The 288,358-nt window shown below is 41.1% G+C and overlaps 3 protein-coding genes and 1 pseudogene across 3 annotated transcripts; 2 read left to right on the forward strand and 2 right to left on the reverse strand.

Moving 5' to 3' along the window:
* Positions 1-3,398: 3,398 nt before the first annotated feature.
* Cenpj (centromere protein J) lies at positions 3,399-46,106 on the forward strand. Its single transcript, XM_041634217.1, has 17 exons — positions 3,399-3,606; positions 10,481-10,963; positions 11,450-11,573; positions 17,928-18,203; positions 20,848-20,959; positions 22,654-22,756; positions 22,871-24,473; positions 27,198-27,330; positions 29,630-29,795; positions 33,710-33,949; positions 37,105-37,189; positions 40,412-40,476; positions 40,697-40,810; positions 42,395-42,535; positions 42,610-42,694; positions 42,775-42,895; positions 45,755-46,106. The coding sequence occupies exons 2-17, from the start codon at positions 10,526-10,528 to the stop codon at positions 45,945-45,947; spliced, it is 3,999 nt and encodes a 1,332-aa protein (XP_041490151.1). The 5' UTR covers positions 3,399-3,606; positions 10,481-10,525; the 3' UTR covers positions 45,948-46,106.
* Positions 46,107-48,324: 2,218 nt separating this feature from the next.
* Rnf17 (ring finger protein 17) lies at positions 48,325-169,608 on the reverse strand. Its single transcript, XM_041634216.1, has 35 exons — positions 169,482-169,608; positions 166,667-166,761; positions 157,106-157,185; positions 154,416-154,527; positions 153,022-153,093; positions 146,942-147,042; positions 141,498-141,669; positions 137,596-137,672; positions 137,292-137,366; positions 131,487-131,791; positions 111,965-112,123; positions 110,093-110,282; positions 108,929-109,097; positions 107,039-107,229; positions 105,089-105,230; positions 100,807-100,960; positions 96,837-96,952; positions 94,619-94,736; positions 92,861-92,978; positions 88,232-88,459; positions 86,797-86,947; positions 85,187-85,305; positions 83,366-83,456; positions 79,798-79,913; positions 76,481-76,767; positions 68,329-68,492; positions 65,095-65,214; positions 63,320-63,400; positions 59,714-59,839; positions 57,583-57,639; positions 56,088-56,204; positions 54,178-54,340; positions 52,659-52,794; positions 50,325-50,514; positions 48,325-48,423 (listed from the first exon to the last, which is right to left on the reverse strand). Exons 1-35 carry the CDS (start codon positions 169,606-169,608, stop codon positions 48,325-48,327), a joined length of 4,818 nt encoding a protein of 1,605 aa, XP_041490150.1.
* Positions 169,609-174,734: 5,126 nt separating this feature from the next.
* LOC121435117 lies at positions 174,735-175,194 on the forward strand (annotated as a pseudogene).
* An 11,009-nt stretch (positions 175,195-186,203) lies between these two features.
* Atp12a (ATPase H+/K+ transporting non-gastric alpha2 subunit) lies at positions 186,204-210,703 on the reverse strand. The gene is made up of 23 exons (XM_041634010.1): positions 210,265-210,703; positions 209,427-209,582; positions 207,469-207,528; positions 205,728-205,928; positions 204,805-204,918; positions 203,772-203,906; positions 203,531-203,648; positions 203,023-203,291; positions 201,832-202,030; positions 201,582-201,691; positions 199,855-199,989; positions 196,928-197,120; positions 194,772-194,947; positions 193,926-194,062; positions 191,078-191,228; positions 189,881-190,049; positions 189,639-189,793; positions 188,068-188,191; positions 187,742-187,887; positions 187,209-187,342; positions 187,009-187,110; positions 186,491-186,582; positions 186,204-186,315 (listed from the first exon to the last, which is right to left on the reverse strand). The coding sequence occupies exons 1-23, from the start codon at positions 210,523-210,525 to the stop codon at positions 186,287-186,289; spliced, it is 3,366 nt and encodes a 1,121-aa protein (XP_041489944.1). The 5' UTR covers positions 210,526-210,703; the 3' UTR covers positions 186,204-186,286.
* Positions 210,704-288,358: the final 77,655 nt, after the last annotated feature.

Below are 288,358 nucleotides of genomic sequence, written 5' to 3' on the forward strand. Positions count from 1 at the left end.
CTTCCACTGTGAATCCCGCAGGTTGAACTCAAGCCATCAGTCATGGGGAACAAGTGCTTTTACCTTGAGCTGAGCCACTTCACAGGCCTGAATGCTTACATTTAAACAAGAAAAGGCCAAACCGACAACCTGACTCTACACTCAAGGAACCAGGAAAAAAGGAAAATGAAACAAAACAAACAATAGGAAAAAACAAAACAAACAAAACAAAAAGCCGCCTGGTATCAAGGCCCTCACCTGTAGTCTCAGAGTCTGGAAATGCTGAGGGAGGACTGCTGTATTGCTATAAACGTGGGGCTATGGTGGACTACGTAGTAAGTTCTAGGCCAGTCTGGGTTACAAGGTAAGACCCTGCCTCAAGAAATATATATAATCAGAACGTATAAAATGGTTTATCTAATTACTGTATAATGTAAAGCATCACAGATGTGTAATAGAACATTATATAAGGGTCTAGAGGCATGTGATGGCAATTTTACTGTTACCTTGGCACTCAAGAAGTCAAGGCTGGATGATTATAAGTTTGAGGCCAGCCTGGGCTAGCCTCAAATTTATTTAAAAATAAAATAAAAAAATACAAAGCCAGGTGGTGGTGGCACATGGCTTTAACCTTAGCACTTGGGAGGCAGAGACAGGCGGATCTCTGTGAGTTCGAGGCCAGCCTGGTCTATAAGACAGGCTCCAAAGCTACATACACAGAAAAACACAGAGAAACCCTGTCTCGAAAAACAAAAAACAACAAAATTTATTTGGCTTACTGATAGAGCCCTATTTAGTTTGTAAAAAGTCCTGGAATGGATCTCTAGCACTAAAATTGAATGAAAAAAAAAAAAAAGGAGGGAAGATAGCTCAGGTTAGCACGGTCAGTAAAGTGCTTAAGACACCAGCAGATCAGCAGAAGACCTGCATTCGATTCCCAGCATTCAGAAAATAAAATAAAACATGTCTGTGCACAGTAGTACATGCTGGTAGCCTCCGTGCAGGGCAGCCAGAGAAAGACAGGAGGATCTTGCTGGTCAACCACTTCAGCAAAACTGGCGAGTTCCATGGTGGAGGTGAGGGGAAACCTTGCCTCAGAAATAAAGTTAAAAAGTGGGAAGCAATTGAGGACGCCCAAGCTAACACTGACCCTCTGACTTGGCCTCCACAGGCAAATCCATGTACACAGATGTACAAACCCTCCCACTTGTATGCTTACATGTTCTAGCAAACACACACACACACACACACACACACACGCTCTCTAAACACAAAATTGTTCTTGAACTGTTCTTTGGTATCCCTCCCCGGTGTGTTAAGTAGGAATGGGTTTACGGCAGATTATCTTTCTGCTTAGACAATGTCCTGACCTGAGGTCATCCTTGTGATCGAGCAGCCTAACTCATGTGAACACGCCCTCACGACTGTATATAGCCTAATTCCTGTGAACTTTGCTCACGTGACCTTGCTTAACCCTCAGAGCATAAATCGTCTGAGGCCCCAAATAAAGTCGGTTACTTCCTGAGACTCTGGTGTGCCTCATTTTCAGGCTCCACTCTCCCAGGTTCATACTGCCAATCAGAGTGGAAACAAGGCTCTTCCTTGTAAGGTGCATTCCTGTAACCCCAGCACTCGGGAATCATGGGGACTGGAGGATCAGGCGTTCAAGGCTAGCGTTGCTAAAATGATGTGTTCAAAGCTATTCTGGACTACACAAGATCTTGTCTTTCAAAAGAAAAGCAAATTAAAAATAAAAATGTTATGGGGGCAGGCTTGATCTCCAGCACCAAGTAAACCAAGCAAGGTAAGGTAGGCCAGTGGTCTCAGCACATGGAATGTGAGAATGAGAAATTCATGCTCACCTTCAGCTATGCAGCAAGTTCAAGGTGAGGCTGGCTGCACGAAACCCTGTATCCCAAAAAGAAGTTATTGAAGGAGGAGGAGAGGATGGAGAGAGTTTGGTGAGCCACCAGGGGCATAAGTTAGGAAGAATAACTTTATTGTGTGTGTGTGTTTGCTCATGTGTTCATGAGGTTGTAAGCTACAGGTTGTTATTAGGCATCTACCTCCATCATTGTCCACGTTATTAAATCAAATCCCTTATGTGTGTACATGCATGTACCATGACACATTAGTGAAGATCAAAGGACAACCTTCCTGAGTCAGTTCTCTCTTCCACCATATGGGTTCCAGGGACTGAACTCACACAGCTGAGGCTTAGAGGCACCTTTACCTGCTGAGCCATCTCCCTGGCCCTCTAGCCTTTTTATCTAGCTTACTTATTTTTATGTATATGAGTTTTATGTATATGAGTGTTTCACTACTTGTATGTCTGTGTATTACATACATTCCTGGTACCCTTGCAGGCCAGAGGAGGGGATTGGATTCCCTGGAAATGGATTTATGGATGGTTGTGAGCTGCCATGTAGAAGCAAGGAATTGATCCTGGTCTTCTGTAAGAGCAACAAATGCTCTTAACTGCTAAGCCATCTTTCGAGCCCCCTTCTATCTTACTTGTTTGCGACAGGTTCACTCACTGAACCCTGGTAGCCCACAAATATCTGTAACTCCAGTTCCATGAGATCCGATGTCCCCTTCTGACCTCCGCAGGCACCAGACACACACGTTGGGGCTTATTCAGGCAAAACATGCATGTACATGAAGTAAAAATAACTTAAAAATAATAACAAAATCCTAAAAAAAGTGCTATTTTGTCTACAAGGTTGTTCAAACCAGAACTGTACACTGTGGTAATATGAAGTACTGTGGCTTTTAGATTAAAGGGTCAGATTTGTATTCTGGAAGACCTCTGGTGGCAATACAAATAGTGAAATCTGCGTTCAGCATTCCACATATTTGAATATGTGCACTTTCAGGATTCTATATAAAATTTAAATACCGAACAAACACACTTTATCAAGCCACCTATTACCCACAAAATAGATGATTATTTCCGGAGTGAATTTATCCGTAGTTATCGTCACTTAATCAGCCTACCAAACAATGTCACTGCTTTTTTTTTTTTCAATAGGTCTTTATTAAGACTAATTCATCTACAGAGAAAAGCGAAGGCAACAAAACTCTTCAAAACCTGTCATCTTCAGGTTAAGTTTGGGTTTCCATATTCCCGGCACCTGTGACCAAGCCTTCTGCTACTGCAGGTGTCACGACTACCTTAGTTTACTCCCTGGAACAACGCAGCTGTTGACCAGTGCCCGCCGCAAAAGAGCGCGCAAAGCGCATCCCCTAGCAACGTTTGTGGCGGTGTTGTTGGGAGTTGTAGTTTGCGTGTGCACGCGATGCCTGCGCGCAAGCTCACAGGGGCGGTAGGAACTATACTTCCCAAGAGTCATCGGAGCAGGGCTGGGCGGGGCCTGTCCAGGAGGCAGGGCTCTGGCCGCCGCGGTGGTTGTGGCGGCTCATTCGTAAATGCCGCGGCTACTCGATGGTGACTGTGTCACTGGTTGGAGTGGTCTGAACGGCTGGGTCTTCGTGGAACGGTAACTGGTGGGCAAGAGGAGCGAAAGAACCCTTCCGTCGCCCGGGTCCTGAGAGGCCAGCTCGGGCTTCGGGCTGGCGAGGCGCGGAGGGCTGGGCGCCTGGCGGGCGGCGGTGGTTCCGGGGCTTGTAAGTCCGCTTTGTTCCTTCGAGGACCCTGGAGGTCGCCACTCAAGGGAGGGTGGTGGGGGTTTCTGTCTCGGGTGAGGTGGACGAGAAGCTCGGTGACGCGCGCCGGGGACGCTGTCTCGCCGAGCCGGGTGCAGTGGCGCCGCTTGCTGTAGTCCATCAGGCCTTCTCCAAAAGCTTTGTTGCTTTCAAGGAGTTAGTAGTGTGTCAGGGGAGGCGGACCTGTCAGCCAAAAGTTTTCAGGGTCTGAATTGTCCCCTCGTATCTTCCTCCGCCTCCTGTTTGGATATTTTATGTTTTGTCCCGATCTAACTTTAAAGATGTCAAAACTTTAGATTTTTTTTTAAAAAAAAGATTTTTAAAGACAGCTTTATCAGTGTGTAGTTAATTTACGGTAATGTCTACAGCGTCATGAGCAGATGCCATTGTACTTCAGATTTTAATGTCTGAGTCTACATAATATACTGTTCTAGACATTCTATTATTTGTGGTTTACCAAGGCCTTCGATTTAGTCATAAGAAGCAGATTTAGGGGGAGAAGGGTGGGAGGAGGGGGAGGGAAATGGGAGGCTGGGAGGAGGTGGAAACTTGTTTTTTTTTTTTTTTCTCCTTTTCTCAATAAAAAAATGGAAAAAAAAAAGAAGCAGATTTAGGGGGAACATTTTTGGCGTTCTTGAGACAAGGGCTTGCTATGTAGTCCAAGCCGGCCTCCAGCTCGAACGCTGCATTCAGGTGTGCACACGTCACCAATGCCCGACTGCAGATCAGTATTTCTATACTTCAAAATGGCAGTATGTGCATTTTTAGGATCATAATAATGGAATTGTTGCAAAGGTACAAAGTTATCGGGCTTAACAAAAGGTGTGTGTGTGTGCGCGCACGTGTAAAGACAGTGTTAAGATGCTGTCTTAAACCAACATTACACTTTTGTAGTCTAGTAGGGAAGTGGTGGTTTTCACATTAGAGTGACTGCAGTTTGTTTACTTTATAAATTTAGACTTTTCTTATTCATTTAAAGATTACTATTTTAAAATATTATTACCGTGTTTAGGATTTGTGTTGGTTTCATGCATGTTGGAGGTGAGGGTACATTTTCATGGAGTTGGCATCTTCCTTCACCTGGGGTTCCAGCACCAGGTCAGTGCCGTAAGCACTTTTCCCACTTTGAGCCCTCTCCCCACTTCTGGCTTTTTTTTCTAAGACAGTTCCTTACATTAACTCACACTGTCTTCTGGACCTTGCCATGTAGCCATACTGCCTTCACACTGATTACCAGCTTCCTGCTTCTGTGCTGGGATCCCATGTGTGAGCCCCCAAGTCTGGATTTAAAAAAAATTCTTACTAAGGATGTTGAAATTTTACCAAGGTTGACTGAAAAATCCCCACCGTACCTTTTTAGGTAGTTTCCTAACGTAAGGAAAATTAGGATTAGTGTTCTTACAATAGATTTACAAGAAATTACCATTCTATATACTGGTTACAGACAGCCAGTTAATGTATGCTACTCCTTTTTTTAAATTGATTTTATTGAACTCTACATTTTTCTCTGCTCCCCTCCCTGCTACTCTCTCCCATAGTCCCCATGCTCCCAATTTACTCAGAACATCTTGTCTTTTTCTACTTCTCATGTAGATTAGATCCCTGTATGTCTCTCTTAGGGTCCTCATTGTTGTCTAGGTTCTCTGGGGTTGTGATTTGTAGGCTGGTTTTCTTTCCTTTATGTTTAAAAAGCACGTATGAGTGAGTACATGTGATAGTTGTCTTTCTGGGTCTGGGTTACCACTCAATATGATGTTTCCTAGCTCCATCCATTTTCCTCCAAAATTCAAGATGTCGTCAGTCATTTTTTTCTGCTGTGTAGTACTCCATCGTGTAAATGTACCACATTTCCTTACCCATTAAGTGTGTCACATAGTGGCTGTACTCCCTGAAGGCAGAAGCCCTTTCCCAAGAAGAACCAATCCCTGTCTTTCTCGGTGTTCTAGTTTGGTTCCCTATGCTGTGACAAAACACTGACCAACTTGGGGACGAAAGACCTTATTTCAGCTTACAAGTTACGCCTATCATTCGGAGAAGCAGGGAAGGGGCTCAATCGAGGTAGGAACTGAAACAGAGACCATGGAAGAGTATTGCTTACTGGCTCGTGGCATAGCTTGCTTTCTTACATCACCCAGAATCACCTGCTCAGGAGTGTCATTACCCACAGTGACTGGGCCCTCCCACATCAGTTCCTAATCGAGACAGTGCCCCCAAGGACTTGCCTAGAGGCCAGTTCCTCAGGTGAGGTTCCTTTTCCCAAGTGACTCTAGTTGTGTTGAGTTGACAAACACTAACCAGCACCCTGGGTAACCACCGTTCTGATTTTTATAACTCGATTGTTTTCCCCTCACAGGTGAATTTCATGTATGTGCTCCACTGTGTGTGTAGTGCCCTCACAGGTCAGAGGAGGGTGTGAAATTCCCTGGAACTGGAGTTTTGGATGGCCTTGAGTGACCAGATAGGTTCTGGAACTTGAACATCCTCTATAAGAGCAGTAAGTGCTCTTAACCATTGAGCCACCTCTTCAGCCTCGTCTATATTTCTTTTCTTTTTTTTTTTAATATTTATTTATTTATTATGTATACAATATTCTGTCTGCATGTATGCCTGCAGGCCAGAAGAGGGCACCAGATCTCATTACAGATGGTTGTGGGCCACCATGTGGTTGCCGGGAATTGAACTCAGGACCCCTGGAAGAGCAGGCAGTGCTCTTAACCACAGAGCCATTTCTCCAGCCCATCGTCTATATTTCTTTCTGTTTTTTTTTCCCCTGTCTATATTTCTTATAATACACATTGCTCTGACTATTATGATTAACAGTATATCTTGGCTAGTTTTTAGAGGTTTTTGTTTTTATTTATGTGTGTGTGTGCCCTATGAATTCAAGTGCTGGCAGGTCAGAAATGGGCATCAGATTCCTTGCAGCTGGAGCTACAGGTGGAGCTCCCATGTGGCTGCAAGGAACTGAACTTGGGTTTTATGGGAGAGCAGGAAGAACTCTTACCCACTGAGCCCTCTTTGCAACCCCTTGTGTGGTTTTTTGAGACAGGGTCTTACTCTGTGTGGCAGCCAGCCTGGAATTCATGATGTAAGCTAGTTTGCTCTGGAACTCATGGTAATCTACTTGCCTCAGCTTCCTAAGTGCTGGAGTTATAGATGTGGGCTACTACACTTGGCTTGTTTATTTTAGTGTGGAATACTGAATCCAGGTCTCACATGGTAAACAAACATCACAAAGCTACATCTTGAGGCAGGGTCTCATCTGTATACCAGGTTGGCCTGGACTCCCTCTGCCGTAGTCTCTTCAGTGCTGGCATAACAGGTGTGGGTTACAATACCTGGCTTACTTTCAGTTTATTGCAAATGTGATCTTGTGCCAATATAACAGTGGTACATAATGTCTAGAGGCAATATTGCTAGGTCATGGCTTTTGTGCATTTTATACCTTGGATAGAAAACTGCTTTACTTTCAAAATATGTTATATATCAAAGGAATATTTACTGAAAAAATTATGTTTTGTCATATTGAATATTAGCAGTCTTTAGTCTTTTCCAACCCAGTGCTTGGGGGCAAAAAAAGGTATATTGTAGCACGAATTCTAATTGTTCTTAATAATAAAAACCTGTAGTCAGCTATCAGGGATGAAAGCTGAAGGATCAGAGAGGCAGAGCAGCCAGCTCACTAGAGTTCTTACCTCTACCAATGCTCAGACCTGTCCTCAGACTGAGTGTAATGAGCTTCTGTCTCCTCCCATTTCATCACCACCTGGCTTCCTTTCTCTTTTAGATTGGAACATTCCCCTGTAACCCAGGGTGGCCTTGAACTAACAGAGATCTGTCTGCCTCAGTCTCCCTAGTTCTGCGATTAAAGGTGTGTACCGCCACTGCCTGGCCTCTATGGCTGACTAGTAACTTACCTCTGCACGCTTTATTTGTTATAGCATAAACAATTTATCACCATATTTGTGTGTGTATATGTATGTGTGAGTGCTTAAACCTATGCCCAAGGGGCCCTAGGCTCCCAGGCCACCCTTCCCTCTTTCACTCTACCTTCTTACTCTCTCATCTGCCTAGGCTGTAATACCCAACTCTCTCCCCTCCCTAAGCATCTGCGGGTGGGGATGGGATCAGGCTGGGGAATGGAGGGGGAGAGTACTAAAAGAGATGACTGGAAAAGGGGGCATTTCAGCATAAGATAGAAACCTAGTGCAAGGGAAACTCCCAGGATACAAGGATGACCCTAGCTAAGACCCTAGTAGTAGGGATATGTAGCCTGAACTGGCCTTCTCCTGTGGCCAGGCAAGACTTCCAGTGGAGGGACTGGGACACCAACCCAGACACATAGTGCACTGGGGTAAAAGTGACTCAGAGATTGTGGGAATGGCCAACCAAGGACTGGTCCAACCTGAGAGTCATGCCACAAGCGTGAACCAACCTCTGACACTGCCTGAATCACTAGGACCCAGAGGTCTAGGATAGAACCAAACATGACTCGGGAAAATAAACAAAATCAATGTAATGATGCCTATGACATTCTGCTATACTCTACACACTCTGCTATACTCTGCTATAGATGGGTGCATAGCCTAATCTTAATTGTTATCAGAGAGGCTTCATCCAGCAACTGGTAGAAACAGATGCAGAGACCTACAGCCAAACATGTGGAGCTCAGAGAATCCTATGAAAGAGGTGGAGGGCCGGGCGGTGGTGGCGCACGCCTTTAATCCCAGCACTCGGGAGGCAGAGGCAGGCGGATCTCTGTGAGTTCGAGGCCAGCCTGGTCTACAAGAGCTAGTTCCAGGACAGGAACCAAAAGCTACGGAGAAACCCTGTCTCGAAAAATCCAAAAAAAAAAAAAAAGAAAGAGGTGGAGGAAGGATTGTAGGAACCAGAGGGGACAAAGACACCACAAGAAGACCCACAGAATCAACTCACCTGGGCACATAGGGGCTCAAAGAGATTGAACCAACAACCAGAGAACCTGCATGGGACAGATCTAGGCCTTAGGCCCTCTGCATATATGAGACAGTTGTATAGCTTAGTCTTTTTGTGGGACTCCTAACAATGGGAGCAGGGGCCGTCTTTTGACTCTTTGCTAGCTTTTGGCACCCTATTCTCCATAGTGGGTTGCCTTGTCCAGCCTTAATATGAGGGCAGGTGCTCAGTCTTACTGCAACTTGATATGCCATGTTTTGTTGATATCAATGGGAAGCCCGTTGTTTTCTGAATAGAAACGGAGGAGTGAGGGGAGGGCAAAAGAATGTGTGGGGGTGAGGACTAGGAGGAGAGAAGGGAGGGGAACTGTGGTCAGGATGTAAAATAAATAAAATAATTAAGAAAAAAAAAGGTAACCTGAGCACGTCAGTAAGCAGCACTCCATAGCTTCTGTATCAGCTCCTGTCTTCAGGCTCCTGCCCTGTCTTCTCTAAGTGATGGATTTACAAGCTGTAAGGTGAAATAGACCCTTTTCTCCTTCAAGACATGGCGTTATTTTGTTTTTGTTTTTTTTTTAAATTTATTTATTATGAATACAGTGTTTCTGTGTGCATTCATGCCTGCACACCAGAAGATGGCATCATATCTCATTACAGATGGTTGTAAAGCACCATGTAGTTGCTGGGAATTAAACTCAGGACCTCTGGAAGAAGAGCCACTGCTCTTAACCTTTGAGCCATTTCTCTAGCCCTGGTCATGGTGCTTATCAGAGCAATAGAAACCTTAAGACCTTGTTAACAGCTGTATGTACCCAGAGCCTAACATAGAACATGAAATTAGAAAATGGTAATGGAGGAAAATCAGACATTAAAGGAAGGAGTCTATTTTCTCCGTGTAGCATAGTTCCTCATCAAGTCTGATGATTCACACAGGAAATTCCTATGACTCGAGCCAATGTAATCTTTATTGTATTGAATGAGTACAAATAATACTTTGTTGTACTGAATTTATTTTAAATGGAAAGTTCTGATTTATTTTTAACAATTTTAGCAAACAGATTTACCAAGTTCCTTCTATTTGCATGGAGCTAGGCAGTGGAGGGTATAGGCTCTTCAGGATCTCCAGTTTGGTAGAGTATGAACGAACATGCTAACAAAATGCCATTAATACCGAGATCCGTGCTAAATCTCGAGGCTAGGGTCATCTGGAATACAGACAGGACTCCAGTGGCTGAGGAGCTGTGCACATGGGGATGGGGTACCAAAGCAGGCCTGTGGAGCTGTGGGTGGTGCTTGTGTGATGTCTTTTGTTTAGTTCCCCAACTGGGCAAAGAAACAAGTATATACTACCTGACATTGGCTGTGCCTTCTTGATTTTATTTATTTATTTATTTATTTATTTATTTATAGTAACTGAACAACTTAAAAGTGTCTAAGGTCCTATAGTTTTAAGTCAAGTGATCTAGCATGTGTGTATCTTAGTAATTAAATGGCTAGAAGTGTCCTGAAGTTTCTGATCTACTCAAATTAGATTTCTGAAGGCAAAATCATCCAGTTTATTACTTAGTTGCTTTTTCATTAAAGTCTTTTTATTTTATGCTTATTTATATAGTGTGTGTGTTTGCATGTGTTTGTGCATGTTCGTGCATGTGTTGTGCGAGAATGCTGAGCTCAGAGGACACCTTGTAGGAGTTCTTCTCTTCTACCACGTAGGACCTGGGGATTGAACTCATGCCATCAGGCTTGGTGGCAAGTGTCTTTACTACTAAGCCAACTTGTCACTCCCCATTAAAGTCGTCTGCGTATCTAATGTTTGATTTTGAGCTGGGTTGAGGATGTGCTACTTTGGGCGGAGGATTTGTGACAGTTTATTGAACACTTGTTGGCTTTCCTTCTTACAGGTGTTCTGGATTTCCCAGTGTTTTTAAAAGGGTTATTAGACGGAAATGTTCCTGATGCCAACCTCTTCAGAATTAAACAGTGGACAGGACTTCCTAACCCAGTGGATGACCAGTCCTTCTCGGGCCGGGGTCATATTAAATCGAGGATTTCCTGTTTTGGAAGCAGACGAAAAACAAGCAATTACAAATGTCTCTACCAGCTTCCCTGTTAAAGCGACCCGTTTCTCAAACAGCTTCAGCTTTAGTAGTGAAGAGGATTCATTTCATGAAGAACAGAAGTTGGAGGCTGGAGGACCTTACAAACTACACTCAGAAAGCTCCGAAGCCTGTGCAGTTTTTCCTTTAGTTAAAAAGGAACCAATAGTGTCATGTCAGGATGCTCCTGGATACCAGGAAGATAACAAAAATGACTTTATGTCTGATCTTTCAAGTGAGCTCAAAGAAGTGACTAATAAAAACCCGCTTTTTAAAAAACTGGAACAGGTAGGGTTTGGCCTGAGATCTCCTTTGTGTTGTTATAGGCATTGCATTATCGTTATCTTGTTTTCCCTTTACTCTGAATCCTCAAATTCCAGATTTTTGTTTTCTGTCTGATGTGTTTGATACACATATACAAAATGTAGCTGTTAAGACAAATTCCTGTTTTTAAATTGCCACTTTGTTTGGTAAGCATGAAGTTGGAAATGATTGATTAAATATTAAAAAATAGTTAATGTCCTGGTGTACCCATCCACTTCTAAGACTCGAAGGAGTTGTTTTCCCCATTCGTTATTTGAGATACTGATATGGTTTCCTTTAGGAAAAAGATTAGATTTTAGTGTTGTTATGGCAGATTTATTTATTTGGGGGGGGGGTCTATCTTTGAATTTATATATCAGGGACGATCTGGGAAGGGAGAATGAAGGAATTAACATAAATGGTAAGGGGTGTCATGAAGTATAATGCTACTTTGATTTTACATTTAAAAAGCTGAAAGAAATACAGCAAAAGAAGCAGGAACAACTGAAGAGGCAGCAGTTGGAGCAACTGCAGAGGCTCATGGATGAACAAGAGAAGCTGCTCATCATGGTATCTGGGCAGCACATGCTTCCAGGTATGTTTTACTTATCCGTGGCCATCAGTTGATACAATGAGACAAAGTTACACATGCTTCTTACCTTTTATAATTGCTTGGCAGATTATCTCTACATTGCCTGTCAGAGGTTGGGAACTCCGACTTCTTCAGGGTCAGGTAGATAAATGTGAAATGACGGTGTAATAATACTGGGATCAGAGAGGTGTTCTAGCATCCGGGGTATATGTGCCATGCTTGAGGGCATTCTCATGTATACATGGTGCTGGGGGCCGAACCCAGGGCCTCTCACATGCTCACTGAGCTACATCCCCAGCTAGACAGTGGTTTTGGGGGGGGGGTTGCGGGGACCTAGGAGAAGAAAAGCTAAGTTATATGTAGAGTTACTGGTGTCCAGCTCCTGACTGGTGCATGGAAACTCTTCAGGGCTACAATGGTAAAACTGTAGAGCCCATTCTTCCTGATTGAAGAGCTGTGTGTTTCCTGGGGTAGTAGATGGCAGTGGTTTCTCGTGTGCTGAGTCTGTTAACAGGAAGCATCAGGCACTTACCAGAGAAAACAGCACTGGAATTTGACCTGGAGCAGTAACAAAAACATTCCTCAGTCATGACTGAGGACAAGCAAATTCCATATCATCAGTGCTTATTAGTGTGCCTGGTGCAAGTAGCAGGGATAGTTTTCATTTTGTCTGTGCCTCCAAAATGCCGAGATGACAGGTCTGTACTACCAAGCTCAGTTATTCAGTGTTGGAGACTGAACCCAGGACTTTGTGCTTGCTAGGCAGGTACTCTACCAATTAGGCTATATCCCCAGTATTTATGTAAGTTTTTTAAAAATAATTTAATATTTTTATTTTATGTGCATTGGTGGTTTTCTTGAATGCATGTCTATGTAAGGGTGTTGAATTTCAACTATCTAGAGTTACAGATCGTTGTTAGCTGCTGTGTGGGTCCTGGGGATTGAACTGGGGTCCTCTTGAAGAGCAGTTAGTGCTCTTAACTGCTGAGCCATTTCTCTAGTCCCAGTACTTGTATAAATTTTTATCAGAGGTGGTGGTTTGAATAGGTATGGCCCCCATAGACTCATATGTTTGAATGTTTGGTCCATAGGGAATGACACTATTAAAAGGTGTGGCCTTGTTGGAGGAAGTGTGTCACTGTTGGGATAGGCTTTGAGGTCTCATATGTTCAAACTCCGCCCGGTGTGGCATATAGTCTTCTGCTGCCTGCGGATCAAGATGTAGAACTCTCAGCTCCTTCTCCAGCACCATGTCTGTCTGCTCTGCATGCTGCCATGCTTCTCTCCATGACAGTAATGAACTAAACCTCTGAAACTATAAGCCAGCCCCAAGTAAATGTTTTTCTTTATATGAGTTGATGTGGTCAGAGCAATAGAAACTATAAGACGGATAATAACTTGTCTCACAAATTAAAAGAAGTGATTTGGAGCAGTATGTTTGCTTCTTGGCACTACCCTATAAGAGACATATTTTAGAGGTCCAGGAAGTGCCTGTTTTGTTCAGATACAGTACTGGACACTGAGAATACGGAGAAAGAGACATTGGCAATGAGTGTGCCAAATAAGTATGCCAAGTGAGAGTGGTTAAGAGGGCTGCGGTGGGGGGGGGGGTAAGAAATGTGGATCGATCTATCTATCTATCTATCTATCTATCTATCTATCTATCTATCTGTCATCATCTACCTACCTACCTACCTACCTACCTATCAATAGATAAAGAGACAGGGACAGGGATGGGGTTTTACTATGTAACCCTGGCTGGCCTGAAACTCCATGTAGACCAGGTTGTCTTCAAACTTGCAGAACTCCCAAGTGTACCACCACACTTAGCTTATCTTAAAATAATTGAATAGTTTATAATTGCTTTGTAGAATCCATAAACAATAAAGGTACATGCCTTTAATCCCAGTAGTTGGAGGCAGAGACAGGTAGATCTCTGTGAGTTCAAGGTCAGCCTGGTCTACAAAGTGAATTTCAGACCATGCTCCAAAGCTACAGAGAAAACCTGTTTTGAACCCCTTCCCCTCCCCCCACAAAAGATGATTCAAATAACAGGCTATGACACATTTTACTGTAAAGTACGGATGATTGAGTGACAGGAGCAGATTGCAGTTACTCATGTGAGATCCAGCCCTATACAGTTTGGAACACTTAGCTTTGACACAATGGGATTCTGAATTTCTTAATTTAATTTTCAATTTTTAAAAATTTTTATTTTGGTACTGGAGGTTAGACCTAGAGCCATGTACCTGCAAAGCACACACTCTACTATTGAGCAACATAGGGATTTGTTTTCAGACTTTGAGGTCTCAAGACCCAAAATCTATCTCCCTCCCTCCCTGTCTTTTTTGTGGCAAGGTCTACTTTGCTTTCTTGTCGATTTTTCATTAAAGAGTTTCATTATGGCATTTCATACACGTATATTCATTGTAGTGTGGTCATAGTGTCACTCCCACACTTTTTTTACAATAAATTTTTTATGATTTATTTAACTTTATTTTTATGTGCATTGGTGTGAAGGTGTCAGATCCCCTTGTAAAACTTTAAGACAATTCTGAAGCCATTTCTGACAATTCTGAACCCTCTCAGCCTCCATGCCATAGTGCTTACCCTCCTCCCCTGGGAACCAAGGACCTAACAGAAATTGGGGCAAGATAACCTTTAAGATGTGGACTCAGTTCCTGAGCAATTAACCATATACATATGTTTTGATTTAGTCCCTTGGGAAACGGGGTCAAAATGACCTCTTCCCTCATCTGATCTGGCCACAGCTCTCCAGCCAATTACTGGTAATAGCCCTTTCGAGTAAGCCAATCGTAATAGTCAAAGAACAACCTCCCTTGCTTCTGTGGCCTTCTCCTTTAAAAGTAGCCTGTATCAGCTATTCGAGGTCTCTCGGCTTCCCAAATACTGAGGGACCCTGTCGTGACAGTATTAATAAAATCCTCATGCTTTTGCATCAGCTATGGTGTGAGAGGTGGTCTCTGGGGGCGACTCCTCCTCGGTGTTTGGACTCTAGGGTCCAGCATCCTGGAACTGGATTTGCAGACAGTTGTGAGCTGCCATGTAGGTGCTGGGATGGTTTTCTTTGCTTTATGTTTAATAACCACTTATGAGTGAGTACATGTGATAATTGTCTTTCTGGGTTTGGGTTACCTCACTCAAAATAATGTTTTCTAGCTCCATCCATTTTCCTACAAAATTCAAGATGTCATTTTTTTTTTCTGCTGTGTAGTACTCCATTGTGTAAATGTACATTTTCCTTATCCATTCTGTGGTCGGGGGCATTTAGGTTGTTTCCAGGTTCTGCTATGACAAAGGATGCTGCTATGAACAGAGTTGAGCACATGTCCTTGTGGTACTCTACATCTTTTTTAAATGAAAAGAAGTCAGCTGATTCTCATCTACTTCTCCAACGAGTCTCTCGAATGATACTGTTTTAGTAAAGTATTTGAAAAAAAAGTCCGCCTTTTATGTGGCTAGGTTATTAGGGGAAAAGGGTACTTTAATGTCTTTTTCAGATAATTATGAAGGAAATGTTTTTTTCTTAGTAGTTGTTTCCTGCATGTAATTTAAAACCATATCAATGAACTTTCTTCATTTTAAATAAATTGACTATCTAGACATTTTGAATAGATTGTTTTTAATATATGATTTAAAGTGTTGCTTATCCAGAAAATAGTGATTTATTGAATTACATAGGTCTTCAGAATATTGACAGATAGCACAGTACAAAAAGTGCCTGTAGCCAGGCAGTGGTGGCTCACACCTTTAATTCCAGCCTTTGGGAGGCAGAGGCAGGTGGATCTCTGTGAGTTCAAGGCCAGTCTGGTCTACAAAGTGAGTTCTAGGATAGTGAGATACTATCTCAAAACAACAACAGCAACAAAGATTACATGTGTTAATATGACCACATACTCAATCTTAAAAGTCTTGAAGTACTGTAAAGCTTCCAGTTTCACCGTGAAAAGAAAAAAAAAACAAAAACAAACCAGATTCACTATGGCAGCCATTTTCCAGAATTACAAGTTTTACTTGAAAGGCTAAATTATGTCTTTAGCAACAAATACCGTGAGCTGCTTTCTTTGAAGTCACAGCCTTCTTTTTAGAGAAAATGTCTGCCAAAAAAATTCAAGTTTGAATAATCGTGGTTTGTCTGCCATTCATTCTTGTAAATCAGAATGATGTTCTCTGAGTAAGGCGGGTCTGCATTCAGTTGCACAGCCCCATTTTGCTTTGCAGTAGTATGACTTATGAATTTGTTCAAACCTTTGTTCAAGGTTTGAAATTTAATACAATTAACTTTTTATATTATTTGAGGATATTCCTTTATTTACTTATCTATTTTTGAGACAGGCTGTCATTCTATAACCCCAGCTGGCCTGGAACTTATGATGACCAGGCTGGCCTTAAATTTATTATTATTTGAGAATTTTATGCTCACACACACACACACACACACAGACACAATGTATTTTGACATCTACTCTCACACTCCACCTAACTGTACCTGACACACCCTTCATGGCTCAATTAGTATTTCTTATATATGCAAGAGTATGGGGCCAGCTAGGGGCCACAAGCCTGGAGAAAACCCATTCTCCTGTGTGGTGGCCCATGTCTTTTAATCCTAGCACTCAGCAGGCAGAGGCAGGCAGTTTTCTGAGTTCAAGGCCAGCCTGGTCTACTACAAAGTGAGTTCCTGGACAGCTAAGGCTTTTAAACAGAGAAAAACTGTTTCTAAAAAAAAAAAAAAAAAGAAAGAAAAGAAAATTGACTGATCTTTTTCCAGTAGCCGTTTAGCAAAACAACAGTAGTAGGATTATTTCCTGGGGCCTATAACCTCCCAGCCATGATCTTTTGACCAGGTTACAGTATTATTAGAGTCAGTTCCCTGCTGGGGAGCAGGCTGGAAATGCATTAAGAAACAGCTAGTCCCTCACAGTCATTCTCCTATGGCAGCAGCGGTCACATTTTGCCTGGCAGTTCAGTATTTAGCATGGGGACCCAGCACTGGGTAGGGCAAGTGCTGACTTTGCTCCCTCAGCATCCTGCGTAGCATCTTTGGGCACCAAGGAGCTTGGCTGCAGCATTTCTGGGTAAAATGTTTCTTGTAAACTGTGATGCCCAGAGGTAGTAAACACTGTGCTAACACAACACTGCTGTCCTTCTTTGAACTAAGAGTTCGACAGTTTTCTAGTTTGCCATTGCTTTACCGATAGATAATTTATGAAAATAGTTTTCACTTGGTAGTTTCCTCAGAGGGTCTTGAAGATTTTTTGGGATATATAGATCATACTTTGAAAATGGCTACCTGGGATATTTTTATCAAAGAACTTTTTAGATTCAGACATTTAGATGTCTGCCACTCAAAAATATTTAGCTGCTGGGGTGTGTGGGGGGAGGGATAACGAGAAGCTGAAGCTGACATTCTATGGGGTACTGACTTTCTCATTTTAGATGTGGGCTGGGGATGAAGTGGATGCATAATAGGCAGCAATGATTACTTTGTTTTTTGAGACAGGGATATATTCCTGGATGACCTTAAACTCCATATATAGCTGAGGATGACTTTGAATTTCTGATCCTTCTGTCTCATCTTGTGTGCTGGGTTATAGGAATGCACCAACATGTCTGGTTTTATGCAGTCCTGGGATCAAACACAGACTCAATTCATGTTAGGCAAGCACTCTGCCAACTGAACTGCATCCCAGCAGCAGTGACTTTTATTAAACCCTTCTCCATGCGTCTTTATCCCAGGTTTAGGTGAACAGGGCAAGCAACAGGCTTTCAGGGGCTGGTAGAGCAGAGAGAGCATGTGGTATGCCTTCCATCTTCTGAGAAGTGATGTCTAGAGGCATATGTCTGGCTGAGACTTAAACAAAATCGACAAAAGTAACATACATTTAGAAACTAAAAAGTAGGTTAATAATTTCTTTACCCAACAATACCAAAATTTTAGGGTTGATTTGAAGGAGGTGATTAGTCACCTCATAGCAACTGATGGAGCCCCGATCGTTTGTACCACTGCACTGTTTTGCTCCTGTGCCTGCCTGTTCCTGGACAGAGTTGACAGCTGCCATGGTGTTTTCACAGATGGCATGGGGTAGTGCCTTCCGAGTCAGGAGTACTGCAGCTGTGCCATCTTCACTCTGTAGAAAATCTAGTAAAAATATCCTCTAACCTTCAAGTATGTTTACCTTGAGTAGAAATTTGGTAGTTTTGTTAAACAATGTACTAATGAGGAGAAAATACTTTCATTATTTTGGGAAACTATTTTGTGGGTTGAGGGATCACTCCTGTGTAAAAGTCAAAGTCTTGTAGGATGTCTCAGCTGTCATTGTTTCCATCTGTAAGGTACGCTGCTGCCTGATGACCAGAGCCAGACACACAGAACTCCAGGAAGTTTAGCCACTCCCCTTCTGCCATCAGAAAGCTACAGAAATCCAGCTCAAGAAAACCCGCATGCTTCCAACATTTTATCCGATGAACAAAGCAATTTCTGTAGAACTACTCATCAAGATTCTGTTTTAACTTTAAAAAATGCTTCTGATTTGTTTTATGAATCACAATTTCCAGAAACACATGTGAAAAGAAAGGATTTAAAGGAAGAAAACCATAACCATCCTTCAGGTGAGTCAGATAACTGTTATCAAGTTGTCCTATGACAAAGGGTCATCCATTCTGTATCTTTCTTCCATCCTCTGTCACTTTAATTGTAAGGTCCCACTTTTTAATTGTAATGGCCAGTGACCCTGAGCTGGGCCAGACTTTGACATTTTAAGTCAGCTGTGATATCCATGCCTGCTCCATACATCACAGGTAGCATGGGGTCTTCAAAGAGGGAGGCAGCGAGTTCTGCATGGATTATATTTTGGAGAGCTTAGAGAGAGTTTGGGGTTGATTAAAAACTCCTTGTGAAAGCTTTGGTAGGTGAGAACTGATGACCTGCAGGTCAGCTGTGACATGTGAGAAGCAGGTTTGTGATGGGCACTGCTCCTCACAATACTTAGGTTGTCTCGCTGTACTTCTGTGTTCCCAGCAGCGAGACCCATTCCTGCCAGAGAACTGGACTTACTCTTCGATGGTAACAAAGTCCTGGAGCTCATTTGGCTTTTCTGATGAATTTTCCCTACCTTCTGTCTTCTGTGTGTGTATGTGTGTATGTGAGAGGCAGACAGATAGAGAGACAGAGACGGGGGAGGAGGCAGGCAGGCTGAGAATAGCTTTACGCATCCTAGGTAAGTACATTATACTATACTCCTCTAGCTAATCTCTTTTTTCTTTTTCCATTTTACTCTATATGCATGTATGTATGCATGCATGTATGTGTGTGCATTTGCATACAGAGGCCCAAGGGTGATTTTGGGAATCATTGTCAATCACTCTTCCATCTTAATCATGATGGCAGAGTCTCAGTCAAACTCAGATTCTCCAGTATGGCCAGTCCTGCTCTGGGGAACACCTGTCTTTGCCTTTGGAGGCTGGAATTATTAGGCATGTCACTATGCCCACGCAGCACGTAGGGGGGGCTCTGGAGAGCCAGACTTCAGTCCTCATGCTAGCATGGCCAGAGGGTTTTTTTTTGTTTTGTTTTGTTTTGATTTTGGGGACAGTATTTCTCTATGTAGCCCTGGCTGTCCTGGAATTTGCTTTGTTAGACCAGGCTGGCCTCAGACACAGAGAGATCCACTTGCCTCTGCCTCCTGAGTGCTGGGATTAAAGGTGTGTGCCACACCCATTTCCTCAGTCAAGCAATAAAAAAAAGTAACAACCATGCTTCTTGTCCCATTGGAGTAGGAGGGCCTTCTGTATTTGTGTTGCTTTCATTGGTTGAATAAAGAAACTGCCTTGGCCTTTTGATAGGGCAGGAACTTAGATAGGCAGGGACGACAGAACAGAATTCTGGGAGGAAGAAAGCAGAGACAGGCAGATGCCATGGTTTTCCTGCCCAAGACGGATGCTGGTTAGACTCATGCCTGTAAGCCACAGTCAAGTGACGATACACATTAATGGAGATGGGTTAAACTAATATGTGAGAGTTAGCCAATAAGAGGCTAGAGATAATGGGCCAGGCAGTGTTTTATTTTGGGGGTTTAGCTAGCCGGGTGGCAGGACACAGCCCGCTTCTCCTTACAGTATCCCGTTTTCTTTTTTTCTTTTTTTTTTTTTTTTTTTGGATTTTCGAGACAGGGTTTCTCTGTAGCTTTTTGGTGCCTGTCCTGGAACTAGCTCTTCTAGCTCAGGCTGGCCTCGAACTCACAGAGATCCACCTGCCTCTGCCTCCCGAGTGCTGGGATTAAAGGCGTGCACCACCACCGCCTGGCTTTTTCTTTTCTTTTTACTTTTTTGCAATTATGAATATTATATAATACTTTTTTTTTCTATTCGCCATGGAAAAATTTGGTATGTTCTATAATCATCATTATTAGAATAACTATCAGATAATATATCTATTTAATACATTTTGTGGAGATAAAGTTATTTTCAACATTTCAAAAATTTAATGTGTTTTTATGATTTTTTTGGTAATTTATGTTACAAAAAGAACACAGCATAATAAGAAGTGTCTCTATGTAGCATTTAGAATTAATTCTCTTTATGCCTAATACTTTCTTTCCTAACCTAGAGTTACTTATTGATATGGAAAATTACATGCCCTTTCCTTCTGTTTTTTTGTTTTGTTTTGTTTTGTTTTTTGTTTTTTTGAGACAGGATTTTTCTGTAGCCTGGGCTGTCTTAGAACTCACTCTGTAAGCCAGGCTGGCCTTGGACTCAGAGATCTTCCTGCCTCTGTCTCCCAAGTGCTGGATTTAAAGGTGTGTGCCACTACTACCCAGTAAACATCCCTACTTTTTAAAACACAACTTCTTGAAGAATGTTAGGTATCTTAATTGTTTTATATTTTTTCTTTATCTAATTTTTAAAAAAAACCCTTGAATTTTCTAAAATTTTTGGAATACATTTTTTTCTTTTGTTTTTTGAGATAGGGTCTTGCTATATAACCTGGCTGACCTGAGTTTATGGCAGTCCTCCTGTCTCTGCCTCCCAGGTGCTGGGATTACAGGTGTGTGTCAACCCACTTGGCTGTATTTTTCTTTTATATGTGCTGTCTTTTGTTTTTGTGCTGCTGGGGATCAACCTTAGGTATACAGGCAAGTGTTCTACACTGAGCTAAATCCAAGGCCCTAGTATTATGTAGTACCTTGTGATTGTCTGATGTCTAAAACTTTATTCTGCATTTTTTGAACTAAATTGTTCCTAATTTTTATTCTAGGAGAAGGTGTTTTGCCATGCTGGGAAAAGAGGATGGGGAAGAGTGAGGAAGGAAAGAATGTGAACTTAGGAAAAAATGGAGATTCCTCAGAAGTGGTTAATGTTGAAGAAAGGTATGACTCATATTCAAAGTAATAAGAAATGAAGCCATTTGGTATTTTTTCATTATTGAGTACTATGTTCAAAAGATCTATGCTTTTCTTATTTTCACTTGGATATGCTTCCATGAACAAAGTTGATGACATAAGCTGTTGCATCTGTCAATCAAGAGACCCTGGTTGGGAAATAGGACAGTTCAAGTCGCCATGTACTGGACGAACTTAAAAACAAACAAAACAAACCCTTCTGCTGGGCATTATGGCTCAAAGCCTATAATCTTAGGCACTGAAGCTACACAGCAAAATCTGAAGACAGCTAGGAATATACAGTATGACCTTGACCGCCCCCTCTCATTAAAAAAAATATATCTTAAATGCAGTTGTGGAGAAAAGGAAAACCAGATGTTGAAATTTCACATTTGGTGTAGTTATAAATTAAAATTGTATAATTAGTTTAAGTTAGAGAACAAAAACATTATTTCAAATAAAAGTATCTTTTAAATAGGCCCTTTGAAAAATACCTTTAAATTTCTTATATATATTATAGAGCAAATAACTTTTGATTATGGCACTACTTAAAATATTAAGGACCTTCCTTAATTTAAAAGTATATACCTAATATATCAGGTATTTTATATTGTATATATAAAATGTTTAAGGTTAAATAGTGAATATGCTACTTTATACAGCGAATGTTTGTGGTCAGTGGATGGAGTTCAGAGGGGTTCTTTAGTCCCCCAAGTCCTGTTCAAAGTTACTCATTTCTGTAATTTGGGGTTTAGAGAAGGTTGTAGATTTCATTAGATTTTCAAAGGACAAGGTAAATAGAAGTCTTTTGTGTATTTTGCTTAAATTTTATTTTCTTCTTTATACTCTGTGTGTGTGTGTGCGCGCACATGCTTACGAGCACATAGGAAGCACATGTCTGCCACAGTACATGTGTGGAGGATAAGGTTTGGGATTCAGTTTTCTACTTCCACTGTAGATTCTGGGGATCGAACTCGGGTCATAGGGCTTGCTCAGCAGGCACTTCTACCTGTTGCCATCTTGCCAACCCTGTGTTGTTTGGGACAGAGTTTCACTGTGCAGCTCTGACTGGCCCTACATTTGCTGAGATGACAGGTGTGTACCACTGTGTACATCTTTTTTTTTTTTTAAATATTTATTTATTATGTACACAGTGTTCAGCCTCCATGCCTGCAGGCCAGAAGAGGGCACCAGATCTCATTACAGATGGTTGTGAGCCACCATGTGGTTGCTGGGAATTGAACTCAGGACCTCTGGTAGAGCAGTCAGTGCTCTTAACCTCTGAGCCATCTCTCCAGCCCCACTGTGTACATCTTAAAGGAAGTCCTTGATGTGCTTAAAAAGCTGGTCTTACAGACCAGACAGTGGTGACACACACCTTTAATCCCAGTAGCTGCACCAGTTTGCCATAGAAACCAGGCGGTGGTGGTACACACCTTTAATCCCAGTCCTAGAGAGGAATATAAAACGGGAGGAGACAGCTCTCACACACACAGCCTCATTCTGAGATTCCTGGAGGCAGGATCACCATTTCAGACAAAGGTAGAGGTAAGAAGTGGCTGCTGTTTTGCTTTTCTGACCTTCAGGTTGCACCGATATCTGTCTCTGTGTTTGTATCGTGCTACAGAGTATAAACTGCTCCCATTGTAAGCTGAGTGCCATGCCATTTGTCTCATGACCAGGCCCATCAAAGCTGCCCTTAGAGAACAGAGACAGACGTTCGAGGACTACTTAGAAGAGCAGATTCGACTGGAGGAGCAAGAACTGAAACGGAAGCGGCTGCAGGTGAGTAGTGCTGTTTCCATGAAGTGGTGGTGGTTCTCCAGTGGCGACTGGCTCTGGGAATGACTGAGATCACTCGTGTACGCACATTCACTGGATTTTGTCTTTTTACTTTAGGAAGCGGAAGGACCATTGCTAACGAAAACAAAACCCAAGCAACCATTTTTAAAACGAGGCGAAGGTTTAGCCAGGTTTACTAATGCTAAATCTAAGTTTCAAAAAGGAAAAGAGAGTAAACCAGTGAATAACCAGAGCCCACCGGAGGACCAGTCAGTATGTAAAGTAGATAGACAACACTTGTCGAGGAAAACTGCTCTTATAAATAAAGACCTGTGTGCAGAGACTCCCACTGTTAAAAAGGACAGTAAAGCCAGAACCAAGGCTGGTTCTGCCCCACTCAGTCAGAAATCCAAAGTGACCAAGATCAACATGAGGGAAAGTCTCTCTCCACCAGGACCGAAAGTACAGATGGGGAAGAAATGTGATGGACAACTTAGACACCAGATCAAATTAGAAAGAAATGTACAAGCTAATAATAAGGAAAATGTACCTGCATGTATAAAGTCCTGTGATGCTGGCTGCAAGACACAGGGGAGAGAGAGACTTCCTCTTTCCACAGGGCTAGTTGACGGTGTGACTTCTAAGAGCCTGAGAAATGAGACAGGGAAAGACACAGAATCGTCCCTCGACATTTCTCTTCAGAAAAAGTTAGAGAATTGGGAACGAGAAAAAGAAAAGGAAAACCTAGAATTAGATGAATTTTTATTTTTGGAACGGGCTGCTGATGAAATATCATTTTCTAGTAATTCCTCATTTGTATTGAAAATCTTAGAACGGGATCAACAGCTCTACAGAGGTCACAGGATGTCTTCTACTCCTGTCAAAGCTGTGCGGCAGGAGAACGCGCATCAGATGGATCCCAGTGGGCAGAGGAGCAACAGTGATAATGTTGCCTGTGAGAGGAAGAGTGAGGCCATACTCCTGCCACTGGAGCCAGGGTCCTCAGCTGATGGCTCGAGGGAACTGTCCTGGGAAGTTAGTAAGAAAGCCTTCCAAACCAGCCCTTGTGGAAGTCAGCGTTGCTGGGGTGCAAGTGACGACGATGCTGCCAACAGTGAGAGCAACACCGACTCTGAGGAGCAGCCTGATGTTACCATAAAACCGTCCCCCGAGGCTGGGGACAGGGTCTTCAGCAACAAAGAGGACAGCCCACAAGTCTGCAGTGCTAAAGGACCTTTTAGGGACACTGGGACTCAAGAAGATAAATGGAGAGATGCTGATCTGGACCTGTCTGAGAAAGAGTATAGCAGTGACGAGTCCGTCATAGTCGAAAGCTTGAAAAATAAAGTATCTGAGCCATCAAGATTCCCCTCATCTCAAGATGTGAGTAAAATTGACTTTGATGATGAAAGATCTTGGACAGACCTTGAGGAGAACTCATGTAAACATAATGTTATTCTCAGAGATGAAGCCATATATGATACACCCCAGACACAGTATCCCAGTAAGAGTGAAGTATGTGTTCTGGACAAAACAATCAAAAGGAAGGTTGCGCCAGTCAAGAAGGGAGAGGACTTCAGCAAGTCCGACAGGAGCAGAAGCCCCCCTCCTCCATCTGACTTGATGGTGAAATTCTTCCCTTCTCTGAAACCAAAGCCCAAAATAGATTCACACTTGGAAAATGAACCCAAGTTAAACATGAGTCAAGACCAACCACCAGGTAAGTCAAGGCATGAGAAAATGTTACAGGCACGGGCCGTTGCACTGTAGTTTGTCTTTTTATGTCCATATCATTTTCATGCAGCTTATCTTTGGCACAGTCAAGTTGCCAGTACCACTACCCTTGTCCTTTGGGGCCATAAAGGGTTATTTAAATGTAGACATTACAATTCCGCAACAGTGGATTTGATACCCTAATCTTGGTACTAAGTGACTTTGTGAGTTGCATGGATGTACACTGAACAGAAGGGTGATGTTTCAGTGTGACATTGTACAGCTACTCAGAATGGAGTATAGCTTAAAAATAATTTCAGAAGTTGTCCATCAAATATTTGTGGCTTGTAGTTGGCTGCTAGGAACTGAAACTGAGAAATTCTAAATTGTTGATAAGGTGCAGTGTGCCTGTGTATGTATGAGAGTGTGCTATAAATTTACAGTTTTTCCCTTCCTTATACTTGGCCTTACCCCCTTTCATGGTGGCACAAACATTACCATGCATCCCATTTATGCATTCTGAAACAATCTACACATAGAGAAGTGTATATATGAGTATGTATGTATTAGAATATTATTTCTACAGAAATGAAAACATGCTTGTTAGAGAAAAAAAGAATTGTGTGTGTGTGTGTTGTAAGAAGGGGGCCGCTTGTTGGTTCCCAGCTGCTCAGCCCTGAAATAATCTCACAGAAGCTGTATCAATTAAATTAATACTTGGCTCATTAACTCTAGCTAATGGCTAACTCTTACATATTAATTTAACCTATTTCTATCAATCTGTGTTCCCCCCCCGTGGCTGTGGCTTACCGGCTTCTCTCTGGCTCTTCCCTTTCTTCCCCAGCATTCAGTTTAGTTTTCCTTGCCTAACTCAGTTTTGCCCTGCTATATGTCCAAAGCAGTTTCTTTATTTATTAATGGTAATCACAGCATACAGAGGGAAATCCCACATTATGTGTATTCCATATTTATGTGGGTGCCCGAGAAGGCCTGAAGACGGCATTCAGTCCCCTAAGCTGATACTATAGGTGGTTGTGAATGGGTGCTAGGAACCAAGTTTAGATCCTCTGGAAGAGTCGCAAGTACTCCTAACAGCTGAGTCATCTTTTCTTACCCTTTGTTTAAGGTAAAAATTTAAGATTATTCTAACATACACATAAACTCTAAATATCTAGCTAAAAGTATTGGATGGTTTAAACAGAAATTATAATTTAACCAATTTGAAATAAAAATAATACTTTTGTAGGAAATTTGAATGCTTAAAAATGTAACAAAGCAAAACATTTATAACTAAAATTTCCAAAGGTAAATTCCATGCTGTTTGGGGGGTTTTCCTTGTAGATGCTTTTCCTATGTGCTTTTCTTATGAGTGGGGACATATTTTGTGGATGTATCTTTCAGGGGTATAGAACTAAGTGATGAACTGATTGCTGAAGCTGAAGGGTAAAAGCATTCACTGGAGAGAGATGGCTCAGTTAAGAGCACAGTTGTTCTTACAGAGGCCCAAAGGACGTTTCCAGCACCCACATGAGGTGGCTCACAACTGTTTGTAACTCTAGCTCTGGGGGCTGGACGGGGGGTCTGATGCCTCTGGCCTCAGTGGGCACCACACTCACATGTATATATCTACATATAGACATACATACCTACATATAACTTAAAATAATAAAAATACTTTAAAAATTTAGCTATTTACTTTTAAAATAGCAAACTAGATTGTAGGAGCTCGCTCCCACAAAGTCAGCTAGGGTTCCTGGATTGGGGGGACATTAAGGCTAAGGAAATGTCAGATAAAAGAAACTGGGACAGAAAACACAGGATAAAATCTTGAGGTCTGTTCCGTCATGCTGAAACAGCCAAGCAGTCCAGAGCTTATTTCAGAATTTGCTTATATGCAAAGACAGAACAAAGCATAGCGTGGTCAGTCTGTCTAACCACAAGACCATTCCTGTCCCTGGGTGAGGGGAAGCAGCTTTACTTTCTGTCTTGACATTCCTGTGGTTTGGTGTCAGCTCTACTAGATAGAGTCCCTTTCTCATGGCCAAAATACTCTTTCCCATGGGCTAAATCAGAAGTCTCTCACAGCCCTCAAGGTTATTGGAAAACGTCCAGCTTGAACTCAAATGACTTATAAGTCAAGATTGACTCCAGATGGAAACTGAGTCTTAAGGGGTGAAGGAAAAATCTGAATTTGTCCTCCCTCCCCCTGTTCCCGTGTGTGTCTGAGACAGGATGGTGACCAGTTGACCTGGACTAGCTATGTACCTCAAGCGGCCTTTAAACTTGCAATCCTGTTCTCTCCATTTCCAGAGTGCCAGGAGTACAGGTGTACACCCATGCTCAGCTGTGTTTCTTTGGTATAATAATAAAGCTTACATTTTGGTTTGGGTATTGATTATCCCTTAAGATCTCATGTTAGTTTCTTTTTACCTGTAATAACAGTCCTTTGTTGATCTGGAATTCACTATGTAGAACAAGCTGGCTTTGAACTTACAGTACCTCCTGCCTCTGCTTCCCGAGTGCCAGGACTGCAGGTATGCAGCAGTCCACCTTGGTTCTTTTAGAAAGCTAGGTCTCCTTTGTTCCCTCCTTCTCTGCTGTCTGAAGTTTTGTTTCCTCTGCAATATGATGACAGGTTCAATGATAAACCTTCTTGGCTCTAGTGTTCACAGATAGCCAGTGTTTGTTGTAAGGCTCCTGTAAAGTTCAGAGTTTATCGTCTCTTTTATAGGTGACAGTGTTCGATCTCAGGTTTTGAGAGAGAAAGTTATTGAATTGGAATCAGAAATAGAAAAATTTAAAGCTGAGAATACATCTTTAGCTAAACTTCGAATTGAACGAGAAAGTGCCTTGGAAAAACTGAGGTAAGTTTGTATCTGTGAGAAGAGAAAATACAATGATTTGTTTCTTTAAGACTGTGTTAGAAGTTTTTTTTTTTTTTTTTTTTTTTGGTTTTTTTCGAGACAGGGTTTCTCTGTGGTTTTGGAGCCTGTCCTGGAACTAGCTCTTGTAGACCAGGCTGGTCTCGAACTCACGGAGATCCGCCTGCCTCTGCCTCCCAAGTGCTGTGTTAGAAGTTTTGATCACTTTAAATAACAAGTATAAATGAAAAAAGGACAACTTTCTGTTCTATCAATATATTTTTAATTAAGGGTATATCCCCTCTGTGTAAACAGCAGTCTCCTGTGTTATGGGGCACTCTGGGCTTGAGTCAGCCACTATTCCTGCCAGCTTTGTTTCCTGAGGCAGCTACTGCTGTGTCAGTGTAGTACAATGTCTGTGGGTTTCCGAGATGGGAACAGACAGGAATCTCTGGCTCCCTGGGAGATATGATGTCCTTTTCCAAAGCAGTACTGCTGTGAAGATTTCAGGTTATGTATCTAGTGGATAATAAGCCTGTGGAAACTGAAACTTACCAGCAGGTAGTACTGGGAACATCTGTATGCTTGAGTTTGCTGAGCCTCTCTCACCCACCCGGTGCAGAGCAGAGTCCTTGTCTGTGAAACTGGGGTAGTCATAGTAATAGCAGAGTATTTTGTTTTTGTTACACCATTGTTCTAGATGTCTACATCTTACAAGGTTTCCTTTTCTAAATGAATTTTTAAATTTATATTCATTGCTGGCTGTGGTGGCACACACCTTTAATCCCAGCACTCGGGAGGCAGTGGCAGGAGGATCTCTGAATTTGAGGCCAGCCTGGTCTACAGACTGAGTTACAGGATAGCCAGGGCTACACAGAGAAATCTTGTCTCAAAAACCAAACCAAACAATTTTTTTTTCGAGTTAGGGTTCTCTATAGCTTTGGAGCCTTTACTGGAACTAGCTCTTGTCTCTACTGTGTGGGTCTTGAGGATCAGCCTCAGGTTGTCAGACTTAGTAGCAAGCGCCCTCCCCTCTGAGCAGTCTCACCTGCCTGGTCCAGGTGACCATTTTTCTCCTGCTGATTTCCAGTGTTCTGTGATTGCTCACTCAGTGAGCAATATACCCGTTGCTTTAGTTCTTCTTTGTGGAGAAGCAGGTGAGTGCTGGGTGCTTCTAGTTAGCCATCTTGACCCCCATGAGCTGCTTTGTCTCTACAGTCCTTCAACAAGCCTCCCTGGGAAGGATGCTGAAACATGGGTCTGGCTCTGCCTGCCCCTCAGTGAGTTGTGGGACAGATCAAAGCACATGGCGTCTAGTTTTCTCAGCCTGGCACCAGTAGGGTGCCTCCGGATGGATGACAGTTCCTAGAACTGTCTGCCAGAGGCCTGGGATAAAAGGGGTTACTAGTAGATCCTAGGGAATGCTGCAACTGATTTCCAGCCCTGGCTTTCTTCACCTGTGTATACCTGATGCACCTTTAGTAGACCGCAGAGTTCTGAGGTTGCTGCCTCCTCTTGGCTTGGTTTAGGTTGGAAGGACAGTTTCGCCAGTTCCCTGCTCCACCAGCTTTTCCTCATAGCATTTCTGTGTACATGTGGTACTTCTTGGCTCTCTCCTTACTGCTTCTAATGTTTCAAACATTTATTTTCCTTTTTATTACTTGTGTGTATCATGTATGTGTTGTGTGTGTGAGACTGCAAGGTTTAGGCACGCCATGGGGCCAGTGTAGTAGAGGACAGTTCTCAGGAGTCTGTTCTCTCTGTCCACCATGGGATCTGATTCAAGTCGTCAGATTTGTGCAGCAAGCACTTTCAGCTGATGAGCCATCTTGCTGGCGCTATTACTGTTTGTTTTTTCCATTGCATGTAAGAGGCTGTGGTGTCTCATTTTGTAGATTCACAGTAGGTACCTAGTAGATGCTTGCTGAATGAATGTTAGGGAAAGCATACTGGCTAATCTTTGAGGCCAGTGCATTGTAGGTGGATTCACTTGGATCAGTAACTTTCAGGCTGGCTCTGGGTTCCATTTTGATGGTGTTTATTTTTATTTATTTATTTATTTTTTATTTTTAGCATTGGTGATTAGGGCCTTAGGATTTAGCATCAGGGCCTTCTTTAGTTTTGAGACAGAGATCTGTCTCACTGTGTTGCTCAGGCTAGTATTGAGTTCTTGGTACTCAAAGGATCCTGTATCTACTCTGTGCCACCCAGTGCTAGAAAGAAAGGTGTATATTATCACACTTGGGTACACACGGATCATTATACTGAGACTATCCCGTGACATCGTGGCTTGTTGTTGTAGGAAAGAAATTGCTGACTTTGAGCAACAAAAGGCAAGAGAACTGGCTCGAATAGAAGAGTATAAAAAGGAGGAGACAAGGAAACTACAAAAGGAACGCAAAGTCTTTGAAAAGTACACAGCAGCTGCAAGGACATTTCCAGATAAGAAGGAGCGTGAAGAAATACAGGTATCTGGTTCTACAGCACAGTCAAGGGCTAACAAAGATGGCAATCTTGTAAGAGACCCATTAGAGCTATTTGATGTCTCAGAAAGAAAGTGTGAACTGGCTATCATGTGTGTTACTAATTTTAGCCCTTAGAAGGTCAAGGTAGAAAAGGGTACAGGGTGAAACCCCACCTCAAGAAGGGGGTGTGGGGAGAAAACTGGGTGTCTACAACACTGCATCCGAACATCTCGGTCCGACTCTGAGAGATACAGTCACCAGTCCTTTAGACTAGCAGAATTCCCGCAAAGATCCTGTGCAACCCAGAAGCCAGAACTCGAATGTGCCCCAGTTCCATGTTGTGCCCTCATTTTGACCTGTCACACAGTGACCGCTGCTAGTTCTTTTCTTTTTTTTTTTTTTTTTCTTTTTTGGTTTTTTCGAGACAGGGTTTCTCTGTGGTTTTGGAGCCTGTCCTGGAACTTGCTCTTGTAGACCAGGCTGGTCTCGAACTCACAGAGATCCGCCTGTCTCTGCCTCCCGAGTGCTGGGATTACAGGCGTGCGCCACCACCACCCGGCTAGTTCTTTTCATTCATAGTCATTTATGCCCACATACTAACTAGGGGTTTAGTTCCAAAACTTACAGAATGACAGGGCAAATAATGGTTCTTTGCATCGCAGAGGTGGACATGGGCATGATCAGAGGAAAGGAGCAGTTAAAAAGAATAAATCCATTTCTTTTATTACTATATATTTTTATGTGTATGAGTGTTTTGCCTACATGAATGTATGTGTGTTACATATGTGCAGACCCTGAAGATCAGAAAAGGGTGTCAGAACCCCTGGGACTAGAGTTAGAGATGGTTGTGAACCACCATGTGAGTTCTGGTAATCTAACCCTGGTCCTTTGGAAGAGCAGCCAGTGACCTTAACTACTGAGCCATCTCTCCAACTCCATGAATGCCTTTTTTCCCCCTTAGGGTTTCTCTGTAGCTTTGGAGCCTGTCCTGGAACTCACTTGGTAGACCAGGCTGGCCTTGAACTCAGAGACCCACCTCTTTCTGCCTCCCAAGTGCTGGGATTAAAGGTGTGCATCACTACCGCCTGGCATGAATTTTTATTAGAACTATAAACCTTGGAAAACCAGATGATATGCTATACATTGACACATGCAAAGCTTTCTAAGGAGAAAACTCATTTAACTAAGTATAAAAACCTAGTAAATATATTACACTTTAACAGCCTCAGCTTCTCAACACCACAGTTTCACATGGCTGTCCGCTATTTCCTGCATAAAATGTGAGCTCACCTGCTTTCCATACTTTTCATATTAGTGCTGTGGGTTCCAGCCTATGCTTTCTTTTTTCTCCATGTTGCATGGCACCTAGGGGCAATGCCATCATTCATCTGACAAATGTCATCCCATGTGCACACCTGAAGCATTAGTTACTTAGGATTTTATTTTATTATATATTTGCTTTTAAGACAGGATTTCACTGCACAGTCCACACTGGCTTTGAGATCCTACTGTCTCGGCTTCCTGTGTAGCAACCTGGTTAGATATCTGTGACTCTGACCCTGTGCATAGCTGCAAAGTTCCAAACTTACGATCCATTTACAGAAAGACTTTAGTCTAGTTTTGAATTTGTTTTGAGGTGAAAGTGAGCTAACTTAGTCTGAGCAAAGGAACAAGGCAGGCTTTTAAGTGTCTACAATCCTTGTGGGACAAATAGATTTAGTTATGAAGCATGTCCCAGTAAAATATTCAAGTATATAATATAAATAGTAAATACATCAAAACTATATAGTTAAATGAGAAGTCGTCTTCCTGATCACCCACAGATGTATGTGCCCATAAGACTGAGATGCAATCGTGAGATTACACATACACATCACATGAGAGTACACACTACAATGCAGGTATTGGGGAGACACCAAGCTGCCTTAGCAAAGGTGAGCAAGTTTCCAGAGTCAGTGGTCCTGCAGACCTTCCTGGACAGGATTAACTTTCATCAGTCATTCAAATATACAGCCATTGCTGCATATTTCCACAGCCTCTGACATACATACAGACATACACTATTTTACCAGATTGTTTTCCTGATTTCTGCTAAGTTCCCAAGTGAATGAGATTAATGTATTAGTGAATTAGTTATATTTTGTATATTGACTATATATCCTGTAACTCTGCTGAATGTGTCATATCTGAAAGTTTTCTAGTAGAGGCTTTAGGGTTTTAGATAGGTTCATGTTTTCTTCACAGAGAGACAACCTGAATTTCTTCCTTATTTGTATCAACTTTTATTTTTCCTGTCTTATTGCTCTAGGATTCTGTTCCTAGTTTCTTCAGGGATTTTATTATGAAGGATATTGAATATTGTCTAAGACTTTCTGTATTCATTGAGGCGAACATTGGATTTCTGTTCCTGAATCTATTTATGTGTTGTATTGCATTTATGAATTTATATATTTAACCACCCCTGGACCCCTGGAATGAAATCAGCTTGATCATATTGTATAGCCTTAAAGTATTATTTAATTTGGTCGGTATATACTTTTACTGAGAATTTTCAAGCTTGAGGATCTAACTCCGCACTTGCCTGGCATTCTTAAACCCCAGGGCTCAATCAGTCCTCAGCACTGAGGATCCTGAAACCCAAGATGGGGCCTGAAACTACACAAATGTGAATTTTTGCTGTGTGCTTGTATGGGTTTTGGTATCAGAGTAATACTGGTTTCACAGAATGAATGAACCTTACAGTGTTCCTTCCCTTTCAATTTTATGAAGTAGAGGTACTAACACTAACCAGGCAGGCACTGAAAGCCACGTCTCAGCCCTGTGAGGCGAGCCTGCTTCACTAGTCTCCAGGGTACAAGAGGAGCACTTTCCCTTCTGCTGGGAAATGTTGGGGCTCTCTCCACTGCCGACCCCAATAATCCTAGTTCAACTCTCAGTCACTCTGTGCTCAATGAAATGGCCTGCCAATAGTATTGGTAGACTGTTGTGTGCTGTTCTCCGAGCTTGCTGTAGTTTCCAAACCACTGATGACATTCTGTCCTGACTCTAGTCGTGATTTCCTTGCGTACCCCTGCAGTTTCTTCACTTACTTCACTTAATCCATCTAGAAGAGCTCATGTCTTCCTCTTTTTACTGTTTGGGATTGAACCTAGGCTCTCATACATACGCCATTGTTCTGCTTCTAAGTATATTCCCAGCGCTCCCCACTCCTGTCCCTCCCTTCCCTACTTCCTTCTCACTGTGCCGCTGGGGTTCGAACCCAGCATCTTGTACTTGCCTGGCAAGCACTTCACTGTTGAGTCACATTCCGCCATCATTTTCTTAATTTTCATTATTTTTTTTTCCAGTTTTTCGAGATGGAGTTTCTTTGTGTAACAGCTCTGGCTGTCCTGGAACTCATTCTGTAGCCCAGGCAGGCCTTGAACTCACAGAGATCTGCCTGCCTCTGCCCTCCTAGTGCTGAAATTGAAGGCATGCACCATCGCCTGGCTGACAGTATTTTTAAAAGACTAGTCAAGTGCATAGTGCGAGGGGATTGGGCGTTGAACAAGGGATGTAATTTGGAACTGACCGAGCAGTGAGAAGTCACTCTTCACCTTTGGACGGGTTCACTCATGGATCCCCCAGTCTTCTGTGCAGGAGTTCCCGTCATTTTTCTCTGCTGCTGCTTTAGTAGTGGTTAGGTTATGCTGCGCTCCCTCACACCACACTCAGTGCTGCTCTGCTTTCTCCTGGCTTTTCACTCATTGTTGACAGTGTCAGGTGAGCACTGACCTGACTTCCACATCCCAGCTCCTGAAAACCCCAGTGTCATTTACTGTCTAGGCCTCTTCTCCTGCAGAGGTGGGCTGACACTTTGTTTTATTGATGTATCTCTTTCCCCATTGCATTAATTCTAATAACTTTTCTTTTGAGAGGCTCTGAAACAGCAAATAACAGATTTACAGGAAGATCTGAAAAGGAAGGAGACAAAATGGTCAAGTGCACATGGTCGCCTTAGAAGCCAGATAGAAATGCTAGTCAAAGAGAATACAGACCTCCGAGAAGAGATAAAGGTAATGGAAAGATTCCGACTGGAGGCCTGGAAGAGAGCAGAGGCTATTGAGAGCAGCCCCAAGGCCCAGTACGTGACAGCCACAAAAAAGGATGACGCCACGGTAGGTTTGGGGGAGCTGGTTTTGCCAAATCAGAGTGATGGTAAATGTGTGTTCATTTAAACTCATAAAGCCAGGAAATGGAGTGGTGGATCCAAAGGGTGAGAAGTTAGTGTTTAACAGATCCAGGAGGACTCTCTCAAGACTCAAAAGTCAGGAAATGTTCAGGGGTGATAACTGCACAAGTCAAAAGCACTGTAGTTACACATGTCAACTTGAATTTGTTCAGGAAGGGAATTCTGGATGATGTGTAGTTAGTTTATCACTTGTCTTAATCACTTTGCTATTGCTATGACAAAACTTCGTGACCAAGGAAACTTATAAAAGAAGCATTTAATTTGAGGCTCATAGTTGCAAATATCATGGTGGTGAGCATGGCAACAGGCAGGCATGGTGCTTGAGGAGTAGCTAAGATTTTATATCCTGATCCTCAAGCAAGAGACAGAAAGAGGTCATTGGGAATGGGGTGGACTTTGAAACCTCAAAGCCCATCCGCAGTGACACACCTCCTCCAACAGGGCCACACCTCCTAATCCTTCCCAAACAGTTCCACCATCTGGGAACCAAGTGTTCACATATATATGACCCAATGGGGGCCATTCTTATTCAGACTACCATGGTGCCCAGGAATGATGAGGTAAACCTGGCAGGCCTCCTAGCTATCATGTAGAGTGCTGCCCTGGATGCTGTTAGAGAAAGTGCAGGTTGGGGACGACACTTGATACATTTAGAATTTGTGCTTCATGAGGTACTTGTGGAAAAGAGCTGGCTTAGTGATAAAGCAGTGGTAAAGTCACGAGGATGACCGGCCAGAGAGTGGGGAGGGAGAAGGCCGTCATGGTATCCTGAGTCAAGGGACAGTACCTTGAGATTCAGAGTGGCCTGCTGTGCCTGTTGAGGACTAAATTGGCCAGGTTATTTTCTAAGCCCAGAAAGATGTGCACATTAAGACTCTAACCCTGGAGTGCTGACTGTGGAAAGAGGGAAGACGTGGTAGAGCTTAAGATTCCTGTAGAGCCGTTGATCGTGGGTGAAGGGATTGAGGTAGTGGCTGGGGGGAGGATTTTGTTACTGTAGAAGGAACAGGTTAGTCTCACTCAGGGAAGACGGCACTGCTTAGGCATAGTCTGTGGCAAGCCCAGACCAGGCTGATGCATAGTGGCAGCTGGTGGGAAATCCCCAAAAGCTCTTTCTCAGGAAAACAGGAGCATGCTCACCTGATCTAAAAGGAAGAGGAGGCAGAAGGTAGATGTGGGGAAGTTGTTTGAGTGGAAACCAAAGGTCTTATGGCGGTATACTGGCCAAACTATAGTCACCTGGAACAAGTGAACCTTAGTTAAGAAGATGCTTCCATTACATTGGCCTGTAGGTTAGTTGGTGTGGGCATTTACTTGATTAATGAGGGAGGGCCCAGCCTACTGTAGGCCTGGCTACTGCTGGGCAGGTGGTCCTGACTAGTATAAGCAAGCCAACTACATGAAGTAAGCGGTGTTGCTCTGTGATCTAGCTCTGCCTCATTTCCTACTTTGAGTTCCTTCCGTAGCTTTTCTTAGTGGTGGACTGTAATTAGGACACCCTCACTCCCTTCCCCCAGCGTTTGGCCACAGTCTTTATCACAACCATAGAAAGCAAACTAGGATAGCAGGAAGGCTGGTTTGTGGCTGCAGTGGGGGCACATGAGTGGAAGACCATGGATCCAAATGATAACTGCTGTTGTTGTTGAACTCTTTTGGTGTAGAGCTGGATTGTGGCAAAGGTGAATGCTACTCACAGGGGAGGAGGATGCAGGTTTGCAATGGGCAAGAGTAACTGTCATGAACCATGAATGAAGCTGTAGCTGAAGGCTACAGGTGGAGGATGTACCAAACATGTATGGATCAAGAGACTGTTAGGCCTTTGTGTGTTCTAGGCTGTGAACATTGACTGGAAGAGAGTTTAGAGGAATGATCTGCAAAGACAGGATACAGTACTATAGTATTAATAAAATCCCAGGGACAGATATTGGAGATTCAACCTGAAGGTCAGAAAAGCAAAACAGCCAGCCATGGGCTCTTACCTCTACTTCAGTCCGAAATGGCGATCCTGTCTCTAGGAATCTCTGAATGAGACTGACAGAGAGTTGTCTCCTCCCAATTTATATTCCTCTCTAGGCCTGGAATTAAAGGTGTGCACCACCACTGCCTGGTTCCTATGGCAAACTAGTGTAGCTACTGGAATTAAAGGTGTTGCATCACCACCGCCTGGTTTGTAAGGCTGATCAGTGCAGCTGTTTTACTCTGATCTTTCAGGCAAACTTTTATTAAAACACAAATGAGCTGGGTGGTGGTGGCACACACCTTTAATCCCAGCACTCGGGAGGCAGAGGCAGGTGTGGATCTCTGTGAGTTAGAGACCAGCATGGTCTACAAGAGCTAGTTCCAGGACAGGCTCCAAAGCTACAGAGAAACCCTGTCTTGAAAAATAATACAAAGGAAATATCACTATCACCACACAGTACTCTGGAAGAGGCATTTGCTTGTCCTCCTCTGTACTTCATCATGGAAGCTTCCTAGTGAAGAGATGAAAGGGGTGTGATGAAGCCCCAAACTGCCATTGCTCTGAACACCTCACCATGCTTTGTGTGTGGCCAAAGCAGTGGAAAAGAGCTGTAGAAATCATGGCCTCCTGGCCTTTAAATACTTTACCATTTTATGAAGCAACCCTGACTCTTTAGAAGAATACCTGGTGAACTGTTTGGTGGGCCACCCCACAGTCTAAATCTTTGTGATTTGTGCACCTGTTTATTGGCGGTATTGTTAGAATTGATGGTGGCAACTTCTGGGATTGTCCTAGCTAAGGCCAGACAGAGCACAGATTGGTGGTGGGGAGAACCTGACAGTGCTGGTAATGGGGACAAATTTGGGAATGGGGGAAGTATCAAGCAACCTCATGAACCAGTGGGGACAAGAGGTCAGCTTATGGAAGAGGCTGATATGAAGGTCTGCTGTGTGTCTTGAGTTGGGGGAGAGTGTGTGGTTCATTCCTAGATAGCCACCAATTATTCATCTGGCCTGCTGTGTTAAGTGGGAGTGCAGATGAACAGCTCTTAAATGAGTTAATTTTACTCAGTGACATGAAATGTAGACTAATAATTATATTAAAATTGTCTCATATTATAGAATTCATCTATTCAATTTCAAAAGAGCCATGTTTCTTCAAGAGCCCAGGTAGAAAAATGTAAGAAAAAGTATTTGCCAGCACAAGGTAAGAGGCTGCATGGCCCTTTTATATTTCAGAACTTATAGAGAATCTGAGCTGAGTGTGGTGACCACACCTGTTGCTCCACCGGCAGGAGGATCACTACAAGTTCAGGCCAATCTGGGCCGCCAAGTGAGACTGGTTTAGAGCGAGGTGGATGGGAGCAGCAGCATGAGAGAAGACTGTAGTCTAGGAATTAAATGAATGATCTTGAGCCTCTGCATCACCAGCATGTAAGATGCTGCCTTAGTTCCCGTTTCAAAAGGAGTTAGGGAACAGACTTGTAAAGGAAAGTGGATTCATTTATAGCTTGTGCAAACTGTAATGGTTAAATTAGACTATACACAAAGGCCAGGAAATATGCATGTATTCAGTTGTGAGATAAGCTGTCAGAACTGAGTGCTCTTCTGAGGCCCATTCCTCCGCTGGAGCCTGTACTGTATGTAGCCTTTCCCTACCTCATCATAAATTTCCTGGAGAAACTTGAACCGTGTGTGCCTGTGTGTCTGTATGCGTAGGGGGTGTATCTCTTTAGGGGGGGGTCTCTCTATTGGTCCTACTCCTCAGATAATTCCTAATAGCATTCCATGTAATCTTTTAAACTATATGTGCTCAGGGTTGGAGAAATGGCTCAAAGGTTAAGAGCACTGACTGCTCTTCCAGAGGTCCTGAGTTCATTTCCCAGCAACTACTTGGTGGCTCACAACCATCTGTAATAGGCTCTGATACCCTCTTCCTGCATGTTGGTATACTGCAAAGCTTTCATACATAAAAAATTCAAATAAAATTAGAAAAAGAAACAAACATTAAAAATAACAAAACAAAAACCTTCATGGGCCCATACAATTGATAAATTGTTTCACATTGTTTCTTTCTGTAATTGTTATGAGTTTGCCAGGTGCATGCTGAGAACTGAACCCAGGTCCTTTGCAAAATCAGCCAGTGCTCTTAAATGTTGGGTTGTCTCTCCAGCGTCAACAAATTCACTTGTATTAATCAGTGTGCGCTGCATCAATATCATGGACATTCTTGTCTGTAACTGGAATACACGTTTTTTCTAGGACATAGCAAGTGCTGGCCTAACTGGGCAACTGGTAGAGTATCTTTAATGCCACTAGATTGTACCAAAATATTCCCAAAACATACGAGTACACTCTTACAGTTTATCACATTTATTGTGTTGCTTGTGAGCTGCACATGTGGACTGAGAAGACAACTTGTAGGAGTCAGTGTTGTCCTTCCACGTGGTCCTCTAGATTGGCAGTTGTGTTTCTTTACTGAACCTCACTAGCCCTGGCTTTGTACTCTCAATAGCTAGGAAAGTACCTGGTTCCACTCTTGCCCAATATTCAACTCTGTCAGATTTTAGTTTTTAATAGCTAGGTAAATGTATAACTCTTGTTATCATTGCTTTAATTTGCATTTTTCTTATTAATTACATTGAACACCACTGCCTTTGCTGGTTAGCTATATGAATTTCCCCCCAGTTACAGGGAATTGAAACCCAGGGCTTCATGTATTCAAGACAGGTGCTTTACAACTCAACTCAGCCATGGATTTCTTTTGAAAATAACTTATTTAGGACTTTAACCATTCTGATCTACCTTTATCACAAATATCTTTTCTTAGTCTATTACTTGTCAAACCCTTAAAAAAAATGGGGTCTCACAGAGTTTAGGTTACCCTTGAACTTGCTATGAAGCTAAGGCTGGCCTGTGTCTGCTCATTATCTCTTTTATCAAAATTATTAATGTTGCAGGGCCTCTTTTTTTCCTTGCATGGTGGCGTTTGTTTTGTTAAAAGTATGTGTATGGATGTTTTGCCTGCATGTAGGCATGTGCATCACATGCCTGCCTGGTGCCTGCAGAGGCCAGAAGAGGATACTGGATCCCCTGGAACTAGAGTTACAGAATGTTGGTAGCTGCTCTGTGGATGTTGGGAACTGAGTCAGGGTCTTAACTGCTGAGCCATCTCTCTAGCCTCCTGTGTTTTAAGTTTTCCCTTATCAGGTTATGAGCCACAGCACCTGTGAAATCTGTTCAAGACCACTTGTTATCTAGTTTTTCTCCCTCTGTCACGCCTGTCTGTACAGTACTGCAGACGAGCCTGCACCTAGAAATCTCTGCGTGCTCCTGTCCCTGGTCCAGCTGTAGATAGTTTGAGGGTTCAGTTTCATATTAGATTATAACAGAGAATTCGGTGTGTAATCAGCTGGCAGGGCACTAATTCTGGTTCTGCCTTAGAGATACAGTAATTTATCCTCTCTGCCTTGGTCTCATTTCCTCATCTATAAAAAGGGAGAAGTAGCTCATCTCTGATGGAGTTAAAGGGTAGAAACAATGTGGCAGTTATGGTTGTATAATGTAATTTGCACACTTGCCCTGTGAGTTAAAGAATGCCATTCTTGGGTCCTGTGCAAACAGAGGACACATCCTGCTGGCACCAGACCCCTGGCTCCCATGTGCCCTCTGGTGGACTTACAGCCAGCCTCTGCACTCTTCTATCGTCCATAAACTAACCTTTCAGATGTTGGTGTTTTCTAAATCCATTATTGTATGGAACTGCTGATGCTGGCGGTTTGGGACCTTTTAAGGCAGGGCTAGAGGGATGGCTCAGTGATGGAGCTCTCAGGACTCAAGTTCTGTTCCCAGCACTCACACTGGATAGCTCACCACTGCCTGTAACTCCAGCTCTGGGAGATCCGATGCCCTCTTCCTGCTTCCTTTGGTACCCGAATGCCTGAGTACATTGTATATTGGCAGACAGACTCACACATACACACAAATAAATAAATAAACAAGAAGGTAGGGTTAGATAAAACAGCACTGATAAAGGAAATGCTCTGTGTCTGGTGTGGGTATGTGGAAGCTGGTTCTCTCCTCCCACTGGGTCCCGAGGATGACTGTTTCAAGGCTGGTGGTTCTCTCCTCCCACTGGGTCCCGAGGATGACTGTTTCAAGGCTGGTGGTTCTCTCCTCCGACTGGGTCCCGAGGATGACTGTTTCAAGGCTGGTGGTTCTCTCCTCCCACTGGGTCCCGAGGATGACTGTTTCAAGGCTGGTGGTTCTCTCCTCCCACTGGGTCCCGAGGATGACTGTTTCAAGGCTGTGGCAAGTGCTTTACCTGCTGAGCTATCTCACTGCCCCCAAAGGAAATATTTTACCAGACCAAAAAATTAAATATTTTCATTACGTATTAAAACTAACTCTAATAATTACATTCTAACAGGGAATCTATCTCAAAGAGCCAAGTCTGTGCCTCCTCGTGATTTGGGCATCTCGGATAAAGGACAAGTAAATTTTTTTATATTGTTAAATATGTGAACATACTTTATTCAGAATTGAAATGGATTTGCTGAGTTTCTAAACCAGGAATAAAGAAGGGTTTTTATTTAACATTGTAAATGTTGTTTTATATAACAACAAACACTGGACACAGTATCACATAATTTTAGAATATGGCTTTTATTTAGTAGGTACAGGTTGTAACTGCTTAATATATCTTGTCTTCTAGGCTGCCTTGCCCAAAGAGCCTCGTGAACCAGTGAACTTCCCAGATCTTGAATATAAAAACAAAGAGGAAAAAGAGGAAGAAGTCCAGGGAGAAATCAGTCATCCTGATGGAAAGGTAAATGAATTTAAAGTAATGAATATGGGACTGGAGAGATGGCTCAGTGGTTAAGAACACTGGCTGCTTTTCCAGAGAACCCAGGCTCAATCCCCAACACCCACATGGCAGCTTACAATTGTCTATAACTACAGTTTTAGGGGATATGATACCCTCACACAGACACACATGCAGGCAAAACACCAATTCTCATAAAAACAAGTCATTTAAAAAACAGTGAATGTGGTATAGTACAAATAACCATGCATAAAATAGGGGTCTGTTCTCTGAGAAGAGTGTCGCTTGACAGCAGGGACTGTTCTGAGAACTGCATTCTTACAGGTTATGTTATCACAGGAACATCTTAGAATGAGCTTACACAGACCTAAATGAGATCATCTACCTCAGGCCAGGGGCATGCCATGTCCGTGTATGAGCGTATGCGTGTGTGAGCACAGGTATGTATATGGTAGAGCTATTGTCCTGAGGGCCTAGTTGAACAAAGTGATACAAGATGAGCGTAAGTACAGGAGACAGTGATGATATAAACACACAGTATGGAGTTCATGTAAACCCTTTTATATAGGAGTATGCGCTGAGAACATAGCACAGAAAGCACATAAACCAGCACATAGCTGTTTTATGTTATCAAGTATTATGTACTTTATTTGGTAACTCAGCATAGGCTTACACTGTCACCACAAACATGTCATGTGATGCTGCACTGCACTAGCAGGGGCGAACATTATGCATGCAGCCCATCAGTGACTCTCCTGGTGTGTGACTAGAGTCTTGAAGGCTATGGAGCTGCTTAGCTTCAGGACTGTGGGGCTTGAACATTTCATAATATCACCCTTTATCTTCATTCTTAAATCACATACAAGTAGAAGGTCTCCTAGATTTTCTCTTCTCTGGTCTTTGAAATACTCTTCTGTAGCCAGGTCTATTACCAGCCTGCACAAGTTTGTTCTTGGCCTTACAGTTATTTGTGTGGGCACGTGTGTGCCACAGAACAAATGAGGGAGTCAGAGTACAACTTCCAGGAGTTGGTATTCTCTTTCCAACATCTGGGTTCTGAGGATTGAACTCAGTTTTTCAGGCTTGACAGCAAGTACCTTTACCCTGTAAGCCACCTCTCTGGTCTCTGTCTTGGCCTTACAAACTTTTCTAAGTGGAAAAAGGGGGTGTGCTGATCAAAACGAGTGAAAAGCACATCAATGATATTTGCTTGGAGGAGGTGACTAAGGGATAGATCTGTTTCCTATACCCCAATCCTCATCATTAATTGAAAGGATATGGCCAAAGTTTAGGCTAGCCTTGAGGACTGAGGAGGATAAATGTTTCCTGAGTCTCCTGTAGGGTGCCATGATGATGAGGAGAGATTTTGTTTTAGGTGAGTTCTGTTAGTATAAATGAAATATGAACAGAACAACTAACTCAGAGCAGCATGACCCTGATGAAGTACCCAGAAGGTGTTCTCTACTTCTGATTTTAGGAAGTGTTTCACTTTTTATTGTAAGAATATGGACATGGGTAAACAGGCGGGGATTCCTCGTATCTCTGTTGCATGGTCTGAGGAGGAAATCTTACCTTGTGTCTTTTTAGGTAGAAAAGGTTTATAAAAATGGGTGCCGGGTTATACTGTTTCCCAATGGAACTCGGAAAGAAGTGAGTGCAGATGGGAAGAGCATCACTGTTACGTTTTTTAATGGTGATGTGAAGCAGGTCATGCCTGATGAGAGAGTGGTACGTATGCTCAGGGCGCTGCTTCTAGGGGCATCATCTCAGGAGCAGGGGCGACTGACCAAATGTCTTTGCAGGTCTACTACTATGCTGCTGCCCAGACCACTCACACCACATACCCGGAAGGCCTTCAAGTCTTACATTTCTCAAGTGGACAAATAGGTACAAACTCACTTTGTCTACTTTGTTAAATTCTAACCTTTCTTAAAAACATATATTGATAACAACCATTTTTAAAACAGAAAAACATTTCCCAGATGGAAGGAAAGAAATCACATTCCCTGACCAAACTATTAAGAATTTATTTGCTGATGGTCAAGAAGAGAGCATCTTTCCAGACGGCACAATTGTCCGAGTGCAACGGTATGCCGCCTCTTAAATCTGTTTCTCCATTTTCCAAATTTTCAAGGTTCAACTTTTTTTTTTTTTTTTTTTTAAATCTAAAACATTTGGGGTTGGGATCTGGCTCAGCAGAGAAGAACACTTGCTGTGTAGTCATGAAGATTTGAGTGGGACTTACCACCCTGTACACGACGTGGATGCATGTTCCCGGAACCTCAGCATTGGAGATGGGGCAGGGGAAAGATAGGTGGGTTCTGGAAGCTCATTAGTAAGCAAGCCTGGCTCAAATGGCAAGCTTCCAGTTTAGTGAGAGACCTTGTTTTAAGGGAATAAAGTAGAGAATTCCTTTGGCTCTGCACCCTCCCAAATACAAAATGAAATACACTAGTGACTAGAAGTCTCAGTGAGCTGAATGAGAATTGAATGCAGAGTCTGACAAAAGCATGCTTGCACTGTCAAGTGTAGAAACAATGTGAGCTGGGCTGGAGAGATGGCTCAGCGGTTAAGAGCACTGACTGCTCTTCCAAAGGTCCTGAGTTCAATTCCCAGCAACCACATGGTGGCTCACAACCATCTGCAATGACACCTGGTGCCCTCTTCTGGCCTGCAGGCATATACACAGACAGAATATTGTATACATAATAAATAAATAAATGTTTAAAAAAAAAAAAAAAAAAAAAAAAAAAAAAAAAAAGAAACAATGTGAGCTAACGGGGTTTACAGAGTCTGCCCAGTACTCAGGAGAGGAAGGGAGAGGTAGGGATTTGTTCAGAAGTTTCGTGAACCCTGAAAGCAGAATGAGGCACAGGAAGCAGGCTGCCCTCTGTGCAGCTGACACAGCCACTGAACCTGTCCTCTCTTGCTTGTATTTTTAAATTCTCAACCTCTCTGCCCAATCTGTTACAGTTTACTCTCTTGACATATATGATCCAAACCTTTCAAAACCAACAAACTCTTTTATTTGTCCTTCTGAATATTTTATTTCTGTAAGTTAGCTTTATGTGGTCCCTGGCTGCGAGGGACTTTTCATTTTCTTTCTTTCTTTCTTTCTTTCTTTCTCTCTCTCTCTCTCTCTCTCTCTCATCTATCTATCTAATCTCTCTCTCTCTCTCTCTCTCTCTCTCTCTATCTCTCTCTCTATCTCTATCTATCTATCTATCTATCTGGATTTTCAAGACAGGGTTTCTCTGTAGTTTTTGGTGCCTGTCCTGGAACTAGCTCTTGTAGACCAGGCTGGGATCAGTCTGCCTCTGCCTCCTTAGTGCTGGGATTAAAGGTGTGTGCCACCACTGCCTGGCTAGGGACTTTTTAAAAGCAGAGTCTCTTGTAGCTTAGGCTGGCCTCGAACTCCTGACCTTCTTGTCTTTGCCTACCCCATGCTGAGATTATAGGTGTGCACTGTAATCAACCTAATGATATAGAGTTCATTTTAATCACAGCCCTGGTGAAGCTCTGCTACATCCAATTCTTGAGTTTTCCCCTCTTTACCTTAGGATGTGACCACTAAGTATCCCATCTTTGGAAACAACACACTAACCAACATGAAGCCTATGGTACAAATTGCCAAGAAAGCTTAAAACTGATTCAAGTGATACACCGACTTGGTCAATGCAGTGTTTCCCCCTTAGTGTAGAAATCTGATACACATGCAAATAAACAGTAGTTGAAAAAATTAGAAAGCTACTATACATTGAGTAACATCAGAAAAAACTTAAAATGTTTTTACTCTTATATTTGAAATTTTGTTTAGTAAGCAGAGAAATAAAAAGTATGTACCTATGCATTTAGCTTCAACATAGATTAATTCAGAGCCAGTCTTGTTTCCAAATTAGTTCAGAGCAGTGGCTCCCAAGATGTAGTGTGCCACTGAACCACCTGGATGTTGATATGCAGCTGTGCTGGGCAGGGATCCCCAGGAGAGCACCAACTCTTGGAATGGATTTGGGTCTTAATGTGTGTATGTGGCACAGGACGTTCTGCTAGTAACACCTGCCCATCTGTGTTACAAATTGCTGATTTCCAGGCTTCTGTTGGTCATGGCACTTTGAACCTAAGCCTGGAAATTTATTGTGAATGTCCCACAGACATGCCCAACATGTCTTTGTGTTATATTTTCATATTCTGACTATTTGTTTTGTTGTTCAAAGTACTTAGGTGGTCTTCAATTTAGTGGGGGAAAAAAAGGAGCCATCCCAGCCTCCCCCCAAGGAACCTGAACAGCTAAACTTTAACACAATGAATGACCCCCTTTAAGTTGGGCATAGTGACATGCACAAGCCTTTACTCCCAGCACTAAGGAGGCAGGTGGATTGATGGATGTTTGAGGACAGCGCACTCTGCATAGTGAGCTGCAGGTAGGTAGGGCTACACAAAGAAACTGTCCAAAAAAAAAAAAAAAGAGTTTTAAAATGAAAAAAACGAAGAAAAATGCTGAACACTTCTCATAGTAAAAATACAAATAAATCCATTAAAAGAAACTTTGATGGTCACATGTAAAGGCTAACTTGGTAGCTAGAATGAAATATTACAGTTGGGAAGAGGACCAAGGAGTGTGTTTAGGGGAAGAAATAATCGCCAGAATCAAAAGGCTTTTAGCTAGATTTCCTTTTGTGTGTTTCTTTTCTTTCTATTCTTATATACTATTGAGGAATGAACCAAGGTCTCATGCCCACCAGGCAAGTATTTTTCCACTGAGCTACCTCCAGCTCTGTTTTAAATTTTAGGGGCCCTGTTTTGCACCTGTAGCTCAGGCTGGTCTTGAACTCTGTCCTCCTATCCTCGACTCCCGAGGGCTGGTATTACAGTCATGTGCCTGCCACTATGCGTAGGTTCTACTGATATAGTTTTTAAAGAAATTATATTCTGGTTTAAATTTTACAGTGATGGCAACAAAATCATAGAGTTTAATAATGGCCAAAGAGAGCTCCATACTGCCCAGTTCAAGAGACGAGAATATCCAGATGGGACTGTTAAAACTGTCTATGCAAATGGCCACCAAGAGACAAAGTACACATCTGGTCGAGTCAGAGTAAAGGACAAAGATGGTAACGTTCTTATGGACACGGAACTGTAAAGATCTTCATGGGATTAATCATGAACTAACACTAAATAGCTTTTCTGTTCAGAGTATGTACATTTCTTGTGTGTTCAGTTGTTTAATTTATAGTGTGTGTGTGTGTGCATATGTGTATGTCTAAATGTAAAGATTATTTGATTTTTAAAATTAAAGTTTTATCACAGTTTCTTCCTGTTTTACATTCTTTGAAACACAGAAGCAGCTAGCTCCCCTAGTGTGTCTTTCTACAATTAGGAAGAGAAAGCATTACTACTTTGTTGTAGACTATGTACAGTTTTTCTTATTGTTTTTAACATCTGTGCTTTTTTGTTCTTGTTTTTTTTTTTTTTGAGACTGGGCCCCACTGTGTAGCCATGACTAGCCTGGAACTTACTCTGTAGGTCAGCATAAAGTTGAATTCACAGAGATCCACCGGCCTCTGTGTCCCCAGTGTGCAGGCTTTTAAAATAAGAAGTAGAAGAGGTGTCTCAAATACTTGCTCCCCAGGCTGTGGCTTCCCAGAAAGTGAGCATCAAAACATTATGCAGCCAATAATAAAATGAAAACTGTCATTTACTGCTACAAAGACTCATGAACACAAATAGGCCAAACCATATTACAAGTAGTAAATAGTCTTAGGAGAACGCAGTTACAACCTGGGTGCTGTATAACTTGTCAAAAACAGAAGCAGTGAACTGGAGAGATGATGGCTCAGTGGTTAAGAGCCCTAACTGCTCTTCCAGAGGTCCTGAGTTCAATTCCCAGCAACGACATGGTGGCTCACAACCATCTATAACGAGATCTGATGCCCTCTTCTGGCCTGCAGGCATATGTGCAGTACAGAATACTGTGTACAAAAATCTTAAAACAAAACAGAAGTAGCAGGCATGAACAAATTACAGCCTTCATGTTGTTACCAGAGACAAGAAAGGGCAAGTTGCTCACTGTAAGTTAACAATAACTAGGACAATAGGTATTGACAATTACTCATTAAAAAATATCAGTTCCAGTTGATTTAAGAACTGAATGGCCAGGAGGTGGTGGCGCACACCTTTAATCCCAGCACTTAGGAGGCAGAGGCAGGCGGATCTCTGTGAATTTGAGGCCAGCCTGGGTCCTCAGAGTAAGTTCCAGGACAGCCAGGGCTATTACACAGAGAAACCCCGTCTCGAAAATCCAGAAACAACAACAACAGTAACAACAAAGCCCCCCAAAACAAAACAAAATCCTAAATGTGAAAAACAACAAAACACAAAACTGTTACCAGTCTAATGTGGAAGAATTTTTAAGTAGGGCATAAACTTTAAAAGAAAAGGTGCCAACTGCCATCTTCAGCAATGTCTAACTTTTCAAAAGTAACTACTCCTTGACCTAGCAAATTCCACTACTACGCACATAGAGGAAGAACCTCTCACATGTATAAGGCCTATAGAAGAATGCAACTGAAAAACAACAGCAAAGCCCAGTAGCCAGCTCAACAGCCAACAGTAAGGTCATGTACTCAGATGGACAGGGAGCTTAGTGCAGTAGAGCTGCCATCAACACAGCAAAGCCAACAGTGGAAATGCTACCTTAGGCTTAATGGTGCTCAGTCTTACAGATTCATATGCAGCTACAATACAAAGACTTAAGTAGCTATACACATCAAACTCAATCATACCTCTGTAAGGGAGTGGGGGATGGGGTGAGACACTGCAGGACCATCAACAGTTTTGATATTTCTTAAGCAAAGTGTTAATTAATAACATGAACTAAAATTTCTATGTGCCTAAATTTTATTTTGAAATTACAGTAAAAACAAAAGTTTCAAAGAAAACATTAACTTTTCCCCACACCATTCTTTAACGATATAACAAATATGACTGAAGGAGGAAAAATGATACCACTGCAGAACAAGTTAAAAGTCAAACCTGAAATGGTATAAATCTAACAAAAAGCTTTCTGGGCAGCTACAGGTGCTCTTGTACACCTGAAAAAACAAACAAAAAAATGTTAGTGTAAGACTTGCCTTTAATGCTTTATTTTAGCTAAACCACTTGTTAGCTGGCTGGGTCCCCCAGTGCTTCTGTATGCCTGCTATTTGGTAATAAGCACAAGTTACTTGTGGTGCCTACTGTCCTGTCTGGTTTGCCCCATACCCATCAGACTAGGGCAGCCATGACAGTCATTCCTGATCATATTTACAAATACAAGGGGTCACTGATAATGGTGTTCCAGGGGCAGAAAGGCCTAAGGTGACAAAATCTGGAGGAGAGTTCTTATGGAACTTCATCTTTTGAGAAATTAGAATATCTGAGGTGCTTTCATAGGCAATTTAGCATTAATCTCTGCCATAGCAGTCATGTGTAGACACACATCTGCTAACTAAATATTTGACCAAGAATGTACACTTACATCATTCATCTTTATCTGCAAGCCCCAATTCTACCAAGGACATATGAACTGGGTATTGTTCATCTTCATATAATGTCACTATTTGTTCTGGTGCCTGAGCCTAAAATTGAAAGATACAGTTATCAGCTGGGCAATGGTGGCACACACTTTTAATCCCAGCACTCAGGATGCAGAGGCTGGCAGATCTCTGAGTTTGAGGCCAGCCTGGTCTACAGAGAGTTCCAGGATAGTCAAGGCTACACAGAGAAACCCTGTCTCAAAAAACCAAACCAAAACAAAAAGATAGTTATCAAGAAAATAATAATGTAGCTGGGTGTACACCTGTAATCCTAACAGTCAGGAGGCAGAATCAGGAAGATCAAAAACCAACACCAGCAAATAAAACACAGTATTGTCTTGGGTGTCCTTTCCCTCCTCCATGCCTTCTTTGACTGGGAGGAAGGCTCCTAAGACTAATTAATACTCTACCTTCAGAGGACATCTTTGATGGTTTCCTGCTAAATCCTATTCCTTCCATTCTCCCCCATTAAAGTACCTTTACATTCTATACACCACACATTATATCCGCTATGCATAAACTCAAATTTGGCGGCTGTTCATAGAGATGAAGATATTTATATTTGCAATAAGTACTTGGCCAGTCTGTACTTTCACTGACTTCTTGAGAAACATCTTGTATAAACTATGTACAGCATGCATGATACAAAATAGGAGTATTCCAAAAGTATTTTCTAGTAATAGCCTTGTTTCACCATGAGCCTTATGGAAGGCAGTGTGCACAATTCTTTGTTCTAGGATCTGGCAGAGAATATGAAGGAGGGAAGCAGGAGGGCCTGAATACCAGTCGTAAGGACCAACGGCAACCCAGAAGGTACCTTCTATGTCACCAGCTCAGGGCTGTGTCAAGGAGGTCTGGGAGTCCTGAGGTTTATAATGTTAAACCAGAAGCCAGATTTTGTGTGTGTTTGTGTGTGTGTGTGTGTAAACTTTCCAGTTCTAGGATACTATGCAAAACAAGGTTCCTGGTTGCCTGTGGGATATACTAATGTGATATGTTAAGCTTAAAAAGATTTAGATACTATCTAGAGTATTTTTTTTTAATCTTTTAAACTAATCTGTCTTTGTGTATGAATGCTTTGCCTTCATGATCTAAGTTCACAGTGTATATACAGTTCCAGCAAGCTCAGAAGAGGGCAAATTATAGGAACAGGGGTAGACAGTTGTGAGCCACTGGGAACCAAACCTGGGTCCCTCTGCAAGAGCAGCAAGTGCTTGCTCCTCACTGGAGCTACCTCTCCAGCCCCCTGACCTGTAGTTCTGATATAGGTCTGGCCACCTTACAGTTCCAGTCTCTCTGACCATAGTGCTCCTCAGTTTTCAGGATGCAGCTTGGGTGTCATTTTCTAGGCCTACTTTCCTAGTGAGTTACTTGAGTGCCTACTAAGAGGTTTCTTAAGTACCTTTCCAGGTCTCTTCAGATGAAATAATCATTTCTTACATTTCTCCCGAGCCTACAAAATTACCTATACTCCTACTATACTTTGTTTGATCTTACCTCTAATTAATGCTATGCATGCTTGTTTTTCATTAACTTGTAGGTTCTTTGATTATAGGATATGCATCTTTATATTTTATATTACTCATTATATGTATCACTTTAGGATAATAAAGTTTGTTAAAGCTCATTTTTTTCTTTAGTGGGTGTGACAGGGCCCAGGGTGCTGACCACCTGCTTGCATATCCTGAATGGGGATCACAGGTGTACCTCACCACACTTGGTTCACCAGGGTTTTGTGCATGTGAGGCAAGTGCTCTACTGAGTTCCATCCCAAGCCCCCCCCATAGGAAGAGTTAGCTAGCCTTAAGACTGAACTTCTATAGTCTATGCAGCTTTCTGTGCTTTAACTATTGTTCTTAAGCAGAAGCAAAACACTTTGCAAAGTTAGTAGGGTTTATGTAAACAGCTTTAAGATAATTTGGCTAATTAAAATAGATAATTACCACAGAGGAAGCGTAAAGTTGTTTTCCTTGGAGACAGTCTATCATAGTCCACAATGCTTCCATGCTCCACTTGGGACAGTATGGTATTCTTGCCTTTCCCGAGTCACTTAAGGGAGGTTTAAATCCTGCTAAGAGAACTTTTATGGCCTGGGCTGGATATTGCATAAGCTGAACAGGAATCTGACGGAGTCTGTTAGAAAGAGATTGATAAAATGATCACAATGTCACAATCCAAATTCTCATATTTAAAACTCTATCACTCAAGCCGGGCAGTGGTGGCGCACGCCTTTAATCCCAGCACTCGGGAGGCAGAGGCAGGCGGATCTCTTCGAGTTCGAGGCCAGCCTGGTCTACAAGAGCTAGTTCCAGGACAAGAACCAAAAGCTACGGAGAAACCCTGTCTTGAAAAAATCCAAAAACAAAACAAAACAAAACAAAACCTCTATCACTCAGTAGAAAACAAAAGTTTCATGACACTGGAATTTGCGAAGATGACACTAGGAGCACAGTGAAGGAAAGTCAGAAAAACCAAAGCCCTCGGGCACTGTTACGGATGTAAAATGGTACTGTTGCTATGGAGAATCATATATGAAAGTTCCTTACATAGTAAAACAGAGTATGTGGCCCAGCAATTCCATTTCTGGTATACATTTCAAATTTAACAAGGTATCTATATACTCATATTCATTACAGCCTTGTTCACAATAGGAAGAAGCAGAGCAGTGCCAATGCCAATTCATGAAGGGGGTCTGAAGTTGAGACAGACACATGCAGCAGCCTTAGGAAGCAAACTGGCATATGTCACATGGATGAATCTTGAAGACTAGATAAAGAACAGAAGGGACAGAAAGTAGCTTACTGGGCTGAGGGTGAAATGGAGCATGGTTATTTAATGGGCCGAATTTCTGTGTAGATTGATTTAAAATGTTTTGGAAATATAAAGTATAAAGTTGAACAATATTGTGAATGTACTTAGGAGCCCATTAATTGTACACCTAAAATACTAAGATGATAAACTTTATATATATCCTATCAAAATAAAAATCTATATTCAAAATTCCCAATTTGGGGCTAAAGCAATGACTCAGTGGTCAAGAGCATATATTCCTCTTGCAGAGGACCTAATCTGGAGTCCCGGTACCTATATCTGGTGGCTTACAACTACTAGTAAATTCAGTTCCAAGAGGATCTGATACCTATGATCTTGTTTGATACCTGTGCTAATCTGCATTAAACCCATATACATACACATAAGTAAAAAATAATAAAATGGATATATTTTTAAAATTATCAGTCCAGTCTGATGGTATATATGTGTATATATATACACCTGTAAAGTAACTGTAAAACTAATGAAATGTATCAGTTTTAATGCGTTAGTGCAAAGCCTAGTTACAAATAAAATTAAAATAAAATAAAAAATAAATAAAATTAAGCAAAAGAAAAGCGCTTCTCCTTGGAGTAATTTAACCAAGAATGAGCCCAGATCTGAGTCTTCTACTTCATGCTCTCCATGTCTCTGCCCCTGCCTGTCTGTCATGAGTCTAAATATGTGCTTTCCAGCTTGCCTGAATGCTGCCTTAGGACTCCATCTGTCCCTGTGTCTGTGTGTCCCTAATAAAGGGCTTTGCTCCCTCTTTTACTGAACAGCAGAGCATGGGAATGAAATGAGAGACACTTTAGAGAAATGTTTAACAGAATTTTGAGTGATGAAACTTTACTAACTTCAACCCATCCCCACTGACACAGATTAACAAATACTTTATTATAAAGCAATGTCTGTATGTTGCTTTCAACATATATGACATTCATTTTTATAGGTTGCTTTTCAACCTATTTGTTGCTTTTAACAAATGATTTTTCATAGCACTCATACACTGTTTTCTGAGTCAGAGGTATGGAAGACTACAAAATTTAAGATTAAAGCTATGCATTAGTTTAGGTTGTAAAAGTTGATTACATGGGAAACCCAAAGCAAGTAAGGTTGGATTTTATCTTTCTCTGTTTTCAAGACAGGGTTTCTCTGTGTAGCCCTGGCTGTCCTGGGACTCACGCTGTAGATCAGGCTGGCCTTGAACAGAGATCTGCCTGCCTCTACTGAGATCAAACGTTATGTGCCACCACTTTCTGGCTATTTTGTTCCCTTAAAGGCAGGTTAAATAAGCAGTTTGGGTGAACAGTCTCAAGTCTTAAATGACCTCACAGCGTGGTCTCATAATTCTGACTGTGAGGTCCAGCAAAAGTTTCAGTCTCTTAGAATGCAACAGATATTTCATAATAATGTGTTGCCAGAATGAAGAAAAGCCTCTTATTCAACTTTTTCTTCTCCTTTACCTGTTTACTGTCAGCTTCTCTGTGGACCCATAATCAACAAATAGTACCAGGACAGATAAAGGATTGAATTCTTTAATGGAAATGATCTTTGCTCTGTACCACAAGCCGTCAGCATATTCTGCAAGGCAAGGCATTTCTGGAAAAGCAGAAAGAGGGAACAAATCATAAACTTAAAAAAGTACAAAGAAATAAATATGTAATCATGTGGTCACTACACAGAACTGAAGACTGTCTGGCCTTGTGGTGGCTTCCCCTTTTCTGCCTACATTTATCAACTTTTCTCATTAATATCTGAGGATTATGTTTTGAAGAAAGACACCTGCCCATCCTCAGATTTCCTAGTTCCACTTTCACACAGGTAAGGTCACACTGGCAAAAAATGGGGATGTAGCTCACTGGTAGAGTAGAATACTTGCTCCACATGGGCAAAGTACTGATTAGATCCTCAGCATTGGAAAAAGAAAAGCAACCGTGGAGGCATAAAGTAGCTGTGAAATAAACAGACCATGTGTGTTTAGATCCAGAAATTGCATTATGTCCCATCTAGGACTTTCCTGGAGGTATGTATGAATGAGGAAGGATTTTCCTTCTGGACTGGAAAGTCTGTGTACACAAAACCCACCCGATGAGTTTCCTCTTACACTCATTTGGTAACTGTGAGGCCTAAGTGCACAGCGCCCTTGCAATCACTGCAGATGCAGCCGAGTGGTACCTGCTCACTGTGCTTCTGTAATGGGCCTGGGAGGGGGGAAGGGGTGATGCTGCTTCATGCTGGGAGAGGTAAGAGACGACAAGACCTCCAAAATGGGGAGAGCTGAGCAAGAGACTTTTACTGTGATAGACAGTCTGAGGGAAGGACAATCCAAGCAAAAGCAGTTATCAGCCAAAATAAGTTATAGTCTACCAGAAGATTATCAAGTTAAATCAGGTAAGAAGTTAGGCTGGTATGTTTTACCCTTCGCTTAAACATACAGTTACATTCAACAGACCATGAATAAATACAGCTCTATGCCCCATTCAGGAAAATGTGAAGATACTCCTGGTATTCAGGGACTGTCAATGGCAAGTGGGTAAATTTTCCTCAGAAGAGAATCATGGATATTTAATAAAGATGTGAACAACAGACTGAAAAGGAGAACGTAAGAATTTTAACTTATCCTGACAAACCATTACAGCCTCAGAACTGTCGTCCAGGTTATTGTAGTCAGTCATTACCACTGCAGTCTGAAAGTCAGCTTTCACAAGTTGAGCTAGGGGGAAAGTCTCAAACTTAAAAACAAGCATCCGTAGACCCTTAGTTTTCCAGCTCACCTGACTCTTGCAGAGTGAAACTGTCCCCACAAGAGAGACATGTTAGTTCATGCACTTGGGTCACTTCCTAATTTAGGAAATGGGTGCCTTTAGGATCTAGAAAGCCTACATGTGAAGTTGAGGAGAGGAGATGCCACTTAAATTATAAATAACCCTCGGTTGGATACAGGGCAATCTTACCAAGAACCCGGGCACAGCATGAGCATACCTGAGCTAAAGTCTGTCAGGGGAGGGAAGCTCTCCACATCCCTGTTGTATCTCTGCAGTGCTTCTTCCAGGTTCTCTGACTCAGATTCCCAACTGATTCCACTGTCATCTGTGTCACCAGGATGGTGAGAACAGCTTTCTGCAGAATCAAGGCAAATATACACCTACAAGGGAGTGGCAGGGAGAGAAGGAACAGCCTTGCAAATTCTGTAATTTCTTGAATTCACCTACGTGTGGCATCCAGTCAGGGCCCAGTGACCACTGCCTCCTGTTCGGTGGCTCTGTGGGTGCCCTCTGTGTCTTGCCACACTGATCTTGAAGCCAAGAGACTTAACTGAAGAAGAGTGTGGTTGTGAAGACTGCTTGTAGAAATGTGTGCTCCAGGAAGTACTAAGCTATGCTTGGAACAGTCCCTTGAAAGGGCCCCAAGCCAGCAGTGAGCCTTCTAGACATATCAAGTGAATATTTACTTGTTCTGAGACAGGAGTGTCATGTAGCTAATACTGGCCTCAAACCACTACTCATCTGCTTCTACCTCCCGAGTTTGAATCCCAGGCGTGTATCACCATACCTGGCAATGACTCTTCAGAAGTAGATTCTATAGTCCCCATCAGTATCTTGACTGCAACATAACGAAGTATTGAGCTAGACTTAATTAAGAAACTATTTGGGTTTTGACCATCATGTACATTTTTAATTAAAGTTATTTGACATGTATTTATATTGTGGGGGAGGCACATGGGTACCAGAGCACCTGTGTGGAAGTCAGAGGACGGCTTAAATGACCTCACAGTGTGTATAATAATTCTGGCTGTGAGGGCCAGCAAAAGTTCAAGTCTCTTAGAATGCAAGAGATATTTCATAGTAATGTATTGCCAGAATGAAGAAATTCCTAATTTATAAACAACTTTAAAATAACATTTCTTTTAAAAATGAGGTAAAATTTTCCCAAGAAATAGCTCTAATTACACTTTCATCCCAGGTAAAACAAAGAATTCTTATTTAGTTAGGCCTGGAGAGACAGCTCAGTAAATAAAACACTTGCCATGTAGGCATAAGGACCTTTGACCTCGGCACAGGCACACACGCCTCCACACATGGACTTATCATCTAGAGACAAAGACGGTCAAATACCATGAATAGACAGTGTGGGAAATGTCTTTAGTAGTTCAGAAAAACCAGAGCAAGGATAAGAACATAAGTTCAGTGCAGGGAGAGATATAAGGGTGAGATGTTCAATATTTCACAGAAGGGAAAGGTCCACCTTAAAAACATAAGTAATCAGGCAAGTAGGATATGCTTACTTGGGCTACACATTTGGGGCTGAAGAGAAGGCTCACTGGTTAAGAGCACAGAGAACTGTTCTTCAGAGGACCTGGGTTTGTACCTCAGCACCCAGGTGTTGACTCATAACCATCTGTAACTCCATTTAGAGATTCTGCACAACGTCTTCGGGCCTCTGACATACAACACCCGTAGGTATAAAATAAGTTAAAAATGAATATGCTTTAAGAATAACCTGGGGTTGGAGTTGGAGAGAATGCTTCGTAGTTTAGAGCAGTTGTTGCTTTTGTAGAGGACCTGGGTTCAGCTCCCAGCACCCACAATACAATGACTGGAAACCATTTAATTTCAATTCCAGGAGACCTGATAAAATCTTCTGATTTCCATGGGCACCAGGAATGTATGTGGTGCACATACATACGTATAGGCAAAAACCATAACATTAAATAAATCTAAATTTAAAAAATTTAAACAATCCATATAAGCATATGAGTAAATAAAAGAAGACGGCCCTGGGAAATGGGTAGATGGCTAAGAAACACCAGTGTCCGAGTACCAACAAATATCCGACAACCCGACAGGATGGCTCCGTCGTTTGCAGCTAGGAAGATGGAGACTGATACGTACTTCGTTAGGTGAGACGATGTGCTTTACTTGCACAGCATACCGCTCCTCTGGTGGAGGGAGAAGTGAAGACAGATACGGTGGTAAAATGGGAGCCTCCATTTCAGGCAAAAGCAATTCCTAAAACCACACAACAAATTAAATTTCAGAATGGTAATCATGAAAATTAACATAAAACTTCATTATGGGGCCAACTTATTTCAGTTACCAGAAACCAAGTCCTCCTAAGTCCTGAACATCACAAAAAGCAGGTAACTCATCGTTCTTTGACTCCTCACTTCTAAAGAAGGGTTAAACAAAGGCATGCAGGTCCACTGATGTATATCCACATGGAGACAGAATACAGTTGACAGTTTCAACAATGACTACCTCTAAGGAGTGGAAGGTACAGAGTGGGTGACATTTCCCACATACACCTTTTCTGAGACAGGTCCACAAGCTGGCCTGGAATTCCCAGAGATCAGACTGCCTTACCTCCCAAGTGTGGGATTAAAGGCTTGTGCGTCCACACTGGGCTGCCTTATTCTATAACATTCGTTTACTTTTGTAAGTAGTTTTTAAGGAAACTAAAATAACACACAAATGCTCACAGGAGGTAAGTTAAAGTCACTAAGAAGGTAAAACATTAAGTTCTATAAAGTACAGGGGAAAGCAAACACACGATTCTCAAGAGGATCGTGGGAGCCAAGCGTTAAGGAATACACACATGGTATAGGTAAAGGATAAAGGGCCATGTATTGTTTGACTTCATTTAATAGGAAGATCCATAGAGACAAGATTGAGTGGTAACCAGAAGCTGAGAAAGGAAAGGATAGAAGACGACTGTAGTTGTTTCTTTTTGGAATGTTCTTGTTTTAGTAGTGCAAGCTGCACAACTCAGAAAGTATTAAAATCCAATAAGTTACGTATTTGAAGAAAGTACATTTATAGCATATAAACAGAAGCTCAATAAAATGGTTATATTTTGAATTTTTTTCTTCATTTATTTTTTTTTCCAAGACAGGGTATCTGTGTGTAGCTCTGGCTATCCTGAAACTCCCTCTGTAGACCAGGCTGGCCTCAAATTCAGAGATCCATTTAACTCTGAGTGATGGGATCAAAAGCATGGCTCTTCTTTTAATTTTAAAGTAATTTTTGTGGCTGGGCATGGTAGCACACACCTTTAATACCAACACAGTTGGAAGACAGAGATAGGTGGAGCTTAGTGAGTTTGAGGCCAGCTTGGTCTACAGTTTCATAGTGAGACCCTGTTTCAAAATTTTTTTCTTAATTTATTTTTGTGTGTGGTAAGAGCCAGAGGGCATGTGTGGTGGTCAGAGGACAGCTGTGTGAGTCAGGTCTCTTCTCCCATCGCCTGGGTTCTGGGGATCAAACTCTCGTGTCAGCCTTGGCAGCAACTGTTCTTGTTAACTGCCCTTTCAGATAAGCCAGCTTGCTGGCTATGTATCAGATCCTTTCTATTGCTGAAAGTTTCCAAAATATCTGGGTTGTAACTTACCTCAAATCTTATTTTCCAGTGTTCATCTTCATATTTTTTATCCTGACCTCTTGGTTTCTGAAATAATAGTGTATTATTTATCAGTTAAAAACTACTTTTATCTTCTAACAAAATACTTCTTTTAAAAAATTTTTTTATACTTTGCAAAAACTAGATGCATAAGTCATGTTGGCATTCACTCTGCAGACCAGGCTGGACTTGAAGTCACAGAGATCCACCTGCCTCTGCCTCCCTAATGCTGAGAAATGGCTCAGCATTTTGTTCTTGAAAAAGACCTGGGTTCAATTCCTAGCACCCATATAGCACCTCACTGTTTGGGGCACAAAGGTCCTTGTACTCACAGAGAGGCACTAAGAGAATCAGGAATGTTAATCATACAGGGGTGTCTTTCTTCAATGGAGAAGATAAAAATCAAACACCTGCATTCCATCCAGAAAGCTGGGAGTGGATTTGTTAATGAACTGATGGCCTTTTGCTCTCTGTGGAGGCAGACCTCATCCACTCTTTATCACAGAGGCAGACCTCATCCACTCTATCACAGAGGCAGACCTCATCCACTCTTTATCATAAGGCAGACCTCACATCCACTCTTTATCACAGAGGCAGACCTCATCCACTCTTTATCACAGAGGCAGACCTCATCCACTCTTTATCACAGAGGCAGACCTCATCTACTCTTTATCATAAGGCAGACCTCATCCAAATTCCCTAGAATGATTATCCCAGATTCTTCCCTCTCTAGTCCCTAGACTGTTGTCACATGCCTGATGGCCTCTATGGCATCTGTCAGAGCCACACTAGACTCTAGGTCTTTTAGCTATAGAACCTACCTTTATGGTCATATGTACTTTGTAAAGAAGTTTCTATGTAGTCACTTTTTTTTTTTAAGATTCATTTATTTTGTTTACAGTGTTCTGTCTGCATGCATGCCTGCAAGCCAGAAGAGGGCACCAGACCTCATTACAGGTGGTTGTGAGCCACCATGTGGTCACTGGGAATTGAACTCAGGACCTCCGGAAGAACAATCAGTGCTCCCAACCTGAGCCATCTCTCCAGCTCCCGATGTAGTCACTCCTAAGCTTCATTGTGCACCTGGAATTGGACTGATTAGACTGATTGTTGCCTGGAAACTTTTTCCCAAATTTTACTGTGTTTTAAATATGCCGACAATGAACCACTTGGCATTAGACTCCCCCAAGTCTCTGATCCAGGCTGATGAAGTCCATCTGCACCAGGTTTTCATTCTTATCTCTTTGTGCAGTTTGCTTCCCTGTATAATGCCTACAGGGACCCCCTCAGCTCACAACCATCTTTAACTCTAGTCTCAGGGATCTAGCATCCTCTTTCTGACATAAGTGGGGTACTAGGCATGCATGTGGTCCACATACACATAAAACAAAATTTAAACAATTAAATTTTAAAAATCAAGATAAAAATCCTATTATATTTTCAAAGTCAGGGACTCATGTAGCCCAGGTGGACCTCCAACTCATTATGTAGTTTAAAGATGACTTTGATTTTCTGATAGCATTCCTGTTTCTGTTTGCAAATGCTGGCCTGCTCCAACATGCCCAGCTAAAATTTGAATGCTCAATATCTGTTGGTACCCAAAACATTTTCAATTTCAGATCATCGTATTTTGGATTTTTAGATTAGCGACACTCACCTTGTAATATAAGGCTTCTAGTTCAAGTTAAATGACACATTTTATGTGGAGACAGAGCCCTGTATTGGCATGAAACTCTATATACAGATTTTATACAGTACATCTCATGTTCAAACTCAAACATTGATTAACATAAAGAAGCCTTACTAGTGCAGAAGATACAGAAACATTAGTAGACTTTTAATGTAAATAAAATGTTTTTCATAATATATAAAGCATGTTACTCTTTTTAAAAGAGAATTGGCAACTTCTCATTTTACACTCTGTGGTATACGCAGAATGTGGCAGCACCTGCCTGTAATCCTAGCAGGTGGAGGAATTTTAAAGAGGAACAAGCATTAGGATTTTTAAGGCCAACCCGAGCTACAGGAGACACAGCAAAAGACTTGAGGTGTAAACAGATTGTGACATTATAATCAGAATCAACTAAAATGTATATTATTTATAGGAAAACAGTTCACTTACTTCTTTAAATATCTCCTCAGAATGTTCAAAAATACAATATTTATGATGAGCCATAAAATGAGAAAGTGATATCCCATCAAAATAGAGATGAACAGACAACTTTCCCCATGGATTTTCAGGCAATTCCTATTAATTTTGATAAGGAAGACTGTTACTATAAAAACTCAGTGCCTAAACTTTTACAGTTAGCAAATATGACATGGGTTTCCAACAATAACAGCATCACCAAACAGTCTGACGCACAGCAAGAATTTTTTTCCTGATATTTTGGCAGATGATGAAGCAGTAATTCTACTCTTAGACTTATATAAAATATACTTGCATATCTATACCACACAGATTTCCTAGTTATTAGATACTACAGATGGATCATCTTTAGTTGATACTAATTTATACTAAGAACAGGTTAAGAGGCAAAGAAATGAATTTTAACTAAAAATCTCCAAATATCAAGAATAAGAAGAAATCAACATTCTCAAGTAAGATATCATAACGATAATGGCTTTAGCACTGACAAAGTCCACTCATAATTACCAACAATTGGTAGGTCCACAGCTAGTTAAGCTATTTCTTTTTTATTGATATTTATTGAGCTCTACATTTTTCTCTGCTCCCCTCACTGCCTCTCCCCCCAACTTGAATCCTCCCCCAAAGTTCCCATGCTCCCAATTTACTCAGGAGCTCTTGTCTTTTTCTACTTTCTACTTCCCATGTAGATCAGATTTATGTATGTCTCTTTTAGTGTCCGCATTGTTGTCTAAGGTCTCTGGGATTGTGGTTTGTAAACTGGCTTTCTGTGCTTTAGGTTTAAAAACCACCTATGAGTGAGTACATGCGATAATTGTCTTTCTGGGTTTGGGTTACCTCACTCAAAATAATGTTTTCTAGCTCCATCCATTTTCCTGCAAAATTCAAGCTGTCATTATTTTTTTCTGCTGTGTAGTACTCCATTGTATAAATGTACCACATTTTCCTTATCCATTCTTCAGTCGAGGGACATTTAGGTTGTTTCCAGGTTCTGGCTATGACAAACAAAGCTGCTATGAACATAGTTGAGCACATATCCTTGTGGCACAATTGAGTATCCTTTGGATATATACCCAAAAGTGGTATTACTGGGTCTTGAGGAAGGTTGTTTCTTAATTGTCTGAGAAATCACCACACTGACATCCAAAGGGGTTGTACCAGCTTGCATTCTCACCAGCAATGCAGAAGTGTTCCCTTTTCCCCACAACCTCTCCAGCATAAGTTGTCATCAGTGTTATTGATCTTGGCCATTCTTACAGGTGTAAGATGGAATCTCAGAGTTGTTTTGATTTGCATTTCTCTGATGACTAAGGATGTTGAACATTTCCTTAAGTGTCTTTCAGCCATTTTAGATTCCTCTGTTGAGAGTTCTTTGTTTACGTCTGTACTCCATTTTTTTTATTGGCTATTTGTTCTTTTGGTGTCCAATTTCTTGAGTTATTTGTATATTTTGGAGATCAGACCTCTGTCTGATGTGGGGTTAGTGAAGATCTTTTCCCATTCTGTAGGCTGTCGTTTTGTCATGTTGACTGTGTCCTTTGCTTTACAGAAGCTTTTCAGTTTCAAGAGGTCCCATTTATTAATTGTTTCTCTCGGTGTCTGTGCTGCTGGGATTCTATTTAGGAAGTGGTTCCCTGTGCCAATGCGTTCAGGTGTACTTCCCACTTTCTCTTCTATAAGGTTCAGTGTGGCTGGCTTTATGTTGAGGTCTTTGATTCATTTGGACTTAAGTTTTGTGTATGGGTCTATTTTCATTCTTCTATATGTTGATATCCAGTTATGTATCAGGTATTTGAAGATGTGTGGATTGATATCCGGGTCTTCTATTCGGTTCCATTGGTCCTCCTGTCTGTTCTTATGCCAACACCAAGCTGTTTTCAGTACTGTAGCTTTGTAGTAGAGTTTGAAGTCAGGGATTGTGATGCCTCCAGAAGTTCTTTTATTTGTACAGGATTGTTTTGGCTATCCTGGGCTTTTCGCTTTTCCATATGAAGTTGAGTACCATTCTTTCAGGGTCTTTGAAGAATTTTGCTGGGATTTTGATGGGTATTGTGTTGAATCTGTAGTTAAGCTATTTTTTTTTTCTTTTTGGTAATTTCTTTCCCATTTCCACTAGTCCCACTATTCTTCAAATTAACATCCTCATAGAGGAAGGGAAATGCCTTTGAATGATTTATCTACTTCTGTTTCCTACTAACCAACTATATTAAGTAGCCAGTAGGAAATAACTAGAACACACAGTGTGTCTGACCTTGCGTGCCTGTGTGGCAGGGTAGGCCAGCCCTCACAATCACCACATCTCTGCCATCCTTCCAAACATGGCTGCTTCTATGTGGGTCCATAGCACCTTCTCCCAGCAACTGCATGCCTGTCCTGCCACACCTTACAGTCTTGACTTAAATGTCACCTGACATTCATGTTAACATGGAGCCTCTTTCCCAGCTGCATCTTTTAATACCAGAGTCTGTCAAACCACCATCTGCCTGCTATACTACATAGGTCAGTGAGGTCACTGTACTTCCATCTGCTGTCTGTTTCCACCATGAACAGCTCCACGGACATGGCCCTGGGCTGCTTTGTTCAAGCCTCAGAAGCATTTCTCAGCATATCTAATGCTGGAGGATCATGTCTAGGCAAGACATGGAGCTAAGTGAGCTAAGGAACACTGAACATTCAGGCTGCAAAACCAAAGGTGCTTTTTCTGAAAGCTAAGCTGTAAATAAAATTACCTTGACTAAGTAAAAAAAAATTAATTTCTACCTTTTATTAGGTGACTTGACAAGGATTCTTGGAGTAGCTGGGCAGGAACCTTTAGCAATAACCTACCAGCTTTCTTATTTAGGTGGCGCCTGTGGTTCCTGAATGAAGAAGTATTTTCCTAACCATTTTCTTCTCTCCCAATGCCAGGCCTCAAATGGCTGTGGATTAATCTTACTACTTTAGTGCTCAGCATCCTTCACAGGCCACTCTTGCATCCTACTCCCCATTTCTCCCCTTCCTAGAAACCTCTACCCTTCTACCAGACTATTCCCTACGCTGTCCCAGTATGTCTTTGTGAGTTCTGGGTCCCTGTCAGGACTGTCACCTTTAATCCCCTCCTCTGTAAATCCTGCTTTGCTTGCCTCTCCACTGTCTCTGGCTTATCTTGTTCTGCAGAACGGATGTCTTGCTTCACTAACTAGGGGAGGCCTTTGAGGACAGAGATTATGACAGACTCTGCTAGGACCATCTGCACCTTACACAGTGCTGTATGGCAGCAGACTCTGCACACTGTGGTGTCTACTGATGCATATCAACAATGGCATATTGCCCTGTATCTGTGTAAAGAAACTATTAGTAACAGATCTTCCAGTCATCCAATTTAATGCTTAAGAAACTTCTCAGGAACTTGTTCAAAATTAGGCTTATTTAAAATAAGCATAGCAACCAAAGTAATAACTTATAACCTTGACAAATAATCTATATTTTCATATGAACACATATAAAATGGCTTGTCATCAAAAATATTCACCAAATTATATTGATTATAATACTTCATGACAAACAGTTTCAACTGACTATACTTTAAAGACAACTTACCATAATGTGAATGTCCACCTCTCTCTTTGGAAGCAGCTCCTGAAGCAGCTCTATGGCATCTGGCTGCCACACATTTCCAACCTGTGTAGAATGAACACACTTATACTTCATAACATGACACCAAGCAAGAATAAATTAACACACAAAGAAACAGCCATAAGCAGGGAGTGTCTGGTGGTAGAACCAAATTCACATGAGTATCATGGGCAGCCAACAAGAATCATCTCGAAAATTTCCTATCCAGGGGCTGGAGATGGCCCAGCAGCGACAAGGTCTTCCCCCTCATGCAGAGGACTAGAATTTGGTTCCCAGCACCCATGTTGGACAGCTCACAATTACTTTTAACTTCAGTTCCAGGACAACTGACTCCCCTTTCTGGACCCTGTAGCACCCACACTTATGTATATACCCACATAAGGACACATATGTATTAGAAAAATAGAAGATAACTATTAAGACATTCATATTTATCTGAGCTTCTCCCTACTGTATTCAACATTTTATGCTTTCAAAGCATAAACTAGGGCAGGGGATGCAGTTTAGTTGGTAGAGAGTTTGCCTAGCATGTAAGAAAACCTGGGTTTGATCATCAGCGTCATATTAACTAGACATGGTGGTACACACTTATGACCCAACCACCTGGAAGTGGAAGCAGGAAGATCAGAATTCAAGGTCATCCTCTGGTACAGAGGGAGTTAGAGACCAGCCAGGACTATAAACCATCCCTTCTCAAAAATTATAAGGCTACAAAAAGAACCCTCCTTAAAAAAACCCTAAATTTATATTAAAGACAACATGTCATATTTAAAACTCTAAAACCAGTTCAATCTGCCCATGCAGTGCCTATACAGGCCAACAGTATATATTCACCAAGGGACATACTTCTTAACATGTCGGAGCCTCTAGGCAAGACAACAGCCATTTGATGAGCCCTTTGCAAATAGCTCCTGGATCTCCAGGAATTCTCTGAATGGATATACTTCAGTGACGTTTTCAATCACTATCACAAAGGACTCAATTCCAAACCACCCAGCCAAGCCATCTCTGACCCTGGAGCCCCAGAAACTGCAACAGGAAAGGAATTTACTGTTTGAGCTTTGTTATTGCTAAAACTGAAGAAATAATTGCTTAAGACTGTCTCAGCAGAGTGTGACCATTTACTCAGAGGTTTTATATACTGCAGTAAATTGTGTAGTCTTTCTCATTAAAGGTCTTTAAGTTGTCTTTTACTTGTAGATATTTTTAATTTTATATTGCTGGATGGGGTCTGGAAAAAGAACTCAGTGGTTATGAGCACTTACTGTTCTTTCAAAGGACTTGGGTTGGTTCCCAGCACCTACATGCTGGCTAACCAGCATCTTTAAGTCCAGTTCCTTGGATCCTACTCCCTCTTCTGGCCTCCATGAGCACTGCATGCATATGGTGCACTTACATACACGCAGGCAAAACTCTCAGACACATTAAAAACAAACAAACAAACCCTTTGTCAGGTATGGTGGTGCATGCCTTTAATTCCAGCACTTGAGAGGCAAAGGCAGGCAGATTTCTATGTGTTTGAGGTCAGCTGGTCTACTTAGTGAGTTCTAGAACAGCCAAGGCTATATAGTGAGACCCTGTTAAAACAAACAAAACCAAACCAACAACAACAAAACAAAATTTAAAAAGAAAAAATTTGTATTACAATCGAAAGGGTCTTAGTTATATACTCCAATTTCTAAACTATTAATTATATAAGACAAATTTAAAAGTGACTGCCCACACACTACTCTGCTCACCGGTAAGGTCTGATAGAGCTGACAGGGAATACAAAACTGGGGTGTGTCAGGATACAGCAAAATAGGATAAAGATGGCACTGTGGAATCTTCTCAGTGAACCCATGATCTAAATATTGCACCTGAAACAGACCAAGTTTTGATTAAAATGTATCTAAATGCTGGATGACAAAGGAGATTTCCTAGTTTTAAGAAGTTGGGGGTGGAGTATTACAGTGAAGAGCACTGGCTGCTCTTTCAGAGGACCCCGGGGTCAGTCAGTCCCTAGCAACACATGAAAGCTTACAACTAACTGTAATTCCAGTTCCAGGGGATCTGACAATGTCTTCTGGCTCCTGGGGGCATTGTACGCACATGGTACACAGACATACATGGAGACAACCCCCCCCCCACCGATTAAAGACCTGAGTTTGATTCCTGGAACACATATAAAGGTGAAAGGAAAGAAATGACTCATAAAACTGTCCTCTGACCTCCACAAGTTAGGACAGGAAGCATCCTTCCTAACACATCCCTGACAATGACAAAATTTTAAAGTTTAAAAAGCAACAAAACCTCTGGGTCTTCTGGTGCAGATCTAACTCTGGTAGTTGGGAGAGAGGCAGAAGGACTGCCACAAATTCAAGAACAGTATGCACTCACAGTGTGTTTCATGCCAGACATGGCTAAAAAGCAAGAGCCTGTCTCAAACAACAAATGTGAACAAAGGAACAGACAGGCATGGGCACATGTCTGTAATCTCAGTTTCAGAATGGTCGAGGCAGGAGGATTTGGACTTCGAAGCCTGCTTAAGCTACACAATCTCCAAAGGAAAAACAAGCTAAAAGCTTGCTTTCAATAGCAGGACATCCCAGCACACACAGACAGAGGCAGGTGGATCTCTGAGTTAGAGGCCAGCATGGTCTACACATCGAGTTCCAGACCAGCCAGACCTATATACATACTGAGACATATATAAAAAGAACATCTATATTACCTCATTCCATAGAGAATGAAACTTAATTGTTAAAAGAGGTAGTCAGTCATACAGGTAGCCTTTAAATCAAATTTATCATTATTATTTTTAAAACTTGAGTATTAAAGGGCTGGTAAGATGACTCAGCAGACAAAGTACTTGCTGAGTAAGCCTGACAGTCTGAGTTAAATCCCTGAAACTCACGGAAAGGTGGAAGGAGAGAGCAGACTCCATAGTTTCCCTCTGACTTCTACAAGTATGCAGTGGTGCACATGCAACCCACACCTATGCACAAATAATGCACTGCAACAGGGCTGAAGAGACGGCTCAGCAGTTAAGAGCATGCGCAGCCCTCCAGAAGTCCATGGTTAAGATTCCCAGCAACCACATCAAGTAGCTCACAGCACCTGTAGTCCCAGCTCCTGGGGATCTGGCCTCCGAGGGCACCTCCACTCACTTGCATGTATCACAAACATGTGCATAATTTGAAATAAAAATAAAACTTTAAAAACAAAAAAATGAAACCCTTGGGCATTAAATACCTCAGTTAGTTTTGGAAATGCCTTTCTTTTGATCATTCAATTGTTAAACTGTCATAAAATAAGGAGTACTAAAATAAGGTTTTTTGTTTGCTTGCTTTTGAGACAAGATTTTCAATGTAGCCCACAAAAAAAAAATCTCTCTCCAAATGTTGTTCAGTGTGGTGATGTGTTCATGATGCAGAAGAAACCTGAAGTAGTGAAACTGATGATATAAAGTAAACAGTGTAGAAAACATTAAGTTACACAAAGTTGAATTTAGCTAAAGGACAGCTGCCTCCAATAGAGCTGTAAGGTAAGTTGTGTACTAGCCAGGCCTGATGGAAGTACCAGGAGAGAGCGCCCTGCAACACAACTGGAGTTTGGGCTGGTTGCTGCTAAGGCTTATGCGCTAAGATCACCTCCAAATAGGCTCCATTCCCACAACACAAAGAGACAACCCTAACTTCCAACTGGCCATTAGGCCCATTCCCATATCAAAGAACATGCTTCTTCAGGAAAGCTCAAGGGGGCAGCACAGGGTCACAACAACAAGTCCTAGCCTGCCATTAAGTCCCCGTGCTCTCTATCAGGAGAAGCATGATCCTGCCAGGTGGGCAAGGTGACTGTGGATAACAACGGCTGGGAAAGAACAACACTGGTGTATGACTTAAGAAATAATTCTGACAATATCCTTGCTGTGTAAATCTCCCATCTGCCAAGTGGCCAGGCTTGCAGTCTGCTGCCTCTGTTTAAACTGCTCCAAGTGGGCCCTGGAGCAGGGATCTGGATGAAAGGTAAGGATAACAGCACAGGCAGAATGAGTGAGCCTAAGGTGTATATGATGAGCTGGTTAGACTTTCTGTTCAGGGCAGGCTCCCTGCATTACTCAGACTCAGATGTGCCTTATTAACGAGTTCTTTTCTTGTTAATCTCTAAGTGCGTAGAGTGATTTTTCAGTAGGTAGGCATGTTAATTCTACAAATGTGGAAGAAGCTGAAATTTGAACTATGTAATTATTAGGTACCATCATCAAACAGGTAAATTTCTGTCTAAGTAAAAATGCAAAATATTTTTCTTTAATATTTTACCCCACCCCAATTAATAGTTAAATTTCTAGTATTATATAGATAAAATATCTGATCAATTTCATTACTTTACTTGGTAAATGGCGGTATTTATACCATATTTTACATTTTCATTTTTCAATGCATGAAGCAATTTTTAAAGATTCTAGAGAAATATAAGAGCTACCTCACTGTTGTGAAAGGTAAACTAACCCATAACTTAGTAAGACTAGCTGGGCCTTAAACAAATCTGCCAAGAAGCTATGCCAAGCAAACTTGCCAAGAATAAGTTATTTTACTTAATAATATGTGTGCGATTACATAGGGCTACCAGTTACAGCTAGGGGTATGTCCATTAGGTACTAGCAGTCACATCACACCTGCAGTGATTTCTTCATTATTCAGGTTCTAGTACATCTGGAAACAGAGGCTGGGTGTAGTGGTGCAGGTCTGTAATACTGGCACTTGGGAGGCTGAGGTGGGAGCATCCCAAATTGCATGTATAGCCTACATAGAGAGATTGTGTTTCAAAACCAAACCCAAACAGAACAAAAATACCAAGAACAACAAAAAGGAAATAAAAAAGAAAATCCTGTTACAAATAACAGTATAATATAGTGTGTTTGATCTTCCTAAATTCACCGAAAGGTGTTTTCATCTAGTCTGGCCATGTACTCCTCTAATGTTTAGACTCACCCGGATGGTGCCTCCCACAACCTCCATGACTTTGCCACGATACCACAAAGTATCAGATCCTCTCACTGCACAAGGTTCTCCCTTTTTCCAGAAATATGGCTCCAAAAGACCAAGGCACTTTAAATTACTTTGAATTTCATCCATCATTTTGATGAGTTCAAACTCTGAAGAATTTATTGAAAATATAATACATTTAGGAGAAAATGTGTTATTACTTTTCACCAACAACCTATTAACTTCCTAACTTAGGTAATACAAAGAATTAAGATCAGGTTTCCAATAAAATTTTTATAAACATTTAATTCAGCCAGCACTTAATACATTGTTTTTTAAAAGTTTTACTAACAGCCGGGCGGTGGTGGCACACGCCTTTAATCCCAGCACTCGGGAGGCAGAGGCAGGCGGATCTCTGTGAGTTCGAGACCAGCCTGGTCTACAGAGCTAGTTCCAGGACAGGCTCCAAAGCCACAGAGAAACCCTGTCTCGAAAAACCAAAAAAAAAAAAAAGTTTTACTAACAGCACATAAATACTTCACTCTTCTGAAAATACAAATATCAAAGTACTCTTTTCCATTAACAGCTACCAGACAACCTAACATGAAAGAACTGAGTTTAAGGTGTCAGTTTGAGGGCACAGCTAAGTACAACACAAGCCATGTATTCGTCTATGTTTAGGCAGAGAGAATACTGAAGACAGAAGCTAAAATTCTAACTTTCATTTGTGTATGCACGTGTGAAGGTGTCCAGAAGGCAACCGCAAATGTCGTTCTGTCTTACTGAGGCAGGGTCTCACACTAGTGAGCAACTAGCTATAAAGATTGGGCTGGGCCGGGCGGTGGTGGCGCACGCCTTTAATCCCAGCACTTGGAGGCAGAGGCAGGCGGATCTCTGTGAGTTCGAGACCAGCCTGGTCTACAAGAGCTAGTTCCAGGACAGGCTCCAAAACTACAGAGAAACCCTGTCTCGAAAAACCAAAAAAAAAAAAAAAAAAAAAAAAGATTGGGCTGGCTAACACCAGTGAACACCAAAGATCCACTTGTCACTGTCTCCTCAGTGCCACCATGCTCAGCTTTATTTTCTAACAGTGTGTGTGTAATGTGTGCATGCACATCTGAGTACTCATGAAGCCTGACGTTGATTGCCAGATTCCTTCCTTAATTGTTTCTCACTTTCAGAGATGGGGTTTCTTACTGAACAAGGAATGCACTATTTCAGCCAGCTAGACTGGGCTGGCTAGTAAATCCCCAGAATCTGCCTATGACTGAACTATCTCCTCAGCCCAGCCCTAATTTTTCTTTTCACTACAAACTGTCTCATATTTCCACAGTATCGATATGCTCTCCTATGACTACTTCCATTGAAGGGAAGCTCTGGAGTCAGTGATCACCCCAGTCTTGCTTCTTTAGTTCTGCTCTCTTAGGTAGGTGTATAAGCCTCGGTTTGTTCTCTGTAAATTGGGTATGACCGCATCTACCCACATTATCGGTACCAAAAGGACTAGATGGGATACCAATTTATGACAGTCGAACAGTTTTAGTGATTAGACATCTCAAATTAAGCTAGATTAGCTGTTGTTATTCTATGTCTCAAGTATTTACAAGGCTTACTCTTTCAGGTGCTCAGCAACTAAGAGGAAAATGTCAGTATATTCATAGTTATCAAACCCTTGTCATCAGGTGTCCCCCTAATGAGGCTCCTGAGTCTAAGTCAGTGCGAGCTAGTTACCTGAGTTAGGGATCATTTCAGAAAGCAAACATTGCATTTGCACTCGAACCCCAGGCAGCCTTAAGAACTTGCAGATATTTGCAGTGATTTCTTATTTTAACAAATTCAAACTTTTATTTTCTATTTTCATTGAGAGCATCCAGATGCATCGGTTTATGATCCTTTTTTTTTTTTTTGTTAAGTGACTATAAGGAAATAATGCAACCATTTGTACACTGGAACATGTCATTCAGGGAAACTTGAATCCATGTTCCTGAGCCATGGTCACTTACATATTGCTCAGAATAAATGATATTTTTTTCATTCCAATTGGAGAAAGAGCTTTGTTTTGCACTGACTACGGGACATAGATCAAGTAACTATGTGACATGACATAATATATACTGAAGAGGAAAAGGACTATATTATGACTAAGGGTAATACTCTGGTAAAGGTGCCAACACAGAATAAATGAAAATTGTTTAGAAAAATCAATATATGTACAGAATATTTTAATTTGAGAATTTCATACTTTTATGCTCTATTTGCATCCTTTTCACCTCCCTCTCCTTGATCCGACTCTTCCCACCTCCCCTCCCCCGAATCATGAGCATTTTATACATTTTACAAGCTTGCATATGGCTATTCATGTTGGGGTGGGGCCTGGTGGAAATTTCCTCCATCCATGTCTATGTGTCAATTGGTGTGATCTTTGTGGATCTTGGGCAGGTAAGCATACTACTGAGGGTGGAGCCTTGATCTGTGGTAAAGGCAGCACTACCTAGCAGCAAGGAAAGTAAGCCATACTAAGTAAATGGGCTAGGTCAAAATTATTAAAGCTTTACAAAATGAAGTCGAATATCTTCTTTACAGCTCTCTAAACAAACAAACAAACAAAAACAATTCTAGAATACTTTAAAAACTAAAGTGAAAAACAAATTTATAAAGGCCAGGTCCAGTAGTCCATTTCTGTAATCCCACCACTTAGGAAGCACTACCAAGAGACACAAATCAAAGGTCACCCTGGGCCACACAGTGAAGTGCTATCTTAAACATTCAAAAGAAAAAAGAAGAAGCTCCTGCTCACTCAATGACATATAACAAGCAAAAATAAAGAAAACCGAACATAGAAAGCAGAATTGTAGATGTCTTCTATAAAAATGATATAGTAGAACATGTTTCTGATCTCAGAACAAAGAAGGATTTTTCATGGTGCCAATGATCCAAACCCAGGGCTTTAAGCAAGTTAAACAAACACTCTAACAGCAAGCTAAATCTCCAGTCCTACCTTGATGGGTGCATAGCAGAAATATGCACCCATCCCCACCCATAAGAATTTACACTCTGGAAAAGAAGGATCTATTGTACACATGGCTCTGGCTAATGCCCAAAGGGAAGCCGGCCACAGATAGATGTTATTAATTTTTGTACACTTTGGGCTTATCGTTCCACATGTGGTGTTATCCTTCAAATTCTTTCAGGTCTGGGTCCTAGGTTACATTTTGATAATTTAAACAGAAACAGGAGATTTCAAGTCTGGCCATTTAGGCTGATGGGAGATTTACACTACAAAGAAATTATTGCCAAAATTATTTTTAAATACACTGTGTTGTCATATTTCAAACAGTTGTTACCTAGGATCATCTTACTCAGCTGGAAAATTATGCTTTTCTTAAGAAGTTAACTGGTGAGATGGGTAGTGATGGTACACACCTTGAATCCCAGCACTCAGGAGGCAGAGACAGGTGGATCTCTGTGAGTTCAAGGCCAGCCTGGTCTAGAGTGAGTTCAAGGACAGGCTTCAAAGCTAGAGAGGAAACCCTGTCTCAAACAACCAAAAAACCAAACCAACCAACCAACCAAACAAACAAACAAAAACTCCAAATAAACAAACAAAAGGTAACTGGGACTTTATAGCCTTTATGGCAGGCCAGGACTTAAAAGATAGTTGTCACCCTGTGCTGCCCCTTGGTCTGTTGAGAGACATCTCTGATAGAGAAATGGGCCTAGCAGCAGGCTGTATGTCTCCTTAGTTACAGAGTGGAGACTAATGGCTGGGCAATTTTGGTAAATAAGTATTACATTCTAGCATCCTGAATTTTGCCTATCTCTAACAGTTCTGGTCAGCACACTAACTTAAGTTTGGGGTATTTTGGAGGCAGTCTCCCTTAGCAAACCTTACTTTGTGTGACTTAATGTCTCCTATGCAAATTCATTAGTGAATTCTTTGTAACACCAACTCTATTATCCAAGTCCCCTCTACTTCAGTATCTGAGCTTGGCCTACTTGCTTCTGCTCTAAAGCTCCAGCTACAACAGTGAAATCCTGAGCACTCCTAGCCGCTGAACTCTTCTCTGCCTTTAAGCTTAAGCCCCTATGGTCAGGACCTTGGTTTGTTTTGTGCTCTTGGTGCCAATTACTAAGGAAGGGATGTTTGAAATGCCTGTCAATTTGAGGACTACACTGAATGCTGAAGGGCTGGCTATGTAAATAGCAAGGCTCAGATTCAGTTTGGTAGAACACCCACCTTCGCTTTCCAGTGTAGCCTGATTTGGCATGCACCTTTAGACTTTGGCTTAGTTTTTATCTCCAAGTGGGAACCATTTGGCTCTTTCTTGGTCAGTGTACAAACTGATGGGAGATAAAGTATCTACACTGTCAGAGGCTTGAACAGTCATTGGTATAGCCTTGCTGTGCTGTGGAACCAAGACTCTTGAGAAACTTGTCTTCCTTATATTTGAATTTGAATTAAAAATCTGAAGTCGGGTGGTGGTGGTGCTCGCTCGCCTTGCCTTTAATTCCCCGGCTCAAGACAAGTGGATCTCTGTGAGTTCAAGGCCAGATTAGTCCAGGCAGTGTTTCAGGACAACCAGGGGTTCACAGAGAAACAAACAAACAAAAAACCAAACCAAAACAAACGAAAAAAAAGTGAGAGATCTCCATTGTAATTTGTCTGAACATGGGGAATATTAAGCCTATGATATTTTGGTGGCTCTAAGGGAAAATTTTAGCTGACTAATCTGAGTTTGCTAGAAGACACATGCCTTTGATTCAGCACTTGGGACGTGGAAAATGGTAGAGCTCTATGAATTCGGGGCACCACTGGCTACAGCAGCAAGTTCCAGAGCAGCAAGGTTACATAGTAAGACCCTGTCTCAAACAAAACACACACACACACACACACACACACACACACACACACACACACACAGAGTTTAAGAGCACTTCTGACTTAATATGTGTTATTTGTGTTTAATGTGGATCTCTGATAGTTATCCTAACGAAGGCTGAAAATTCAATGGTTGTAGCATTAGAGATTTATCTACATTGGGGACCCCTTGAACTCTATAGAGAAAAATGCTCCCTCTGGCTCTCTGGGTACCTCAAGGCAACATGGGTCTTAACTGAAGTCTTGAGGTATCTGGCCACAGTACAACAATCTCACAGGAAATACATGTCAAAAAAGAATGGGATTAGAAACTTAATCTGCCTCTAAGATTCCTAAAAGTAACTACTTAATGTATGTTTAGCTTTTCTCTTTTTTTTATTTTTTAAAAATAAAGAATCACTGCATACTAAAATTATTCGTGGTATGCCTAATTTAAAATGTGCGAACATTTTAAAGATAACTTTTGGACTTAGAGGAACTGTTGCCTACATTTCCTTTTTCCTTCTTAAACAAAAATGGCAATTCAAAGTTTTTATTCAGTCATGCGTAAATAAAATGTAGATATTCAAATGTTAACTATGGGATCCAATTTTTTGAAATGTTAATATTGGAACCTAAGATTGAGGGGAAAAGCACACAAAACAAAACCTCTTGGTTTACAAAAGACCTAGCAAAACTGATTTATAGAAAAAGTTTTCAAAAAATGGCTTAGTGTTTAAGAGTGCTTACCACCCTTCCAAAGGTCTAGAGCCCAGATTAAAACCTACTTATGTCAGCTCCAAAGGACCTGACTCATCCTCTGGCCTTCCCAGGCCCCACCCCTCAAATATGCAGCCACTTCACCCCTACTTACCTACAAACAAACAAACAAACAAACAAACAAGGTCTATGGGTCTGGGGAAATGGTTTAGTGATTAAAATCACGTAGTGCTCTTGTCTGTAGGACCTGAGCTTGGCTGGGTGGCTGGCAAACACCAGCAGCTCCAGAGACCTAATGCCCTCTGGACTCCATGGCCATCTAAGACACATGCACACCTCCCCCAACATATACATACAACTAAAAATAACTGAGTAAGAGATTTAGAATAAAATCAGGTGATCTTAATTTCTTTTATTCTGACATATATTTTACATTTAATAACTTGTTCAAAGACCTGACTAATATTTACTGCCTTACAATAAACATTAAATTATGTATGTATGTATATATATATATGTTATGCATGTATGTTATGTAAGTATTTTATTATGTATCCCGTGTTCTACCTGCATGTATGCCTGTATGCCAGAAGAGGGCACCAGATCTCATTATAGATGGTTGTGAGCCACCATGTGGTTGTAGGGAATTGAACTCTCTGGAAGAACAGCCAGTGCTCTTAACCACTGCACCATCTCTCTAGTCCCACATTTAGGTATTCTTATTTCTTAAAAACCTATTAAAATGGGGGCTGGAGAGTTGGTTTGTTGATGAAGAGTGCTTGCTGCTCTTTCAAAGGACTCAGTACACACACTTGTGACTCACACCTGCTGGTAACTCCAATTCCAGGGGTCCAAGATTCTCTTTCTTCCTCTGGTACCAGCACACATATAACAGATACATACACATAAATGAAAATAAGATAATCTTTAAAAAGAAAAAAAAACAAAGTAAAATTTTTTCTTAAAATGGAGACTTTAAAGAAAGATGGCTTAGTGGGTAAAGGTACTTGCTATGCAAACCTGACAATCTGAGTTCGATTCCCAGATTCAACAGTAGAAAAAGAGAACCCACCTACAAAAACTGTCCTCTGACCTTCATACACGCCCTCACCCAGACTTGAATCTTTTTAAAACTATTATAAAGTATTATATTTGAATCTATTAAGTAAGTTTCATAAAACATTAAAATGCTTTGACTATAACACTTTCTGATCTTCAAACAAAAACGTTGGAGAATAAACATTTAAAACTGTATAGTTTATTGAAAGTATAGTTTTTTTCTTAATACAAGACAACATTCATTAAATTTTATGAAAGAAGTTTTGTTAGGTTACAAAATTTTGTATTGGCTACACAGATTTTGATAAGGATGTTCTTCTAAGAAAGATTCTAAAAAGCAAATTTAAGTGGCTGGAGAGATAGCTCAAGAGTACTTGCTGAGCAATCATGAGGGTCAGAGTTCAAATCCTAGCACTCCTATAACAGGCCAAAAGGTCTCGCAAACATCTGTAACTTTAGCTTCAGGGGACCTGATACATGCCTGTATGTTCAAGCAGACACACACACACACACACACACACACACACACACACACACACTTTAACAGGCTGTAGTGTAGGAAGGAAGCTTTCCCTCAATATTCTCTTTGAAGGTCATTTTTAAGTTCAGCTTCCTGTGGTACCTGCTGTTAGGTCACAAAGAGGTCCCAGAATGGCAGTGCTGCTGACAATGTCCTAAGATGAGAGCCTGGTCCCAATCCAGGCAGATTCTGACCCGGTAAACAGAGAGGATTCTTATCAGGTAAACAGAAACAAACTCAGCATTCCACAGAAACCTTGTAATGCTGGTTTCTCTGCCCTGATGGTCAACTGATGGGGGAGGGAAAGGTGCATCTAGTTCTGGAGCAGCCTGCCTCAGCAAAAGACCTCCACCCGCCTGTCAATCATAGAAACTCCTAATGCCCTTAACTACTGAGCCACTTCTCTAGCTTGTTCTCTTGTTCTTTTTTTAGATTTATTTTTAATTATATGCACACAAGCATGTCTATGTGGATATCTAGGAAGGTCATCAGACAGTGTTGGATACTCTAGAGCTGGAGTAACAGGCAATTTTGAAACACCTAACTTGGGTGATGGGGTCTGAACTTGGGGCTTCTGCAAGAGCAGTATGTATGCATCTTAACAACTGAGCCATCATGTACTTCTCCAACTATGGAGAAATTACATTAGTAGACAAGCACTGGGACACAGAGAGTCCTCTGGCTGGAGAGAACTGGGAAATATGTTGAAATAATTTATTATTTAAAGTAATTTAAGCAAAAAAAAAAAAACCCCTCCAATAGCTTAGCTAGGATTTTTTTTTTTTTTTTTTTTTTTTTTTTTTTGGTTTTTCGAGACAGGGTTTTTAGCTAGGAATTTTTAAAAGAACTCTGCATACACTGGATGAAATAACCTAATTCTCCTCATAAGCCCTTAAAAATAAAGTTCAGAGAGGGTAAATATTCCCAAAGACTTTCAGTTTTTTTCTATCCTGCTAGGTACAGAGTTACTGAAGAAACCTTTATAACATAAAAGACCTTACCTGATAATTTAGGCACTACAAATATAGTTCCATCATTACCAATGCAGCTCACTACTGCCTCAAATGCATTTGTGTTAGGAATAGCTGGTGGTTTATAGCATCCGGTGGTTCTGGTTTCTGATTTTTTCTCCTTTGAATCAGGTACTTTGTGTTCATTGATTTTATCAGCATTTTTCTTGTTAGTATCAAAGTTAGTTTTAAAGCACTTAGTAACTATTGACTCTCCTTGTTCCGGAGGGATTTCCAAAGATGTCTCAGATGAATGGCTCTTATTTGATTTACTAGTTCTGTAACATCAAACAACAACAACAACAACAAAAACACATCTAAATTGAAGCAAAGATAAAATTCTAAAGAAAAAATGAAAACAAATCATTCAAATTATGTGTTAACATTTAACTAAAACCTTTCCTCTAGTCCAGGATGAACTAGTCTTTCATGAGGTGGACTAGATAGTCACAGGAGGAAAAGAAAAGAGGAAAGCGGCATGGGAACTGTAGATGGCATCATACACCTAGTAGATCACTCTCCGCCAGCTCTGCTATCTACTTCTCTACAAGAAACTGGAAACTATAAGCAATCTGCTTCTTTGACACTGTGCTGGATAGCTTTATGTCAACTTGACATAAGTTAAAGTCATCTGAGAGGAAGGAACCTCAACTAAGAAAGTGCCTCCCATAAGAGAGGGCTGTAAGCAAGCCTGTAGGGCATTTTCTTAATTAGTGATTGATGGGGGAGGGTCTAGCCCATTGTGGATGGTGCTATCCCCGAGCAGGAGGTCTTGGATTTTATAAAAAAGGCTGAGTAAGCCATGGAGAGCAGGCCAGAAAGTAGTACTCCTCCGTGGCCTCTGCATCAGGATCCCGCCCTGTTTGAGTTCCTGTCCTTACTTCCTTTAATGATGAACTGAGATATGGCATTGTCAGCTGAACAAACCCTTTCCTCCCAATTTGCTTTTTGGTCATGATGTTTCATCTGTTCATCACAGCAATAGAAACCCTAAGACAGACACCCATTCTGGGTAAGTTTTGAAAGTAAGAAGTGCTCTGGAAAGCTCTGTATGTGCTAGTGTTTATGTCTTCTCTCCCCCCCTCATGCCATCCAGGGATGCTTATCTCTTCTTCCCTTTTATCCAGAGCTAAACTTTAATGTAAAGCTCTATCTTTCAGGCTATCTGCACCCTCAATCACCACTTTGGTGAACGTCACCCTGTCTTACGACTGCTGAGCTCTCCTTAAACCCCTAACACTGGGCTAAGATTCTCTTGTCCAACCTACTTGAACCTCTCTGTTCATCTTTTGGTCTCCTCCCTGCCACCCTGATAGATAAACAGGCAATTTTAAAACTAAAAAAGTTTAAGTTCTCAAAAAAAAATCTATGTCTGTATGTATCTATATCTATATCCATTTGTATCTATGTGTACCTCTATCTCTACCTACCTGTTCCTGTATCTATTTTATTTGCATCTATTTATCTGCTGGTATCTACTTTGCAGGTAAAATCCAAGCTGTGAACTGAATATTCAGGGCCTCAGCTGGCTTTTTAAAAACCCACTGCTGCCGCTCAAGAGGATATGACTTCTATATTTTCTCTAGCCTATCAAGTTGCCTCCAGTCATACCTTTTCCTTCCTCTCCAGAAGCTACACAAAGCTCCAACCCCGTCCTCTTCTCTCACCCCTGCCTGTATTGCAGCTCAGTCAAGCAACAGGCACAACTCCTAGATTCCTCTCAGAAAAACCCCCTAGACACTTCTTTAATCCTTTATAAGAAAGGGTTCCTTCAGTTGTCATGTGCTGGCCAGCTGACATGTTTTCCCAAGGGTTTTACATAATTCACTTTATGTAATTTGTGTCCTATTATTTTATGTTGAAAAAAGTGATTAATTCAGATAATAAGGCCTGTAAGTTACTTATCAACTCATCTGATTTTAAGATATGTAAATCTATACAGATAAAAATGCATAGTATATATACATATATGCAGGTTTCACACTAAATTAAACATCCCTTTCTTACAAATGTACTTGAAATATTTCTTTTTGTAAAATATATTTTTTTGGTGCCAAAAGTCAACTCACGAGTTTTCATTTAATTATGATTTTATTCACAAAAGTTGTTTTGAAAATTCAAAAAATAAGGAACACCAAGATTAACATATAAAATGCTTCTGCCTTTTTTGGTAACTACATAATTTATTGTTCAAAGTTGTTCAAAAACTTCCATCCAGCTCCTGCTACAAATGCAATTTGTAAATAACTCTTTTTTAGCAGGTTAGTAAATTAATTTGTTAATGTTACTATGATTTACGATATTGTTTTAAAAACACTGATTTTTGTGTATGGGTCTTTTGACTACATGTATGTCTGTGCCTTCAGAGACCAGAAGAGGGCTTCTGATCTTTTAGAATTGGAGTTATAGATGGTTGTGAGTCACCGTGTGGGTGCTGGGAAATGAACCCAGGTCATTTTCAAGAGCAGCCTGTACTCTTAACTACTAAACCATCACTCCAGCCCAAGGAGGCCTCCATGCTCTCACTCTCTCTGTTCCTTCTCTCTTCCTCCCCTCTTCAAGTCCTCCTGCCATGCTGTTCGTGATAGCTTTCAGCCTAACCAAAGCTGGAACCTGTATGGCTGTTGGAGAAAATGGATACTCTCTGCTCCAAACCATTCGCTTCCAAAATTGTGGGTTTCCACCATCATGGATCAGATGCCATGGCACATGTAGAAAACCATGCATAAGGACAAAAAGGGGAATATGCGGGCTAGAGAGATGGCTCAGTGGTTAAGAACACTGGTTGTTCTTCCAGAGGTCCTGAGTTCAATTCCCAGCAACCACGTGATAGCTCACAATCATTCATAATGAGATTTGGTGTTGTCTTCTGGCCTGCAGGCATGCATGCAGACAGAACACTGTATATATAATAAATAAATCTTTAAAAAAAAGGGGGGGGAATATGTCCTGTTCTGGGGGTCTCCTCTTATTCAGATTCTCTGTCTTTCCCCAGCTTATCATACAAGTAATCCTCCCTGTGTTAACATGCTCATAAAACTAGTTCCCCAACACCCCAGTGACAAAGCTCTCTCTTGAGAAGCCCACATGTATCTTTGAAAGTCAGTACATAATAAGGTGGATTTTGGTATGCACGAGTTTTACTCATGGGAATAAAGAAATAAGCAATTTATTTCTGGGATAGCTCATTAGGAATTAGATTATAAATCATCTTTAAGAGCAAGGGTTTGAAAATACCCACAGATTACATAGGCAGTTATGAAGCATCATCAGAAATTGACGTCAAAAAATCATTCAAAAGTCTGTACCTTCTTTCTTTCAAAGCCAAACCTTTTTTAATCAAATATTTAGAAACATCAACACGTTCTCCTTTTTCATCTCGGCAGAAAATTTTCACAGGTAATGGCCATGTTGTGCTGTTTTCCTGAAAAGATTTTCAGACAAAAAGTGAAATCTCACAGGCAGTATTTTTCAAAAGAATTTCTCCTACATTTTCTATGAAAGAATCAATCCCAGCTAACATTATTTTGACATCTAAATATATTAGGGAAACAGCATGGAAGAGAGTCAGTACTGATAGAAACATTTTAATTTTTATATTGTATCTCTTTTCAGGTATGTGTTTTGGGAATGAATTAGGAAGACCTCACTACTATGGTCAAAACAAACAAACAAACCTCTCACCACCAAAAATCCCAATCAAGTGAACTGGAAAAAAATTTCACCCTCCCTAATTGAGGTGAGAGGCAGTATCACCAGCTAGCATGCTTCTCTATTCCCTTCAGTTCTGGAAAATATCCAATGTGTGCTTCACTTTCCTACAAAACACAAAGGAAGATACTACAAAACATGCTCAACTTCATATGGAAAGATATAAAAGTAGCTGGGTGGTGGTAGCACACACCTTTAATCCTGCCTCCTTTGGGAGGCAGAGGCAGGCAGATCTCTGTGAGTTCCAGGCCAGCCTGGTCTACAAGAGCTAGTTCCAGGACAGGCTCCAAAGCTACAGAGAAACCCAGCCTTGAAAAACAAAAACACAAACAAAAAAACCAAAAAGGTATAAAAGTGAAGAAAGTATACATAAAAAAGGTAACATGGAAAATGAGTTACATAAGAAAATTCAATGAAGTAGAACAGAACAGAGGAAAATAGAACCCTTTCTTATAAAGCCATGCTTCCCAAAGCCACACCCACAAATATGCACATTGTATCAGTTCTTTTTGACTTGTGAGCTTAATTTTCTTAAAAATACAGCTTTTTAATTTTATTTCATACGCATGGGAGTTTTGTCTGTGTGAGAGTAGATCCCCTGGAACTACAGTTACAAACAGTTGTTAGCTATCATGAGAGTAGATCCCCTGGAACTACAGTTACAAACAGTTGTTAGCTATCATGAGGGTGCTGGGGATTGAACCCCGGTCAAACTCTGAAAGACTAGCCTTAACCACTGAGCCATCTCTCCAGTCTAAGCCTGAGCTTAACTGTCTAAAGACTTTAAAAAGATGTTTTATTTTATTTAAAGATTAGCTAGTTTGTTTATTCACTTATTTGTTTGTTTGTTTGTTTGGTTTTTCAAGACAGGGTGTTACCCGCCTCTGCCCTCCAAGTGCTGGAATGAAAGGCCTGGCAAGGTTTATGATTAGTGTTCTGCCTGCGGCCAGAAGAGGGCAGCAGATCTCATTATAGATGGTTGTGAGCCACCCTGTGGTTACTGGGAATTGAACTCAAGATCTCTAGAAAAGAAGCCAGACTTCTGGATCCAGGGGTAGGTTGATCCCGAATTTCCTGAGTCAACTATGTTCATGGCAGCATTGTTTGTAATAGCCAGAACCTGGAAACAACCTAGATGCCCTTCAATGGAAGAATGGATGAAGAAAGTATGGAATATATACATATTAGAGTATTACTCAGCAGTAAAAAACAAGGACTTCTTGAATTTTGCATACAAATTGATGGAAATAGAAAACACTATCCTGAGTGAGGTAAGCCAGACCCAAAAAGAGGAACATGGGATGTACTCACTCATATTTGGTTTCTAGCCATAAATAAAGGACATTGAGCTTATAATTCATGTTCCTAGAGAAGCTAAATAAGGTGAATCCAAAGACAAACACATAGGCATCCTCAGGAATATTAACCTTCATCAGGCGATGAAAGGAGACAGAGACAGAGACCCACACGGGAGCACTGGACAGCAATCTCAAGGTCCAAATCAGGAGCAGAAGGAGACGGAGCACGAGCAAGGAACTCAGGGCCACGAGGGGTGCACCCACACACTAAGACAATGGGGATGTTCTATTGGGATCTCACCAAGGCCAGCTGGCCTAGGTCTGAAAAAAGCATGGGATAAATCCGGACTAGCTGAACATAGCGGACAATGAGGAATACTGAGAATTCAAGAACAATTGCAGTGGGTTTTTGATCCTACTGCACGTACTGGCTTTGTGGGAGCCTAGGCAGTTTGAATGCTCACCTTACGAGACCTGGATAGAGGTGGGCAGTCCTTGGGCTTCCCACAGGTCAGGGAACCCTGATTGCTCTTCGAGCAGATGAGGGAGGGGGACTTGATCGGGGGAGGGGGAGGGAAATGGGAAGCGGTTGTGGGGACGAGGCAGAAATCCTTAATAAATAAATAAATTTAATAAAAAAAAAAGAAGCCAGACTTCTGAGTCATCTAGTCCAATAGTTACTTTATATGCTATTTTCTAACATACACAATTTCAACTCAAGCACATGACTTTAGAAATACTTCGATTCAGTCACATGAACACTTGTGGGACTATCTATTTAACTTGTTTACTTATTGTAGCTTTTCTGCTGGACAAGCTGGCAGAGCAGGTAAAGCTGCTTACTGATAAATCTAATGACCTAAGTTCAATATCCCAGGACCCACAAGGTAAAAGGTGAACCAACTACTATAAATTGTACTCTGACCTCTACATAGGAGCCATGGCTTGTGTTCTGATATGCCTGTATATACCTTTTTGGGTTTTGTTTTGTTTTGTTTTTTCAAGACAGAGTTTCTCTGTGTAACAGCCCTAGTTGTCCTGGAACTAAGCTCTGTAGACCAGGCTGGCCTCGAACTCACAGAGATCTGCCTGCCTTTGCCTCCAGAGTGCTGTGATTAAATGTGTGCACCACCACTGCCCACAGTGTGTGTGTATCTTAATAAATAAATAAACAAACACACACACCTATATAATTAATTCATTAATTAATTTCTAAAACAGAGTCTTACTATGTAGCACCTGGCTGGCCTAGAACTTGCTGTAGAGACCAGGCTGTCCTCCAGCTCACAGAGATTTCTCTGCCTCCAGAGTGCTGGAATTAGTAGTACATTAACGTGCCCTGCTAGGGATTTAACTTTTGATACTCCTCCTATCTCCTGAGTTCTGGGATTAAATTATTATATGCCACCATACCACAAAGTTATTATGCACAAGTATACTACTTTAACATAAGATCAACATAGTTTGGAAAAACCTTCCAAATATTTTGCTGTTATTTTCTCAACAAGAAAATAAACTTAGAATAGATGACAACTTCAATGAAATAAAAGCAAATATCTGTTATAATTGTTTATCTTGTGTCAAGGAAGTCAGGACAAGAAATAAAACTGGGAAGGAACCCAGAGGCAGGAGCTGATGCAGAGGCTGTGGAAGAGCACTGTTTACTGTCTTGCTTCTCAAGGCTTGCTCAGCCTGCTTTCTTATAGAACCCAGGACCACCAGCCCAGGGGAGGAACCACCTACTAGGGTTGGGCCATCCCCAGCAATCACTAATTAAGAGAATGCTCCTTTCCATTGAAGTTCCTTCCTTTCAGATTACTCTAGCTTGGTCAAGTTGACATAAAACTAGCCAGGACATTGTACCTACCTGCAAGATTATGGTTGCTATAGCTCCAGTAAGGTACAGTGAGAGACAGTCACAGGCTGTTGCTGTCCACCTGTCACTTCCACCAGTTGGTCTGAAGCAAAAGGAATAACTATCTGTATTACAGTGCGTATCACAGAGTACTGATATACTTACAAATAATATAAAAACGTGCATGGTTTGAACCCTCATATGGTGAGAAACAAATGTGAACATGAATTTATGCTATTTACATCATTTTCTTTCCCACTTTCATTGCCTTTATCCTGTTTCTATGTGAGCTAACGAATATATTATTTCTGTATTATATATATTATACATTGTGTGTGTATGTGTGTCTGTTCTACAGCTACACTGAAGTTTGTCTGGATAGAAAACCTATACCTTCCCTCTTCTTTAAGTATTTAAATATGTTACTTAATTATTTTTATTATAAAGCACTAGTGATGACATTAGGCTTTTCTTTCTTTTGTAAACCAACTATCTCTGAGAGTTCACTATTCTGAATTGATTTTCTTTGATAAGCCATGTACTTTCTCAATATATAGTTCTGAAGTCTTTTATAAATTAATGTTTTTTTCTTGTACTGTTACCAGCTTTTTTCCTTGAGATGTTTATAAAACTTATGCTGACTCTTCTTGGGTGATAAGAGATCTTTATTCTTTTGAACTCTGTGGATTTTTTTCAAAATTAAAATTATTTTTATTTCTTTTTAAAGTTTTCCTCTCTATATGTGTATGCACAATCACAAATGCCCTAATACAAATGTGGAGATCAGAGGACAACTTGGGGCTTTGGTTCTCCTCTGCATGTGGGTCCTGGAGACTGACCTCATTTGGCATAGTGGCCAAGTGCCTCCACCCACCGAGCCATCTCCACAGTCAGAGGTGCTTTTGTACTTTTCCTAGTTTAGCCCCACTTTTCTGCTATTTACTTCTAATTTTTCTTGGGTTGTGAATTGCCATCTCTTTTCAAACTGCTTTTTTTTGTCAGTCATAAAGTTCTGAACTAACTCTGCCTTCTCTCCTCCTTTTTTTCAACACAGGTCTCACTATGTGGCTTGGGCTGGTTTTTGAACTTATGATTCTCTTGCGTCAGTCTCCTGAATGCTAGACTTGCAGGTAAGGACATCACATTTAGTTGATTTTTCAGTTTTCTAATTCTATTTTCTGTTGGTCTTTCATACCACCTACTACTGTTACTAATTTACACTTCTGTCTTCCTGTATAATTGGAAGCTTATGAAGCATATTATATTTCCATCCGCCTTTAGTTTTCCTCAAAGCTTTTTTATTCTCAACAGTTTAAATTCTATTTAGCTTCCTTCTATTTCTTTAGTGTTATTCCATTTATAGGCCCAAACATGTATTATTCCCTATTCCTAGAACCCTTAATGAATCTGGGCATGGTGGTGCACACCTTTAATTCTAGTACTCAGGAGGCAGAGGCAGTGAATCTCTGGTCTACAGAGCAAGTTCCAGGGCTACACAGAGCAGTGGTTCTCAACCTTCCTAATGCTGTGACCCTTTAATACAGTTCTTTCCTCATGTTGTTTTCATAACTGTAACTTTGCTACTGTTATGAATCATACTATAAATATCTGATATACAGGATATCTAATATGTGACACCTGTGAGGGGTCACAACCCACAGGTTAAGAACCACTGACACAGAAGAAACTTACCTCAACATCCCTCTCAAAACACCCTTAATGAGATTGATGAAAGTTTCAGAATGTATTAATTAAAACTGACAAACCATGCTAAAATATTTAAAATGATAATATATAATAACGAGAAACTTAATTTACTTAATTAAAAACTACCTTATATCAACAAGTGAGCATTCTAGAGACAATCTTCCCATGGTCTTTAGACTGTCTTGAAGTTCTCTTAGACAGTGAATACTCACTACTAGTTCAACACCCACATCATACAGCAAGACCTGTGAGAACAGTAAGCTTACATTTAGGGAAAGGCAACATTTTTTTTTTCTTTTTTTTTTTTATTGAGAAAAAAAAATTTCCACCTCCTCCCAGCCTCCCACTCCTCCCCCCCCTCCACTCCTCTCCCCATCCCCCCACTCCTCTCCCCCTTCCCCCACTCCTCTTCAAGTCTGAAGAGCAGTCAGGGTTCCCTGCCCTGTGGAAAGTCCAAAGTCCTCCCCCCTCCGTCCTGGTCTAGGAAGGTGAACATCCATACTGGCTAGGCTCCCACAAAGCCAGAACATGTAGTAGGATCAAAACCCAGTGCCATTGTCCTTGGCTTCTCAGCAGCCCTCATTGTCCGCCATATTCAGAGAGTCCGGTTTTATCCCCTGCTTTTTCAACCACTTTGGAAAGCAGTGTTTCGGTTTCTCAGGAAATTCGGGATCAACCTACCCCTGGACCCAGCAATACCACTCTTGGGAATATACCCAAGTGATGCCCGATCATATGACAAGGGCATTTGTTCAACTATGTTCATAGCAGCATTATTTGTAATAGCCAGAACCTGGAAACAACCTAGATGTCCTTCAATGGAAGAATGGATGAAGAAAGTGTGGAATATATACACATTAGAGTACTACTCAGCGGTAAAAAACAATGACTTTTCAAATTTTGCATGCAAATGGATGGAAATAGAAAATACTATCTTGAGTGAGGTAACCCAGACCCAAAAAGATGAACATGGGATGTACTCACTCATAATTGGTTTCTATCCATAAATAAAGGTCAGTGAGTCTATAATTTGATATCCTAAAGAAGCTAAATAAGAAGGTGAACCCAAAGAAAAACATATAGCTATCCTCCTGGGTAGGGGAAGTAGACAAGATTGCCAGGCAAAAAATCGGGATCTTAAGGGTGGGTGGGAGGGGGGTAAGGGGAGATGGGGAGAGAAAAGTGAGAAGGGTAGGATGGGGAGAACTTGGGGCAACAGGATGATTGGGATAAAGGAAGGTTGGATAGGGGAGCAGGGAAGCACGTATCTTAATTAAGGGAGCCATCTTAGGGTTGGCAAGAGACTTGGACCTAGAGGGGCTTCCAGGTGCCCAAGGCGAGGTCCCCAGTTAGTTCCTGGGGCAGCTGAAGATAGGGAACCTGAAATGATCCTATCCTATAGCCATACTGATGAATATTTTGCATATCACCATAGAACCTTCATCTGGCGATGGATGGAGATAGAGACAGAGACCCACACTGGAGCACTGGACTGAGCTCCCAAAGTCCCAATGAGGAACAGAAGGAGGGAGAAGATGAGCAAGGAAGTCATGACCAAGAGGGGTGCACCCACCGACGGAGACAGTGGAGCTGATCTATTGGGAGCTCACCAAGGCCAGCTGGACTGTGACTAAAAGGCAACATTTTAAGAATTTTTTTCGAGTTGTAAAGCATAAAAGGAACTGAAGTAAGTAATCACTGAACAAGTGAAAATGCATTTTCACGATGACACTTACCTCCACCAATGTGTCCGTGACCATTCTGATAATCTGGCCTCTTCTCCACTGACTTTTAGGTGGGACCTTAACAGCACAGTGCATGTCACGTTCCCACCTAACAGGTTTCCATTCTGAGTTCTCATAGGCGGCTGTCATCTTCTCTTCCAAACTGTAGGATACAAAATGTTTTAATTTCAAATAATCTCTTATCGGTCTGTCTGACAAGATATTTTCTTCTAAAACCCTTTAGTCACTCCCCTCTGGTCAATCTGGATACAACTTTGACTGTATAAAGCATCTCTGCCTTTGAACTCGTTCTTCGCTCTGCTTGAGATTAAGGTTCCTCATATACAACCCTGGGCTGCTCTCCAGTCTCTCTATAGACACACTGACAGCAGTTTAGAATGTGAGCTCCCCACAGGTATACATCATTTTGTACAGAGAGAGGGTCACACTATGTAGCTTTGGTTGACCTGGAACTCACTGTGTTTTCCAGGCTGACCTTGAACTCACAGAGGCCTGCCTGCCTCTGCTTCCTTAGTGCTTAGCTTAGGACACATTTGAAAAGACCCTCAAACATCTTAAAACCATTCTCCTTCTCAAAGATCTTACTTCTGTTTATTACTCTTTTATCATCCATACACAAAGTTTTATTTGTTCATCATCTCTCTTGACTATAGTTTAAGCCCTATGCCAACAAAGAATCCTCAACAGCAACACAGGCTGTCATGGAGTAAGGTACTTAGTAAGTACTGATGGCATAAATTCTAGTATGACAATAGCCAAAAATGAGATGTTATGATTTTTTTTTTGATTTTTCGAGACAGGGTTTCTCCGTAGCTTTTGGTTCCTGTCCTGGAACTAGCTCTTGTAGACCAGGCTGGCCTCGAACTCACAGAGATCCACCTGCCTCTGCCTCCCGAGTGCTGGGATTAAAGGCGTGCGCCACCACAGCCCGGCATGTTATGATTTTTTTAAAAAAAGAATTTAGAGGGGGCTGGAGAGATGGCTCAGTGGTTAAGAGCATTGCCTGCTCTTCCAAAGGTCCTGAGTTCAATTCCCAGCAACCACATGGTGGCTCACAACCATCTGTAAAGAGGTCTGGCGCCCTCTTCTGGCCTTCAGGCATACAGACAGAATATTGTATACATAATAAGTAAATAAATAAATATTTAAAAAAAAAAAAAAAAAAAAAAAAAGAATTTAGAGTCAATTTAGTTGAAATTATTTCATGACTTTCAAAAATTAAACACTATAGCATCTAGATATTTGAAGCAAAGTATAAGAAGAATGAAACCACAGGCACTCACTTTCATTGTCTATTATACCTATTAACATTATACCTATTCTATTCTATTATAGAATTGTCTATATACCTATTAATATTATACCTATTCTATGTAATACCTATTAATAATTGTATGTTATACCTATTAATAATTGTCTGTTATACCTATTAAGTGAGTTTTCTGTTAATAACCACTGAACATAAATCTTCTCAGGAGATATTACATTACATATATTCACAGGCAGCTCCTTGTTATATAAGGCCTGGAAATTCTCATTAGGTAGAGATTTTACAGACAGAGGACTTAAGCTGTTTATTTCACTTGAAATGATTTCTTCAGGAGAAGGATCCCATACTTCAAGATGCTTTTTAGAATTATCTTTGATGGTATATCTAAAAAATAACAGAAGTTGGCAAAAAGAATAGTCAGTAAGATATTAATATTTGCTTGTTTTAAGAGAAGAACATGTTTTATCTATAATTTTGTTTCCAAACTTTGGTATCAATAGCAATTACTAAAGTTAATTTTTCTTTAAAAAGAGTGCTTCACCAACACCAAAGCAAAGCAGGCACACACAAACACAATCTAAACCCAAATTGGTGTTTTTTTTTTTTTTTTTTTTTAGTTTTTTCATGACAGGGTTTTCTCTGTAGCTTTGGAGCCTGTCCTGGAACTAGCTCTTGTAGAGCAGGCTAGCCTCGAACTCAGAGATCTACCTGCCTCTGCCTCCTGAATGCTGGAATTAAAGGTGTGCACCACCACAGCCCAGCTCTAAACCCAAACTTTTTTTTAATTTATTTATTTATTAAGGATTTCTGCCTCCTCCCTGCCACCGCCTCCCATTTCTCTCCCCCTCCCCCGATCAAGTCCCCCTCCCTCATCTGCTCCAAGAGCAATCAGGGTTCCCTGACCTGTGGGAAGCCCAAGGACCGCCCACCTCTATCCAGGTCTCCTAAGGTGAGCATCCAAACTGCCTAGGCTCCCCCAAAGCCAGTATGTCAATAGATTAATTTACCAACCTTACTCACAACCTCAAATCACAAAGAAAACAACTCTGAGTCTCACAACCTTTGGCTAGAGAGTATCGGTCAGTAAAAAGTATCAGTTTGAAAACAGAAGTGTAATTACCATTAGAATGCATTCAGTGAAACAACTCAAGTATTTTACATTTAACTGAATATATTTTGCCTTTAATCTCAGCATTTGGGGGGCAGATCTCTGTGACTTCAAGGCCAACCTGGTCTACAGAGTGAATTCCAGGACAGTCAGGGATATTATACTGAGAAACCCTGTCTTGGAAAAACAAACAACATCAATAAAACCCCCATAGATATTTTAACCACAGACAACTAGATGAAGAAAAAAAAACTTCTTTCCCATTAAGCTGAGGTCTGGTTCAAAGATTACTAACAGGTTTTTTCTTGTTGCCGTGCTCTTCTTTTGTTTTGTTCTTGCCTAATGGATAGTTTTCAGTTCCCACCTGAATTTAATACAGCTACTCTTTCAAGTATTATCTACTTCTAGTTTACCTGCCTCAGGCTCACATTCTTGTCCCTTTCCTAAACATGGTTTAGAGACAGGGTTTCTTTTTCTTTCTTTTTTCTTTTTTTGTTTTCTTTTTTTTTTGTTTTTTTTTTTTTTTTTTTTTTTTTTGAGACAGGGTTTCTCTGTGGCTTTGGAGCCTGTCCTGGAACTAGCTCTGTAGACCAGGCTGGTCTCGAACTCACAGAGCTCCGCCTGTCTCTGCCTCCCGAGTGCTGGGATTAAAGGCGTGCGCCACCATCGCCTGGCCCCTTTCCTAAACATGGTAACCCGCAGGGTTTCATCTTTACTGAGGGAGTAATGAGATAACTTCAGTTTCCTTGTTTATCATTTATATGTTGCTGACATTTAAATCACCCACCACATCTCTTCTGAGTACCAGATTTATGAATTTATTTCCTTCATGTACTTGCTGATACCATACTGTTTTGGTTATTTTCGCTTTGTAGTAAGATTTAAAATTAGGATGTACATGTCCTTTAGGTTCTTCAGGAATGCCCTGGCTACTTATTATTTTGAATTTCCATATGAATTTTAGCATGGATTTTCCTATTTCTGCAAAAACTGTTGTTAGAATTTGGATAGAGATCATTACTCTCTTGCTCATTTAGGGTGGTATTGATGGCATCAAATGCTCTAATCCATAAACATGGGATAAATTTCCACTTACATTTTCTTTAATATCTTTCAGAAAACTTCTGATTTCTCTGTATATGTTTTCCACCCACTTTGGTTATTTTATGCCTTGGATGTTTTGTCTGCCAGTATATCTGTGCACCATGTGAATGCAGTGCCTACAGAAGTCAAAAAAGGGTGATGGATCTTTTGGAACTGGAGTTACAGATGATTGTGAACACCATGTGGGTGTTGAGAATTTAGCCTGGGACCTCTGGAAGAGGTGCTAGTGTTCTTAGTTGCTAAGCCATCTTTCCAGCCCCATGCTGGTTAATTCTTTTATTTTTCTGTTTTCTCCCTCTCCCTCTTTCTCTCTCTCTTTTGTGTTTTGAAACAGGTTTTCTCTGTGTAGCCTTGGCTGCCTCCTTGGAACTCACTGTAGACCAGGATGGCCTCAAACTCAGAGATCTGCTTGTCTCTGCTTCCCAAGAGCTGGTATTTAAAGGCATGTACCACCACTGACCAGCATATTGGTTAATTCTTAAAACATGTTTTTCTTGATACTACTGTAACAAAATTGCACTCTTTATTTCTTTGTAAAATTTCCATTATCATGTAAAATGAACTGATTTTGTTGATAGGTTTTCTGTCACATGGTAGACAGCCAGTAGAAACTAACAAGGAAGAAAGATTTGTTTCTAGAGGTTTTGATCAAAGGTTGGTGGGACCCACTGTGTGGGCCTGAGATGAGACAGAATACCATGGATGAGGGAATGTGTGGCAGAGGCTGCTTACCTCAAGGTAGCTAGGAAAGAGTGGGACAGGAAACCCTGGGCCAAGATACGCCTTCATAGCTACATCCTCAGTGACTTCATCCTTCAGCTAGTCCCAACCTCCCAAAGTTTACATCGTTTCCCAATAACAACATTAAATTATGAGTCCATCACTGGATTAAGACATTGCTTGTGCTAAAGCACTCGTCTCAATTTCTGCATCCATGGTTGAGAATCATGCCCTCTGAAAACATAACATGTTGATTTTGTATCCTGCTGATTTTGTTAAATTTATTAATTGTAAGTTTGCAGTCTTTTAAAATGTTTTTTTTTACATGTTAGATCAAATTATCTATGAACAAGAACTATTTTAAAATTGCTTCTCTAAGATGGAATTCGTGTTTAAGTGGTCTGCTATGAGTCCAGTACTCTGCTGAATAGAAAGGCTGAAATTGCCTTAGTTTTTATTTCTGATCTTAAGGGAAAGGGTTTTTGTCACAGTGTATAGTAATTTCCTTTTATGCCTAGACTTTTTTTTTTAATCTATAGTCACTATAGTTATTGTAATTTTATGTTTTACATTTGTGTGTATGTGGTATATGTGTGTAGGCATGCACATGCCATAGTACACGCATGGAGGTCAGGGCAGAACTTGATGGATATATAACTATTTGTTAAAATTCACTTAGCTATCTACTGTATCTTAAAGAAACCCTGGCTTTGGGGGCTGAAGATATAGCTCAGTTGGTAAAATGTTTGCCATATAAGCTTGAGGACCTCAGTTTGATTCCCAGCACCCATAATAATAATAATAATAATAATAATAATAATAATAATAATAATAATAATAAAAAACAGGCATGGTGGTACATGCTTGTAATCCTAGTACTGAGGAAACAAAGACAAGAGGATCTCCACGTCTCACTGGCCAGCCAGCCTGCCTACCATAATATATGTGCCCCAGGTAGCACTGAAAAATAGTGTCCCATAAAAAATTTGCTTGGCTCCAGAGGAATGACACCTGTGTTTTATCTCTGGCCTCCATGTGTGTACACCATACATATACACAAGTGCATGCATGCATATTCCACAAATATGGACAGCCTCCCCCCAAACCCTAGCATTTAAAAGAAAAATTTCAAAATAGTTTTAAATGTTTACTTTCTTTTCTTTGTATTCCACATGAGACTTAACAGTGAAAGGGGGAACATAATAGGTCATTCTTGTTAGTAGGAGTCACTGCAGGCCTTGGTTGGAAGTTACTGTCTCTCTGGCTGATACTAATAGGCGTTCAAATGTTGGCTTTCTTGAAGGTTACATATAGGTGGTTCTGAAAAGACCCTGTAGGACTGCCCTCTTTGCATGCCTCCTTTGTGGAAGAATTCTTTCAGTTGACCTTTAAACTACCCACCACCACTCTGCCCTTGTGAGATAACCTGAAATCACCTCAACCACTGGCTGCTTCTTGCTTTGGACAATAAAGTTTAGGCCTGACTAACGTAATCCTTCAAACCCAGGTAAATAAAAATTTCTTAAATTGGGAATGCAGACTCTCTCACTGTCCTTAGTGCTGCTTCTCATTCTGATTTTTTTAAATAGGACAAAGATGCTGCTTAAGCAGATTTCACCTGGAAATAATATGTTAGCATCTTTATCTTAGAAGCAGTCTTTATCTCAAGAAGCCCTTCTCTTGATTTTCATTCCAGCTAGAAGTGAAAAGAAGGCTGCTTTATTCCTCCTCAGACTAATGACTCCAACCATCTCCCCTACCATCTCTTCTCTCATGCAGGAACAGGAAATTCCTTTTCTTCTGGTGATTAAAGCATTACCTATGAACTAAGGTGATACTGTACCAACACTTACCCTGCTTCATAAGTCGCTAGGCCTTCTTTGACAAGCTGGTCATTAATACTAACAGCAGTTGCTCCAGGAACCCGAGAATCAAAAAGCTCAACCAAGAGCACATTATTTTCCAGAATCTCTGTAAAATCATTAAAACTAGTTTGGGAAAGAAAGACATGTGCTAAAAAGTGCACTAAATTAGTAAACTTGTCTTCTAAAAATTAGAAGCAATTTCTGGCTTTTGAATATATGAGATTTCTGGCTGAATACTGTTAGTTTTCCTAGGAGGTAGAGCAGTATTCTGAAGCCACAGTGATCTACCTAGTGCACAGCATGTAGAGAGTACTACAAATTTTACAGTAGGCTATCATGTGCTATTTGTTCTCTAATGAACCAAAAGCAATTTAAGGATTTATAAAAATTAATATATATTCAAAGGTTTTATATCCAAATGTTAAGCAGCAGCTATCCAAGTTAAAGTTGTTCCAAACTCAGAAGAATTTGCTCAAGGACTAGGAGAACTTTGTTGTTCATCTCAGAGAAGCCAGATGTAAAAATTCTATATACCAAGGTTGCAATTTCTATAATCATATTTCTCTTCAACTGAACATTTCTTCTAAATAGACACTGCATCACTGAAGCTATTAATCCTTCAGAAGTTAATACTCCTATTAATCCTTCAGAAATTAATCCTCTTATGGGAGTTGGATTCATTCATGACTGTGACAGAGCTGAAAAGCCACTACAGATCTTCTTTAAATAAACACGGCCTATGTATTTCATATACTAGGGCTCACCAAACCCAACACTGTTAGATTTTGTTATTTGGAAAAGATAAAAATTGCATACAAACATATGTATGTATATGCATGTGTGTGTATTTTTTATCTAAGATTCACATCTTCTTATTGACAATCTTTAGGACTAGACAGATATGTTTGGAGATTCAGAATTCTTCAATCTAAAGAATGCACACACACTATCTACAATGAATACTCAAAATGGAGTGTGGGGCAAGCAGACCACACCCATTTCTGTTTTGAAGCAGAATGTGTATTTACTGAAAAAGAGACAAAGGCTCTCCAATTCAGATAAAAGCACACACATCATAACAACTCAGACTCAGCCATCCAACTTTTGATTTTCAGAACTTTTGTTAGAAAACTGGGCTAGTGGTCATCTAGGGGTGTAGACCTGAAAATATGTAAAACTGGAATAACTTTTTTCAAAATATGGAGAGAACCTACAACTGAATGGGACAAATTAAAGGGAAAAAAAAATCCCAAGTAACCAAGGAAACAAACAAAAGCTATTTACTCACCAAGTTCTGCCTCCCTTCACTTGCATAAGATTAAACCTTAGACCCAGTAAATGCAGATAAATAAGCTAATTTTTGGCTTTATGCTTGCAAAAGGCCACAGTAAAGGTGGATTGATGATTTCATTGTTTTAAAAGGGAACTGGTTATGTTGCTGACACTGGCCTCAAGTCTCTGGCCCCAGTGATTCAAGTAGCAGAGACTATAAGGTGCAAACCATTATCTATCATAAGGATGACTTTAGTTTTCAAAGGTATGAATTTTTTCCCCTGATGTGCTTTGACTACTAGGCTTAACAAAGATATGAATTCCCCAGTTCTAATTCTAAATGAATGTTATTTCTCATTATTACTAGTATCTAGGCACACTGAATTTATTCTAAGATATGAACATTATTATATAATGTTAATCTTATTTAAATAGTAATAATAATAATAATAGACAAAGATAGAAATAGCTTACTAATAACAGAACATGTCACAAATTTGTCTTGAGTCTTTTCTTCAAATTTTTCTTTAGCCTTTTTGGACCACTGTGTTCTTTTACTTGGTTCAATATATGCCAGCTTACATTTAATTGCCTGTATCAAATGAAATTCCACTATTAGGAATATGAACTTATATTTTTGGTAGTGAGCCTAGCCTTCAACAGCTGAACCATCTCACGACAGGCAGATCTCTGCCAGTTTGAGGACAGCCTGGTCTACAGAGTGAGTTCCAGGACAGGCTCCAAAAGCCTGTCTTCAGGGAAAAAAATATATATACATAGAAGCATATATATATATATATATATATATATCTTAATTCCTAGTTATTTCAAAGTTTTACATAAAGATAGAAAACTAATATTTCCATAGCTTGGTTGGCACAACACTAGAAAAGCATGCTTGAGGTCCTAGAATCTAACTGCAGAACTCCAAATAGATACATAAATAAATAAATCAATCCCTAAACCAAATCAAACCCTAAAAAACCCCCTCTAATTTAAACTATTTAAAATTCATGGAATATGTTTAGTACCCATAACTTTATAAATTAAAATAATTGGAATTAACTATTTGGTTGAATGAAATTATTACAATTCATATATATATAAGAATGATAAGCATTCATTTAAAAGTAAGACATTTATGATATATTGTAAAGAGAAATGCACACATAGAGGACAATTTATATTCATTCTAGAACTGATAAAAATGTGAAAGGTGGATGGACATGGTAGCTCACACCTTTAATTCCGAAACCTGGGAGGCAGAGGCAGGTGAATCACTTGTGGTGAGGCCAGCCTGGTCTACACGGCTAGTGACAGGTCAGCCAGAGCTCTACAGTAAGACAGTAAAACTGTCTCAAAAAAAAAAAAAACCATTGTGAAAGATGTATCCCGCAAGAACATATATTAAAAACACTAAATATTTTTGGTTTGCTTTTTTGATACAGGGTCCTACCATGTAACTCTGGCTCATACAGAACTTGGTATATAGAGCAGGCTGGTCTTGAATTCACAGAGATCTGTCTACCTCTTCTTGGATGCTGAGATTATAGGTATGTGTCACTATGCCTGGTTAAAAAGTTGAATATGTTGTAAAATATTTATTTATGCAATGTATGCATTTTTCCTGCATGTTTGTGCATCACATGCATTCCTCGTGCCCACAGAGACCATACGGGGAATCAGAAGCCCTGAGACTGGAGTTACAGATGACTGTGAGCTGCCATGTGGATGCTAGGAATCAAACCAGCGTTCTTGGAAGAGCAGCCAGTGCTTTAAACAACTGAGCCATCTCCCCAGCCTCACTGAATATTCTTGAGTGATTCACTTCTTTTTGCTCATCTGTATTTTCTAGATTCTTTTTACGATACTTCCTATCAAAAAACAAAGACAGCCTGTGTTGGTGAGATGGCGCTACAGTTAAGGGTATATGTTCCCAAGTCAGAAAACCTGAGTCCCATCCCTGAAGCCAAGATAATGGAAACAGAGAACCAATTTCCACAAGTTGTCCTTCTAACTACATGAATGCTATGGCCTATCTGTGTATGTGCACATACACACAAAAGAAAAATAAAATAATACATTTTAAAAGTGAATAGAGTGACATAAATCTTTTTTTAAAGACATCTTAAAAAATTCAATAACAAGAGAATATAAATTAGAAGTAAGCTTCTTTCTTATCCTACTCCTCAGAGATTATGGTTAAGTATTTTATATATTTGCCCACATTTCTTTCTATTGTAGATCTTTGACTACTAATACAGTAATTAAACAACAGCAAAAGTATTTCTGAAATTAACTTTATCACTCAATGTGTCAAGAAACTGAAACTCTTAGCACATTACATGATAGCTCATGAGGCTAAATGAATAGCTCCACACCAGTAGGTGCTTATGACTGAAATATATTAAATGTTTATATTTATTCAGCAACATATATCTATTATTATTACTGCAGAGTTTGGGACTGAACCCAGGGCCTTGTACACGCTAGGCAAGTATTCTACCTTCTAGCTCCATAAAGTGTTTCTTAAAGAGTATTTTATCTATAAGGCAGCACTTAATCTATAGTTCTTATATCAGAAACTGTTTATAGGTAAAAACAGACATTAACATGGCATTTCTATGTACAAAAACCTTCTATTTCATATAGATTAATATTCTAGCTGCAGTGTTTGAAACAGGTGAATTACCTTCTCTGGGGGGTCCAGAAACTCATCCTTTATTTTTCGCATATCTTTAAGTGTTATTTTTGCAGTATTACCAAAGTCCACATATTTGACTTCTACTTCCCGATGTCCAGGCAATCCTTTAAAAGTTATGAAATTAGAAATCACAAACATACAGGATCTCTCTGTTGGTCTGGTCTGTACTATAAAGAAAACTTTGGGAAGCTCGACTATGCAGAAACTTGAATAAGGATAAACTGACTCATATGAAATAATCCAAGTGGATGGCCAAAGCTTTAGATTTCCTGAGCATACATACATGGCTATGAAACTTGTTGCTATCATTTTTAAGCAGAAAGATGAATGCAGCAACATTATCACTACAACAGAGGAAGGAATCCAGTATTACTGACTGACTGGAAGATGTGGAGAGGTGGCACAGCACAGAACTCAAAATGACATTTGTAGAAGTTAGTCGATGATAGCAAACATCCAGAATGGCTGAGGTGGTGGAGAAATCTCCCAGGCTCCTACATGCACCCCTAGGTTAGAAGTCTCAATTCTTCCAGCATCATGATTTTTTTACTCTTCAAGACTCTGACTGAGATGTAGTTTTAAATTGTATAAGACTATGGCATGAAATTTAACCAACAGTGTTTTTTCTTTATCCAAATTATCAATCACATATGAGAACAGAGCCAGTAGGCAGGGAAATCCCATATTTATTTATTTATTCTTTCATTTTTTCTGAGTAAAGCAATGGAGGATGGCAGCACCAAAACAGGAGTAGCTTAAAGTGATAACATAGGAAACAGGGGCTCTCATACAGAGGAACAATGAAGTGTATTGTCAGGTGACGTGAAGTCTCAGAACAACAAATGTGTAGCAATCTGAGAGACTAAGCACTATCAGTGAGGGAAAACAATGGAAGAATGCTTCCATGGTTTAAAGATACAACAAAACTAAGATTATTCTAAAGGCTTAATCATACAAAAAATTTTGAGGTATTAGGAAAATATATAAATTAAAATAATGTAAGTGAAAATCTGTCATAATGATCAACTTAGAATTAGAGTTTATTTTACAGATTAGCAATGAAAGTATCTATATATAGGAACTTTAAAATAGTGATACAAGCATGGGGGGAAGTGAGGACAAAAGAGCTATACAGCGATCTAAAATATCTTACACAGTAACAAATAAGTAGATAGAATCTGTAACTGAAGCCTTGAGAGAAGCGTTAAAGATTTTAGGAAGAAATGACAGATAAAACAAAACCACTTCCCACCCAATTGAAAGAATCACAAACAACTGTATTTGAGGAGGATATGAAACTGCAAATGAAACAGACACTAGGAAATCAAAGCAAACCAAACAAACCTGTTACCATGTACAGCCTTCAGTGTGTCATCCAGTAAAGCTGGAAGATGCAGGAAGGCAAAACCACTGAGTCATATATAGATACTCATTCTACCTTTGAAGTTGCCATGAAGACTGAACCTGTCTCTAACATCACTACTTAAAAGAGTCCACTGTAGCCGGGCGGTGGTGGCGCACGCCTTTAATCCCAGCACTTGGGAGGCAGAGGCAGGCGGATCTCTGTGAGTTCGAGACCAGCCTGGTCTACAAGAGCTAGTTTCAGGACAGGCTCCAAAACCACAGAGAAACCCTGTCTCGAAAAACCAAAAAAAAAAAAAAAAAAAAAAAAAAAAAAGAGTCCACTGTTCAACAAATAAATGATTTGAAGCTAGTAATTCTAATTTTAAAAGTAGTTGCCAAGACTTTAAAAATTTCTTTTAATTCACATGTATTCCACATATATTTGTTAAAAAAAAGTTGCACTGGTATCTTTATTCATATGGTTTAAATAGTTTTGTTTCCTCTGAAATTCATGTTGAAGCTTAATTCCCAATGTAACAAAAGAAATGACTGAGTCATAAGGTCTGTGCTCTAGAGTAAGGGATTAGGGGCCCTTGTAAAATGGCTAAAAGAAGAAAACACGCACTCATTTTCATCCTTCTGCCATTTATGGAAATGGCACTTGTGCTGCCTGAAAGATGCAGCAAGGCTAACTCTTAGAAGCAGACTTAGACTTCTCAGACTCCAGAAGTGTGACCAGTGTTTCTACTGTTTATAAGCAACCCAGACTGTGCTATTTGGTTATAGCAACACAAAGACATTTAAAAGAACTGTATATGAAAATATTTTAGTTGCTTTAAGATAGTAACCACAGACTGAATTAAAATCAATGATAACTGAGGATAAAAAACTTAATTTGGAAGATTAAATGATTTTCATATAAGATTTAAAAGTTTCTGTTTTAGTAGTAGCTAGTTAGGTTCTTAGGTTAATAGGGGAAACATTTTGAACAGTACAAAAGTAAACTCAATCCTTTAAATAAAAAGAAACATGATTACAAACAAACAGGACCTATTCCCTTTTCTCTTGCTATCAGAGTATCTGACAGTGTGACCTATAAATAAAAACTGGTTTATAGCACATGTGTGGCTCACTGTTTTAGAGAATCCAGCCCCCAAATGTTGGAATTAATGGCTATGTAGACTTGAGGAGAATGTAGAAAATGTACAGAGAGATGGTGAAAAAGTTAAACACCATAGTACATGGCTACAGTCTGCTTGGTTTTTGGTTCAACTCATGGTGGAAAGTGGAAGGGCAAGTGGGTGCATGTGACAGAGGGAGTAAGAGGCAGCCTTGCTTGAAATCACCCACTCTCTTGGAAATTAATCCAGAGCAAGAGTTCACTCTTCCAAGAAAAGTTCTGCTCTCATGACCCAAAAAATTTCCCGCTAGGTTCTACCTTCCAATACTGTTGCACTGAGGACCAGGTCTTGACATGTATTTTATTGAAGTGAAGTAAAACCAAACCAAACCAAACCAAACCAAACCAAACCAAACCAAACAAAAACCAGCACATAGTGTCCTGGACTGAAACTGCCCATGGTCTATCTAACTTCTGAAACCCACAGCTTTATACATAATTGTTCTTTCATAGCCATAGGTAGGGAGTAACAAACATACTTGTTCGCTATTTCTTGCTAGTACCTTCATTTTCAGAAATCTTTAATATCCAATCCTTGTTTTTTATATTTAATGTATTTTTTGCTATTGGAAATTGAAGCAAAGGCATGACACATGCTAGGCCAATGCTCTATTGTTTAGCTATGTCCACAGATCATTTTATTATTTCATCCTGAGTTATGATTTTAGATAAATCACTTAGACCATGGACTTTCAGTCCTTCTACCCCAGCTTCCACAGCAGCTAAGATTACAGACAGGACCATAACACCTGGCTTTACTTTTAACTTTTTTTTTGTTTTTTTTTTTTTACTTTTAACTTTTTATCATTTCATTTTGTAATGTTCTTGCTGTTGTTTCTGAGACATGAGATAAAGTCATATAGTTCAGGTTAGCATTGAACTTGCTATGTAGCTGAGGATGACTTTGAAGTGATTCTCCTCTTTATGCTTTCTTAGTGCTGGAATTAGAAGTGTGAGCTATCATGCTGGGTTCTAATTCTATTATTTGTGAACTAGATTCAATTACTTAAGGAGAATGTAAAAAATGTACAGAAAGAAAGGGACAATTAAATAATAAAACAATTTCCCTAGGAAAATTAAGTAATAAAACAATTCAGAAAGAAGTTAAGAGATTTGTACCTTAACAAATAAGCAAACAAAAAAGCAAGAAACAGAGAGAAAGGGACAGCCAACTTTCAAGAATGTTTTTTTGCTGCTCTGTGTCACCTACTGGTTTTCTACCCAGATTCCTGATGATTAATTCCTAATCAAGCAAATAAAATTCTAGTAGCCAGAGACTCACCTCTTAATATCACCACTGCCTTCTAAAGACATATGACAGAGTACAGGGCAGGAGAAGGTAACACCACCTCCATGGTTTACTTTCTAATAGCTCAGAAGATGCTAGCCCTTACACACGACATTTCCCTGTGGAAACAACATGCACTTTCCTACCGATGACTTTTGCACGATACCAAATTCCATCTTCAAATTTTGCTACACATGCTTGATCTTGAACAGGACAAAGGATTTCTAGATTTTCTCCATCTTCTCCTTTATAGAATTCCTCAATTGTCTTTAAAAGAGATAAAAAGTCCAGATTCTCCATCTGAGAAAGAAAGGGATATGGCACTGTAGCTTCATAGAAAATAGAAACTCAAATGTTGAATTTATTATAGGCACTCCTCAGAAACTCATAAACCTTAAACCCGACATTCAATATAGATCTATCAATCAGGTAGGCATTGTGTAATTTATTTTTGAGACTTTCAGAATCAGTATAAAATTATTATGTGGAGACGTAACAAAACTAGAATTCTATTCAATAAGGTAACTTCTTCCTGCATGTTTATCAAGACATGTCTGTATATATACACTTTTGTTTTTAGTAGAACTAAGTCATACTGTACATAAAATTTGAAGATTTTTATATTATGTGTATGGGTGTTGCGCCTGCATGAATGTCTGTGCACCACATGCATACATGATACCCATGGGAAGCAGGAGAGGGCATTAGAATCTCCTGGAATTGGCATTACAGATGTTTGTGAGCCGCCATATGGGTACTGGAAACTGAATCTTGGCCTTCTAAAAAAACAGCCAGTGCTCTTAACCACTGCAACTCTCTCCAGCTCACTGCATGCACAGTTTAGTGAGCAGCATTTTCACCAGTTCTCAGTTTACTTCAGTAAACGTTCCTTTCCTACTCATGTTTCTAGGTCATATTTAGTTTTCTCTAAATGACCGGAATGGTTACGTATTAAGATTACATAATGTTTCTGGCAGTTATCTCAGGAATTCATAAACTAACTCTAGAGGCTAACACAGCCCTCTTTTAAGAATAACTTTTCCAGGGTGGGGGCTGGAGAGATGGCTCAGTGGTTAAGAGTACATGCTGCTCTTGTAGAGGCCCCAAGTTCTGTTCTGTCAGGGGGCCTCCAAATTCAGGAGAATTCATAGCTTCTGGCTTCTCCCACCACTTGCACTTATAAGCACACCCCACATACATAAAATTAAAATAATGAAAATACATTTTGAAAAACTAACCTCTTATGGGCCAGTGAGATGAATCAGCAGGCAAAAGTATATACTGCCAAGTCTGCCAATCTATTTTTTTGTGATCCATATGGTGGGAGGAGAGAACCAATTCTGGCAAGTTGTCCTTTGATCTCCACATTTACACCATTAAAAAAAAATCAAAGCAGGAAGAGGGGAGGGAGTGGGAACTAGGATTGGTATGTAAAATGAGAAACTATTGTTTTTAAAAAAATATATATATATAAATCAGGGCCTCCTTTTCTGTAGAGTTTTCCACCTTCTGGGTTTATACGTGTTAGTTAGCGTTTACTATTGCTGTGAAGAGATTCTATGACCATGGCAACTCTTAGAAAACATTTAATTGGGGTGGCTCTGAGGTTTAGTCCATTATTATCGTGGCGGAGAGCATGATGTCCGTGCAGGCTGCTGTGGTGTGGAAACAGCTGAGAGTCCTACACCTTGCAGGCAACAGGAAGCTGACTGACTCACTGGGTCATATTCTTTTTTTTTGTTTCAAAATATACTTTTTATTTTTAATTGGTACATAATAGTTGTACACATTTATGGGATAGACTATGGCATTTCAATATCATATATTTAATGTATTATCAACAGTTTAGAGCAATTGGCATAGCTATTACCTCAGATATTTATTATTTTATGCTGGGACCATCCAGAATAATCTTGTATACTACTGGGTCATATTCTGAGCATAGGAAACCTTAAAGTCCACCCCACAGTGACACAGTTCCTCTAACAAGCCATACCCACTCCTACAAAGCTACACCTCCTAATAGTCACTCCCTATGAGATTATGGGGACAATATTACATTCAAAGACCATAATGTGGTTACATCCTTATACTACTAAAAATCTTTAAAATCACATTTATGTATGTGTGGGTACAGGTATTACACCATTCCTGTGGAGGCTGAACAACCTGAAGAAATCAGTTCTCTCCTACCATATGGTTGTCCAGACCTATCTCAGGTTGGTAGGCTCGGCAGCAAGTTTTTACTGTTGTTATTTTTGTTTGTGTTTTACTCGATGACCCATCTTGCCAGCATTTTTCTTGGGCTACCGAGTACAGTGTATAGCCACTGTATTCTCCCCAAAGTGACCATTATATCCAAAGGTTTGACAGATTTCAGCCAAATCTTTTTGCTTAACTTTTACTGGTGATTTTGTACATTCATGCTACAACACATGGGAAGATATAATACTTACAACTCACTATTAGTATGCTAAAATTCATGTGTAACTGTGACCATGAGTCTGACTTCTCTTATCAGACAGTAATATTGTTTTTCTTGTGCTTACTAAATTAGTCTGATAGCTCTGATGCCACAAATATCCATTTCGTATAAGTTATCTAACAGTTTTAAAATAAATTGGAAATTCTCTCTTAAATCAAAATGCAATAGGTAAGTAACCCCAGCACTCGTGAAGCAGAGGCAGGCAGATCTCTATGAGTTTGAGGTGAGCCTGGTCTGTATACTGAGTTCCAGGCTAAGGACAAATAGCAAGATTTTGTCTTAAAAAAACAAACAAATTTTCTTAACATTAATAACTGGCATTTGGAGAACTAATAAAATACCCTTGATTAGGGAAGAGAGAAATACAGAACTTTAGAAACAATACCTTCATGCCATACAAAATATCCTTGTTTAATAAAAGAAACCTATTTTATTCAAGAATGCAGTAAAATCACAAACCCTATTACTTTTTTTTTTTTTGCCTAGCATAGGAGTTTTTGTTAAGATAATTTATGGCTCTTAGGGTAGTATTTTCACCCCAAATGGTATAACTTCATTCACAAGCATGTGTGTATGTGTGTGCATGCATGCATGCTGGTGTGTGTGTGTGTGTGTGTAAAATAATAAAGTAATATATTTTCCTATGGTTTTCTTAAACATCTTTTCAACTGTAATATACCTACAACACATTCCTGATACTTAAGGCTCAGGACTATTGTAGAGTGGGTAGAGGGAAGAGTAGAAATTATGTAAATACGGTACTCAATTATGAAGTTCTCAAAATATTTTAATTAAGAATGTTAAATTATTATGCATATTTACCCAGATAAAAAGACACTGGAAGAAAAAACTGCCCGTCCTAACATATTACAAGGTTAGAAACTTCTGCTAATCATCCAGGCAACCTGCAAGTGTGGTGCTACATTGGAGATCACAGGCTCTGAAGCAACATGGCCTAGTTCAAGCCTGGCTGTCCCCTTTCAGAGCTGTGTGGCCATCAACAAGATGCTTTATTCCTGTGGTCAGACTCCACACCAAATAGAACAGTAACATCTTTATCAAGGTATTTATTTATATGTGTATTAAGTGTTTTGCCTGGGTGCATGCTTGTGCTCCACTTGCATGTTTAAAATCATTAAAGGCCAGAATTACTGACAGTTGTGAGCCAACATGTGGGTCCCTGGAACAACAACCAGTGCTCTTAAATGCTAAGGCAGTCTTCAGGCCCCATCTTAGTATTTTGATTGACTCAAAGAAAAAAGGTGTTTTCTGTTTGTTTGTTTTTTGAGACAAAGTTTCTCTGTGTAGCTTTGGCGCCTGTCCAGGCACTAGTTCTGTAGACCAGGCTGGCCTTGAACTCACAGATATCCGCCTGGCTCTGCCTCCCAAATGCTGGGATTAAAGGTGTGCACCACCACCGCCCAGCAACGTAAGGTTTTTATATGAGGTAACTCATGTAAAGCAATGAGAGGTCAATGATGAGCCTGGTATTTTATCTGATGTCTAAACTAATTGATCAATCACACATCCCAAACTTAATCTGAAGTCTTTAATCTACTATGAAGTTGGTAGATATTTGGGGTTGGAAGCAGTTTTTCTCGTCTCTTGAGTCTACAAAGTAGCAAAATCATTCACAGGTAAGTACAGTTCCTGTCCTTGCCTACCACTGACTAACTTGTAGGAGAGAGAGAGATTTTGAATTTGCCAAAAATCCTGTAAACTTCCTGTTCAAAGTGCAGCTCCGAAGAAATTTAAATGTACTCAAGAATTGTTTGGCTAATTTTTATTCACTCCTGTTAAACATGTCTACTTAAAAATCTAAGAGTTGGGGATTTAGTTCAGTGGTAGAGCACTTGCCTAGCAAGTGCAAGGCCTTGGGTTTGGTCCTCAGCTCTGGAAAAAAAAACAAACAAAACAAAACTCTTAAAAGAACATATACTTACCAACTGAAGGTAAAAATCAGTAGGGCTATTTATATGGCAAACCATGACTGAAACTTCTGTCGTCTCTTCGGGCAAAATGGGGGGATGGTAGCATAAAGTTGTATTTTTTTCACTGTGACTTCTTGGTGACTGTGACCTAAACCTAATTAAAAGCATAAGCAAAGCCGTTCTTATATAAAGGTTCTGGCCTGTACAAACACTGACTTATTCACCATTTTCAGTGTCCTCTTCTAACTTAAATATCTTGGCATGGTTTCCACTTACTCAGCCTGGATGAACAGGAGTTCAATAATAAAGCCTCGGATTTATGCATTTTGGGGCTGGAACTGGTCAAAAGCATTTCATGATTGCTGTGGACTGTGGTGCCCAGGCGAGATCAGTGAAATCTCTGTGGCCTTTCCTAGTCTCAATGCTCCTTTATTTTTCTAAAGGAAACATATGTGGGTCATTTCTGGACTTATCTAGTTATACATGGCAGAGAGTTAGAACCTTTTGCTGTCTCCATAGTTACTTACATCAACTTAATTTTGGTTTGTGTGGAACAAACAAAAAGGGAAATGCTAAGTATCTATGTTAGATTCAGACATTAATTAGATTAGTGATCATGAACCCAACCTTTGTTAAATAATTTAAGGCAGGAACAGCTAAATTACAATTTTTGGAACTCTTAATAGATTCTTATAAAGTTAACAAAACTCAAAATACATTTAATATCTATACACATTTTCTATTTTTATTTACCGTGTGTGTGTGTATGTGTGTGTGTGTAAGGTATGTGTAAAATGAGGGTGTTCATGGCATACATGTGGAGGTCAGAGAACAACCTCAGGTATAGGTCTTAGTTTTCCACCGTATTTGACACAAGATCTCCATCCTCTTGCTGTGTAGGTCAGGCTAGCTGGTCCTTGAGCTCCCAGGGCTTCTCCTGCCTCTGTCTCCCTCCCATCTCCATAGGATTACTGAGATTGGATGCTTGTGCTGTGTGTCCAGAGGTGCTTTTATGTGGGTCTGGAGATTAGAACTCAGTCCCTGAAGTTTGTGTGGCAAGCACTTTTACATAACCACTGAACCATTTTCTCAGCTTTGCCTTAATTTCTTAAACTATACTAAAGGCAATTTTCACAGGTAACTATACTTAGAAAACATGATAGCAATGTTTTGAAACCACTAAAGTTCAGTTTAAAGGCCACAATAAAATTTTTGAGATTTATTTTATGTGTATGAATCTGTAAGCATGTATGTACACCACATGCATGCCTGGTTCCCTCAGAGACCAGAAGAAAGAACTAGATCCCCTGCAACTGGAGTAACAGATGGTTGTGAGTAACCATGTGGGTGCCGGAACCACGGTCCTCTGTAAAAACAGCACATAGTCTTAAACACTGAGCCATCTCGCCAGCATGAGCCCATGATTTTTTTTTCTTTTTTTTAATCATCATCACTATTTGAGTTAGGGGCTCATGTAGTCAATCCTGGATTTGATTTGGCTATGTAGCTAAGGATGACCCTGTATTTCTGATCTTCCTACCTTTACATCCTAGGTAAAGTACTAGGGTTATCAGAATGGCCACTGTGACTAGTTCATACAGTACTAGGGATTGAATCCAGGGCTTTTGCATGCTAGGCAGACACTCTAACAAGTGAGTTATATGCCTAGGCCAGATTTCTTTATTCTTAAAACCTTTCTTTTCCTATTTATAGCTATAATCTACTTTTATGTTTCTGTGTATTCTGCCTGCAGGTATGTGTATGTACCACATGTGTGTCTGTTGTCTAAGGAGAGTAGAAGGAGGCACGGGAGTTACAGATAACTCTGAGCTGCCTTGTGGGTGCTGGGAACCAAACTGTACGTGTTCTATAAGAGCAGCTTAGGCTTTTAACTGCTGAGCCATCTCTCAAGTTCATATCACTTCAATATTGAAGAATATTTAAGTTTAACAAGTTACTTACCTTGCTAGTTCCATAAAAACCAATGCATCTCTGAGTGACACAGGCATATCGCTGCTGATTTTATTTGTTGGTGGTTTCTGCAGATCTACAATAAGCACATCATTTTCCTCTCCAAAAATTCTCATTAAAACAGCCTTGTTATTTACCATTTTCAAAAATTCTACTTTTGCTTCCTTTTCCCAGCCTTCACTCTATGGGAAAGAAATATAAAATTCCAAAGTAGTTAGTAATTACAGTTAGGTCTAATGTTACAGTGTTGGATGAAGTTTTACACCAGCACACCTGCAACTTTAAGTAAAGACACTGAACCAATCATGCATTTAGGAAAGAGCTGAGACCATAAACTAAGAGCAGTCTATATATGCACAATACTGATATACTAATAATAATCTACAGATACAACCTTAAGATAGCTGTAAGTTTGTAAGTCCCTTTAGAATAGTAAATGATAACTGGGGGCTGAAGAAAGGCTCAATGGTTTGGAGTACTTGCTGCTCTTGCAACTGGGGTTCGATTCCCAGTCCCTACATGGTGGGTCATAACCATCTGTAACTCTAGTTCCAGGGGAATCTGTTACATACATACAGGGGAACACTTACATACATGGAGGCCAAATGTTCATAAACATAATATAAAATACTTCTACAAAAATATTAATGAAAATTATAATGACTTAAAAATACAGTATGTTGAATATGAATTTTCCACTTAAATTACAAAACTTCAAAAGTTAATTCTGAATTCTGAGTTTAAGACCACAGTACTGTAATAGTATAAGAGACTAAATAAGGGACACTAAATATTGGCAGCATAGCACAAAGATCCTTGTGCCCACAGATCTCCAGAGAAACCAGGAATGTTAAGCACATAGGATTGTCTTTCCAATGGGGGAGATAATAAACCTCTTTTTTAGCATTGTTTGTCATAGCCAGAACCTGGAAACAACCTAAATTCCCCTCTACCATAGAATGGATAAGGATAATGTGGTACATTTACACAATGGAGTACTACACAGCAGAAAAAATTGACAGCTTGAGTTTTGCAGGAAAATGGATGGAGCCAGAAAACATTATTTTGAGTGAGGTAACCCAGACACAGAAGAAAATTATCACATGTACTCACTCATAGGTGGTTTTTAAACATAAAGCAAAGAAATCCAGCCTACAAACCACAATCCCAGAGAACCTAGACAACAATGAGGACACTAAGAGAGACTTACATAGATCTAATCTACATGGGAAGTAGAAAGTAGAAAAATACAAGATCTCCTGAATAAATTAAGAGCATGGGGACCTTGGGGAGGGTTGAAGGGGAAGGAGAGAGACAGAGAGGGGAGCAAAGAAAAATGTAGAGCTTAATAAATATCAATAAAAAAATGAGCCGGGCGATGGTGGCACACGCCTTTAATCCCAGCACTCGGGAGGCAGAGGCAGGTGGATCTCTGTGAGTTCGAGACCAGCCTGGTCTACAGAGCTAGTTCCAGGACAGGCTCCAAAAGCCACAGAGAAACCCTGTCTCGAAAAACCAAAAAAAAAAAGTATAATAAAATTTAAAATAGAATGCTACACAAGCCCTGAATAAAAATATGGAGAAAGGGGGAAATGTCTAGAAATATACAACATCCCATTTCCTGATTCATTTTGACAAAATTGATCCTAAAATGTAGTGTTTTACTTGGATATTTCATTACATTCATATGAACTTTCTTGAACTCAAATTCTCATTAAAATATGTCAGCTATGAAAGCTGGAGGCTTATAGCACTAACAGTTCATAAGCAGAATGTGTCAAGACATAACTCATTCTTTCAGACTAGCTCAGCAATTTCACTGGCAACACAACTAAAACTCCAACAGCCTTTGAGGGAAGACGCACTTTCCACTCCACTTACAGAATTGTATGGCACGATGTCCTTCAAGGAGCACAGGTGTGCTAAAGGGAGGATGTCTTTCAACAGCTCTTCGCTATATGGTTCAGACTTCCTCAGAAGCAGACAGAATTCACGTAGTGTAATACGTTGTTCACCAACATGCTCTGGTCGTATGTGTGTGTCACCAACTCTGGGAAGAAGTAATATGGAGAGTAAGATTTCACTAGGCATGGTCATGCATGCCTTTAATCTCAATACACAGGAGGTAGAAGCAGAGGCAGATAATTCTTGCTGGTTTGAAGCCAACCTGGGCTGTTATAGTGAGCACCAGGCCAGTCAGTGCTACACAGTTAAGACCTTGTCTCAAGAAAAATAAAAAAAAAATAATGTTTCAATCTTTGAATGTCTTTTCTCCTTTACAAGGTATGCACTTCTATGAATTAACCTGAAGTTAAATCTTGCTGAAATGTATATTCTAAAGTAATACTTTTTATTAATTATTTTATTATTAATTATTATAAACAAAAATTATTTTACTATATAGAATTAAATATTGACTACCTTTATTTGAATTTATTCAACTTAAAGAGAATGACCCACTGTCTCAGATGAACACATTTATATATATATATGTATATATATATTCATATTTATGAAACTGTGAGCATTAAATAAAGTAACTATGCTACAGGCAATAGTGGTTCTCACTACAAAATCATTTCAATTTTTTTCCCTAAGACCCAGGCAAAGAGTTTTTAAAACCTATAGTGAGTTAGACAGCATGACTCAAACATCCTTTAATGAATTTATAGCAGTAAGATTAAAAATTTAGCCAACCACTAGTAGCTAACTATTAATACTTTATTTAGAACCATCTGTACATTATCCCCTGCTCTGAGACACATAAGATACACTTCTAGAGTACAGTAAAAGCTCTTTCTCAAGTTCATCTTCTAATAATACTGATAAAGGACAGTATTTAACTTACTTTGTAAGACAAATATACAGCAAAACAATAAAACTTGTTGCTTTGTTGTTTTGGAAATGAATGATAGCTCTTTAACTGTTACTGACTTTCCTCCCTCCTCCCTCCCCTCCTCATTCCTCCCTTCCTTCCTTCAATCCTCTTTCCCACAAATGTTTCTAAGCAGGCCAAGAACATAAAATAATCACAAAGATTCATACCCTGTGATGATCAGGACTTCAGAATTTCCAAAATCTACCATGAATATCTGTATTACTGAAATTTCACAGACTGAGAATTTGGTTGGACTACATGGTTTTCTAATATTTTTAGTTTTTGTTGGAATTATTTCAGTGATAATTCCTCGACACCACATTCTATTCTCAATACTGTTGACAAATATTCTTGCGCCTAATAGGAGAGACAAATCGTTAGTGTTTATTTAAAAAGACATCGAGTAAAGCTCTAACTTACAAATATGTATCTTAGTTTCCAACTAAGAAATCTTAATTCATTGATTTATTAAATTATACAGTACTGCCAAGTGCTCTAAGAATAAAAGGTAACACACTGTGGCAGTTTCTTTACTAAAAAAACTCATAAGCTAATTGAGGGGCTAAAAACACATAAAGTACAAGTTGTTACTCAATGAGGATCTTGTTTCACAAACTATATTAGCATAGTCACATGAGATTGTCTTGCCATCCGAAAGCTAAAGGAATGCCTTTCAGAAATCACTAGCTGCTCACTATTCTCTCTCTCTCTCACACACACACACACACACACGAATATATTAACTAACATGATATACTTATTTTCTCTTGGTAAAAGCAAGTTAGAATTAAGATACAATGAATGGTAGTATCTGAAATTCCAAAATTAATTAATACTCATTAACAGTGTGATTCAGAAGGGGAGGATAAACTAGGGACTTAGTTCAAATTACTATCCATGAAAAAAAGATTAAGAGGCCTGAAAATGAATGTATCCTATGAGCTGTCAATGTTCTCATCCTTTTGTGTTTGAATCCTCTTGAACTGTATAATAATCATATGGAGTTGTTTTTTTCTTTTTTGAAGAAAGGGTCTTACTATACAGCTCTGGCTATCCTGAAACTCACTATGTAGACCAGGCTAGCCTTGAACTCTTACAGAAATCTGTCTGCTTCTGCCTCCCCAGTACTGGGCTTGAATACATTCACCACTATACCCAACATGGAGTAGGAGATAAAGGTGTGAGGCTCAGAAAATGTCAAATGTGTCGTTTTAACATAGTAAGCAAAACAAATTGCCAGGACCAAGGCCTCTCTAATCTAACCTTTTTTTGGGGGGGGGGTTCCCTCAACAAATATAAGGTTTGCCTCCCCACAGTTTCTTTATCTAAGAGAACTTCCACAATATCAGGATTTTCTTAAACTCCCTAATAATGTTCAGAAATACAGAAAAGATTAAACATCAGAAAAAAGAAGACAGTAAAAAGTTATCAAATAGCAGAGATAGGCTTTTTGTCTATTCTGAGGTCAGTTCTCAGAATTGCCTGAAGGGCTTTATTTGCATAAGACACCTTGTATTTGCCATAATTAACTACTGGCTCTGGTTTCCTTCTCTTCCACCTTGGTTCTCCTCTAAATAGTTAAGCTTCAACCTCCCATGTACATTAATATATTTCTTCTTCTCTCTTGTTAACCTGTCTCATTACAGAACATTGACTATAGTCTGGATGGTAGGCAGGAAAGGGTTAACTTAACTTCTTGTCTATCCCAACAAAAGGAGAGAGGCTGCAAGTAGAGCTCTAGTCATAGTGAGGTAGGAGAAACAGGTAAGCTGGAACCCATTCTCTTAACAGCCTTCATTCTCAAGAGGCCTAGAGAAACTGTCATGGGCTCATTAATGTAAAAAGCAACTCACATAATGGAGCTGTTATACTCTATGTGTTAAGATTTCATTTTAATATTTAGCAAATTTACATAAATAATTTCAAAGCATTTATGTGAACATTAAAAAAGAAAAAAATCTTTTAGCAAATCTATGTAGGCTAGCCAAAAATTACATTATTTAAACAAACTTGATTGGATAATCTGGAGGAATCTTTACCTAGCTCCAAAATGTCTGAAGGATCTAGGTGCAAGCTCTTATTGCAAACCTGCTTCATCTTCTTCTCCAACACCATAGCATCTTTAATTTGTGAATATTTCCTCACATAGAAGTGGCAAGGATGTATTATATGGCTTACAAAAACAAGCTCTGGACCACCTGGGCAAGAATCCATATTTAAAGCATATTATTAAAACATGACCTAGGAAAGAACCATAAAAGGTGAGCATCTGTAATTTCCTAAAAGCAAACAACCCCAATCAAATAAACAACAAAAAATAGAAAGAAAAAACAAACCTGTCTTGTAGCGACGCATTTCTAAAATAATGAGGCCTCAGCAAAGAGTCTAAACCCCAAGTCCCCAAGTGTGTGAGTGTGAGTGTGTGTGTGTGTGTGAGTGGTCAGGAACAGAACCCTGGCTGTCATGCACATTAGGCAAATGCTCTACCACTGAACTACAAGTGCCTCTACTATCAACTCTCTAGTAACAAGAGCTGCAAACATTTTGTCTGACTGACAAACATTTTCTTTTTTTTTTAATTTATTTATTAAAGATTTCTGTCTCTTCCCAGCCACCGCCTCCCATTTCCCTCCCCCTCCCCTAATTAAGTCCCCCCCCCCTCAGCCCGAAAAGCAATCAGGGTTCCCTGTCCTGTGGGAAGTCCAAGGAACCCCCCACCTCCATCCAGGTCTAGTAAGTTGAGCATCCAAACTGCCTAGGCTCCCACAAAGCCAGTACGTGCAGTAGGATCAGAAACCCAGTGCCATTGTTCTTGAGTTCTCAGTAGTCCTCATTGTCCGTTATGTTCAGAGAGTCCGGTTTTATCCCAGGCTTTTCCAGACCCAGGCCAGCTGGTCTTGGTGAGTTCCCAGTAGAACATCCCCATTGTCTCAGTGTGTGGGTGCACCCCTCATGGTCCTGAGTTCCTTGCTCGTGCTCTCTCTCCTTCTGCTCCTGATTTGGACCTTGAGAATTCAGTCCTGTGCTCCAATGTGGGTCTCTGTCTCTGTCTCCTTTCATCGCTTGCTGAAGGTTAATATTCAGGAGGATGCCTATATGTTTTTCTTTGGGTTCTCCTTATTTAGCTTCTCTAGGATCACTAATTATAGGCTCAATGTCCTTGGTTTATGGCTAGAAACCAAATATGAGTGAGTACATCCCATGTTCCTCTTTTTGTGTCTGGCTTACCTCACTCAGGATAGTGTTTTCTATTTCCATCCATTTGTATGCAAAATTCAAGAAGTCCTTGTTTCTTACTGCTGAATAATACTCTAATATGTATATATTCCATACTTTCTTCATCCATTCTTCCATTGAAGGGCATCTAGGTTGTTTCCAGGTTCTGGCTATGGCAAACAATGCTGCTATGAACATAGTAGAGCATATACTTTTGTTGTATGATAAGGCCTCTCTTGGGTATATTCCCAAGAGTGGTATTGTGGGGTCCAGGGGTAAGTTGATCCCAAATTTCCTGAGAAACCGCCACACTGCTTTCCAAAGTGGTTGCACAAGTTTGCATTCCCACCAGCAATGGATGAGTGTACCCCTTTCTCCACAACCTCTCCAACAAAGGCTATCATTGGTGTTTTTGATTTTCGCCATTCTGACAGGTGTAAGATGGTATCTTAAAGTTGTCTTGATTTGCATTTCCCTGATCGCTAAGGAAGTTGAGCATGACCTTAAGTGTCTTTTGGCCATTTGAAGTTCTTCTGTTGAGAATTCTCTGTTCAGCTCAGTGCCCCATTTTATAATTGGGTTGGTTAGCCTTTTACAGTCTAGTTTCTTGAGTTCTTTATATATTTTGGAGATCAGACCTTTGTCAGTTGCGGGGTTGGTGAAGATCTTCTCCCAGTTAGTGGGTTGCCTTTGTGTCTTAGCGACAGTGTCCTTTGCTTTACAGAAGCTTCTCAGTCTCAGGAGGTCCCATTTATTCAATGAGGTCCTTAATGTCTGTGCTGCTGGGGTTTTATGTAAGAAGTGGTCTCCTGTGCCCATGTGTTGTAGAGTACTTCCCACTTTCTCTTCTATCAGGTTTAGTGGGTTCAGACTGATATATGAGGTCTTTAATCCATTTGGACTTGAGTTTTGTGCATGGTGATAGATATGGATCTATTTTCATTCTTCTACAGGTTGACATCCAGTTTTGCCAGCACAATTTGTTGAAGATGCTCTCTTTTTTCCATTGTATACTTTTAGCTCCTTTATCAAAAATCAGGTGTTCATAGGTTTGTGGGTTAATGTCAGGGTCTTCTATTCGATTCCATTGGTCGACTTCTCTGTTTTTATGCCAATACCAAGCTGTTTTCAATACTGTAGCTCTGTAGTAGAGTTTGAAGTCAGGGATGGTAATGCCTCCAGACGCTCCTTTGTTGTATAAGATTGTTTTGGCTATCCTGGGTTTTTTGTTTTTCCATATAAAGTTGATTATTGTCTTCTCCAGATCTGTGAAGAATTTTGATGGGATCTTGATGGGGATTGCATTGAATCTATAGATTGCTTTTGGTAGAATTGCCATTTTTACTATGTTGATCCTCCCAATCCAGGAGCAAGGAAGATCTTTCCATTTTCTGGTGTCCTCTTCAATTTCTTTCTTCAAAGACTTAAAGTTCTTGTCAAATAGATCTTTCACATCCTTGGTCAGAGTTACCCCAAGATATTTTATGCTATTTGTGGCTATCGTGAAAGGTGATGCTTCTCTAATTTCCCTCTCTGTTTCCTTATCCTTAGTGTATAGGAAGGCCACTGATTTTTTGGAGTTGATCTTGTATCCTGCCACATTACTAAAGGTGTTTATCAGCTGTAGGAGTTCTTTGGTAGAGTTTTTGGGGTCGCTTATGTATACTATCATATCATCTGCAAATAACGAGAGCTTAACTTCTTCTTTTCCGATACGAATCCCCTTGATCCCTTTATGTTGTCTTATTGCTATTGCTAGAACTTCAAGCACTATATTGAAGAGGTATGGAGAGAGTGGACATCCTTGTTGTGTTCCTGATTTTAGTGGGATGGCTTTGAGTTTTTCTCCATTTAATTTAATGTTAGCTGACGGCTTGCTGTAAATAGCTTTTATTATATTTAGGTATGACCCTTGTATCCCTAATCTCTCCAAGACTTTTATCATAAAGGGGTGTTGAATTTTGTCAAATGCTTTTTCAGCATCTAATGAAATGATCATATGGTTTTTTTCTTTCAGTTGATTTATATGCTGGATTACATTGATAGATTTGCGTATGTTGAACCAGCCCTGCATCTCTGGGATGAAGCCTACTTGATCATAATGGATAATTTTTCTAATGTGTTCTTGGATTCGGTTTGCCAGTATTTTATTGAGAATTTTTGAGTCGATATTCATGAGTGAGATAGGCCTGTAATTTTCTTTCTTGGTTGGGTCTTTGTGTGGTTTTGGTATCAGGGTAACTGTAGCTTCATAAAAGGAATTCGGCAATGACTCTTCTGTTTCTATATTGTGAAATACATTAAGGAGTATAGGTATTAGCTCTTCTTGGAAGTTCTGGTAGAATTCTGCATTGAAACCATCTGGTCCTGGGCTTTTTTTGGAAGGTAGATTTTTGATAACGGTTTCTAGTTCTTCGCGACTAACAGGTCTATTTAGATCGTTCACCTGGTTTTGGTTTAGCTTTGGTATGTGGCACTTATCTAAAAACATGTCCATTTCTTTTGCATTTTCTAGTTTTGCGGCATACAGGCTTTTGTAGTAAGATCTAATGAGTCTCTGAATTTCCTCTGTGTCTGTGGTTATGTTCCCCTTTTCATTTCTGATCTTATTTATTTGCGTGTTCTCTCTCTGTCGTTTAATTAGTTTGGATAGGGGTTTGTCGATCTTGTTGATTTTCTCCAAGAACCAACTTTTTGTTTCATTGATTCTTTGGACTGTTTTCTGCATTTCTATTTTGTTGATTTCCGCCCTCAGTTTGATTATTTCCAGTCTTCTGCTCCTCCTGGGCGTGTCTGCTTCTTTTTTTTCTAAAGCTTTCAGGTGTGCTGTTAAGTCTCCGATGTAAGCTTTCTCTGTTTTCTTTAAGTGGGCACTTAGTGCTATGAACTTTCCTCTTAGCACTGCTTTCATAGTGTCCCATAGGTTTGAGTATGTTGTTTCTCTATTTTCATTGAATTCCAGGAAGACTTTAATTTCCTTCTTGATTTCTTCCTTAACCCAGGTGTGGTTCAGTAGTTGACTGTTCAGTTTCCATGAGTTTGTCGGCTTTCTGGAGGTAGGATTGTTGTTGAATTCTAACTTTAATCCGTGGTGATCTGATAAGACGCAGGTGGACACTGATATTTTTTTGTATCTGTGGAGGTTTCCTTTGTTTCCGAGTATCTGGTCAATTTTCGAGAAGGTTCCATGGGCTGCAGAGAAGAAGGTATATTCTTTCCTATTTGGGTGGAATGTTCTATAGATGTCTGTTAAGTCCATTTGCTTCATTACCTCCAGTAGTTCTCTTACTTCTCTATTAGGTTTCTGTCTGATTGACCTGTCCATTGCTGAGAGAGGTGTATTGAAGTCTCCTACTACTAGTGTGTGTGGTTTGATATCTGCCTTGAGTTTTAGTAATATTTCTTTTACATACATGGGTGCTTTTATATTAGGGGCATAAATATTCTGGATTGAGACATCATCCTGACAAGTTGTTCCTGTTATGAGTATAAAGTGTCCATCTCGATCTCTTCTGATTGATTTTAGTTTGAAGTCAGTTTTGTTAGAAATTAATATGGCCATTTGCTTGAAAGACCTTTTCCCAACCCTTTACTCTGAGTAGATGCCTGTCTTTGTGGTTGAGATGCTGACAAACATTTTCTATAGGTGGAACAAGTTCATGTAAGGTTATAAAGTCACACTATGTGCTGTAACTCTACCATAAACCTTCAGTGTTTTTTCTGAACCTGGACCTTAGAATACCATGGAATCCACCAAAACCAGGTCAATGCATATAAATACTTACAAAAGCAATATAGCTTATGGCTACTCTGCATCCAGGTCTTACAAATTAAGTTAAAAGGCAAAATGCCTACGCAAAGTCAACAAAGTACATAACAATAGTTAGAGAAGTGTGCACTTTGGTGTACATGGAACAGAGAAATTTAATGACAGTGAAATTTGTTATTTATATAGGAATAATTAGTCCAATTGTTTCTACTTCTATAAAAAGAGATCCAAATTATGCTAAGGGGAAATGCCATAAACAGTGTATATGGTATAATGCATTCTGTATTAAAAAAGATAATATATGTGTATTTATTTGCATATACATTAATAAATTATACAGAGAGAGAGAGAACAGAATAAGCACCGGTGGCAAGACAACTGAGAATGTTTCAATATAAATTTAAGAATATTTTCATATATATTTAGCATTTTTGACTACTTAATATATACTTATTTACTGAACAAAGGCTATAAGCTCTAGAACTGACAAGTATAGCTATATGGCAGAAACTGAGCAACAGACCATTTGAACTACCTAATATAAACTACACAGACTATCTTTAATAATACTAAGAATTGGGTAAAAGAAATCTGAGGTCTTGGTAAGGAAGCTGGCCTACCTCCACATAGAAGTGGTAGTCTGTGGTCTTAGGCTTGTGTAACCATCTAAAGTAATTCCACAAATGGGTAACAAATAGAATTAACAACATAATTGAAAGTAATAACCATTGAAAATTTTAAAATAGAATCAATTAAAAGAATAGTGATCAGAAAGGGATGGAGAGATGGCTCAGATAACTGGATACTCTTCCAGAAGACCAGGATTCAAATCTCAGCACCTACATGGCAACTCACAACTGCAAGGATTATATACATTAGTGACTAACTCTGAGTACCAGTAATGCATCGGTGTCACATTGAAGAAAGAAATAAAAGCACTTCTCCTTGGATCCATTAACAAAGAGCAAGTCCAGATTTGAATTCCCTACTTCATGCCCCCATGTCTTCTGTTGCATAAATGTGAATATATGCCTACATCTGTATCTGTGTCTGTCCCTCACAAAGGGTTCACTCTGTATGTACTGAACAGCACAGAAAGCATCACATGGGGAAGGAAAGGGATTCTTTTTTTTTTTCTTTTTTTGAGACAGGGTTTCTCTGTGGCTTTGGAGCCTGTCCTGGAACTAGCTCTGTAGACCAGGCTGGTCTCGAACTCACAGAGATCCGCCTGCCTCTGCCTCCCAAGTGCTGGGATTAAAGGCGTGCGCCACCACCGCCCGGCTAGGAAAGGGATTCTTTACAGAAATCTCTAGTAGTCTTACAAGGCTTAAGTCATGGTTTCTTACTAATCTAACTGTCCCAAATAACAAACATCATTATTTATCAACCAATATCCATAAATGTTGTTTTCAAGACAGGGTTTCTCTGTGTAATTCCCAAAGATTTCTTGTCTCTGCCTCCCCAGTACTGACATTAAAGGCATAAGCCAGCATTGCCTAGCTATTTTCAACTTTTATGGTAGGTTTTAGAAGGTTGCTTCAACTTCTGTATTTTCTGCTTTCAGCAAATACTCATGCATTATTTGGTTGGGGGGCATGGAAGAGAACATAATTTAAGATTATAGCTATATATTAGCTTAGATCCTAAAAGTTGATTACACGGAAAAATCTGAGGCAAGTAAAGGTTGATTGTTCTCTTAAAGACAGGTTAAGCAAACAGTCTGAGTACACAGTAGGCTAGCAGTCTTAAGTCTTAAATGATCCCAAGGTATATTACTAACTTTGACTATGAGATCCAGCAAAGATTACATCTCTTGTCAGAGATAACTTTCATAGTACTGCACTGTCACATATAACCATCTGTAACTCCAGTCCTAGTGCCTCCATGGGTACCAGGCACACAAGTGATACACAAACATACATGCCGGTAGAATACTCACACACATAACATTTTTTTCTTAGGAAAAAAGTGATCAGAGTTCAAAGTGGCCACGAAATGACACTAGGTCTGATGTCAGTAACAGTTGCCAGGGAGGTGTTTTCTCTTTCTGGATGCAGGTGCTGTGGGAACAAGGAGGTTCCAAATATGCTAAGTGGGTTAGGAAGACATGATCAGGAGGGTACACTGTGGGAGGAGAGGGGTGAAAGCAGGGGTAGTACTGGCCACACGTATAGGCAGGAACCTGAAACTTAAGGTTCTCCATGAGCAATCATTCTGGATTGATTAGCATGAAGAATATTTGGAAGTTATCACACCTATCATGGCACTGGCAAGAACAGACAACACAGGAGAATGGACATGAACATTTCTTAGGCAAAAACTGTAGAGCACTGGCAGAAACAACCTGACAGGACTGAGTACCCAGGGGCAAAGCATCCAACCACTACCGTCTCGCTGAACCTTATCAATGCTATTAAGTGAAATATACAAGTGTCTTTTGTTGCTGTCTACTAATATTTCTGTTATTTCAGTTGGCTTCACCCATGCATAATAGTAGGTAAAATAAACATGAGCAAAGACAACACCCAAGAGATTCATACAAAACAGAGCAACAGTAGGAAAAAGGGAAACCAGACGACATATTCATCCTAATAGATACATAAATATAACAAGAAACACGAAAACTGTAGGAAACCACCATGACAGCTTCATAATCTTACAACTCAACATTGTAAACTCAAGATAATAAAGCAGATGAAATGCCAGAAAATGATTTCAGTGTCCCATTTTTAAAAAAGAATCAATAACCACGCAAATGACTCAGGAATAAAGCAAGAAAATCAATTCAAGATCTAGTTAATTTAGAAAAGTAGATTGATACAGCAGCAATAGAGAAGAGGGAAAAGAAAATACAGAGAAAAATATTCGCAAAGATATTTAGATTCTTACAGAGAACCAGAGAGTAAAGAAAAAAAAATCAATCAAACAGTTTGGGCTGTATAGATGTCCAAGTGGTTAAGGGAACTTGCTGCTCCCAGCACCAATATAAGGTGTGGTTCACAACCACCTGTAACTCTACTTCCAGGAGATCTGATGCCTTATTCTGGCCTCTGAGGGGATACACACATGAGTGCATATACATAGATATATTCACACACACACACACACAGAAAAAATAAATCTTTAAAAAATACATGGTAAAGCCGGGCGGTGGTAACACACACCTTTAATCCCAGCACTTGGGAGGCAGAGGCAGGCGGATCTCTGTGAGTTCGAGACCAGCCTGGTCTACAAGAGCTAGTTCCAGGACAGGCTCCAAAACCACTGAGAAACCCTGTCTCGAAAAACCAAAAACAAACAAATAAGCAAACAAACAAAACAAAAAAAATGGTAAAAAGCACATCAATAGATACGACTAAATAAAAGTAAAAATAAATAAAAATTTAAAAATAAAATAAAAAAGTGAAAATAAAAGTAAAAATATTAAGGTTGAAGGACAAAGTTCAGGCAATAATACATTCATACATATATGAAGAAACAAAGAACAAATGAGCATAACTAAAGCTTTTAAGAACTGTGGACTATGTCCAAGAGAATCAAACATAAAGATCCACAGAACAGAAGGAGGGGCTGAGAAGTATTGAGGGCAAAGGCAAATTATCCAATAAAAGTATAGCATAAAAAAAAACTCTGCATGACATTTCACAGTCAAGATAGTCAAAATAAAAAGCAAAAATCAAATATTAAAATTTGTAAGGACAAAAGCACAAACTCCCCAACTAAGGCAAACACAGAATAACATCAGATCTTTATCAATAACCCTAAAATCCAGGACAGCATGAAATGGCATGCCAAAATCTGAAAGCAAACAACTGTCAATCAAAATGCGTATATCCAGCAAACCTTCTACTAAAATCTGTGGGAACATATAAAGACATTAAAAAAAAAAAAGCCCAAACTAAGGCATCAAGCTAGAACTGCAGAAGGTACTTAGCAGAAATACTATACTGAATATAAAAGAAGAATAAGGAAGAGACTTTATCTCAATAAGGAAAGAGAGATAAACATAGGATATATAGGAAGGGTCCATTATGTCCAACACAATAACGCAGCAGGCCCTAGATACTACTAAGAGAAAGGAAAAGAATAAACAGTAACTCAACCAACAATAAAAACAACCCTAACCATGAATAACAGCACAACCCCTCTCAAAAATGACATTAAATGCAAATAGACTTGTGGTGGTTTGAATGAGAATGGCCCCCATAGGCTCATATATTTGAATACTCAGTCCCCATTTGGTAGAACTGTTTGGGAAGGATTAGGAGGTGTGGCCCTGTTGAAAGAGGTGCATCACTGGGAGTGGGATTTGAGATTTCAAAAGCCCATGTCATTCCCATTGTGCCCTCACTTCCTCATGGTCATGTCTCAAGATGAGAAATACTAGCTACTGCTCCAATGTCATGCCTGCCTGTTGCCATGCTTTCTGCCATGGTGGTCATGAGCTCTAACCCTCTGAAACTATAAGTCCCAAATAAACTAATCTATAAGTTGTATTGGCTATGGTGTCTTATCACAGCAACAAAATACTAATCAAGACAGGTCTCAAGTCACCATTTAAAAGACAAATTAGCTGTCTGGATTACAAAGCATATGGCTGTTCTGTTATCGTCAAAGAAAAGCATCTTATTGACAAAGATATCCATAGACTAGGAGTCAAAGGAGTAAAAATTAAATTGGTATATCTATTATATCTGGTAGACTTCAAAACAAAATTACCTAAAAGATAAAGGTCACTACATAGCAACAAAAGGAACAATTCATAAAGAAATATGACAATTATAAATATATGTATACTAAGTATTGGTGCTTCTACTTTCATAAAACAAACATTAAAAGGCATAGAAAATCAGGCATGCACTGATATAATAATAGTAGACAACTTCAATACCCTTTCATTTAAATTAAAAATCAACAAAGAAACAAGAGTTAAATTATCTCATGCAACAGTTAGACCTATCATTATCTACAGAATATTCTATTTAACGAATATAGAATATACATTCTTCTCAGTAGTCCATGGAACCTTCCATACAATAGATAGCATTTTAGAATACAAAGTAACATATATAATATACATGAGAATTAAGAAATTCTTTGTATTTATCAGAACAGTAGACTAAAGCTAGAAAACAAAAAGAGACATAGATGAAACTATACAAATACCTGGAATATGAACTCTAGATAAACTGGTTTTACCTCAAGAAATGTGGGAGTAAATTTTAGAAATGAGGGAATGAATTAAAAATTTCCTAGAATAAAAGCTGAGTGTGGTGATACATTCCTTTAGTGCCAGTACTCAGGAGGCTATCTCTGTGAGCTTCAGGACAACCTGGCCTACATAGCGAGTTCCAAGTCAGTCAGAGATACATAGTGAAAGTCAGTCTCAAAATATAACAAAATTTTTAGAATCAAGTGAAAACAGTTTTACAAATTATTAGGCAGTTTTAAGAGCAAGTTTATAGTTACTGAGTATTCATTCACACTAAAAATAATGAGTGACCATACATGGTGATACACACTTGTAATCCCAGAAGTGGGGAGATGGAGACAAGAGGATTAGGAGATCAAGATTATCTTCACTTATAGTGAGTTTGAGGCTACTCTGGACTATATAAGACCCTGTATCAACTCCCCTACAACCCAAAATTAGACTAAGTTCAAGTAAATAACTTAATGATGTACTTCAAGGTTTCAGAATAACAAAAGCAAGCTAAATTCTTCAGGCAGAAGAAATAATAAATGATCATCTTAGAATGAAGACTAAATAATACAATCAAAGAATTGGTTCTCTATGAAGATAAATAAAATTGACAAATCCTGACCAATCTAACCAAAAAAGAGGATTGCAAACTAATAAAATTAGAAATAAAAAAGAGGGATGTTGTGGTGGTTTAAATGAAAATGGCCCCCATAGGCCTATAGGGAGTGGCACTATTAGGAGGTGTGGCCTTACTGGAGTGAGTATGGGCTTTGTTGGAGGAAGTATCACTGGGGGTGGGCTTTGATGTCTCAGATGCTCAAACCAGGTCCAGTGTCTCATTCTTTTCCTGCTGTCCACCAATCCAAATGTAGAACTCTCAGCTACCTCTCCAGTACCATGTCTGCTTGTAAGCCACCATGCTTCCTGCCATAATGACAATGGACTAAAAAATTTCTGAACTATAAGCAAGGCCCCAACTAAATGCTTTCCTTTATAAGAGTTGCTGTGCTCATGGTATCTCTTCATAGAAAGAAAAACCCTAAGACAGATTCCAGTGAAATCCAGAGGATTACTATAAAATACCTTGAAACATATATTATAAAAAACTGGAAAACCTAGAAGAAAGGGATAAATTACTAGACATATACTAGACATACAGGAACTAGCAAAACTAAATCAAGAAGATATAAACAAGCAGATCAATAAGAAGCATTTAGACTGGGGGCTGGAGAGATGGCTCAGATGTGAAAAGCACTGATTGCACTTCCAGAGGACCTGAGTTCAATTCTCAGCAACCACACGGTAGCTCACAAACATCTATGATGAGATCTGGTGCGGTGCCCTCTTCTGGCCTGCAGGCATACATGCAGGTAGAACACTGGATACATAATAATTAAATAAAATCTTAATTAAAAGAAGCATTTAGACTGAAGCAGTAATAAGCAGTATCCTTAGAAAAGTTGAGAATCTGATGTATTTACTGCTAGATTCTATCACTGCTATGGGAAAATGGTCAGTACCTTGTCAATTGTATTTTAATAAAATTCTGATTGGCCAGTAGCCAGGCAGGAAGGAGAGGCGGGGCAACAAGAATTCTGGAAAGAGAAAAGTTTCAGTCTATAGTTGTCACCCAGACACAGAGGAAGTCAGCCACAGAGCAAACAAGATGTGACTATTTTGCCGAAAAAGGTACCAAGCCATGTGGCTAATACAGACAAGAATTATGGGCTAATATAAGCTATAAGAGTCAATAAGAAGCCTGAGCTAATAGGCCAATCAGTTTATAATTAATGTAGACCTCTCTGTGTTTATTTGGGACTAAACAGCTGTGTGGGATTGGGCGGGACAAAAACTTCAGACAACATACCACACCTTCAGAAAGACCTCATGTAAATGGAGGCTGTAATTTAGTTTCCTGTTTGTGCAGACCTAAATAATCACACAGAAACTATATTAACTACAATACTGCTTGGCTAATGGTTTAGGCATATTCCTAGCTAGTTTATAACATCTTAAACTAACCCATTTCTATTAATCTGTGTATCACCATGAGGCTGTGGCCTACTGGTAAGGTTCTGGTATCTTTCTCCTTCAGCAGCTACATGGCATCTCCCTGACTCTGCCTTCTTTCTCCCTACTTTCAGTTTAGTATTCTGCTCTGACATAGGCCAAAGCAGCTTCTTTATTAACCAATGTTAATAAAGCATATTCATAGCATACAGACAGGATTCCCACATCATCTCTCCCTTTTTCTGTCTAAATAAAGAGGAAAAATTTTACTTTAACATAGTAAAATTACATATAACAATTATCAAGCAAGAATTAGTTACAATAGTCTATTTATATAAGGCAAAAATTAAGGAAAATATTCTATCATCTATCTTGTCTTTGTGAGTCTAAAGTTTCATATCTAATTTATCTTTATTATAGCTAACTGTCTTCAAAGACCCCAGAAGGTTGTAATATTACTAAAGTAAACAGGAAGTGCATTGTAAGCAACTTCCAAAGTTCTAGAAATGACAGAGACATCTCGCTGCTTGGACAGTCACCCGAAGTTCTTTTGTAACATTGGGGCATCCATAGCCTACAGGTCAATAGTATCTGGAAAACTTCAGTGAAGCAGGAAATTGGAAGATCTGTTCTGCTTTCTAATGGCAAAGTCTGTCAGTCACTTTCTTCTGTGTCCTGTAGAATGTCTAGCAGTTTCTTCTGTGGAACAGAACCCTGAAGGACTGTCTCACCTTCTTTTGACAAGTTCAGCAATCATTTTTCTGTGGGTCCTGAATGTCCAGTTTATATAGCATACTGTCAAGCAGTCCAGGTAAGAGTAGTTTCTTGCCCAAATGGCTAGCAAACTCCATAAGGAACCTCTCTGAAGCCCATCATCCTCTTGAAGTAGATTGGTGCTGCCAGAAGCAGACATGTCTCACTGTCGAGAAAAGTCTAAGTTCTTAAAACATTTTAAATGCCATATTCCGTAGGTTTTTGAAGTGTTGAAGATTATCTAACTGAAATATATCTCTGCATATCTAGAAAACTTAACTGACATGACTACAAGTTTGACTATTATAAATGACTATTAATCTGTAATTTTTAATCATACATTACATTTTTAAGATACTGTATACAGTATCTTAAACAAGAGCAGAAATACATATACACAGTGTAACAAAATCGACCTTAAATCTGTATCAATAGACTAAGATCCATACCAATGCAAAATATTCATCTCTATAGCATATCCTCCTTATTTCCATTAAACATTTATAACCAACCCTTTTTTTAAAAATATTTATTTATTTATTATGTATACAATATTCTTTCTACATGTATGCCTGCAGGCCAAAAGAGGGCACCAGACCTCATTACAGATGGTTGTGAGCCACCATGTGGTTGCCGGGAATTGAACTCAGGACCTTTGGAAGTTGGAAGAGCAGGCAATGCTCTCAACCGCTGAGCCATCTCTCCAGCCCCCATAACCAAACCCTTTTTAAAATGAAAACAAACATTTATAAAAAATCATTTTGGGAATTTGGGCATTGTTTTCTCCAAACTGCTTTCTGCTGTTTGTTGGGCAAAATATTTTTAGGGTTCACAGAGACCTTTTTGGGGTCTTGTTCCATTAAACCACATTAGCCTGGAAGGAATCCATAGGTTCTCACCTTCTGTGGAAACAAAAGTAAAACCTCTTTTCCAAAGCAACATATCCTTAGACTCAAAATTTGAAGCCAAGATAGCTTTAAAATTTATGTTAGTTTAGTTTGGCAGCCTCCAGAATCAAATGCTTCTCTGCAGCCAGAAAATCCAAACTCTCTGTGTACATTCCATCTTTACGGGGCTTAGTTTCTTTTACCTCTAATATTTTATTATCTTTACTCCTTTAATCTATGACTTTCTGTCTTCTTTTCTCTTGCTCATAAGCCCTGTACATTTATCTAGTACCGTGACCCATTCAGTTCTTTTTTTTTTGTTTGTTTGAATCTGTCTTATTGCGTATCTGTAATCATTTTCTGACCAAGAGTGCTTATTTTTCTTTTTTTATGCATACAGCAGCAACAAAACTATACACCAACCTCTCCTGATAAACACAAAAGTAAAATTTATCAATAAAATTCTTGCAAAGTGAATTCAACAGCACATTACAAAGATCATATACTAGAGGGAAAGAGAAAATACTAGGAGAAATGACTGGAATTGGGGGCATATCAGGGGCAAGGTGAAAACATAATGCAATGGAGATTCCATGGAATCTAAAAGAGTAACGATAGCAAAGACTCCCAGTAATAGAGGACACAAAGCCTGAACCAATCATCTTCTATAACCAGGCAAAGTCATGAGTGGAGGGACTGGGACACCAATCCAGCTACAAAACCTTTGACCTGCAGTTTGCCCTTCCTGCAGCGTGTTCTGGGACTGGAGCCTAGCAGTACTGTCCTCAGAGAGACTGCATCCAGCAACTGATGGGAGCACATGCAGAATCCTGTGGAGGATGGGAGGAACCAGAGGAGTCAGAGACACTATAAGAACAAAGGCCAGGGGCTGGAGAGATGGCTCAGCGGTTAAGAGCACTGCCTGCTCTTTCAAAGGTCCTGAGTTCAATTCTCAGCAACCACATGGTGGCTCACAACCATCTGTAATGAGGTCTGGTGCCCTCTTCTGGCCTGCAGGCATACACACAGACAGAATATTGTATAAATAAATACATAAATATTTTTTTTTAAAAAAGAACAAAGTCCATAGAATCAACTGACTGGGACTCATGGGGGCTCACAGAAAACAGGAAGCCTGTATGGGTATAACCTAGATACTCTACATATATGAGTTATGACTGAATAGCTTAAGTGGTTTTGTGGCTCTCCTAACAGTGGGTAGGGGGCTGTCTCTGACTCTTTCGCCTGTTTGTGGAACCACTTTCTTCCTACTGGGTCACCTCATCCAGCCTTGATATGATGATATGTGCCTGGTAGTATTGTACATATTATTCCATGTCTGTTGATGTTCCTGGGAGGCCTGCTCTTTTCTAAGGGGAGACAGAGAAGGGGAATAGGCTGGGGGGAGGGGAGAGAGGAGAAACTGTGGTTGGGATATAATATATATGAAAATAAATAGTGATAATAATAATAAAGATCATATACCATATGCAAGTTGGCTTCAAGGTTGGATCAACATAGATATCTTGGTAAATTTAATACAACACACATAAATGGACTTAAGGGTAGAAATCACACGATCATCTCAATAAAGAAAAGGCATTTGAGAAAGTTCAATATCACAATAAACGACCTGAAAAGGCTAGAAATAGGAACATATGTCAACATAATAAAGGTCATCTATAGCCAACATTACAGATTGTTTACATTTTGAGGTCATTGTCCTCATTAGTTGCACATTTGTTTACAGATTATTTAATTTTCTGACATGAAGTTTTAATCTTTAATTTATACAGATATAAAATATTATAGATCAATAGTTATTCATGTTTGTTGTACAGTCAGATCAATTAGGTTCTTTAGATACATAGAGATTGTATTCTGTCTAGATAGGTAATCTTCAACCACTTCAAGGATCTGTAGAACATGGCATTTAAATAACTTAGGGTTCTGTTGACATGAAACATGATTGCTCCTGACAGCATCAATCTATTCCCAAGAGAATGTTGAGCACCAAAGACACTCCACTTGGAGTTTGTTTTCTTCTTGGCATCATTGGCCTTTGGGCAAGGAACTGCCCATACCTCAACCACTGACAAAGTACATGGTTTCCAGAAATGGATAAGCAGAACAAAAAAGAAAAAGACTGTCAAATTTTGCCAAGACAGGGTAAGACAGTTATGAAAATTTTTCTGCCTCTGAAAATGGTCTGTCAGTTACACTAGGCCTTAGCCAAAGTTGGTTGCTTCAACATTGCAAAATGAGATTTTGGGTGATTGCTCAGGTAGCTAATTGTCTCCATCATATATTGCTCACTTTGGAAGCTGCTTGATTGCGCTTCCTGCCTGCTCAAGCAATATTATCTCCCTTTCTCAGGCCTTCGATGGGGTTAAAGATTAGATAGTCATAGTTACTGTACTCTTATAATCTAGCCATTTCCAATACAAGACTTAAGATTCCTTAGGATAGGATGTTTATTAAAACATTTAGCATACGTTCCTTGCTTAATATTATTTTTGCTCCTTGTAATTCTAATTATACTTGATATCTGTTCCTAGTGTATATAGTTTTATATTGGGTTTGGAACTCTCTCATTTAAACAAAAGGGGAAGTGCTGTGGGAGCACATTCTGCCCCTTCAGCCAACAGCCTTTAAGATACCAGCCCACGTGTGTATGTGTGTGTGTGTGTGTGTGTGTGTGTGCGCGCGCGCGCTCTCTGATACTGTAAAAAGCAGCTGTAAAGCATGCGCCCACTCTCTTGCTTCCGGCTGCTGCTTCTGGCTGCTAGACTCTGTTCCTGTTTGTGCAGAGGACTGTTATCTAGGACAGTAATCTATAAGTTTTTCCCTTAAATAAATAACCATTTTATTATTCATAATTCTGAGCTGGTGTGGGATTATTTTGTGACTTCCATCTTCATGACATGAAAGCAGAAGAAGAACAGCTGAGAAGAGGAAGGAGCCAAGCAAGAGGCAGGAGGGAAAAATGAGAACAAAGTTTAGAGACACATATGTATGAGAATGTCATGAGAAAACCTATTACTGTACTTCATAAATTTAAAAACTGACATAAAAATTTGAAGAACCAAAGTAACTATGTAACTAGAAGTTATAGCTGTGAGAAACATTATCAATTTTAAATTAATTTTTCAGATAGTAAAAACATTTAACATGAAAAGGAAAATAGATTTAGGTAGTAAAATGCTTTTGTGTACCCTACATATTAGGAAAGAGTTGCCATACAGCAAGCAAATGCCACTCCATCAAGTGTGGACAGTTTTTTGCATACCTGTTTTTGGTCCAACAGGAGCAGATGGCTCTTTCGGAGCAGGCATTTTTTGGTATCCAGGACTCTCCATAGGATCATCTTTGAAGCATGCTTTATCAAAATAAAAAAGACAACTTTAGGAGTTTTGTTAATGTTGATAGTGATCAGACACTAGTCTCTAAAAAGCTGTGAATAAATTGGTAAAATACTGGAATGGGCAAGATTTCTTTTTCTTTTTTCTTTTTGGAGACAGGGTTTCTCTGTGTAGCCTTGGCTGTCCTGGAATTCACTCTGTAGACCAGGTTGGACTCAAACTCATTCCTGTCTCTGCCTTCTGAGTGCTGGGATTAAAGGCATGTGTTACCACTGCCTGGTTGGCAAGATTTCTTATAAGTCATGATAGGCAATCACAGTAATTCAAACATCAATGATAATAATTTAGAGGAAGATATGTTCTTTTTTTTGTATTTAAAATTTCATTCTGGGTCTCTATTGAGAAGCCTACACTTTGAGTGGGCACTACTGTTTCCTTTAAAAATGTCTCTTTTACTCTCTATCTCTGTTTCTCTTCTCTCTGTTTTTAAAATTCTATTAAAATATTTCAAATAAATTTCAACTAAAAAACTTCTGCAAAGTCAACCAATAAAACAGGCAATGATATTAAAAATTGTCAAAAGAAGATGGTTAATGCAAGATCACATATTGTAGCATTCCACTACTATAAAAATGGACAGAATACTATCAAACAATTTTTATTTAATATAAAAATATTTTTATATTTAATTAATATTTAGTTGTTATAAAATGATATTCAGAACAGTTTAGCTCCAAACAGACTGAATTTCAGAACAAATATTTAAAAGGTGTTTTTTTTTTTTTTTGAGACAAGGTTTCTCTGTAGCTTTGGTGCTTGTCCCAGAGCCACCTCTTGTAGACCAGGCTGGCCTTGAACTCACAGAGATCCACTTGCCTCTGCCTCCCGAGTGCTGGGATTAAAGGCATGCACCACCACTGCCCAGCAAGGTGTTCTTAGTTTAAGAACAGGATAATATAACTGCATCCACAAATTTCATGTTCCATTTATTTGCATTATATGTATCAGGCTTAAATATATAACATAAAAATGTCAAATACCCTAAGTAAATCAAATATTAAAGTTGCACCTCAGAAGTTTTCTTTTTTTCTCAGATTTAAAAATTTTGCTTTATGTGTGTTGATATTTTGCCTGCAGGTATTTATGTGCAGTACATGATAGGTGCTGGATCCTCTGGAACTGGAGTTACAAATGTTTGTAAGCCACAAGTGTGCTAGGAACCAAATCCAGGTCTTCTTGTCCTCTGCAAGAGTAATAAGGTTTTAATTGTTAAGCCAACTCTCCAGGCCCAATTCTGTTTGTCTGTTTTTGCTTTGTTTGAGACAGCATCTCACGGTGCAGCTCTGCCTGGCCTGGGCTTACTATGTATACCAAGATAGCCTAAAATTTACAGAGATCTGACTACTTCTGCTTTCTGATTACTGGAATTAAAGGATTTTGCCAACAGAGGCCTTTAAAAAACAAACCAGGCATGGTGGCTCATGTCAGTAATCCCAGCACTCAAGTCACTGAGGTGGGAGGACTGCTTACTGATAACTATCTTGAATATCACCATAGAACCTTCTTCCGGTGACAGATGGAGATAGAAACAGAGACCCACAGCGGAGCACTGGACTGAGCTCCCAAGATCCAGTTGAAGAGCAGAAGGAGGGAGAATATGAGTAAGTAAGTCAGGACCGGGAGGAGGTTGGTCCATCCACTGAGACAGCGTACCTGAGCTAATGGGAGCTCACCAAATCCAGCTGGACTGGGACTGAATGAATGAGCATGGGATCAAACTGGACCCTCTGAATGTGGCTGACAGTTGGGGCAGACTGAGAAGCCAATGATAAGGCACTGGGATTTGTCTCTACTGCATGTACTGGCTTTTGGGGATCCTATTCTATTTGGATGCATACCTTCCTAAGCCTGGATGGAGGAGGGAGGGCCTTGGACTTCCCACAGGGCAGGGTACCTTGCCCTCTCTCAGGACTGGAGGGGTAAGAGGGAAGGGTGTGGGGGGGGGTGGGAGGGAAGTGAGAGGAGGGGAGGAAGTGGAAATTTTGATTGGTATTATTTATAAAGTAATAAAAAATAAAAAGAAGGCTAGCCTGGGCTATCTAGTGAATTTTAAGCCAGACTGCATTACAATGTGAGACCTCTCCAGCAGCCCCAAACCCAATATAAATAAATAAAAGGCTAAAAAACAAAATTTTCCAGCTTTGGAATATGCGAAGGAAGGAGTATGGGATCAATAGATACGAACTCATGATGAGGATATGAGATACACAGAGCAGTATGCTTCCATCGATCACATGAACAAAAGACAGCAATTCTTTTTAACTACAGATAACAGATCCTCCCATTTCTGTTTTTACTCACATTCTATGTTTTCCTCAATAATTTCTTCAATTATCACATCAGGACTAGATCCCAGTTGAGGCAGCACAGCAATAGTCTTGGGAGACATCACTACAGCCACCTCTTTCTGTGGCTGCTTGCTTTTTCCTTCTAGCTGCTTGTCAGGGGTCTCTGCTTGCAAAGGAGGTACAGGTGCTTCACCAGCCAGGACAGCTGCGCCTGCCCTTTCCTTTTCTAGTGATGAGAATGCAGCACAACCAAGTTCCTCTTTATTATTAGACTGCTTTGGAACGTTCTGTCCAACTTCATTTTCTTGCGGGTAACATCTGTTTAAAAATACACAGCAGGACTACTTTAATTTTGACCTTTAAGTTATTTCTTTCCCAAACCAGAAATCAGTGTGTAAACATCTTCACTGATGCAGAAATACACTAAACAATTCAAGGTAACCTTAAAGAGCTGCATAACCTTTCCACAATCTAATTTTAGAACATGGTCATTACCCCTAAAGAAACCCTCTTACCCATTTCAAACTCCCAAAGAAACAGCCTAATCAAAGCCGCAAGCCACCTTTGGGACTGGCTGTTCTGTTTTATTGTTTTGTTTGAGGCAGGGTCTAAGTGGTACATGTTGGCTTGGGATTTGCCTGGTCTCTAACTCACATCCTTCTGCCTCAGACTAGTAAACTCTGTGTGCCAGCACACTTGGCTTGCTTTAGGGTTTTAAAAAGTCAAGAAAACGAATGTATGATCAATAAAAAATTGAGGAAAACTTGAGATATATCATAATAATCTGATCCTAAAATATTATAGGTTTCCCAAATAAGTCATTTTGACTTGGCTTAAGGGTTTCATTTAAATTATATTAAGATTATTTCTTAATTTGTCATCTTAAAATAGGTATAGAAAAGAATGTTGAGTATAAATCTTTTTCTTTTTTTTAATTGATTTTATTGAGCTTTACATTTTTTTCTGCTCCCTTCCCTGCCTCCCCCCTTCCCCCTTCACCCCTCCTACAAGGTTCGCAAGCTCCCAATTTACTCAGGAGATCTTGCCTTTTTCTACTTCCCATGTAAGTCTCTCTTAGTGTCTTCATTGTTGTCTAAGTTCTCTGGGATTGTAGTGTGAGTATAAATCTTAAGAATCTTCCACCAGGCTCATAGTTATATTTCCTGAATCCTCTGGGTATGGCATGTTTATTTAGTCTCTCTTTCTGTGTGTGTGTGTGTGTGTGTGTGTGTGTGTGTGTGTGTGTGCTGACTCGTGTGAATGCATGCATGTTTGTACCACAGATACGTGTGAAAGCTAGAGATTTATGTCTGGTATCTTCCTCAGTCTCTCTCCATCTTACTTATTTGCTGAGACAAGATTTTTCACAGAACCTGGATTCAGCAGTGCCCAGCTTTGTACATGGGTGTGGAGATCTGAACTCAGGTTTTGCATGGTAAGCTACACAGCAGCACTTCACTGACTAAGTTATCTTCTCAGCCCTACTTCCTATTTTTCTGCCTTCTCTTCATATCCATACAATTTCAGGCTACCAAATTATAATTAGAAATTTTAAAATGCAAGAGAATGAGTCCATAAAAGTTACATTTTAGTTAGCTCATAATGGATTTTATTTCTTCACAAAATATTAGTGTGCCAACTTACGAATTAAAGAAAGGCAACCGAATTAATAACACATTTACCTGTCCCTTCCAACAGAAGGTATGCATTTGATACTAGGGAGAATCAATCTAAGTTGTACAAAGGGCTCTTCTGAAAGGGCTCTGTGTGTAAACAACCTTGTATTATAAAGACCTTTCCATAGTAATTCTCATCAGACCGTACTCAACTTTTAAGTTAACTAGCTCTAGTCTCACTAACCTTTCATTTTACAACACCACATTTTTCTTTTTTTAAGATTTATTTTCTGTGCATTGGTGTTTTGACGGTATCTGTGTGAAGGTGTCAGATCCCTTAGAAGTAGAGTAACAGACAGTTGTGAGCTGCCATGTGGGTGCTGGGAATTGAACCTGAGTCCTCTGGAAGAACAGCAAGTGTTCTTACCTGCTGAACCATCTCTCCAGGCTCCACATTCTTCTGTCTGCCTCATCCCCTCTCTCTCTATGCACCATCTAAGTCTTACTTATTTATTTTTCAGGTCACTTTTCCACTGCTTTAGATTTAAATATTTTCCAGAGCACTACCCTTGACCTTTTCTGTACCTGCGTCATCAGGCTAAGCTGTCATTTAATAAATACGACATACAACGTATAGAATTTGCTTTCAGAAAAAAAAGTTTTTTTGTTTTTGTTTTTGTTTTTTTTTGGTTTTTTTTCAAGACAGGGTTTCTCTGTGGTTTTGGAGCCTGTCCTGGAACTAGCTCTGTAGACCAGGCTGGTCTCGAACTCACAGAGATCCGCCTGCCTCTGCCTCCCGAGTGCTGGGATTAAAGGCGTGCGCCACCACCGCCCGGCTAGAAAAAAGTTTTAAATTTAACTCAGAGTATTCATTTAAAATCAACACAAGATTAGCAAAGACTTTTATAAAGAGGCAGAATGGTTTTAACCTTAGAAATATGATAGTAACTATATTCAAGTTCTAAAATTATCTAGAAGAACACACTGCCTGAAAAGGTTGCTACGACTATCCATGGAAGCCCTCAAAGCTAATCCAGGGCACTGCCTGTGGGAAGACTGGTACCCAGCGTGCCCTTGTTCCTCTAGCAAGGCCTTTCTATGACAAAGAGGATAATAGGCTATCTCAGTCTGGTGCCATCTGTGCTAGTTTCCTTTCTTCGTGTTGTGATAAAACACTCTGACCAAAAGCAACTTGAGGAGAAAAGAATTTGTTTGGCCTTTACTTCCAGGTCATAGTCTGTTACTGAGGGATGTCAGGGCAACCCAAGCAGAGCTTGAAGCAAAAACCTGCTTGCTGTCCTGCTTATAGACTCATTCTTAACTGTATTTTTCATACAAAAGGACACTGAACTAGAAATGGTGAAACCTATTGGGCTGGGCCCTTCTACATCCATTAGTAATCAAAGCAATTTCTTATAGACATGCTCTCAAACCAGCCTGATGTAGGTAACTGTAGAGTCTCCTATCAGATGATTGCCACAACCTCACAATTAAGACTACCCAGGACACTGATTATTATTCCAAACAAAGTTACAAACAAACAAACTCCTGATAATTTGGTTCCTCACTGATATGGGATTCCCCTCTGTATGCGTGAATACCATTGGTTAATAAAGAAACTGTCTTAGGCCTGTGGTAGGGTAGAGCAGAGCTAGATGGGAAAAACTAAGCTGAATGCTGGAATTAAGGAGGTGGAGTCAAGAAGAAGCCATGGAGCTGCCGCTGGAGACTGATACTCTGGAACCTTGCTGGTAGGCCACGAGTCTCATGGTAAAATATAAAATAATGGAAATGGGTTAAATTAAGATGTAAAAGCTAGCCAATAAGAAGTTAGAGCTAATAAGCCAAACAGTGATTTAATTAATACAGTTTCTGTGTGGCTATTTCGGGAGTCTGGGCAGCCGGGAAACGAACAAGCGCCCTCCTACTCTGGGTATTTGAATAAATAACATAAATAACCTAAACCTGGGATCAAGTCCTAGATCTTGCCTTAAACTTTACCACATTTACTCAAGTGTCCCCTCCACCTTTCTCCTCAAATGGCCAGTAGACAGGGAACATATGCCTATCCCCCTTTTCAATTTATTTTTATTCTTATATTCCTAAGTGTGTGTGTGTGTGTGTGTGTGTGTGTGTGTGTGTGTGTGTAAAACAGCTTTTCTTTATTTCCTTCTTTTGAGACAGATTATAGCACTATGTAGCTCTGCCTGGCCTGGAACTTGCTAGGTAGATCAAGCTGACCTTAGACTCAAAAGTTTTGCTTGCCTCTGTGATTAAAGGTGTCCACACCTAGCCAGAGTTAACATGTAAAAATGTAATCTCTAGAGGGGCTGGAGAGGTGGTTCTGCAGTTAAGAGCACCTGCTACTCTTCCAAAGGATCTGAGTTCAGCTCCCAGCACCCACATCAGATAGCTCACGGTCATCTGCACTCCAGTTCCAGAAGATCAGATGCCCTCTTCTGGCCTCTACAGGTACCTGCACTCATATGCACACACAAAGAAGCACATATAAAAGAAAATCATAAGAAAATAAAAAAAGCAATCTAACTATTGTTTTCAAGTTTAAAAATCTTCTAAGTGGTTATCACCCAACAGAACTGCTAGTGATAGTAATGTGATGAACTAACAAGGCTTTAACACTCATGTTAAAACAGTCTTCATGCTGGTGGTACTGAGATGCTGCTCAAAACAATTTCATGCTGGTAATACCAAGACCCCACTCCCTTGAATGGCATTGTATGTTAGAATATTTTTCACATTTGCTTATTTATTAAGTATATATTTGTGCATGCACCATGGCATGTGTACATGTGTGTGTAGGTGTGTATGTGCCATAGTATGTGTGGAGGTTAGAGAAAACCTGTGGGAACCAGTTATCTCCTACCGTGTACATTCTGGGGAACTGAACTCAAGTCATCAAAGACTTGGTGGAAGCACCTTTACCTGTTAAGTCATCTTGCTAGACTGTGAGTTGTGCCTTTTAAAATGGATGGAGACACCAGTGTAGAGACAGATAGTGAGGAAAGCTGAGGCAGAGGGATCACTGCAAGCTCAAAGCCAGCCTGGCCTACACAACAAGTTCAAGGTCAGTTTAAGATACATACAGAAATCTGTCTTTAAAAAAACAACAACAACAAAATAATGAAATGAAAAGAACTGTCCTGAACCCCTGGTTGTTCTGTCAAATGATGCTACATTTGTTTCTCCTCTGTGCACTCCATTTTTTCCATCCTGTGAGGTCAACAATACTGAAGGTGTCAACTCTATCCACCCATCCTTGGACTAAGGTTTGAATATAGGGCCTTATGCATGCTAGTAAGTTGCCATCTCGGAAGCAGAGACCAGAATTCTCACCAGACAGTGAACTTGTCAGTGCCCTGACTGAATTTTCCAGTCTCTAGACTGAGGAAACAAATTTCTATTTGGGCATTTCATTACAACAGCAAGATTATACTAAGACATGTGACAACTAAGCATTTGTGATCTGGCTTATAAAACCAAAGAAATTAATCTGTCATTTTATTTAGTCTCAATTAACTTGTGCTTAATTTAAGCAACACCTAGTTGGTAGCTATCCTACTGAACAGTGAATAAATAGAAAATAAACTTTAAATGCTGTCAGACAGCAGCACAGTCTTTAGGTTTAGCTTCTATATGCACACAGGGATATACAGAATGGAACTGCAGCAGGCTTTCTAGTGTGGCATGCTAGTTTACTGCCGATATGCTGCTCAGACACCTGCCTTCCACTTGTTCTTTTCTACTTGACACTCATTTTTCACAGTTAAGTGAAAATAAAATCCCTTTCCAAATTCTCGATTGTCCCAAGAAGAAATGATCCTTCCATTTTCTGCAACAGCTCTATTTACATCTACTATCACATCTATAATGCATTTTATTTGTTTTTCATTTCTATTTTATGCATTGTAATTTCTCTGTTTATCTCACTACCTTCTAGAACGTTGGGGTCTAGCACAAAAAAGCAGTGTTCATGCTTGTTAACAGAATGAATTCAAAGAGCTCCAGTGTGTAAACCACTAATAATAATCTCTTCCAGGTTTTTTAAAAAGCACTACAAACATAACTATAGAAATGCAGCTTTTTAGATAAATTTTAGTTTCTGAATTAAATTAACCATTCATTTGTCTCTTGGTCTTAGGCACTATCAGATACGAACATTTTGTATTCTTAAAAACACTTACTCTGTTGAGTCCTCAAATTCAATCTTTCCCATACTGTTGAACATACAGATAATCTCGCTGCAATTTATATTCAACCTAAAAAATGTAGTATATAAATTAATGTTCTTAGAAATTTACTACTCCTCTACACAACAGTAGCCAACATTAGCTAACTTAAAAGAAAGCATTTAAGTAATTTTTCACAAATTACAATTATTTTAATTTGGTTTTACTTTAAGAAAGATGCATGATCCAAAACTTCAAATTATAATCACTTGCTATTTAATAACTCTTGGTATGGGCTCCTAAATCAAGACTTACTCACCTCGGGGGATTCCTTGGAATTATAGAATTAACTTGTGACAATTCACTTTCAAATGTTAACTTCAAGGTCCGGATAATCTGGAATCAAGAGAGATGTATACTTCATGTGTAAATTTTCTTTTATTAAAATATTGCTAAAAGAGGATTTTAGAGGGAAAAGGCCTTTTAGGTATTCAATTGATAAATTCAAGGCTATTTTTTGAGCTCTCAAAGTAAAGGGTAGAAATCAATCTTTACAACAGTCTCTAATGGAGTTGAAAGTTGTTTAGAGACCTACATTAACAGACACCCCAACAAGTAATTAGAACCATACAGACACAGAAAGCTCCAGTCAGATTCATTAAGCACCAGTGGTATTGTCAAATGCTTCCTCCTCCTCCTCCTCCTCCTCCTCCTCCTCCTCCTCCTCCTCTTCTTCTTTTTAAGATTTTATTTATTTATTTTATGTATACGAGTGCTCTATCTAAATGTATGCCTTTATTCCAGAAGAGGGCACCAGATCTCATTATAGATGGCTGTGAGCCACCATGTGGTTTCTGGGAATCGAACTCAGGACCTCAGGACCTCTGGAAGAGCAGCCAGGGCTCTTAACCACTGAGCCATCTCTCCAGCCCCTAAATGCTTCCTCTTCTTGCCTCATCTTCCTAACTAAATTTGCCAGAGTAAAGACCATGTTTTATTATCGTTTTTCCCCAAAATCTTGCATGTAAACATACTGCTTTTAGAATTACATTAGGGGAGAATCAGTAACAAGATACTGGCAAATTCTCCACTGTTCATTTGAAGTTAGAGATTATGGAGACAATAAATCAATAGATTCCAATTCTGTACTTTAGTATATCATTTGCATCTGGTTGTTTATGGGAAATAAGACTCTGAGGACACAAAGATTACTAGAGAAGATTCCCTCCCTTAGAAAGTGAAGTCGAGTTAGCAAAGAGGATATTGTTAATCTTGTCCTGTCAATTTGTGCTATAAGAAAGACATTTCTATTTTGCACAACTTTTCTCTCTATGCACAAGATTATAAGACAAGAGATGAATGAAGTAACTGTTTCCTGATTTGTACATTCTGAAGGTATAAGAAGACAAGAAGAATGGGATCTTGAGTTAGAAGTGGCCCTGCTCCTTGCTGCAGGCTGCATAGCTTGAGCTAGCCAAGGCAGTGTTGGAGAGCTCACCCAGGGAAGTGATGATGAGGAAAAGCTAGTAGGCTGACAAACCCTGATACCACCCAGGCCCAGAACCAGGGCTATGAGTTGGCCCACCCCAACATCCACCTCATCTGTGAACTCTTGGCACATGTTAAGGGGTAGAACCTACACATCCAAAACAGCAAGATCTCCATGACACAGGACAACAGGATGCCCAAGAGTAGCCCCAATGAGAACCTACTATTGATAGTATCAGAAGTCAGATACCTTGAACCTGATCAATGACTCACAGCAATAAATACAAGTTAAGATGAATGAACCAAAGAGTAAACTGTATGACTCAATCAATGGGCCACACTACAGCTTCCATGATGTGATTTTTCTTTTTTTCTTTTTGGTCTATTTGATTTGTTTGGTCTTTTTATTTTTCTTTTAAAAATTGTTCTGTTTTGAAGGGGAGGTTACAAGGGCAGAGGATAGATATGAGGGAATAGGAAGATAAGTGGAATAGGGATGCATGATGTGAAATCCACAAAGAATCAGTAAATGTTAAAAGAATAAAAAAATGCTATGTGGATGCTGGTGGGACTGTAAGCTATGGACCTTTATAGGACAGAAAGAAGCTTAGAGGACTTGTGGAGGGGCAACAAAAAACATGAGCCATGGAAGCGAGAAGGAGGTTGCTAGAAAGAGAGGGTCAAAAAAGGTCAGTGGAATGGGGGGGGGACAAGACTCAATGAAAACAAATGTTTGAAAATACTGTATTCAAACCTGATGTTTTGTATGCTACTTAAAGCTAACTGATGCATATCACCATAGAACCTTCATCTGGCGATGGATGGAGATAGGGACAGAGACCCACACTGGAGCATCAGACTGAGCTCCCAAGGTCCCAATGAGGAGCCGAAGGAGGGAGAACATGAGCAAGGAAGTCAGGACCACGAGGGGTGCACCCACCCACGGAGACAGTGGGGCTGATCTATTGGGAGCTCACCAAGGCCAGCTAGACTGTGACTGAAAAAGCATGGGATAAAACTGGACTCTTTGAACATGGCGGACAATGAGGGCTGATGAGAAGCCAAAGACAATGGCACTGGGTTTTGATCCTACTTCATGTTCTGGCTTTGTGGGAGCCTAGCCAGTATGGATGTTCACCTTCCTAGACCTGGATGGAGGGGGGAAGACCTTGGACTTTCCACAGGGCAGGGAACCCTGACTGCTCTTCGGACTGGAGAGGGAGGGGGAGTGGGAGGAGGAGGGGGAGGGAAATGGGAGGCTGGGAGGAGGCGGGAATTTTTTTTTTCTTTCAATAAAAAGAAAGTAAAAAGAAAAAAAGCTAACTGATGGATAAATTAATATAAGTCTTGTGCACACAGTATTGATAGAAAGTAAATACTTTCAAGAATTAAAGATCATTGTAATGAAAGCAAGCATTTAAGCCCTCCTTGTCTGAAGGGTGGACCTGAGCTCGATCACATAGCCTATCCTTGGATCTAATCATAGAAGCTATAATGCCCATTAGTGTGATCAAATCAGTTATCAAGGAGTTACTACATCTATCCTTATAGGGATTAATAAATAATTTAAATAGATATTAAAAAAATTAAGCCATAAGTTCAACTATAAATTCATGAGAACAGTTTCATTTTGCTTATTGCTCTTATTTGTACTCACCTTTAATTAAAGTGTCTTAGAAAGTGTCTTGTATAGCCTGCATCCTAAGTGTCCTCTACAGAACCCTAGAGTGGTGCTACCAAAAGTGTGAGGACCTTTAAGAGATAAGGACTAATATGAGGTTTTAGGTCACTGAAAAGGGACAGCTGTATCTCAACCTCTGCTCTCTTTTCCTTCCTGGCCAGAGAAATACGGTTTTGTTTTGCTATATTCTCCTACATGATGTGCACTAGAGACATAAAACAAAGGAGTCAATCAATCATGGGTGATAATTCTCAAACCGCGAGCAAAAACAAACCTTTCCTTTTACAAGCTGATTATCTCAGATATTTATCATAGTGGTGAAAAATCTAAGTAACACAAACATCAGTTTTTACCTCACTGACATACTATCAGATTATGTGTTTTAGACATTAAAAATAATAAAAGGTTAAATGAATGGAATAGTGTATATCTTAGAATTCTAATGCTGCCAGGTGTGATGGTGTTTGCCTTTAATTCCAGCACTAAGGTGGCAGAGAGATCCCTCTGAGTTTGAGGACACTCTGGTTTATACAGCAAGTTCCAGGATTACATAGGAGAGCATGAGTCAAACAGAACAAAAAAGAAGAAAGAACTCAAACACCTAAGAAGCATCAATTACCAAAAAAGACAGTCCTTAGTTTGAAATATATGTATATATGTATTACAACATTCCAAAAGCAGCATGCACTAAGTTGAAAGCATAATCTGATTTTTGATCTTTTGCCTCTGTAGTCTGATCCTTTCTTAAATGCTGAACAGTGTCAGAGAGAGAATCACAGGGTCCAAAGAGTAGGCAATGGACCTTCTACAGTACACTGCTGCTAAGTCATGTTGCCTGGTAGGTTATCTGTATTAAAAACATTTTTGGTTTACAATATTTTCAACTTGTAATAAGTTTATCAAACTGTAATCCCATCACAAGTCAAGGAGTACCTGTGGAGTTTAGTGTAATTAAAAAAAAAACTCTTCTTGAGTTGATATACCAAGTCTATGTTCTAAAGTACATAAAGTCAGCCACGACAAAACTAATTTACACTGAACATTAAAATTACCTGAGTCAGGTCACAGTAGGTCCTCAGTGAAGGTGCTGATTTGAGTTCTTTTGCTATCTTCATAGCTGCATCCAAATCATTTTTTTTCTCTTCAATGTAGCTTTTAACTGTTGCTAATTTTGATAAATAATCATCTGTACGCCTTTCAAGTTCTTGACACAAGCTCTTTTTCCTTCATTTAAAAGAAAGTTATTTTGTGATAATTTACTAACATTTATGTAAATGTAAATTTATGACTGAGTAGTAGCTCTAATTTTACCAAGTGATAAATTTAACTAAAATAACAGAATGATTTCACTGATGATGAATTTAAATAATATGGGTAAAAGAAGCATGTTCTAACCAAATAGCACCTGAAAAGATAATTTTATGAGTTGATAAACTTGACATACAATGTGGCTAAATAAGTCATTCAACTAAATTGAAATAAATTACAATTGAAATTCATGTGTAAATAAAGAACAAAGGGGCTGAAGAGATGGTTCAGCAGTTAAGGGAACCTACTGCTCTTCTTACAGGGGACCTGTGTTTCGTTCCTGGTACCCAAGTCAGGCAGTTCACAACCACCTATCACTCCAGCTCCAGGGAATGTGATGCCCCATTCTAGCCTCTGCGATCACCATCATTCACATGCACATGTCCCCACACAGTAAAAAAATTAATTAAAATATAAAATTAAAAAATAAAATAATTGAGGCTGGAGTGATGAGTTAATGGTTTAGATAATTAGTGCTACTCTTATGAAGACCTGGGTTCAGTTCCCAACACCTACATGGTGGCTTAAAACTGACTCTTAACTCCAGTACCAAGGAATCTGATGCCCTCTCCTCACCTCCCATGGGGCACTAGGTACACACGTGGTACACATACATACATGCAGGCAAGACACTCATACTTAACAATAAATAAACAGGTATAAAGAAATTGAAAATAAAAAATTAATCTTAAAAAGAAAAAATATTTTAAAAGACAGTTATGTCATAGACATGAAGACTTTAGAGCATTCTGCCTAACCAGGAGAAATTCTGCCTGTATCTATCCTGTAGTCTTTTGTGCCCTTACAAAGACATATGTACTCACTTTTTGAAAGGTTTATTGCATATTTAAGTATTACCATAGGTACACAGTCCATGTCACAATAAGACTTATAAACAGTACCAAACCAGATGTTAGATACCAATACACAAATCTTTTTCTCTTCTCTAGAAATTGCTTTATTATAGCAACTTAAAAGGTTTGAACTGAAAAAGTCAAGTATTTTTGTCATTAAACAAAACAATCTCTCATTATTTCTTGCAAATCAAATCTAGCCTCTAGCAAAGGAAGTTTGCTAATACTACAGAAAATGGGCTAGGTTTCAAAAGTAAACAGATATCTCCAAACCATTTGGTAACATATAATTTTTGAAAGTGGTTTCTTTAAAGGAAACATGTTTATTTTGTTAAATTATAGTAAGTTCCTAAAAGCTTACATACACAGAATGACATTCAAAAGGAGTAAGAAAGCCTCATTCCACCATGGGACATAGGAAAAAAAAAAAAACCAAACTGGCTACTATCATTTCATGAGAACTTTGGAAAATAGCATTTTTTAAAAAAGACATTTTATGGCTTTTTCTGGAAGCAGGAACACAGTTCCCAATTCTTCAACTCCAACCAGAAGGAGAACAACAGAACTGATTGATGACATTAGCTAAATTTGTTTTGTGCTGTCTGAAGGACTGATCTCTTGTCTTAGATCTAAGGCAGTGGAAAAGCATGGGAGATGCTCAGGGGCACTGCAGCAAGACACATATACAGGGGTAAGAGATTATAGGCAGATATACAATTGATAACTTGAGACCTAGGAGAAGCTGAGATTCTTTTAAAAATTAAGATATAAGAGTAGTTGTGTACACTGAGGAACTGCCAAAGTCACACTTGGGCCACTCAAGAGTAGATCTAAAACCTTTATCTTACACTGATCCTAAAGTTTAGAATGTTCCAGCTATATAATCAAGCTATAAAGACTGAAAAAAGTTGTTAGTTTTCACGCCCAAGTTTAAACACAAACACTACAAGGAATATGGATGTATAACAACTACAACATAATATGGCTCACTCAAAGGAAGAGAACAGAAAGGTAGACTTTCTGAAGAAGCATAGGCAAATGGACTTTGTAGACTGATTTGAAATAACTGTCTTAAATATGTTCAAAGAAACAAAGGAAAACCCCAAAAAGAAGTAGAAGAAGTTAGAAGAGTGGCCTAAGAATAATAATTATCATATCAAGACAAAAAGAACATGAAAAGGAATCAAGGCTGCAGGTGCAGCTCACTGATAGCATGACTGCACAGCATTAGACCCTGGGCTGGAGATCTGGGCATGGTGGAACACACCTGTAATCTCAGCATCTGAAGGCTGAGGCAAGAAAATTCTGAGTTTGAGGTCAGCATAGGCTACATGGTGGGTTTGAGGCCAGTTTGGATTATACAATAAGGCCTTGTTAAACAAACAACAACAATAAAAGTAGAAGGCAATGGTGGAAGCAGAATCAAGAAAAAGCAAGGTTAGAAGAAAGGACAATTAAAATTGTTTCCAGAAACAATAACAACAACAGCAAAAAGAACGAAAAAATTAAAAAAAAGAGCCTTCAGAACCTGTTAAATATCAACAGGCAACAAACAGGAGAAGGAGAAAGATAGAAGGAAATAGTAAACCCAGAAAACAAAACAAAAAGAAAACAAAAAACAAAACAAGAAAAAACAACTTCCAAAATTTAATGGGACAAAGATCTATGAACCAACTCCACGTAAAATAAACACACACAGTCAAACTTTTGAAAAGCAGAGAAACAATCATGAGACCAGGAAGAAAAATGTAACCTGTCATACACAACAGATTCCTCTAAGATAACTGGTCAAACTCTCAGGAGAAACTGTCAAAGCCAGAGGCAATGAAGGAATATACATAAAGTGTGGAAAGGAAAAAAAAATCTGTGAACAGAATTTCATATTTAGCAAAGCTGTCTTAGAAAAGAGGCAGAGAAGAACTGGAGAGGGATGGCTCAGAGGTTAAGAGCATTGGCTGTTCTTCCAGGAGAACCAGATTTGTTTTGATTCCCAGCACTCACATCGAAGTTCACAACCATCTAGAACTCCAGTGCCAGGGAATATGATGCCCTCTTCTGGCCTCTATGGGCATTGCAGATACACAGTGCCCAGACATACTTGCAGTCTAAACATCCAGACACATAAAAAATAAAATAAAGAAAAAAAATCAGTTAAAAAAAGGGGGAAAGAAATGAGAGACAAACAGGAGAGGAGAAAGACAGAAGGAAATAGGAAAACCACAAAACAAAAACACAAGAAAAAAACATGGTTATCAATAAGAAAACAACAAACACTGTTCAGGATGTAGAGGGAACATGAACTTTTGCACACTGCTGATGAGAGTGTAATGAGTCCAGCCTATTACAGAAATGAGTTTGGAAGTTTCTCAGCAAAACAAAAATAAAACCACTGTACAATCCAGATACAACAGTCTTGGGTATTTGTTTGTGGTAGTTTGAATGAGAATGATCCCCACAGGCTAATATATTTGAATATTTGGTTCCCAACTGGTGGGTTGTTGGAAAAATTTAGGCATGACCTTGCTGGAGAAGGTGTGTCACTGGGGACCGGCTTTGAGATTTCAAAAGCCCAGGTTAGATCCTGGCTCTCTGTCTACAAATCAAAGAAAGAGTTCTCAGCTATTTCTCTAGCACCATGTCTGTCTGCCTGCCTGCTGCCAAGCTTCACACCATAATAATGGACTCACCCTCTGAAACTGTAAGCAAGTGCCCAACTAAATGCTCTCTCTTAGAAGTTGCTTTGGGCATGGTATCTCTTCACAGCAATAGAAAAGTGACTAAGACAAGACCTAAAGTAACTTAAGTGTGCTTGCTAGTTTTTTTTTCTTTTGTTTTTGTAAATTTGACACAAACTAGAGTCACGAGGAAAGAGGGAATCTCAGATGAAGAACTGCCTTGACTGGCTTGTGGCCACATCTATGAGAGATTATCTTGACTAATGATTGATGTAGAAGGACCTAACTGACTGTGAGCACCATCATCCCTGGGCAGGTGGGCCTGGGCTGTATAAGAAAGCTAGCTGAGCATGATCCAGAGAACAAGCCAGTGTAGAAAGCAAAGTAGGGCAAAATCAAAGTCAGAGGTCTAAGAATGACAACCACAAAAGAAAGCACAGGGAGAGAAAACCAAAAGCATAAACTGTAACAAAAGAAATAACAAATCAGTCGACTTCATAAAAATATTTGCATCTAGGTACATTCTTCAATGGCAGAACACTTGCCTAGCACGCACAAAGCCTTGGTCTAATCTCTAGCACCAAAGGGGATAAAACAACCATTTTATGCGCTGGGCATAAAATGCCATAAAAATTTAAGGAGATTAAGGGCTGGTGTAGAGACAAATGGACAAATAGCATTACTAAGCACACTGCTTTAGTCCTATCAAAAATTTTATGAGCATTTCTTGAAATGTATGTGATTAAACATAACATGTCAAATAGCTTTGAAAAAAGTAATATTAAATTGCTTTTTAGTAATTGCCTATCAGAAAGCCTTCTTTTCTGATGCAAATAATGAGAAATTGACATGACATGAGAAAATGACATGGTCATGTAGAAGAAAAGTTGTTTGTAGCTCCCCGAATATGTGAATTCTGTAATATGAGTTAGAAAATATTTTTCTTTGTTAATTGCTTTAAGAAAGAAATGTGGTAGCTCAGACCTGTAATAGTACTTGGGAGACTGGGGGAAGAGAATCATGTACTTGAGCTCAGCCTAAGCTACAGAGCGGTACCCTAGCTTTAAACACACATGCACACACACATATGTGTGCAAATGAGGGGTACAGAGGCATAATGAAAGAAGCTTGTTAACTCTAAAGTTAGCTTTAGAATTACAAAACAGACAGAATTTTGGAAGTATAGAAAAATTTTCACTTGAACTTCTGAAAGTCAGTCTTTTTGTTTCTTTGAGGCAGAATCTCACACTGTTGCCCAGCCTGTTTTCAAATGCACAGAAACCTACCTCCCTCAGCCTCCTGAATGAATGCTGTGATGAGAGGCACGAGTCACCACCCCCAGCTAGAAATCAGCCTTTAAGACTCACCTACTGCTGGGCAGTGGTGGCTCACACCTTTAATCCCAGTACTTGGGAGGCTGAGGCAGGCAAATCTCTTGGTGAGTTCGAGGTCAGCCTGGTTTACAGACCAAGTTCCAGGTCAGGCTCCAAAGCTACACAGAGAAATACTGTCAAAGAAAAAAAAAAGGCTCACATACGACCTTCTAAGCTTATTTTAAAGTTACATGTTACTGCTTCCATCTATCTGAACAAATGAGCAGAATGACAAGTTAATATTAAGAACACTGGTTTCATCAAGTTTATATTTTTAAGTTATTACCTAGAGTTAAGAGAAGCAAGAAGTTTATCAAATTCTTTCTCCACAACCTCTGTTAGACTGTGTGTTTCCTCTCTTGTTTGATTTTGTGTGCCATCAAGCATCTGAAAAAAATAATTCAATAAACTCACCTGGTATTTTTACTTTGGAGTAGTTGTATCATCAATATATTGCTGAATGTAAAAGATACTTTTCAGACTTTTCAAAAATAGCCATGGAGGTGATAAGATAATAAACAGAGCAAACCATTAAATTCAACTTTATCTTCTGGTGCTTGTCAGCAAGATCACAACTTCTAAGCATTTTTGTACCAATAATTTGATAAAACAAAGAAAAAACTAAAAATACCTAAAAATCTGCTGATAGATTTTATAAAACCTTTTTCTTATTCCTTTTTGTCATTACAGAACAAAAGTCATTTTGGACAACAGAATTTCTCTACAGCAGTATTTCTTAAATTACTGAAACACACAAACAAACAAAAACAAAAATCCCTAAACCAAAGTTAGAAAACACACTTCAGCTCTTGGTGCAGACCTAGGGTCCCCCAGTTCTTTCACTCCTATCTCCAAACTTAAGTCTTATTGCAGGCAGAAGGTCCTCCTTCCACCCCACCTTCATTCCCCAGGGATTCTGCTTCTTGGTGTGGAACCAGGTTTCCCTAGTTTTTCCTGTTGCCTCTTCTCAGCCTTTCTTCCTACTGCAGCTCTATTCCTTTGACCAACTCTTTACCAGGGACCTCACAGCTACCACACTGGCCTGGGATTCAGAATGGGCAACAGCAACCAAAGAATGAATATGTATCCTGCAAAGACAATTGCTGATATTGACATGAAGAAACACCTCAAACTGCAGAGTCCTAGATACCAGCACAAAAACACAATCATGAACAGTCAAGAGAATACGCCTCCTTCAGATACCATTAACCCATTGTACTAGGCCCTGAGAAATGCAATTTAAACATAAAACAAAGACTTCAAAACAGCAATTATAAATATGCTCAAGAACCTTAAAGAGGATAGAAATAAATGCTTTAATGAAAACATAGACAATTAGCTGGGTGGTGGTGGCACATGCCTTTAATCCTAGCCCTTGGGAGGCAAAGGCAGGTGGATCTCTATGAGTTTGAAGCCAACCTGGTCTACAACAGCTAGTTCCAGGGCATGCACCAAAGCTACACAGAAAAACCCTGTCTCAAAAAACAAAGTAAGTAAATAAAGTAAAAGAAAATAGACAATTGAATGAAAGAATAAAACAATTTCAGCACAACTCTTAAATAAATTTAACTTCATATGAAAACACATACACACAAAAACTGGATAGCTAAAACAATTCTGAAGAATTGTTGGAGGTATCACCACCCTTGATTTCAAGTTGTATTACAGAGCTACTGAAATGAAAATACATGGTATTGGCAAAACAAACAAAACCAGACATACACATTGATTAATGGAACTGAAGAACCAGATACAAATCCACACATATATGAACACACCATTTTTGACAAAGTCAAAAATACACACAGGAGAAAAGACAGCAACAATTGTTGCTGGTCAAACTAGATGACTTCATGTATTAGAATGAAAATAGATTCCTGTTCTATTACTTTGCACAAAACTTAACTAAAGACTTTGTACTGGCTGGTCAGCTTGACAGCTGAAAAGGTGTACGGCAAATAACACATCATTTAGGCAAAGGGCAGCCTACAGAATGGGAAAAGATCTTTAACAATTACACATAATTAGTTTCTAAATATGTAAAGATCTAAAATATAACATCAAGAAAGCAACCCAATTAAAAACGGGGTACAAGACTAAACAGAGTCCTCAAAAGATGAAACACAAATTACCAAGAAACAAAGAGATGTTCAACATCAGGTCATCAGGGAAATGTAAATAAAAACTACTTTTAGATTTCATTTTACTCTAGTCACAATGGCCAAGATCAATAAAACAAATGACAGCTCAATCTAGCAAGAGCACTTCATTCTGGTGGGAATGCAAACCAGTACAGTCACTATGGAAATCAGTGTTTCCTCAAGAAGCTGGGAATGAATCTGCCTCAAGACTGAACTCTACTGTTCTTGGGCACACACCCAAAGGACTCTGCATTCTATTACAGAGATAATTACTTACCATTTTCACTGCTACTCTATTCACAACAGCCAGAAATTGGAAATAGCTTACAGGTCTCTCAGTGGATAAATGGATAATGCAATGGTGGCATATTTACACAATAGATTATTCAGCTATTAAGCAAAAAATTAAATTATGAAATTTGTAGGTAAATGGATGGAAATAGAAGAAAAAAACATCCTTAGTGAGGTAACTCAGACCCCAAAAGAAATATTTTAATGTTTTCTCTTATATGTGAATGCTTTAGCTTTTAAGTTTTTCAAAATGTATGCCAATTCAAGTAGCAACAGATGTTAGGTACCTGTAAGGTATTAGTGGGAAAGAGAGCATCTCACAAGGAAAGGGAAATAGGACAGAGTTATGGAAAGAAAATGGGAAAACTAGAATAGGAGGACTAAAAAGGGATTGGGATGGAAGAGAAGGGTAAAGGAGGGAATATGGGGAAGGACAACTAACAAGAAAGGCTATTTGTAAAACTATATGGAAGCCTACTACTGCAGAAGCTTCTTAAAAATATGTATATGAGCCGGGCGGTGGTGGCGCACGCCTTTAATCCCAGCACTCGGGAGGCAGAGGCAGGCGGATCTCTGTGAGTTCGAGACCAGCCTGGTCTACAAGAGCTAGTTCCAGGATAGGCTCCAAAACCACAGAGAAACCCTGTCTCGAAAAACAAAACAAAAAAAAACAAAAACAAAAAAAAATATGTATATGTATTAAAGAAATATAGAGTCATCAAAGAGGGAGAGACTAGACATCTTATGTCATCAACTAAAACCTCTATTGCCAGAAATGGGTTATAGTTTGTCATCACAGGGTAATACCAAGGGTATTATTCACTCTCTACAACCTGACAGTATAGCCTTATTTGTTGAAGACAATGCTTACTTAACGTCATCAAACAATGAGAAGTTGAGCTGGTGCCTAACTAGAAACTTCACCCCAACTGACTAGCATTCATGTACTGGAAGGTACTCTGTATGCTACTAGAGGAGAAAGGCAATCATCAGTATCACCAAGCTACAACTCCTTCAACCTACAACAATGACCTACCTGCAAGGCATACTGGTTTTTTAGTAGCATGGGATGTTACTTACAGGAGTAGCAATTGCTTTTGATTATATTTAAGACCCAATCCATGAAATGGAACCCATAGCCGTCACTGTTTCAGTGACCGAGAACCTTAGACTAAATAGGTCATGGGCCCTAGAGGAAAATCTACTATTCTTCTTCTGCTAAAGCAGTGGTTCTCAACCTGTGAGTCATTCAGATATTCTGCATATCAGATATTTAAATTACAATTCATAACAGTAGCAATATTAGTTAAGAAGTAGCAACAAAATAATTTATGGGTCCTCATGACACAGGACTTATTAAAGGGTCGCAGCATTAGGAAGATTGAGAACCACTGTGCTAAAGGACCATAGTAATAAAATAACTAGAAATGGTATACTGATATACTCATAGATCAGTGCTTTACTCAGCCCTCATCAGAAAAGCTGAGGAGATGGGAACTAATATAGAGACCCACAATTGGACAGTATGCGGAGAGTGAGACACTTTGGAGCAGTCAGTCCTAAATGAAATGTCTTCAACCCCCTACTTCCATCCCCCACACACTCAGGTATATGTGGAAGAGGAGACAGAAAGATTCTAACAGCCAGAGGTAATGGATGACTATAACGATGACGCCAAGGAAACAAGATCTAGATGCAACAAAAACTGATGCAAATATGAACTCTGACATTGTGGCAGCATATACAAGACCCACACAGGATCAAGACAAACGCCCCACACTAACAAGAGGAAGTGGACAATAAGCTATCTGCAATTGATATTCAGAAACAAAGAGAAGATCCGTTTTCTCCAGTGGAATCTCACTGGGTATATCAACTACACTTCAGGGCAGGCCCCATGCCCAGGAGTAATTGGCCAACACAAAATAAACTCCATGGTAGATTTGTGAATTTGTTGTTTCATTTTGTTTTGGCTTTTTTTTTTTTTTGTCTTATTGGTCTTTGTTTTTTGTGTTTGTGTTTTTGTGGGTTACTTTGGTGCTGCTTCTTCTTTTCTTTTTGAAAGAAAGAGTGAAAAGTTGGGTGGGTAGAGAGGAGAATCTGGGAAGAATTGTGGGAAGGAAAATATCTGATCAAAATATATGAAAAAAATTTCAGTAAAAATGTATTTAGTAAAACACACTACATGTTACATTCTATTAAAAAAAACAAAAAACTTGAGTAAAAATGTTGGCTATTTTATGTTTATTTTTAAAACATTAAAATTTTTTGCTTGAGATCCATGGCCTCTATCCTGCTGTATTTTTTCTTTTGGTGTGGTCACGCCTACCTTACCAGTCTCAGGAAAGCACTGTGAAGCAGACCACTACTTTGCATTTTTTACAGGACCCCTGCTGGAAAGGAATTCAGGATGAAAGTCTCACCTACATCTGATGGCACAGGGTTGATACTGGAACTATGAGGTTTGGGGATGACAGGTTGGGGTAGATATACTACATATTATAAAAAAAAAAAAAGGAATTGGATTTGGAGTAGAAGATGGATGGCTTGGGGCTGAACTGTGCCCATTCAAATTCAGATATTATGTCAACATAGGGGAGCTTGCAAGCACAAGCTTGTCATCACAGGTTACATTCTTTGCCCCTGCCTTTTCTCGAGGTCTGTCTTTCTCATAACTCTCATGCCATTACTATTATTGTATTTCTAATTCATTTTGAGGAAGCTGACTTTTTAAACATGAAGTATTTAACTATATTTCTACTTAGCAGTAACAGTTTGAAAATGAAATTAAGGAAGCAGTACCTTTTACAATAGCAACAAGCAGAATAAAATACACAGCATAAATTTAAACAAGAAAGTTCAATATGTGCTCACTGAAAACCAAAAAAAATATTGTTTAAAGATTTAACAAATGAAGGAATAGTCATTGAAAACTTTTTTTTTAATAGTGAAATTTAATCAATCTACAATGTCTCCCTCTCTTATGTAAAAAGTGGTAACAACATAACCAGCTAAAACCACTGAAATCCTTAATTCTAAAACTTTTGGTAATGGGTGCTTAAGGGGCTAGTTTCTTGTTAGGCAGAGCAAGCAGCTCTGTTGGAGAACACAGCCAAACAAGGGGCAAATTCTGCAAAGATGAAAAAATCCAGTTTACAGAAAGGACATATCCTGATTCCTCATAATCTCTGATTTTATTCCTTCTTAGAGTAACAATGTTACAAACCCAATCCTGGCAGGACAGGGTAGTTTTCAATTTTTCTGCATGTTTCTCTATTATTATATTATTGCTTTTAAAAACTGAGTATAAAACCTAACCTCAGTGATACACATACAAGTGTGCACTTTTACAGAGGTCATTTGGCTGGGGCTGTAGCTCAGGGGCAAAGTGCTTGCTTCACATGCATTACAATCTAGCTTCATCCTCGGCACTGCCACACCCTCATCCCTAAAAAGAGGAAACAAGTGGACTTATTAAGTGAAGGCACACAATCTCAGGAAGGAAAAAAAACACGCACATGCTCTCACTTATATGCAGAACATAGTCAGTAATATATGTGTATACTCATGTGTAAGTGTGTACAGAATAACATGTAGAAAGAGAACAAGAAATGGTAAATATTAAGAGATGAAAAAGGATATAAGCTTTGGAAGAAGTTATGAAGCTAATGGTTATTTTAGTTCTAAACACGTCGTGGATTTCTGGTATATATTCAATAGTGAAGTATAAAATCTCACATGAGGTGTGGCAGCTTAACAGTTTCTGTACTAACCATGTAGAAGTTCAGGGAGATGTACAGACTTTAGATGTGGTGAATTTTGGTGTATGATGTTTTTTATTTACAAACTTATTATAATAAAGTTTATTAAAAGTGTGGTTTTTTCATAAAGAGGCCATGCTTTACTTCCTGGTAGAATTATTCAAAATGCTTACTTTGACAGCATTACTTAATTGTTCAAAATTATAGCCTGCTATCTTCAGTGCCTCATCGATCTCTTCTGTCTCCTGAGAGAAAGAACAATATACAAATATAAAACACAAAAATAGATGTTTAGCTAATTTATAATTGTAAAAATTTGAGCTGTAATTTTGGTTACAAATGCAACAAAGATCTACCAAAGGAGGATAAAAGCACGCAACAATAATAAAAATACAATCCCGCTTATCTAAAATTTGAAAAAAATAACAATTTTATTTCCACACTATGAATAGAAACTCAGGACCTCAGGTATGCTAGACACCATTCTACCACTGAGCTATATCCTCAGTCAGTAGAGGAACTCAAATATGTAGACCAGACTGTCATCAAACCTGCAGTAATCCTCCTGCTCCTGTCTTTATAGTGTTGAGGTTACAGTAATAGACCACCACACCTAGTGACCCGCGAGTCATCTGCCTCAGCGTCCCAAGCGCTGCTGGTACAAACATGTGCCGCAGGCCACCATAAAGATACTGCTAACAGTAAAACTGCAGCATGAATCCAGTCTCCAACTTAAAATTATCTCAGAAAATGTATCATGAAAAATAAATACAAACAGTTTTTAAGAAAAGATGATTATAAATATGGCTCTGTTAAGAGTTTAACTTGATAATCAGATTTGTAACACACATTTGTAATCAGAGCAGTGGGAGGTACAGGCAGGAGGATCAAATCATCTTGAACTATGTAGTAAGTAAGTTCAAGTCCAGTTTGGACAACATGAGGTTCTGTTTTTTGTTTTTAAATTAGAGTTAAAACAAAAGAGAATGAATATAATTTAGACTTCACTCCCCTTTTCAAGACCAGTAATGATTTTTACAAAAAGTCTCTACTTCATTTAGCTTCATTTTAGAGTTTGTTCTATTTCTAAGCTCAATTTCAGCAAATGTTCATCATTAACATTATTCAGAATCGTAAAGTAAAATTCAATCTTCAACAACAAACATCATTATCAATAACAAATGCAACTAGGCCTCTTAGCTGTCATTAAAATAATTGGAAAACTATATTCAGAATTTAGAAAATTTTAACTGTACTTGTTTCAGGGCATTTGGATTAAGTAACTAAGTTAACGGGAAAAAAACTATAGTCATGTAAATATCAAGAATTTCAAAATCAAGGCAGTCAAAGCATGTCTTAGGAAAAGGACTTACAAACAGGTTTGTTATAAACACAGGCTAAAACTGTTCAAGCAGAAAGCAAAGCAAAAAATTCAAGTGAGGAGAGTGGATTTGTTACTTTTAGTCTTCTAAAAGAATCAATAATTGTAGGAACCCTGAGAGGAAATGTTCAGCTACTCAGCATAAAGTTTGGTTTCACAATGCTTCATGACCAATGTTTTTCATACCGACATTACAGCTGACAGGCTTGAAACAGTCCTGTTTATGGAGGATGAATGTTCCAAATCAACAATTAGCTGGTCCATCGTCTTTTTAAGGTCTGAAGAACAGTTCTTTACCCTGAAAGCGTCAAGCATGTTATTTGAAATACAAGCATGAATATAATCTCCATTGCATTCTCATTTTTATTCTCTATTAAAAATAATCCAGATGATAACTTAAGAATATGTTCTCAATTATCAATAAGGAAAATCCATGAATAAAATTACTTTCACATAATTTAATTTTAATATAAATTTAACTTAAGCAAATTCCTAAAATACCATGTTTTAATTTCTTAAGCACCTTATTTACTTGGTATTTGGGGGAAGAAATATTAATAATGACTGAAATGTTTTAAGCTCCTCAATTAAAGTAATGCATGCATACAAATAAGTACTTATATGCAGAAATGTCAGCTATTAAAAGTGCACTGATAAACATGGGTAACAAGAGACCTTATTTCAGAAAACTTGAAACTCCACATAACACAATCCATAAATAAAACTGTCTAAACCAAATTTCATTTAAGAATGAAGAGCTATTAATATAAATTTATGTAGAGCGTTTAATTTAAAAACTCGTCATTTAGAACAAAGTTAGAACTTTTACTGGACATTACACATATATAGACAAGAGTACAATTTGATTAGCTTATATGAGATTTCAAGTCAGAAATTTCCAAAGTAAGTAAAGGTCTTTGAAGTAAAGCAAAAAAAGCTAAAGCACTCAACACAGCAATGACTGGCTAGCATGGAGGAGGAACTGCCTCCTTTGGTGGGAGTGAGCCATCATCATCTACCACAATCTCTATTCTTTGTTTAAACTCAGTCAACACTGTTCAATAAATTATCTGTTTTATTTTTGCAGATGTCCAAATTGGCAACCCCAAATTTGATAAAAATGGCCACTCTATGGAGAAAGGATCTACGATCACTTAATCACATGATTCCTGAAGTTGTGTTCTCATCATCTGCAGACCTCATGAAGAAAGTGACTGATGATTATGTTTGTAGGTGAGAGAAGTACTGTGACTGTCAACACCTAGATGTCAAACTTCCGGTGAGAGTTTTCCACCCAAAGACACAACTTAGCTTCTCCCTAACTCATTAAAACATGAAAAGAAAAACTACGGTGGTATTGTGAAAATCCAGTAATTCAAGTTCAAAGAATTTGAGATTTTAACTGGATAGACCAGGAAGAACTAGAGAGCAAGGAAAAGTATGGAAGTGAAATGAGATAGAGAAAAGAAAACAAGAGAATTAATAGGGTAGTAGCGATGGAAGACTGGATAGACATAGAACAAACTGTCAAAGCAAGAATATGTAGGAGGTAAATGAAAAACAATATGATAAATCTGGATAATTTCCTTGGTATTTATAAAATTAGTTCCAAATGAGATAGTTCCTTGAAAACTGCTATATTTTTAAGTCTAGACTGACTATTAAATATTATTTTAAAAGTTAAAATCTAGCTGAGCAGTGGGGACATATGCCTTTAATCCTAGCACTCGGGAGGCAGAGGCAGGCAGATCTCTGTGAGTTCAAGGCTAGCCTGATTTACAGAGTAAGTTCTAGGACAGCCAAGGATACACAGAAAAACCCCGTCTCGAAGAAACCAAAAAGAAAAAGTTAAAATCTATGTAAATATGAGCAACTATGTAAATAAGGTCCTAGAAAGCTGGTGTACTGGCTAGTTTCATGCCAACTGACATAGCTAGAGTCATCAGAGAGGAGGGAGCCTCAACTGAGAAAAATGTGTACATAAAATTGGTCTGTAGGGCAAATCTGTTGGGAATTAGTGATTGATGTAGAAAGACCCAGCTCAGGAGTGGCCCTATCCACAATGGGTCTAACATATGAGTTCAGAAAAACTACAGAAAATATAAAAATACACTTTTTACCTAACAAACATTACATGTTTTCTCTGTGTATTGCTCTAGGGGTATGGAGAGAAATAAGATGGGTCTGTGCTCTTAAATAGGGTTATAGACTAGCAGGGGATTTTGAAAAAGATAAATAATTAAGAATAATTAAGGCCATAAAATAACAACATAGTGGTTGTATAATTACGCTTAAAAATCTCTATCAAGGATAAAGGGGTGAGTATGATAAAAATATATGCATGTATGAAAATATAATAAACTTCACATAATATATGGAACTAAAATATCTAATTCAAAGACAGTATACACACACACACACACACACACACACACACAGCCTATGTTCTTCCATTCTTTTATGTGGCTAAATCACAAAGAAGAATGGAAAAATAAGGAAACTCAAAAGTTGCTATTTTTCTTTTTATAATCACCTCTCAACCACATTTTATCATCATACTGTATTTCTACCATTCTTAAGATCAACAGAAAAGTATTTTTTTCTTTATAACTTACTATCTATCAGCTGCAATAACTGGAACTCAGCCTCCTATTTGAAGGCTTTCTTCATTCTTATATTTTAAATAAGGACAAACTAATGCTGCTTCTTTTGGAGCTGGACCCTACATTCCACTAACAGGACAAACTAATGAACTTAAATAGCATTCTATAAACAACAGGCTAGAAACACATTTAACAATAACATTTTAACAATAATTTTAAAATTGTTTAGAAATACACCGAGTGTTAAATGCTAAAGTGTCCACATGAACATACATTTTAGGTTGCAATGCTTCCAGAGAAGAATCTTCTTTAATAAATCCATGACCTTGATTCATACTGACAGCTGTATGAACCTTAGGACAAAATGAGATTAAAGAAATTCACTTTATTCAATAAATTCTGCTAATACAAAACCCAAACTATTTTTTGTGTGCTATTCATAAATAAAACTGATAACTATAAAGATTCTGAAATTCTCTGTAAGTCAAGGGAAAATTGTACTTTTGGTTTTACATTAATTAATATGGGTAAAAATTAGCACCCTAATGATTAAACAGAACATTAAATTTACCAAAATAACTTTTAGTTACAATTCTAAAGGAAATTATTGCAATAACACTGTAAAATTTGCTATTAAACTATACAAAGAATGATATCTTTACTGTATTCAAAAGTGCAAAATACTATCTAGTATAAACTCTAAAAACATTGGCTATAAAACAAATATTGAATAAATGAAGAATTATGCCCATTTTCTGAAGATAGACTTAAAATCCTAAAGTTATCCAAATATAAAAAGTAGTCAAGCCTGGTAGCACTGGCCTATATCCCCAGCTACAGGGGGCTAAAACAGAGGGATCTCAAGTTCAAGAACAGCAATGGGTAACTTAGCAAGACTCTGTTTTTTAAAAATCCTAAAAAAACATAAATCAAAATGAGCAAAGTACCAGTAAGACAAAAATTGCCCAAACAAAGCAAAATGAAGCAGTAAGTCTATAAAAATACCATTGAGACCTTTTGTCCAACTATTCCTAGGAATGGGACTCACCCTGGAGTGTGGTTAATATATCCAGTCAGACTTCATTGGAAGAAACTGATTTTTCCTTTGCCAGCAGGTATCAGCTACATAAAGCGTCTTGGTTAGGGGTGGGAGCCTGTGTTCTCTTTCCTCTGGCTTACACATCTTTTTGCCCGTTCTGCCATTGTTTCCTGAACCTGGGAGATGTGTCATTTGTGGCCGGGCACTCAACAGTCATGTATTATCAGTGTTTTGACCAGTTATGAGTCTCTGCAGTAACCACTGACCACCGAAAAGAGAAGCTACTCTGACCAAAGCTGATAGCTGCATTAATCTATGGGCAAAACCACAGCTGTTTGGAAGGCACATCATATCTGTTTAGCAAATCAACAGCAGAAGATTCCCCATTAAAGACTTCCTTCCCCAGTGATGGCTTTTTGACCAGATTTACAGTACCACGTGTGAATTCCCTCTTGTGCAGCAGACATCAGATCTAATCAGAAAGCCATCGACTACCCATAACAGACTGGCCACTATTAAACTAGTGGGTTCATTTTGCCTGGATGATGGATTGAACTCACGGTCTAAAGTTGAGTAAGACTACTGATGACAGTCAGCCTTAGCAAGTCCCATCGCAACTCCTGGCATGATGAGAATTAGCCAGCACGGAGGAAGCTTCTAGCCCAGTGCCAGCTTGATTTCTCTAGGCTCTCTGCTTAAAGCATTCGGTGTCTTCAGCAATAGTATTTTATCACCGAGTTCTGGTGGGCAACCAAAGGCAGCGGCAATTACCTGTATTGTTTAGAGGCTTCTGGGGTCTTCTTTGACCAACAACTCATAGAGAATTGACCAGTTATGAGTCTACAGTCGCCACTCTAGCACTGAATTTTTTTTTTTTAAAAAATAACCTCTGGGGGACAGTTTTATCCATTCACAAAAGGTACTTCTGTTAAAACACTTATTTGTGATTAGTTTATCAAGTATCAGATTTTCTTATGGTCTTCTCATATACCTTTAGTTTCCAATCCTTTCCTCCATCTCCCTGTTCCCCCTCCGCCATTAAATCTTCTTCTCATTCCCAGTGTTTACCCTTCCACTTTTGAATCACATGTTCTACTTTCCTTTCTTAAAGAATCCCTCTCCCATGGGATCTTTCCTAGTTTTTCTGGGATCTACATGTACCCACTTATACAAAGATGCACATATATGAAAGTTAGAAACTAGCAGTGGCATTAGAGAGAACACATGGTGTTTGTCTTTCTGAACCTGAGTTATCTCATTTAATATTTTCCAGTTTCATCCATTTTCCTGCAAATTTCATAATTACATTTTTCCTTATGGTGTAATAAAATTCTACTATGTATACATATCACATTTTTATTATTCATTTATCTGCTAATGAATACCTAGGCTTTTTCCATTTTTCTTGTATGAACAGAGCAACAATAAACATGCACATGCAAGCAACTATAGGGTAGGATATAGAATCTTTTGGGTATATGCCCAGGGACAGAAAACCTGGCTCATATGAAAATTATATTTTTAGTTTTCTGAGAAACTTTCACAGTGTTTCCCATAATGGAGCCTGGTTTCACTGCATCCTATTAGATTTTGGTGTGTTGTATATTCACTTTTATTCAGTTCTAGAAATGGTTAGTGACTAACCCATCATTTAACAAACTTTTTATTTCTAGCTTTATTCTGTTGTGGTCAGACAGACTATAAGAGACTATTTCAGTTGTCTTCTATTTGGTGAAACTTTGTGTCTCACTAAAATGTGTGTAAAATGTGTGATCTGTTCTATAGAAACTTCCATAGGATACTTAGAAGAATATCTAGTCTGTGGTGTTTTACATAATCTATTTGATCTATATATAATATCATTTAACTCTGATGTTTAGTTTTCAGTAGAATAATATCTTGGTGAGAGTCACCCATTATTATTGTGTTAGTAATAATTACATGTTAAAGTTAATTTGTAACTTTGTATCTAGTATTTATGAACTTTGGTGCACGTGTACTTAGAATTCTTGCATTTTCATGATTGCTCTTTTAATCAGCAGGAATTTACTTTATCTGTTCTGACTAGTTTCATTTTGAAGTCTATTTTGTTATAAGTTAGAAATGCCTATTTGTTTCCTAGTTTCATTTGTTTGAAATACTTTTTTCAATAAAACAGTTTATCTTCAGATGTGTATCTTGGAGGAAGAAAATAGACCTCGTTGTTTAATCAAATCTGCTAATATGTGTCATTTGATAGAGGAATGAGAGCATTAATGCATAGGGTTATTATTGAAAGGTATAAAATTGACCTAGGTCAGAGCAGGCCTGAGGCAGTGAACTCCACAAGAGCAGGACTGATCCAGCAACCTGGGCTGGAGTGGGCTTGGGATAGTGAACTTCACAGGACCAGGAGCAGATCCAGACCAGGGACATTTACAGAAACAGATCTAAGCTGGCAAACTAGACCAGAGCAGTCCTGAAGACAGCAAACATCGGGAGTGCTGAAAGACCTCCAGGAACACAGAGTGACCAACAGGGTAACTAGAACCATGGCACTGACTGTACCACAAGGAACAACCATCTGAGCCTCGGATCCACTGGCACCTAGAAGATTAATCACCAGAATCACAGACAGTCCCAATTACACCAATTAGAGGAAAAGATGAGTAGAAAAGGTAAAAACACATGCAACACCACACCAGTAAAATCTAGAGACCCTACAATACAACAGCAAGACTTGAACAACCAATATAGATGAAACAGAAGAAAATGACCTAAAAAATAACTTCAGGAGAATGCTGGAGACTTTTAAAGCGAAAATGTGAAATTCCCTCAAGGAAATGGAGGAAAAAACAAAAAATTGGAAGACATCAGCAAATCCCTTAAAGAAAACCAAGGAAAAGCAATCAAACATATGAAAGACTTGAAAACCGAAATAGAGACAAACAATAAAGAAAACACAAGCTAAGGGAATTATAGAAACAGAAATCACGAGAAAATGATCAGGAACCACAAATGCAAACATAAGCAGCAGAATACAAGACATGGAAGAGAAAATCCCAAACGGTGAAGAAATAATAGAGGAAATAAATTTATCAGTCAAAGAACACATTAAATCTAACAAAAGCTTAACACAAAATATCCAGGGAATATGGGACACCATGAAAAGACCAAACCTAAGAATAGGCATAGAAGGAGAAGTTCAACTCAAAAGCACAGAAAATTTATTTAACAAGAAAACTTTCCAACCTAAAGAAAGATATGCCTATGAAGATACAAGAAGTTTACTGAACACCAAACAGACTGGATCAAAAAAAAAAGTCCCCTGGCCACATAATAATCAAAACACTAAACATACAGGAAAAAGAAAGACTCTTAAGAGCTGCAAAAGAAAAAGGCCAAGTAACATATAAAGGCAGATCTATCAGAATTATACCCGACTTCTCATTGGAGACCATGAAAGCTAGAAGTTGTGGTCAAGCATTATACAGACATTAAGAGACCATGAATGCCAGCCCAGACTACTATACCCAGAAAAATTTTCAGTCACCATAAAAGGACGAAAAAAGATATTCCATGACAAAGCCAGATTTAATCAATACCTAGCCACAAATCCAGTCCTACACAAAGTACTAGAAGGAAAACTCCAACCCAAGGAAGTTGGCTATATCAACAAAAACACAGACAATTGATGATCTCACAGCAGCAAATCCCAAAGACGGGAACAACACACAAATTAACATCACCAAAAATAAAAACTAAATGAACAGGAAATAGCAATCATTGGTCATTAATATCCCTTAATATAAATGGACTCAACTCATCTATAAAAAGACACAGGCTAACAGACTGGATACGAAAACAGAATCCATCCTTCTGCTGCATACAAGAAACATGTCTCAACCTCAAAGACAGACATTGCCTCACAGCAAAGGGTTAGAAAAAAATATCCAATCAAATGGACCTAAGAAAAAAGCTGTTATAGCTATCCTAATATCTAACAAAATAGACTTCAAAGTCAAATCAATCAAGAGACAAAGAAAGACATTTCTTATTAGTCACAGGAAAAATTCATCAAGAGGAAATCTCAATACTGAATATCTATGCCCCCCAATACAAGGGTACCCTCAAAGCTTAAATCATACATTAAACCCCACACACTAACAGTGGGAGACTTCAAAACTCCACTCTCACCAGTGGACAGGTCATTCAGACAAAAAATTAACAGAGAAATAAGGAAACTAACAGATGTTATGACTCAAATGGACTTAACAGACCATCTATAGAATATTCTATCCAAACAGAAAAGAATATACCTTCACCTCAGCATCTCATGGAACCTTCTCAAAAACTGACCACATACTTGGTAACAAAACAAACCTCAACTGATACAAAAAAACTGGAATAACCCCAGGTATCTTATCAGATCACCATGGCTTAAAACTAGAATAGGGCCCCAAGTGCTTTTACTTGCAAAGCCACCTTTCTAGCTCCAAATATATGCTCTTTATAACGCAAGTACTAAAACATATACGTATTTATGACTGAGATGTAGAAAGGTCTGGTTTTAAAATTCTTGGAAGCCATGAAGAAGGAAACACTTCTGAAAAACAAAATACAATAAGCATTAGAGGTAGAGAAGACTTCTAATAGTCTTCTATTTACACAAGACAGTGCTAACCCATTGTATAAAGTAGCCTTACAGTTAAGAGAAAAGATAACTTCAAAAGAGGATATGCAAAGGCTCTGTTAAGGACCCTCAAAGGAGAACAACTAGTAAGTCACATGTATGATACATGAAAAGTCACTTCATTTCAGGGTTATCAAGTGGGTCTCTCTCTCTCTCTCTCTCTCTCTCTCTCTCTCTCTTTCTCTCTCTCTCTTTCTTTTGTTTTGTTGAGACAGGGTTTCTCTGTGTAGCTTTGGAGCCTGACCTGGAACTTGCTCTTGTAGACCAGACTGGCCTCGAACTCACAGAGATCCACCTGCCTCTGCTTCCCGAGTGCTGGAATTAAAGGCATGTGCCACCACCCCCAGCAATTATCAAGTAAAATTACAACTTAACAAGGTGGTACCTTTTCCCCCCATCAAACTGCCAAACATTAAAATGATCATGACAATTCAAAATGAATTTCAAAATTTGAATTTTGGAACTAGCAATTACAAGCTTGCTGACAGGTTTTTTTTTTTAAATGGGAATGGGTTTTAGAAATTGTACAAACCTTGTATTAATTAAAATTACTTTATTACCTATCCATTATTGTGGACTTTCACAAGAATGGGTAAATGTTGTAAAGAGATAAGGCAGACTACAGGATTCTATTAATTGTCATTACTGTGAAAGGCAAGTATTTGGTATGGAAGAGTTGTTAAGTGAAGATTTTTTTTCCTCAAAATTTATTTTTTATCTTTTAAAAATTATTTGTATTTGTGTGTCTGTGCATGTGAAAGGAGGTACTTGTGAAAGACAGGGGCATTGGATCCCCCAGGACTTGGAGTTATAGATAACTGTTCTGCCCAACATGGGTGTTGGGAGCTGACCTCTGCAAGAACAGTTTGTGCCAATAATCACTAAGTCATCCCTCTCCTGTCCTTCTTCCAACATTCTAAGTAAAATGTGCTACCTATCTATATATTACTCAGTTAGTTAGGTAAGAAAATGTTATTATTAACAAACCACACTATATTAAATGATATTTTAAAGCATATCCTCAAAACTGAGAGCTAAAAAAAATCTTAGTTCCTGGTTAATTGTGAAATTCTATCTCTACTTAATCTTCCTTAAGCTTATCATTTCCTAGTAAGAGGTTACTGTAACCAGAAACAGACGTGATAAAGGACATTTCTTTTAGAAAATATTAAATACAATGATGCAAGATTTCAGTTAAAACTGTATAAAGAATCCTAACTTAAAATGCAGGTATTTAATAATACGTATTATTAAATAAATGCACATGTGCATATATATGTATATGATTGTTTTGCCTGCATGTATATCTACATACCATGTTCATATCTGGGATCTGTGGAGACCAGAAGGGGAAGTTAGATCCCCTGAAACTGGAGTTACAGATAGTCGTGAGCCACCGTGTGAGTGCTAGGAATTGAACCTCAGTCTTCTGCAAGAACAGGTACTCTAAATGGCTGAGCCATCTCTCCAAGCCCTGCCACTCTTCTCTCTTAAATTTTATTTATTACTTTTGTTGCTTATAAATGAAAAAGTGACCTTTATTAGTAGTGTACACTAAATATGCAAAGCACTGGTGTTACTGGGACGTCTCATACATGCACATTATGAACCTTGCTCATACTCAACTCATGCACACCCCCAGCTCTTCCCAGCTTCCCCCTCTCTGGCCTCTTCCTTCTCCCAGATAGTCATTTATCTGCTTTTATGTCTTTTTTCTCCCTACTTGATTACAAACAAGTCAACTTTAACATGTTTCTTCTATGATTCTCATCCCAGTGATGTATATAAAAAGGCTTTCCTGTCCAAGACAACAAATTACTTAATTACTTAAAATTTCTTAATTTACTTTTTTTTTGAGACAGGGTTTCACTATATAGCTCTGAATATCCTAAACTCACTATAGACTCGCCTGACCTTGAACTCACAAGAGGCCTGCCTCTGTCTCCAGATTGCTGGATTAAAGACATGCATGAACCACCACAACCAACTACATCTGAAATTTTTTATAGTGATATTTCTAATCATATGGCAGTTTAATAATATATACTAATTATCTCTTTATTTGGATGATGATTTACCTTTCCCTTGAACTAACCTATTTTGAAAGTAGTTTAAAGGTCAAGAAAATGGCAATATTTCTAGGGTGCTAGTTATATGATCCTATCACAGTACAGAATCTGTCATTTTGCTGTATAAAATTATATAGAGGTTATTATCAATAACTAGTATCAATCAAAAGTGGGTATGGGTAATAGAAAAAACCATACAACTAGGAAAAACAAATGTAAGCCAATATTGAACTAAATTCAGAAGAAAAAAATGTCAATTATAAATGGAATAGTTTCTGGTTTAAATTTTAAGTAAACAGCACTTGATTTCCATGCAAATATAACTATAAATTATCTTTGAATACAAGTATTAAAAAACTCAATATTTAGAGCACAGATACCATTCCAAAGTGATAAACCACATTTCTTAAATTCAGATTGTTGACTAAATTTGGAGTAGATTTTTTTTTTATTCTCCCTATACATTATTCCAATAAGTCTTAGGTACCAACACAAAAGGAATGGCTACCAGTTTCAGGAAGACTTCCCAGAGATCTAAATAGGGGCAATCCAGCAAATCTCAAAATACTGAATATAAATCTTATTACTGTGTCAGAGGAAAGGATGAGACAGTTTATATCCCTCCCAAAGTAACAATAAAACTAGTCCAAATGTTTCAACCCTGAAAATAAAGCCATTACTTGTAAATACATTCTAGATACTATGTTATTCAAAATCCTAAGAATAAGACACAGATTACTTGGGACAAGTGCAGAGATGGTCTCAGGTGCCTTCTCCTTTCCTTTCCCTTCATGTACATTTCCTCCATCACAAGACTGAATCTGTCAAAATCTACCACCATAATCAAGGGAGATGAGGGACTCTGTCTTCATATAACCGCCACATCCGAAGAATTCCATGTCATGAAGATCAAAGTGTACAGGAATTTCCCACAATAAAGGGCACAGATTGTAATTCCAAAGCAGACAAGACAGCAGATATTCTTGTTATAATTAAAGCATTCACAAATTATAGCTTATATAGGTGGATTGTATATAACTTGGAAGCCAATGAACCTACAACTAAATATTAAAAGGTTATTTTAATGCCCTGGAAGTTTACAAAGTATGTTTATATCATTCAGTTGTGATTCTTAAAATCATGATATGAAAAAGCAGGCATTATTCCCATCTCATGAGAGCAAAAGCTCAGAAGAGGCTGACAAAACAAGAGCTCTATTTTTATCTACTCCTCCATATTAAATACTGCCCTGCCAGGGAACAATGGCTATAAATCCAGTCCCTGTCTCCAGTGGAACGGTAAACTTACAGAATTTTACAGTCAGTTCTGTGGAATGTATTATAGAAACCAAACGGTGTTTGTATTTGTCCTAAATGCAAAACACCAATTTGTTCTCACTTTCGAGGGCTGAAAGATTTTAGCCCTAGGTGAACTGCTATATACTTAGTATTTCTGGGGTAAATATTACCATCCAGCAGTTATTTTGCTTTTCTGTCTTTGTACAGCACCATGTCTCTACAAACGACCACTCAAAGATGAAGAGAAGCAGAGTTCCAAGTTTGTTTGCAAGGTTTTGGCATAGAAAATGGGGAAGTATTTTTGAAAGGAATATATTACACTGATATAAATAAAAAGAGGTAAGTTTTCCACCAGTGTCTCCCAAGAGTCAAAAATACATGGGCATTATCTAGGACTTTACTTTCTTCATCACTTTGAAGAATGAAAAAATGATAAAAGCGTTTTCTTTGCATTGTAATGTTTATGTCTTATGTACATGTGAACTCATCTGTGCCTGAGAGTGCACACGTATACATCACTTTCTGACATGGGTCTAGGGGATGTGAACTCAAGTCCTCAGGGCTTGCTCTGCATGTACTTTGAAGATCCATCTTCCTGGCCCATGGACAATTTTATCTTCTGTTAATGCTTCTTTATGCAGAGACTAAACAGTCAAAATATAAGTTTGTAGTTTCTGATTTTGAAAAATTTTAGTTGTCTAACATTTTTATCTATAACAAGAGGAACCATTAAATATGAAAGGTTATAAAACTTACCTCACAATCAGGGCATTTACTTGTGGTATATTCTTGAGTTACTAACAGGCACCGTTCACAAAAGGCATGTCCACACTGAAACTCATGGTGGTGACCTAGTGACGAAATTTCATCAATTAAACATTTTACAATTTGTTCATATCTAATGGGGGAATAGCTACCCATCAAAGGGCAAATTCAAAAAGTATTCTATCATACAGGAAAAGATACCTAGTTTAGTTAGATTGGTTGACTTATTAAAATAACATTTAGGAGAAATGACCAAAGTCAAAGGGGGAGGGGAGAAAATAAGAAGCAAAACCATGCAGGGCTATATATTTGCACGAATCCAGTTTTGAACCTATACAACAATGAATTTTCCATCCTCTTACAATCATACAGAATGTTTTGACATTTTATTTGACCTTTGTAAGTATGTCGAACTGGCTGGAAATATTATGTCTAATCAAAAGATGGAAAAACGTACTGATAATTTGGCTAATTAAAAAGTTTAATCCAGACTCCAACCTTGTTTCCATGTCCAACTTCATTCTGTTTGCTAACACTACCCTTGGCTAATTTACATTTCCCATCTTATGAAAAGGTTAGGAAAGGCTGAAGTGAAACACTGATAAGCATTCTCGCATAGTAATCTAAGACGTCAGCAAGGATGAAAACCAGGATAGAAGCCAAATGTTACTATTTTCATACACATGACCCACATTAAGATTATTTTTGTAAACCTAACGTTTGTGAAAAGTACCATAACCTCGGATGAAAATACAGTATCAAGATGTCAAAATGTAAATGTGGACCACTGAGATGGTTCAGTGGGCAAGGGTGCTGTCTGCTAAGCCTGATGGCCTGATCCCTAGAACCTACATAATCGGCGAATTCTTCTTCTGGCTTTCGAATACGTGTATGAGTACACTACACACACACACACAAAGAGAATGATAATGTATTTGCTTTTTGAGGCGGGTTTTCCAACTGGCCTGGAGCATGTCAAATGGGCTATGTTAGCAGGCAAGTAAGCCCCAGAGATCTGTTTCTGCTCCCCCCCCCCCCCGTCAAGTACCAGGCACACACAGGGTACATAAGACATACATACAGCCAAAACACCCTTATATGCAAAATAAAATCATTCTTAATAAAGGAAATTAAAGTTAGTAATGTTTTGATAAAACACATTTATGGAACTCGTGCTGAATTATAATATCACCAATTTGACGTTTTACTAAAGTATTTTATTTTTTCATTGAACTGAAAGTAGGCAACAAATTTTAAAGTCATATTTATATTTCAGAGATAATATTACCAAGGCAATAAAAATTCTCAATTGTTTTGATAAAATTTCTGATATTGTCCAAGTTGGCCTATAGTATACTGCAGCTTACAAAGCATAACTATTTTACCGCTTGAGCATTTCCAAATCTTGTAAGACAAACGCACAGACAAACCATTGGCTTTAAAAGGTTATACTTAAGAACCTTTTGTAATAATTTTCACCTTAAGATGGACATTTTCTAGGCTGGGCGGTGGTGGCGCACGCCTTTTATCCCAGCACTCGGGAAGCAGAGACAGGTGAATGTCTGTAAGTTCCAGGCCAGCCTGGTCTACCAAGTTAGTTCCAGGACAGTCTCCAAAGCTACAGAGAAACCCTGTCTAAAAAAAAAAAAAAAAGGACATTTTCTAACAGAAGCATTGATCAAAACTCCAAATAGGGCCAGGCCCTAGTGGTACAAGTCTGTAATTCTAACTACTTAGGAGGCTAGAACAAGGGCAGCTAGTTTGCCTAGCATGTAAGGATCTGGGTTCCCCTCCTGGTACTGAAAAACAAATGCCTCCATAGAGATGATACTCCCCATGGAAAATGCTACCAGCTTTTTCTACAGCAGGTTCTGTCTCCTAAATGGTGTCCATTTTGAAAGAGCCCACTGACCTTTGCTTTTAAAGTAGAAACAGGAAAAGGAACAAAACTTTTTAGTCATTCCAGGTGTTTAGAGTCAACAACTCATTCCTGTTTAAGTTCTCTAAAGTACTCAAGTTACATTAAAATAACCTGAACTTAAATATTCGTTTTGTAGATTGCAAACGAGCTTACTAGAAGTATGGTGAACAAAGGCAAACACTCTGTACTGTCACCTCAGAAAACAAAATCCATATCACAACATTCACAAAAGGATCTATAGTTTCCCAAGCAGTGCTTTAAGATAAACTGGGCCTTTTTATCTTATTTATTTATTTTTTTTATCTAAGTGCTTTTCAGTCTACTTGTTACTCCTACAAGAAAAACTACCCAGGAAAATCAAGTTTCATTCCTTCTTGACCACAGGATCACGCAACATTTGTTTTTGTTTCTCAAGACAGGGTTTCTCTGTGTAGCCCTGGCTGTCTGTCCGGGAACTCACTCTGTAGACCAGGCTGGCCTCGAACTCAAAGATCTTCCTGCCTCTGCCTCCTGAGCGCTGGGATTAAGGGTGTGTGCCAACACCACCTGGCCTGTTTTTTTTTTTTCTTGTTTTTGCTTTTTTTGTAGCAAAAGGGGGGAAAATATGAGGAGGGTGACTTCAGTCAATAATACACTTCTCGGCCCTCTCTTTCATGAGTCTATCAACTGGCGGAAGTGTGAGGGAAAGTGCTCCGGAGACTTGACAGTGGCCTGGGAAGGGTTAAGGGCGTCTCTGTCCTTCTGGGTGTGTGGAGAGAACCTGGAGGGGCACAACCGCGCACAAGCCATGGCCCCTCACTCCCTCTGGGTCAGGCCCAGTACAACTCCCACAGACGCCAGCCCGCTTACCCCACGGGGACACCCAGCAACCCCCAGGCTCCTCACCGGAGGCCACCGACACTTTTCTTCCACACCGAGTGCACTGGCACCCCGAAGCACCCTGCGCACTCTTACTCCCCACTTTGTGGCAGGAAGACACGCTGAGCCTGGTTGTCCAGGCCTCGGCCGCCATCGCTCCTCTCTCGCTGGGGAGCAGCAGCACGTGCGAGTCCCAGCTGCCCTTGCGGCAAGGGCCAATCATAGGCGCCCGTGGCCAAGGTAGCCAATCAGGAGGCAGAGAGACTAGGTCCCGCCCCAGGTTACTTCTGCGTGGAGCTGGGCTTTCGGTTTTATCCTGGCCGCCTGCGGTCCAGAAAGAGGCCTTAAGTTTACTTACCCAGGAGTCACCGTGTTACACCCGTAATCGATTCACATTTGGGCTTTGCGTATTATTATTTACACCGTGGGGGACCTCAAGCATCAGGTCTTTGGAACAAAGGAGGCCCCTTCTCTGATCTGTGTCAGGGCAGCAAGCTTAGACCTTGATAGCAGCTGTAGCAGAGAAGTCAATTAGCCACCCTTGTGGGAGATCAGTTAATTCCAAACATTACTAACAGCTGCTGAGACTGGTCTGCAAGGCTTTGTCTTGGAAGACATCAGGGATGCCAGCTTGAGAGGCATGTATCTAGTAATAAAGTATTTTAAGATAAGAAGTCAAGCCGGGCGGTGGTGGCGCACGCCTTTAATCCCAGCACTCGGGAGGCAGAGGCAGGCGGATCTCTGTGAGTTCGAGGCCAGCCTGGTCTACAAGAGCTAGTTCCGAGACCGGCACCAAAGCTACAGAGAAACCCTGTCTTGAAAAACCAAAAAAAAAAAAAAAAAGTCAAAACGGTTTACAGTAGTATGGAAAGTCTTCCTAGACATTGCAAGCTTTCCCCTAGACGCTAAACCCCCCACTAGTACTAATAAGAGTAAAACAGGAAGTACGCATTCCGGAGAGAAAGAACATACGGAGAGACTTTAGCTGGAAGATACAGTGGCTGAGAAATAATTAATTTATAGATCATTCAGCGAGGGTTTTAGTTTCCTTAATGTGGGACTTTTGGAGGGGAATTTTGTAGCATCCTGAATATTGGACTTCGCTCTTTAATCAGGAAAGCACCGGAGTGGTTTTGTGAAAAAAGAATGGAAGAATCAGGCAGAAGAAGTGCCTGGAAGTGGCAGGACTGACTCAGCTGCGAAAACTAAAGCCTGTGTATTTAGCTTCTCTTTTCCTGTCTGTGTTGTGTACGTGATTGTATGTTACAAAAATAAAATATAAATTGTGTTCAGAGGCACACCCCTCGTAGAACAGAAACTGTCAATTTTGTATTTTTTTGTAAAACAATTTTGTACCTTGAATTTTGTACATGTGCATTGAAACACTGTAAAACTGAACATGTAGTATACCTCAGAATCTAGATGTGTGCCATCTACTTGTAAATTATTATGAACATGATTGCTTTTTTAGAATGTCTTTTGAAAATAGTGACCAATATTTATGGGTATGAAAATAAGCCAACTTTTACCAGTTGAGAACTTTATATAATAGACTGCTTAAAAAGTTTTAATATTACTGCAAAATCCTTGTGCCTTGTTACCTTTGAGAAGAATTATGAATGTTTAAATGTGTCCCCATTTACCCATCCAGTAGTTTTTATTGACTCATTGATAATGGAACTTAAGGTGCTTCCTAATACTAATCAAGCCAGTATTCTTATTATGATTATTCTTATGGGGGTTGGGGGTGGGAGGGGGAGGTTTGGCCTCTCTCCCAGCATCTGAAACATTCAACCCTTCCTCTCTTTATCAAACTGGAGTATTTGCAGTCTTTGTAGGTTGCTTTGAATCCTCATGCTGACTAGCACTTGAGCACGTACAACAGTCTTTTTCCTCTAGGTATCAGTATTAGTTTACTTTTGGATTTTGTGTCAGAGTCTGACTGTTTCCCAGGCTGCAAACTTCTGGACTCAGGTGATCTCTCATCTGAGCTTCCGCAGCTGTTGGGTTTACACGCATAAACGCCACTATTCTTCTTGTAGTATAATTTGAATAATAAGACTGTTATTGCATAGAGATTCATTTTGGCTAAAATTTCAATCTGTGATGTAGTACAGTATAGTGGTACTTCTGAATATCAGTGGTATTTCTGACTTATCAGGCATGGGGCAGAGAATTATGCCTTTGGCAATCTCAGAAATTGAATAATCTTGGATAAATCAGGACTAGTGAAGAATACAATGATATACATTTAGACCCTAATAGTAGGTACTTAATATTAAAAAGAATGCACAAATAAAACAGAGTTGTCTTGATAGTTAATCTACAATGGCTAGGTCTTTTGTTTGGAACCCTTTATTGCCAATGACTGTGATAAATTTTTACGACTTTGGTGTCTGCTTTTCTCTCTAGTCTCATTTCCCCAGACACACTGTTCTCAGTTTGAAAGGTAATTGTAGTCAGATCTTTGGGCCACCAGCTCACAAATAATTTTATAGAGACTTATTATTAATTATAAAACCTTGGCCTTAGCTTAGGCTTGTTCCTAACTAGTCCTTATGACTTAAATTAAGCCATATTTTAAAATCTACATTCTATCACGTGGTGTTACCTCTTTCCCATCTTGCACCTTCTGTTTCCTCTCCACATCTGTCTGGTGACTCTGTCTTTCTTCTTCTCAGAGTTCTCTCTCTCTGTCCAGAAGTCCCGCCTATACCTCCTGCCTAGCCATTGGCTGTTTAGCTTTTTATTACACCAATCACAACAATACATCTTCACACAGAGTACAAATATCCCACAACAGTGGATCAATTTCTTTCCAATCTCAGAAATTTCTGCCTGGAACTCTCTTCCCTCTGCTATTAAAATTGTTTCTATGTTTTACCCTTAAAAATAAGGAAGCAAAGAATAAAAGTGCAAATGCCCATGTACCTTTCAACCAGTTTAAAAGATAATTTAGTTTTAGGTTGTTGTTTTATTATATGTTAAGACTATACTGACTGTTGGCTATGTTTTTAATTCTCCCTTGTGGTCTATACCTTCCACCTAGGTAAGTTTTCTTCTTCAAGGGCATCCTTAAGTGTATTTAAGTAAGAATTTGTTACTGGTGAATGGGGTCAGTTTTTATTTGCATGAAAAGGAATTTTTCTCATTCTCATGCTTTGATGGGATGTTTTGTGATCCCCAACATCTAGGTTATTTTCTCAAATGACTTGACTTATTATTTCTGTTGTTATTGAGAAATCGTGTGTTAAATTGTCATTCCTTAAAAGCAAGTTGTATTTCTTTGGCATTCTATATAGCCACAGTAATTATTTATTGTACCATTTGCTTCTGTGTAGTGATGCCCCAAATACTTGAGATTACAATTTGAATGATGAAATATTTATTTGGCTCATGGTTTCAGAGACTTTGGTCCATAGCTCTTTGTGTCATAGATTCTGGACCCATGGTGAGGAAGAGCAGTGCCGTGCTGGCAGGATGTATGGAGGAGTTGTTAGCCTCATGATAGACCAGAAGCCAAAAGAGTGGGTAGAGAGTTCAACACACAGAACTTTCCAAGGCACAACCCCCAGTGACCTCTTTCTGTCAGCCACTTTCCACCTCTTAAAGTTTTCAAAACTTACCAAAACAGTGCAAGCAACTTGGAATCAGGCTCACAATGCATACAAGCCTTTTGGGGAAAGCTTCACATTTGAATCATAAAATTTACCCTATTTGATTGTGGTTGTTGGATTTGAGCAGTTTTGTCTTACAGATCTTGAAAAGCCTGATTATTTTTGTTTGGAATTTTATTTTTCTTGACAACAAATTGGACTAATTTATTACAATGCCGCTCATAGTTTTTATTTTTAAACATCTTTGTGCTACCTTCTGGCTAATTTTTTTAGATCCATATCTTACTTAACTCACTATTCACCTGCATCTATTTTGATATTTGTTATGACCAGTAAATATTACAATTTCCATGACTACACTTTCTTTCCCTTAACCTCTAAATTTGTACAATATTTTTGGGTAAAATAGTATCCCTTTCTTATGTTTTTAAATTCTACTTTTATTCTTTAATAGTTTTTTAAGATTTATTAATTTTTATGAGCTTTTTGCACAGTGTGTATGCCTGGTGCCTGTGAAGGCCAGAGGAAGATATCTGACTCCCCTGGAACTAAGATACAGAGAGTCGTGAGCCACTATGTAGGTGCTGGGAACCGAACCCCAGTCCTCCACAGGATTTGTATGTGCTCTTAACTATGGCTCCTTCTCTCGAGCCCCTTCTTTAATATTTTGACCATATCTTATATAGGTTTATAAATTGTTTTTGCTGATTCTTATGCATGATGACTTTGCTTCTCCACCTGGTTTTTTTATTTGATTACAATTTTTAGTTTGAAAGTACTTAGCTTGGAGTCTTGTGAGGCTTATGTTAAAAATACATTTCTCTAAGTTTTATTGCTTTTTTTTCCTGGTGCCCCACGGTATCTTGTATTTAAGATCACTTGTTTGTTGTGTAGTAACAGCTGTTACTATCTATCTGAAGCTGGCCTAGCACTTGCTATAGTTCTCAGACTGATTCCTACTCATGATTCCTGTACCTTCCAAGTGCTGAAATCACAGGTGTATGCCACTAACCATGATGATGCTCTATTAACTGTCTCTCTGTTTCTGCTTCTCTGCCTCTCTCTCTCTCTCTCTCTCTCTCTCTCTCTCTCTCTCTCCCTCTGTCTGTTTGTATGTATGTCTCTCTCTCTCTGCCTTGTCTTATCCTGGATTACCTGATTACTCAAAGATCATGATTTCAAATTCCAAATCCACCCGGAGACAAGTAAATATTCTAGATTACCAGAGGAGTGTTTTCTGAACTAAAGGTCATACAAGATTGACAAATTTCTTTGCCTTTCAGTCTACCTGCTTACTCCCACTGTAGTAGATCTTGCCATGAAAATGCTTGAGCCAGCAGCCACTTAATTTTTATATTACTTTTTAATAAAAAGAATTCAGTGAGTATACTATAAGGTTGCTAAGTGGAATTTGCTCGCATTTCTCTAGTGATTGGTTTAGTGGAGCGGTACCTCTCAAGGTTATTATTCATTTGGGCTCCTGTAGTCTCATCTCTTGGTCCTTTTTGCTCTTATAAATATGGGACAATCTTTCTTTATTCTAGATTCCATCCCTGATATACTCTTCTGGTCTGTGACTTTTTTTTTTTTTGTTTATATCTTTTATTTAGAGACACTTTAGTTTTCTGTGGTTTTTCAATAAGATTTCTGATTTGCGGCTTCCTTTCCCGAGTCGCCGCCAAGATGGCCGACGTGGAGCAGAAGAAGAAGCGGACCTTTCGCAAGTTCACCTACCGTGGCGTGGACCTGGACCAGCTGCTGGACATGTCCTATGAGCAGCTGATGCAGCTCTACAGCGCCAGGCAGAGGCGATGCCTCAACCGCGGCCTGCGGCGGAAGAGCACTCGCTGCTCAAGCACCTGAGAAAGGCCAAGAAGCAGGCGCCGCCCATGGAGAAGCCAGAGGTGGTGAAGACCCACCTGCGGGACATGATCATCCTGCCCGAGATGGTGGGGAGCATGGTGGGCGTGTACAACGGCAAGACCTTCAACCAGGTGGAGATCAAGCGGGAGATGATCGGCCACTACCTGGGTGAGTTCTCCATTACTTACAAGCCTGTGAAGCACGGCCGGCCTGGTTTCCGTGCCACCCACTCCTCAAGTAGCTTCAGCCCCCTCAAGTAGCTGTGGCCAATAAAGACTCATGTTAAAAAAAAAAAGATTTCTGATTTGCTTTTAAAAATTCTCTTATGATAAACACTCTCCTTATTATCTTCCATAATTCATTCCACATCCCATGACATATTTATTGCACAAATATCTTGCATAAGTTCCATTACCTTCACTTTAAAAATCAATTTGATTTCTCGTGTTTTCTTAGATGAGCAGGGGGGTGCCAGGTATCAAAACCACTGAATGTCGGTTGGTCATGGTGGTTCACACCTTTGATCCCAGCACCTAGGAAGCTGTGGCAGGCAGATCTCTGTAAGTTTGAGGCCAGTCTGATCTACATGGTGAGTTCTACATGGCCGGGCTACACAGTGAGATTCTGTCTTAAAAATAAGCAAAACAACAACAACAAAACAAAAAACAAAACCAACCAAACTACAAGGACACAATAATTTTAACAGTGTCGAGAATTTTAATTTATCCTTTATATATTTTTGTAATACAATCTCAAAGTACATATATGAGCAAATGCATGTGCGTACACACATACATACACACACAGAGAGGTGTGGGGAGAGGGAGGGAGAGACGGAGGAAGGAGAGATTAATTTCGTAATAGCATTTCATCTTTGGTTTTGGTTTTATCTTTAATATAACTTTGTGTTTGCCATTTTTACTAAGGTAGCAGGTAGTAAGTAACATTATCGTAAACATGCAGCATGCACCTAGTGCTAGTTTAATGCTGTTGTTATACTTATGTGCTGTGTTTCTCTGCACCACCAGATGGTAGGCGGTAGGGAGAACATACCAACCAGCGTGCCACGGTCTCGAAATGCACCAGATAGCACTGGACTCATAACATCTGCACTTGCTACTTTGTCTCTGGAGGGGCGTGATATGAAAAGCATGAAATTCTCAAAGTAATAATAATAATAAAAGTACAGGCTATTTTTTATATATATCCTAGAAAAGGTAGAATACCCAACTCTTTTCAGAAATGATTGGCCTTTATTTCTTAAAAACTAAAAGGTGGTGGGATGGGAAGAAGCTTTGGAAGGCCCTCTCCTGGTCATCTTTTTGTTTAGAGTGGTAAAGCCAAGGCTAAGAACTACTCTGACTTTACTGGGCTGAGTAAGAGCCCTAGCTATTCTGATTTCCAAACTCTGCAATCACTTTTCTTTCTTCCTTTTTAATTTTTATTTTATTTATACTTTTTTTTTATTTTCAGAAGACTCCATTTAGGGAATGAAAACAGATGAAATATGGGGCCAGTGAACAGATATCATAGCAGCCTTGGGGAAGTTAGGAGGCTTTTCTTGCATCTCTTGCTTTTATAATGTGTTAGTGAAGAGAACCAGGGTTGTATTACCTCTCCTTAAGACACTGGTCCTTATGTTGAGCTCAGAGATCTAACCAAAACCTGGGGAAGTGACTCTCCAAGGCCTAAGGACATCCCTGTGAGCCATTCTGGTGGGGGCAGCAAAGTCTTGGTGTCCACTAGGCTCTTTCTCATATTCCTGCAGAACTCTAACATGGTAATCACCCTTGTGCCTTCTGCAGCTCCTTCTTTGAGGGAAAAACCTCTGTTTGTCACCATCAGGGTAAATGGGTATAAACAATAAGTAGGAATCGCAAGAACACCTCAAGCTTGAACTTGGCCAGCAGAGAGTGACTCCTCTTTCTAGACGTTGGTGTGCTTAAGAATCCATGTTACCCATGCTTGCAACCCTGAGGTTCTGCCTCTATGGCTGGGAGCAAATCTCCAGTGTGTGCACTTTAATAGCTGTTCTGGTGGTTGATGCCACTGGCCTGTGTCGTGCACTGAAAAGCCTTGCCTTACAGAGTGGAGATTTTATCTCTTTACCCTTCTGTAGCCCCATCCACTACCGCTGACTGCCTCAGCTTTTCTGGGTGACTGGGTTTATTTACACTGAGTTAACATTAATTATCTCAAAAGGGTGGAGTCTATCCAAGCCCAGGCCATGAGCCTTCTCTGTTATGATGTGAGTGAAGAAAGGTGTGTTTGGGGTTGACCTTTTCCCCCTATTGTTTAAAAAATTTAAATTTATTTTTTATCAATAAGTAAGAAATAAAAGTTGTATATATTAAGAATTTGGACTGCTTCACGAATCTGCCTCTGTCACCCTGTTCAGGAGTCATGATCTTGTCTGTATTGTTCTAGTTTTAGTATATGTGCTGCTGAAGTAAGCGTTAGAGTAGACTTTCAGTAATAAATAGCCTATTGTCTGAAACTTCTCCGTGATGCTTTCGCACTGTCCTTCTTGGTTGCATACCACTTGAGTGCCAGGCATTCCTACCAGAGGGTGTGACTCTGATTGTAAGCACCCACACCTGCAGAGGCCATGCACACCTGCTGCTTCTCCTACCTGCCCTTCTCTGTGGAGGGAAGACTTCATCATCACAAAAGAATAAAAACTCACCGCTCTGTTCTCATACTGTCTCCTGGTGTCGGTGGCTGCTAGTTTTGTTGCTAAGGCCATCCTGACCTCCAAGCTCTAGTTAGATATCATTAAATTTGTCTCATCAATCCTGGCTACCATCCTGACAGTGCTGGCATTAACTGTGATTATAGCTTCAAAGAGAAGATGAAGGCATGATAGATTTCTTCAGACTTGTCATCCTGAATCAACTCTACACTCACTTTCTCCCTCCTACATTCTTCCCTATCCTTCAACCTTCCAGGGAAATCTCTGTAAAGCAAATCATCTGCTTCCAGCCCTTCATAATTATTTCCCAAGTCTCTTCAGGAATACAGGACAGCAATCACCTGATCCATCACAGCTGATCAACTTAAGACTCTCCCCCTGCTACATGACCAGAGGACCCCCTCTTCAGTTGACTCAGATCAACCCCTTCCAAGATAGATATCAGCAGAAAACAGCAATAACACTTCTGTCCTGCATTTTTATATCTTCTCAACACATGAGTGACAAAGATGCCCCCTTGCCATGAATAAACATGGTCCTGCCTAAGGTCTGACCAAACCTCTCTTTCTACCTCCTATTTGTCTCTCTGGAGCTGCGTTTCAATAATCTAACCGACCTCACCATGACTCATCCTGAGATTCCTTTCCATGGTGCAAGTCGAGGTCCCAGCAGAGTAGATCCAGCTCGGGCTCTGAGGTACAGCTGGCAACATCAAGTCGTATTCCCTCCTGACTGGGCACAGCAGAGGGTGCCCACAACATGGCGTAGCGGGACCAAGCCCATCTATCTGATAAGGCTTCTAGGGACAAACCCTGGGGCCTGTCCTTTAGAAATCATTGCGTCTATTTTTATTCCTCTCTTATTATCTTCGAATTTTAATTAGCTAGCAAGTCACAAATGTCCTTCTGGAATTCCTTATGGACTGTTTTCACTGGTCTTCCTTCTGTCACCCAGTCCTCTACTTCATCTTCCTGTACTCCTCCCTGTACTCCCTGTGTGTCCTCTCCTAGGAGTCACCTCCCCACTTTAATATCACTTGTGTTCTAGTACCTGTCCTTAAAGCCTGATGGTCTCCTTTCTTGTTTCATTTCCCCACTCATTCTCACATAAACACACACACACAAACAGACACTTCTCTCTGTGTAGTATATATATATACACACACACACATATATATACACATACATATACATACATATATATGAGAGAGGACATGTGGTGTTGGTCTTCCAGAGCCTAGGTTATCACACTAAACAATATTTCCCAGTTCTATCTATCTTCTCACAAATGTTTATTTTTTAAGGTTAAATATAATTCTGTTGCGTGTATGTACCACATTTGTGCTTCTGGTCATCTCTTGATGGCCATCTAGGCCGATTCCACCACCTTGCTGTTATGAAGAAGGTAGCAAGAAACATGGTGTGTGATCATCACTGTAGCAGGATCTAGGCCCGCCCCTTCTCTTTGTATCTTCACTGTAGTAGGATCCAGGCCCGCCCCTTCTCTTTGTATCATCACTGTAGTAGGATCCAGGCCCGCCCCTTCTCTTTGTATCATCACTGTAGTAGGATCCAGGCCCGCCCCTTCTCTTTGTATCATCACTGTAGTAGGATCTTGGCCCGCCCCTTCTCTTTGTATCATCACTGTAGTAGGATCTTGGCCCGCCCCTTCTCTTTGTATCATCACTGTAGTAGGATCTAGGCCCGCTCCTTCTCTTTGTGTCTGTTGCTAGCAGCCCTTTTCTGACAGTCTTTCACTAGCCTCTTCTTATGTGAGGTGACTTTCTGTGCATCTTTCCTATGGCCCTTGATGAGCTGATGAGAATTTCCTTCTTGCAGGGCCTTTATTTCTGTCTCTGTTGGGCTTAGTGAGGAGACGCTGTACCCTCCCCAGTGACAACCAGGTGGTTTGCTGGGCTCAGGCCATGAGTTTCTGCCTAAGGATACTTTCCCTAGAACTCTACTGTGGCCTTCGACCTTTCAGCTTGCCCCCGAAACACTACCACTTTGTGCCTGACAGGAAGTCTCCCTGATCACTCAGGAGACACTGTACCTCTTGCTGCTTGTACCACATCCTGTCCTGGATTGATAGCTTCCTGGTAAATATGGCTTTTCTTTCCAAAGCTTCATTTCTCCTCTGGAGTGGCCAGCACCCTGGCAAGCATGGGGCGGTATGCCTCGGCAGGCACTTGCTTTGTTTAAAGGATGAATTTGAAGACAAGAAACTGTTATCATTCATAAAAGGTGGTAACCCGAAGCCGGCACCACGAGGGGCAGCATTGGGCCACCTGAGGCCTTGGCGGGTCCCCTTGGCGGATGAGAGACAGACAGATACGCCATACAGAGAGAGCTGGGGTATAGAGTTTACTTATTAGTAAGTTACAGAGAAGAGACGAGGAGGAGGGGGGAAGGGGAGAAGAGGGGGGGGTAGAAGCTGCCTCTTCAGAAAAGGTGGAGGTGGGGGGGGGGAGAGAGAGAGAGAGAGAGAGAGAGAGAGAGAGAGAGAGAGAGAGCTGCCTCTTCAGAAAAGGGGGGGAGGGAGGGAGGAGGGGGGAGAGGGAGAGCTGGAGAGGAGGACAAAGATCGGTTTGCCGCTGGAAGGGGGGGGGGATTGAGAGTGGGCGGGACTGGTCTCTTAAAGGGACAGGGTACCCAGGTGACAGAGGAGGCCAGCGGATTCCAACAGAAACTCCATTTTGTGAACACAAAATATAAACAGCCATCACACAAAGAAATCCCAGTAAATTCTAGAGCTGAGATGCTGTACTCTTCAGTAACTCCTTTATCTTCACAATGACTAGTGTGTGTGTGTGGGGGGGGGGGGTATATTCATTTTAAACAAGTAGGCTTTCCCGTTACATTTCCATTAGAATCTCTGCACTAAGACATGTCAGTGGGACATATGTGTCAATATATGCCCCAATATGTCAGTGTGATGATTAGCAAGTAGGAATGGGGCCCTAAGAGAAAGGAGCCTGTTGAGAGATCTGGTCTGAAGTAGGAAAAGTAAGTAGCATCTAAGAAACAACAAAGTCAAAACAGAAAACAAACTGCAGAGCAGGTCAAGCCCAGCTGGCAGCAGTTCTGCAGAGCGGTTCAGAGAAAACAAGGGTCAGTTTGCTCTCCCTTTTCATTGTAAAGGGATAATTTTTTTAAAGGGTAAGATCATATAAAGTAAACAAGTGTTAAAGGCTTTATTTAAGCTTGTAATTTGGGGAGGGAACTAGGGAGTTATAGTTGTTCTGACTGGTTCAAAGGAGCCTGGAAGCCCAAGCTTATCTAGAATGCAGGAACGTCACTGATCATGCAGAGGAGGCAGAACTGGCTTTTCCAGGGAGGGGAGTCTTTCCCCAGGACTGGGTCACTGCAGATCTACAAACACTGCTTTGCAAGGCTATTGTTCTTACACCCTGTTCCAAAACAGAACCCTTTTGTAGCCCCATCCCCAAGTTTTATTCACTGAGCTACTGACCTCTAGAGCTCAGTTTCCTTGGTGTGAAGCAAGTTTGATGAGGTTGATGGGGCCTATTGTAGGCATTAGATAGTTAATAACAAATATTGCCAGGTGGTGGTGGCGTACACCTTTAATCCCAGCACTCAGGAGGCAGAGGCAGGTGAATCTCTGAGTTTGAGGCCACTCTGAATCCCAGAGCGAGTTTCAGGACATCCAGGGCTACACAGAGAAACCCTGTCTTGAAAAGCACAACAAAAAAATATTGGTTTCAGTCATTGTTCTTTATTTGTTGTTGTTGTTTATTATATTTATTATAGTTTGCAGTGCTGGGCAATAGAAACCAGGGCTCTAAACATGACAGTGAAATGTTCTACCACTGAACTATATCCCTGAGCATTTTTTTAAAATAGTGAAATAGTGAAAAAAAATAGAGAAGGAAGGAATACATTGCTTACATTGATCCTACACTGGTTGTAGGTAAAGGGTGGGGTGAGGCACAACAACGCAGTGAACAGAAGGGCCACAAGGAGACATCACCCTTGCTTCTGGATTGGCTGTGTTTGTCAACAGGGTACAGAAGCACCAAGAAAAGGAATTGAGTTAAGACTTTAACATGCATTATAGACTGTGCGTTGGTGTTTTGACAGCAGCGGGGAGTTTGGTAACAGACCGACGTCCCATTTCTCATCCGCTCTAGCCTCAAGATCTTGTAATTAAATTTAGGACATCTTAGAAATGTTATCGTCGGCATCCCCTGGGGATGGACCCTACACCCTCTGTGGATAAAGGGAGACTATTGTACTTGCCTCAGTGTCTTCTTTTCCCTTCATCTTGATCATAATGTGATCAGTTAGGATGATTTTGGTAGCCTTTTGTGGGCTGAGTTGACACATCTACAGGTGATCTCCATTATAAAATCCTTATTGGAATCTATTTGATCAGTTGTAGCCCTGCCCCCACCAGGTGACTCCCATGTTGGCCCCACCCCTTTCACCACCAGCCTAGGCTGAGCCCAGAGCTATCTTGAGAAACTCACTGAGTCCTAGTCCATCAAGATCCAGAGATTGTAATACATCACCTGGATGGGACCCACCTTTATGAGTCAGCTTCATTAGCCTGTTTTTATGGAAGTCCAACCCATCACACTATCTTAGAGACCTTAGGCTAAGACGCTTCCTGTTCCTCTAGCTCAGAGAGTCTTGTTTCTTTTCTCCCAGGGCTTTGCTCATCTGTCCCTATCCAGAATTCTTTCTGCTCCTGACAAGTGACTACTTTTCATTTTCCTCTTCAGGAACACCCTACCCCATCCCAACAGTCTTGTGATATCATTTTAATTTCAAACCTTTATTTCAGGGTTTCTCTGTGTAGCTTTGTTGCCTGTCCTGGAACTTGCTCAAACTCACAGAGATCCACCTGCCTCCCGAATGCAGTGATTAAAAATGCATGCCACTGCCCAGATGACTATTTTCTTCTGTCCCATCACCAGAGCAGCAGCTTTCTCTCTGTCTCTCTGCTATTCCCTCCCTCCCTCTGCGTGTGTGGTGGGGGTTGGGGACATTTCCTTTTCCAGTCTGGAGTCTGAGTCTCACAACACTGGGCAAGTGCTCTACCACTGAGCTACACCCCCAGTTCTGTTCTGTGTTCACCTTTGCTACGGGAAGGTAAAGCCTCTCTTGAGCCAGGCTTGATGGGTAGTACAGGTTTAATCACAACTATTTGGGAGGCTAAGGCAGAGGGATGCCAAGTTCAAAACCTTTCTAGACTACCAGGTGAGTTCAAGGCTATCCTAGGCAACTTGGCACAATTGTGCCTCAAAAGAAAGAAAGAAAGAAAGAAAGAAAGAAAGAAAGAAAGAAAGGGCTAGGTGTGTAGCTTTTTAGTATAACTTATATTTGATACTTGCCAGAGCTTTCACATTGTAAAGGCAAGATATATGTATTGTTTATCATTGCCAGCGGTACTATGCATTGGTATGATTTATCTAAGTATAAATTTGGCAATGTGCATCAAGAACTTTTGCAGTGCTTTGGGGGAGATAGCTACGCCAGCAGAGTGCTTTCCTGGCAAGCACGGGGTCCTGAGTTTGGCCCTCAAACCTATTTAAAAATGCCAGGCATGGGGCCGTCACACGTGCTTGTAATCTCTGTTTGGCAGGGTGGAGACAGGTAAATATCCAGGGAAGGAAGATTTCCTTTCTGGCGAAGGAAGCTCATTACTAGCTTGCTGGTGAGCTCCAGCCCGGTGACGGGGCCTGCCTCAAAGAGAATGAGTGGATTCCAGACAATGACACTGAAATAGTCCTCCGGCTTCCACATACATGTGCACATAAGTACCTGCGCACAGACACACACACACACTGAAACTAAGAAAAAATTAATGCTTTTAATTCCCTAATTTAATTTAATTTAGTTTTGTTTTGAGACAGGGGTTCTCTGAAGCTTTGGAGCATGTCCTGGAACTAGCTCTTGTAGACCAGGCTGGCCTCGAAATCACAGAGATTCATCTGCCTCTGCCTCCCAAGTGGTGGGATTAAAGGTATGTGTCACCACCTTCCGGCTCCTAATTTAATTTTTGAGAAATACATAAAAAAATTAATCAGAGATACTGCCAAGAGATTTAAAGACAAGATGCAGACTTTTAAAGAAAAAAGACAGAAATAAATGAACATCTACTTCAAATTTAAATACTTTCCCTCTTGATCCTACCACGTTAAATATTAGACTTTGTATCACAGAGCTTGCTGTTTCCCACCAGCCCTGGCAGAGCTGAGAGTTGCCAGTCTCTCAGCCACAAGCACTCAGGTGGTCTGGCAGAAAACAAAGGAAGACAGGTGACACCTAGACAGCTTGAGCTGCCTTTCAGGGCTAGGACGAGGTCTTCCTCACCCTGTCCCTAACCCTGGAGAGGGTTTCTAGTTCACTGAATTACTGACAGAGATTAACTCTGTAATAATTGCTACTGTAACTAAAAATTAAAAACCACGAGGGAGGAAGGCAACATTGTTGTAGCTTGACGCACAATACACAATGGACATTTCAATCTATTTATATAAACCTCAGTGATGAGCCCTGTGCTCAAATTCCTTTCCAGGGAGGGATACATAGCAACTTCTACCCCTCCTCTTAAGGTTACAGTGGCAAACTTAAGTATGATTCCACCCAAGTTCACTCTGAGGAACCAATGGTTTTATTGGGCTTCCTTATAGTTCATAGATAGGGGGTTAGCTACAGGAGTGTGGCTGCACTCGAAAGTCCTTACTCAACAGGAATGATGCCTGGCTCACAGTCACATAGATGGAAATCCATAGTCTTCCCTGGCCCATATACTCTAGTCTTCCTGCTGAGCCCACAAGCCTCCATGCAATTAGAGTTGCAGGTGCGGATGGTAGGGAACAGCTGGGTACTCTGGGGAGGGTCCTGTGACCCTCCCTGCCCCTCTGTGAGGGGATGTAAACAGTCAACAAGCCCAGGTGGCATGATCTTAGCAACCTGCACATCTGAAACTCCTGAAGAAGGGGCTATTGGGCTCAGAGGACAGTCACAAACAGTAGCCCTCACTTCTTTCAAGTTCCTAAGTGTGTCCCCTGAGCACACATGGCCCTAGGTTTCCGATTGCCTTTTCCAGAGCTGTGGCCCACAGCCGGCAGCAAGAGCAGCAGATACCGCACTCCGCTGGAAGTGAGCACCATCAGTTCCATCAAATTAGCATGTGATAGAGAGGTTGGGAAACCAGCTCTCTCTAATGTGCTGCTGAGAAAGGAATCCTGATGGAGGGACGGTGATGAAAGAGTTCAGAAGGAAAGTTCCACACTCCCAGATTGTCCATGGGTAAATGAGAGCAAGAACAAAACCACTGTGAGTGCCAAAGTTACATCTTGAGTTTTAGTTACTATACCTAAGAGAGCCATGAAACCAAAAAATGCCTCTAATCTGACAGCCCCTTGCCCAAAGCTGATGTTTATGGGAGATGACAAGACACATGTTGTCACTCCTAAACAAGCTTGTTTGACCCAGCTGCACCAGATGTGCTTAATCATGTGGGCCCGAGGTTCACAGGCAGGAAACGCACCAGGATGTATGCTTGCCCCTGATAGGACCTGATGGGAAATACTCAATCCACTGCAAAACTTGACTCAGGGCCATTTTTTTCTTCTGGGAAACCAGAGATGGACCTGGTCAGAGTCAAGCTACCTGGCCAGTATTTAATTAAAGCTTGCTTCAAATTTGACTTTAAACTATGGTAGTGGTTTTAGGGATTAACACCGCCCACCCAACCCAACAAATGCAACCAACAACAAATCCAAAATCAAAATGGAAATCACATTTTATCTTCTTGTGTCCTGTGTGCTGCATTCTGGAAACACCCTCGAATTATAATACCACAATGACACTTGGCTTTATAAAATGTCTTTTACTTAAAAACAAGGTATCACTGGGTCTTTCAACATAGTTATACGTCTCACACATAAACACACCTAACAGTCACAGCACAAAAACACGACTGACATAACATGATCACTGGCGAGTGCATGGCAATGTTTCACCAGAAATAAATATCACTATTTAAGTCACAGGTACCCTCCGCTGATTTTAAATTCCAGTAAGCAAAAAGTGTGTTGGGTAGATTTAGGAGGGTTTGTTAGGCCTCTATGAGGTTAAGAAAGTGAGGCCTAAGAAAAGTGTGGTGGTGGCGCACACCTTTAATCCCAGCACTCAGGAGGCAGAGGCGGGTGAATCTCTGAGTTCGAGACCAGCCTGGTCTAGATAGTGAGTTCCAGGATAACCAGGGCTACACAGAGAAATCCTGTCTCAAACAACAACAACAACAAAAAAGAAAGACAAGAAAGTGAGACTTGAGGAATCATATCCTAGCCTAAGGCAGATCCAGCACACACCTTGACCATACAAAGTTATTTAACACAGTGAGTCTTATATACATATAAATACATTCTTCCCTGTGCTGCTATCTGCATTTCACATAATTTAAAATAAGGAGGCAGACATAGAGACAAAAATTCTATATAAACAGTTAAATCTCAGCTTTAAAATACAAAACATAATGTATGCTTCATACAGTTTTCTGTAGGAAAGTCCCTCTTGTATGGGATTTGACAGCATTCACATTGTGCAGAAGCCTCCTAGGGAGTAGCCAGACATGAAGAAGAACATCTCTGACATGCCTCTGGGAGATCAGTGAGCGACATGATCTCAATAATACATGTTCTTATCCCACCAGCCTGTGGAGGTAGAGAAGGGTAAATCAGAAATAGCCTGTGGGAGGTGGTATACAAGCTGATATAAGCATCATCAGTCATGGGGGTACACTTCATTGACCAGGGGCTTGCCCTGCACAGCTGGTCTGGTTTCCAGCTCAGCAAAACAAAAACGTAATTCATTTTCCTCAATACTCACTTCCAGGGTAGAGCCTGATGAAAAGTTTTCGCATCTCGTCATACACCCAAATCAAAATGGCATGCGGCACAGCCACAAACCAGTACTGAGCCCTGCAAACAAAAGGAGGAAAGTGAGCCTTGGCTTGTCTGAGGAGATAACCCAGACCCTGGCCAATAGCGGACTTAGGGGCGGGGGCTTTCTCTTAATTTTCCTTGCCTCACTGGAAATAGCAAATATGCTACATCACACAAGACAGGTCTTACTTAACCCAAGATGGGACTGCTAAAAGCAGCATTGGCCTTTGAGGATCCCTGTTGGATGAGAGTGGCAATGGTCCAGTTAGGCCTGGAGAATGCTTTTTTTTTCTCTTTGGGAAATAGGAAGGTCAAGGGATGGGTTCCCATAGCTTGGGGGTCGATTTAATCTCTTTGGGAAGATTGGAGAAAGAGCCCATGGGAACCCTTGCGTTTATTCAGATTGTGATAGCTCAAAGCAGAAGCTGGTGTCCTACGTAATCCCACTGAAGGGCAACTCACCTGAGCGTGGTGAAACTCAGGGCTGTGACACTCCCGAGACCGTAGGACAGGATCAGTGCCACAATGATCTGCGAGGCGATCCCCACCCAGATGACTTTATTTCTGGAAAACACATGGAAGCAAACAGATGTGGAATTTCCATGTGTCTGTGGTCATGTACCCAGAAGACTGTGCCACAGTTAGGTCAGACATGGAGGTACCTGAAGAGCCCCTGCTGGAAGATAGAATTCCTCCGGGTTTTCCTGATGATCAGATCTGCAATTTGTTGGATCATGATGGCAACAAAGAAAGCCGTATAACCTGTGTATTCTAGGTATTTTCTCTGATACCTTGTCTGTCAAGAGGTAGAGACGGATGAGACCATGAAAACTTTCCCAGAGGAAAACTGAAATCTGACCCTCTTTCCCCACTTCACCCAGATTCAGCGTAGACTGTCTCCTTGTGTTCAGAGAGACATTCTCTTTAAATAGTCGGTAGGGGAAAGATACTAGCTTATGCTACCCCATTGTGGGAGTATCTACACACCGACTGCCGAACTAATGCAAAGTGAATTTGAGAGACGAGGTGTCTTCCCCAAAGACCCCATTGTCACCAGAGGTCTTCCAGACTTATTAACCGAGTAGCATCCAAGGCTGTCTCATCAAGACCATTCACGGGAGTGGGGGTTCAATGGCAGGATGGGTGGGCAGTGAGAAGAGAGGAGGGCCAGGTGGTGGAAGGACTCTTGACTCACCCATTCCTGCCCGTAGCTATCTTCCAAGTCATTTATATCATCTGTTTCCCATGCTACCCTCAGGTTGATGAGAGAGGTGGGCCAAAAGCCCTGCTGTGCATAGACAGTGAAATAGACGAGGAAAGCGCCCAGGGCTTGCATGAGACCTGAAAAAGTCAAAGATCCAGATGTGAGTGCTGTGTTGGGCCCAGAGGGCCGCCTTGTTCTAGTGCTCTTCTGAGCCGTCCTCCTCCCCTGCCTAGGACTGGAATGTGTTATTTGGGAGGGCTCTTGTGTAATGAGCCATGGGTAGGGGGATGGCCAACGATGATACACCCTCCTCATACCAATGTGCAGGTAAGAGTAGATAGCAAGCTGCTGGTTCACCAATCTGTCTTTCTTCTTGTGGCGAGGTTTCCTATTCATGATGTCACTTTCAGCTTTTTCATAGGCCAAGGCAATGGAGGGAATCTAGAGAAGGAAAAACCACCATGGAACGGAACTCTGGAAAGAGAGTGATAGTGAACAAGGGGGGACCAGAGGTGGGAGTAAGTGGGTGATAGAGATGGGGAATGGGGGTGCATTCAGAGTGCAGGTAACAAGGGTGCATTGCCTACATGGGATTTACAAGCCTCCATCTTTAAAAATCAGTCTGTGTTTTGGGGCTGAGGGTGTGGTCAGTGGCACCATGATGCTAACTAGAAGCACAAGCGAGGCCTTGGGTTAAAAAAAAAAGTCTATCTGCTTTTTAAAACCACCTGGCAATTCTAGATAGAGCCAGTTATAACATAAAACGTCGTCCTTCCCCTTTGGCATGTGTCCAGACCACAAAGCAATGTGGCAGAATAGTGGTGCTCTCACAGGTCCTATCACTAAGAAATCCCTTAAAAGACAGACTATCCCCACATCCAGATGTTCCGATGCAGAGGTATGGGCTTGGCTAGAGAATTATATTTCAAACCTAGCCCACGCTTGGAGAATCACTGTAGGCTGAGAAAATGAGCAAATGTAGAAGGGCTTGGGATGTTGGAATACGGATGCATTCTCTTTTAGGAAGGTTATTTCAGTTCTCCCTTCAAAGACAAAAATCTTTTATTTTCCTCATAAAGCAGGGATCAGATCTAGGTACTATATAGACGTAGGGAGTGAGGCCATGGCCAGGGCCGCCTTGGACTGTGACTTTGACTTGCCCTCTGTTGCTTTTCTTTTCCTCCTTGGCCTGGATAAGCCAGAGTCATATGGGGGCTTTTGTGAAGCTTTTTTTTTAAAAAAATGGATACAGGCTGTAAGAGGGGAGTCTTAGATGAATGACTGTTGGAAATAACAACAAAACTCTGAAAATGCCGGATAAAGAGACTCAATATATCCCTGCAAGAGCCCCAACCAAACAACAGCAAAAACCAAGTCCACTATTTCATTGTGTATCTAGTGAGGCCCTTCCAGTTCACTGTCCTCTAACTTAGCATGGGGTGACTGTGGGCTGTCACCTCAAGGTACTTCCTCTTCCCCAGAGTATTATTGTGTGATTGCTTCTCCAAACCATAGGAGTTGAATCTGATGAAGGCATATTCTTTGAGAGAGCCAAAACCATGTCTTTAAAAGAATAAAAAATCAGTACTGGAGATCAAGCCCACTGAGCTCTATCCTTAGCCCTGATTCTTATCTTAAAAGTCTTATTCTGGAATGAAATAATTTTCATTTCCAAACACTTGACAGATATCTCTAGTCTATTGCTGGGAAACATGGCCTGTGGACCCACAGAATAAGGGTCACGTGGAAGCTCACTAAAGATGGAGAAATGGCCCCATGGCACAGTCGTATGAGAAGCATTGATTTTGTTCATCATGTGGCTCTTGGAGGCAACAGGTATGATCTTTATATCCCCGGGGTTATTACCAGGTCTTTTAGTACCACTTACAATGTCTGTGCCCAGGTCGATGAATAGGATCGTAATGGTGCCAATGGGCAGGGGAAGCCCAGCAACGATGTAGATCAAAAAGGGGCAGAGCTCAGCGATGTTCTTGGTCAGGGTATAGGCGATGGTTTTCTTCAGATTGTCAAAGATCAGGCGACCTGGGGAAGATGTGTCTCTTTATAGGACTTGCTGCTAGTCCCCCAGGCAACCTGGCTATCAGGATAGCACCCTGAAACCTTACTCACCTTCCTCCACCCCTGTGACTATAGACGCAAAGTTGTCGTCTAGCAAGACCATGTCCGCTGCATTTTTAGCTGCGTCAGAACCTGCTATGCCCATAGCAATCCCGATGTCTGCCTTCTTGAGGGCTGGAGAGTCATTCACACCGTCACCTGTCACAGCTACAACCGCATCCTGTGGGGACCCGGTGAGAAAACAAGAGTGAGGCAAGTGAGGAGACTCGGGTCCACCAGGAAGCACACCCTACACCTTTTGTCTTGAGGCTGGAGAACTACTGGAGCCAAAATGAAGGTCTCTTTGGGAAGGAAAGATAAAGATGGACAATCTTAGAAACTCAGAAACACAGACTATGCAAATGAAGAAATAAAACAAAATCTCCAGCACGCATGCCCAAACAAAGAGGTGTTTCACAGGGTCAGCCTTACATATTGAGGGGTTCTGAATTGGGTGGCACAGATCCAACCACCCAAATTTAGAAAATTTTTGAAGAACAAAACCAAACCGGCTGTGGTAGCATATGCTTGCTTATGCTTACACTGCATGAGAAGTCGAGGCAGGAAGATTGTGAGTTTGAAGCCAGCCTGGGATACACAGGGAAACCTTGACTCAATAAACAAAAGGAGAAAGAGAGACAGAGAGACAGACATACAGACAGAGACAAAAAGGGGAAATATTGGAAAAAGAAAACTGCCTGCATAGTGAACATGCACAGATTTTCTTGACATTATTTCCTCCAAGCAATATGGACTATCTGGTGTTTATGCAGCATTGACATTATACTAGATACTATGAATCATCTGAAGATGATTTAAAATACATGGAATGTGGGTACACTCTATACAAATATTAGTTAATTTTATAAATACAACTTGAGCAATGGTGTGTTTTGTACTTGTAGGAGTTCCAGAAACGACTCCCCCGTAGTTATGAAGGAAGGACCATTTCTTACATCTCACTTCTTTTGTTATATATATTTACATTTAGAAAATCTCTCTATATCTGTATTCTACCACAGCGGCAAGTGCTTGAGTGGCTTCTCGATCAGAGCCAATGTTCTTGTGATATAGTAAAGAAAGAGAGACTGCATGGCTATGGGATGATCTCAGAGGCGAAAAGAACGCCAGTCCTCCCGATATCGGCGCCACACTTCCCAGTGGGGTAGCCAGGCCTTTCCAGTCATCTGGGAGCTGCTGCTGACATACCTGCCTCTGACAGCCCTCCACGATGATCAGCTTCTGCTGGGGCGATGTCCGGGCGAATACGATTTCTTGGTAGTTGGTTAAAAGGTCATCCAGTTGTTCTGGGGTCATGTCCTTCAGTTCCATGCCTGTCACCACAGCGGCTTTTGCTTCTCTAGGAAGGCCAGAAGAGACAGGGTGAAGCCAAAGCCCAGCTCTTGTGTTGAAACCCAGTTCTGTGCATGGTTTCTGTTTTTCTAAAACAGGAGACCATTTCCTATTATTCTATAATAATGGGAATAAATGTCAACTAGTCTTTTCCTTCTAGAAATGGGTGAGAAATGGTGATTCCCTGCGGCAATGCTTTACTACACAAGGAAGAGCAGAAAATTGCCTCTTTGGGATGAGTGCAGAGCTCAGAAATGAAGAGCTTGCTGAAGTAACCACCAAGCCCTGGGTCTGCTTGCCAGCAACACAGAACAAACACACACAAACCCTGTTCTTATGTTCTGGTGTCTAGACTCCCCTTATGCCTATACGCATAGATAAGGTGCCCTTTTGTTGTTTCGGGTTTATAGAAGCCCACTGTGTACAGTGTGCTAAGTTGGGAGAATAGTTTACTGAAGTCTTGGAACACAACCGTTACCCACTGACTATAAAAATGAGGTTCTTGGGCCATGGTTCATAACCTTCCTAATGCTGAAACCCTTTAATACAGTTCCTCATGTTGTGGTGACCGTCCCCCCTCAACTGTTACTTCATAACTCTAATTTTGCTACTGCTATGGATGATAATGTAAATAGCTGTGCTTTCTGGTGGCCTTAGGTGACCCCTGTGAAAGGGTCATTCAAGCCCCAGTTTGAGAATTGTTGCTCCGGGGGCTCTTGATTATACAGACAAAATGTGCTACTCCTCTGATGAACTCTTCTTCAGAGTCCTAGCTAGTCCCTGAGCAGACCCCAGGATCCCTTATTGGCTTGCCAATAAGGCCAAGTGCAGCCTTGAAGGTCAAATGTGGCAGACAAGGTCAAGTACAGTTTGAGCTGTTAACCTTCCTAGCATCTTGGGTTCTCCTCTCGCACCCACCGGCCTCTTTGGGTTCTGAGGTGCTAATGCTTCCACTACCTTAAGGTCTCTATGCTTGTCTCCCTTTCCAGGAATGGGCGTTTCTCACTTGGGCATCCCTTAACTAATACTTCATGTTTTAGCCTTCGAATCTCAGCTTACGTAAGGTAGAAACAAAACATTGCATGCCTTATTTTTTTATGTCTTGTAAGTTTGCAGTTTTTCACATTTGTTTTTCTTGTTGATAACAAATACTAGAATTCTAGCTCTTTGGTAGCACAAATTGAACTCAACATTAAAGGACAAGAAGATGAAAGAGGATGTGGGGTAAATCTGGGAGGAGTTAGGGGACAGGGAAGCAAATATGCCTCAAAATACATTGTATGCACATTCTCAAAGAACTAATGAAAATGTATTTTCAAAAAGTATATCAAGGCAAGATAAGAAGGAAGAGTATTTCCTTGCTTCCTACAGCTGCTCGAATGTGTGGATATGGAGCCAGAGCTGACGAAGTGGATAAATAAAAATATTGACAAAAATGTCACTTGTGCTGGGGATGTCATGTGGCTTTGTGACAGAGCACTAGTCTAGGTCTGACAAAGTAAACAAACCAATAAACAAATAATCCATTTCCCTCCTGGTCAGTGTTGTGACTGCCATAAAAATGTCGGCCGCTTACTGACTGTTCTAAAGAAATAAACAGGCCCCATCCCAGTTTTGGCAGAGGGCTGTTTATTTATACAAAGGAGTGATGGCAAGGCTTGGTTTTGGGCAATTGTTGCTGTGCCCAGAGGCTGTCACTGTTGTATCCTACCTAGTAATTATTATCACCTGGCAGCTGTGTGTTCCTACCAGACCTAAGTGCCTAGGTAATGTAAGTCATTGTTCTTTCCTTTCTCCCTGATGCATGAAAGATGGTCCAACTGGTGACATTTTATTTGACCCACCGCTCTGAAGTCTTTGACTCATTATGCTATTCCAGGTCTAGGCAGCTCCTTCCCTGTGAGTCTCCTCATTAAACCACTCTCCATGTCCACCCCCCCCCCGCTTGACCCCCCTCTCCTTGCCTAGATGGAAAGTTTCTCACTGGTGGGACAGTGTTCTAGTGTCTGGCATATAGCCTGAAGGCAACAACTAAGTGTTGAAAGAATTAATCGATAAGTGAATAAATGAATGGATGAGCAGAAGACAGACATGATTGACAGAATAAAGCTTCCATTCTGACAAGTAGAAAAGCACAGTATGTTTGCATGGCTACATGTTATGAAGTCAACTGAACATGCAAATAAATACCTAAGGTGTATGAAACCAGGATTCTCAGTATCCTTAATCCTACAGCTGGATCAATAGCAAGTGATTTCATCTGCTCTTTGTTTTTCTCTTCTAAGCTGAGGCATAAAGTTTGCAGATCTCTGTCCTGTGCTGTACAATATTTTAAGTCAATGATGCAGGACCCATAAGATCATCTTTCCTAGTGATGCTATCCTAATTTCTTTGGACACACTCTTGGATATTCAGCAACAATAAAATTAACATTTTATACAGGGCATTGCTTATTGTTAAGCTACACCCAACTTTACTTCATTGAATTTTGAAATACCAGACAATGCAGTGCTTGTCATGAACCAGATACTCAATAAAATTTTCAATGAACGAATGAATGTAAACTATAAATCAGACAACATAGCTCTACCCTGAGAGGGCATTAGTCAAAAGGGTAATTTTATCCCACTAGCAAAACTCTTTAGAGTCAGCAGGGCCCAGTGGGTAAGAACTTGACTTTCTGCTCCGTTGGTTCTGTGGTTACCTTTTGTTGACTTGCTCCACAGCAATACCGCGGCGTTTTGCGATGTCTTCCACTGTCTCATTGTTGGCTGATATGATTCCTACGCTCTTGGCAATGGCTTTGGCCGTGATAGGATGATCACCTGTAACCATAATAACCTAGGACACAGAACCCAGAAACTCGTGGGTAATGGCTTTGCTGGTTAAGTAGGGGTTATAGGTCATATTTACTAAGATACTGCCTGCTCTCAAAGGACCTAGAGAGTGCTGTGGTTTTGCTCATGAGAAATTCTGGATCTCAGACGCCACTGTTTCTAAAGAAGGCACTGGTCCTGTCTGGACTCCCTTCTGCCCAGGCTTCTTTCATATTGCCCCTGATGCCAGAAGAAGCCTTCCCGTTTGTTAGGATTTCCTTTGTGAAAGGGTCTATAGGCGTCTCCTAGAGACAGTCTTGTGCTACTTTAACAGTCTTTCTTAATGCTAACACAGTAATAAAATTCATATTTAACTTCCATATCATGAAGATAAATGAATTATTAATAAAATTCATATGTAACTTCTATATCATGGAGGCAAATGGATTATGGAAAATAAAGTATTAAAACCCTTTATTATCTATCATAGTCCAGGACAATATAAGGTCTAATTCACGGCACTGGCAAGTTCTTCTCTCTGTAGGTACTGCATTGGTTCATCCCCACAGACACTGTCTTGCTTTTTGAGGACAGTTACCGAGATCTTAGCAGAGTGAAGGAAGAGGTCCAAGTTGAGAATTACAATGCCCACTTGAAGAGAACTAAAGACTCCCATGGTAATTTTTTCTTAGAAAGGGATATGATATATAGATAGAGAGGAAAAGAACACTCACCTTGATCCCTGCACTCCGACACTTGGTGACCGCATCTGGGACGGTGGACCGAGGGGGATCGATCATGGACAGCAGCCCCACAAAGCAGAGGTTGGAAGTGGGAAAGTTTACAGTGTCTACATCAAATGGGTAGGTTTGGGGAAACTCATCTGCTGGCAGGTAGAGGTGGCAGAAACCTGGAAGGGGCAATCATGTTGGAGTTAGTGAAACCAGGATTAAGTATGACAGAGGATGAAGAGTTGGGGGGGGTTGTTGTGTGGTTTGGTGGTGGAGGACATGTTTAGCATGTGTGAGCCGCTGGGTCTGAGCCAAAAGCAGGAAGGAGATGACATGATGACACACACTCAGTCCTTTACTATTTTACCAACATATAGTGTGTACCAACAGTTGTTTAATCCCTTCAATTCCATAATGCATGTTTTTAAAGAAACACCTACTTCATCCAGTTCCATCCAAAAGTAATGTCCTGTGTGCCTGTCAGGTGTTCTATGCTGTGCTCTAGAGATGTAACATCCAAGATAAGTCCAGTAAGACATGCTTTGTTTCTGAAGATGTCTCCGGTTAGCGGTGAGACTAACAACTGAAGACATTAAACATGGCATGAACCGTAGCATAGAGCTACACGTCAGAACAGAGCATGGATGTTTTCTAAAGAAGGAAGGCTGGAGTGAGGAAACCATTTCAGGAAAATAAACAAGCACTTAGAAAGAAACAACCCTGGGTCTTTGGGGGAGTGGTAGAAAATTCAGCCTTAATTAAGCTAAGACTAGGAGTAACCGGGTAGAACCATCCTTTTCTCTGGGGCAGAGGTCAAAGGCATTCCTGTGTTTGATAGAACTCCCAGATCACGTGACTTGCATCAGTTTTTACAGTAAATAATCGTCACCAAGGCTCACTGCTTCCTACGCCTCACTAACCAGGCCTAGAGGTCAAACAGGAGGTTCCTAGAGTGACTTTGGTCAGTTGGGGGCCAATCTTTCTTTGAAAAGATTGCTTGGTGCTGTGGGTTATGTAGGGTGTGTTTAAATCATTAGCATCTCATTTACACATTTTATCTACTGTACAAACTCAAATATCCTGTGGAAACACACATTCTACAGATTCCGAGGCAAGTGGCAAGCACTTTTATGGTGTTTAACGAACCTTATCATCAACCCTGGGCTGTGAATTCCTGGTTCTGCACTTCTGAATAGGTGCCATTCAGTCAACCCATGCTTCTGATAGTGGAACACACTGCCCATCACACCACTTCAGTGGTGGAATTGCTAAAGTTCCTTCCACGTCCAATATTCCCCGTCTCAGTTCCTTTGTTACCTTTCCCCTACTCATAAACTGAGATAAGTAAACATTCCTGAAGTCACCATTCCTTTCTAAGGAGTTGCTGAGTCTTATCTGCTGGCTCACAAAGCACCATCACCTGACCCTTCTTCATGCTCCCACCACCTGGCTTGTATCAAATACCTACCCCTCCCTTGTTCTGTGAAATGAAAGCAGCCACCTCTTAAGGAGCCCAGTGTCTCTCCTCTTGCTGCTTCCAGCAAGGATGACTCACAACCAACCCTGGCTGTGACTGACCCGCTCACCGTTGTGACAAAGCTTTCAGTACTCCCCCTAACCGGAACACAAAACTCCAGGTCCTCGCCACGTATTTAAGAACTCTTCGTGATGGCCCCAATCTCTTTCCCTAATTCTGTTTCCTGCACCTCCTCCCTCTCATCCATCCTGCAGCATTGCATGGACCACTGGCTTCACTGTGTGCATAAAGAGATCCCGTTCTTCCTCCTCTTAGCCTTTGCAGCTGTCTCCCGTGGACTCTTTCCCCTCCTTCCACCCGAATACTGCCACTCAAGGCCCAATTTAAAATGTGACTTCTCTGAAGTCCCTGACTATGTCTGGAATGAACCCCATTCTTCCCAGTGAAATCTTACAGCAATCTTTTACATGTTTCTCTCTTGTTTATGTGTTTTTCTTTTTTCCTCACTGCTGGGGATTGAACCCACGACCTCACACATGTTAGGCAAATGCAGCACCACTGAACTACACTCCAGCCCCTCATATTCTTTATATGATCCCTGTGTTGCCATGGCTACTCTGCTGGTTAATGGGAGTTCTTCATGCCTCTCAGGAGATGAACACAGATGTTCTACCATGCTCACCCAACACACGCTCGCCCAGGCCTCCTAGCTCCATGTAGGCTGTGTGGAAGGCGTCGGCAGAGCTCTTGTCCAGTGGCTGCTCCTGGCCATTGATCATGATGGTGCTGCACTTCTCTAAGATCCTCTCCGGGGCTCCCTTCATCACCATGAGGAAGCGCTTGTCGTTAGGGTCCTCTGTCTCATGTATGGAGAGCTGGGAGGGCATGGATTGGGCCAGTTAGATATGGCATCTTTGCTGTGGTTCCTCCAGTTAACAATAGGACAGGCAGGCAAAACATTTTCTTTCTTTCAATTTGCCCTCCGAGGGTAAAAGCAGAGGAAGAATCATGGCACCCCCAGCATGGCCATCCTTTGGCATTTGTAACTAATTAAAAAGCTAACACCTAGATTTGGGTGACTCAGAGGGGTATGCTGAGCTGGAACCCACACTTGGGTACAGCTTGCATTTCAAACAGACACTAGCTCTTTAAGGCCCTTTGAGGAGGCCTGATGCACCCCTCAGCCGAAGAACGTATGGACAGAGGTATTGTGAGAGTTCTTGTCTCACTTCTCCCTGCTAGTGGTGAGGAGCCATCTTTTGTATGTGCACACACATATGAATATGTCTGGGTGCATATGTGTGTTCAGGTGTACATACCTATGTGTGTCTGACAGTCATGTGTGAATGTGTGTGTGTGTGTGTGTGTGTGTGTGTGTGTGTGTGTGTGTATAAAAGGTAGAGAACAAACTAGGGTCTTGTTCCTTGGTGCCATCCACCTTGTTTTTTGAGGGTCCATTGACTTGGAGTTTGCCCATTGGCCAGACTGGTTGGCCAGTAAATTCCAGAGATTTGTCTGACTCTGACTCCCCGATCCAGCTTTTGCACCTGAGTTCTGTACATCAAAGTCAGGTCCTTGTGTTTGCCAGGCAAGTGCTTTGCTCACTAAGACATCTCCCCAGCCTTGAGCATCCACTTGCAGATGCTGAGCTGTCAAGGCCAGGAGGAATTCCTGTGCCTCTCTGTCTCAGGATGGATCTAGCTTTACTCTCTGGACATAAGGGAAAACAGTGGAAATTCGAAGAGGAAGAAGGAACGATTACAAGTAGCCTTTAGAAGCCAGTGATGCTTCAGAGTTCACAAGTTTAACACAAATATTCTTGATCCAGCAAGCCTACTTCTAGAAACATCCTGTTAAGATAATCAGCCTAATAAAATATGTATACATCATAGTATATAATAATCAAATGGTTAAATCTGCACATTATGTGGGCACTACCCAGAGTCAGACAGACAAGCAGACACACCCACTTGTACCTCAGCACATAAAATAATTTCAGAGAGACTTGGTATCTGTCTGTCTATCTATCTATCTATCTATCTATCTATCTATCTATCTATCATGCTGTGAATTAAACCCAGGGCTTTGTAAATTCTAGGCAAGCACTCTACCATTGAGTCAGATGTTCAAGGACAGGAAGATTTTGAAATCTTTTTGGAGAAAATAAGATATAAAGAAAATTGCCACTGCTTTGGGATTAGCAGTTGATTCCAAATCAATAGTTGCTAGACACTGAGTTATCAGAAATGTATATTATTTTTAAAAATGATAGAAAGAAAATAGGTTTGCCAGTTTCCTTTTCTTTTTCAGTGACCAAGAAAAGGCATAAAACCAACCAGTTCACTAACCAGAACTCAACCCAACTCAACCTAACCAAACCAAGGAGCTTCCTATTGGTTACTATTATTGCCTTCATTTTTTTGGACAGTAGGGCTGAGCTCAGTGGCTGAACTTGCCTAACACATATGAGACATCCCCCCCGCCCCCATAACACAATTCAATCCCCAGAACCACAAAGAAAAGCTCTAGACCCAGGTGTAGTGGCACATGTCCTGCTCACACAACGATGACATCATCTAGCATGTCTACACTTTACTGTAACACAAAGTCAAAGCCATACCCCTCAGCTCAGCATGGGATTCTGTAGGAAATCCCACTGGGCAGGCAACTTGTTGGCCTGAATTGAAGAGGATAGATATGATTGATGACTGGCCATTGATATAGTGGTTCAAAGCCACTAGGCAATGATGGCCATGTTCTTCCCGAGCAATGGGCAGAAAGGAGGACCCTAGCAATGGCATATAGAGCAGGAATAAAACCCAAAATAAAATAAAACACTTGACTGGTCCTCAGAAGGGCTTGTCTTCTTTCAGGGCAGTCTCAGGCACGCTTGCTTCATGTGGCATGTTTGACATTTCTGAATCGGTGCAGTAGACTCTGTAGATTCTAGAGACTGCCAAAACTGGCTGGTGCCACTTACACACTGTGAGACTGTGATCTCAACACATCCTAAGTGTTTTATTCTACTCCATAAATTGGATTCACTGGTCCTACCTTATAGATCAGTTATAAGGGTTAAATTAGATAAAGTAAATAAAGTGATTTATTTAGTTGGTTCTTAGGTCCTCAGGAGATTGGCTCCAGTGCACAAGAATATTAAAATATAATGTGTTCCTCATACCCAATATATTACAAGACATAGTGTTTACACAGGATGTAAGCACACTTTCCCACAATCCTTAAAGAATCTCTAGGCGACTTATACTTCTAACATGATATCAGTGCTATGTATTCAGAGAGTGTTCCAAGCCTCTTGCTCCCTCTCTCTGTGTGAGCTTGCATGTAGGATATGCACACTGTTCTTAGGAACAGAAGACCCCAAGAAGCTCTTTGCCTTTGTTTCTCTACCCTACTTACAAGTTTGGCTTTATATCTTTTCTTGGCTGTTAAAAGAAGAGGAAGAGCAGGAGAACAATGACAATGCCAACACTGGCAAACCTGACCTGAGTTTACCAAATGCTCACATACCTCGCACCCCGCCAAGGTCTTTTGAACCCAGGGGTGGTCTAGAATACAACGGATTGTGTAAGGAAAGGAAGAAAAACTCACCTGAAATTTGTTGGTAGAATTAAAGGGAATTTCGGCTACTTTGTGGTTCCTTTTTCTAATTTCCATCACATCACCCAAAACAACCTCTGAGAACTTTAGAAGAGCAGTTTCAGAGGCATCTCCGACCACAGTTCTCTGGGGATCAAAAGAGAGAAATGTTTACAGCTCATCACCTAGATCTTTGGAGCTATACATTTTTCTCTGCTCCCCTCCCTGCCTCTCCCCTCCCCTTCAACCCTCTCCCATGGTCTTCATTGCTCCTAATTTACTCAGATCTTGTCTTTTACTACTTCCCATGTAGATCAGATCCATGTATGTCTCTCTTAGGGTTCACTGTTGTGTAAGTTATCTGGGATTGTGGTTTGTAGGCTGATTTTCCTTACTTTATGTTTAAAAACCACGTATGAGTGAGTACATATGATAATTGTCTTTTTGGGTCTGGGTTACCTCACTCAATATGTTGTTTTCTAACTCCATCCATTTGCCTGCTAATTTTAAGATGTCATTATTTTTCTCTGTTATATAGTATTCCATTGTGTAAATGTACCACATTTTCCTTATCCATTCTTTGGTCGAAGAGGATTTAGGTTGTTTCCAGGTTCTGTCTATGATAAACAATGCTACTATGAACATAGTTGAGCCCATGTCCTTGTGGTATGATTGAGCATCCTTTGGATATATACACAAAAGTGGTATTACTGGGTCTTGAGGAAGGTTGTTTCCTAATTATCTGAAAAATTGCCATACAGACATCCAAAGTGGCTGTACCAGTTTGCACTCCCACCGGCAATGCAGAAGTGTTCCCTTTTCCCCACAACCTCTCTAGCATAAGTTGCCATCAGTGTTTTTGATCTTGGCCATTCTTAACAGGTGTAAGATGGAATCTCAAAGTTGTTTTGATTTGCATTTTTGAGACTGTTTTGGATGAACCAACAGGCTTTGACCAGTGGAAGAGACAAGGTCACAAGACTCTCAGTGACTGAGCCAGGACCATGGTAAGAACACAGACCAATGGTGCCACCTACAGGCACTAGGGAAGTCTGCGCTAGTGGGAGCTCTGTGGGGAATGGGGGCTTCCTGAGCTATGGCCTAGGTGAATAGGATACAGATGATCGGGGAGAAAAGGCCTTCTAGAAAGCAGATGCCAGGAGTGGAAGTACAGGTATGTATGGAAAGATATGGGGGTTCCTGAAAAGTATCTGTGGTCAAGATTCAAGTAGCAGAAAACAGGACCCACAACCAGTGTTTAAGGAAAATTGGTGGCAAATGAAAAGAATGGAGGGGAAGGGTAAAAGCTCGGAGGCCAGTGAGGAGTGGCTTGGAAATCGAGATGTGAGGTACCGATGATCATAGAAGCATGAGGTTGTGTGTATTTCAAACCAAGAATGGGAGGCCTTTGTGGCTCATTCGCTAGAAGAAAAATCAAGATAATTTCCCAAACCTTTGGCCCAAGGACAAGCAGAATGACTATGTCAACAGAACCATTTTGACAGCCTATTGACTGGAAGCCAGGCTGGGCACAGTGGATAGTGACAAGAGTGGCCTTATAATTTCTCAGTGATGGAGGGAGTGAAGAAGACCTTCTGCTCATCTCAGGATAAGTCAGGTTTGCTCTTACCAGGGTAAACTCTACACAGTTGGAGAGCCTGACTCAAGCACCCAGGTAGAATGCACAGAGTGACCTCATGCTGCCTGTGACATAAGACCAAGAATGGCGGTAGCTCTACCTTCATGATGGGGACATTTTCCTGGCCTGGCCTGAACTCCGCTCGGTTACACAGTGTTATTATTTTGGACAAAGAAGCCCAGGTCCCAGAACTTTGGTCAAAGGCTTGTTCTAGAACAGAAAAAGAACAGTGGTTAATGTGGGTGCTGGGCCTGCCCTGGCCCAGCCACACCCTTCGTTTAAGACCAGAGACTCAGGCAGCCCTTTGGCTCGGTCCCTGTCTTTGGGCTAGAAGCCTCCATAAAACTCACTTGTTTGGTTTTCGCTTGTATCTGCCACAAAGATCTGATTGTCAAACCACAAATGAGCCACAGTCATTCTGTTCTGGGTCAGGGTCCCCGTCTTGTCTGAACAGATGATGGAAGTGGAGCCGAGGGTCTCCACTGCCTCCAGGTTCTTCACCAGACAGTTCTTCTTAGCCATTCTCTTTGCTGTCAGTGACAGGGTGACCTGGCAAGATGGGGGGAAAGATACCTTGAGGACAATCAGTTTGAACTCCCGTACCTGGGACTGACTTTTGGGAGAGAGCAGGATACAGTTAGACCAGAGGCGATATTATTTATGACAGGAAGTCTGGATTAGTGAGTTGAAAGCCACCCCAAAGCTCTACTAACCATAATCTCAAAAAAAGATTAACTATAGAACACTTTGTCTCTTCTTTGAAGAAAGTGCTCCCGAAGTCCGCAGGCAGCTAAGATAGGCCATGGAGCTATGGCTGGAATTCATGCAACTCAAAAGAGAGCTCAAATAGCTGGGGTGTGGTAAATTACTTGCCTAGCATTCACGAGGTGCTTGGCTCCATGTTCAGAACCACAAAACAAAGCAAAACCAAACCAAACCAGGGAGTGAGACCTGGAACTTAACAACATTCTTCTCCTGTCTTTGGCTTGTCTTTTGCCATCGCTCGTGTAGTTATATGACTATCATGTGAGCCCTCTGTCCTACCCCACGGGCCTGCACAGCAGCTTGGGGAGGAGGGAGCTTTTGTCTAGGACTGAATTAGATGGACCTGGGTAAAAGAAGGCAGGAGAGCCATGGCTAAGTTTGAGGCTAGGTAAGGAAGGAGTTAACGCCTTCATAAAGAGAAGGTGTGGGGAGAGGGGGTTTTAGAAAATAAATCAAAGGAATGCATTGCCTCCAGAAATTCTATAAATGGGGGTTAAAAGCTCATCTTCTCTAGATGTTAAGAAGGTGAAACAACCTATGTGAATTAAGCTAGATCTGAAAATTTAGTTTCTAGGACAATGTGTCCAGATATTAGAAACATTACAATTCTTTAATGAAACCGTCTATTCAGAATGTCCCATGGTAGTCTCTGGTGTGTGTGTGTTGCTCTGTAGATGGGAGAAGGAGTGGTTCTGCAGCCACAGCGGTAGGTGCCAAGAGTGCGGGGATGGGGTGGGGGTAGTGGCGGTGCAGGCTACCTAGCAGCATAAACTCACAGTGACAGTGGCCAGGAGGCCCTCAGGTACATTGGCCACAATGATGCTGATGAGGAAGATGATGGCGTCAAGGACATAGTACTTCATGCACACGGCGATGATGAAGAAAATGACGCCAATGGACACAGCCACCCCTGCCACGATATGGACGAAGTGCTCGATCTCAATGGCAATGGGTGTCTTCTCACTTCCAACACCGGAAGCCAAGGAGGCTATGCGACCAATGATGGTGCGGTCGCCCGTGTTGATGACAATGCCAGTTGCCGTGCCTACAGGGAAAGAAAACATTTTACTCTGGGCTTTCTGCTCACAGCCTTCTCTGGTGGCCTGCACAGTGAGCCAACATGACAATACAAAGGCTGCCATTGGTTCTCTGGTCCCCTCAATTCTGAATTTCTTCTGGGAAAAGCTTTACAGCAAGGGACTGGAGAGGATGAAAACCTTGGGCCCCAGAGAGAGAGAGTTGATGCAAGTGAGACATGCTTCCCTGAGAGCCAACTGGTCTTACCTTCCAGGCACGTTGTGGAATAGAAGCCTATGTTCTTTGTTTCCAAGGGATTTTCATGGGTAAACTCAGTTGAGCGAGCCTGGGGCTCAGATTCCCCAGTGAGAGAGGAATTATCTACCTGGAAGAAAGTTGAAAAGTAATTCAAAATCAGCTATGTGAACCCCTACTTTTTCCTTCGTGGGGAGAGAGTGCCTGCTACCTCCCAGCTGGCTCCTTGAGGAAGATGCTCCTGGATACTCACTTTGCATCCTTGGGAAAACACTAGTCTGATGTCTGCAGGGATCTGGTCTCCTCCTTTAATCTCCACTACGTCCCCCACCACCAGCTGCTCTGCAGGAATGATCTTCTTTTCTGAGTCTCGGATGACAAGAGCTTGCTGTGGAAGGAAGTCATGGCAGATGCCTAAGCCCCTGGGAAGCACACTTGCCTTTCCACTGTCTGCACCTACGAAACCCCAGAGTGGGGGGCCCGGGACCCCTGGCTATCAGAGTGGTGAGGCTAAAACTGAAGACTGTTTCACATGGGTGTCAAGAAGCAATATTTTTCGAGGTCTGTAGTTGGAACCAGAAAGGTCTACCGTTGCCTGGCAGATATGAGATGGGGAAATTATTTATTTATTTAATATTTATTGGTGTTGGGTCCCCTGGAACTAGAGTTACAGACAGTTGTGAGCTGCCATGTGGGTACTAGAAACTGAACTTGAATCCTTTGGAAGAGTGGTCAATGCTCTGAACTATGGAGCCATAACTCTAGTCCTCTTGATGGGGGAACTTTAATGAGGGAGTACCCTGCTATAGGAAGCATCTCTTGTACCCAGAATCTTCCCTTCTATCTGATGGTTCTGCCATCTGGGGCCAAAGTGGTTTCCTAGCTATAGATACAATGATTCCTGGGAGGAGAAAGGGGCATTTGGTTCCCCACAGGAACATTTAGGGCAACAAACTCTGAAAGCAAAAAACAGTCACAAAATAGAGTAGATTGGATGGATCTCTTTGACTGTCAGTGAGAAATATTCTAGAACCATCTGAGTGACTGTCCAAAGTGGTTCAGAACACACTGTGCAATGACTCATGTTCTGTCCTGCTTTTCCCTAGACGGAGCATTTCCCTTGATCTCACTTTAGCCCTGTGACCCCCTCAACCCCCTCAACTAGGATCAGAGACATTATTCAGAAGTAATTTGCACAAGATAGGCCAGACAGCAAGAAGTGGGGTCAGGGCTGCCTCCTTACCCAGAATTCAGGAAGACACCAGAGCTGGGAGGCTCCTACTCACCTGGGGGATCATCTTACTAAAGCTGGCCATGATGTTGGTGCTTTTGGCTTCTTGATAATAAGCAAAAATCCCCGTTAAAATAACAACCAGGATAAGTATGGCGCCCAAATAGACCTGGGTGGGGATGAGAGGTCGCAGTCAGAGAAACAGATGGGGGTAGCAACCTCTAACCCAATAACCCCTAAGCTGAAACAGTCTAGTCTGACTACCAATGTGACATCAAAGTGCAAAAGTCCTGCCTGATCTCATGTGACCAGTCACAAATACAGAGATGCTAAAAGTAGTGCCAAGAATTACCTGCAGGCAATAAAGATGGGGCATATATATATATGTATGTATATATGAAGGAAACAAATTTTGTGCTAACATTAAGATATCTTGTTTTATACAGACACATATCCAAGCCCCTACCCCAATCTGAGATCTAGAACACTTCTTGTCACTCATGTTCCTTGACAATCGATCACTCTTTGCTCCTGTGCCCAACCTGGGGACCATGGACGTACCCTCCAAAGCTGAGCCTATCTGGTATTTAACACCAGTGACCTCCTACAACACCTAGCTTTTGGCAGCTGGTTTCTTTCTCTTAGCAAGGTATCAGCCAGTTCAATTCTATGGTATGAGCCAGTATAACTGCCCTCCATGGGAAAAGGAGAGAAATTAGCTTTGAGGAAAGAGAGTTCCAGAAATACTTCATTATTCCTCGGCTCCATTACAGACTAGGTGTTCTGTCTGTATTCTAAAATTCACACTTATATCATTAGAAAATGAAACATCCTTTGTTTCACAGCTGGGAGAATTCCTGATTTCCCTATGTTCACCACTGCCTGATGGGTGGTAGAATAGCTTTAGCCCAGCACTGAGAGCCTTGCTTAGTGACTGCTTCTCCTTGTAACCAAGTGGAGTCCAGGATGGTTGCTTACACTGTCAAGGGATGCAGAATCACTGACATACTGGATCACATATGCGATCCAGCACAAGATGGCACCTATCCACAGAAGGATGGAGAAGCCCCCCACCATCTGCTTGAGGAACTTGATAATCTCTGGAGTTTGCTTGGGAGGTGTAAGGGCATTGGGCCCATCACGAGCCAGGAGTTCTGTAGCTTTGATGCTGGAGAGACCCTGAAAAAGCCAAGAAAAACACACAGAGAAACAAACATTTGGTCTTCATGTTTTGTCAACTGCCCAGGGCCCTGGGAAAGTGAAGGATGCCTCATTCTCCCAATTCCCACTTTTTAATTTTTTTTCTTTGGACAAAGATTACTTTTGTTTTTATTGGTGGGGGTACCGTGTGTTTTTTAATATGTATACATTACAAAATGTTTAAATTAGGTTAAACACCTGTCTCCAAAAAGTATTTCATATTTTGAAAACTGTGCCGGTCCTTACACTCAGATCTTGGAAAGTCTTCTACATCTTAGCCAATCCTCTTTTTACTTTTTATTTTGTGACACTGACCTATAACCCACACTGACCTTGAGCTTGCAATCCTGCCTCAGCCTCCCAAGTGCTTTGAAACACACATGTGCCATTGTACCCGGCACAAACTCTCTATCATAGACCATATCATGTGCATATCCTTTCTTCCTAATTATGTGTAAGCTAGAGGCAATATCTCTTGTTTGTTCATTTTGGAGTCTGCTCTAGGATCCAATGCTTTCGCTAGGTAGTGACTTAAATATTTGTTGCAAAGCTGGATTCTGAGCTACTAACTCATCATTGCCTTTCACCTTGCCTCTTTTTTTCCCCAAAACTCCTTTTCTCAGCAACTGTTGAAAACTTACAAGGCAATTCTAGAGATATTTCTAATAGTACAGCCAGGCTTCTGCTCTCACAGATTCTGCCAACGGTAGGATTATCTACCTATTCTCACTGCCAGTCCAGTGTGAACCACATACAAGTTTTTTTTTCTTGTTTCCATTAAAACAAATGAATATTCATTTTCTGTCAAGGGGTTCAAACTTGGGCTAGAGAGATAGTTCAGTGGTTAAAATCACTTGTTGCTCTTTCACAGGACCTGGGCTAGCACCCCTGTGGTGATACACAACCATCTTTAACAGTTCCAGGGGACGTAATGCTCTCCTCTGGCCTCTGCAGGTGCTGCATGTATGTGGTTACATGCAGTCAAAACACTCACAAAATATAAATAAATAATAAATTAATAAGTGCTTAAAAAAAGAGGCTTAAACTTTTGAAATCGAACTTGAATTTGAATTCATAGAAGGAAGCAATATTGTGTAGTGAGGAATTTGTAAAGTCCTGTGGGTGTGCAGTGTGCTCTGGTTCCTTGGGCTCTCAGATGGAGACTCTGGGTCCTTTCTTTCTAGCAATGGCCTCCCCAGCCACCAATAAAAAGAGTTCCATGCACCATTTTACTTCATAAGCAGCTTCTGGCTATAACCTTGAGGAAAGTATGTATCATTCTGGGGACCACAGCTCCTTTGCTGTCTATTCCTGGGCGTCTAGCTCAGTCAAAGGACCTGGTTGGGGTCTTGGGTCAGACACGCCAGCTCCAGCAGCCTGAGTGGTTTATCTCAGGATCCAGAAAATGGACAGTTTCACAGGTGTGGCTCTAAGTCACTCATAGCCTACGCAAGCCAGCATTCTTCCTCATACAGTCAGGATGCTTGTCCCCCAGACGATCCATCCCCTGATGACTTACCCGAATGATGTTTGTACCATATTTCTGCTCCAGTTCTGTATTACTGAGTCGGTGATCATCCTGGAATTCACAGAAGGAAAGGGAGTAAATGGCCTCATTCCAAAAGACTCCACCCCAACTCTGACCCACTTTGAAAGCTTTGGAAGTAGCACAGGCAGAAAGGGCCAAGAAGGTTAGTGAGAAGCAGAGAAGTCTGTGCAGGGAGTAGAGGTTCTGGTGCAGGGGACCCTTGACTTGAATCCCTGTCCTCCACCCCTGTGAGCACATACTGCACTTGCCGTTGCCACCCAGGCCCTGTCCTTGGTTTCTATGAGCAATGCAATGGCTACTGGCCACACTCTGACCTCATGCAAGCCCTGGCATCCTCATCTTGTAGCTATGAGATAGTTGGATGCTTCACTCAGAGCTGGATGCTAAGGCTGGCCGAAGGTGATTGGCAAGCCCAAAGTACCCATGGGATGAGATCAGGAAGGAAGGGAAAGTAGAGTCAGGCACCAGTGGTTGTGGATGCTCTCGGCGCTCCTAAGAATCGGGGTAGCACAGGCTCTCCCTTCAGAAGGGTTAGTTCCAAGGCTCTAGTTTGCTGCAGAGATCAAGGTTCAAGGGCATCCAAGCATCATGTCACAAACTGAGGGACGTATGTGAGAGGCTTGAGAAAGTGGAGGGAGGACAAGAGGCTCCTTTCTTACAACGAAGCAGGAAAATGGGCTAATACCGTGGGAATGATTTTTCTATACAGTATTGAGAGTACTCTAAGAAAAATTTCCCATCATAATTATAGGGAGAGCTGAGCATAATGTCTGATGCCTGAAATCTCAGGACTCAGGAGGCCCGCACAAGAGTATTGCAATCTCAAGGCCAGCTGGGCCACATATCAAGTACAAGGTCAATCTGAACTTCACAGCAAGATCCTGTCTCCAAAGAGAATATAGTTTGATATAGGTAAAAATTTAAAATTAACAGGCTTATGAGAGAATAGAGGTATAGTCAAGCAGCAATCTTAAGGGAAAACAGGCATGTCTTAAATGCTAGAGACACACAGGACATAATAATTCTTTTCGTGTGTTATCTAGCACTGCTCTTGGCCTTGACCTATCTCACTTAATCCTCTCCAGAACCTGAATGGATAGGCATTCCTAGTTGCATCAGTCCAACGGTAGCCCAGCAAGCACTGGGCTTTGAGGTTGGCCTACAAACTGCAGGGATAATCTAGCTGAATCTCAGGCTCCCTTTAGCCTTCCTGAAAGGGTATCTTAACCTTCACATCCAGGGCAGCTTGTAAGAGGTCAGGTTTAATAACCCAAAGTCCTTCCTTCAGAGAGACTGACTTAAGATACATAGCTCATTTCCCCCTCATAGACCTTACAAACTTGTTCCCATTTTATATAGGGAGAATGGAGACAGGGGTGGTTTCCATGGAGCTAGCGTGTTTGTGCCCAGTTACAGCTCAGTCCTAGAAAAGGACTTAGATTTAGCCTGGTCAGGTTCAGTATTTCTACCCCGGGGCTGTTTTTCCAGGAACACATAAAACCTCACAAGGCCTATGGCTTTGGTTTTCCATCTTTGGAGGCTGTAGCTCAAATACTTTTACTTGCCCATGGAAGATTGGCACATAGTTATTTATATCTCAAGAAAGCAGCTGAGAACGAGAGGGATGGTTTCTGCCTCTTGGGCTTACAACGGAGGCTTTAACTCCCTGTCCTGTCTGGGACTGCCTCCAACCAGAGCACAGGCATTTGGCAACAAGGATGAGTGGCAGCAGGAGGACACAGGAGGACGGGACAGAATGAAGAAAGATATTATCACACTCTGGACAACAAACAAACAAGGAAGTTGGAAGCCTTCCAGGGTATCCCAAGCTACCGAGGCCAGTTTTTCTTTACCAGAGAGAGGGAGGTTATAGAGACAAGTTCTCAGTGGCAGGGGGCACCAGGCCCTTTCGCCTTCAGGGGACTGACCAGATCAAGCTCTTTCTTAAGCTCTTCTTTCTCATGACCCTTATTGGGTTCTGAGTCCTTGTTCTTCATCTCCTTGAACTTCTTGTCATCTCCCTGGTCTGTCTGATTGACATCTTTAGTTCCATTGAGCTCCACAGAATAAATTTCTAATGTTTTCTGGAAGAGAAGCAGAGATGCAATATTAGCCCCAGATAGGTTTTCTTGAGTAGGTGCCAAGTGGCTCCCAGAGGGTGAGGAGATGCCCAGATGGAATAAAAATGCTGGTCCCCCCTGCTCCCTGACTTGGAGAAGAAGTGGAGGATGGTGGGAAGCCTCCCCCCTCTTTCCAAAAATATTTCCCTTCCTCTCTGCGTTGACACGAGGCTTGATTGGCACAGTTCTGGCAGTATCTTTGCAAGGATCCTTTCTCTGGGATGGGGCAGATAGAAAAGTTAGCCAGTTTCCCTAGCACCTTGTGGGTCATTCCCAGATAGGTCGCACCAGACGGATCATCTCTTTTTCTTAAGGGAGGGGTGTAGTTCCAAACAGACTCTCTGTAAGCATGGCTTTTCAGAGCACCTTGCATCCAACAGAATCCTAGCGTCATCTCCAAACCTGAGCTTTCAGAGCAGGTGCTGTGTGGCTGGCTTGACAACCCTGGAGACCCTTCCTACACATCTGCACCAACTTCTATACACTGCCAGCACTAATTGCCATATATATTCTTGATGGCTGGGAGTGAGTTCAGTGTTAAGATTGCCCACCCCCTATTGTCCTGAGACCTGGCATTTCTTTTTCTTTTCCCAGCGCTTCCCGATGGTCTCCTAAGGGCCCCACTAGATGTGGAGGCTGCACGCACCCGGCGCATTCTGTGGATGGTAGTCCAATCCGCTGGTAGACGGATATGAGAGCACGGGATGCGGGAGTGCTGCGGTGAGCCGGGCTGGGATGAAGACGCGCGAGTTGCCTTAGTGGTACTCCAGGCAGTGATGCACAGAGGCAGTCCCGGTCTGGCGGTGGCGGGGGGCCGGGCGGCGTCACAGGTCCTGGTTGCTGAGAGGCGACGGTGACGAAGTTGGAGTTGCAGAGGCAGGCGCCGACCTGGACCCGGACCTTGCATGCACCTCCGCGGCCAATTGCCAGCTGTGGCGTGCGCCTTAAATGCAGCGCGCTCCGCCCACGTACCTGGGGCGACTCAGCTCTTTCGGCTGGGGACGCCCCTGGGGATGAAACCCTAGGGCGCACAGGCCTGGGTGGGGTGAGGTTGGTGGCCAAAGATCTAAGAATATTAAGGTGGGAGCCCCTCTTGATACCTGGTTGGGGGACACGGGGTCTTCCTTAGGGCGGGTCTGGAAACAGCTCAGTCACTGGCTCAACAGCAGTGCCACGCGCCAGGTGCGTGCTGCCCCCGTGTGCACCACGAGCGCTTGTCTGTCCGACCCCGGGCTCCTGGAATCCCAGGGGCACATCCACGCCCTGTGGAGCTTTTGTGAAAATCTACACCCACTTTCTTTAAAAAAAAAAAAAAAACATGCTGTTCTCTTACCAATAAAGGAATTTATAAAAGTGTGTAAACGGGGGAGGGGTTGGGGATTGCAGTTTCGATCAACAATTGTGACCTGGCAATAAATACCGACTCTAGAGAGGATTTGCATATAGATAGGTAAATGAGACTCTGGAGCAGCCTGGGCTAACCGCCGAAGACTTTAAGGAGTAGCTGAATTACTTTATAAAGATCCAGAAAATAAATAAAAATGTGCAGTTTTGGAACAATATTGGAAGAGAGAGGATAAGGGGGGCTAGGATAGGTGCAGGGGCTTTAGGAAGGCTACCTCAGAACTCCTTGGAGGAGCAGACTGCTGTGTGCAGAGCCCAGGTTTTGGGTGCGACTTTGATGACACTAGAGGATAGCTCTGTTTTTCACACCGCTCCTCACAAGTGCTTCTCTCTTGGCCCCCCTCCTGTCTGCCCTCACTTCTTCCTGTAGTCCAAAAGGGCAAAATTTGAAACCTAGGCTTTTCCTATTGTAGATCAGGAAGACAACCGCGAGTCCCAATTCTTCAGGGTTGGGAAGACTCGCTGTGTAGACACACTCCACAGATTCTTTGGTGTTGCCGGGGATTTTATGTTCTAATCCAGACTGGAGCAACAGTGGACTTCCGGAGAGTCTTCCCTGGTTCCTCCAGTGGAGGATGCTATTCGAAAGAAAGAATTTTACAGATAAGAAGGAAACACAAAATCTATGCAAAGCAGCTGTTCTACCATTTGCTTGGGTTCTGGAGTCTGCTCCCTGCTGTCCTCCATCCCCCCCCCCCCCCCCCCCCCGTCCCAGCTGTTCTAATCAACCTTTAAGTCTGGGACCAACCTAGGCTAGAGAAGTGAGATCCCAGAGAGCTGTTCTTAGTGCAAGGCCAGTATGCAGTTTCAAGAGAAAACACAGACTCCAGACTGGAGAAGAGGGGGCCTCAGAGAAAACGACACGATGGCAGGGCTTCAAAAGTAGTATTTAGAGTACTTAGAAGGTGGCTGGTTGTGTGTCTGTGTCAAGTGTGGGGTGGAATGGCATCAAACTGGACAACAGTTTCCGCTGTCAGGGGCTTTGGGACTTCCTGGGATTTGCAGAGTTGAAGTTCTGCTCAGTCACCGGTTCCTGCACAGTTCCTGGCTTCTGCCAGGGACGGTCTTAGCTCCTGCCACTGCCTTGGCCCTTGTGGCAGTTGCTGGTGTCAGGTAATATCTGGAAGTCTCGATTTCTACCAAAGAAGAAAAAAAGTGGAGCCATAATCCTTGCTGCTTCTAGTCTCCTGGGCATCCCTAGGTGTGTTGTGAGCACCTGGAGAGATCTTCACCTATAGACCTGGGTACTGGATTTTTCCTCTTAGGCACAAACGCCTCCTCATTTGGCTGGAGACTTTGCCCCATGGTATTCTGGGAAAGGGCTCTGAGAAACCTAGATCTGAGGGCCTTTTGCAGAAGGGCTGGTTTTGGAAAAGAACACTCTCAGGGATACCTTCTAGCAGAATTGCTGCTTGAGGCTGTAATTCCTGCCTTTCAGAAGAATCCCACCTATGCCGAGGGCCTGTTCCATTGACAGATAATGGAATAGCTTGCTACAAGACTTGGAAATAGTCCTAGCTTGCGCTTCTGAGTTCACTCATTCAGTATCTTACAAGGCATGGGGTAACAGCATGAAAATTGTATCAGTTCTCTGCCCTCTAGAGAGATTATGGTTGAGTCCCTGAGGTAAAATTAGTGAGGAAAATTAGTGACTGACCTAAGAGAAAAATGATTTAGAACTAAATGGTGTGTGTCTAAAACCATTAAGAGTTAAAAGAAATATCCATGGGTGCTAGTATGTTTTAAATGTTCTCCTCAAAGTTCACACTGAAATTTAATCCCCCTTGGAAAGTCTAGCTAAAGAGATGGGATCAGGGCTAGGGATGCAGTATAGTGGTACATTGTTACTCTCTTATACAGGAAAACAAGCAAGTAGATAAAGAAAACACGGAAGTGGGACCAGACATTGACTTTAAGAAGTGATTGGGTCATAAGGGCCTTCCCCATGAGTGGATTAGCCAAGTCAAGAGTTCATGAGCAAATCAATGTGGAAAATGGGTCCTGCCATGCATTTGGCTTTGTCTCTTCAATGTGCCCCTCTTGCCACACGATACGTTGTACTTCTTGGTTCTCTGCAGAGAGTCCACCACCATCACCAGGTGTAGCCTTCAGAATAATGAACCAAATTGAGCCCCTTATCTTGATAAATCATCCACCTTCAGGTATATTGTCATCACAATAAAACAGACCAAGGTAGGGGGATGGCTTGACATTTTATTGCTTGGCCTCCTTGGCTTTTCTTTTCTTTTCTTTTTGTGGTTTTTAGAGACAGGGTTTCTCTGTAGCTTTGGAGCCTGTCCTGGAGCTAGCTCTGTAGACCAGGCTGGCCTCGAACTCACAGAGATCCACCTGCCTCTGCCTCCCGAGTGCTGGGATTAAAGGCATGCGCCACTGCCCAGCTGGCTTTTCTTTTCTTTTTTTCTTTCCCTGTGATTTAGAATTCTTGTAGGAATCCCCCCTTCCCCTCTCACCACCTCTGGGCTGCAAGGTCTGGTGTCGAGGGCTGTTCACCATCTGGCTGTGAGGTGTGACTGAAGATTGAAATGAACAGGGAAGAGGGCCCAGGTGACAACTGGAAGAGGAAGCTTTGCCTCCTGTTTACATCCGGACAGGCTGGTGCCTCTCCTGCCCACTCGCCTTCTCCTTGTCTCTGGATGCCTCTCCTACACAGTGGACTGTCCCCACCCAAAACCCTCCCCACACACCTGCACCTCCTCAGTGTGCCAGGCTATGACTGGGCAAGCTTTTCTCTGCTGACCAGCACTGTCTGACGTTGAACTGAGAATGGAAAAAACAAAAGCAAAACAAAGCTGCAACCTAACACACCTCTGTCTGTGTCCTCATTTCTTCGTTATGGGAAATGCCAAGATTGGAATATGAACATCCTGGCAGGGAAGAAATTGACTCGTAAACTCTGTACAAACCCTGCTCAGGACTGCTAAAGACTGAGGCCAGAGCAAACAGTGGCATTAGTGGAAGCAGGAGAGGGCTGTCAGGGGTTCAGCAGAGCCAATGCGTTTGTCACAGGACACAGTCTCCCCTCCCTTGTGGATAGCTCCCCTGAAATGTAGAGCTCCTGGGACCCAGTGATCATTCTCTGCCATTTGGTTTCAGCAATAAGATGCCTTAAAATAAGTGTGTGTGTGTGTGTGTGTGTGTGTGTGTGTTTGTCTTGTTATTTTGTTTGAAACAAGATCAGCAAGTTCCTGTGTCTTAGTCTGGCCCGGAATTCACCAGGTAGTCTAGGATGGCCTTGAACTGCCATGATCTTTCTGTCTCAGGTTCCAGCGGGTTGGGGTTATAGGCATCAGTCATTATACCTATCTTAAAATAAATCTTATTTAAAGAGATGTTTTGATATAGGCAGCAAGATTTACTGGATTCCAACTGGTTAATACATCCACCTTCTCACATCATTATCTTCTTTCTTTTTCTTTCTCTCTCTCCCCCTTCTCTCTATCTCCTTCTCTCTCTCTCTCTCTCTCTCTCTCTCTTTCTCTCTTTCTTTCTCTTTTTTTTTTCTTTCGGTAATTAGAGCCCATAGCTACCTACCCTCTTAGCAGACTTCCAGCACTCAGTATAACTGTAGTCCTTGTCTTTTGCTTAGCTTCCTGGAAGTATTTTCATAAGTCATAGTCTTTGATGGTCTTCTCCTCAAGGCACCTTTCTTATTGCCCCAATGCAGAGTGAGTGGCTTCCCTTAAACAGTGACAGCCTCTTTTTTTAGTACCTGCCTTGGCTGCCACTGGAATCTTGCTTGTACTCTTTCCTTGTCATTCTGTAGATTAATACAAAACAAAACCTTTCTGCTTAATTCTTTGCTTTTTTTTATTTTACTGCAAATGTGGATAAATGCACATGCAAAACTCCAATACTCCTTCCTCAGCCCGAACACTTCTGCTGTCATGTTTCACCCATCAAACAAATCAATCCATTATCCTTAAGCGTAACTTCACATCCTCAGGTCCTGAGCAGGATCCTTTGCTAGAACAGCGTGTGAGTGACGTGTAGCCCAGCTCCTGATAGAGCCTTCTTCTCCGAGACCTCATGACCTGGGGCTCTACTGTCTTTATTTATCTCAGTATTCTGATCTTCAAAGTTGCTGCAGAATAGCTCATCTCATTCTGCTTATAGTGTCCCAGGGCTTTTCCAGCCCAAAGTTCTGAACCCTTCCATAAGTCTCCTGCAAAGCAATTCCAAAGGCCTTAAAACCACATGACCAGCTTTATCCAGTCATACTTCTGTTATACACTCATTTTCTGTATTAGTTACTTGTTTTGTAGCTCTGATAAAAATACCAGACAAAAGCAACTTAAGGGAGAAAATGCTTGGTTTGGATTATAGTTTGGGGGTAGCCACTTGTCAAACACTGACTCCAAAATCAGGAGGCAGAGCGTGATGAGCACCTGTGCTGAGCTCATTTTCTCATTTTTATTCAGCCTGGAACCCTAGCCCGTGAAACAGTGTAACAATAGTGTAACCACATCTAGGGTGTGGTTTCACAACGTCTTTCCACCTCAGTAAATCTAGGGAATCCCTCACAGACACACACACTCAGAGGCTTATTACCATGGTGACCCTAAATCCCATCAAGTTGACAATCCAAATTAACCAACGCAAGCATACCTGAGCTTGATGGTTAATGTTTGCCAACTTGATAGAATTTAGAATTACCATGGAAACAAATTTCTGGTGGTGTCTTTGAGAGATTATCCGGATCAGGTTAACTGAACTGGGAAGACCTGCCTTAACTATGCCCATTCTATGGGCTGAGGTCCAGGATTGAAGAAAAGGTGAAGACAAGCTGAGCACACACATTCATCACTGCTTCCTGGCTATGGATAAAATGTGACCAGTTGCCTTAAACTCCTGCTACCTTGATTTTCTTGTTACAATGGAACTGGAAAACAAAATAAACCCTTTGTCCTTAAAGTGCCTTTGTCAGGCATTGTGTTGCAGCAACAAGGTAAGTAACTAATACAACGAGAATATGGTAGGTATAATTTGCTTTATCAAGACTCTTTGAAGCTAGGTGTGGTGGCACACACTGCTAATCCCAGCATCCCACAGGTTGAGTGAGGCAGGAGGATTATTAGTTTCCAAACAACCCAAGTTACAGAGTGAGATCCCGTCCCATGAAACTAAAGCAAAACGAACTTTGAAATGAAACCAGGAAAAAGACCAAGGATATTCATTCAGCCAGCCCGTTAGAAAAGCTGAGATGACTCCTTCCCTTCCTTGCCCACAACAAATGCATATTTATGCACTATTTATTCTCAAGGTGAGCAGAGCTATTTTAAGAGCCAAGGTAGAGAATATCATAAGATACATGGTTCCTCTTGAGTACATATTGCTAGTTGATCTACTAGCATCGGAGGGGTCAATTTTAAGTGATGATTCAAGGGAATTAACTAAAGCCATCTTTCAGATTGCTGTCCCTTTTCCAGTGAAACAAATAAATCATGCCCATTCTTCACATTTCCCTGCTTGAGATGATGATGCCAGACTAGGTTCTGGGGTGCATTAGAAGAATGACCTTGACCTTCTATAGTCAGGGTTGCAACAAGCTAGGTACATATAGTGATTAAGATGACTTAGCTATCTTGGCCATCTCTTTTTTCTTGATGTGCTTTGAATAATTGTCCGTGGTTACTCAACAACTAGAGCCAGCATGAAGTCAGTTGGTCTGGCTCTGTGACCGTGTCTGAAACCAGAACTTTGAGATAAAAGCTTACTCTTGAATGTGGTACAGAAGAGAAGGAACACAGCAGGTAGCCCTGGGGCCGTCTACCCCAAGCTTAGGCTCAGTTCTTACAGATCTAGAGAGTGTCTCGCCACTGGAGGAGGATTATAACCTTGTAGAGGGCACAAAGTCCTTGTGCTCACAGGTAAGCACTGGGAAAACCAGGAATGTAAAAACACCCAGGCTTATCTCTTCCACAAAAGGGATGCTTTCCACCTAGAAGGCCAGGAATGGATGCAGTAAAAAGCCTGGTGAGCTGCAGTATCTGTAGGGCCAGGCCACCTGAGTCTCCGAGACTTTGTTTATCCCAGACACTTCCTCGTTAGGCCTTTATCTGGAGCATTGTTTCTCAGTCAACAGAACCCATCTTTATGAAAGAGGTCACATGTACTTTGTAAAGAGTTTCAATGTAAACATTTCTTAAATTTTATTGTACACAAGGAATTGAGTTCATTAATCTCAATATACTTTCCCCCAAAGTTGTTGGGTGCTTAAATATCTAAAATAAACTTCCCGGTAGTGTTAGACTCTAGAAGTTTAAATCAACACTGGCTACAGAGTCGTGTTGAACCAGATTTCCTTCTTGTCTCATTCGGATCACTACTCTGCCTGTCCTGGTGTTTGTAGAGACGCCCCGCTTCTGGTGCCCAATGTGAGGGGCTCAGCCCTCAAAGAAAGTAAGAAAACTTTTCCTTAACTAGGAATAGGGGGTACAGTTCCCTGTCCTCTCAACCAAGGGGTCACAACTGTAAGCAAGAAGGGAAGAACATAAGCATGGGTTCTCAGTTCTCTGTTACAAAGCATGTCATACAGTTATTGAGAGGTTTGTTCAAATCTAAGGAACAAATGCCCAGAGCAGCAGCTCTGCAACTTTGTACAAACAACTGTAAAATTTAATCTTTGGTTTCCTACACAAGCAACCACAGATGCTGAAAAGTGGAAGCATACCGGAGTCAACGTAAAAACAGCCCGTGAGAAAGGAGACAAAAATCCCCGTCAATTATTTTGCAGTCTGGAGTGCAGGACTTTACTCCTTGGATTCCCCCTCTGGAGAACTATGGAAAGGAAGACCCTCTGGACATATCTCAGTAGAAGGCTGCTGCTCCCACATTTAAGGAGATTGATTTAGATAAGCTGCCCCCTTTCAAATCCCCCAAATTTCTATCTATGTACAAGAAATACTCCTTCTCATCAATCTGATTGAGAAATTCGGTCTCTGCTGCCTCACTCTCAAAGACTACTTAGGGAAGACGAGGACTCTAACCAACAGGACAATGATTGAGCTAAACCTCTAATCTTGTCAGCCCTTACAATGCCTGTGATTTGAAATCCTCAAGCCCCCAAAGTGCGTCAATATCACCCTTTTACTTTCAAAATTCTTAAAGAATTTCAGAAGATCTGTTGCTGCCAATGGCATGCATGTTGCATTGACTGATACAAGGTGTGAAAATGTAAGTGGGGATATTATTATTCCTTGGGACTATGAGCAAATATGCAAAGCTTCATTAGCCCCAGGACAATACTTGATGTGGAAAGAAAAATATTATGATGAATGCGATGAACAGGAAGAAAGAAACCGTAACAATAACGTCCCTATTAATTCAGGCATGCTTCAGGAAGTAGAACAATACAGTGACGCACTAGTACAGATGAAAAGGTTCCGCCCAGTATTTTGACCAAGTATGCCTTTGTGCACAACTACAGATCATGGAGAAACTGTGGATTCTCTGGACCACTCCAAAACAGAAGGTTAATGAGCCTTGGCCTGAGTTTCTTGCTCATGTTAAGAGAACAGTAATTACAACAAAAAGTAATTCATGGAGAAGTCACAGATACCCTGATCAGGCAACTCACATTTGTTGGAGCAACCAAAGAATGCAGAGCTGCTCTAGCAGCAGAAAAGCATGGCGACTTTTCTAATTGGGTGACAGCCAATCAAGATATTAGCAGCTCCTCTCCCGTTGCAGTGGTCATGAATATATCTGGAAGCACAACTTCAAAATAATAAATTTCCTCTTGAAAATGGGACAAAAGAGAAGGAGTACAGCAGAAACCCTCAAGCCATTAACTCCAGACTGAGGCTCAGTTCTTGCTGATCTAGAAGTATGTCGAGAGAGTCACACCACCAGGGAGAGGAGGATTAAAGCCTCATGTTGGAACTTCAGGTATTTTGTGTACAAACATGAGGACATGAAAAACAAGGAAAGGAAGTGAGAGAATATGCTAGCAAGAGATAATTGGGAGCTGCCTGCTTCCGTATGCTATCGGAAGGTCCACCTGAGAAAGGGCGGTGGCAGAAGCCCCATTCATGGAGCCAGGAGACACCGGTCCAGCTCTCCAGTTGTTTCCTGGTTCTAGAGAGGTAGGAAATAGGAAGGGCCCTGTTCAGCCATAGGACACTCTATCCAGGTTCATGCAGGAGAAAACACTTGGGGCTTTTATGGGTGATCTTATTGGAGGTGATCTTACTGTGTCCTCTTGAGAAATGAAGCCATTGGCTACTCAAACACTGTGTGTTCACTAATTGCAGACGGCATAATTGCAGACCCCAAAACAACAGACAGAAAAGCAGGCCCAGGCCTAGGCCCAACTTAATTTACAGAAAGCAATGCCTTAGTTGTGAGTCCTTATACAACAATAAGAGAAGTGGCATTTAAACACAAAGATTTTAAAGCCCAGAAACACATTTTACAATTCTTCCTAAACAAGAGTTTTCAAGTTGGAAGGATTTAAATAAGTCCTGCAAAGATGACCAGAATCTGGTTCAGCCAGAGGAACCCTTACCAAGGCAAACTCATCCTAGGTCTGTCTCAGAGGGGCTACTTATCATACCAGGTCTAGCAACTCAGTGGTCACCCCTTCTAGGCACCAGATTCTCATCCGAAAGCCTTGCTTGCTTTTGACTTGGCATTTCTGCTCAAACTCGTCTACCATTTCTCTCCTTTTGATTGCCAGAGAAAACAGAGTGAGTGCCCTGTTGGAGTTATCTGTCACAAAAACAAGGGACACCTTCTTTTTTTTTTTAATTGAAACAAAATGGTTTTTTTTTCTTGTAATATATTCTGATCATTGATTCCCCTCCCTCTACTTCTCCCAGATCCCCCACCCAAGTCCACACTTTCTTTCTCTTATTATCTTATTATCTATTTCTTATTAGAAAACAGATAACTGGAAAAAAAACCCAAAAGAGAAAATAAACAGGAAAAAAGATATTAAAAAAGGATAGCCAAAAGAAACACATACAAACATAGAGACGCACAGTAGCACACATTGGAAACCCATAAAAACATTGGAATAATAATATATAAAAGTAAAAGATTTCTAAATCAAAAGAAAAAGAAAAGAAAAAAAACCCAGGTGGAACATTAAGAGTTGACAAAAATAAATAAACAAAACTCCGAAATCCCCGATGAGTTTGTTATGTGTATCGAGTGAGACTCGATGGGAGAAAACTAATTTTTTCTTTATCAGTACCTTTATCAAAATTCTTTCATCAATAGAGATAGTGCCTGGGTTAGGGATAGGGACTTGAACGGACACCTTTATTCTTTAAAAAAAAAATATTCACTGCTTAACTTAAATGCATATTTAACTGGGCGTTGGGTATTTTTATTTGCTGACTCTAGCTGACCTCCTCCCTGTAGAAGCCGTAGGTATGAGTCCTTTACCACTTGGCTGTCCACATCTGGGGACATTCATTGCTGAAGTGCCACTGGTCCGCTTGTAGCCAGGCCAACTAAAACCACAAACATTTTCAGGCTTTCTCTTTTCCTCAAGCCTTGCCTATACAGGAGCTCACAGGTCCAAGATTATCACCGTGAGTGAGCACAGGAGTAAAGTTCTTAAAATTTCGCTATCACCCATCAGTTTAGGCAGAATGGAACATCTTTACCACCCATGCAGAGATTCTTGGGCCTCTTGAGTCTGAGAATTAAACTGTGGGAATCCAGGGCGATCCTCGAACCGGGGTTCAGTTCTCAAAGGCAAACGGTAGGGGGCGCACGTCCTGTGACCCTCCCAGCTTCTGATAAAAGATGAGATCATAGTCCAGCAGGCCACCTGGAATCACTCAGGCTCTAGTGAACATACAGATCGCCCCCAGATCCACACAGCCACGTGCCAAATACTTCCTTTCTGTCCTAACAAAGGACGATCTTTTCTGTCCTAACAAAAGAGAACTCTTAAGCAAGAAAGATAGCAAAGAACAACAAAAGAATCAAAAGAAACACTTCAAACAATTAACATAAAAACAGTAGCTACTAGATCAAGAAGAAACGGGCTGCGACTGTTTCCTTACGTGTTCTTTGGAAACACGTTCATCCTAACGACGCAGAGGTTGATTCTTTAGGTCCTTGACTCTTCTGATCTTTTAAATCCGTTGTCTCCTTGGGGTGTGTGCTCCTGGAAGACAAAGATGATGCTTTTTGTCTTCTTTTCTTTGTATCTCCCTCTCCTCCTTCCTCTTCCTCTCTCTCCTTTCCTTTTCGGCGATTCAATCTTCAGCATTGTATACACGCATGTGCACACGTTCAGGTGTGCACACACAACTGTACACACACTCGCAGGTCAAAAATCTTACAGAAAACAAACTTTCTAGCTTTAACACTTGCTGACTTAAACTCTCTAGTTACTTTGTCTTTCTGGGTGCCTTCGCAGGGATTTTTCTGTATCTAATTGCAAGAGGGTGCTTTGCTGTTGTGCTCTAATTAAGAGGATTAAGTGGATTGAGGTGTCTCATAACCGCCTCTTGTTGTGATAAAAGGTCCTCCCTTGTTCACAGGAAAACGGGCAGTGGATTTGTGGGTTGCTACAGTCAGTTTCATTGCCAAAGAAGAAAGGTGCATGTCTCACCAGCAGTGACAATTATCCCAGCCTGTGCTACCTGGCTTCTGTGAGAGTATCTCTGTCGTGTGTGGAAAACATTTTATAAATACAGATACATATGAATTCTACAGTAACATCATTAGGACGACCCCAAAGTAATGCTAGTTTCTATTATTTCTGCACTTTTAGATATAATTTCTATTTCTGTGTTAACAACAAGGCGAGAGAACACATTGTTATGGTGCATGCCTCCCAATTGGAGCCCAGATTGTGTCTTGCACTGACGTTCAGAGCTAACTGGGCACACCTGGTTAACTGCAGCAACGTGGTCAGTGCAGGCACCTCCTCGCCCAGGGAAAACCTTAGTCACTGGAGTTACAGTTACAGGACAACACACTGTCATGCTACATTGCTGCATCGTCTCATGGCTAGGCGTGTGTCGATAGAAGGAGGGTAGTGATAGTAAAAGCTCTAGTGACAAATATCTCTCTGTACCGGGGACTTTGGCGCCAGCAGGCTCTGAGCATCATTAGTAGGGGTGCTTAGTGGGAGCCTGAGGTGTTCAGTGAATACCTGCAGCAAGTGGTGGTGAACCCTGGTGTCTGATTGGCCAGAATGAGTTATATAGGGAGCAGAGAAGAGGGAAAGAGATTGGGTCTTTCCTGATTTGGAGATGGGTGCGGGGCTGTGTCAGTATTCTAGATTAGCAGAGAACAGTTGACAGGACACAGCTTATATCTGTGCTCTCAGTTTCTAAGCCCAGCTTTGTTAGCGGCTCTCTAATTCTGTGGGTTTGAACTGCCGGCCTGATGTCACAGGGTTGCGGAAGCTGGCTTGGCTGCTGGGAGGTGGCTTTAGTTCTGAAAGGTATGAAGGAGGGGATCAGATGTCCATCCAGAGGGCCCAGGAGGCTCAGTGCTCCAGCACCATGCACCGGATCCTAAGAAGGGCATTCCTCTCAGCATTGAAAGGGCTGGGACTTGGAGTCATCTTCACATCTTGACTCAGACTCCCAGGGCTGTGCCCTAGAACCACCCACTTACTAATAAGAAGCTGTGCCCGGCAGTAGCTGGGAAGTGGGTCTTCTGGCAAGAGCATCAGCGTGCTCTGCCTCAGTCAGCACGTGATGGAGGACATGCTGGACAGAAGTGAAAATGCTTACCCAGGCCACCCTCCCTTGGTGCAGTCTTTCAGATCTCTGAAACTGGAACAAACCTGGGTTGATTTCTGTGCTCACTGGGCTAGCCTATTTGTAGTTTATGCTGAACATGGGTCTGGATGTTTCTGTGATGATAGTTTTAAGAGATTTTATGAACAATTAAGACACAGATGTTGAGTAACACAGGCAAGCTTTTCGTAAACTGTGTAGGCCTTATCCAGTCAGTTGAAGGCCATAGGGAGCTTTATGCAAAAACTTTTAATAACAGCCCAGATAGTATCTTTTTTTTTTTTTTTTGGATTTTTTTCGAGACAGGGTTTCTCTGTAGTTTTTGGTGCCTGTCCTGGAACTAGCTCTTGTAGACCAGGCTGGCCTCGAACTCACAGAGATCTGCCTGCCTCTGCCTCCCGAGTGCTGGGATTAAAGGCGTGCGCCACCACCGCCTGGCCCCAGATAGTATTTTAGGATTACTCTGTGGCACTGAGTAGAAAGGAAGAAAGAAAGAAGTAAAGAAAGGAAGGGAAGAAGAAAGGAAGAAAGAGATAAAGAGAAAAAAGAAAAGAAAGAACCTCAAAGAGGCCCAGGTACTTTGTCAAACGAATTTTTGTATCAGTTATAAGCACTTTTCAAATATACTCCAGACTTTTCCTAAACATAAAGGATGCAGGACGCGCTGTGTCTGCTTTATTTGGAGTTTGGGGAGCTGGAAAGATACAATCAGGTGTCTAAAGACTGCCTTTTGGCCTCTCTGCTCAGGCCATAGGTAATCAGGTTACTCAGCTATGATTATTCGGGAAGGCATAATTCAGGAGGATTTTCTTATAAGCAGCTCCCCAAAATGTTCCATAGAATCCTCTTCCTGGAACATGATCATAGGATGATATATCCACTGGTGTTTCATATGGCAGCCTCTTCTTCCTCGGGGACAAGATGACACAGTGTCCATTGAATAATAAAACAGTTACTATGGAAAAACAGTACAGCCTTTCCCGCCCCAAAGCGAAAGAGTAGAACATATGAGTCAAAACCCCACCGTTATAGTCAACGGATGTGAACTCAGCATCTTGAAATGACTCTTACTAGACAAGCAGTTTAGTGGTCCAGGGCTTGCTTAACATGGGAAGACAAGCATGATATTATACATGGAACTGAAAGAGCCAGGCTTTCAGAGGCAGAGAGTAGATGGTGGCTTAGCCATGCAGGGGAGGGTGAGATATTGGTCAATGGGTACAAAGTCACACCTAGGAAGGAAGAAGACTGTGGTGTGCTATTTCGCAGAAGAATGATTATAATTAACAACATCACATTATATAAATAACAATAGCAAGAAGAGAGGATTTTAAATGTCCTAATGGTAAATAAATGAGAAATATTTGAAGCCATTGTTAACTTATTCAGAATGGATCATGACAATGTATATAAAAATATTATGTTTTACCACCTAAATATGTATGATTACAATCTGTCAAATTAAAAATTAATTAACCATAAAATAACCCTAAGAATCTTAATGGCACGAGAGCCTCATTTTGCTTTCTCGGAAGGGAATTTTCTAGAACAGAACTTGCCTACTGCATTTTTGTTTTGGGAATTCAGGCTCGAGTTTTATGAGTTAACATTAAATCAGAAGCAAGACAGCTAAGAATGTAGATCAGTGGTAGAAAGCTTGCCTAGTATGTAGGGTCCTTGAGTTCAATATTCATCACTGAAAAAAAACAACAGAAAAAAAAAGATGAATTCTTTTTTTTGTAACAGCATTATATGTAACAGCATTAGTTGGCCAGCAGCTAAGCCATAGGTTATGATAATGTATCCTTTCTAAGCCTGCACATTAGGTCACAGGCTCAGTTTGCTCCAGGAACTCTTTGGGAAACTTGATGTATGTGGAAGGGAGATAAATCCCCTCCCACGAGTGCTGGAGAGGACAGGCTTGTCCTGCAGAGGCAAAACGCTTTAGAGGCTATGAAGGCGAAGAGCGTCGGCTCTGACAGTTTTGTTGTTGCTGTTGTTGTTTGTTGTTGTGGTACTAAGGACCAACATGCTTGCCAGACAAATATTCTTCCACCAAGTTCCACACCCAGCCCAAACAATGGCTTTTGTTTTCAAGTAGCTTTTTCATCTAGCTAAAGAGAGTGAGTTAGCGGTGTATTATGAGAGGGCCTATGCTGTGGATGGTTTACACAGTACCGAGAAAGGATAGAACACTATTAATCAGGACATGATGCTTTTCAGCGACTATGAGACCGTGTCTTCTAAGATCAGCACATGCATGCTTGATACAACTTGGGGGAAAGCCAACTGAAGCTGCAGGATAATAGCTGCATGTTCTAGATGTGGCATGAACAGTCCTATCCCTCTGCACAGCCGCCCAGCTCGCTGTAATTGTGGTGACCTGCTTCTTCATGCCTTTTGGCCCACCTAGGTGAGATGACATCTTCTTTAGCAGGGATGCTCAAAATTTTAAAGTTGTTTGTGTAACTATGTGCCTGATAGAGCTTTTTAAATTGCAAACCATTGGCAGGGCTGGAGAGATGAGACAGCCGTGAAGAGCACGCACTGCTCTTCCAGAGGACTTCAGTTCAATTTTAAGCACCCTTGTGACCACTCACAACCATCTGTAACTCTGGTCCCAGGGATTCAATGTGTTCTCTAGGCCTCCATGAGTACCAAGCATTCATGAGATGCATAGACACACATGCAGGCAAAACACTCTTACATATTAAAACAAAAATAAATAAATAAAAAAGTAAATTACAAAGAATTGGAACTAGAGAATGAGCCACAGCTCATGACTATAGTATGGTCATTTTGATGAATAGCATAAATCAACTGAGGATAGTAACAAATATGTAGAAAATACCAATGTTAAGAAAATACAATTTAAGAATGTGCTAAATGACACAAAGTTAAGTAAAAATAGCAGAAAACATCTTTCTACTGATTACAACTATGTAGAAATATATATATGTGTGTATGAGACTATTTAATAGGTTTAACAGTTTAGACACCAAGATTTATTTGACTTTTTTCTTTTAAAAATATTTAGATTTGTTTTCTTTTATGTGTATAAGTATTTTCCACATGTAGTATGTGCATTATGTGCATGCCTGCAACCTGTGAAGGTCAGAAGGAGGCATTTGATCCTCCGGACTGGAGTTATGCATGGTAGTGAACCAACGTGTGGACCCTGAAAGTGCTCTTAACTGCTGAGCTATCTCTCCAGCTTTCTTTCTTTTTTCTTTCTTTCCTTCCTTCCTTCCCTTTTTTTTTTAATTTAAGAACTTGTAGATGGCTCAATGTGCTCCAGGACCTGAGTTTCAGTTCCTTGCATCCATGTAAAAAGTGGGACACGGTTTTGCTTTCCTGTAGCAAACACTGGCACTGTGGGACAGTGGAGGAGGATGGCTGGAGCTTGCTGCTGGCTTGCCCAGCTCCACGTTCAGTAAAAGAGCCTGTTTCAAGGGAATAAAAACAGAGTGATAGAGTGGAACACACATGTCCTCCTCTGGCCCCCTCATGAGTCTGCACACACATGTATGCGTGTGCCATATGTATTAGTGCGTGGTAGCTGTACGAAGTATCTTCATTGTTATATTTTCACATGTGATATAGTGTGCTTTGATCATATTCATCTTCTTACTACTCTTTCTATTTTAAAACATTATCATTATTTATTATAATTACTACCATTATTATTTCGAGACAGGGCCTCTCTGGTGTAGCCCTGACTGTCCTGGAACTCATTATGTAGACCAGGCTGGCTTTAAACTCACAGAGATCTGCCTGCCTTTGCCTCCCAAGTGCTGGAATTAAAGGCGTGCACCACCATCGCCCGGCTTTGGCTCAATTTTCATTTTAAACTGTGTGCCTGTGTGTTGGTATGTGCACTTGAGTACAGTGCCCATAGAAGCTATCAGTGCCAGACATCATGGAGCTGTAGCTCCAGGCATTTGTGAGCCAACCAACATAACTGCTAGGAATCAAACATCAATATTTGTCTTCATCAGATTGATTCCTTAACACAATGAGCTCCTGTTCTAGCCATGTTCCTTCAAATGACATAATTTCATTCTTCTTTGTGGTTGAGTAAAATGCTATTCTGGGCACACACCACCTTTCTTCATTTATCTGTGGATGGGCACCTTAGGCTAATTCCATAATTTTCCTACTGTAACTGCTGTAGCAATAAATATGGGTGTGCAAGCCTCTTTTCTAGTAACATGGATGTGCAAACCTCTCTCTCTCTCCTAATGTGGGTGTGCAAGCTTCTCTCTAGTCAGAAACATGGATGTGCAAGCCTCTCTCTCCCCTAATGTGGGTGTGCAAGCCTCTCTCTAGTCATATGGGTGTGCAAACCTCTCCTTCTCCTAATGTAGGTGTGCAAGCCTCTCTCTAGTAAGCTGGCTTTGATCCTGTCTGATGCATACTCAGGAGTCACTCAGAAGTTCTTTTTATCGAATTTCATTGATTCTCTCAGGTGGGGGAAGCAGAAATTACTCATCTTATTTTGCCGTGGCTTGGCAGCAATAAACACTGCTGTGAATGCCAGCATGGCGTGTTTGTTTGCCAAGGTAGCAGTCACAAGTCACTGCCCTCACTGAGACCGCTCTGGAATAATGTGAAGATTGAAGTTGATCACGATTAGTTGACTTTAGGCAGGGACCATTGTTCTAGAAGGTCTAGATGGGCTCTCTAAACAAGGGGAATACTTAAATAGAAGAGTTAGCCAGACCCAACTGAGAATTCCTTTAGTCCAAGAACTCCAGGAGGCTAAGGCAGGAAACTCACTCCTGAAAGACATAGACAAACCCTATGCTAATAGTTTTATGTCAACTTGACACAAGCTAAAGACCCCTCCGTGGCCTCTGCAGCTCCTGCCTCCAGATTCCTGTTCTGTCTGAGTTCCTGTTCTGACTTCCTTTGATGAAGAATGGTGATGTGGAAGTGTACTCTAAATACCCAGCCCCCCACAACTTGATGTTTGGTCATGGTGTTCAATTGCAGCAATAGAAACCCATAGATGCCCGTGACAAAGAAAAAAGAAATTCTACCTGTGACAGTGGCCTTAGGTTCTATCACTGAGTAGCCCTTTCTGATGCCTCCCTAGTCCCCACAAAGGCATCAGCCAGTTCCCTGGCTTTTAGCTGGACTCTCACTGATAACACTTACTACAAGTTCCCTTCTGGGTGGGCAGATGGAAAGTCAATGGAGCTAAATGGCTGTCACAGAGTGATGGAGTGGGTGATGTGAGGATCAAATCCAGGCCAGCAAAGGGCAGGTATTTCTGGAATGCAGCCTGTGCCTCACTCTACTGTCTCTGGGCATAAAGGAGAGGAGGGTTTGTTGAAAGTTCTCTATTAAAGTTATACAAGGGTTTTATGGGAGCTGATAGAAACAAGCTTTTCTTGGAAACATCGCTTCATCCTTTCCTTTCAAAGGCTAAGAATAGCCGCAGAAGGTCTTTAAAACTTCCCAGGAGACAGAAGCACGTCGTTGCTGCACAGGTGTAGCTAGTGCCGACGGGCTGAGATGAGGGCAAACATGGATGCTGGGCAGGTGACGGAGCAAGTGAGCTTTATTCCATCTAACTCATGCAGGGTAGCTTATTCCCAGTCCACTTTCCCCTTCAGCCATGCAGAGCATTGAACCCTACTGCCTAAGTATGTGGTAGGGTAAAGAGGGACAGAAGACAGACCTTTCCCATGGGTAATAGCCAACATTCTCTTCTTAGAAACTAGAGAATCTTCTCCAGCTGATTAATTATAGAAACAGGATGAGAGACTAGAAGATCTTGGAAAGTTCCTTCCTTAAAAAAAAATTTGAAGTTATGAGATATGAGCTCATCATTGCAGGTCAGAGGCATGGCTCCTCCCAAACCAGATAAATCTCTAAGGTGTAAGGAAGGGCAACATGTTCCCCAAATATATTTACTTACAATTAGACTTTGTATTTTCCTTATGAGCTAATCATATTCTTAAAATAGAATTTTAATCTGCGTTCTCATAAAGTTTGTGTAAATATGGATTCCAACCTGCTAGAGAGTGGCATCAGTAAGGTCAGATGTGGCCATGTGTGAACTGGGCACAAAATCCAGTGTTCTTGTGCAGTCCCCCTTTGAGGAGCAAAGACCCAGAAATGATAGGCTGCCCTGCTTTTCAATCCGTTAAAATGTGAAGAGTTAAGTAAGACAGCACTGTGCAAAGGAAACATGACATCTTCACGGGCCTCTCTGTCCTTGTCCTTGGGTCATCACTGCAGTGATTGCTGGGGCAGGCTGTCTAAGCTGAAATGTCTGTGACTTGGGTTAATAGTCATGGCCTGTTAATAATTACTGAGCACCAATATGGTCACACAGTGGGGGTGAAACATAGCCCCCAAGCTTGCACACACAAACAAGAAAGAGAACTTTTTTGGGGGAGGTGAGTTTAACTTACATTTTGAAACCCATTTGCCAGAGGGCAGAAAAGTACATGTTGGTTTATTAGTGTCTCCCCAACTTCCTCCAGTGCTGAATCTGTCAGTTTTGAGGAACTCATTGGGCGGTAAAGTATTTAGGGGGAGACCCACCTGAAGTCTTTTGTTTGCTGGGCAGATGAAGCTTTTGTTGGTTCAAAAGGAGAAGAGGAACACTCGGCTCAGTTCAGGGAGGGGTACAGGGCCAACCAGCCCTTCCACAATTGGCTCATCTAGCATCAGCTTTCATGAAGTTTGATTTGGCTGAATAATACAAATCTTCATTTTAGTTCTTCCTTTCAAGGTACTAAGCCAGTTCAACCACCAGGCATGCTTCGGTTCAGAGCTGATGAATTCCCTAGTTTCTTTTCTCATCTTACCGTGAGGAGTTGACAATGATCTTGTGAGGAGGAGGAAGACCAGCAGTAAGAAAAAGGGTTGGAGGGCTGGAAGGAACTTGAATAACAGTCCCCTGATTGGAAGCCCCTGGCCTGGGAGTTGCCCCCATCTGGACTCCAACTGCCAGACTGTCATGCACTGACCCCTCCCCTTATGAGGGTCAGGACGGCTCTCACAGACTTAATCTTCTTGCACTGGAAAAAGGTACACGTCACGTGGTTTCCGGTTTGCACGGGCCGTTCGTCCCACCATGCTGTCTTGGTCTACCCAAGTGCTGCATTTATTAAACACGGGCATTTTAATTTGGTTTGATTGGAGCTTCTTGCATTGGCGGAGAGGTTTTTCTTAAGATTAAACCAAACAGATGGAGGTTCCCACCAAAAAGGGTCTGTTGGGCCCAAGGCTGCCTTCTGCAAAACGCCCTTTCCATGTGCCCTCCTCCAGTCAAGTTCAGTTCCACTCAGTGAGTTTCTCCTTTTAAACTGCCTTGCCCTTAGGGTCTTGGGGTGACCCATTCACTTTTCGGGTTTTCCGCTGAAGTCGCCGTCTGCCTGGAAGCCTGATCCACATGGCGAAAACCAGGGGCTTTTGCCGAGACAGGACTTGAGAGAGACATCCATCATTCATTTCTCATGCACCTCCGTTTTGACTCAAGGGTTCTGTTCGGTGGACGCACTGCACCAGGCTTGAGTCACACAGGCATCCACTTTTAAAACAGGTTTCTTGCGATTCCAAGCTGATTCCTAAACTCCCTTTGGCTGCCTTTTTATGAAAAATCCTTTTAAATTGGAGTTATCTAACCTAAATTAACAATGCTCCAAAAGCCAGTGGTTTCTAAATTTCTAACCGCGTTCTCGTCCTGCCCCCAATCCCCGCACCCCTTATTCACAACCAGTGCTCTCATCCCACCTGTCCTGTCCTTCCACTCTGCTTCCCAGCTTCCCGCCCCTCCCTGCTCTCTAGCACAGGCTTCCAAAAGTGCTTTACTTGTCTGTCTGTGGTGATGTGGCCACACTATGCCCGTGTGGATGTGTAAATGTGTTTTCGTAATGTGCTCAGTCTATGTAAGTGTGTTTTTGTGATGTCCTCAAAATACTCCTTTTAATCTTCTTGCACCTACTAGCATTGCTAGACTGTAGCTAATTGGATAAAATACACACCTAAATTTAGCTTATATGCCCAGTTTAAATAACAGGTAATGGTACCTAGTTCTCAAGTGCCTTTACAGATCTGAGGACATGGCATTTTAACAACAGACATGCAGCTTCTGCAGCACCGTTTAGCTCCTCCAAAAAGACAGAAGACCTTTCGCCTCCAGGCCTTGCCTCTGGGTTTGGCAAAGCAACCCACACAACAGAAAGTGGACTTCCACCTCTTCGGCTTCCTGGATGCCTTTTAGGGAATCAATCTTCTCATCCTGCCAAGACAGGTAGACTAATCTCCCCCCTCCCCCACCAGGAAACATCTTTGGGCCTCTTGTACTCAGCAACTATTGGCAAGCACTGCTTCTAAGACTGGTGTTCTCCAAGGACTAGGGAAAGGACTTGGGATTGCCTGCATAGCTAAAAAATCTGTCTCAATTTTACTCATTTATTCCTCCCAGATCTGTCTAATGGCATTTGACAACTTAAGGTACTGTTAACTTATTACTTCATCTATGACATTTAATGAAGTTTCCTGCTAAAATACAGACAGGTGTGCCTCTTTAATAGGCTTCATAGTCCAGGATGAACAGGTTTCAGTGTGTCTTCAGAGGGTCAGGGTTTCCGATTTAAAGTTCTACTTCACTGACCCCAGCCAGTTTCAAGCATATTTTACAGGTCACTCCTGCTGCCTGGGCCAAGACCAACTCACAATGTGCTCTCCAGATAACCAGATGCTGCTCCAGGCACTCCTCTCGTCGAGTGTTAACGCATGAGCTCTCAGCTCTCCCCTCTCTCATGTCGCCCCATGCCCACAGGAAGTAGCCAGACTTGAGCCAATGCCCCTTTATCCAAAGAGAGCCTAAAATGTTGGTCATAAATATCACCTCAGTTCCTTGTCACACCTCTATATTCAAAGAGTCTGGAATGTAATACTAAGTTGGGGGTGTCACTTCAGCTCTTTAACACCCCTATATCCAAGAAGTCTAGGATGGTTGGAAGCCCCTGGCCTGGGAGTTGCCCCGGTTTGGACTCCAACTCCCAGCCTGCCAAGCACTGACCCCTCTCCTCGGGGAGGATCAGGACCACTCCCACAGGCTATTTAGGCTTGCACCGGGGGGAAAAAGAACACGTGGTTTTGGGTTTGTGTGGGCTCCTCTTCCTGCCATGCTGACTTGGTCCACCTGAGAGTGCCACATTTATTAAACACGGGCATTTTAATTTGGTCTAATTTGGTTTGACTAGAGTTTCTTGTTTTGGTGGAGAGGCTTTTCTTAAGATTAAACCAAACACTCCCATGGCCTTTGAAGCCTTGCACTAAGGCCAACTGAGGCCAGAGGCAGGCAGCAGAGCTGACACAACCTGCTGTGGTGTGGCTTTGTCTGCATAAACAAGATGATCATTTGAAGATAATGAATGTTCACCCTGTTGTCCCGCAATCCTAACATCTTATTTTTTATTAGTGTATATTCCTCGTGCATAGTGCTGGGTTTTATAAAGAAAATTTCTTTGAAGTTATTGTGTCCCTTGATCATGTTACCCTTCCCACATTCTCTCCTTTGACGGCCTTGTCCCTCCCACTAGTCTCTTCCTTCTTGTCTCCCTTTGACTTTCATGTCATATCTTTACAAAATGTTTTCATGTACTCATGCCAGATAGAGGATCCACAAAGTAAAGAAAACGTGGCGCTTCTTTCCGAGTCTTGGCTTATTTCACGTAATAGTGATGCTATCCTCTTGCATAGCTTCCCCCCAAATGACATAATTTCATTCTTCTTCATGGCTGGAGTAAACTATGCTCTTTATTTGTGCCGTTTTCTTTATTTTATTTTTTTAATTTGTTGCATGCCCACTGATTTTTATTACTTAGCTGTTGTGAACAGAACAGTGAGAAACACAGAGACACGAGTATCTCTGTGCTGTGGTGTAATCAGGGCTGGTATAGCCGGGCTATATTGGAGTGCTATTTTCAGTCTTTTGAGGAAACTCTACAGTGATTTCCACAGTGGCCAGATCAGTTAGTGTTATGCCCAGATCACAGCATTCCCCAAAAACTAACTAGGAGACCGAGTCCTGTATGTAAAAGCAAAGAGCCTTTATTCTTAATCAAGTTCAAACTTGGACTCTCTGTATGTCCAATGTATTGGTGTGATCGGGGAGCCCCATCTCAGTTGGGTGAGGTTTTTATAATAGCAGAGGTTGGGGTGAGGGACTTTTAAGGCTCAGGACCCCTGATTGGCTGACATTTGTCTAGGGATGTCCTGGCACAAAGGGATGGGTGCGTGCTGGCAGGTGATCCTAGCTACCAATGGTTGGAATTTCCTTTGGATGGTCTGTTCCTGGGTGGTGCCTGGGTGGTCTCAGTTTGTAGTCTTTCTTGAAACCAGGTATTGCCTTAGGGTAAACTACTGAGAATGTCAAGGCTGGGTCTTACCTTACCGTTACCATAACAACTTATAGGGGCTCCTTTACCCAATCCTTATCAGCATTTGTGGTTGCTGGTTTTCTTTACAAAACCCATTCTGACCAGTATGAGATAGAATCTCAACGTGACTTTATTTTCAGTTCCTTAATAACTAAAGATGTAATTATTCGGTCACAAATAAGGCTGCTCTTCTGGGTTCTAGAGCCATGCATGTGCAGACATGCCCTCAGGCAATTGCCTGAGTGTTAAAGGGCCCCCGAGTGACCCTTGTCACGCATGCATGGTTCCATCCACATATGACTCTTGCGCACATGTATGAGCACATGTATGAGCACATGTATGAGCCTGTCATCTGTGTCATCAGCATATGCCACAGTCACACCAACCCCCTGTGCACGTGTGCTAGACAGCTTTTAAGAAGCTGGATGCGCTACCTCCCTCTCTCTGTCTGCACACCGATTCCCCAGGCCTGTACACACCCCTCTGATAAACTCCGAAGCGGGTTTGTTGCATGTTCCGTGCTTCCTTCTCGCTTGTGCCAGGTAATTTCAAAAGATATTGGGAATTTTTCATGTTTATTGACTGTTTGTATTTCAATTTTTAAGAACTGTTTATATCTTTAGTTTCTTTATAGTTTTTTTAGTTTTCATGGTTCTTTACATATGCTAGATGTACTGACAGACTATAGCTAGTAAAGGTTCTCTACCATTTTCTCCAGAGAGGCTACCTCTTTTTAAATTTTTTCTCTAGTTGCAAGGAAATCTTTCAATCTCATCTAAACAATTTTCCGAACTATTTGAGTTCCTTTCAGAAAGTCTTTGCCTAGGCCTATGTCTTGAATTGTTTCCCCTCTATTCCCAACAGTGTCAGAGTTTCAGGTCTTCTGGTAAGTGAGGCCTTTGACTCATTTTGAATGGACTTCTGTTCCAGTGTGAGAGAGAGCTGCCTGCTTTCATCCTTCTAGGTGCATATGTCCACTTTCCCGAGCACCATTTCTCAAAGGACTGCCCTTCTTTTCAGTGTATGCCTTTGAAAACGTTGTCAAAATTCAGCTGCTATAGTCCACTGATTTATCTGAAGATCACACACACACACACACACACCCCACATGGAAGCACCATTGCCAATGCCATGCTGTTTTTGTTTCTACATTTCTGTAGTCACTACAGAGTAGTGTTAACACTACAGTAGTGTCTTTTGGGATTAGGTGATACCTTCAGTTTTGTTCTATTTTCTTGGGATTGAATGGACTATCCAGGAACTTTTGTGCTTGTTTATAAATTTTAGGATTGTTTTTCTATTTCTGTAAAGACTGTCATTGGAATTGTGATGGTGATTACATTCAATCTATAGATCACTTTTGATAATATAGTTATTTTCACTGTAAAGAATTGCACCATCAGTGAGTAAGGAGATCTACCTATCTTCAAGTTTCTTCTTCAATTTCTTTCTTCAGTGTTTTAAAATTTCCATTGTAGATTTCTTCTACTTCCTCTGTTAGGATTATTCTTAGGTAGTAAAGCATATTAATATAATCCCATATAACCCCAATTGCATATGAAATTGCTTTCCTGATTTCCTTCATAGCATGCCTATTGTTTGTACAGAAAGGCAACTGTGGTAGATGGTCTTACATCCTGCTATCCTGTGAAAAGTATTTATCAATTCTAAGGGTTTTCTACCAGAGCATTTGGGTTTCTTGTTTACAGGAATCGCATCAGCCCAATAACAATGGGTGACTTCAGTACTCCATTCTCACTAGCGGACAAGCCATCCAAAAATGCAACAGAGAGATATGAGAGTTAAATGACATTAGAGATCATGTGGATTTAATAAACATCACAGGGTATTTTAAACTCTGCAGGATAGCATTCTTCCGATTGGTTATAGAGAGTTCTTTAAAATAAATGACATTCTGTAAATATAAAATAAGTCTTAATAAATACCAATAAATTGAAATAATCCCTGATATTGTATCTGACGAGAATGAAATAAAACTAGAAAGCGATCGTAATAGAAATGATAGAACACACACAAATTAATAGAGAATAAATAAAATGTTATTAAATGATGTGATGGGTTACTGAGGAAGTCAGGAAAGAAGTCTATAGCTATAATTTCTTGTGTGTGCAGGCTTGGGTGCTGCGTTTCACCCCACTGTGTGACCATATTGGTGTTCAGTAATGATTAATGGGCCATGACTATTAACCCAAGCCACAGACATTTCAGCTTAGACAGCCTGCCCCAGCAATCACTGCCTTGCAGTGATGACCCAAGGACAAGGACAGAGAGGCCCATGAGATGTCATGTTTCCTTTGTGTAGGTCTAATGACCACATAATGTAGTTTGGGAAGGATCTAGAAGCTTCTTACAGCTATTTTATATAGTTGGGGGAGGCTGGAATCTTAGCATTAGTGTTACCTGTTGAGGATCTCAAAAAGGTTTTTGATTTCTAAGAGGTTCAGCTAAAACGCCTTTACTTTACAGTTTGTCAGGTGCTGATCTTGGACTCAATCTAAATCAGATAAGTTTGATCGAGCCCAACTCTGGGTCATTAATACAGTCAGTGTGATTCCACCGGGCCTCTCAGTGTCCTTTGCCTAGATGGGTGCTGGTTTATGGTCTGTTTGGTGGCAGACAACACTGGCTCTTGGGGGTGATAGCCCCAACACTCTTCAGTTTCTGCTAACCTTGGCAGCACTTCACTCTGGATTAAACAGGCTGCAAAACTAGTTTCCAGTTGCAGTTCCAGGTAGTTAAATTGCACACCCTGGTATACGCACGGCAGGGAAAGTGGGTGAAAGGTCATGGGACATTCATTAGCTCAGCAGCTGTAAAGAATCAGGCTACTAGTGCACCCAGAACAGAAATGTCTTCCGGCTCCACCAGCTGGGACTTCCATCTTTCCATCATTTTGTGGTTTTTCCCTGTTTCTTTTTTTCTCCTCCTTCCTTTCTTCATCTCTCTCTTCCTCCCATCTCCCCCTCCCTGTGTCCCACCATATCTCACTTCCTTCCTCTTTGCTCTCCCCTCTGTTCCTCTTTGCAATGCTGTGACTCAAACCCAGGTCCTGGTATGGTAGGCAAGTACTCTCCCGATGATCTACACCCCTGGTTGGCTCCTCATTGTTTCTTAATGTTAATTTCTGTCCCTGCTCCCCCCACTCCTCCAGTTTATTTCTTGTTCTTTTTCTGATGAGTCGGGTATTTGCTCTCCCAGTGTGTTCTAAGGAATGGCTGTCTGCATTTTTTGGATAAGTCTGAACTTTAGACAAGAAAACTTTGTTCAGATCTTTTCAGCAGTGTGTGCTTACACCAAAACTTGGGAAGACACCAGTTACAATTAAGCTATGGAGACATGATGTTCCCTTAGGCAGTCTAGATTTGGAAAATAAACATAAACGCTTTCTCTATTAACCCTCATTGTGCTTAGAGACCTGTATGGTCTTGTCTCTCAGCAGATGGAATGAGGAAATGGAAAATTCCATAGTTTATCACATGATTCCCAGCGAGGCTGGCAATGGGCTCTCAAGCTAGCAAGACCTCATGGTAGGTAGCACTGAAACTTTTGCAGCTTAAAATAGGGGATCCCGAAGGAGTAAGTTCATTGAGGACGCCTGTGTCCAGTCAGCCAACGGGCAATCACCAAAGAAGAAATGTCTGTTGAAGGTCTCCTACACATGCTCAGCCCACAGTGAAATATAAGCAGCTGCTGGCTATTCTAACAAGACAGTTAAATCAAGTAGGAACACATCCCAAATGTATGCAGACTGAGGCAGGAGGAAGAAGGCTTTCCTTAGCACTATAAGTGAAGACAGCACATGGGTGTGGGCCCTCTTCCCACCCTTCAGGAATAGCAACGTTTTGTAGACAGGGTGCTTCTCCCTTTAATATGTGGCTTCCAAGACCACCCTGAGATCATCTTCAGCCCAGCTAGACAAGGGGAAGGGCTTCAGAACTTTAGCACAAAGTACAGGTGTGGAAGGTCCTTATGAGCTGGGTTACAACAGATGTGTATCCAAACTCACTGGTTAGAATTCAGGATGTGAGCCAGGTGGTGGTGGCACACATGCCTTTAATCCCAGTACATGGGAGGAAGAGGTAGGAGTTCGAGGCTAATCTGGTCTACAAGAGCTAGTTCCAGGACAGACTCCAAAGCTAAGGAGAAACCCTGTCTCGAAAAAAAAAAAATGTTGACAACTTCTAAACAATGAAAAATCTTGATTGTGTCTCAAATCCAATCAGCCAACTAGCCAACCTAGGGTCTTCTTTAAGTAGCATAGGCTTGGTTACCGATCTACATTCCCTGCCTTTGGGGGCTTACGTGTTCAACGGCACATGTTGTGGAGGTTGGAAGACAACTCGTGGGATTTGATTCTTTCCTTCTGCCATACAGGTCCTGGAGGTTGAACTCAGGTCATCAGGTGTGATGATTCCCTTGCAGGCTTTACAGCAGTCAGGGGAAAAAAATGATCAGGGTGAGGTAAATATGAAACTTGGCTCAGCCCGATTTCACTGTAACTTGTTGGGCAACAACTTTTAGAATCTGACCCATATCATTTTACTTCAGCCATATTTGAGCACATCACAATTTTTGGAAAAAAAGCATTCCGATAACAACTCAATGTTGTAGGGAGGCTGCTTGTTCATCCCGGCCGCTCAGAACTGAAATAACCACACAGATACTGTATTAATTAAATCACTGCTTGGCCCATTAGCTCTAGCTTCCTACTGGCTAACTCTTACATCTTAATCTAATCCATCTTCATTAATCTGTGCATTACCATGAGGTCGTGGCCTACCAGCAAAGTTTCAGTGCGTCTGTCTCTGGTGGGGCTACATGGCTTCTCCTAACTTCTTCTTTCTCCCAGCATTCAGTTTAGTTTTCCCCACCTACCTAAGTTCTGCCCTATCAATAGGCCAAGGCAGTTTCTTTATTCACCAATGCTATTCACAACATACATAGGGGAATCCCACACCAATTTAATCCCAAGTGCATAACAATTTTAAGACATTGAAGTACATATGGCTTTATCCATAGGATGGGTTCTTGTTGGCTTAGAAACAATGCTCAGGGTAATAGTCTAGGGAGACTGAGGGAAACACAATGCCTGTGGGTGTTGGGATTGGCCTGGCACTAAGGAGAAGTCACTTAGGCTGTTAGAAAGCACAAGTGACATCATTCCTAACAGTGGGTTTGTGGTCTAAAAGCAATGCTCCAGATTTAGGGGGAAAGGGTCTCGGATAAGTAAAAGCATAAATTATGGGAGATAAGGGCAGAGCCTGTCTCATCAGCCAGCAAAGATCACCAGATTGTAAACAACATCAGTCCTGGCGTTCCAGGAAGAACAGTTACACACTTCATTCCACTGAAGAGGTAAACCGCGTGTTTATCTTTCCTGGCTTCTCCAGGGCTTATCTGTGTGCACCGTGCCTTTTTGCCTTTTACAGTCAGGCTTGGCAACTGGCTTCTTTCCCTGCTGAGCTTTCTTGTTAGTCTCTGTATCCATTTCTTAAAGCCACAAGTTCATGACAGCAGCTCTACTGCACTCTACTGCAGAAATCATAGTACCTTTTTTTTTTTTTATTTTCAAGGCAGGGTTTCTCTGGAGTCTGGAGCCTGTCCTAGAAACTAGCTCTTATAGACCAGACTGGCCTCGAACTCACAAAGATCCACCTGCCTCTGCCTTCCGAATGCTGGGATTAAAGGCCTGTGCCACCACTGCCTGGTTTAGAAATCACAATACTTTCTAAGTACTGGGTGTGAGCATGCACTTTTGAGGCTCTTTCCCAGGTACATTGTTTGGCAGAAGTCTGTGGGTCACTTCTAGGTAGAGGCAGTAAATGTGTATCTTGGAAATGCACTTTCTCTGAGCTGTGTGACTTCCAGTGAAGGCCTGGGGATGACTGAGGACAGGGTATCATTGCTGAGTGACACGTGTTGATTAAGGAGCCGCTAAGGAGATAGATTGTCCTAACCCACAGCTGGTCGGCATGTGTGAGAGAAAATGCCCTGATGCGCTGTACCACCAAGACTCTGAGATTCATATTACCACATAGTTTAGCTTGTCCAGATTTTAACAAGGACTTGCAGGCAGGAGGACAGGGGCTGTCCCAGGAGTGGAGGAGTAGGATAAGGTCGAATTTATATGTATGTATGAGGGTAGGAGTCGCCTCATAAGACACCCTTCTTGCTGGATCTGGGGACAGATAGTAATGTTATTTAACAGGCACTGTGGAGTGTGACTTTCTCCTCCTCATCACTGTCAAGTCTGTAAGCCGAGGAAGAACATAGATAGATTTGTCTGACTTTGGAGGAAAGGGCATCTCAAGGAGTAAGACAACAGATCTGAGGTTTGGCTCATGCACAAGCATGAAGACCTGGGTTTGAATCCCCAGCACCCATGTAGAAGCCAAGTGTGGTGGTGTCTTCCTGAAACCTCTAACCTCTATGTGTACACCAAGGACCAGGTAGGCAAACACACACACACACACACACACACACACACACACACACACACAGAGAGAGAGAGAGAGAGAGAGAGAGAATGTAATAAGAAATTAGAAAACAAATCCATCCATCCAAGTTTAGTATGGTGCCCTAATGAATTTAATTGGTGTTACTCACAGAAACGTGGGTGAGGGGCTACCTACAAAAGCATGGCCAATTTATGGGTAACTATACCACCAAAATAAAGTCTCTCCCCAGAAGCACCCATAAACGACTTCTCTATTTTGAGTGAGAGGAGGGACCTCATAAGCCTGGTGAATACCGATGAGGTGCCTGTAGGAGTCCCATGCAGTCCTGGTGTGCCACGTGTGAAGTATGTTGTGTCCTAGTGAGCCTGCTCCTCCACAAAGAGCGTTAGTGGGCCCAGTCTTGTGGGCCCGGTGTGGGTAATCACATTTCTCTGATTCCAGAGTTTCACAGAGACCAGCTGGAAATTCTTTTCATTCCTGGAGGAGGGAAGGGTTACTAGGTGTTGAGACCATGGCCTTGTTCTCTCTAAGAACACAGCCTATCAGTGAATCATAATCCCGGCTGTACTAGTATAGGTAGGACAAAACGTTTCTCTGTGGGCAGTGTTAAACCCACGCACCAGGTGTGTGAAGGGATCCTGTAGATCAGTTTCTCTTAAGTTATCTTTTGTAGATATTGATTATGAATTGATTTCAGGGGTGCTGGAGGTTGAATTCTAGTTCTTATACATGCTAACCACATATTCTACCACTGAACCACATTCCCTGGTTGTGAAATTTGTCTTGCCAAATGAGAAGGTTGACAGGTGTACACAAAGGCAAACTTTAGGGGATAATAGCAGCATAAGTTGTGATATGAAATCTTTTCGCATTTTAAAGTTAATTAATCAATTAAATTTTTTGTAGTACTGGGGATTGGACACAAGTTCTCTCATGCTATGCAGGCATTCAACCTTTGAGCTATATCCCCAGTCTTTCTTTTACATTTTGAGACAGGGTCTCACTAAATTGCACACAGCGGCCTTGAGCTTGCAACCTTCAGCCTGAATTTCCCAAGCAACTGGGATTATGGGCCTGCACCTGGTTCTCTTTTAGTTTTGAAAGGTAGAATCTCCCCCAGGTGGGTCTTAAACATTTAGGCTTGGGCCGTTCTCATCCTCAGCCTCAAGGAGTTGGGACTAATGGCCGGTACCGCAATGCTCAGCTTTGGTGTCTTACACCGACGTTTTTTCTTCATTCTGTTTTATAGTTTCTGGCTGGCTGTGACTCTGAGCACATGGACTGGGTGTGTAGTCACATGTAGGAGTTTATGGTCAGGAACGTGCATACTCTATAGCTCAGAAGTGCCTCTTGAAAACCTGAGACCCCCTTCGCAGAAATTTAACTACCGAAAGATTAAGAACTTAGTGGGGTGGTGGTGGCGCACACCTTTAATCCCAGCAGTTGAGAGGCAGGAGCTGGTAGATCTCTGTGAGTTAGAGGCCAGCGTAATCTACTGAGCGAGTTCCAGGACAGGCTCCAAAGCTATACAGAGAAACCCTGTCTTGGAAAAAAAAAAAAGAAAGAAAGAAAGAGAAAAAAAGAATAAGAACATAGTCACCAAGATTCCACAGAGACAAAGAGACAAAATAAAAATCAAAAAAATGAAAACAAAATAAAATGGCTCTGTAGGAGGATAGACTCCTGACTTGGATAATCAGAAGGCACATGGCAAGACCGGCAGTCCTAGAAACTCATTGGCTAGTCTGCCTAGCTGAGTCCACGAGCTGCAGATTCAGTAAGAGACCCTGTCTCAAAAAAAGGCTGAGGATGACTGAGGAAGATGCTTGACACTGAACTCTGACTTCAGTCTGCACACATCCTCACAAACGTGTATACACCATACACAATCACACAAAACACTCATGCAATCACAGACACTCACATACACAATCACACACACACAGTCACATACAGTCATACACACACAATCACACACACACAGAGACAGAGACAGAGAGAGGAAGAGGCAATTGAGAGACAGAATAAACCAGGTTCTTTTTTTTAAAAACAAATTATTGATTAATTAATTTAAAATAATGTGAAAACATTTCTCTTTCATTCATAACCAGTTTGATCATATACAACTGAGATTCTTGCTTCACAAAGGCTCAGCAGCTTGTTAGAGACCTCACAACCCATGAAGCCCTCTGCTGTGGTCTTGATTTCTTCCTTCGCATTTTGAAACGATCTAGCCAATCCCCTGGAGGACAGAGATGTGCTTCCTAATGAAAAACTTGTCATACGAAACTGCCCGTCCTCCTTTTCTTCCTCTTCCCCAGGATCCATCCTTAGACCTAGAACTTCTTTTGCAATTTCTCTGCTATTTATTGATCCCACATCTGCCCTATCTTAATTTCCTTCTATAAAAGCAGATTCTGAAACAATTAATTTAAACAATTTAAATCAGACGAAAATCACCCTTTCTCAATAAAGGGTGACTATTTCTTTGATTCATTTTATTGAGTTCCCGATATTAACTACACTGTTTCTACAACCAGATGTTTGGTAGCAGGAAATGTTAGGGCCACTAAATAAGATTTCCTATCTTACTGGCTTTCTCAGTAAAATGCATCTTTATTTTTCCCCTATATTCCTTATGTATAGAATGACACATCTAAGTGTTGTGTGATATTTTGTTTGTGTTCTGAAAAAAATGAAGTTTGCTTGTAGTCAGGGGGCGGAACTAGACACTAGTTAAGCATATTAAGCATAGAGGTCTGGAGGACTCTCCAGAGAGGAAATGGGGAACGGTAAGGCGGGACAGAGGATCTCGGCCCTTTTGGTTGGAGAAATCACAGAGTTAAGAAGTCACCAGTGGCTCACCAGTGGCTGCTCCCAGTTCTCTGATCTTCCGGGTTCGTATCCCCATATTTGACTCCTGATTTTCTATTGATTAGGATTAATCAGATGAAGTGTTAACAGATGAAGCATTAATCTAATAAAATTATCAGTTCCAGTTTCCTTTCTGTACAGTCCTCCAGACCTCTATGGTTAATTAGTGGCTAGTTCTGCCCTCTGACTCCGAACAAGCTTTATTTTGTCAAAGCACAAACATGATATCACACACATATGAATGGAAATTCTTAACTCAGTTACTTAATTTCTAGTGAGAACACAGGAAGAAAGCAATTTTGAATCATATAACAATAGTTTGTTTGTAAGGCCTACTTATTAATAAACCCAAACATATGCCCATATATCTTTCCTATGGAACGCAAGAAGTCAAGGGCAAAGTTGATACTATATTTGTAAATGGTGATTCAGTGTTTTAACTTACTAAGAAATGACTCAGACTTTTCATGAATATGTATGTCAACTTAATTGGAATTATGTAACTTTAAGATTTTATTTTATTTATTTATTTATTTTTATTGAGAAAAGGAAAAAAAACAAGTTTCCACCTCCTCCCAGCCTCCCATTTCCCTCCCCCTCCTCCCACCCTTCTCCCCCTCCCCCCACTCCTCTCCCCCTCCCTCTCCAGTCCAAAGAGCAGTCAGGGTTCCCTGCCCTGTGGTAAGTCCTAGGTCCTCCCCCCTCCGTCCATATCTAGGAAGGTGAACATCCAAACTGGCTAAGCTCCCACAAAGCCAGCACATTACGTAGGATCAAAACCCAGTGCCATTGTCCTTGGCTTCTCATCAGCCCTCATTGTTCGCCATGTTCAGAGAGTCCAGTTTTAACCCATGCTTTTTCAGTCACAGTCCAGCTGGCCTTGGTGAGCTCCCAATAAATCAGCTCCACTGTCTCAGTGGGTGGGTGCACCCCTCGTGGTCCCAACTTCTTTGCTCATGTTCTCCCTCCTTCTGCTCCTCATTGGGACCTTGGAAGCTCAGTCCAGTGCTCCAGTGTGGGTCTTTGTCTCTATCTCCATCCATCACCAGATGAAGGTTCTATGATGATATGCAAGATATTCGTCAGTATTGCTATAGGATAGGGTCATTTCAGGTTCCCTATCCTCAGCTGCCCAAGGAACTAACTGGGGACCTCGGCTTGGGCACCTGGGAGCCACTCTAGGTTCAAGTCTCTTGCCAACCCTAAGGTGGCTCCCTTAACTAAGAATTGTGCTTCCGTGTTCCCCTATCCAACCTTCCTTTATCCCAATCCTCCTTTTTCCCCAAGTTCCCCCCATCCTCCCCTTCTCCCTTTTCTCTCCCCATCTCCCCTTACCCCCATCCCACCCCACCCCCAAGATCTCAATTTTCTCCCCGGCAATTTTGTCTACTTCCCATAGCCAAGAGGACAACTATATGTTTTTCCTTTGGTTCACCTTCTTACTTAGCTTCTTTAGGATCACCAATTGTAGACTCCGTGACCCTTATTTATGGCTAGAACCCAATTATGAGTGAGTACATCCCATATTCATCTTTTTGGGTCTGGGTTACCTCACTCAGGATAGTGTTTTCTATTTCCATCCATTTGCATGCAAAATTCGAGAAGTCATTGTTTTTTTACCGCAGCGTAGTACTCTAATGTGTAGATATTCCACACTTTCTTCATCCATTCTTCCATTGAAGGGCATCTAGGTTGTTTCCAGGTTCTGGCTATTACAAATAATACTGCTATGAACATAGTTGAACAAATGCTCTTGTCATATGATAGGGCATCTCTTGGGTACATTCCCAGGAGTGGTATTGCTGGGTCCAGGGGTAGGTTGATCCCGAATTTCCTGAGAAAGCGAAACACAGATTTCCAAAGTGGTTGCACAAGATTGCATTCCCACCAGCAATGGATGAGGGTACCCCTTCCTCCACAGCCTCTCCAGCAAAGGCTATCATTGGAGTTTTTTTATTTTAGCCATTCTGACAGGTGTAAGATGATATCTCAAAGTTGTTTTGATTTGCATTTCCCTGATTGCTAAGGAGGTTGAGCATGACCTTAAGTGTCTTTTGGCCATTTGAACTTCCTCTGCTGAGAATTCTCTGTTCAGTTCAGTGCCCCATTTTTTAATTGGGTTAATTATCATTTTAAAGTCTAGTTTCCTGAGTTCTGTATATATTTTGGAGATCAGACCTTTGTCTGTTGCAGGGTTGGTGAAGATCTTCTCCCAGTCAGTAGGTTGCCTTTTTGTCTTGGTGACAGTGTCCTTTGCTTTACAGAAGCTTCCCAGTTTTAGTAGGTCCCATTTATTCAATGTTGCCCTTAATGTCTGTGCTGTTGGGGTTACACATAGGAAGCGATCTCCTGTGCCCATCTGTTGTAGGGTACTTCCCACTTTCTTTTCTATCAGGTTCAATGTGTTCTGACTGATAGTGAGGTCTTTAATCCATTTGGACTTGAGTTTTGTGCATGGTGATAGATATGGGTCTATTTTCATTCTTCTACAGGTTGACATCCAGTTATGCCAGCACCATTTGTTGAAGATGCTTTCTTTCTTCCATTGTATGCTCTTGGCTCCTTTATCAAAAATGAGGTGTTCATAGGTTTGTGGGTTAAAATTTGGGTCTTCTATACGATTCCATTGGTCGACTTCTCTGTTTTTATGCCAGTACCACACTGTTTTCATCACTGTAGCTCTGTAATAGAGTTTGAAGTCAGGGATGGTAATGCCTCCAGAAGATCCTTTATTGTATAGGATTGTTTTGGCTATCCTGGGTTTTTTGTTTTTCCATATAAAGTTGATTATTGTCCTCTCCAGATCTGTGAAGAATTTTGATGGGATCTTGATGGGGATTGCATTGAATCTATAAATTGCCTTTGGTAGAATTGCCATTTTTACTATGTTGATCCTCCCAATCCAAGAGCAAGGGAGGTCCTTCCATTTTCTGGTATACTCCTCAGTTTCTTTCTTCAATGCCTTAAAGTTCTTGTCAAATAGATCTTTCACTTCCTTGGTTAGAGTTACCCCAAGATATTTTATGCTGTTTGTGGCTATCGTGAAAGGTGAAGCTTCTCTGATTTCCCTCTGTTTCCATATCCTTTGTGTATAAGAGGGCGACTGATTTTTTGGAGTTGATCTTGTATCCTGCCACATTACTAAAGCTGTTTATCAGCTGTAAAAGTTCTTTGGTGGACTTTTGGGGGTCGCTTAAGTACACTATCATATCATCTGCAAATAACGAAAGTTTAACTTCTTCCTTTCCAATTCGAATCCCCTTGATCCCATTATGTTGTCTTTTTGCTATTGCTAGAACTTCAAGCACTATATTGAAGAGGTATGGCGAGAGTGGACAGCCTTGTCGTGTTCCTGAGTTTAGTGAGATGGCTTTGAGTTTCTCTCCATTTAATTTGATGTTAGCTGTCGGCTTGCTGTATATAGCTTTTATTATATTTAGGTATGACCCTTGTATCCCTAATCTCTCCAAGACTTTTAACATAAATGGATGTTGAATTTTGTCAAATGCTTTTTCAGCATCTAATGAAATGATCATATGGTTTTTTTCTTTCAGTTTATTTATATGCTGGATTACATTGATAGATTTTCGTATGTTGAACCAGCCCTGCATCTCAGGAATGAAGCCTACTTGATCATAATGGATAATTTTTCTAATGTGTTCTTGGATTCGGTTTGCCAGTATTTTGTTGAGGATTTTTGCATTGATGTTCATGAGTGAGATTGGTCTATAATTCTCTTTCTTGGTTGAGTCTTTGTGCAGTTTTGGTATCAGAGTAACTGTAGCTTCATAAAAGGAATTTGGCAATGACTCTTCTGTTTCTATATTGTGAAATACATTAAGGAGTATAGGTATTAGGTCTTCTTGGAAGTTCTGGTAGAATTCTGCATTGAAACCATCTGGTCCTGGGCTTTTTTTTGGTAGGGAGGCTTTTGATAACCTCTTCTAATTCTTCGCGACTAACAGGTCTATTTAGATTGTTCACCTGGTCCTGGTTTAACTTTGGTATATGGTATTTATCGAAAAAAGTGTCCATTTCCTTTACATTTTCCAGTTTTGTGGCATATAGGCTTTTGTAGTAAGATCTAATGATTCTCTAAATTTCCTCTGTGTTTGTGGTTATGTCCCCCTTTTCATTTCTGATCTTATTAATTTGCATATTCTCTCTCTGCCGTTTGATTAGTTTGGATAGGGGTTTGTCAATCTTGTTGATTTTCTCCAGGAACCAGCTTTTTGTTTCATTGATTCTTTGTATTGTTTTCTGTGTTTCTATTTTGTTGATTTCAGCCCTCAGTTTGATTATTTCCAGTCTTCTACTCCTCCTAGGTGAGTCTGCTTCTTTTTTTTCTAGAACTTTCAGGTGGGCTGTTAAGTGTCCAATGTGAGCATTCTCTGTTTTCTTTAAGTGGGCACTTAGTGCTATGAACTTTCCTCTTAGGACTGCTTTCATAGTGTCCCATAAGTTTGAGTATGTTGTTTCTTTATTTTCATTGAATTCCAGGAAGACTTTAATTTCTTTCTTAATTTCTTCCTGAATCCAGGTATGGTTCAGTAGTTGACTGTTCAGTTTCCATGAATTTGTAGGCTTTCTGGGGTAGCATTGTTGTTGAATTCTAACTTTAATCCATGGTGATCTGATAAGACACAGGTGGTTACTAATATTTTTCTGTAACTGTGGATGTTTGCTTTGTTACTGACTATGTGATCGATTTTTGAGAAGGTTCCATGAGCTGCAGAGAAGAAGGTATATTCTTTCCTATTTGGGTGGAATGTTCTATAGATGTCTGTTAAGTCCATTTGATTCATTATCTCCATTAATTCTCTTATATCTCTGTTAGGTTTCTGTCTTATTGACCTGTCCATTGGTGAGAGAGGAGTGTTGAAGTCTCCTACTATTAGTGTGTGCGGTTTGATGGCTGCCTTGAGTTTTAGCAATGTTTCTTTTATGTACGTGGGTGCTTTTATATTAGGGGCATAGATGTTCAGGATTGAGACTTCATACTGATGAACTGTTCCTGTTATGAGTATAAAATGCTCCTCTCCATCTCTTCTGATTGATTTAAGTTTGAAGTCAACTTTGTTAGAGATTAGTATGCCCATACCTGCTTATTTCTTAGGTCCATTTGCTTGATAAGCCTTTTCCCAGCCTTTTACTCTGAGTAGGTGCCTGTCTTTGTGGTTGAGGTGTGTTTCTTGTAAACAGCAGAATGTTGGATCCTGTTTTAGTATCCAATCTCTTAGCCTTTGCCTTTTTATAGGTGAGTTGAGTCCATTGATATTAAGTGATATTAATGACCAGTGGTTGTTAACTCCGGTTATTTTTTTAGTCGTAGAATTTGTGTGTTTCCCTTCTTTGATTTGTGTTGGTGAAAGGTCTCTAGATGTCTGAGTTATTGTGGTCATTGATGGACTCCTTGGTTAGTGATTTTCCTTCTATTACTTTCTGTAAGGCTGGATTTGTGGCTGCGTATTGTTTAAATTTGTTTTTATCCTGGAAAATTTTATTTTCTCCGTTTATAGTGAACGAAAGCTTGGCTGGATATAGTAATCTGGGCTTGCATCCATGGTCTCTCAGTTTCTGCAGTACATCTATCCAGGACCTTCTGGCTTTCATGGTTTCCATGGAGAAGTCAGGTGTAAGTCTGATAGGTTTACCTTTATAAGTAATTTGGCCTTTTTCCTTTGCAGCTCTTAATATTCTTTCCTTTTTCTGTATGCTTTGTGTTTTGATAATTATATGGCGAGGGGATGTTTTTTTTTTTGATCCAGCCTATTCGGTGTTCTGTATGCTTCTTGAACCTTCATAGGTATATCTTTCTTTATGTTGGGAAAGTTTTCTTCTATAATTTTATTAAATATATTTTCTGAACCATTGAGCTGCACTTCTTCTCCTTCTTCTACTTCTATTATTCTTTGGTTTGGTCTTTTTATTGTGTCCCATATTTCCTGAATGTTTTGTGATGAGAGTTTGTTGGACTTGCTGTCTTCTTTGATCAGTGTGTTTATTTTCTCTATGGTATCTTCAGAATCTGAGATTCTTTCTTCTAACTCTTGTATTCTGTTGGTTATGCTTGTTTCTGTAGACTCTGTTTGTTTACTTAAATTTTCCATGTCCAGCCGGCCCTCTGTTTGTGTTTTCTTCTTTGCCTCCATTTCAGTTTTCAAGTCTTGAACTGTTTCCATTATCTGTTTGATTGTTTTTCCTTGGTTTTGTAGGGTATCATTCACTGATTTATTCAATTCTTCAAACTTTCTGTTATATTTCTCATCCATTTCTATAAGAGCGTTTTTTTTTTACATGCTGTTTAAGGGCGTCAATCACTTTCATGAAGTCAATCTTTTCTTCTTCTTCTTGATTAAGGTGTTCATGTCCTCCCGTTGTGAGGTCGCTGGTTTCTGGTGGCTTCATGTTGCTTTTCAGCTTGTTGGGCGAATTCTTGCCTTGGCGTCTGCCCATCTCTTCTCCCAAATGCTCCCTTATGGATCTTCTTTTACTGGATCAGGTCTCCTTGCCTACCCAACGCTGGCTCTCCCCAACGTTGGCTCTCCTGGTGCCGAGAGATCAGGTCTCCGTGCTGATTGGGCAGCTTGCAAACAAAGCGCCTACCCTGCTTGGTGCAGGCAGGCCATAGAAACAAAGGAACTCCCGCCCGCTTGGGTTCCCCGAGGATTCAGACCCATTGCCCAGACAGGCTGGGCTGGGTGATGTTATGTGCCGAGAGAGGGCGGTGGGGCCGAAGTGGGGAGGGTTCTGGATGGAAGCTGGGTGGGCTAGGAAGAAAGAGGCAGTATGCAGGGAGTAGAGGCCCTGCAGAGAGCCCAAGAAGGATAGGGGGCCAAGGAACCTCTGAGCTCCCCGTCCCAGGCTGGCGCCGTGGTTCCAGAAACTCACTCCAACGCTGACTCTCCTGGCGCCGAGAGATCAGGCCTCCATGCTGGTTGGGCAGCTCGCAAACAAAAACCTAACTTTAAGATTTTAAACCATCAAAAGTTCATTTATATTCCAGCATGATGACATACACTCATAATATTTGGGAGGCTGAGTCAGGATGACCATGACTTCATGGCCAGCCTGGACTACAGGGTAAGTTCCAGTTCTCAATAAGATTATGGGAGAAGAAGGAAGAGGAGGAGGAAGCCCATAAATAACTATTTATCCCATTTATCCTACTTATTTTAATGATTCTATCCATAGATTAGTTATGATACTGAGATGTTAGATAAATATAGTCCTTATTTCAAGTAATAACATGTTAAAGAACCCTAACCTCTAAGAGTTAAATTGCTAATTTTGATACACACACACACACATACACACACACGCACACATACACACACACACATTTTAATTTATTTTTGTGCATTGGTGTGAAGGTGTCAGATTTCAGGGAACTGGAGTTACAGACAGTTGTAAGCTGCCATGTGGGTATTGGGAATTAAACACAGGTCCTTTGGAAGAGCAGCCAGTGCTCTTAATCAATGAGCCATCTCTCCAGCCCTGGATATATTTTTAAAATACACCTCTAAGTACTCCTGTTCATTTACTTTTCTTATTTTGAGAATGCATCTTGTCAGAGAGCCCTTGCTGGTCCGGAACTTGTATTTGATGGGCTCAAACTCATGGTTCTTTTGCTTCAGCTTGTCCCAGAGGTGGGATTACAGTTGTACTACCATGCCTAGCTTTGTATGGGTTCTAGAGATTTGAGCCAAGGTCCCCATACTTGCATGGCAAACTCTTTCTCCTGTCACCTCCTCAGTCCTGTGGTTATTTATTAGACAAGATCTTTCCATACAGCGCAGGTTGGATTTCAGCTCTTCGTCATTCTACGTTATCTCAAGCGCTGGACTGACGGGCATGAGGCACCGTGCCTGGGTTCAATACACTTTGACTTGTGCTATTTTTACCTTCAATGGCTTTATAAAAATGTAATCCTGTAGTAAGTTGCCGGGACGATGTTAATATGTATGTGCTTATAACTCTTGTTAAGTAAGCAAAGTAAATATTGGAATAGAACACATAAAACCAGAGCTTTGGTGTGAGACCATTGCTTTGATTCATTTTATTGAGTTTCTGATTTTAAGTACATGGTTTCTACAACCAGGTGTTTGGTAGCAGGAAGTGTTAGGGTGATTAAAGCTATTGCTGACCAATGACTTTCCTAGGGATTGTTTCTCTCTTGTTCTCCCTCATTTCTTCACCCCCACCTTCATTTTTGCAGTTGTGGGGATAGAGTCCAGGGCCTCATCCAGGTCATCAAAAACTTTACTGCTGACTTGCAACTCCAGTCCTTGGATCTTCTAAAGAGGAAAGCGTGTTGCCTAAAGTCTCAGCTACACAGGAGGCCAAAAGCCGGAGGATCCCAAGGTCCTCTAGGTATAAGATCAGCTTGAGCAATACAGCAAAATCTGCAAATTAAACAAATTAAAAATCTCTGCACCTGTTTGAGTGATCGTGTGGTAATTATACCCAAGAGCCTTTATGAAACTAAAAGGTTGTAGCTATGCTCCCATACCTAATAACAGATGGATTTAATGTAAGTTTCAAACAGTTCATCGGAGAAGTGAGCTACTTCATTGAAAGAAGAAGCTCTTTTCAATGTTATCCATCCCCCAACCAAAGAGTTCTACAGGCAGCCAGTTCATGGAAGCAGGCGTACAACAGATAAGAAATGTTTCAACGTATGGATAGTTCTGAATGTAGGAGATGCCCTGTCCTCATGGCCCAGAGAGCAACTGTGACATTATGATGGCATTTTGGGGTAGCTGTGCCACATGCTTGTTCTGTGGGACCTTGAATAGGTTACTTTTCTTCTTTTGATTTCTCTTCCCACCTCCCACCCTCACTGGGTCTTACTATGTTCCTGAGCTAGGTTTCAAACTCATGGGCTCAAGAATTCCTCCCACCTCAGCACCCTGAGTAGCCAGGACAGAAGTGTGAGCCACCAACCCATACCGGTTCATTTTGGTGATTATCTAAAGAGTTAGAAATAATTTTCTTGGATGCCAGAAAATTCCTGACCTGAAATCCTCCTGAAGGAACTGGCCCTGCAGAAGCCCTGGCTTATGGCCAGGGAAATCCTGACCTTCAGAACTACAAGATAATAAACTTACATCATACAATGCCTTCTTGAGCTGCTAAGAAGGCTCAACAGGGAAAGGTGATTGTCGCCAAGTTTCAAGAACTGAGTTCATTCAATCCCTGAGAACCGCATGGTAGAGCGAGAAAACCGACTCCACAGCTGTCCTCTGACTGCTGCTGCACATGCACGGACTCCCATAGCTGTCCTCTGACTGCTGCACATGCACCAACTCCCACAGCTGTCCTCTGACTGCTGCACATGCACCAACTCCCACAGCTGTCCTCTGACTGCTGCACATGCACGGACTCCACAGCTGTCCTCTGACTGCTGCTGCACACGCATGGACTCCCACAGCTGTCCTCTGACTGCTGTACATTGCACAGACTCCCACAGCTGTCCTCTGACTGCTGCACATGCACGGACTCCACAGCTGTCCTCTGACTGCTGCTGCACACGCATGGACTCCCACAGCTGTCCTCTGCTGCTGCTGCACATGCACGGACTCCACAGCTGTCCTCTGACTGCTGCACATGCACGGACTCCCACAGCTGTCCTCTGACTGCTGCACATGCACGGACTCCCACAGCTGTCCTCTGACTGCTGCACATGCACGGACTCCACAGCTGTCCTCTGACTGCTGCTGCACATGCACCAACTCCCACAGCTGTCCTCTGACTGCTGCACATGCACGGACTCCCACAGCTGTCCTCTGACTGCTGCACATGCACCAACTCCCACAGCTGTCCTCTGACTGCTGCACATGCACCAACTCCCACAGCTGTCCTCTGACTGCTGCTGCACATGCACGGACTCCCACAGCTGTCCTCTGACTGCTGCACATGCACGGACTCCCACAGCTGTCCTCTGACTGCTGCTGCACATGCACGGACTCCACAGCTGTCCTCTGACTGCTGCACATGCACGGACTCCACAGCTGTCCTCTGACTGCTGCACATGCACAGACTCCACAGCTGTCCTCTGACTGCTGCACATGCACTAAATGACTTCTCTTTTTTTATATCTTGGCTTATCAAAAATCTTGGATTTCTATTTATTAATAGTATTTGGAACTCAGAATCTTAGATCTGAATAAATATTTTTTTAAATTCTCAGCCTGTGACACTCCTCACTTATTTTCTACTTCTGAAATGCCTACAGGTTGCTGAATTCTCTCACACAATACATATGCACACATATCATAAAACTAACATATAATATTATATCTCTATAGCAGCCCACTTTGTAGTCTCCTAAGCAACATCTTTCAAAGCCATTAAATCCTCCCCTCCTCTGATGTTAAGAGTTTGTCTATATAGCCTGACTGGCCTTGAACTTGAAATCTTTCTTCATCTATCTATCTATCTATCTATCTATCTATCTATCTATCTATCTATCTATCATCTATCTATCATTTATTTTTTTGAGACAGGATTTCTCTGTAGCTTTGGAGCCTGCCCTGGAACTAGCTCTTGTAGACCAGGCTGGCCTTGAACTCACAGAGATCCGTCTGCCTCTGACTCCTGAGTGTTGGGATTAAAGGCATGCGCCACCACCACCCAGTCTCCTGCATCCTTCTTAAGAGCAAGGACCACAGGTTTGCACCAATCACACTGGGTCTCAATCTCCATTTATGTCTATTTTGATATTTGTCCTGTTTATTGAACTATTATTAAAATATCCATGTGTGTTTCATTTTGAAAGTTTTACGTGGTTGGTACCCTTTCAAATCTGCTGCCTTCTTTTCTTCCTCTCTGCAGAGGTTTCATTCACCGTCGCATATCTGAGCTGGATTGAGCATCCTTTTCTTCTGTAGCTGGATTACCTGGAGCGCTCCAGGCTGAGCCACACTGCTGGCTGTGCCTGGTGATCTGCTCTCAAGGAAAATGCTTTCCTCTCATGGTTAGTGGGGCTTCCTTCCTTCGGAGACTCCCTGTGGTTTCATTATATGCATTTAAAGAAAGATTTTAGTTCCAGAGTATATAACCCAGTGGGAAAGCCTCTGTTTCAGCATGTGGGGCCCAGAGTTCTACTCCCCAGCACCACAAAAGTAAAATAAATAAGCCCTATGGACATTTGTGTTTATCTGGGGGACTGTTCAATCTTTCAGTTCCCCATGTCTCCTAGACAAAAACTTGAGAGTAAACAGTCACTGAGAATTGGCTCTCAGCACACAGCAGCAACACTAGGGGCTGGGTCAGGAGCTTGCTGAACACACTGGTTGCTTTGCACAGTTTCTCTCAGATAGTTGGTACGAATGTTCTTTTTTTTGGGGGGAGGTTACATTGGAAACTTCAGATGAAAATGGGAACAAACACACATAAAAAACTAAAATAAAAGTCCAGGGGGAGGACCTTGTTTTGGCAGGTCCCCATGCCAAAGTTCTACTTCATCAAAATGAAACAGAGCTCTTATCTGACTTTAGCGAAATCCGGAGAGACCATCACAGCTGAAAATGTCAGCTAGGCCAGTACAAGCAAGTATGTCCCAGTCCTTACCACAAAGTGGCCAGAAACAACCTAATGTCAACTAGTGACTTTCCTCTTCTCTCCTCTCCCTGTATCCTAGCCCCCACCAGTGCCTCACCAGAAAAGTAACTTAGACATTTCTGTTTTTTTAGTCCTTTTCTGGCAGTAAACCCTCTGAGAAACTCTGGGGATAATTTAGTTTTTATGGAGCTATCTACCTCAGAATTACAAATAAAACCAGTTTACATTATTTTCTTTTTTCAGATAATACCTCAGTATATAGCCCTGACTGGCCTGGAACTCTCTAGGTAGCCCAGGCTGGCCTCAAACTCACAGAGATCCACCTACGTCTGCCTCCTGAGTTCTGGGATTAAAGATGTTCTCCACCATTGTCCGACAAAAGAGGACCTTAGTAGTTGTGATTTTGCCTTTTGGTGTGAAAAGCGGCTGGGCCAGTCCATTTTAATGATGGTGTCAGGGCTTAGAGATTAAAGTTTTTAAATTTAGGCTCTGCCTCTGCTTGCAGAGCAGGCCCATGTTCTGAGTTCCCATGGAAGCTCTCCCCAGTCAGTGGGTAAGCTGCTCCTGGGTTCCCTCTGGAACTAAATGCTGCCTTTGGGCTGTTTTCAGTGCAACCACCCTCTTGATGGAGATCTGGGATCTGGTCCCCAGGGCAGCATCAGCCACAGTCCAGGCAATCAAAGCACAATTACCTTCTCTATGTTTCTGCTCTGAACTCCTCCCCACCCCCCAGACTTCTATATTAAGATCATCCTAGCATTAGAGAGAGTTGTTCCAGTTTGTTAAACCCAGGGATTTGAAATCATCTTAGTCAGGTATATTTACAGCAGAAATCACCTTCAGTCTTTGTGCTTCTCAGGGGGCACTGACTTGACAAGTTCACATCTATCTATCTATCTATCTATCTATCTATCTATCTATCTATCTATCTATCATCTGTCTATCATCTGTCTATCTATCTATCATCTGTCTGTCTGTCTATCTATCTATCTATCTATCTATCTATCATCTGTCTATCTATCTATCTATCTATCTATCATCTGTCTATCTATCTATCTATCTATCTATCTATCTATCTATCTATCATCTGTCTGTCTATCTATCTATTATCTATCTATCTATCATCTGTCTGTCTATCTATCTATCATCTGTCTGTCTATCTATCTATCTGTCTATCTATTATCTATCTATCTATCTATCTATCTATCTATCTATCTATCTATCGGGTATGGTCTATGTAGCCCAGACTGGCCTCAAAGACTAGATCCTCCTGCTCCAGCCTCCTCAGTGCTGGGATTGAGATTATGTCACCATGCCTACTGTAGCTTTAAAATTCCATCCTATGCCCAGTGAATATGGGTATCTGTGCCACCAGGTTTCAAAGCTAGGCCAAGGTAGAGGTTTGAAGTGTAAGGCTGCTGTCCCTCCTGTAGAAAGAGAGATACAGAGGTATACTGTGCAGCTCGGAGTTCACGCTGTGACCCTGTCCACAGCTCTTCAGTCTCAACTCTGTCGTTAATCACTGGCTATTACTTTCTGAATTTCCATCTTCCCAGACACAAGATTGGAAAGCGTGGGAAAGTAGTTCAGTAGAACAGTGTGTGCGTGTGTCTGAGGCTCTGGAATCAGTTGGTCCCCAGCACTCAAAGCAAACCAAAATAGAACGAAACCACATCCTGCTGCATAAATTGGGATCATAGCATCTGTTTCACCTGATCACCAGTAAGGATTAATCACACCACACATAGAGGCTTAGTATATATGGTGCTGTATGTCATGCCTGCTACCAATAAACAGTGTTCTAGTCCTTCACCTCTCCAGAGACAAAGAACAGAAAATGAACAGGAGTAATAAAAAGATTGGCAGGAGCTCCAAATGGGACCCTGGGTCCGGCCACACAATTCTACAGCGTGTTGGCTGTAGGCATGCAGGCCTCACCCCAACATTCATTTTCCTTTGTTGTTAATTTGCTAACCCCTTACCTACAGAGCGATGGCGAAGGATAAATGACACCTTGGTATGTGACCAACGTTTGATTTTTGGTCAGACCAAATTCAAGTGCATACAAACAGAGCTCCCTCAATAAGCAAGACCCTGGCATTTCTCATGTGTAGATGGCCCCCGTACAGTGCAGCTAGTGGCATGAATAAAACCAGGAGGAAAAGTGTGGTCAGAATATAGCAGAGCAGAACACGGTGGCCCAGCTTGGAGAATGTGAGTCACACGCCACCACAGTAAGTGAGAGCCCTAGTATTTGTTTTGGTTGTGTGTGTGTGTGCGCACGCGTGCGTGTGAATGGGATCATTGTTTTCATCGATTTTACCTTTCCATGGCATGTAGAACAAGCCCTGCCAGAAGGACCTGTCAGCGATGCTGAATTCTTGGCTCACAGAGTGCCCAGTGGTGGGTGGAAAGGGGAAGGCTGAGTCACTGGTCGGGAGGAGCTGGAGAAGGTGTAGGTGGGGTTTTTGTAGGATGGGACTTAACTCTGCTACTTTGAATAAGAATTTTGCACTTGAGGTTTCCATTTAGATAGGAGGGGAAGTATAGAATATAGAAATATAGAGAACAAGGACACTGTGTCTCCTGTAGTAGACCAAGAGTGTCTCTTCTGCAGTAGCATGCAATTAGGATCAACTCTCACTTGGATATGCAGTCTAGAACCATAGGAACGGTCAACAACATCACTGTTGCTCGGTATCCCTCACTTTGAAATGCCTGTTCACCACATCCTCTCACGTATCTCTTCATGCCCTGAAGAGATTGTTCATTGCTTAACATGCTTATTTTATGAGGTAGAGTCTTATTGTGTAGCCCAAGCTAGTCCATTTTTAAAAAATTTTTAACTCATTTTACATTTCAACCACAGTTCTCTCTCCCACCAGTCCTCCCACTTACTCCCCCCCCCCACTACTCCCTCCACTCATCCCAAAGGGCAAGGCCTCCCATGGGGAGTCAACAAAGCCTGGCAGGACCAAGCCCCTCCCTCACTGCATCAAGGTTGAGCAAGGCATCCCACCAAAGGGAATGGGGTCCAAAAGGTCAGCTCATGCACCTTATACACCTCATGCACCAGGGACAGATCCTCATCCCTCTGCCAGGGGTCCCTCAAATAGACCAGACTACACTACTGTCTTTCACATGTAGAGGGCCTAGTTGAGTCCTATGTGGGCTCCATAACTGTCTGTCTAGAGTTTGTGAGTTCTCACGAGTCCAAGCTAGTCTTAAACCTGTGGTCCTCCTGCCTCAGATTCGAGTGCTGGAATTATAGTATGTGCCACCAGCATCTTCACATATTAACATGACTTTTCTGGGGGGTGGTGTGGGGTGGCTGAGACTAGGGCTTGTCATATTTCCCAAGGTGGCCTCTTGAACTCCCTATGCAGCTTCCAACTTGCAGTAATCCTCCTGTCTCTGCTCCCGAGGGCCTGAATTAACAAGCATACATCACCACATTTAGTACAAAACACTCATTTTTGTGGATAAGAAACTCAAGGTCAAAGAAATTTGCCACAGGAGAGAGATGTGTTCATGTAGGGCCTCAAACACAGTCTGTCATATCACATGACTTACTGTGCTGTGTCTCCTGTGCCTTGTGGCCATAAAATGTACGCGTGGGAAATGTGCCAGCCCTCCAGGGTCCTCCACCTGTCAATGACGAACTTTGGGAACTCAGGAAGTCGTCTTGTCAAGGAAATGAAATAAAAATATTGAGACTCAAAATGGAGTTGGAAGTGTTCCAATCAAATCTGATTTGTAATGAGCTGCAGGGGAATCCACCCAAGGAACTGCCTCTGAAACATTGTTAACCTCTGCTGACCTCCTATACAATGGACCTCTTCCTCCAAAGTTTACCAGAACCGAGAGGGGACCCAGTCCCTTTCTTAAAAGACACCCAATTTCAGACGGCAACAACAGTGATTCCAGACTAAAAATGATGTCACGCCCGTGGTTGAACGCCATCGGTACAGCTGTTATTAGGTCAATCTTCAGACTGCTCAAGGCTGTGGTTTCCCAGGCTGCAACTCTAATTAGTTTCAAATAAATACAATTTCCCTTGATTCCAAGTAGGCTGACTTCATTCTTATGGGAATATCCCTTGGAGCTTGGCTCTTCATTTATGAAATGAAGATTGGAAAAGAATTTTATTGGAAGATTTTTCTTTTCTCTTTTGCAGAGTCTCACTGCGTAGCCCAGGCAGACTTGGAACTTTTAATCCTCCTGCTTCACCTGCCCAAGTTTAATTGACGTTATTTTGCAATCTTAAAACAGTAAATGCTCCAGTCAGCTGAGCATATTTAATGCTCAAAACAAAGAGACTCATAGCAGAAAAAGCCTGGTAGAGCAGATTCACTGTTTCCAGGCCACCTCCTTTGTGACAACGGGCAGGTGGCCGGGAAACAGAGCCGACGGCTGACTCCTGATGAATTGTTTCAGGTCACTTTTGGGGATTCGGAATTGAAGCAGAGGGAAAGGTGTTATCATGCAGACTCCAATTATCCCGTTTGGGGAATTTGGCTAACACCTCTTGGGATTCTTCAGTCAGATAACTCACCTTCACTTTGGGGAGGAGAACTTTCAAAAGTGACTCCATCTTGATTTTTAGCCAGATCTTTTAGAGCCCAGTATAGAAGCTTTGTCCAGAATGACACTGGCCTGGTTTTGCTTTAGCAGGGTTTAATCAGACAAGCTGAGTTCCCCCAGGCCTTTCAGGGTGGGCCTGAGCTTTTGAGGACATGAGTTCCAGCAGTATCATTTTCCATCCCATACCTGAAAGTTGACACAGGGAAAAAGTATTTATTGAGAGCTCATTTTGCAGGATTGGAGGTAGCTCGGTCCCACCCCCATAGCCCACATGAGAAAGCTGGATGTGATGCTGTGTGTTCATAATCACAGTGTTGGGGAGGCAGAGACAGGCAGGTCCCAGGCTCACTGACCCATCTGACCGCGGCCCACCCCCAAGCTCATTTTGCACCTCACTTGTTTTGGGTACTGTTTCCTAAATTTCCTGATTTTCTTTCATCTAATATCCTTTGGATTAATTCCATTTTCCTATGTCAAACCTGCTTTTCTTCCCATCGGAGAGATTAAGCAAGGTGACGCTCTACACAAAGACCCTCAAGTGTTGGGGATTTTGTTTCATTTTTTGAGAACAAGGAGGAGGGAAGCAGGCAGCTGGTGGGGTATGAAGACTGATTACCAAGAATGTCCCAACACACTCTTGTTATTTTAGGGCTGCCGGTGGTTTTCTGACTTCTCATGAAACTGGACCATTTTAGGGAGCTGCAGGGCTAGGGCACCTTGACTCCTTGACTCTTTTAGGGACCAGATAAGAAGGTCTTTTCTGCTTCCTCCTATGACTTCCCGGAAAGCTGTGTGCCCTGAGTGTGTCCTACTCAACCCTCATTTTAGCCCTGGATGACTCATTTTCTCTAAAGGGATTCCAGGTTCAGAACCTGAGAAAACTTTACCCTCGGCTTGTAAAAACTTTTCAGTTGCAATGGACAATTCAGAATCTTGCTCCATTGCAAAGTCTTAGAAGTTGAGCCCAATGGGCCTCTCCTTCACTCTCAACTCTTCTGGAGGTTGAACCAGGAGGATGAGTTGAGGAATTCAAGGCCAGTCAGGGTAAGACAGCAGACCTTTAAAAAGTCTTTATAGATCAGATTTTGAGAAAACTTCAAGAAGTTGTTAGAAGAACCTTACCCACTCACTCATGCTTATCTCCGTAGAGGTTCTGGAAACTTCCTAGTTCATATCTTATTGGAATGAGAGGCCAGTGGGCTCAGTGGAAGATGAAGGTTTCATCCTCTGTGTCTAACTACATACCAAAGTCAGACTGAGTGTGGATCAGGGACTGAGTTCCTGTGGACTGTGTATGAAGCCCTGAATTCTATCCCTTGAGTTGCAAAAACAAGTAAAACCCACAAAACTCCCAAACTAAAAGAGATCCACCGCATCCACATTAGTTCAATGGAATCATTAAAATCTTGAATTTTGGAGAGTTGGGTGGAGAGAGGATGGTGGTACTTGATGCAAGATACAGAGGACAGGAAGGTCACATCAAATGTTTTATACTGCAGTTGGGTTACGATGACTGACAACAATTAATTGTGCATTTTACTATAGTTAGTGTAGAGGATTTTAAATGTCCCCAATGCAAAGAAATCATCTGTAGGCGATAATATGCAGCTTGCAATGCACTTCATCTATATATCCGTCCACCCATTTATACTGCAATAATTTCTTGCATTATGGAAGGTAAACTAGTTAGTATGTTTGATGAGCCCCACTTTGAGTGGCATAACACAGGGAATGTTGATTTCTCATGTGAGGAGGCAGAGGTAGTAGGAGGGAGGGGATTTCCTCACAGTCCTGCAGGAAGCAGGTTCAGGGGAAGACTCTGCCAGGTGGCCTCGCCCAGCGTGTCAACACCTTTCCCAGGGAAGCAGGAAGACAAGAGTCAGGGTGAGCTAGTCATGCCCGCCCACATTTAGTGGCCCAGACTCATTCAGATGGCTGCATCCAGCTGCAAAGGGCTGTGGAATGAGGAAACGGGATACCAGGCAGATGCTTCCAGCAACAGCTGTGTGTTCTGGAGGGGAGCCGGTTCCTCAGTTGCCATGCCAAGGAGCTGACAGTGGGGACAATGACAATGTTCCCTTCCACCAAGGGAATTTGTAATGCTCACCTCCCCAAACCAGCCTGGAAGAGAGAGAGATCTGTTCAACCCTCCAGCTACTTTCCCAAAATGTAGTTTTCACCAGCGCTGCCCTGGTGAGGACACCTTGATCTCCTGCTTCCCCAGCTCTCTGTTTCGTATTCTTCAATGCTATCTAAGCTCTGCTTCAAAGACACAAGATGGCTGAGGAGTCGGGGGGGGGAGGGGTGAGCTTCAGCCAGTTTTTATGTCTGTCATCCTGTGATCCTGTTCCAAAATCTTTCTTAAGGTTCTAGGCCAGTGTTCTCAACCTATGGGTGGTGCGACCCCTTGTTGGGCAGGTATCGAAAGACCTCCTCACACGGGTTACCTAAGACCATTGGAAAATACAGATATTTACACTGAGTTTTATAACAGTGGTAAAACTACAGTTATGAAGTAGCAGCAAAATAATTTTATGTTTGGGGGTCACCACAACACGAGGAACTGTATTAAAGGGTTGCAACATTAGGAAGGCTGAGAATCACTGTTTTAGGCTCTTAAGCAGAGAGAGCTACCAGGATGTAGGTCGCTCTTGCCTGTCCTTGCTCTGTGGTTTTCATAGGCTCCTCACTTCCTGGGTGAGAAGCTCTGCCGCACGTCACTCACTTTTGTATCTCCTGTCTCCTTTTGGTTTTTCGAGACAAGAGCTCACTCTGTATCCAGAGCTAGCTTCCAACTCGTGGTAGTGTATCTACCTCAGTCTCTTATGTGCTGAGATTCCAGACCCGAGCTAACAAAGTGAGTGGCAGCATTTTGAACTCAAACCTCACTTTTGTCATGTCTTTCCTAGCCTCTGCCTAGAAGCCACATGCAAACCTGCTCGGCCCTGAGACTGCGCGTGCCATCTGGTGGTGATGACGGGCAACTGCAAGATTGCAGTTTCTGGAGGATCAACCAGCTTGTTGGCTGATGCTCTTGCTGACAGAATACCAGCACTTCACTTGAGCTTGTGCTGAGAGCAGTTTCCTATCTTTGTACACCCGGAGTGCCTAGCGACTGGTATTGACTTGCCGGTTATTTTAAATAAAAACCATTGGCCAGGAGCTTTACGGACCATGAATTTACACACATGATCTCAGACTGGCCCTGGTGGGAGTGTGGCCTTGGCTCAGAGTCACAGCAGTCGCTTTTCTTATGGTTCTAAGAAGTTGTAATGTAACCAAAACAGCCCTTCAGCTAGTGATGCCCTTGGTGACGATGTTGCACAACTACTGCTGCCTTTGACTGCACACTTGGGCTTCATCTGTCCTATAAAAGCACAGTGATACATTGGTGTGCCGAGCTTAGTGTCCATCACTAACTCTTACTCACTTGAGACATCTTGCAGGTTTGTGAACAGAGTTAGCCAGATGGCAGCAAGTTCTCTTCACTCTACATTGGTGGCTGGTAGGTGATTGTACTAGTCTCTGTGGACCATGTATTCAGTTTTAATTCAAAACCTAAAGATGATGCTCTCAAGGCCAAAAGCATGGCCTTTATGAAAATTTCAGAAATAAACATGAGGCTCGAAGAAAATCTTGGGTTAACGCTGCCAGCTCTCCTTTCTCTGTTTTCTCCAGCAGCAGTCCTGGGGGACTTTGCACAGTCACGATGCACACGCACATTGCACATTCATGATGCACACACTTTGCATATTCATGATGTACGCACACTTTGCACATTCATGATGTACGCACGCTTTGCACAGTCACAATGCACACACACTTTGCATATTCATGACGCATACACTTTGCATATTCATGATGTATGCACACTTTGCATAGTCACGATGCACACACACTTTGCATATTCATGATGTACACACTTTGCATATTCATGATGCACACACTTTGCATATTCATGATGTACGCACACTTTGCACATTCACGATGTACGCACACTTTGCACAGTCACGATGCACACACACTTTGCACATTCATGATGTACGCACACTTTGCATATTCATGACGTACACACACTTTGCACATTCACGATGTACGCACACTTTGCATATTCATGATGTACACACACTTTGCATATTCATGATGTACACACACTTTGCACAGTCATGATGCACCCACACTTCGTTTGATATAAAACTGTCCAAGGCAGTCCTTCTGCCACCATCACCCCCTTTTCCCCAACAGCCTGTTACTACTGAATCACTTTTTAAAAATTTATTTCAAGGAAGGAATAATCACATCATAGTCTAATGACCCTGTTTTTTTGATTTCTCATAATTTCTAAGGCTCAGAATTTAATCGCACAATGAGTGAGAACAGGAGGCACATTTTAGTGTGTTGATTCATGTCAAGTTCAAACTCACCCCATCTCTGTTTCCCAGTGTGAATGATTATGCCATATTTCAAAGCAGGAGGAAAAGTTATGACTGCAATGTATTTCTAAATCAAATAAAGGAAAAATTCACCACCCTCTCCTTCAACCAATGTTCTGAATAGAGCCACTCAATAATCATAGTTTTATTTATTTATAGAACATATATCCTCTAGGGCCAATAAACGAAAGGATGAGCAAAATGCAAGTTAAAATAAATAAATGGAGCTCTGCTGTGGAATTCTGAAGCAAAGATTAGTTGAGGGAATGGCAAAGGAGAGGAGCCGGAATTTAAAAAGAGGTTGGGAAGGGGCAAAAATTAAGAGGCGATGATGTGGCCTTTTCGTGTGCCTCTTGCCTTCCATCACTCACAGTGCCTGCTGTGGCCCAGAGAGTACCTGTCTGCGTAGAAAACTGGTGTAGTCCCCTGATCACTGTAATACGACTCCTGACCCCACACATTCTCTGCTATAAGGACCAACTTTTACGCCTTCCTTCTCCCCTCTCTCTGTTGCCTTTCTAACCTGTGTATGGTTCCCTGGACATGGAGCATTGGTGGCTCAGTGTGGTTTCCCACCCAACTCTCTTAGAATGGATCAGCAGAGCACAAGATGACTGCCCTCAGCTTCACAACACCGAAGAGACAAACAGAGGAAGAGGGAAAGACCAGACACACACACACACACACACACACACACACACACACACACACACACTCTAGACCACAGGAAACAAAGTCAATGCTCACTGGATGATGGGTCCTGGCTGCCACAAGTCCCTGGAGCACTGGGGAGCAGTCCTGGCTGCCCTAATGCTGGCTTTTCTACAGAGATGTGCCTGAGCTCATGCATGGTCTTGCCATCCCTGCTGGTGGGGCAGATGAAGCAGCCTACAGTCACAAAGTTGGGAAATGGGCCCCGTAACTAGTGTGATGTTTAAAACACTAGTTCTGCCAGCACTGCATCGACAGGACAACGTGTGAAGCCCCAAAATGCACCTGGCTCTCTCTCATTTTTTAGATTCGATGAAATTACTTTGGTTTTTTTTGAATTTCCATTCTCCTCTGTGAAAAGGAGAATACAGAGTATTTGTCGTGAGGGGTGTACAACAGAGGGGTCCAGAATGGTTCTCAACTTTGAATCTGTGCAGCTAAGTGGGCGGTGGCACTGAGGTTGGGGGGCAGGTTTAGGAGTAGTGAATGAGGAGACTTGTTTCACATAACAGGTAATGTGTTGTTCTGTGTATTACATGTGCATAAAGAGCTGAGCCAGAGAGATGGCTCAGTGGTTAAGAGCATTGCCTGCTCTTCCAAAGGTCCTGAGTTCAATTCCCAGCAACCACATGGTGGCTCACAGCCATCTGTAATGAGATCTGGTGCCCTCTTCTGGCCTGCAGGAATACAGACAGAACATTATATAAATATTAAATAAATATTTATTTATAAAAAAAAAGAGCTGAGCCAGACGTCTGAAATGTTATAGATTGAGGTTAGAAATAGCTTTTTGGTGTTCGCAGATCTCTAACACCAGTGCCTCCTCTCACTCGCCAAGCTCCAGCTGAAGGAGAAGAAGGGGGTAAGGGGATCAGAAAGGAAGTGTCCATACCAAGGCTCCACAAGTCAAGTACTCAGGAAACAACTGGTTACAACAGCCGCTTGCAAGAGTGCGCCTTCTACTGGAGAGGTGAAGAAAACTTATCCCTACAGGCCTGGTGTGACTTTCCGTGAACTCAGATGCTATCAGAAGTCCACCCAAGTTCTGATTTGCAGCATCTGGTGCAAGACACCTGCTCAAGACTTACAGATCTGCGCTTCCAGATTGCAGCTATTGGCGCTTTGCAGGAGTCAAGAGGCCTGTCTGGTTGGCCTTTTTGAAGATACCAACCTGTGTGCTATCCATGCCAACCGTGTAACAATCATATCAAAAGATGCCTAGCTAGCACGTCACATACACAGAGAATGTGCTTAAAAGTCCACTATGAGGGGAAACACTTCACTCTCAATTTCCCCTCTTCTTCCTGTAATCAGTAGTTCTGAATGTTAGATATTTTTTCCAGGGGGTTAAAAGGCAACTAAGTGTATGATTGTGATTGGAAAAATAGGGGACAGAAATCAGGTATTGTCAGTTTTCCCATTTTCATTTGTGTGTGAGTTTTTAATATAAATGCAAGATATAAAGCATTAACACAAGCAAAATATTTGAATGAATACATTTCAATAGTTCAATTTTATAACAATTATAAATCTGTTAAGATTTGCCAGCATTTGGAATTTAAAAGAATAAGTAAATTTCTTATTAATGACAGCTGAAGATGTTTGCAGCATTTTTTGTTATACAATAGATTGCATCTGTTCACTTTACTTTTCTGAGTTGTCTTATATGCAAGTGCATGCTTTTAATGATGTCTCTCTTCTGTGCTGTTTCTGTAAGTTTGCTATTAAGAAAAAGAAAAAAAGGAAGGAAGGAAGGAAGGAAGAAAAGAAGGAAGGAAAATATTTCTTCAGCTATTTAGGACCAAATTAGACAAAATACATTTACACTCCTAGGACTCTCTAAATGATTGTGGGAACTGGGTAACTATATCAAACATAGTCATTAATATCTTAGCAGATTCTTTTCCCACAATGTGTCGATACTCTCTTCAATAAGTTTGATAATCTAAGGTTTAATATATATTTACCTTAGAACTATTGTTATGGAAACAAGATAGTGTTTTATACTGGTAGTTCTATTTTCCCGGCATTGGTGCAGGGGTGGGGGGCAGTGGGAAGTCCTGACATAGACAATGTAAGAACAAAGTTTGGACACAAGAGGGTGCCATGAACATGCCAGGTAGCCCAAAACTTAAAAGGTACCTCTCAGAGTTTCTTTCTCCTGCCTTCTTCCTCCTAACGCAGAAGTCAAGGCTCCTGAGATCCACCCCTTCCAGCCCACCTACACACACGATCACCCTTGTCAGACATGCTTCTTAAAGGGAGTCCCTAGCAGGTTAAATGTACATGGGAGCAGAAAGGGGAAGTTAAGCAGGGTAAAAGAGGAAAAAAAGCAAGCAAGCAAGATGGGGAAGGGTGAACAAGAGGCAGCTGTTACGAAGAGAAAGCCAAGGCCCAAAGAGGCAGAGAGACCCTTTTTACCGGCCCCTCCATTTCGCCGGGTACTCTGCCCTTCTCTTGCTGCTGCGATACAGCACTCTAACAAGAACAGCTTAAGGAAGCGTTTATTTCGCGGCTTGGTTCTATGCAGGGAAGTCACAGTCATGAAGCAGCTGAGAACATTGCAGCAACTGCCAGAGCACTGTCACATTGGCAGGGAGAGGAAGGACAGGGAGCAGAAGGAGGTGGGCATGCGTGTGCAGCTCACTGTCTTCTTTTGACGCGGTCCTGAATCTCAGCATAGGGGAAGGTGCCACAGAGAGTGGGTCTTCCCACTTCTGCGAACCTAACTCCAGGAGTCGTTCACAGGCACGCCCTGAGGCCTGTCTCCCAGGTGATTCCATAGCTCACCAGTTGGAATTTGAGATTAATCATCACATCCACGTGAAAAATCAGAGCTATTTCTCTGAGTTAGGGGCCTCCCCATGTTGCTATTCTGCTGATGTTCTTCTCTGATCCGGTGTACCATCTTCATAGTGTCAAATCTCAAAATTGGTTTTCTCCGTGCATCTCCACGTTAAGTTTAAATTAGGAACAATAAGGGAATAATGGGTAAGGAAGGGAGAACAGCATGGAAGAGGCATACAAAGAAGGATAGCTAACACTGAAGACCTTTGAAAAATGCCACATGGAAACCTACAACTGGAGAAGCTTCCTAAAATTCATACATACCTAAAATTAGTTTAAGTAGAGTTACCCTTTGATGTGAAGGATCATGTATCTCCCCAACACCATAGGATAGCAAATAAAAAGCCCAGTGCCAGGTTTGGGTTATCCCATTTCAATTAGTTGGTTGGTAGAGTCTCACAGTTCCCCCAAACCATTATAGGCTCTTAGTTACTCTCCTGTATTTAATGATAAGACCCTATTTTTGAGGACACCAGGTACTTGAGTCACAGGAAATGAAGAAATCAAGCTGGGACTTATGTAGAAGCTTCATTCCTATTGGCTATCCTTTATGGTTCTGGAAGGTTCTATACATGCTATTCGGAGAAACACTCATCAATAGTGTTGTGAATCCTGTTCGCTACAATGGTTGGCCTGGTACACCGGCTAGTGCAATAGTGGCATGAATGTTAGAGCTTTCTGGTTGGACTTTGAGCTCACTCCAGAAAATGAGACTCTTGTCTGGTATCATTAACTTGGAAAAAAAATTATGGCTGGCAAGGTCAGAGACCCCAGGGGAGAATCTAGTGCTGTTATTCTGCTAGATGGCCACAATCATAAACTACTCCTTAAGTTCTTGTCTTTATAACAATAAATTAGTGCATCTCTCAGTCCTCCTCAAAGAAGCTTAGCTTTGCAGTAGATTGTGGTTAATACGGAGACCTACAACTGGTCAGCATGTACAGTGGAGTGCCAACTTGAACTAAGGCATCTAGATCACACCTCCTCCTGGAAGAAGGTCTGGGAAGACTAGGAGAGCCAGAGGAAATAGACACTTCTAGGGAAGCATTGTTTGCTGAACACGATAGGGTCATTGTACACATGAACTCTCAGTGACTGCAACTGAGTGCACAAGACCTATGCCAGTTCACACCTGTCAAAATCCTTGCATGGATGGGGAGGACCTCATGAAGTCCCAGTCCTAGCTGAGGAGCTATTGGCAATTGGTGGCTTCCTGGGGAGGGAGAGTCCACTTTCTTAGGGATGTGACTCCGGCAATCCTATACCCACGTACATGTAGGTATATGAACTCTGTGTTTTTAAAAGGAGACAGAGAGAGAGAGAGAGAGAGAGAGAGAGAGAGAGAGAGAGAACATGAAGTTGGAGGGGAAAGTTTTCAGGAGCACAGGAGAGGGAATTGAGGTGGATTTGAAGAGAACACATTATATGCATGTATAATTTAAAAAGATCAACAGCAAAAACTCTTAATGAAATAGAGCAATTATAATATGATTAAGACATAGAAAGATTTATAAAAATTTTGACTTGTATTTTCAGACCATAATTGGTCATGGTTAACTAAAACTATGGAAAATGAAACTGAGACATTTATTCTCAGTAAACCTTAACAGGAACATTCACCTTCTCTACACTTTACTATTCAGAGTCCCAAATACACCATAAAACACAAATGCAGACTAGCACCATGTCATGTATACAATGATTCATCTCAAACCCATGTGCTACGAACAATGTCTGAATCTAAGACAAGATTACAATGATTGAGTTCATGATTACAACATTAAAAGGATTTAGGATTATATTAGTTCTCCTAAGACTCAAAAATTAAAATGTTTCTTCACCATGACAAATTATAGATGAAGAATATAAATTTTGGAGTCACACAAATTTGAATTTCGATACTGACTTTTCTACTTGTTAATTCATAAACAAAATTTATAAGCCCTCTTCCTTCCTCATCTACAAAATAAAGATAACAGCAGTATGTCAGAGGGTTGTAAAGGATTCAAATATCTAAAATGTTATTGGTAAAATTTCTAGTTTATTGTATCCTCCCAATAAACAGTTTCCAATGCTCTGTCAAACAAAGGGTTAATACCCTTGACTGACAGGGGTTCTTATAAATGGCATTGGCAGGGTATGCACAAACGAGTCACAAAAAAGTCAATATGTGTAAATAAAATATAGCTCATAAGTAACTGAAAAATTAAGGTCACAATAACAAATATTTTCCTGCCTTTTTAAATTTCTCATTTCATTTAAATGCAGCCTTCCTTAGCAGCTGTCTAAATTAAGCACCTGAGCATTAAAATGGACACTTTCTCAAGTGTGGGACAATGCAGGCATCATGGGAAGGAGGGCAAAGACGTGCTGTCTTCTGGACAGGACAACGCAGGCATCATGGGAAGGAGGGCAGTGAAGTGCTGTCTTCTGGACAGGACAACACAGGCATCATGGGAAGGAGGGCAGTGAAGTGCTGTCTTCTGGACGTGACAAGGCCGTTGCACTCTTGAACTCATAGCAGCTGTGGTTGTCTATTCAAGACCTGAACAAGCTGCATCAGGCTAAATTCCATCATAAGTGGGGTAGATGTCTCCAGGAACAGTGGATAGTTGCTGGGGAACAGAGAATCACTCATTTTTGAGTATGTGGCCACTGCTAGGTTTTCCATGCTCCAGTGGATGGGTCCCACACCCATAGGCAGCCCTAACTGGACACACACACACACACACACACACACACACACACACACACACACTATGTGGAGGCTCTGCAAACACCAGAACTGGCAAAGTAAAATCTGCCTGAGGCAAGAAGGAAGTCCAGTAGCTGGTGTTGGCTCATACTTTGAGATTCCGACACTGACATATTTAGGCATATTTAGGTACAGCACAATTTTGGAAAAAAGTGTCCTGATGATAATTAACTTAATCCCATGCTTATAACAAAGCTAAGACATGTTTGTATTGAAACTCTTTACAAAGTACAGATGTCCTCTTCCATAAAGATGGGTTCTGTTGACTGAGCAACAATAAAGATAAAGGTCTATGGAGGAAGAGTCTGGGATAAACAAAATAGTCGGTGGACTCAGGTGACCTGGCCCTACAGATAGCCCAGAACACCAGGCTATTAGCTATATCAACATTCCTGCTTTTCCTGGTGCTTATCTACGAGCTCAAGGACCTCAGGCCCTCTACAGCGAAGTAGGCAAGGAGCATGGGAGGGAATTGGGGAGACTGGAGGTAGATATGTCCATCGTCCTCTGAATAACATGCGGGAGATTCTCAAAGAAAATGGTTTAATAACAAAAATAAATGAAAATAAAGGATAACAAATAATCAAATAAGATTTCAAAATCTACACGGATACAAATAAATATGAGATGCAAAAGAAAATCAATTAATAATAAATGTGGGAGGAATAACATAACTAGGAAAAAGTCACTAAGTTTTAGCTATCTCAGTAATGATTCTTTTAAGCAAGAATCACTGCTATTAGTAGGGCATTATATAGTTTCAAACATCTCTCCACAAGATACTAATTTCAAAAGGCAAAATGATAGCTTTACTTTACTGAGGGCACCTGACAGGTGTATCACACGAGGAAGTGCAGTGCTGCCCACAGTGGGGCTGTGGATGGCAATGGCCTCTGCTGTGATGCCCTGGGAACACAGCGTCCTCTCCAGGAGCTCCAGCCAGTGGATCTGATGCTGGAGTCAGCAGGCAAGCCCGCAGGACTCTACAGAGTGACCCGCCTGCACTCTCCAGTGGTCCAGGCCAAGAAATGCAGAGGAGGACTTGACCACTACTCTTGACTGAGGAAACTGGGAAAAGAAAGATACTAAAGAGCGACCTTGGCTTTTCTTTTGTTACAGGGACATCACTGGAGCAGCTGGAGAAGGGAAAACAAACCCTTTCAATTATATAATGGTATCATAACCATGCTGCTTTCTGATTTCAATAATATTTTTTTCTTTTGACCAGGAGGAGATATCTTTAATATTCTTCTTTATAGAATTGGAACTCGAAAATTATTTAGGATGGAAAGAAATTGGGGAATAGATATATCTTATGCTCACTATGGAAATCTAGGGTCTAATTCCAAATGTGTTCCCCAGGCTAGATCAGTGTCCAGGACTTTGTGCATCCTGCACACAGTTTCCAGGCAGAGCCTTCCAGTTACTCAAAAAAAAAAAAAACCCAAACTATCAATCTTCCTTTTCCTTCTCTTTTACCTCTTGTTCTTTTGGCTATTGACTGAGGCCTAGGCATGCTTTCCTTGACGTTCTGGGCCCTCTCACTCACTCTCTGAGATCCCCCCCCCCCAACCTTTGCCATGTGGCTGCCTCCCATGTCCATTAGTAAGGCTTCCTGCTTTTCTGGACCCTAGTCTGAAAGGCCCGGCTCTTTCTTTTTAACTGCCTAACCTGTTTTCTATCCCAGAGACTAAACATCTTTATCCATGACACCACCAAAAGACAGGTTCACAGCATCAGCCTCCTCCAAAATTTCCATACCAAAGACTTCCCCAAAGCTTGCTTGAGGAGGACACTGCCTCTGCAGCCAAAGGTGGTTACAGAATGACAACTGCAGGCCCCATCTCACAAGTCCAATAAAAACAAAATCAGAAAGCTCAGTCATGGCCATGCCATTTTGCAAAGTCACTCCGTCTTGGTTAAACAATGACAATGCCTCAAACTAGAATAATTTGGCTCCCAGGATTAAGTAACTCAATTTTCTTTATTCTTGCCCTCCCCAACTTGCTGACCCCAGTATGGCCTGGCACAGTGGAGGTTTATCAACCACCCAACATTCTTCAACCCTTGCTACTTCTAAGAAAGGACAGCTGCAGGCCAAGAAAGGGATTTTTTTCAGTCTTCCCCTCTTTTGCTACAACTACCCCAGCCTGTAAGTGGACAATGGGCTTTGCTTCTTACACTAGAGACTCTTCCTCCACAGGTCCTTTCCCTGCCAAGGCCTGTGTGGTTAAGTCAATTACTCCTTGATCTTTCTTTCCTTCTCGTCTCTTACTTGTCCTACTAAGCACATTGGCAAGAATCCAGGTGGCAGAAGGAGTTCTGGCAGCCCTACCAAGCCAGGTTCAACCACCCATTCTCAATTAGGCAAATTAGACAGCTATAGTAATGGAAAGCAAGGAAAGGAGATTTATTCAAAGTGGTCAAACCAGCCAGAAGAACAAAGAGGTCCAGAGATGTCACTCCCAACCCCAAGTCTATCTCTGGGGTCCTGAGATGAAGTTTAGGTTTAAATAGAAGGCAAGAGGTATGCACAACTAAGCAGTCCTGGACAAGGTGTGGTCCTGTACCTCACCATTGTCTCTCCTGTCTCTGCTCAAGGCTCTCCCGAAAAGTGTGACAAGTTGTCAGAACTACGCACCCACCCCAGGGTCTGTGACCTCAGAAGCAACTACAGCAGCCCTGCAATTTCTCCCAACTGGCTGGTATTTAAGTAAAGTAAATTGATGTTGTTTATGCTGTTATCAGGGTTCTCTTACTTGACTCTTTCATTGCTATATACTGTAAGAGGTTTGAAATGTTTTAAAAATGATAATTCTCTCTAAAATTATTCATAAAATCCAGTAGATAGGTATAGTGGTCTTAATCTGGCTGAAAAAAAAAAACATGTTCTCTATGAAATGTATGAAATGACTAACAGGAAGCCACCACACCGCACATCCGCCCCGCCCTGTTAGGCTTTTCAGGGGAGGAGCATTTTAGACAGCAAGTGGTCTTAGGTTTTGTTAGCCCTCCCTCTTCCACAGCCATCTCTCACAATGTCCTTTCACATGTATTTATGCTGAGGGACAGCTCCATCCCCTCCTCTGTGCCCTTCTGCCCCTCATGGTCATGCTCTGGTTCCCCATGGAAGAGGGTGTTGAGGGAGCTTCATTAGAGCTGACTGTGCTCCCAGGGCAAGTGTCTGCTCTCTGTGTGCTTATGAGGGAGGGGGTAGAAGGAAAGATTGGCTTTTCACACCCACCTCCTCCCAGTGAGGGAAGAGGCTAGCTTTTCTTGGAAATGACTGATTCGGGGGGCTTCTGATAAGTGATTCTGTGGGTATCATCCACAAGCCCACTTGTGTCAGCCTTCACGTATCACCAGCCGCACGACGTGAGCAATCCTTTCCTGGACACTCTCTTCATCTCTCAGCCATGCCTAGGTTTGAGGCCGCAGCCCACAGGTTACCTGTTTTGTCATCACTTCTGTCCCCATCCCTAATGTGGATGTTTCGAGGGCCAGCTGCTTCATCTCTGTCTTCACCCCTACTTTCAATCCCCAAATGAGAATCACATGTATTCACAAGCAAGCCTCTGGCCAGTCCATGGGGCCTGTGCTTCCTCTCTGGGTCTACCCGACGCCAATTCCTGCAGACCTGCCACAGCATGTAAACCTCCATCAAACATGTCAAGATATCTGTGGGGACACCACTGTGCTGGATACAAGCCACTGAGACACAGAAGGGTGCTGTGCTTTTTCTTTGAAGCTCATATTTTACACATCTCCCTGTGTTGCAGACCAACAGGCTGCAGTAGTCCCTCCCTTTCCTTAGGAGTGAACGTAGACATTCCCGCAACAAAGCAGTTCTGTTGGTCACTTGATATCCTTAGGAACACTTCTAGAAAAGAAGGCTTCCATTTCCCCCCCTCACTGCCTTTTCTATGAGCTAGGCTGGGGCAGAAAACTGTGTTGCCTCTTTGCCCATCCCCTTCTTTGATCTAACTTCAGCTCCATTTTGAAGCTTTCACCAAAGAGTGTGACTTCAGTCCCTCTCTAGTTTCTAGCCAACCAGAGTCCTCCCTGGAGGACCACAGGTGCAAAAGCTCCTTGACTTCTAGTTTTGTTCTTCAGAATATAAACATTTGTTCCTGTGTTCCCATCATCAAAGTGTAAGATCTTTGTCTCCTTGCCTTTGTGCTGGGCCCAAGCAGATACATTGGCTACTTGAACACCCGCTCTGTGATCTGTTTGGACAAATCCAGCAACCAGAACATCATTGCTTTCCTCAGTGAAGTTCACGCCGCCATCCTTGGGCACTGTGATTTTTCCTGCCATTCTTTGGTGAGCTGCACCCTGACATACTTTCTGCTAGCAGAATTTGGCTGTTTTGCTTCAACTCCTACGTTTTCAAGCAGTTTCCTTTGCCCGAGAAGCACCCCCAACAGGGCTGTGCCCAAAGGGGCTTTCTTGGATTGTTTGTCACGCTGCTCCTGGTCCTCTTGGTGATGTGGAGCTTCGTGGCAGTATGAAGACTATGACAGCAGCCCATCCTGCTGGCACCAGAGGCCCAAGCAAGAGAGCCAATCCCTGGTTTTAATTCCATGTGATTACCATGTAGCTCCCCCAGGCAAAAGCTGATTTCTCCTTCACTTCTATTAGTGAACCCTAACTTTTCTCAGGCCCCTCTTTCAGGACTCAAGGTTCCCAGGGCTTTCTCTGGGCATGGACTTCCAACCCTGTGTTGGACCGCTGGAGATCTACTCATAAAGCTCCGTTCCTGTCAATACTCACGTTGGGTAGAATCAGTCAACATCCAGTCAGGGATGAAGACAAAAGGATAGGCAGAAGGAGGTTTACAGCAGGTGCCCTAATGAAATAGTGAAAGTGCCAACCATCTACATAACCCCAAATAATTACCTGGTTGAATAAATGGCAGCATAACCACACAATCAAAAACTAGCTGCTTAATGCTTACAATTCGTGTTGATTCTCAAAGATTCCAAGGGTGGCCCACATCAGAGTCACCCAGGGGCTGAATCAGAAGTCCCGGGAATAGATGGTATCTTTTACGGGCTAATCCAGCAGCAGTGCGTATTAAACTTGGAAAAAGCGAGGGTATGGAAATTAGTTTATTATGAAGAATATTGGTCCTGGTACATTGTCCATATGTAACTGTCAGCCTGGCAGATACGGAAATGGAAGAGTCAAGAACAGCTGAATATAGACATTTATATATACAGGTAACAATGCGGATTACTGTGATCTTAGCCAATTCAAAACCGTGACAAGGGTTGTGACTCATTTTCTTTATCACTAATCACTTGAAAAGCGAAGGCAAGGGAGAGGCCATGGAAGAGCAACATCCGTCCTTTCTCTTGCATCTCCATGACTGCTCCACACACCAGGCTACGGCCCACTTCACAGCAAGCTGTTTTAGAGCTGAGCCACCTCCCCAGTCCCAAGGCCATATCCCAACACAAAGTTAAAGGATGCAACTAGACAAGCAGGTGAATAAACCCTTCCCCAGAAAGGGATGAAGATGGTCAGCTGGCCGCTGGAAAAATCATTAGTCACTAGGAGTAGGTAAAGCAAAGCCACAGTGAAATGGCATTTCACACCTACTAGAGTAGCTGAGAAAATACACGTTAATTAAGGGAAATAGTAAATTTTTTGCAGAAACCAAAACAGAACCCCTGTTATTGCGATGTCAGTGAAACCAATGGTGTGTGTGTGTGTGTGCGTGTGCGTGTGTGTGTGCATGTGTGTGTGCGTGCGTGTGTGTGTGTGTGTGTGTGTGTAAAATTATGGAATTGTTGCAGAAGACAATCTGGCATTTGCCCAACAAGTTAAACATAAAATTACCATATAGTCCAGAAATTCCAGTTATAGGTATATTTTCAGGGGAATTGAAAACAGACATTCAAATAACTATACATGAACTACTAATAAAGGATATTATATGTGATACTTAAAATGCTTAATGAGTATCAACTGAAAAAGATTAAATATAATAGGGTATATCTATACAACAGAATATGGTATGTTTATACAAAAGAATATTATTTAGCCATAAAAATGAGTGAAGTCCTGAATCATGCTACAACCGAGATGCATATTAAAGGGTTTTTCTTGGTTAGAGAAGCCAGATATCAAGGGTCGCATGTGACAGGCACAATGGTGCTTGTTTTTAACCCCATCACTGGGAAGGTGGAGGCAGACAGATTTCTGAGTTTGAGGCCAGCATAGTCTACATAGTGAGTTCTGGGACAACAAGAGCTAAATAGTGAGACCCTGCCTCAAAATAAGTAAATAAATAAATGGTCTCATGTTATGTGGTTCCATTTACATTAGACACCCATGAGAAAGAGAGAGAGAGGGGGAGGGAGTGTGGTGAGTCCACTGCACAAGGCCTTTTTGCCCTCTATAAAAGAGGGTGGGAGAGAGGGAGGGAGGGAGATCTGACTTGTGTTTTCCAGGGTCTAGCATAGGAAGGAGGAATGGAAAGTGATTGCTTATTAGACACGGTTTTCCTTTTTTTGTGGGATGAAAATGTCTTTGAACTAACTAGAGGCAATAGTCCCAAATCTTTTGAATATACTAAATGCTACTGGATTGTATAAGGGTTGAGTGAAGTCCCTAGTGGAAGTTTATTATTAACAATGCCTCAGAGTGCCTCAGAGGGATGCCAAGGCCTTCCTCTGCTCTGAGTGAAAATATTGACAGTGTGTATGGAAAATGCTCCCCATAGTGATGGAGGAAGGTCATTGGCTAATAAAGGAACTGCCTTGGCCCATTTTATTGGTTAGGACATAGGTAGGTGGAATAAACAGATCAGAACGCTGGGAGGAAGAGGAAGTGAGGTCAGAGACGTGACAGATCTCCTCTCAGGAGCAGACGCCTGAGAGAGACGCTATGCTCCGCTCCCAGGATGAAGCTCCGACCCAGGATGGATATAGGCTAGAATCTTCCTGGTAAGCGCACCTTGGGGTGCCATACACAGATGATTAGAAATGGGCTAAATTAATATGTGAGAATTAGCCTAGAAGAGAATGGGCCAAGCAGTGATTAAATGAATACAGTTTCCGTGTAATTATTTTGGGGCATAAGCTAGCCGGGCAGGCGGCTGGGGTGTTGGGGACGCAGCCCCGCCGCCGCCCCTAATTCAACATATGGTGCCCACGTGGACAACTGCTTCCACATAAAGCCTGAGACATCTTGGGAAGTAATTCTAGAACAAAATGAAAGCATTGTGCCTGGTTTCTTGGTAGCAGCAATTTCTAGGGTGTACTCTGCTTGCCAGAGGCAAGCAAGCGCCTCATCTAAGAGAGGCTTCCTGACTCAGCTTTAGCTGCAAAGCCTGCAGCTCATTAAGAGGTCCTGCCACGAAACACTTAAATGGTGTTGACGAAAAGCTGAATGCATGCTTTTCGGTTTTCAGCCGTAGCAGGAAAAAAGCTGCGCCATTTAAAAATGCCGGCTTTCTGGGCTGTCCTGCCAGGACAAACTCTGACTCTTTTATGCAGGCGGTTTGTGCGGTTTGCAAGCATAGGCTGCTGAAGCTCGCTTGCTGGCTACAGCCAGTACCTCAGCCATGAGGCTGGAAAGCTAAGGAATGGACTGGATCTAGCTGGCAAAGCCAAGCCTTGAGTCCTACTGAGATTGCTTGGTAAATTAAAGATTCATGTGGTCAGAAAAAGAGAGATACACAGTAAAGAGAGATTCAAAGACAAAGAAAATTTCTAAATGGTTTGAAGTGTGTTAAAAATATATGCAGACTAAAATTTAAAGTTCTTAAAGTAACAAAAAAAAGGAAGAGAGTTGTTGTGTGTGGTAGTACACACCTTTAATCCCAGTGCCTAGAAGGCAGAGACAAACAGATCTCTGTGAGTTCAAGGTGTAGTAGTGTACACCTTTAATCCCGAATGCCTGGGAGGCAGAGACAGGCGGATCTCTGAGAGTTCAAAGACAGCCTGGTCTACAGAGTTACTTCAGGTCAAAGATACAGAGAACCTGTCTCAAAAAGCAAAAAGTTAAAAGTAAAAATAAACGAAATAGAGGTTAAAATAAAGCGTACAAAGATGGAAAATAAACAGAGAATTTGATACTGTATGCTATTATGCTATCTTTGAATTGTTTGAATGCTGAGGAAGGAGCAACAGCTGCTAAAAGATATTTATTTATAAATGCTGCTGAACTAATCCAACATAGATATTTTGATGCCTTGACTTTGAAATTTGGATCTAAGGACATGATGCTTTGGAAAGGAGTTTCTTATTTTGTTTTCACAGAGGATGATACGCTGTTCATTTCTTCTATTCCGATTTGGTATGATGGACCACGCCCTCCTGAAGGGTTGTTGCGAACATCTCCAGAAAATTGCTTCGCTCAACTGCCAACTGAGATGAAACTAGCACACAGGTTATACCATGAAAGACCTAATTAACGATGCCCCCATTCAGCAGGAAGCAGTTTGGAGAGAAAAAACTGCGCCCATGTTCCCAAATATGGTTTATAAACGTCCTTTTACATTTAAAGGGGGATATGATATAGGTATGAATAATTTGCATTAGTATAGATTTTGCTTTATTGATAGAGATTTATGGTCAATTCTGTTATATGTATAGGTATTTCTGATATTGATTAAGGTGTTGTGATTGTGTAGTTCATTATTAAAATGTAATGTATAATTAGGAAATATAGGTTGTTGATGGATAATCATAAATAATAGTCAAGTTTGTAGTCATGTTAGTTAATATTTTCTAGATGTGCGTAGATATATTTTAGATAGGCATTTTTCATATTTTTCAAAGATTATAGAATACGGCGTTTTAAATGTTTTAATAACTGAGGACTTTTCATGACAATGAGACACTTTGCTCCTGGCAGCACCAATCTACTTCAAGAGGAAGATGGGCATCGAAGAGGCTTGTTATGGAGTTTGATAGCCATTTGGGCAAGAAACTGCTCTTGCCTGGACTATTGCATAAACTGGACACAGAGAACCCACAGAGAGAGGACTACTGAATTTGCCTAAGGTGAGATGATCTTTCGGGGTTCCTGATTCATGAAAGAGTCTGCGAGACATTCTGCAGGACACAACAGATAGTGACTGAACTGACTTTGAATTTTCCTGCTTTATGGAAATGTCTGCTGGATACTATGGGCCTGAAGGCTGAAGATTGATGCCCTAACGGTACAAAAGAACTTTGGGTGACTGTACAGGCAGCGAGATGTCTCTGTCATTTCTAGAATTTTGGACTTCTTGTTTACTTAGGTAATATTATATCTTTCTGGAGTCTTTGATGGAGTTAAGAATAGTTAGTTATAGTTATAGTTTTCCTCAGTTATGATAAAGATTATTGTAACTTTTACTTGATAACTGTTTTGTTATATGTAATTTTGCTATGTTAAAGTTAAAGCTTTTTTTTTTTTAAACCAAAAAAGGGGAAATGATGGAGGAAGGTCATTGGCTAATAAAGGAACTGCCTTGGCCCATTTTATTGGTTAGGACATAGGTAGGTGGAATAAACAGATCAGAACGCTGGGAGGAAGAGGAAGTGAGGTCAGAGACGTGACAGATCTCCTCTCAGGAGCAGACGCCTGAGAGAGACGCTATGCTCCGCTCCCAGGATGAAGCTCCGACCCAGGATGGATATAGGCTAGAATCTTCCTGGTAAGCGCACCTTGGGGTGCCATACACAGATGATTAGAAATGGGCTAAATTAATATGTGAGAATTAGCCTAGAAGAGAATGGGCCAAGCAGGAATTAAATAAATACAGTTTGTATGATGTTATTTCGGGGCATAAGCCGGGCAGGCGGCTGGGGTGCTGGGAACGCAGCCCCCCGCCCTTATTACTACACCATAGCTTTCTCCCCCACCATGTTTGCAGCCTGAAGACTGCACCCCTGAAGATGTTCCTACCTAGATTAGCTAAACCTGCTTCCTTGATCCAGCTGGGTGTGATAACCCTGCATTCTTGTTCATCTGTATGTAATAACCTGCCTCCATGATCACCTGTATATAATAAACACTCTGGGGTGCTAAAGCTTCTGCGTCAGAGATAGGCTACTCAATGAATCTCCCTCCTTCCCTCCTTCCCTCCTTCCCTCCCTCCCTCCTTCCCTCCCTCCCTCCTTCCCTCCCTCCCTCTCTCTGTGCATATGTGTGATTTCTTCATTCCCTTGCTACCCCAGTCAGATCAATCCTTGTGGAAGGAAATGCAAGGATGTGGCAGGATTATGGTTAATGGCAGCCAAGCCTGGAGTGGTGGACCATGTCTGCAAGTCAGCACCTTAGATGGTGGAAGCAGCAGGATGGAGACACCTACAGTTATTTATTCTCAGATATATAGGAAGTTGGAGGCCAGCCTGGGTTTGGGGAGGCCCCATTTCATGAAACAAAAGTAAATGAAACTGCTAATGGTTAATTTTATGGCATGAATGTTATTTGAATAAAAGTCTCATAAGCTTCCAAGGCCACTTAGCAGTAGTCTTGGAAAGTTAAATCAAAGATTTGAACCTCAGAGTTTGAGTTGCCCATGGGACATCCAAGTGAAGATTCCAGAATAGAATTAATACCACAAGCACAGAAGTTAAGGGAGGGATCTAGGCTAGCAAAGAATCTGAGTGCTGTCAGGCTGGATTCATACACGTGAGTGTGGGTGTTCGTCAGAGCCCTTTGGACTGAATGAAGCAGAGCATAGCTCTAGGGAGAAATCCCATCCCTGTTCCATTTAGTCTTCTCCGTGGTTTTAGCTTTGTAATGGAAGTGGCGTGTGGTAAGGACACTTTTTACCTGCAGTTACCAAAGCACATGCACACAGCCGACCCTCCTTGGCCTCCATCTCTCTGTACCCGATGTGGAGTGCAGACGTGTCCTTCCTCACCTTTGCAGTCCTTGATACGAGAGTTTGTGGAGTTTTGATTAGAGAGATAACTTATGGAGGATGTATCGCAAGAAGAAATGTGATGTGTCTGAAATAAACCAGATCACACTTTTCCTATATCATCTTTCTTTTTTTTCTATTCCATGCTTGAATCCAGGTCCCTTCATATGCTGAGCAAATGCTCAGCCACTGAACTACCCTCAACCCCTTCCAAATCAGTCCTCAAAGTTGACTTGAAATTCATCTCAAGTCTCTGTCAGTATCTACACTAACATTTTTGTTTGTTTTTTTGTTTTGGGACATTTTGTTTGTCCCAAATAGCTCATGCTTGCCTCAAATTCCTGATCCTCCTTCCTCTACCTTCCAAGTAATCACTACACTCAGCTTAAACTGTCATAAGAACAGGGTAAACCCTGATTGTTTTGGGTCTTAGATGAGGGATATATGAAGTGTTTATTGTACTATTTTCTCCATGTTTATGTTGAAATATTTATAATAACTTTAACATTATGGGAATTGCGATTCCATTCAGTTTTGTTTAATAACAGTTTTGTTCCAGTCTTTCAGCTAGGAATTATCTGGAAGATAGACCAGTTTGGTGGTAACTTCCTCTTATAACAACAGTTTAAGCCTGTTTGCAAGAAATAATATTCAGTACAGTAGGAAGACGGCTAACAATTGTCCTTTGGGTCAACAAGAAGTCAAGGCAGAGCTGCCTCGATCACCCCACTCCATACCCAGATTTCCCACATCCTCCTCCAGGGTTCAGCCTGCTGAGTAACCCTATCGGAACCTTATCCTTCCACTACCTTCCTGATCTAATGTGGGTCCCACAACCTGGCTTAGTAGCATACAGTAGTAAACTTCTAGACTTCTACAGGGTCCCCATATATACATGCCCTGTCCTAGCCCCACAACATTCTTCTGCACTGCAGCCAAGTTCTAATTATCCATCTGGACATGCCCTTCCTGCATTTACCCACAGGACCTTTTGCTCTGCCTCCACAATCCCACTCCCTACCTAGACTTGCCACATCCTCCTCCAGAGTCTAGCCTGGTGAATACCCATGACTTCCTCAAACACACCCTTTCCACAACCTACATGATTTAGCCTGGGTCCCACAACCAGTACACCAGCCTAGTCTGGCTTTCCTTGTATTCGTTGCAGAGGAGCTGTAAGCTTGCTCCAGTGTGCTCCTTATCTGTGAGCCAAACCACAGGACCCTTCCATATCTTATCTAACCTTTCCACTCAGACCTATCTACCCACACACAACCAGCATGGACCAGGAAGCACATCCTATAAAACAGCCCAGTTCACTCTGTCCACCTGACTTCATTCCACCCAACACATTTCCAAACTCTAGATCCAATATACCTCCAGAACAACAACACCAAAAATCAACAACACAATGATCATAATTACTACACATTTCAATAATAACTTTAAATCTAATTGGTCTAAATTTTCCAATCAAAAGACACAGACTATTTGAATGGATAAAGAAGCAAAGTCCATCTATCTGCTGCCTCAGAAACACATCTTAGTTTTAAAGACAGGCACATCCTAGAGAAAATGGATGCACAAAATTCTCCAGTCAAATGGGACCAGAAAGCAAGTAGTCTTCACTATCCTAATATATGACAAAATAGACTTCAAATTAAAACTAATCAGAAGATATAAAGAGATACTTAATACTAATCAAAAGAGTGGTTAACCAAGAAAATATTACTATTCTAAACATAACACACCAAACTCAGGGTGCCCAATTTTATAAAAACAGACAAAAAAAGCTCCCACAAAACTATACTAGAATTAAACACACATATTAACATTAGTACATAATTACCCCACTTTTTCCTATAGACAGGTCATCTGGACAGAAAATAAGCAGAGAAACATCAGAATTAATTAACATCATACATCAAATGAACTTAACAGTTATCTACAGGATATTTTACCCAAACACAAAGACTTCACATTCTGCCCTGTAGCACAGGAAAACTTTTCTAAAATAGAACAACTTCCTGGGACACAAAACAATTTTTTACAAGTTCAAAAAGATTAAATCATCCATTCTATCCCACCTGACCACAATGCAATAAAGCTTCAAATTGACAGCAAATAAAGACCTCTAGTAAATACATAAACTCTTGGAGATAAAACAACTGCTTATAAAATGATAGACAGTTCAAAGAAGAAACCAAGAAAGAAATAAAAACTTCCTGTAATAAATGAAAATAAAAACACAACATAGAAAGCTTGTCTCAAAAACATCCAAAAAAGGAAATGAAAAAATAGAAACAACAACAACAGCAGCAGCAGTAGCAACAACAACAACAAAAAACCCCAAGACTTCTAAAACAATTCTGAACACTAAAAGAACTGCTGGAGGTCCTATCATTTCCCATTTCAAGTTTTACTACAGAGTTATAGTAATAAAAAACTGCATGGTAATGACATAAAAACAGATATGTTGATCAAAGGAATTATACTGAAGACCAAGGCATAAATCTACACACATAAATCACACATATGGATACCAGATTTTTTTGTAAAGAAGCCAGAAATACACACTGAAAAAAAAAACCACAGCATCTTCAACAAATGATGCTGGTCAAGCTGGATGTCTGCATGTAGAAGAATGCAAACAGATCTATACTTATTGCACTGCACAAAACTCAAGTCCAAGTGGATGAAAGACTTCAACATAAAACTAGAAACATTGAATAGAAGAGCAAGTGGGGAATAGCTTTGAACACATTGACAGAGGAGACAACTTTCTGAACAGAGCGCCAATAGCACAGGTATCAAAAGCAGCAATTAATAAATTAGACCTCATGAAACTGAAAAACTTTCTGTAAGGCTAAGAACACCATCAGCTGGACAAAATGGCAGCATACAGAAAGGGGAAATATATATATATTTTACCAACTCTACATCTGATAAAGGATGAATATCCAAAGTATATAAAGTTCTCAAAACCCTAGATATCAAAAACCAAATAATCCAATTAAATAATGGGGTACAGATCTAAACAGAGAATTCTCAACAGAGGAATCTCAAATGGTTGAGAAACACTTAAAGAAATGTTTAACAACCTTAGCCATCAGGGAAATGCAAATTAAAACTGCTTTGAGATTCTATCTTACACCTGACAGAATGGCTAAGATCAAAAACACAAGTGACAACTCATGCTGGTAAGGATGTGGAGCAAGAGGAGCACTCCTCCCTGCTGATGGGAGTGCAAACTTGTACAGCCACTATGGAAATCAATATGATGGTTTCCCAGAAAGTTGGTAATTGATCTACCTCAAGATCTAACTATACCATTCTTGGACATATGCCCAAATGATGCCCCATCCCACCAAATGGACACTTGCTCAACCATGTTCATTGCTGCTTCGTTCATAATATCTAGAAACTGGAAACAACCTATATTTCCCTCAACAGAAAAATGGATAAAGAAAATGAAGTACATTTATTCGATTGAGTATTACTCAGTTGTTTAAAAAATGTATCATAAAATTTGCAGTCAAATGGTTGGATCTAGAAAAAAAAACATCATGAGTGAGATAACTCAGATACAGGAAGACAAATATTTTATGTATTTACTTATAAGTGATACCATTAAGTAAATGATAAGAAGCCGCAATCTGTAGACCCAGAGAAGTTAGGTAAAGAAAAGGGATCTGGGGATGGGGTGGGTGGTTCTTGGATGTTCTTGGGGGGATAAAATTGATTTTATGGGCAGACTGGAGGCAGTTAGGGACAGGAGCAGGATGGAGGAATCTGGTGTGTGGGGGGTGGGGTGGGGGGGGAATGGGGTAGAGGGAGAGATGGCTGGAACTGGTGTTAGGTGTTGGTGTGGAAACCTAGTGTAATGGAAACTTCCTGGAACCTATAAAGGTGATCCTAATGAGTATTTCCAGTAATGGGGTTACAGAGTCTCTACTGACCATCTTTTGTAGGAAGTCAGGCAAGACTTCCAGTGGCAGAACTGAGTTGCGTTCAATTGAGTTGTTGACTAAGGGAGTCCCATGGAAGTTGGATATGACAACTCAACAGGAGGAAGAGTCTGAAGAGTAGGCACAAGAGTCAGAGACCCACTCATTCACACACTCAGGAATCCCTTGAAAATACTAAACTGAAATCTGTAATATATATGCAGAGGGCCTGATGCAGATCCATGTTGGTCCTGTGCTTGATGCTGTAGTCTCTGTGAGTTCATATGAGCTTTGCTCAGTTGACTTAGAGGGTGTTGTCCTCCATTCCCTCTGGCTCTTACACTCTTTCTGCTTCCTCTTCTGTGGGGTTCCCTGAGCTCTGAAACTTTAACATTTCAAACACAAGAGATCTGTTATTTCCCATGTGTTGATGCAGCCTTGAATCCTGCATAGCATGTTCATAAACTGGCAGGGGATTTAACCTCAGCTGACCATTTTCAAGACTTGTCTCAATCTAGCATCAAGTAATGGCTCCAAGGTTTAAATGCCATGGTCACCAAACTGGCAGGCCAGGAGGTCTGCTGCCAACATCACTTCTCCATTGCTCTTCCGATGCAGGTCTCCTGTCCCAGACAGCCCTCTTCCTACACGTTATCTATCTACTATTTTAGATAATTTCTAACAGACTTTAACAAGCTCAGAACACAGACTTAATTAATAATAATAGAAAAAAGGGAGGTTGATAATTCTTTCCCATCTCTCTAGATAAGAAGACGATCCAAAGAAAAATAAAATATTAATCTTTCCACATTTAACAAGTCTCAATCGTCTTTGTTTACATCTGCTAACTGGATATTTGATACTCAGATCCACAAAGACCATAGCCAGCCATGGTTTCTGAGATTTACTGTCAAATACTCTCTATGACAAAGTATTAAGTCAGCTCAATAGCATTTTTAAAAAATTTTATTTTCTTCTTTGGTTAAGTTTGCTTTATTTATTATCTATCTATCTATCTATCTATCTATCTATCTATCTATCTATCTATCTATATATTTTGCATATGAGCACTCTGCATATATACCTACATACCAGAAGAGGGCACTAGATCTCATGATAGATGGTTGTCAGCCACCATGTGGTTGCTGGTAATTGAACTCAGGACCTCTGGAAGAGCAGCCAGTGCACTTAACCCCTGAGCCATCTCTCCAACCTGCTTAACAGCATTTTTACATGCTTATTTCTCTCAAGACTTTCTTTAAAAGGGCCCATAGGTATGGTTCTATTCTACCTTGACTAAAGGTCAGAGAGTTGGAACATCTGTTCCTTCAAGGTTATTGCCAACAGTTCAAATAACAGGCATGGCTAATATTCATACCTGGTATTTTAGGTGTTAAGAAGCAGATCTGTTTCTATCTCAAACAAAGTTGAAGCCTCCATTCCACCCTGATTTAGATCAGAGAGTTCCCTCTCTCAAGGTTATTGTCAACAGTTCAGACAATAGGTGTGGCTATTATCCAGACCTGGTGTTTCAGGTATTATGAAGTAGATCTGTTTCTACCTCAAACAAAAGTCCAAGGATCCAGACCCAGAGTTAAGGATCTCCACCATAACATGTACAGGGGAGTAACTGCTGAGCCAGTGAGCCAGAGCCAGAGACTGCTGAGGATCTGGGATGTGAATCTGGGACCTTCAAGAGAGTAGACCTAAGCCAACACCCCAGTGGGCCTGTGCATGAGTCTAGGACCTCCCAGGAACTAGGCCTGAGCCAGGACCTCTGCCAGTCTGGGCATGAGTAAATATGGGTCCTCTGAGGGAATAGGCAGGAACCAGAGATCTCAGAGGAGCCAGGCGTGAGTCTGGGACCTCAGAGAGAATAAGCCTGAGCCATGACCTCTGTGGGTTCAGGCTTTGGTCTGGGACATCAAAGGGAATAGGCAGGAACCTGGAACCTCTGCAGGTCCAAGCGTGAGTCTGGGACCTCTAGGAAGTAAGCACGTTCTCTGTGAGTCCTGGCACATCTGAGCCTGGGACCTCTGAGGCAGTAGACCAGAACCAGAAACCTTTCCAGGTCCAACTCCAACCCAGGGACTTCTTCAGGAAGGAATCCAGACCAGGATTTACAGATACAGGTCAAAGCCGGTAACCTAGGCCAAAGTTGCCCTGAGGTAAGGAACTCCACCTTGGACAACAAATTTCACTGGACTGAACAAGCAACCTAGGACAGAGAGGGCCTGAGGAAACAAGCTCCACCAGGAGCTGAAGTCAGAAGCAAATCCGGTCCTGGGAGCCAACCCAGTCCCAGAACACTGGTGGATCAGAACTGAGCCAGCAACCAGATCCAGAGTCAGCAATCTCCACCAGAACAGGTCCAACTCCAATCCAGGGACTTCTGCAGGAGGGGATCCAGACCAGGATTTACAGATACAGATCAAAGCCAGCAACCTAGGCCAAAGTAGGTCTGGGACAGCAAACTCCAAGGGAGCAGACCAAAGCACAGGAACACTGAGCTGTCTCCAGGAACAGGAATACTCAACAGGGTAACTAGAACTGTGACCCTAACTGTACCATGAGGAGCATCCATTTGAGCTTTGGATTCACTGGCACCTAGAAGATTATTCACCAGAATCTCAGACAGCCCCAACCAAACATATTAGAGGAAAAGATGAGTAGAAAAAGTAAGATCACATGCTATACCACAAAGAACACAACACCAGTAAAACCTAAAGGCCCTACAACAGCAAGACCTCAACAGCCAAATATGGATGAATCAGAAGAAAATGACCTAAAAAATAACTTCAAGAGAATGTTTGAAATTCTTAAAGATGAAATGAGAAATTCCCCTAAAGAAACTGAGGGAAAAAAACAAACAAACAATTGGAAGGTATCAACAAATCCCTTAAAGAAAACCAAGAAAATCAAGAAAAAGAAATTAAACTTATAAGAAAAACTATTGAGGACCTGAAAACTGAAATAGAAATAATAAAGAAAACACAAGCAAAAAGAATTATAGAAACAAAAATCATGAAAAAAAATATCAGGAACCACAAATGCAAGCATAAATAGCCGAATACAAGAAATGGAAGAGAGAATCTCAAGCACTGAAGGTACGTACAATAGAGGAAATAGACTCATCCATTAAAGAAAACATTAAATCTAACAAATCTTAACCCAAAATATTCATGAAATATGGAACACCATGAAAAGACAAAATCTTAGAATAATATGTATAGAAGAAGGAGAAGTTCAACTCAAAGACACAGAAAATTTATTTAACAAAATTATAGAAGAAAACTTTCCCTACCTAAAGAAAGATATGCCTATGAAGATACAAGAAGCTTACAGAACACCAAATAGACTGGATCCAAAAAAAAGTCCTCGTGCCACATAATAATCAAAACACTAAACATACAGAAAAAAAAGAAAGAATATTAGGAGCTGCAAAGGAAAAAGGCCAAGTAACATATAAAGGTGTACCTATCAGAATTACCGGACTTCTCATTGGAGACAATGAAAGCCAGAAGGTCATGGTCAAGCATTATTCAGACATTAAGAGACTATGGATGCCAGCTCAGACTACTATACCCAACAAATCTGTCAATCACCATAGAAGGACAAAACAAGATATTCCATGACAAATATAGATTTTACCAATACCTAGTCACAAACCCAGCCCTAAACAAAATACTAGAAGGAAAACTCCAACCTAAGGAAGATGCCTACACCAACAAAAACACAGACAATTGATGATCTCATAACAGCAAATCCCAAAAAAGAAAAAAAATGCACAAATTAACATCACCAACAATGAAAACTAAATTAACAGGAGATAGCAATCACTGGTCATTAATATCCCTTAACGTAAATGGACTCAACTCACCTATAAAAAGTCATAGGCTAACAGATTGGATACGAAAACAGAATCCATCTTTCTTCTGCATATAATAATCACATTATCAACCTCAAAGACAGACATCATCTCAGAGTAAAGGGTTGGGAAAATATATACCAATCAAATGGACCTAAGAAACAAGTGGGTGTAGCTATTCTAATATCTAACAAAATAGACTTCAAGCTAAAATCAGTCAAAAGAGACAAAGAAGGTTATTTCATATTAGTCACAGGAA

This window comes from Microtus oregoni, unplaced genomic scaffold, assembly GCF_018167655.1.
Source record: "Microtus oregoni isolate MIOR12 unplaced genomic scaffold, Mior012 000045F_ref0000178, whole genome shotgun sequence".
Taxonomy (NCBI): domain Eukaryota; kingdom Metazoa; phylum Chordata; class Mammalia; order Rodentia; family Cricetidae; genus Microtus; species Microtus oregoni.

What these genes read in the sequence shown, in the direction of transcription:
- Rnf17 (XM_041634216.1), bottom strand. Translation starts at nt 169,608, where the DNA reads ATGGCGGCCGAGGCCTGGACAACCAGGCTCAGCGTGTCTTCCTGCCAC. An exon ending in ATTCCAAGGAATCCCCCGAG is followed by an intron (nt 137,367 to 137,595) that starts GTGAGTAAGTCT and finishes TACATTTTTTAG; the next exon opens with GTTGAATATAAATTGCAGCG. An exon ending in TTCAGACATTTTGGAGCTAG is followed by an intron (nt 110,283 to 111,964) that starts GTAAAGATTCCT and finishes CTCTCCTATTAG; the next exon opens with GCGCAAGAATATTTGTCAAC.
- Cenpj (XM_041634217.1), top strand. Translation starts at nt 10,526, where the DNA reads ATGTTCCTGATGCCAACCTCTTCAGAATTAAACAGTGGACAGGACTTC. An exon ending in AAACCATAACCATCCTTCAG is followed by an intron (nt 18,204 to 20,847) that starts GTGAGTCAGATA and finishes TTTTTATTCTAG; the next exon opens with GAGAAGGTGTTTTGCCATGC. An exon ending in TCATGCCTGATGAGAGAGTG is followed by an intron (nt 42,536 to 42,609) that starts GTACGTATGCTC and finishes ATGTCTTTGCAG; the next exon opens with GTCTACTACTATGCTGCTGC.
- Atp12a (XM_041634010.1), bottom strand. Translation starts at nt 210,525, where the DNA reads ATGCAAGGTCCGGGTCCAGGTCGGCGCCTGCCTCTGCAACTCCAACTT. An exon ending in AAAATGTCCCCATCATGAAG is followed by an intron (nt 199,990 to 201,581) that starts GTAGAGCTACCG and finishes TTTGATCCCCAG; the next exon opens with AGAACTGTGGTCGGAGATGC. An exon ending in AGTCACAGGGGTGGAGGAAG is followed by an intron (nt 189,794 to 189,880) that starts GTGAGTAAGGTT and finishes CATCTTCCCCAG; the next exon opens with GTCGCCTGATCTTTGACAAT.